General features: G+C 44.6%; 3 protein-coding genes across 6 annotated transcripts; 2 read left to right on the top strand and 1 right to left on the bottom strand.

Annotated features, from left to right (window-relative positions):
* Positions 1-3,269: 3,269 nt before the first annotated feature.
* On the top strand, positions 3,270-41,768 carry LOC108926204 (thrombospondin type-1 domain-containing protein 4-like). Its single transcript, XM_018738785.2, has 18 exons — positions 3,270-3,347; positions 6,427-6,493; positions 7,491-7,563; positions 9,665-9,999; positions 10,833-11,250; positions 11,844-11,946; positions 13,893-14,029; positions 33,588-33,792; positions 37,490-37,665; positions 37,762-37,861; positions 38,005-38,154; positions 38,247-38,376; positions 38,697-38,901; positions 39,178-39,351; positions 39,939-40,112; positions 40,322-40,501; positions 40,752-40,896; positions 41,079-41,768. Exons 2-18 carry the CDS (start codon positions 6,465-6,467, stop codon positions 41,219-41,221), a joined length of 2,877 nt encoding a protein of 958 aa, XP_018594301.2. The 5' UTR covers positions 3,270-3,347; positions 6,427-6,464; the 3' UTR covers positions 41,222-41,768.
* Positions 41,769-55,867: 14,099 nt separating this feature from the next.
* On the bottom strand, positions 55,868-58,005 carry LOC108926291 (uncharacterized). Its single transcript, XM_018738892.2, has 4 exons — positions 57,770-58,005; positions 56,475-56,822; positions 56,265-56,331; positions 55,868-56,107 (listed from the first exon to the last, which is right to left on the bottom strand). Exons 1-4 carry the CDS (start codon positions 57,984-57,986, stop codon positions 56,038-56,040), a joined length of 702 nt encoding a protein of 233 aa, XP_018594408.1. The 5' UTR covers positions 57,987-58,005; the 3' UTR covers positions 55,868-56,037.
* A 75,125-nt stretch (positions 58,006-133,130) lies between these two features.
* Positions 133,131-255,531, top strand: LOC108926322 (carbohydrate sulfotransferase 8-like). 4 transcript variants are annotated; one of them, XM_018738951.2, is made up of 4 exons: positions 133,131-133,589; positions 155,476-155,675; positions 250,768-250,805; positions 253,033-255,531. In XM_018738951.2, the coding sequence occupies exons 2-4, from the start codon at positions 155,501-155,503 to the stop codon at positions 254,140-254,142; spliced, it is 1,323 nt and encodes a 440-aa protein (XP_018594467.1). In that variant the 5' UTR covers positions 133,131-133,589; positions 155,476-155,500; the 3' UTR covers positions 254,143-255,531. The 4 variants fall into 4 exon arrangements, 3 of the variants coding, with proteins under 3 accessions (XP_018594467.1, XP_018594466.1, XP_029109311.1); XM_018738950.2 differs by lacking the exon at positions 133,131-133,589 and adding an exon at positions 142,790-142,875; XM_029253478.1 differs by lacking the exon at positions 133,131-133,589 and adding an exon at positions 149,548-149,593.
* The last annotated feature ends 18,387 nt before the right edge of the window (positions 255,532-273,918 follow it).

The raw sequence follows: 273,918 nt of genomic DNA, 5'->3' as shown, positions 1-273,918 counted from the left end.
TATGGGACAAGCGGTTCTGAAAGTGTGTGTGTGTGTGTGTGTGTGTCTTTTATTCTCCTATCAACCTATGATAATGCCGGGCAAGGAGTTTTCTATTTCATGCTATGATTATTAGAAGCCAGAAAATGATACTTAATAATATCTTATAACTAATATTAAAGCCCATGTGGATTAAATCCAATCAATGTAGACAGTAAAATGCTAAAAAAGTGATATTTAACATGCCAAACAATACTCAGGGCACCTCCAGACCTGCTCCTGCGTTGCCCCTCTATTTGGGTGTGAAACATCACCTTTGGCTTTTCTACAAATCAGCTACAGAAGGAATCCAGCCTCCACTTTCATATATTATAGCCACAATGTGTAACGTACTGCTGTGCGCTTTGGGATGTCCAGTCCAGCTTCCGAATAATAATTTCTATACTGCAATGGATCTTTGTCTAAAATAACCCAAGTTCAGCCATTGAATTTCAGCATAGCAGGAAAATTCAACAAAAATAAAAGGACAGCAAAAGTAAATACTGGCATTTTTTAAAGTAATCTATGCTTCCTCCGCAATATGACTTCACTATACCCCAGCAAAAATTAAATTCTAAGCGCCACATGCTTGCATATCTAACGTAAAAAGTAAAAGGCCTAAAAAGTAGATCATTGCTTATTCTGTAAAAATAAGTTGTTTGCTGGATTATAGAAAGCTGCTCAAATGCTTCCTTTCACAATGTGCAGGGGAAGAAGGAATGAACACATCCTAGCCAGCGGGCTTGGACCCAGCAGCGGGAAGATGTCTCTGAGTGATTGTGACAGTTGCTAAAAATCACGGTTCCTTAGAGAAATCGAAAGACAAACAGGAAACTTTCAGGCACAGGTCACAAAATTTCTGACTGTCAGTGATTTATTAGTGTACGGTGTTTTGATTTATATGGGGGGCGCGGTGACGCAGTGGGTTGGACTGGGTCCTGCTCTCCGGTGGGTCTGGGGTTCGAATCCCGCTTGGGGTACCTTGCAACGGACTGGCGTCCCATCCTGGGTATGTCCCGTCCTTCTCCAGCCTTGTGCCCTGTGTTGCCAGGTTAGGCTCTGGCTCCCTGCGACCCTGTATGGGACAAGCAGTTCAGACTGTGTGTGTGTGTGTGTGTGTGTGTGTGTGTGTGTGTGTGTGTGTGTGTTGATTTAGACAAGATCTTCTTCACCGCTGAGATTATGCTGATTGTATTCTTTCAGCCAGTTCTACACAATTACAGCTGGTGCAATGTTGGTAAGTTGCTAAGTTACATGCAAATGACGCACTGAGCTGCTGTGGAAAGGCTTGGAGCAGCTAGTTAAACTCAGAAAAACTGCACGGAATATCCTGAATTTGTCTGTTGGATGGACATGCATTTTAAAACTCTTTGCTGCTCTTTGGATTCCCAAATCCCAACCCTTGTGTGCAACGCAACACTTCTACCGTATTCCTTTCTAAAGCCGTTGTTGTGTGCCTTCAATAGGTCATCTGGCACCGGGATTTATTAGGGCTGTCTAATTGGGTTCGTTCACCCATGACCCGTGCGTGGCGATGGAGGAGTTACTTGGCAAATTTCAGGGCCAAAGCTTGTGTTTCCGCAATGGGGAGGACAACAGTGTGCGGGGTCAGCGGAAGAGCCGTTAACCAAAATGAAAAGATGAAACTGCCAGCAATTCTGGAGTCTCAGCCTGCAAACCTCAGAGGCGTCTACGGCCTCGTTCGGCGCAGGCTCAGAGAAAGCTGCCAGATACATGTTCAACCAAGCGTGGCCTTCGTTTTTCATGTAAAATTAGGCGACCGCACGAGGTAAAGAGAACAAAGTACCTGGGACTCTCCCAAAATTTTTCTCTTGTTTAACGGACCTGGGTTTTCTTTTTCTTTTGTTAGCGGAGCGGCACCCCAGCACACCAGCGGCGGACTGCCGGGAATGGACAGCTCTCGATAAAGTTCTGGCTCAGACTGCTAGGCTGCTATTGCAGAGCTCTTTCTTTCTAATCCAGGAGCCCGAGCAGTTCAAGACATTTACTCACTGGTAACACACTCCAAAAGTAGCTCGAGATTAGATCTGCACCCCCCCCCCCCAAGCTCCCCCCGACTCAGAACACGACAGGAGTTTAATTTTGTGTGGGAGATAGGAGAAGAGAAGGGTACTGAAAGGAGATGCTTACATCATTTTTCTTGGAGCGAGGCCTCGTTTATGTCTAGGGATCCCAGTTTGATTTAATGTTTTTAATGAAGAAATGTTAATTTTGTGTGTAGATTTCCCCCTCTCCCATATCCTTGCAGGCTGTGATCTATAAACTTTTGGAGACTGAGTCATATTTCTTTTCTGAGGAAGAGGGTTAGTGTCACAGCAGGGTTTTTGGAGGGCATCTGGGAGACACGTCTTTCCTTTGGTCCACCTCATCATGATTAACTGCACACAAAGCACGCGAACCCCCAGCGTCCCTTACTTTTACCACGAAATGGTTATTTAGTGATCAGCACTCCTTCTCATGTGACACAGTAGCTGTGTAATGAGCAATTCCATGTTAGAGGAAATCATGTATGTAGTAGTAAGACTGAGGGAGTGCAGGGGCAAAAATAAATGAAAGCAAGTAGGAAAGGAGAATCAGGGTGTAAATCATTAACTTACTCATTTTATAAGTTTATTTTAAGATTTAACGTTTAGAGTTTGTAAGTGCATTTTTATATTTCATACAAGAAAAATGACCATCCTTATGGTTCATATACCTTCAGCAGCACTCACTGTACATGGTTTGTGAGGTCAGTTCCAGGGTGACAGGGTTCCACTCCAGCTGAGTGTTTCGGAAGGTACCCCACTCATAACATGGTACACGCGAAAGACACGCGTGTTGCTCTCCGCGTGTGTGTTTTTTCCTCCTATTTAAGGACGACTAAGGGAACGTGTGGAAATTGCTCAGGCGGAACAGATGTCCGCGGTCGTGTCCTACAGCCGTGGAAAACACGAGGCACGGCGACTTGCGTGGCGACAGGGGGCGCTGGCGAGAAGTTTCCACGCAGTCGAACCCGCGGCTAGACAGGGACAGTCGTCCGGTACGGTGACAGCGGCGCTGCTCTCTGCCTTCGCCACATTTGGGGCTTCCCTTGTGCTTGTGGGCGGATTAAAGTGGTACCCTTTGGACGCGCGTAACGCGGACGCTGTGGCGGTGGAGCTGCTGGGAGGAGAGCCGGCGGCGGTGCACGAGACACAGGTCGCTCGCTCGCTGTTGAGTTGCCGGGTGCGCGCGCGCTTCTCACGCGACCTCTTCGTTCGAGCGGGAGACCTGAGGTGTGTGAAGGCGCGCCGAGGGCAGCGGGAAACCTGCAACTAACTAAGTCTAAGGTAACTAGCAGCACGTTGTTAACTAACCGCTGGGCAACAGCTCAACAGGCAACAGCTCCAGAGTGAAATCCAGTAATGTGGTTTTTTTTAGCGGGTTTGTGGTCACCAGCCCGGTTCCAATACAAGTGGCGCAGAGTCGAACACACACACACGGTAATTAGTACAGTACGGAACCTGGTGGTATTTTTGCAGCATCAGGTCTTGTTCCTCACAGACCCAATTCCTGGCTGCTCTGCGGGCAATTGAGGGTAAATTCACTGTGGTAATCGGTGTGGTTTCGCAGTATTTTTTTTTTTTTTTTTTTTGCCTCAGCTCAGTATTTCTGTTTTGCTTATTGATTCATTCACTCGCAACTCTGGGAGTTTCCAAACCGCATACGGTAGTCGTCGTGTAGTTACATTTTTCATGATTTGGCTGACGCTTTTTTCTAAAGCGACTTACATGTTTGTAAAAGGTATTTACAATTATTTACCCCTTTAGGCTTTATGCAGCTGGGATAATTTCAGTGGAGCAACTTAAGGCAAGTACCTTGCTCAAGTGTACTATACAGCTGGAGGTGGGAATCGAACCTGCGACCTTAAATAAAAGCAGTAGTTCTAACCGCTGCAGTTGATGACGAACATCTGAAGGCGCGTTCTTTCTAGGCTTCCCTGAGAAGCGGGTGCGCGCATCCGCTCCGTGGCTCCGGAGTCCAGGTTTTATAGCGAGGACATCCAATCAGATTGACGGCTGCGATCGGTCGTGCTGACGGTCGGCTGGCGCGCGCCCGGTGTGAAACTGCTCCGTGACAGCGACGCGCCACGTCTTCTCCGGCTCTCCACTTCGGAGATCCACCCCGACCGCTCATTTCTCTCACTGACACCTTGCTTATGTTTATCATCTCTGCATTAGTGTATTATTTATTTGTGTGCGCTGCAGTGTTTTACCGACAGGAGTGAAGCTGACCGAAGCGACTCCGCGTACAGCGTGAATGACGTAAATGAAACATACACAGACGTGGGATTTCGTTTTGTATATCGTTGAACAATAAAATTAAAGTAATTCTTAAACAAATTAAAAAAACTGCACATGCGCAAAGCAAAGTAAAACTGTACCCGACGAAACGCTCGCAGTTAGTTATATAATTGCGTTGACAATAAAAGAAAAAAGAAAGGCCTTTCCACTCTCTCTGTAATTAATTCAGTCGTTAATAATGAAGTAAATATTAATCATAATCGCCTTAATGGTTCATTTGAAGTATGTATGCAGTGTCTTGTTACACTAGTTTGTGAGTAATGCCGTAGATCACTGTGTGTGTGTGTCGTCCATCCAAAGGGGAAGCACGTGCGGGGGCCCCGCCTCTGTGTTCAGAGTGAAACACTGTAGCTTCCCCCATGAAGTACTGCAGATTCTAATAAAATTCTCTTTATTGACTGCGTACATGTCCTTTCAGTTGCAGTCTTGTCAAAGATCCCAGAAATACACACACACTCTGAACCACTTGTCCCATATGGGGTTGCGGGGAGCCAGAGCCTAACCCAGCAACTCAGGGCGTAAGGCTGGAGGGAGAGGGGACACACCCAGGATGGGACGCCAGTCTGTCGCAAGGCACCCTAAGCAGGACTCGAACCCCAGACCCACTGGAGAGCAGGACCTGGCCCAGCCCACTCCGCCACCGTGCACCCCTCATGCCACAAATAGTATAAATAAAAAACAAAATTAAAAAGAATAAAGGCACAAAATAAAAAAAAAAAACCATACTAAGCAAATAAATAATGCACCAACAACATCTGAGAGCTGTGATCTTTTATCTGACATCTGAAGGAATATTAAATTGTACAGTACGTGCCAATGCTGTCTATGTAAAAAGAAAAAGATTTGTGCGTTTTGAAGAGAAACCCGAGTTGAGATACTGTTCATGTATGAACTGTAGCACCATGCTGCTTCACAATCCAGGAATTAACATTGGAGAGGTTCCCCAGGTCACTCAAAGTCCTCCTACTCCACACCGTAGTTAGGGGATCACCCGTTGAACTTCTCAGAATTCCTTTGTTGCAGACTGAGCATCAGTAACATCGCAGCCACTCAGAAAGGACCACAGGACTATAAATGTACAGGAATAGACACTAACACCAACTGTTTACATTAATCCACATCAGCCCCCCTCAGCACCGTTACAGTATATTTGTGTATAACTCCAATCGATTATTATTGATAATATTTTTTGTAACCTCAATACCTGACAAGTTGTCGGGGCCCTGCAGCTAACAGTAACATCAGGTTTGCCCAGTACTTTTTGAAGCTGAATTTTTCTGAGCTGGCCATCTGGTGGCCTTTCTTCAATTTAAGCATTTTGAAAGGGATAAGGTGTCTGGAATGACAACATCTATTAATCCAATGTGTTTCTCTTTATGTGTGAATACCGTACATTTGCCTTTCAGCAGTGTGTCTGGGCAGCATGGTGGCACAGTGAGTAGCGCAGCTATCTCACAGTGCCTGGGTGGTGTGAGAGGACTTGGATTCGATCCTCACTCAGTCTGTGTGGAGTTTGCATGTTCTCCCTGTGTCTGTGTCTGTGTTTCCTCTGTGTACTCCCGTTTCCATCCGCAGTCCAAAGACAGGCTGTTCAGGTTTCCCCATAGTGTGTGAGTGATAGAAAGAGTGTGTGTGTTCCACTGATGTATGGATGAGTGACCTATTGTAAGTAGTATAAGTCACCTTGGTGAATAAGGTGTGTTGGCTGATAATGTTACATAATATCTATTGGAATTCACTTTGGAGAAAAGCATCTGCTAAATAAATTAATGTAAATGTGTCTCAGATTTGTGTGGGCAGTATATGAATATTAATTACGCTGCTTTTTAAGCCGGTTGAGGCTTTATCCTGGTGTGCAGGATGTACCTGAGTGCATTTCAATGCGTTGACATCATTCCTTCTCCACACCCTTCCTTCATTCCTACTTGACTTTTCTATGTATGCCTGAATAAATGCTGGTTAATCTCCTGACAACCCCTGTGCATGTCTTCTGATACTGAAGAATATTTCATAATGTAAAGTGTGATCTGTCAGTGATGACCTGTTTATCTTTTCCATTATTCAGTTTCATAGAAAATCTCTCAGAAAGACCAGTAAAAAACCATGATAGGAGCTTCACTGAACGTACAGAGGTAAGGTGAATGTGTATTTGGGGAAACAAAATCAAGAGATTCTATTCATTTTTTTAAATGTTGTGAAAGTCTGATATTATCCAGTAAAGTCATTTCAGCTATAACGCGATACATGTGTTTCTGTAAAACCTAATGTTACGGAAAAAATGCAATAAAAATAACATAGCTAATGGGGAAAAATTGGGTCTGAGGCAAACCACTCAAAACCGAAACAAATTCGTATTACCAATTTTAATAACAATCCTACTGAAGATATTAGTAGTATAAAAACATCTTAAATTCATAATTAAATGATCTTTCCAGGGGTTGTGATGTAAAGATACACTACAATAAATATAGGACTTCACCTTGAAAGAAGTGAAGGTAGCTTGAATGCAACATTGGTTCCTTTCTGCCAGCTGTTCGCCACTTGAATTTTTAGCACAGGCACATTCTTGCCATCTTGCTCATTAATTTTTTCATAATAAAAAAGATTTTGTGAGAATAAAGGGGCCATGCAAGCACTCATAATCCTTTGCCAAAATTTTGATTTGTCTCCTTCTATTTCCTTGTTAAATCACAATCCAGATTCTTGCAATAAGCACTTTTAAAAAAAAAAAAAAGATTGTGGGAAAACTGTGTGCCATGTTTGTTCCTCCATGGACCGCTGCAATCAGCTGTCTTAAGTCAAGTTTAGTAAATTTACTCAGTGATGCAAAATGCAAACATGTTGTGGACAAAATCACATATACTGACATCACTTTCATGTTACAGTATATTAACATTGTTTCCCTGTTTATTAATCGCATATCAGCCAGCTCGCATTATGAAAACTGGCATTTTGGCAGAAATGACAATACTGTAGTTTTTTCTTAAAGACAGATATGAGAGGGATGTGTTTTGCATGTGTTATCAAAACAATAGTTAAACCTGCATGAGCTGTATATATGAATGCACATGAATCGTGGTTGAATCATTGAGAAGCATCTCATGTCCTTTTTTTGTTTACTAAATGCAGAGTTTTTGTGATTGTTCTACTGTTGCTTTGCTTGCACCCAGTGGATTCCCAGCATACTCCAGAGCACAGGAAGGTGAGTGTGGAGGCCTTGAGTCGAGTTGTGGACCTGGGCCTTTGTTCAAGGAGCCTGTTTCCTTGTCTCATGCCTCATCTTTGGGTCCCATCTGAGTTGTTCACACCTTTTCTGGTGGCAGGGTTGTCACAGAAATGGAGGCACCTTAGTTCTCTTCGTAAGCAGCATGGTGGAACAGCCAGTAATGCTGCTGTCTCGCAGCACCTAGGTGTTGTGAAATGATGTGGGTTCGATCCCCGCTCAGTCTGTGTGGCGTTTGCATGTTCTCCCTGTGTCTGCATGGGTTCCCTCCAAGTGCTCTGGTTTCCTCCCACAGTCCAAAGGCAGGCTGTCCAGGTTCACTCATAGTGTGTGAGTGACAGAGAGAGTGTGTTCTACTGATGTATGGATGAATGACCCTGTGTAAGTAGGGTATCTAGCAGTGTAAGTTATCACAGTGAATAAGGTGTGTGGACTCATAACACTACATAGAGTTCATTGGAAGTCACTTTGGAGAAAAGTGTCTGCTAAATAAATAAGCTGAAATGCACCGCAGCCCACATGACTTGTGTCAGTGCTTTATGGAAGATGAGTTTTGTCATCTAAAGCAATTAAAGCTTTGCCTTGCAATCAGAAGCTACAGTGTTGGAATCCCTGCTCCCACTGTAGTCCCACTGAGCAAAAAACACTGAATTGTGCCAGTAAAGAATTAATGAGCTCTATGAAGTAAAATTGATATTTGTTGTGGTGGTTTATTTAGTGATGAGATACTGATTTAATGATTATGTCCAAAGAACAGTTTAAGTCTTGTACCATAAAGTGCAACACAGTGCTTTTGAATTTGGACCAACATAATTGCTGCTTTTTAGGAAATGGAAATAAAAAATTAGAGGAGAGAGAAAAAATCTCAACAAGCAAAGAGTAAAAAAGTCATGAAAAGGAATTACAGAGTGGGTGGGGTGTGATTATTCATCTGCTCTTCCCCATCTTCATAATCCAGAGTGATGAATGACTTGATGGTGGGTTGATGGCCAGGGACACTGTGGGAGACTCTGCTCAGGCCAGTGCTGAGAGGAGAGCCTGATCTCCTTTCTGCCTACAGAGAGACTGTTTTCCATTCACTTGAAGGGTCCTCTCAGTCCAACTGTTCGACCCATACTTGACCCTCGACCACGGTAAAGTGGAGTTTCAGGGACCTGGTGCGTGTGTGTGTCTTTTTGTCTGACAGCTCTCTGAATTGCCAGCTGGCTCTGAGTGCCAGGAAGAGATGATTTCCAGCTTTGGTGTCTCTTGTCTAGTGTCCAGCCGGCGATCTTGCATGTAAGCCCTTCCCCTCAGAGAAATGAGCCAAATTGTGATTTTTTTTTTTTAAACTGTCGGATGGTTTAAAAGCCTAGTTTCATCTGTGTGAATGCCATCAGAAAGGTTTCACAGCTTGCAACAGTGCCAGTGCCATTTACAGGTTCTGTGGGGTTTATCCTTTTGTACTTTGGGAGGCACTGAGACCACTTGTGAATTTACAAATGCCAGAGAATTATGACACAGGGAATTGTTCCGGTATTTTAATAACACTTTTGGTGTTTGTTTGCAGTTTAATCAATGTTGACTCTTGGCAGCTACATTATGGAGTGCCTCCAGAATGCATTGTCCCCAGTTTGTGTCTTTGACTTGAGAGGGGTGTGTTCAGTAGAGTCCATCCTTCGGCTTTTTGGGTATCACTGCACACAATTTAAAGTATCTATAAAATATGTATTAAAAATTATGCAGCAGCTCTTGAAAACAATATCTGGTATTGCTGTGTTTTTTCTATCATTAGACAAGTCTCTCTTTTTTCTTTTACTGCTTACTTTCTGACTGCTTGCCTGTCATACCTCAGTGTGAAATGAGCTCAGATGATGACGTTTATGCGTTCTGTCAATAAAGTAGTACTATTCAGTAAAGAACACTTTGCTTAACTTATGCTCTAACTCTATACAGTATACTGTAAACTGTCAGGTACTATGCAAATAAAATTACTAAATATATGTAATATTAAAATGACCCTGTAAGGTAAAATGTGCATTATATGCATTATATCTAACACTGTATTCTATCTCAATAAGACACTACTGTGTGTTTACAGGTTCCTAAGAGAGAAGAAATTAACCTGCGTCCAGATGCTAAGGAGGGAAGCTTTCTGGGCTCCTGGGGACACTGGGGACCCTGGTCAGCTTGCTCCCGCTCCTGTGGCTTGGGGGTTCAGGAACAGACCCGGCCTTGCCTGCCACCTTACAGCTCCCCAGGTGCTAATCCCTCCAGGGTGGCTTCCTGGCCCCTGCCCTCGCACATGGTCTCAGCCCTGTGGCCCTCAGTCCCATTGCACAGTGACATGAGGCAGGTGCCGGCCCCGAGCAGCAGACAGTCAGGCTGGCGTGGCAAGCACAGAGGCCAGCAGCGAGATCCCCATGCTAGCCACAGGTAACAACCCATCTATGCTGTAAAAATTGCGTTATTAACAGCATGATGTATGTTTCTTGGCAAGAGATGAATGGGTTTTAATCCTTGAAAAGTCTTTAGTTGCTGCCTAATGTCTGAAATGAAGCCTAACCTAACATAAAATTGCACATTCTTATTTTATGAGTAGTGCTGATACCTGGTGTCTCCTTTTGTATGATTGTTTTTTAAAGATGCTTTTAAAATCCATTCTTAATTCGATTATGATAAATGGGACTTTTGTTTGGGAAAACCTTAAACTAGTGGTAATTTAAGCACAATTTATTCCAGGCTTCTTGTCTTACATGGTCTGTCACTTTCATAAAAATGATTTACAGTGTTGTAAATCACCAAACTTTGCTTCAAATACAGGTGGTCCCTGATTTGCGATGGTTCGACTTATGATTTTTTTCGACTTTTTTGATAGAGAGCTGGCGATAGACATTCAGTAGAAACCATACTTCAAATTTTGAATTTTGATTATTTCCCAGGCAAGCGATATGCAGTGCAATACTCTCTTGCGATTCCGGAGAGCGGCAGCGATCTGCATCTCCCAACCTGCTGTGCAGAGCTGTGTATTAGGTGTATTAAATGCATTTTCGACTTACAATATTTTCAGCTTCCAATGGGTTTCGTGGAATGTAACCCCATCGTAAATCGGGGACCACCTGTATATATGTCAGATTCCACCTTGAGAGGGTATTGACCAAACAGGACAACTGGCTTTTCCCTTCAAGTGTTTGTATCCTGTAACATATTCGTTGTATGCAGATACAGCTATAATTTCCTGAACTAATAGGGGTGTGTATTGTTTCCAGAGGTGGGAGCAACAGGCGCATTACTCCAGGGAAGTATGGTTATGGAAAGATGCCCTACATTGTTCCCCTGGAGAGGCATACCAGCCGCATTGAAGGCAGTCCCCGGTCCCGCAGACAGGCTGTTGCCCAAGGCCCTCTGGTTCCAAATCCTTACAGCGGGCAGCAGCAAAGTTACAGACAACGCACCCCATATTACAGCTATGACAATGTCCTTAACCGACCACCAGTGCTACATTCCAGGACTGAACCAGCTAGGGTGCCCTTGTACCGACCTAGTCAAAGTCACAGATCTTCTCAGGACCTTCACCCAAGAATGCAGGTCTCCACAACACTCTCTGCCCAAGGTGGGCCCTACAACCTGCTCCCAACCACATCCTGTGCCGGGACACAGAAGCAGCACAGACTTTGTAACTCTAATGTAAGAATGCTAATTGTGTTATGTGGTGCTTTCTATAAGCGCTTCTCGTTTATGTCACTGTCGACTCTCCTGCAGCTTTTCATCATTAAGAAAGCAAGGCAGATGTTTACTGTGAAAAGCTTGCTATGGTGGGTATGTTGCCATGGTGATATCATGAAGATGAGCTTTGCTGGGTTAAGTCAAGAATCATGGTGGGAAAGTAAGACTTCCCTGGTCCTGGGGCTTACTAGATTAGTGCAAAATGCTGTTTGGTTCATCCAGTGCTGTGAATTGCAGTCCTGACCCAGTACTGACACACAACTTGAATTTAATGCCACAAATGGAATTTTTTGTTGGCATAAAATATTTTGTTGTCCTTTATCTACTATCAAAGAGTAGCAAGCAGTTAATGTTCAGCTGCTAGTAGGGGCGATTCAAAAATAGGGGCAATATAAACTGGATTGTCAACCACTAGTTGATTAGGAGGGAAGAAGTATGCATGTGAGTATTTGAGTATGTGGTGCCGTTTGTACACCTTAAAGTCTGTATTCTACAGTCCTAAGAACTGCTATCAGCCATAATGTACAATAATCTGTCTGTCAATCTGTTTGCAGCCTTGCCCTCCCACCAGCAGGAACATCCGTCAGGTTCAGTGCTCCTCTTACAACAGCCACCCATTCATGGGCCGTCTGTACGAATGGGAACCATTCAGTGATGGTGAGTGTCCCATCATTTGTTCACCATGACAGCATTTTAAAGGCAACACCTCCCTTTCCCATCAATGATGCACATCTGCACAATGACTCTCTACCCTGACTTAATTTTATGGTTTATTTTTGTATTCTTTCAAGCTTACTCTGAACTTTTTAAAACTCCGTAAGGACAGTAGGCGCTGCACAAAGGCACAGCACAACTTGACTTCTTTATAAAAAATAAATAACTAAAAAGCTAATTTGGCCAAATAAATCAAATGATTTCTTTTTATTGGCAGAAACATGGTGCTTTATTATTAGAGAAAGGTCTTAGCTTTACTTTGGCAGTCAAGATTCAGTCAGTTCGATAGCTAAGAGCATCACACCCCAACCACTAGAGAAGTGCCTTAAATCCTATGTTCTCAGGGTCCAACCACATTCACTTATAATCCAGATGAACTGTCTAACTAGCCAAATGGCTAATAATTCAAATGAATGAGCTCCCGTTCACTGATCTCACTGATAGTTCTAGGTAAGCAAACTACCTGTCTTTAAGCCTAGTGTGTTTTCCACTGCTATAGAATCTCATTATTACATGGAAATGTGGTGTTTCTGCACTGTGAGAGGTATTTATTTCTAGTAAGTACAAATATACTCTAATACAGTTATATTTTGAGATATGCCCTATAAGTAATCCTACTTTACAAGGAGTTTTTTGGTAATACACTTACTTTGGCTTATAAAACATCCATCGTCAACAACCGCTTATCTCGAGGCGAGCTGGAGCCTTACCCGGCAACACAGGGCACACCCAAGAGTCTGTTGCGGGGCACCCCAAGCAGGGCTCAAACCCCAGACCTGCCACGCAGTGGGCACTGGCTGAACCCACCACACCACCAGACCACCACACCCCCCACTTATAAAACATGTCTTGGAATTTACAAGGCCTGAATTTATATTTTGTCCGCCTGAGCAGTGTGAGACAAGAGCCACCACGGCGTCACAGTCCTTCACAATTAGAGTTTGTTTCCTACCGAGTTAAATTCTTGCCCTTATAACCACACACACACACACTGTCCCATGTGGGGTCATGGCAAACCGGAGCCTAACCCAACAACACAGGACGTAAGGCTGGAGGGGGAGGAGACACACCCAGGATGGGACGCTAGTCCATCACAAGGCACCCCAAGCAGGACTCGAGCCCCAGACCCACCAGAGAGCAGGACCCAGCCAAACCCGCTGCGCCTCTGCACCCCCAGCCATAACCACTTGCTTGTTAATTTTAGATGTCATAATTTCTGTATACATGGCCCTTGTTTGGACTGTCTGAGCAAAGTCAACTTGTTTGTAGAGCATTGACATTGTTTTTATTGATTTCTTATTTTTTTCTTTTTTGTTTCTTGCATGAAAGGTTGAAATAATGCATAAACATTGACTGTTGGTTAGCTTTTGTTAAGAGTGTGGTACATTATAGCTACAAAAGCCCAGTAGATAGTCATAATGATTTCATAACGTAGACTTGTGATAGTGTATGTGAAGCGGCTTGATGAAGATGAAGGCTATATGTCCAATTTAAATATATGAATAATTAAAAAACTTAAACAAAATGGTGTAAAACAGAAGAATGCACAACAAATGTGAGTACAGAATCAAGACCACAGAGTGCCAGACTGCAAATGAGAAAGTGGGTACACTGTTCCCACAATGCAGTGTGTTTCATGCTTTCCATAACAGATGTGCTGAGTGAAATTTTCCATTGTGATCTGAGTTTATCATACTGAATTTAATGTTGCAGCTGCCCAGATACTTGAAAATCCCTTCTGAGCAATGATAAGTGGTATGTAATAATCTCAGGAGACCAAATAATGGGGGATGAATATACCGTAGATATTCTAGAAACAGTCTGTAATGTCAAGAATCCACCTGTCAAGAATACACCTGTTTCTATTGTTTATTTTTTTACTGAGACAGTCCAGGGGGACCAGAACTGCGAGCTGAACTGCCGGGCTGTTGGCTTCCGGTTCTATGTGCGACAGTCGGAGAAGGTGATTGATGGAACACCATGTGGTCGGAGCAACATGTCGGTGTGTGTGTCGGGGAAGTGTCAGGTAGGGGCCTGTTCTCATCTTCCTCCTTACAGGGAAGTGCAGGAAGCAAAAAGTATTATCTGTTATCCAAGCTCTGGATCATACTGAGGGAATGCTATTTTCACTGTTGTCATAATATGTATTGAAAGTAAATAGTCTATAAATAATAACATTGCTTTTACTGGTTTGGACAACACAATTTTTTTAAGCTTTTGACTCATTCCATAGGACGCCATTAGGCATTGGATTACTGCCAAACTTTTCCAGATGATCTGAAAACGAATGGCGTTCGGTCTTTGAGAGTGAATAGGCACAATGTTGTCTCACATCTTTCCTTTCGCTACCAGCAGAGGACAGCAGAGCATAACTGTGAACATGCTGTGAACTGGATGTAAACCTGTGATCATAAAGGGGTTCTTATACAGGAATCTGTAGTTCCACAAAAATGACTGTTTCTCAGTAGTCACCTTCATTCCACCCCACTTCCAAAGACAACCGTAAAGATCTTTTTAGGTTTCTTGAGGTTTTGAGATGTCAGGCTTTTCATCTGATATTTACTTCTAGAGTCTTTTCGCAGGGGGTGCGGTGGTGCAGCGGGTTTGGCCAGGGTCTGCTCTGTGGTGCGTCTGGGTTTGAGTCCTGCTTGGGGTGCCTTGTGGCGGACTGGTGTCCCGCCTGGGGTGTGTCCCCTCCTCCTTTCAGCCTTGTGCCCTGTGTTGTGTGTGAATGTGTGAGTCTTTTTGCTCGTAGTGTTGACTTTCCTTTCACACCATAGCATTTGCTTGCGTCTGTGGTCCTGGAGTAGCGGGCTTTGAGAGCTGTAGCTCAGATGGTTCTCAGCACAAGGCCTTAATCGACCTGTTTGCCAGCGCGCTGGACTTTACGGCTCAACAGCTTTGCTGTCAAGTCGACACTTTAAGTAACCATGTCTTTTTTAGTGAACGTCTTCTGCGATGTGCTGTTTTTCACACAGTGGTCACCACCTTGACTTTATAGCAATATTTCTGCACTCTGGAGCTGCAGAGCTGCAAAGCCCAAACTCACAGCAGAGTGAAGGTGGGAGAGTGAGGCTGTGAATGCTGGAACCAGTCAAACTTACTATGGTAGGGGACCACCGTGCCATGGTGCTTCATATTTTCTCAAGTATTCTTGTAGTTGAAAGGTAGTGAAAACATATTGAGTGATGTGTTTATTTCATATTTTCTGGTTGGATACCTGACCATATGGACATTACAGTGAGTTCCACTTTGGAACTTTTCCTAGAAAACATTACTTTATTTGGCATAGTGCTGTTGTTTTGGGTGACTGTACAGCACAAGCTGTCCTGACTGAGCATTTTGCACAGATTTTTTTAATTTAAAGTTTTGTTTGATTTAAGCAATGTTCCGACTATCAGTTTTCAATATTAAATACTGCGTTTGGATCCTTCCCTCCTGACTTAAATGCCAGTGTAAGTCAGCACAAAAAATACCGCAAGACAGGCGGGCTCTTGAAGCGGAGCTGTCGCACTGGTCACTGTTTATTGTACTGTACACACCAGGCTCATTGGTCTTGCTTTTCTTTGAAGTTTGTCCCTCTCCAGCTGTGCTGCAGTGCCACAAGTGAGTCGATTCATTGCAATTAAGCGGCGTATCACAGTTGATTAAACAGCAGGCATTGGCGGTCCAGTGAATAGTGCCTGGCAAACAGCCAGCAGCTGTCCCACCGCCCGAAATAAAAACACGCACCACCTGTTTTCATTGAGGCTTCATTGAGGCTGGCAGGGCCAATATAGCAGTGGGAGGGCTTGGTGGATTGTACTGGCGCCTTTTCTCCATTAACCAAGCCCCCGGCTTTGTGACAGAGTCGTCCGATGACCCCATCCAGCCGTGAGTGATGTTTGATTGTCTAAATCTGGGGCAACCTTCTCAAGTCTGCAGCTGCTTGCAGGGTTGTTTTGGCAGAGGGCAGGGAGGGTGTTAGGATTCCGTGAATAGCTGAGCACGTTCACAGCTGGAATTCCCATGGAGGGATCTTGGGACTTGAACAAAGGGGTGTGGTGTGGGTGGGGCTCGTGGGCGAGGCTTTCCTGAGCACTTTCCCTCTGTACACACAATATGCACTTTAGCTAGAGAGATGGGTTGCACATTTACATGCAATTCTTCAATGGGCATCTATAGGTGAACATACTTAAGCAAGATGAGATGTGTACAGCAATAAACAGTAGTAATCAGTGCCAATGGAAAATAAGGGTGCGCTTCGAAAAATTTTCATTGCTGTTCTTATTTTGCAGTACTGTTGCACAAAGGCTATGGATAAGTAGTTGAAAGCTGAGAAGACTCAGAACAAATGTACTAAGATCTGCTCTGTGTTGTGATAAATCTAGAATTTCCTGGGAAGTCCCTCCCCCCAACAAGCCTTAAACAATGATTGTGACAAATATGTGACCTATGCAAGCATCATATCTTGTGTTTGGTGTATGATGACACAATTTGCAGATGCATGTTGTGCTCAACTTGAAGGTGGCTGTATACAGTTTTCCTGCCCCCATGTGTGTACCTTCTCCACGCTCCCCCTTCCCAGAGCTTGTATTGGTAATGTCTCCAAGTGTAGATTTGTTTCCTCAGCACAGTGCTCTTCCCTGGTTGATCCCCCACCTCTGCCTCTCTTTGTCAATAGGACCCTGGTGGCCTTTTGCTTTCCCCACCTGAGATTTTCCTGTGGTCTGCCACCCCTCCTCACCCACATTGCTGTGTCTGTTTTATGCATTCTCTGCGTTTAAAAAATGAAGATGAGCGTGCTGAAATATGGCCTGTGGACACTGCAGTGAGATCACAGCAGTGCTCTTCCACAGCACTTCCTAGCTGTCGACTCCTAGCACATTATTGCTGTTTTCTAGAGAATGAAAAGGCATTTTTGTCAACAGGGTCCTGTGATTTCAGTTTTGTTAAGGAGCCGGGTGCCTATAAATAAACTGGCGACGCTAAGGAATACTCTTTTGACTGTAAGGAGGTGAGACTTTTTTTGAGAAGCGGCTCAGGAGGCAGAGTTTAAAGTGAATACAAAAACAGTGCAACCCTTTTTTTGGCCAAAGGCGGTTCTGTGCGACCAGGTGGGGAGTTTACAAGCCTTTTACATTTATAGTCTTCAGCAGGCTGACAGGTGAACTTGTAATCCCTGAAGTGGGGTGTGTTTATAGTGCTGGTCAACAGCCATGTATCCTCTTCACAAAAAAGACAGAAACAAGACAGGAAAATGGAATGCGGTTAAACAGACTGAGAAAATTGTTTAACAATACCTCCCAGAATGAAGGCCATGAGAGCTGTCAGCATACGAGCCCATTGCCCTGATTTAGAGTGCACTTGTTCCTCAATTTACAAACACAATTGGGACTGAAAGCCTGTTCGTAACTGAAATTGTTCATAGGTCCATCTGATAACGTCAAAATCTGTAAAAGCATAATCACACAGTTATAAAAATCAGACCTCAAAGCTAAAGTGAAGACTTTTATGTACTTTATGTCTGTAAACAGCTCATGCAATGTACGGTGTCAAGGTTTCTCCGTTCTGGAAACATAGGGTATCATGCAGGATGCAACATGGGAGATGGATCGGACACCGCTTCATTATATTATGTTTTATTGGAAGTACTTTTTTTACATGTATGTGGCTTTGCAGAACATTGAAGTTTACTAATGGCTAAAACTAAAAATACATCATATCCACAATCACCTATTCAGCATTTTTCCATATCTGGTCTCTATCAGTTTGCAATAATCATCCACGTATGTCTCCAATTCTTTGCTGGCCTGTTCCTGTAAAAGTGTTGGATAAAGCAATAATAAAATATGCCAACTGAAATCGACCCGTAGAGCTGCCCCCCTCCCCCTGGCCATTCGAGTTTCTGTTCTGTCTCAGTGCATTTTGCTGCCCACTAACAGCAGTAAGTAGAAATTCAGGCCATTTTTTTGCCCTGAAACAGTCACATTTTTAGAAAATGCAATAGGAAGTAAAATGGTTAAGAATTGCAGTTAAAAATAAATAAATAAATGAACTGGGAAATGTTTGTATCTTTGAAATTTGTAACTGGGTTGTTCATAATACTAGGAACAAGTGTACTTCTCTGTTGTTCTTGAGCAGGGCGATGGATGTAGACTTGTGCAAATGACTACGGTTAGCATTAGGTGAATCAGCTGGACCAATTTTGCAAACCTTTGCAGCCGACCTATTTGGGCTCTGTTTAACCCTTCTGTTTATCTTATGTGGTAAAGCACAACACTGTGATTTTTAGCACATCTTAACTGGTTTTAAATCCATTTCCAAATCATATCTGGTGCAGAAAGAAAAATCTTGTTTTGACAGGTGTGACGCGCTGTCCTGAGGAGTATGTTTACAGACTATGGAACTCAGCCTGAATTGTTTCAGTTTGATCTCCAGCTGTATAAATGGGAAATATGACAAAATATAGGCTTTGTGAGTTACCCTGGACACGAGTGTTTGTTATGGAAATACTGCATGATACAGACAGCAGGTTTAAACTGAGGCCATTCCACTGCTCCCTGCAAGAAAACACATACACTCCCTGCAAGCTCCATGGGTTAGTATTCAGAGCTACTTGTTGCAACTATCCAAGCAAATTTGTCAGGTTTAAATGAAGGACTTAAGGAAAAATTTGATGAATTTCAAATATTTCTCCAGGAATCTTACCTTTGTCACTTTGAATGTAACTCTCCAGTCTGCAGTCATGGTTGGTGACATATTGTTGCAGAACTTCTCATCCACTTATGTGTGTTCCACTATGTGCCTGTGACTGTGGTAATGAACCCCAACGAGTACTAATGGTAGAGTAAGATACCTGGCATTTGGAGCCTAGCAATGTTGATAACCTTGTTTGGGAGACTTGTTGGTGTTAAATGTCTTAGTCTGACCTTTTCCTCTCTAGTTCACCTGGCATCTCCCAACCAGGGTGTTCTGTTGGGTTGGTTGTTTGGTTTGACAGCTCTCTGTGTTCACTTGGATTATTGTGTTTTATGTTTCCCAGGAGACAAGGCTGTACACAAAAGACAAGGATGCTGCTTTGCTTGTTTTGAAGTAGGATCTGCAATATCTTCATGATCAATGTGTGCACTGACTATGAGCCTGACTGCTGAGCACTGCTTTGGGGTGCTGTCTGCTGATATTTACCTGCCTAAACTGTAAATTACTTAGGATTAAACTGTCATCTAAGCAATGAAATTATAAATAGTAAAATGATTTCTGGCTGTGCTCTCTTTCTGGATGTTGAAGTTCAACTGGGCATGGAGGTCCCAGGTTCAAATCCTACCTCCTGCTGTGTGCTGCAGCATACCTGAGCAAGGTACATACCTTAAACTGCTACAGTAAAAAAAAAAAAAATAAAAAACAGCCATAAAAATGTGTAACTATAACCTAACATTGTGAGTCACTGTGGAGGAAAGTGGCAGCTAAAAAAATAAAGGTAAATATCAGCCAGACCACACTGCTTGCACTTAATATGTAGCAAATCCCAGGTCATGGTGGGAGTCATTCCTACATCACTCAGAGATTCTTCCCACTGTAGTGGTACCAGTGTCTGAAAGCCGCGCTTGTGACCCTGCAAGTGCAAAGAAAAATAACGATGGCATGTCAGTCTACCTCCTCCCATCCCCACATGTCCTCCACATATACTACATGTTTTATTCATTAAAAGCCTTTCTTGCTTCCTTTTAGGGCCTTTAGTCAAACACATTGAAGGAAACAATCAAGGGACTTGCATGCCTGGCCTTGCTGCAGCTAATATGTATCCCATATGCACATACTCCTGCTTTCTCCCCTCGGTACACAATTTTGCAGTTCCATGCTGCTCATAGAAACAGCAACAGTTCAGCTTCAACGCACACTGGTCTAAAGAGGTAGGTCTGAAACAAGGTAAAAAATTACATTGAAACCAAACAGGAATTTTTTTTTCAGATTTAAAAAAAAAATAAATTCTGTATAGACAATACATTTACAGGGACTATAGAAAGTATTCACCCCCTGACTTCTACCACAATGTGCCATGTAACACCATACATTTGGACTGGATTGTTTTTGCATTTTATATGGTTAACAAAACACGTTTAACATTTCAATGGGCCACCTTCACTTTAATGATGAAAGTAAGTGAAACATATAAAACATTGTAAAGTATTCACCTTAGACATTCAGTATTTGGTACTTGCTTCTTTTGGCACAGTTACAGATTCAAGAATTTTGTGGTATGTTGTAACCAGTTTTTATATATTATAGGTTTAATACTTGCCCACTTGTCCTTGCAAATTTTCTCCAGTTGTTGGAGGTTACTTGGGGAGCAACAGTGTCCAACACAAGGGATTTACTCAGGACTTTGATTGGGACATTTAAATGAGTTCTGTCATCTTTTCACAGCTTTGTGTTTGGGGTCAGTCTCTTGTTTAAGCTGTTCTAGTTTCACATTTTTTTGCAGATAGTACAAGGTTTTGCTCTAGGATCTCAATATTTTACTCCATCCATTTCAGCCTCTGTTTTTTCAAGCCTGTCAACCTCTACTGATGCAAAGAGGTGTTTTAACATTATGCTGTCGCCACCACACTTCAGGGTATGGATGGTGTTTTCTAAGTAATAAGCTGTGCTTTTTCTTGCCAAGCCATGCACTTGGAATTGAGGCTAAATAACTATTTTTTGTTTAATCAGACAACAGAACTGTTTTCTGTGTTCTTTTAGAGCAGGGGTCACCAACCTTTTTGAAACTGAGAGCTACTTCCTGGGTACCGATTAATGTGAAGGGCTACCAGTTTGCTTTTTGGGGGTTTTTCACCGGTCTCGTGGAAAAAGACAGCTGTTTGCACAAACCTGCCTTTAACTCGCGGGCTTTTTCCACTCGTAATGCGCTGCCCGGTGGGTAGTTAGCATGGTAGCTTGCGTGACACGTTCTGAAATGTCTCTCAACATTGTGCCGCTTTGCCGTCGCCACAGTCGCCCCGCAAATGAAACACACGCAGGAATCTTTCACAGTGGTAAAAAAGAACTCTTCCTCCCATTCACTGTGAAAATGATATGTTTTCTTTCTTTTTTCTGCCATGTTTTCGGGGGTAAATCATCTCCTCCCCTTCACTGCGCCCGCTAGCTGCTCTCTACGGCAACGGTTGCCGTGGAGACCAGCTAGCTCTAATCTAATATGAAATATTTTTTAAAGTTTTTTTTTTAATATTGTCATTTTCAAATTTACACCAATGCAAGTGTGATTTAAAAAGAATAGCAACAAAAAAAATTAGATGCAGCTTACTGGTAAGTGGCGCTATGGTGAGCTATTTTTAGAACAGGCCTGCGGGCGACTCATGTGATCCTTGCGGGCGACCTGGTGCCCGCGGGCACCATGTTGGTGACCCCTGTTTTAGAGGCTCCTACATAACTTTTTGCAAATTCAGTTTTCAGTTCAGTTTCTCACCACTCTACAGTATAAAGCAGATTGGTAGAATATCTCATCATTTGACTGAGAATCTGTTGAAAGTTTCTCCTATTGCTGTTGTGACATGCTGCAAGCGTATTCTTTTTGGGTTCATGTATGTTACATTAATTTGTTTTTTGATTCAAAACTGAAAAACAAAATGCAAATTATGAGGCCGTCATTCATTTTTTGATTTAATATTGAAAGCAGAAAAATGAGAGAGACTTTTTGTTTCTGAGCACACAGACAAAAAGAAAAGGACTTGTTTTTTAATTTTCTCTTCATTTAATCATACAAAGTGTAGAAATCAAAATCTCACAATACCAAATATGATGAATGAAACGCACATTTCATCATGCTGTAATACCACTAGCCAGCTAGAACTTCATGGTGCTTTTAACACCTGCATGTAATTAGTAATAAGATTTTTATGAAGTAGCACATGAAAAATCCTGCCAATTTTCTCGGTGGACATGTCATCCTCCCTTGCTGTTCCTCCAACCAACCAACCATTGCCAACAACCGCTTGTCCCAAGCGGGGAGTCGCGGCAAATCGGAGCCTAACCCAGCAACACAGGTTGCAAGGCTGGAGGGGGAGAGGACACACCCAGGACGGGATGTCAGTCTGCCGCGCTACCACGCCCCCCCCATTTACTGTCACTCTCTTGCAGCTTTTGAAAAGCACGTAGTGATCCATATTAACTTATGATCAATAACTCGGAGCGATGCTAGCATGTTCAATGAAGCCACTGATGGATTATGCACAGTTTCAAACGAAATAACTTCAAGAAATAAAGATGGCAAGAAATAATAAACAAAGCATATTTTAAGTATTTTACATTTTGAGCAAAAAATGGTTTTTAAACATAGTTAATTCATAATTTGTTTTTCAATTTTAAAGCAAAGAATAAATTAAGGCATTGTAATTCGTATTTTGTTTTTCAATTTCAAATCAGAAACGAATGAACACAACATACACTGACCCTTTGTCATCTTGACTACTTTTCTGACCGATTTTCTTCTTGCAGAGTTTTTAAGGACAACCAGTTTTTTGAAGCTCTGGCTAGTTTTGTGTGTCGTCCATTTCCTGATATTTGGTCTGACAGTGCTCTATGGGATTGTCAATGCCTTTGAGATCTTTTATAGTCCTTATCTGATGTGTGTGTGACTTTCTCAGTTTTTGGGGAAACTCTTTTGTCTTGATATTGCTTTGTCTCGAATTACCTACAGGGTGATCTCAAAAACACTGGTGTATTTTACCTTTCAAAGACATGTGAATTCAGTCCTAATGGTTAATCATCAACAAATTGCTCAAATTCTCATGGCAGCAGATTGAGACTATGCTTTTCAGTGAAGGGGGGTGCGGTGGCGCAGTGGGTTGGACCGCAGTCCTGCTCTCTAGTGGGTCTGGGGTTCGAGTCCCGCTTGGGGTGCCTTGCGACGGACTGGCGTCCCGTCCTGGGTGTGTCCCCTCCCCCTCCGGCCTTACGCCCTGTGTTGCCGGGTAGGCTCCGGTTCCCTGTGACCCTGTATGGGACAAGCGGTTCTGAAAATGTGTGTGTGTGTGTGTGTGTGTGTGTGTGCTTTTCAGTGAAAGGAAAGGCTACGAGTGAATACTTTCCAAACCTGGATTTTTCCAGTTTTGTATTTTATTTACTTTTCTTTTTAAATGAAAGTTATTGCAGCCTGTGAAAAAATTGTTAAAAAAATTCATGAGTTGAAGTAGGAATATATATAACTATCATATACCTGTGGTTTAGGTTTGAAGAAGGAACAGTATTTGGTTCTAATCAGAACCTTGTCAAATAACACGTTTCAGGAGCCCAAATGGATAATGAAATATAGGTAGTCATCTTAGAAAATTCTAGTCTGAAAATACCTTCCGAAATGTACGCAAATGTAAATCAATGTAGGGCTGTATATTTACAATGAAGTTTGTACTCTTCAACAAACAGAAAGCTGTAGTACTGTTGAGTGTACGTATTGCTTAATTTATAATAAAAAAAAAAAAAAAAAAAAAATTGTTGCTACACGTCCTAATACACATTTTTTTGTATCGTGGATGGCATTATATACTTTTTATTATAGACTCTTGTTGCTCCCTACCTGGAGGCAGTGGCATTGAACAGAAAAATCTGATGGGACTATGCAGTTGACCGATATTAGCAACTGTGGTATAACTACATGGTGAGGAGCTGAGAGGCATTATAGAACCCACCATCATCAGTGGCAGCCGATGTTGGAAACTCTCTCCAGCAGGCAGTCCCTCTCTGGCCAAAGCTAGACAAATGAAGAAAAAGCCTCTGCCAGCAGCTCTGCTGCAGCCAAGTTGACTTCGGCTGATGAAATGTTCCGTTTCCTTAGAATTAGCCATGTTAGGATTTGCTTCTTAGAAAATAAATACAGAGGGTAATATAATGTTTCGGAATAAGTGCTGATATGACAGGTCCTTCTCTCTCTGAGTCATAAGCCTGTTCATTTGTAGTCAGTCTTCTACATCTTGTGTTGTAACAGGCTGATGTAGCGATTGGTTTCAGACAGATTTCTGTAGACTGTTCTTCTCAAAAGTCCTACTGCTCCCCATGAGAACTTTCACAATATGGCCATTATGGACATATAATAGACAGATGTGTTTCCTAGGAATGTTTGCCAGTTGAAAAACACATGTGTTTGTCAGAATGTTGAGCTCAAGAGGCGAGGTGTGTCCATTCCGATGCAGACATCAGTGGTCAGTCTCACAAACACGACCTGTCTCTAGGTCATGACTGATCCTCCAGCAGCTGGATGTGGGCGTTTTGCTGGTGGCACGGTGCCCTAATGCTCCACTTGCACAGAAAAAGCATGCAATTGCCTCCAGCTCCAAATAGGCAATCCCACAATGCAAAGCACTTGAAGTGACCCTGCCACTTCATACCCTAACCCACTACCCATCCTGGTAGTATGATTTAATAAACGAGAGGACCTTCTGTCATTTCACATAGAGCACTTTTTTTACCTCTGTGTGTGCTGATTCAGGACAGCATGAATTAAGAATTAATGTTGTGGAAACAATAGTGCTGCAATAGGAAAACCATATGATGGGCTTCTGGCTCTGCTTTGCTATTTCCAGCTTCCACAACGTGGCTCATAATTAATTCCTTTAATGTGCCTCTGCTGCATCGGTGCTGAACTGGATCCAGGAGCTTTCTTTTCTCACCACTACATCCGGCTTCAAATAAGCAGGTCAATTTCGTCAGAATGGAATATCCTTTGAAATTTGAGGCTATAGGAGCCTTAATGTGGAATACATGTAACTGCTATACTCGGTCACGTGTACGAGGCTGTTGAAGGACCATTACTGTTTCTGCTGACCTAATCATATGATGTTTCCCTGATAGCCGATGGATCTTCTTTTGAGTGAACTCCCTTATTTCATATCTTCCGTTTCCCTCTCTCCCTCTTTCTCGTTCCTGTGAAAGGCAGAGTCAACCCCCCCACCACCCATCCAGTCACCCACCCATTCCACCACAAGCTCAGTTTACAAGCCCGTGCTCAGTGCAGTAGTAGAGGCCTGACTGTGGTTCAGGACGGGATAGAGGGAGAGAGCTGGAGAGTCGACAGAAGCTTGGTCTAATATGTGACCAAACTTTTCTCCAGCCGTTCTGGTCGTGTAACAGAATGCTTTCGGCCCTCGTGTTTCCTCTTCTTGTGTGCCTCCACACACGTGTGATGGGGAAGCCATGGCAGCAGGTAAGTATGATCGGCTTCTCTTTTTCTGCACAGGGGAGAAAGCTTGATATGCCCTAGGAGAAATGTGCAGCTCAGAAAATGATGATGATGTTTATTCAGGGGGATTATTTTTCATTGCTCACACCTCAAATATTATATTGTTCTCTCATTGTGTCTGCAACTGGATTGGTTTTACGGAGTTTGACTGCTTTAAGTTTTATTTTGAGTTTCTGCCGTGTTCAAATTTATGCTGAATAGGCTGAAACAGAATGCCAGGATTTTTGTGAGTTGTTGCAGCGATTTACAGTTTGCATTAAGAAGGGAGTGTTCTTTTAATTAACTTGAGATGCAGAAATAAATGAAAAATAAATCATTATTTATGTCTTAAATGCTTTTGTTTTCTGTCTGGCCAGTCTTTGCACATTGTGCTGTAAATACTGTAGGTTGAGTGCTCTCACTGTTGTAGGTTATGCTCAGATATACTTTTGGGGTTCGTGGTGATTTTTGCTAAGTGGCCGGGTTTTTCTGAGCAAGTGTTTCAAGCTGAAATTCATTGCGGATGATGCAGGGGATGAGTGTGTGATGCACATTTTCATTGTCACTCTTAGGCAAATGATCTTGCACATCATATAATGCAGTCATCATTATGTCAGCTAGCCTACTGACACCGAGGAAATGGGCGTGACTTCAGTTTTTCTGTTTTATCAGTTATCTTGGGGTCACTTGAGATCAAATGGTAAAAATGAAACATCACAACATGAAACTTTAACTTCTGTGGTACATCATAATATATGCATCTGAAATTAACTGGGAAATAATGAAAATGAATCAGAATTAGCAGTGATTTGACAACTCTCAGTAATGTTTAATTTGGTGCAAAATAACATCAGAATTACATACCTAAATTAAATATCAGCTCCTGTCAGCCTTTTAAGTGTCTCACAAATTCTCTTGTGATTATAATAATCCTTAGGGATTTTTCTTAATGTTGAAATAATATAGTGTGTGCTATATTGGAGCATTTTATAATCTCTGTGTTTATATTGCAGCACTACTCTTGGGGTTTGAGGTAATTGCTGTGTGTGATAAATCAGAACAAGTTACTATTGGGGGGGCGCAGTGGTGCAGCGGGTTTGGCTGGGTCCTGCTCTCTGGTGGGTCTGGGGCTCGTGTCCTGCTTGGGGTGCCTTGTGATGGACTGGCATCCCGTCCTGGGTGTGTTCCCGCCCCTTCGCCCCGTGTTGCCGGGTTAGGCTCCGGCTCGCTGTGACCCTGCTCGGGACAAGTGGCTGTAGATATTTTGTGTGAGTGTGTGTGTGTGTGTGTGTGTGTGTGTGTGTGTGGTTACTATTGACTTCCCCTCCTCCTCTGGCCTTATATTTTCATGAAGACTTTCAAGAATAACCTTTACATATAAAAGGGACAATGTGAGTTTGAAATGACCTCTCGTAGTAGAGAAAATCAAAATTTATAAGAAAAGAAAGACATGCCAAATAATCAAAAATATTTGAAATGTTAAGTATTACAGTGAGAAATCTGAATTGAATGGTCTTGTTTTTCTTAATTCTTCTTGAAACAATGTACGGAAAAATTTATGCTGTATTAAAAGCAATTTCTTCACTCACTCAGCAGTAAGAAAAGATAAAATCTAGAACAACTTGTATTTTTCTGTAGTGATTGTTGTTGAAATCTTACTATATTAGCCGTTATTTAACCAAACCATCTACAACAGTTATATGTTAGAGCAAGCTAAATTAAGGTAAATCAGATAATTATATTTAGCTATATACACCCGTTGAAAACATGCTAATCAAGGAAACTTTCAGTCTATAGTTTAGCAGCAGCTCTTTAACAGTTTGTCTTTTGTCACCTCTATGAACACCTGGTAGGTAATGTTAGCCCTGTGAACAAATGTGTTTTTAGAAAACAGTGCTTAGTCCTGTCAGTCTGTATACAGCTGTGTAAACTGCTAGAATGAGAAGTTTCCGGGTCTGTAAATATGAATGTTTGCTAAGCAAAGTGGTAACATGATGAGCAGCGAGTGGCTCGTGTTCAGTGAGTCGGTGGTGGTCCGTGACACTGAGCGCTTTACTGCACTTCTGTCCCTCTGCTTTTTTATGTGTTTTTCTACTAAAAACTTACATTCAGCTGCAAAAACATTTGGTCGTAAATCATTCAACTTCCTCATCTGAAAGTAAGGTAAAAAGGAGTGTGCTCTGTACTGCGTGAAGGCCTGGAAGTTTTTGAGTTGCCAGGTCTGCCCTGGTTCTGTGAGCCGGTGGTGGCTTACCTCCACGTCCTACCACCTTAGGGTTAGGGTTCTTATCCTTAACACTAACCTTAACTCTCAGCACCAAGGGTGCTCCTGCTTAGAGCAGGATGTGTGTTCTTTGTGCGCTGTCAGGATCTGCAGCCTATGCCAGCTACTGTCAGGCTGTTTGACCAGTGTCAACGCATGCTGCCCACGTTCGCCTGTGGAGCCTCTCCCCATTCATGCAGCTGTTTGTCTTTCAAAATACAACCATTCTTGTCCCTGGAAATTTTTGGCTCCGAGACATAATAATCAAAACTGTTTTGTCTTTGGAGTCGGATACCAGAGCAGAGTTTTGGCTTGCATGTGGCGCTGTGTTTTGCAAAATGAACTGGACACCAAAAGGCCGCAGGATGCCAGGGGGGGCACTGCTGCTGTGCCCTGGAGAAAGGAAGTTAAACTTGAATTTATTCATCAATATCCAGCTGTACAAACAAGCGGCGAGTAAAATTATAAGGTTCAGTATGTAAATCCCTTTGGATAAAATCAATTCCTGAAGAAATAAAACATTTTAAAATATTTCAGATAATATAGATGATGTCAGATTCATAATTAGGAAGGTATACTAGATTTGAACATTTCTGCGGGTTTAGTGTTTCACTAAAGAGCCCTCTGTGGACATTTCAATAAAGCAAGGGGTTCTTTTATATCCTCCTACTTTATGCTCTGCCTAGTCTGTGGGATTCTGTGGTTTTCAGTAATATCATTTCCATCCCACACCCCCCTTGCTGTAAAGCCATCTCCCATATAAATTACCAGCCAGGGCGATCCTGTCACTGTGTTCTCAGGTTCGAGGGTCAGTAATGCAATCATGGCTTTTCCAGAAGAGCTGGAGTATCACTGTATAGCAGGCCTTGATAATATAGCCGACGGCATTCCAGCATCACCCAGCTTCGGCGCGCAGCACACACACATCTCCCCACAACTCATCGTCCTAAAATGTTTTTTTATCTTCAGAAGCTAACACGGTTGTCAATTTTAATTAAGAGCAGCTTCGCTAACTCGTTTCTAATAATAATTTCTAATAATTCTTGACAAGCACTCCTGAATGCTCTGTTAACTTTAAAGCAGCTGAGCACCGCTGTTTTTTTCCTCATAACGTTGTGTTTTGTAACTTTAATGCATTATCCAGCCCGGATAAGTACAGTGAAGAAGAGGAGAGATCAGGAGGCTTTGGACACGGGTTTTGATTCGTGTGGCGTTATTTCTCTTAGCTGCTGAGTGAATAGCCTTTGGATTTCAGTCCATTCCTCAGCCTCAGTGCTGTGCTGTTTTGTACAGAAGTCCATGTGGACCATTGATAACAAAAGATTTTTCTTGAAGGACAAGCAACTGTACACTTGAATTAAATTGCAGGTCACAGCACTATGCATAAAATACTTTGCGCTACTTGTCCGTCTCTCCACATCTGGAATTTGGTGCGTCAGGATGTTGTCCTTAATTTCATTGTCTTTGCATTCATTTTTACATACTGTTTATAAGAAGTCAAACCTCTTTCCCAAACTTAAATGTGTTTTTTTTCCCCATAAGTTCAGCATAACTCGCACCAAGCTTTTTATGAATGGAATAGGATCATCTTTGAAACCTTCCTGAAACAGTAAATATGTCCAAATTAGATTGTCTTATGTGTATTTTCTCCTTTTAAGACAAGAGACAGTGGTTCATTTTTCATCTTAATGTTCCCTTGTTAAATCCATTTTTTCAAGAATTCCCTTTTCAAGCTACTGTGCAGGATTTTTTTTTCTTGACTGGTGGGAAAAAATGAGCTTTTCTATTTCACATTTGTACATATATTAGAGATGTAATCTAATGTGAACAAGTGAAAACAGATGAAGAGTGAGCAGTAGCTCCCGGCTGGCTCTTTTAACCAGCAAGTGTTTGGGCCAAGAGGAGGTGAAGGTGAAGGGGCTGCCCATGAGGTGCTCCTGAGAGGTCACTGACGGGTGGAGGTTTGTTCCCAAACAAGTCCCTGGGAGGGCCCTTGAATGGGTGAAGCAGACCGTGTGAGAATGTCGCTGGCCGCCCTCCAGCCCGCAGAGGCGAGCGGACAGACCGCTGTTCTTGCTGGCAGCAAGAAAGGGAATCTGCACCTCTCTGTAGACGCTATGGTAATCCTGAGCACTCCTAAATCTGTCTGCTTGGGCCTTGCAGCTCCAGCACCCTGATGAAGCACCTTTTCTGGCCGATCATTTCCAAAGGCATGGTGGACAACTGGGGTCCGATACTCTGGTGAACATCACTCTCAGTCAATACCAGCCAATATCACATAAATACAGCAGATGGAAAAGGACACATTGAGTATACTGCAATGTAGAGTACCAGGAGGTGCAGTGTTTGACAGAGCAGGTTCCTCACCCTTTTGATATTCCACCGGCAGTTTCAGTAGGAAGTGCTAAGCTGGGCTTTAACTGAACACTGCTACTACTACTAGTCACCATGGGAAGGTTATATTCAATGGATGAGACCTTTTTTACAGCCTTTGTGTCAAGGACTTATGCCAATACTTATGCTTGACCCCAGAAAGTGGTACCTTGCTATAACTGGTGGAAAAGAGAGTAATGCATTTGGTGAATAAACCAAGAACCGTATGACCATGGTGTATGGCTGGAATGGAAAGTTTATTCAAAGTTTTAACGTGCGGAAGTAATTTTATGCCGAAACAGTGTTTTGCTGTTCTTTTTTCATTAAAATCTTTAGGAATCTTAGGGCTGTAACATGTTCATATTCCATGTTTTAGTGTTTTTAAAGCTTCTCAGGTATATTCTCCACATATAGTCATTTAAAAGCAATGTGATTTTCTGCAATGTGCTAGATGGGTCATCTGTTTTCAACTCTTTTGACGTTCTATTCTAAAGTGTTTGGAGAACTAAGGAATGTTTTCCAGCCCGACTGGTTTTTGTAACCTTCTCCTCCTTATAATCATGGTGTTACATTTGTGGTGACACTAAGGTAGTTGGTGTTGAAAAGCTGACGTGTCGGGTTTGTGTTAACAATAATATCTTTAAATGCATTACAGAGAACATTTAATGGGAGCTGTTGATTTCATACCTGCTTCTTTCTTGCTGCTGATCTTTATCCTGGTAGGCAGGTCATAATTTGCAATCTCCAGTTTCTGTATTTACTGATGCTATGCAAAGCTGGCAGAAGAATCCAAATGTCCCTAGTACTGATACTCAGACTGAGCTGGTTTTGAATATTATCTCTGCCATCTCTTGCTTGCTCACTGTGTTCTTGCATGCAGGATGTGACATGCTTTGAATGGCAAATAGTGGCAGTGAAACACAGCCCATTCCATTTGTATAAGAACATACAGTCCCTGGAAGCCTTTTCCCTTGTGGGCAATCAGCTGCAGATAGGAGCCTCTCTACCTGAAATGCATCCAGGACATCTTCCATTTCTGGTGCTTCCATGTAAAAAACACATTTGCATTTATTTTTCATCATGTACTTAGAGATTTTGCTGTTGTAGAGATGATTTTTCTTCCCTCGGCCTCTCTCCTCCCAGTTCACTCATATCAGATTCCTAACTTACTGCACACTGTCCCTTGGATCTGCCAGAAACCAGAGGGAAGATGATCTGTGTTCCCCAGCTGACAGCCTTTCTACCTCTGTGTATAGTACTGGGGTGAAGGGCAAAGTGCTGACTGGAGATGCAAGCAGTCCACTGGTCACAAATGACGTAAATGACAGCCCTAATTCACACCTTGATCTGAGCTATGTGGATCAGTCTGCAAACAAGAAAAAATCCTGAGTGCTCAGCTACTTACAAGCCCCTGCTTAGGGATTCTTAAAGGCCACATTAAGAAACGGGCTGATTAGTGATTCTTTAAACCCCACTCTCTGATTCTTCATGTCCTGCTGTTTTGATGTGGTTGAATCAAGGCTGCCAGTATTATATAGTTTGAAATCATTCACCAGTTTGCATTGCAAAGACCTGTATGTTCAGTACATTACTACAAACTTATAACTGCCACTTATCCATCTGTTACTGCTGAGGAAGAAACATCTGAGAGGATTGTATTAGTGGCATCAGTCAAACCTCGGAACATAGTTTTTTGACTTTGGCTTGAATTTATCCTGTGTACTCTGTATTTTCCACTTTTTTAATCCATCAAGTTATTTATTTTGGCACAGATGTTTTTAAAGATTTAAGTGGGTGTCTTCTCGATTACCAGTTTAAACTGGTAACTAACATGTACGGTTAAACTTGTTTTAAATCTTTCCGTCCTTCGCGACCCGATTTTTGCTTTGGGTTCCCAGCGCTACACTGGGTTGAGCAATGCTGTAAGAGAAGCAGAACAGGCGCGGCTTGGAAGCCCTGTTTTTTGGTTTGTTCTCCTGCCCTGGGGAGTGCTCTTGCAATGGAGGATGTGCACTGTGAGTAGAACCCACACATTACTGGGGTACAGTGGATGGAGCAGCCTCATGTCAAGGTAAGACAAGTCACTGAAACCACACTGGCCCTTCATGGGATTAGTAGGGTGTCAGTAGAGAGCTGGATTTATGATTTTTTTAATAACTTTTTGAACATGGAAAACTGTAAAAGCAGTTTGTTACCCAAGTCTCTAACTTGGTTTAGCACTCAGTCTAAGTAAACAAATACACTAAAAAGATGAGAGGTGGCTTCTGTTGTGTTAGGTGCAGTATGTACAGGAAAGTGAGAATAAGGCAAGCACTGGGCTTGTCCGGCAACCAGCTTACATGTCCGAGTCCAAGCATGTAAGTGTCCACAGTGGTTGTAGGATACTGAGTCAGGGAGTATGTAATAAGCCCCTTAATTTGGAAGGGCTTCTTTTTTGCAAATGTTGAAATTTTAGAAAAACCTGTACATCACAAGATGAAAAAGAAGTTTTTGTTAGGCAAGAGAAGAATTGCTTTGCAGAAGAGAAACCTGATAAAGAACAAGCTGAAAACAAGAAGCACATAAAATTTTATTTGCACATACTTCACGAATTGCTCTGCGTTTGATCAAGAAAAAGAGAGGAGAAAGTACAGTTTACTTTTTGTTTTGTTTCTAGTTGTGGTAGCTACAAATGCAGTTTTTCCTGTGAAATGGGTCCAGGGACAACAAGAATGTTTCACTGACAGCTCCCATGAAGCATTTGTAACTGGCAGGCAGGGTTCCAAAGTGAGCCAGAGAAACCACAGTATGGCAGGAAGCGCTCCGTCATTTATACTAGTAGTGACTGCAAAAAGAATTACTTAAAAACTATGTACGTTTGAGAATTGAGGAATAAAGTGCATAAATTAAATAGGAAAATGTAACCCTCTTTTGAGAAGAAAGAGATGCATAAGCATTATCATAAAATTATGTTTGACAGTGTAACATCTAGGAATGTAATGGTTTTACAGGAATGCAGCATTCAAAGTAACACCATAACTTCTCAGAGACGTAGTCGGACTGGCAGCTGCCCAAAACTGGTAGAGACTTTCCATGAATCATATCTGGGTTGTCAGCAGTGGCTCTCTGTATCTCTTGACAGACCTGTGTAACTCTCAGTTTCATCTGTGATGGGTGGGCATGCTCTCCACGTGTGTCAGATGCTGACAGCGCCGTGTCTTCTGGCTGTGACAATGAAATATGGGAGTCCTGCTCTGGGTAGTTCCATTTCCTGCAGCATCTGCTCACAGACGCAGTGCTTTACACTAGGATTCTCTCAATTTATATCTGTGCTGCTTAATACACGGCCTGTGAGGCTTTATGTTTTTTCTGTCCTTTGAGGAAAATTAGAATTTTAACACTCTAACTCCATAATCCTGAATGTTCTCATAAAATAAGCAGGGAATCACCAGTTTTACACTGAATATTTAATAGGTTTCATTTTACAGTGGTTGTGGGATGCCAATCAGATGACAGATATATACTCACGTGTTTCATGTATTTCAAACTTTATTGGTTGCTGAATGCATTTATTGTCCTCTGTGTTTTGTGAGTCAATTTGAGGAAAAAGTATCTCTTAAAAGTAAGCACTTGTACATTAAAAACTGGAAAACCACCAAAATGTTCAGCACACAGCCTTAGGTTTACATGTCTACAAGTTACCGTTAATAACCATCTCGATCCAGTCTGGTTGAGTGTTACTTCTGTGACTCCCTGTATCTTCCCTTTTTTCTCTGACAGAGCCTGGGCTGTGATGAATACTTGGGCTCAGGTAAGGTGGTGGACCGCTGTGGGGTGTGTGGTGGAGATAACACGGCCTGCAAAGTGGTTTCGGGCATCTTCACACATCCCTTAACCAAGCTGGGATACCACAAGATTGTGGAGATTCCAGAAGGTGCCACCAAGATAAACGTCACAGAGATGATCAAGAGCCGCAGTTACCTGGGTGAGTAGTACAGCACCTCAGCTCTGAGACTAGCCAACGATATCTTCAACTGTATTTTGTGACACTTAGTTTTTAGTAGTTTGAGTCTAAACATATGTGCCTCAGTTGAAACGAGGACTCTAAATTGTCCTTAGTGTGTGTATATGAATGAATGAATGACTGCATTATATTGCTTTGCTATATAAATAGGCGGATAAGTATCGTGTGATACAGCACATCTAACGCAGGTCGCTTTTAACAAAAGCTTCTGCTAGATAAGAGTTAATAATTATAAGTCACTTTGGACAAAAATGTCATGTAAGTGTAGCAGTGTTTCAGGATAAGCTTTTAATTTACCTGAGAGGACCTTATGTTAGAGGTAAAGATTCCTTGACGTCTGCAAGGGATTCCTTCACATTTGGTAAAGAGAACAGAAAAAAACCATAGGATTTTTATTTAAGTAAAGAGAAGCTAAAACTCCAATTGGAATTTCGCAGCATATGCTACAAGAGCAACCAGGGTGGGGTTTCTGGCTGCTGACACGATGATTAACTGGAATAAATCTCAGAAAGGATCATTAACATTAGAGAAATATATCCACTGGATGAGGAAGTAGGATTTTTTCATGAGACTACTGAACTTGTAGGGCTTTTGCTTTCAAAGGTGAAGGTCTAATTGCAGTCATGTGGCAGCTCTGTGGCAGATCCGGCTGGGGAACAGGGTGTGGTGGACCTTTGCTTCCTTAGACTGCTTACCTTGGGGGAAGTGTAAAAACAAGCTTTCATTAGGAGAACACTTTCCACCAGCTTCCCCATCCTTTTTAATTATGGTGTTGAATTTTTAGCAGTTCCAACAAGCCATATCTGGGTGATGGGACCTTTGGAAGGTACCTCTTGAAGTGATGCTGCAGTTGTGCCAACTATGCGATGCTTTTTCTAGTGCTAAGTTAACTCCAGATGATACATCAGTCACAAGGGCAGGGAAAATTTTTGGGCAAACAGTTCCTCCTTTCATTACCTGCACTGTGTGTTGGCTCTTGTTGAATCCCCCACCTCATGGATTGTGATTGAGGCTCGAGGTCGATGAGTACAGGCTGAGTGCTGTGGGCGACGTTGTACATAACCTACAGTCACCCCATCTGCTGTATCTCTGGGTGTGGGCTCAGTTTCTTCCAGGCCTCTCAGGCAGTGGATCAACAGTAGACAGAACGGTGCCACTCTCAGCGCAATCTTTACCATCTTAAAAAGAAGGGATGTTTCCCAGTGGGATTACCAGTTCATTTATCCAGTGTTCCATATCTCATATTATTAATAAATTGATATTTACAGCAAACTCAATTCCTGCTGGAACACAGGGTAAGCTGATTTTTGTGTTAAAGTGTAAAATAAATGTATATGGTTTCAGTGTAGAGTAAAATGATGGGACAGCACACTCAGCATTAGAGACATAAATAATTTGTACAACATAGATGTGTTTCAGCTAGTTGCCTTCATCAGTGTCCATATACTGTACATTACTCAAGGAGTGACACATACATTCTTCATTGTTCTTGGATCAGCTGAGACCAAAACTTAAAGGGTAACCATAACACACAGATAAAGTCAATAAGATGAGGATCATACAGTAAGTTGTAACAATAATCAAAATAAAATATCAAGGTAGGAGCAATGATTAAAAAAAGACAATCAAAAATTAGAACGTAGTCAATGAGACATCAACAATTATTGATGAGGAACCAAAATACAGAAGATCCATTGGTGAAAAACGGTTAAGAAAACACAGCTGATAAAGAACTTGGTTACAAAAAACAGTGTTAGGACATCTGTCCCTGTTACCCCCTCTTCTTGATAACTGTACCAGTTCGAGACCCATAAAGCAGAGAGCACCAATGTCATGCCCCACTGTATTAAAATATCTGTCCATCGGATTTAACATCTCTGTTTCTAATGGAATACCGAGTTCCTTATATATACTATTGATTTAGTGGTGAGACATTTATTGGGACCCAAGATAAAGATGAACAAAAAAGCAGTATTCGATAAACAATGCAGATAAACAGCTACAAGTCATCACAAAAGGTCTTGAAAACCTTGGTCTTCAAATAGTGTTTTATCTCAGATCAACCATTTATTGAATGACCACATAATAGAACATAAAGAGTCTTACCCTTTGGCTAACTAGAAATGCAATATGACCTCCCTGAACTTTCACTGAAAAACTTACAACAATATCAAGATACATGATGAGATGAAACGTGCAGATGTTTTGCAGAATGAAGAATGCGCTTTAAGGCTTGAGCAAGTTACATGAAAATGAGTGCTTTCTGATGATGTTTGCTTTCTTAATGTCAGTGTTTAATATGAAGAGGAAAATATGTCTACAGTATCTGACACAGAACATTCAGTAGAAACAACTTCTGAATTATGCAAACTTGCTTTCCTCTTTCTAATCAAAATCTGGATGGCCAGGATGTCCTCAGTCTCTCTTTTATGAAGGCCTCACTGACTAGCTATGGCGCAGTTTTCAAAAGCATTTTGTAAAAAGTATGCCAAGGATGAAGGGGCATGGATTATTTTGTACAATTTTTAAAGAGGATTACATGTGGAGACAAGCTATCATTGCGATTTCATAGATTTTGAATTTGGCTTTCGCTGAGAACTCAGCTTTCTGCTCTTCTCAGAACCACACTTTACCCACATAAACCACATTCTGTGTTCAAGACCAAATGTACCATTTATTTAGTGTGTAACAGACAATGTCAAGGTCATTTAGTTTGTGGAATTTAATTCAAATGTGAAAATCCATTTGCCATCATTGAGGTGATGGTGCTCTGTAAATTATGGACACCACATCTTCTTCTTCCAAAGATTGCATGTCTCTCTGTTTACCGTTATTGATTGGATTAATCTGTTTCAGATTGTTTATTCTGAGGCTGTTTTGTCTGTACTCCATGAAAATAATAGGAGTACAACTGAAGAAATAAATCCTTCAAAATGCCTCATCTTCCAGAACATTTTTTGGACTTGATAGCTAGCTTCTTAAAACCCTAACGCATCTTAAGTATTATATTGCTTGGAAGGTCTCACAGCTCTGTTGTTTTTGTGGATTCTGTGACTGGAACAGGCATTAGAGGCGAATTCAAATAGATGAATGCTTGCAGATGTTCAGCCAAAGAAAATGGAAGAAGTAACACATACAATAAACTGTCAGCATTTGTATATTTCAACATTCAGTGCTATGTGGCATTTTCCCCTTATTTTCAAAATTTCTTCTGAAGTGTGTAGTTTGTAGTCTTGCCAGCTACACTTGACCACACACACACATTTTCAGAACCGCTCGTCCCATACGGGGTCACGGGGGAACCGGAGCCTACCCGGTAACACAGGGCGTAAGGCCGGAGGGGGAGGGGACACACCCAGGACGGGACGCCAGTCCATCGCAGGGCACCCCAAGCGGGACTTGAACCCCAGACCCACTGGAGAGCAGGACCGTGGTCCAACCCACTGCGCCACCGCGCCCCCTTACACTTGACCATATTTTTTCAAATGATTTGAAGATCAAAATGTGTTTTATTCATTCTTTCACTATAAATGTTAGCAAACTGATTTCCAACTCCACAATAAGCTCTCCACTCCTTTCTTGCATTTCAGACCGTCTGGAATGTTCCCATCCGCTACTTTAATGCAGCTTCTTACTAGAAATATTGTTTTCTTTGCAGCCTTGCGTAGTCGCTCTGGACGGTCCATCATCAATGGGAACTGGGCTATTGACCGCCCTGGCAAGTACGAGGGTGTGGGAACCATGTTCCTGTACCGCCGGCCCAATGAGATCAGTAGCACAGCTGGGGAGTCCCTACTAGCTGAGGGGCCCACCAATGAAATCCTGGATGTCTATGTGAGTAACAAGGCCTAATTACCAAATGAGTTTCTCATCCAAACCTGCCTGGTGCTACTTGGGATTGCTCATCCGTAACATTTCTTTCTACATCAGATGATCTATCAGCAGCCCAACCCAGGGGTGCACTATGAATTCATTCTTCCCATTGAACATCCAGTCAGTCCATGGTTACCACCGGGTACCAGGCTAAGCGGTGAATTTTTTTTATCTGTTCTACTATTAAGACTACAAGTCCCAGAGTGCACTGAGATATATACTAGAGCGATCAAATTAAACTGCAACTAATGTTGAGAATCAAAGGCTTTTGAGCCTGAGTTATTATCTCCTGTCTGTTAGAGAACACTCTGAATGGTCAGGGTGGGTATGACCATGCCAGTGGAGGCTGGTACCCTACTCGTGTCCCTGACAACCAGGTGCCAAGGCCTCAGCGAGAGTTCAACTGGAAACTTGTTGGCACTACGGAGTGCAGTGCCTCCTGTGGCCGAGGTGGGTGTTGATGTCGAGCATCCCGCGCATGTCTCACTGCACAGTTTCTGGGCTGTTGTCTGGGAGGTTGTTACATTGTTGGTCCCTTGCAGGTTCCCGGTCTACTGTGTTCCGTTGCGTCCACAGGACCACTCACGAGCAGGTGGCAGACAGCCTGTGTAACAGCACCTCCAGGCCCAGCCCCCAGGAGGAGGCCTGCAGCGTGGAGCCCTGCCCCACCTTGTGAGACCCCGTTCTATACCTGTACACAGAAGCAGTACAGACTAAACTCAAAGGTGTATATAGCACAGCAGATGACATGTAATGGTATTTTATAGAGCAGTGTTTTAAGGAACTGATTAGAGGGTAGTAGGTTCAAATCTTAGGGAGGGAACTGGCTTTTGCCATAAAGTGCTGTACTGTAAGCGCTGAATTAATTTGGCAAAATGTGTCTGATAAGCATATCTGTAAATGTTACCATAGGATTATGTTACTTTATGATGTCAAGCTGAGCTGGTTCTCCCTTGGCCTTATATATAATCCCACTCTCTTGTGTTGTGCAGCTGGGACATCGGCGAGTGGTCTGAATGCAGTAAGACCTGTGGCCTTGGCATGCAGCACAGACAGGTGCTCTGCAGGCAGACCTATGCCAACCACACTCTAACTGTGCAGGCCAGCCGCTGCCGCCACCTGGAGCAACCCGACACAACCACCACCTGTCAGCTCAAGATCTGCAGCGAGTGGCAAGTCCGCACCGAGTGGACTAGTGTGAGTGAGCCTCCGTTTACTATTGTCATCATGTTGCTAAGGTGTGAGAGCTCCAGGAAATGCCTGTGCACTTTCTCAATTGATCTGGGAAGTATACAAAGACACTGTCATTCGTCTCTGTAATTTTTGGTCTATATCTTTAAAGCTTTTCAATGCGAAATGTTTCATGATGTTATAGTTGGAGTTGAATGATCTTTGAGTGATGGGATTACAAAAGAATATTTTCTGTTTAATGTTTAATGCTCTGTCGTTTCATGGTAACACCGCCTTTCCTAGTGCTCTGTCCCCTGTGGAGTGGGTCAAAGGACACGGGAGGTGCGGTGCGTCAGCAACATTGGTGACTTTGTGGCGGATGAGGAGTGCAACATGAAGCTAAGGCCAGATGACGTGGAGAACTGTGACATGGGCCCTTGTGCTAAGAGCTGGTTCTTCACTGAGTGGAGCAGCCAGGTACAGGTTAACACACACACTCCCAGAAGCCTAAACTACCATGCAGGCCATGAAATAGTCTTTTATTTTTGACTTAACTACAAGCCATCATTTTATGAATAAATATTAATGTAAAACTGGAAGATGATATGACTTCAGTCACCTTTTTTGCAGCTAGTGTAGCCTGGGAGCAAAAAGGGGTCTATTGGTTAAAGCCACTGCCTTGCACTCAGGGGACTCAGGTTGGAATCCCTGCTCCTTCTGTTGTAGCCTTGAGCACAGAACTTGGAAACTAAATGGCTGCAGTAAAAATTACCCAGCTATATACATGGGTAAATCATTGTAGGCAGTACAGCATGGTAGTTTACTTTGGAGGAAAGTGTCATGTAAATAAGTAAATGTATTTGTTACTATTTTTTGTATTATCATCATTTATTATTTACTCAGCTCACACTGTTGAACAGAACAATGAATAAGGATGTTGTGCCAACTGTGACACTACTTGGATCAGACGGATTGATCTGCTCCGTGAGGGTGACTTGTGGATTGTCAGTGCTCTTGGGATGTGTCTGCGGATGTCGGAGTTGACCTCTCTAACCTCTCTGCAGTGCTCTGCCCAGTGTGGTGAAGGGGTGCAAACCCGCAGCGTTCTTTGTCTGAACAATCACATCAGCAGCCTTCCGCTAGAGGGCTGTGGGCCAGAGCGCCCCCCAGATTCCCGAGCGTGTGACAACAGACCCTGCGAGGATCGAATAGAGTGGTTCGCTGGCCCATGGAGTCAGGTGAGGACATTTTCTGCATGTTCATGTGGCAGATTCACACACACTTTGGTCCTTCTGTCATAATGATAGCCATTCTGAGATCTCACATCGGACATGTCCGGACCCCCACCCATAATTTCCAGCAAAAATTTGAACCGAACATCTAACAAATACTTCCATGTTTAATGAAGTGCAAAGGTGATGTCACACAGGGGGCACTTTTCTCTCAGTGTTCTGCAGAATGTGGCCCAGGGACCCAGCAAAGGGAGTTGGTGTGCCTTACCAAGACTGATGGTGCTTTCTCAGTGCTGCCACTCTATGAGTGCTCCTCCCTGGAACGCCCCCCCCACCAGCGGAGTTGCCAATTGCGGCCCTGTGGAGCCAGGTGGTACCACACTGAGTGGAGCGCTGTAAGTACCCAGAAATGTTCATGACAGCCCACACGCTGCTCACCAAATAGGAAAGACAGGACTGGTCAGTTACGGAAACCTTACAGTGGGCTTGTCATGAGGCAGTGGGGTCATTTGAGGTACATCTTTATAAATGTCTTTATTGATGCAATGTGTGTTTTATAATTATGACACCACAGTACTGTAAGGAGCTTGTTGTGCAGAGCAGCGTTACCCTGTTTAGCCTGGGCATGTCTGTCTGTAACCATAGTGCTCCAGGACATGTGAGGGAGGGTTCCGGGTCCGGGAAGTGCGATGTCTCTCAGATGCTACGCTGCCCAGTGAGGCCTGCGACGTGCAACTAAAGCCCGAGGAGCGTCAAAGCTGCCATCCGGAACCCTGTGTCCCAGAGATAGGTGGGTGAACACAGAAGGGTGCAGTGCCCTCTGTGAGGAGGGTCTACACAGGGTCTACTCAGGGCTTGGATTCTCCCTGATCATCGTGACAGTTTACCGCAGTGTAGCTTCGGTTACTTAAGAGAACACTCAGTCCAAGTCCAAAAATTGAAGACATGATTGCACATCTTGTATCTATGCAGATGAGAACTGTCAGGACAAATATTTCAACTGCAATGTGGTGGTTCAAGCTCGCCTGTGTGTATACAACTACTACAAGACAACGTGCTGCGCTTCCTGCACAAGAGTGGCCCAGAGATTTGGCAGCTTCCGGGGACGCAGATAACGCCTCGTCACAGTCCTGTTGGCATTGTGATGACAGTGCTTCCAGAGCTGCCTGCTGCTCACCAGACTGACCACATTTGACCGCATTCAACCGTACTTGACTAAGACCTCCCTGTCCTCTTGGAGCCCTTCTGACTTACACTGCTGACTTGCCAAGAAGTGGACTCATGGTGGAAGTAACAACACCTCAGTTGTGGTTTGCCAGGTGGGAGTCTTGTTGAAGACCAGGAGTTTCTCCAAGGAACCCAAATGGAATATTTCCCCAGTGCAGAAAGCACATATCTCAGCTGGGAATTCTAAATGTGGACAGGGCTACATTAGGAGAAGGGAGAACAACCTACAGGAATCCTCGACAAACTGCTGGAATTTTACTGGGATTTCCTCCTTTGAATTATCTTCGAGAAGATTGCCTTCCCAATGGTACAAGAACATATACAGTGCCCGTCCCCCTGCCTTAATGTAAGCTAAACTGTGAAATGGGACTGATCCCAGCTTCAGCGGTGCTCCCGTGAAAACTATGTTTACCCCTCAGAGTTTCTGGGAATCAAACACAGCTCTACTCAATGAATTCTGCAAGAAGGTTGCAACATTCTGACTGTGGATTATGTTCTTGTTTCTGTTTTTAGTATGAATAATGTATAGATTATACTTTTTGTATTCCATATATTTGTATATATTTATGAGGAGATAAATTACTCATTAAATGTTGTTTATCAACTTTTGTAATCATCTGACTGAATGTTTCATTTGTCTAAGTTGAACGCAGCTTACATCCTAATTATACAAGCGGTGGTTTGCCAAAGGAAAGCAAGAGAGGATTATGCTTTGTGAAAGCTTTGGCTTGGGGTTCTTGCTCTGTTGGCCCCAGAGGGTCTCTTTTGCCTTTTAGCACTGGAGATATTTCCTACCAAACGTGAAATTAGAAAAATACCAACTTAAAAAAAAAAACTAACATTAAGCCATAGATTGGACAACTGTGGCTTTTAAGGTAAACAAAGATGGTTACTGTTTGTAAGGCTTTTTAGAGAGCTAATTCTCAGACAGTTACAATCATCCCATCAGGAAGTGCTGGTCTTCCATAGCCTCACAGCTGGACTTCCTCGAGACGTCGGGTATCAGCAAGGAGTAATTAGTTGCCTGTGCGGAGATACAATAAGTGAGCTGCTCATTCAAGAGGTGCAAGCTTTATTAGATGGCCCTGGATACCTTTTGTGTCAAAGAATTACTTATTTTTTTCAGTGGTACTTCAGCAGGCAAAGTACAAGGGAATCCAGATGACTCAATTCCTCACCTTTCCTCAGATCATGGGATGATTATTGCTATTATTTTGAACAATAAAAAACTAGTTAATGGATCAAAAATGTCACATAAAATACCAAAAGAAAACATTTTTATTTATGACATTAATCACCAACATCTTTTACGACACTTGTAACGAAATTATTGATAGCTTGTCTATTCAATCTATATTTTTATTCATTCATTATCAATAACCGCTCCTACCCAGCGTCGATGGTTAGGAGTCTATGCAGGAAGCACGGAGCATGAGCCAAGGTACACTTTGGATCGAGATACATTGTTTTGATAATTTGGCTCACCGATATGTAAAAAAACAAAGATCGCTTCCTGTTTCACTCTGCAAAGCACATTTTTGTTTCCTGGCTCTGCTTTAGTACCCTTGAGCAAGGTATTTACCCTGAACTGCTCCAGTAAAACTTACCCAGCAGTATAAAGGGGTAAATAATTGTAAGTATCTTAAAACACTGCAAGCTGCTTTGGAGGCAAATGTCAGCTGAACACTGGCAAAGTTAATAATACTGAATCTGTGATTTAGATTTACCTTAATGATCACTGCTTGAGATCATCAATGTGACAGAGAGACAGGAAGCACAGAGCTTTTTTGTTATAGAAAAAGCATGACCATGTTAATAAACTGCTTGAAGGAATATCTATGTCTCCATCCAGCACCTATAAAAGAGAGGAGTACAACCACCATTTGAATAAAGCTATTCGCATAAAGTTATTAGTGCCATTATGAATAACCGGTTTTTGAATTACTTATTAGATATCTGACTAGCAAACCCCATTATTTTTAAAAAAATAATTTGTAGCCCTTTTGCCTCATTAGGTTTCTCATTTAAATTATAATAGAGCAGAAGACTGATGAAATATTTTAATGGATGTTACATGAGTAACTTTAACAAACGTGATTGTCAATTTATAATTTTAATAATCATTTTATAATGTACCAATTTGTTCTTTTATCAAACTTCTGATACATAAACAGTGCTACTTTTAAATTTAATTGAATAAAATATTACAATACAAAAACATTCAAATTCATAACATCCTGCTATTGCATTCTCAGACCAAAGTATATTTTCTAACTTCAGTAAACATTCAGCAGGTTGATCCATTCAAATAAAAAGTGTCGCATTACACCACTCTACTGTAAGTGTCGCTCAGTCAATTTTAATTTAGTGTTTATGCTCTTCATTAAAATAATTGCAAATTCTAAATCAAATTCTCAGATGAATCGTTTCAAATACAGAGAAGGTACTTTTGGAATTAAAATTTGATTGCCACAAAAATACATATACAGTTCTACTTTAGTACATTTTGTGATCACTATTCAGTACATGCACCTAACGTGGGAGCTTTTTTCCTTGACACATTCCTGTCTTTTGCCCTGCAGATCTGTGTCGCCGTGGCCCTTTTTCCTGTTATACAAATGCCAAGTTGATAGGGATGGATGTGCTCCTGAACACTGTTTTCTTATTTTCGGTCGGAAGTAAGACTAAGAAATGAATGAGAGCTTGCAGAGCAGTGAAGTGTGACCATAATGAACCTGTTTCCCACAGAGCGATGAGGGCCTGGATCATAATGCCCACTGCAGCCGGACAGGCACGGAGGCCATTACAATGGAGTGGCTGGCTTACGGCTCTGTCTGGGGGGTAAGAAAAGATACAGAGAGAGCAGTTTAGGCCTCTAATCGTGAGGCATTTTGACAAAAAGCCACCTGCACAGATGCTGTTGCTCTTTGTTGTAGGACATGAGCGCACAGTCAGCAACTTTATGCCTTGTAAGCTGGGGAAAAGAGTTTGTCCGTGAACAAGGGAGTGAAAGAGCAGCTTTTGAATTCATTGTTAAACTCGTTATGCACAGAGGAAGCAGTTACTTTAGTTTTCAGCTGTCACGCGGAACCGAGGGAGCCGGGACGGCTGGACCCAAGCGCAGAGTCGTTCGTCTGGAGTCAAGGGATCAGGCAAGTTTTCGGTGTCAGGGACAGGCGAAGGGTCGGTTGATCGGCGGTCGGGGTCAGAGCAAAGATCCATGGGCGTGGTCAGGGGATGAAGCGAAGGGTCGGTCAAGCGGCGATGAGGATCCGTGGACATGGTCGGGAAATAAAGCGAGGGGTCGATAACCGGAGAACGTGAACTGTGAACTAGAGATGTGCATGAACAAGACATCACGAAGAAGGGCGGTTGTCCCTGACGAGATTCCGCAAAGGTATGGGTGCTGAGGAGGGTCTCTTTAAAGGGTGAGCAGTTAGTCAGGAACTGGAGTCAGGTGCTGTCAATTGGGTAGTGGGCGTGAACGTGACATGAGCTTCTAGCCGCTGTTTATAAGAACATTTAAAAATCAGTATGGCGCATAAAAATCTTGCCAAGTTAGTCAATAAAATTGCGTGGACTAGGCTATCTTTCCAGCCATATTTTCTCGTGAGTTCTACAGCTGCCTAAAAAAGTTTCCATCTTTTTAGCTTAAGCTTTTCTGCAAAGCTTCTTAATTTATCTATTGATATATCTGGGTAGGGGGGCGTGGTGGAGCAGCGGCGCGGTGGGTTTGGCCGGTACCTGTTCTGTGGTGGGTTTGGGGTTTGAGCCCTGCTTGAGGTGTCTTGTGATGGACTGGCGTCCCGTCTTGGGTGTGTCCTCTCCCCCTTCGGCCTTGCGTCTTGTGTTGCCAGGTAAGGCTCCGGTTCCCTGCGACCCCACTCAGGGCAAGTGGTTGTTGATGATGGATGTTGCGTCAGCTTCAGAAGGTGCCGACCATGCAGTGATGAAGGAGAACTATGCGGCTCATCTACCGCATATTGCTCTATTGAGCACTCAAGCTGGACCTGTAAACTTTCCTTGCTCTACCGCACTGTCCGGCCAGCACACCGCGAGCTCTCGCTGCGTTACGGCTTTACCGCTTTCAGCCAAGTAGTCGCTTCGCATGGTGTTGGAAGGAAAATCGAGCACCGCTCCTTTTGTTTTCTCTTCAACACAAAGTAAGGCCTAGGGCCGCCGCTGGCGACTACGAAACACAGCTCCAGCAGCCATTTGTCAGTGACAAAACGAAGGGCTGCAGTACATCGGCGAGAACCGTAATCCTGCTTTCGTGTGAGTGCTGAGTGAGCAGTGTAGGTGTCTACAGTGGCTTGTATGCACAAATACATCTTCTATTCTCAGTGTTTTCTAACCACTCCAAGTCAAGTACAATGCACATGTATAAAAACCAAAACCGAAAGTGCTCCTGGCTTTCTTTTCTTTTACTGACACAAGCAGAGTAGTGATATGATCATAATAGCTGAAACATTTAAATCAGCTGTTGGCACAAAGGCTTTCTGTTGCAGGACCCCTGATTTGTGCAGTAGTGTAACGAATCGCAGGGCTGCTCGTACATTTTGATGTTGACTTATGGCCAACTGCTGTTGTCTATCTCTTTACTGTAATTGCTTATCTTAATCATACAATCTCATCCACTTATCTGCTTTTTCTCTGCCTATCTCCTGCTACCAACCACAAGGAGGTTATTACAACATGATCTTTGAATAGGAAGAATATAGGCCAGTTTCGTAGGGCAGTCAGTGCCTCATAATTACACAAATAAGGTGATTCCACTGTGAATGTACTCACAAGTACAGTGCTGCTCTAAGGTAATCTCTTGATGAGATTTTGCCTTTTAGATCAAAAGTAATTCCAGGCAAAAAAAAACTTTGGTTTAATTAAACTATGTGCTCACTTAGGTGTGTATGCTAAGGCAAAGGTGTAAGCGGAGACCAACTCTTTAAACTGCTACAGAAAAGCCCCCTTTGCAGCTTGATCGACATATTGCGCAAAAATAACAAGAACAGTAACAACCGTTATTCCAGATCAAACACGCATTGGCTGAAGCTGCTTGTCCCGAGCCGGAGCCTAACCTGGCAACACAGGGCACAAGGGGGGGTGGAGGAGGGGACACACCCAGGACGGGACACCAGTTCATCACAAGGCACCCCAAGCGAGACTCAAACCCCAGACCCACTAGAGAGCAGGACCCGGTCAATCCCACTGCGCCACCACGCCCCCTATTCCAAATCATTTCCAGGTTAATTAATAGCAGCGCTGTTACCCCTATTCCCCCTGGGTTAGGGTAAGGGTAGGGTTGAGACTTGCAAGTCCTTGCTGTTTGTACTGCCAGACCACTGAATAGACAGACAGAATGCAGGTAACTGCTCTAGAAACTGCTTACAACAATAACGTTTTATCCTAGTTGTGTAATATTAGTATTCCCCCGGAGGCTGGCATGTGCCCCAGATCAAGGACCTCAAGGCGTGCTGTTTTACACCAGGACCAGATCAGGAGCTGGCAGTATTTGCATTTGCATTTCTAAAAACTGCTGTATTTGCCTGAATTCCTCTTAGATGGTTTTATAAGTGGCAGTGAAATGCACCATCAATGCTATGAGCTGACGTCTTGCAACACCCTAAACACGGTTGCACTTTGTTCACACTCAGAATGGCATTTTCAACTTTGGCCAGTTTTTTGGTGCTGACGGGATGGCGTCACGCAGGAGAATGATGCGATCTCTTTACCTGGAACAGTCTGCTGGTTCTACTCTGCATGAGCTCATCTGTGTACCCTGGAAGAGCAGGAATAGTGTGTTCGCTGGGCACGTGTGCTGAGCAAGAGTGTATTTGCTGGTTATTGTGATTCACAACCACAAACAAACCTCTTTATGTTTCACCCCCCTCTTTACCTTGTGTCAGTATTTCCCTCTGTCTGTCACCTGATTCACCCACTGAAACCAAAAATACCTTGTGAAAACCAGGGCACCTCAGAACTTGGTACGTATATTTGCAGATTTTTACGTTACACTATATTGCTACCTTACTTCATTTAGCAGATGCTTTTCTCCAAAGCGACTTCCATCAAACAGTTGGAGTCTTGCAGTGTTATCAGCGTGCACCTTGTTCACCCAAGGTGACTTGCTCTGCTATATCCATAAATCAGTGAAACACGCTGTCTGTCACTCACATGCTATGGGTGACAGAGTCGCCAATCTTTCTGAACAGGTCTTTTGCCTGTGGGAGGAAACCAGAGCACCCGGAGGAAAGCCATGCAGACATGGTGAGAACATGCAAACGCCACGCAGGCTGAGCGGGGATCGAACTCACGTCCTCTCACAACACCAAGGCGCTGTGATTTTTAGCTTGTTGAAAGATGCCTCATAAGCTTCAGTCAGTTTCAATGGGTTGCTCGCAGTTTTTGTCGAAGGTTGATTAGTGGTGGCTATGGTGGCAAAGCGAGGAAGAAAACAACAGCACTAAAGCAAAAAAAGTTTAAGAAATTATCTCACCCACTTCTCAGTCCTTGGCTGTGAGCTATTTTTAATTACCTCTACCTTGTCAAGTTAAAGGAAATCTCACCATTCCCAAGATTGTATCTTATATACCAAGCTTCTTCCTTTACCTAAATACACCTCTGGTATTTTAGGGTGAGTTCTGTCTCTGCAGGCCTTCTCAAATTTTCTCTCAAATGAGTCAGGCACTCCTTCCATGAGGTGTTATAAATAACCACATCAACTAGGTACACTACCAAGAACTTCTCACATCCTGTTAAAAAGGTATCCATAAGGTGTTGGCAGATTGCTGGAGCACCATGCAAACCGAATGGCATAACTACGATCACAAAGAAACATACAGATGTGTTTTGCTTTCTGGATGTCTTTTCCAGTGGGACTTGCCAATATCCCTTACAGAAGTCATGGGTGCGAGTATAATGTGCCTTACCTAGCACTCTACCGAGTCACCTGCCCTGGGTAGTGGGTAGCCACTAAAATGAGGCACAGTATTCAGTACCCTGAAATAAATACATGTCCCCAGAAAGGCATTGTCCTTTGGAACAGCAACCACAGGATTTGACCACTCACTTTCTGACCACTCAGTTACTCGTTAGTCTTTCATAACTTGCATTTCATCCTTCAAAGGAGTAACTGATTTTTTCTGGAATTCTGTGTGGTTGTTGACAGATGAGAGTTGGGACTTTCAACTGACTTATGTATTCTGTGACAGATATTTTGCCTGATATCTCTTTAAACAGGGATAGATACTCAGTGAAGATGTGTTGAAATGATTTTCTGATTTCTCGTAGATTTGTCAGTTTTGTTTCCTTTGTTTGATGCAAGTTGTGTAGAGCTGAAGCTCTCTTCAGGTATAACTCCAGTAGTCAGCGGCCCTGGCTTCAGAACTGAGTGTCTGTCTTTCTGCTCTGCTCAGGAGAGTCATATTAGAAACATAAAACGCTTTTCCTAGTTCAATTCCTGTAGGATTATTCTTAATTTAAAACAAAAACAATGAAAGCAATGCAATTTAATTCACACTCACATGGGATAATGGAAGGTTGAGAACTTCAAGCAGATTGAGCCAAATTGTAACTGCAAAGAAGACTGCATGATGGCAATTGTCTCATGTTGCTCTGCTGTTGGGAGGTGCACAAAATACTGATTTGTTCGTATTAAATGTGAATAGATGTGTTCTTAACCTTTTACAGGGGTTCCATTGAGAGCATCCTGACCCGCTGTATCACCACAGGTCATGGGAACTGCAATGTCTCCGACTGCAAAACCATACAGTGTGTAGTGACGACAGCTGGGAAGATCACTGGTACCCCACTCCCCTCGCTACAGGACATCTACCATGCCCGCTGTGCCCGCAGAGCCTCCAGAATTGTGGGCGACCCCATACACCCCTCCTACTGCCTCTTCAGCCTCCTTCTGCCTAGTAAGAGATACAAGAGCGTACGGGCCAACTCTACAAGATTGCGCAACAGCTTTTCCCCTCAAGCTGTCAGGATCCTGAACTCTCTGTACCACCCATAACCACCCAATACATACCAGAATCCTGACCTCTGACCACCGGAATCACACCCCCATCCAGAGGGACACCAGCCACTTTCATACGGTCTACGGAGATTATCCTCTCAGGACCCTGACAGTCTCTGCTAAAACCTCACTTAAATTGGGGTCCATCCCAAGTACAGCTGATGTCTCTCTTTAATACATTCCGCATCAACCTACGTTAGGTCACATTAACCCTCTTTTCCAAACAATCGTTGCACAAAAAAACTCTTCCTTTTTCCACTACCACTTTAAAATCTGTTTCCACTTCTATTTATTGAACCGACCACACCACTGCACTTTATTCCATAGTGTTTTTAGTTTAATAGTTAGTTATTGTGAACTGTACTGTAGTACTAATAGTATATGTGGTCCAGGAGAAACGTTATTTCACCCCAATATATGCTCTAAACATTTAAACTGAAGTTGGAGTATTGACTGAAACCCCTCATGAACTGGAATTCCCATAGTCAGAATGGGTGTATCCCAGGGGACGACTGCATAAGCATTTTGCACCAAAATTTCCACGACATATTACACTTCCCTGCAGTGCAATTCCCACAATGGATGATCAAGTCAGTTAAGATGCATTTCTTCTGTTTTTCAGAGAGGAGTCAGCTTGTAACTTGAAATACTGCACAACATTCCGAGTGGTGCAGTAAAACTACAATTTACACATGTATGTGCAGTTACTGACAAAGCAACTGATATTATACTTGAAGTGTGAATGATTATAACTGTTAGCAAATGTTACAAGGGAAATGGACAAAAAAACCCAACCGCAAGACTGAACGACTGCCAATGTCTGAATAAAGACTGACTTAATCCTGGCAGCCTCCCCCATTTGATGCATTGGGTATTGCTATAGTAACTTGGAGATGGTCGCAGTAACAATCATAGTAACTAAAGCCTTCGAGATGGTGAAAGGGGAGTATGCTTCTATTTTGCCGGCCCAATTTACCCATGGCAGAGGGAAATAGAGTTGAGGGAACCCTCTCTCCGCAAATACATCCTACATGAAAAAAATCTCAGTCTAAGTCAAAGGATCTTCAAAGCCATACGTTCAAAGTCAGGATGCCAAACTAAATAGATTTACATTTTTCCATACCAGATGTGTTCTATGGAACATAAGTCAAATATTATTGAAGTAGGTATAGAGGGTTAAGGCTGTACAAATTACAACCATGTTTTTTCTATTACTTATTTCGCCAATACAACTCTAAAATCTATTTATGATCTGCAGATAAAGCCAAGTTTATACAGTTGATAAGTTATACAGTTGTTTTGTCAGTGGCCACCAGAGAGAGACATAACACTTTCATTCCCGCTGGAGTTACAGCTCTAGTTTTCATTTTGTAATTTATCATTATTACTACAAAGTTTGAAAGCAGTACCAGTAAACATTGAGAGCAGAAAACTCCTTGTAATTTAATTTCCAGCATATAGCAATGGCAGAATATAGCACATAAACACAGCATCAAGCTGTCAGGGATCAGGAACTGGATTTATTTCAATGATTCTGTTCACAAAAACCTGCCTTTGATAGAAAGGAATGCTTTCCATAATGTTAAGAAATTAAACTTCCCGTGACTGAAATATCAATGTCTCTGTACTTGACCAGAGTACAGTTGCTGAGAGACACAGGTGCTTTAACTACGGCTCAATAAGTTGTCGGTTTCCACTAATAGGCATAAATCTGGGCTTTTACTGACTTCAGGTGCAACAGATTTACCTAATGCTTTTTTCCAAAGCAACTTACAATTATTTACCTATTTGTCTAGCTGAGCACTTTTACTGAAGCACCTTAGGGTAAGTTCTTTGCTCAAGGGTAGTATAGCCCAAGGTGGGGTTTGAACATGGTACCTGGGGGGCTAAAGGCAGTAGTACTAACCAGTACACTGCTAGCTGTCCATGTAAAAGCACTTGAAGAGGAACACAAGAAGTCAACTGAAGAAATCACTTTTGATGTACAACAAAAAGCAAATCATAATCCAAAAATACATGTATTAAAAACAAAAAAGTCTAGATGTTTCTTCTGATATCACTAGTGCTGTTATACAGGACATCACAGTACATTAATGGGCTAAAATAAATGTGGTTTTAAAACATATTAAGGTGATGATACTAAACATTGAATGTGAGATTTTATTATTTGGCTTGGCAAATCGAGCAAATGATTCCAAGTTCGGTTTTAATTGTGGGTTTGAGTCGACATCATGTCATCCAAAACTGTTCGGGAGTTCACCTTTTTTTCTGAAATTCAACAAGATTTCTATTTTATTGGTTGTATGCACAGCACAGGGTCAGAATAGCATTCATATTGACAGTACACCAAGAAGTTTCGTAAGGTTTTATATTTATTCAACACTCTTCGCACTTAGAGGGATGATAGGAGATATTGTGGATGCCAAATGGATGATCAATACAGTCTCTTGCCACTCTCAACCCACATCTCCCCTTATACTCAGAGAAACTGAGCTCCGGGAATTGATGTCGAAGGGGGTGATATGTCACACTTAGTTGCCGATCTAAGGGTGGTAAAGTTCCCACCATCTAAGAAATGACTTTGTTCTATCAAATATTGATTTCTATAAATGTTTGGAATCGCAACATTTTACTTTAGCTTAAGAAAAAGAGAAGAGACTGGATTAACTGAATTGGAAAAAACATTCCAGCTCGCATAGCATCTCCAGGGGTACAATCTCTGCATCATATACTATTTCAGCAATTGTTGGTATGTGTTCTCATGACGCAGTGAGGGAGACGTGGGAGCGTGACATGATCCTTACTTGGAATGAATGTTTATCTCTTCGGGCTAAAGTCTTCCATGTGTGCATCTCTCCTGGCATCCAGGAGCAAAACTTCACACTGACTCACAGCCTCTACCTTACTGCAGTATATCTTCATGGGATATTTATGGAGACACCCCTGCTCATTCATTGTAGGACTTTGATAGGATGCAACCTTACTGGGCCAGTGCTCATTCAAGCATTCAGAAAAATCTTTAAGAAAAACTTTTATTTGTCCCCTCCTACATTCTTATTAGTCAACAACCTGAATTCTTTTTCTGATCAAATTATAGAATGCAGCAAAGAAATTCATTTCATAGCTACGGTGCACAATACAAAGTACCTCGTCAAGAACGCGGCTGAGCCAAGTGTGTAACTTACTTTCGCTTGTAAAATTAAAACTAGATCTAAATGAATTCTGGACTGTCTGGACACACTTTTGGTAACCTCTTTTTCACCCCTGTTCAATATTGTATTCTTTTGTGTTTCTATTATATTGTAGCGACCCATGTTACAGAGAGTTTGGGGCGGGAAAACGGGTCTGTTGGTAAATGGTTGGATTGTGGATAAGATGTCACGCCACAGTATTGTTTCTATTATATTGTATCTATTCTATTGTACATTTGGCAATGCCACAGGTTATTCATGGATAGGTTCTGTAAAACCCTCAGATAAACCTATTCAGTGCTTTTATAAATGCGGTGATTTGCCGCATAAACATGTCCTTCTTATAGACACTCCCTACGCAGTCCCATTGTAATTCACCAGAATACCCAGGTGGGCTGGGGAGACACTGGTATTTTGAATCCTGGAAATTTAATTTTTGCTTTTTTTTTTTTTTGTTTTTTTGTTTTTCTCTCCTCAGTTGCCAGGTGGCTTACTTATACAGTCTTTGCACACCATTGTCTTTGTCACTTTTTCTTTCAGGTCCAGGCGATTAGTTAGTGAAGTCCCGGTCTGCCGATAGCCTGGTACTGCGCCCCTCGGGCCCTGGACCCAGCGTATGAAATTTACACGCCCCCTCTCCAGCAGCGAATATGAATTTATAGTAAATCAGACAAGTCAGGAGGGCCGAGTACATTTATCCCTGCTTGACCCAATTACTCCACAGGAGCTCTAGTGTGAAGCCACCCGTTGACATCAATCAGGATCGGACAGAACAACAAATGAAACAGAAGCGCGGCTGAAGGTAAACAGACAATTTTGCCCATTAGGATGAATTGTGAACCATATTCTTCCCCCGGAAGGGCACCGAGAGATATGAAACTGGACGCTGGCGTGTAATTAAAGAATTCTTTCCTGTTTTAATTCCTAATCCCCTCCCTGGTGACGTGAAAAAGGGATCATGTTTCACAGAGAAAATAACAGCCCATTGTTATTAGTCCCTGCATATTGTCATTCTGTTCTTGTACACTTAGTGGGTGTGAACATGGAGTATTGAAAAGTGAAGCAAAAAATTATACTGAATATCAAAGACTTTAACCTTAATGTTCTCTTTTTTTTACAAGGTCTCGCTATTCTTCCCACCCCTCTCTCAGGCCGCTTACACATACATACAGCTGCAAATGTTTTGACAGCACGAAGATGACACAGTGGCAGCCTGGGGTTGTTTGTCATGTTTTCTGATTTTTACTGTTTTTATGTTTAAGTGATAAACTTCATTTGTTGAAGCTCTGTCTGTAGAACACAAATGATCACAGCAGAGAACTGCTTACAGGAGACAATATGTCCTTGTATAATAATCCAAATGAATTGGATGAATTTGTTAAATTAATTTTTACAGAAAGCAAAGTCACCTGTTCCAAATGGACAACAGTCGACGAAAAAGTAGCCTATACGGATTATAACAAATAAAACACGTAAAAAAATTTCTTACTACAAATGAATGACCTCTTATTCAAGTATTAAACTCTTAATTAATTATGCAATTCAATATACTGAGAAGGGCTGTTTGTGAATGTGTGAAGCCAGGTATGCAATTACTGATTCCATTCATTAATTAGAGGAAATCACACATGTAGTAGAAAAACAGAAGTAGAACTGGTGTAGAAACAAGTGAACCCCATGTTTGGTTAAACTAAGTCGGTAAGTAGAATCAGCTGAACATTCCTTCATTTTATGTGTATTTTAAGATTTAAGACTGAGATATTCTCAGTTTATTTTAATAGTTTATACAAAAACAATGAGCACCTCTATAGTTTTCCCATAGTTTTTATCCCACTGTATACCAATGGGTGTTTTTATTGATAATATTATACACATCCCTGAAATGAAGTAAGTTATGATGAGGTGCTTAGAGCATGACAGTCTAATTTCCTCGCTCTAAATGAATGTCTTAATTTATAAACCTTTTTGAGAATTTCACTCTATGCTCTATTCACTGCATTCCTTTTTTGAGAATTTTTTTTTTTTTAAGAGCACGCACATTGACTGAAACTGCTTGTCCCAAGCAAGGTCACAGTGAACCAGAGCCTAAGCCAGCAACACAGGGCACAAGGATGGAGGGGGAGGGAACACACCCAGGACAGGACACCAGTCCGTCACAAGGGACCCCAAGCAGGACTCGAACCCCAGACCCACCAGAGAGCAGGACCTGGCCAAACCTGCTGCGCCACTGTACTCCCAAAAATTTTTTAGAATTTCATTATGTATTATATATTAAACAGATATCCTGACGAACCCTGGTGTGTCTTTTTTTAATGTGAACTTTCTCATATCGTTATGTGCGCTAACCTCCCACAAAGGCACATAACATAATGATGTAACACAATGATGAAATTTCAGGGAGAGTTTCACAGGACACCTTTGCTTCAATAGATTCAGTCTTGAAAATATTCACAATGCAGAGCTATTGTTCCTTTAATTTTCATACCCTTTCTTGTCCTAACATCATGAACAGGTGGCCAATGGCAAAGGATAAAGCAGAAATACTCATGTCCCACACATGTTTACCCAGAGGAACACCATTCTTTGTAATTCCTTCTGTAGTTGCACTTTTCTGCATAAAGCATGGGAGGTATGGTGGCACAGTGAGCAGTGCTGCTGTCTCACAGCGCCCGGGTGGTGCAGGAGGTTGTTGGTTTGATTCCCCACTCAGTCTGTGTGCAGTTTGCATGTTCTCCCCATACCTGTGTGGGTTTCCTCTGGGTGCTCTGGTTTCCTCCCACAGTCCAAAGACATCAGGTTCCCTTCTAGTGTATAAGTGACAGAGTGTGTTCCACTGATGTATGGATGAGTGACCCATTGTGAGTAGTGTATCTAGCAGTGTAAGTCACCATGGTGAATAAGGTGTGTAGGCTAGTAACACTACATAGTATCCACTGTAAGTTGCTTTGGAGAAAACACACACCCACAATAGCCACAGCTGCTCATCCTGAGTGGGGTTGTGGTGAACTGGAGCCTAACCCAGCAACACAGGGTGCAAGGGGACACACCCAGGATGGGATGTAGTCTGCTGCAAGGCACCCCAAGCAGGACTTGAACTGAAGATGAGCCACACAGTGGGCCCCAGCCAAACCTGCTACATGACCACACATCCCCTTGGCAGCTTGGAAAAAAAGTGTCTGCTAAATGAAGAAATGTAAGTGGATAAATACAGAATATGTTTCTCAATGGCTTGGACAATAATTGTTTTTTTTTTTGCCTTGTGTAGTTATTTTTCACATTTTACATTTTTAAGTTTGCATGTAGAAATGAGACACAGGAGAGAAAAATATTTTAAATCTTGCTAAGTTTATTTTTTCTTATTCATTTTTGAGCTAAAAATCTCAACTTCGGAAACCCAACCCAAAGAAGTGGTTACGAAAGGCAATTTTGGAAGGAAGCGTTAATGTGAATCATCATGGAACACCTTGCAAGCAGTGATGCCTCCCTTGGCTTTGTTTTACAGACATTCTGAGAAGTAGGTGGAGTACACAACTCCGGCACACTGCTGTGGAAGCCCTTCCGGTTGCCTGCAGTGGAAGAAGAACAGCCGGTTCACACACCGAAAAAATCATGTAGTCGTAGACATGAAGAAAGATGTTTCCGCATCAGAATTATCTGTGTGTGACAAAAAATACGGCTTTGTAATTGTGTGTCATCGTGTAAACTCTTCACTTATGTACTCACTTCAGGCTGCTGCCAGTGATTCTCTTGTAGCAGGCAACATCGTCATAGATATTGCCATCAGTCAGTGCTTAAGAATGAAAGGAAAGAAGAAACTTGAATGATTATCCTTCATTTTCATTTGTTTGTGTAAAGAATATTTCATTTCCTCGTATGACTTACATGTATAATTTGTACTGTGCAGCAACATGGTGAAGAATGAATTCCACTTACCAGAGCAGGGAATATTGCAGATGTTACTTGAGGGGTTGACACCATCCGAACAAGCCACAGAACCACTCAACTGGAAGAGGCCGTAGAGGCTGACCGTAGGAGTGGGTGGCGTCACGTTGCCATGGTTGCCATGATTGTCTTCCTCGCTTTCAGAGCTTCCGTATTGTTTTTCGCCTTTATTCTTTCCCTCGGACTGTTGTCTCCTGGTATCACGTGCTCGTCTCTTGGGAGGCTGGTTCTTGTGATTTGAATTATCATACCCCGGCTTCTTCGTACCAGCGGTAGCAGGGGCCAGCTGAGTCACAAGGCTTGTGTTGAAACCAGAAGTCAGCTGTACCTTACAGACAACTGAAAGTAGCACAGTGTGGTGGTTAGCACTTCTGCCCTGCAGTGAAAGGTCCTGGGTTTGAATCCCCCTCCTCCTGCTGTAGAACCCTTTTGCAATGTTCTTACCCTGAATTTAACCAGCTGTGTAAATGAGCAAATCATGCTAATTAACTGAACTTGCTTTGGGGAAAACCATCAGCTGGATGAATAATAATGTCTGTAGTAAGTAAGGAGAAAAAATGTCACATTTATGGTTTTACGTGGATACAATGCTTTCTGGTAATCCTGTTAATTTAAGGAGGCTACATGTGCTGTTCCTCAATTTAGTTGCATTGAATTCATGTTCACGCATGAACAGTTGGAACAATGAGGTGTTTTCCTTCAAAAATGAATAAACGCATTCTCACAGGTAGTACAGTGCTGTGCAAAAGTTTTAGGCACTTGGTTAGGAAAAAAAGCTGTGAAGTGAGAATGCTTCCAAAAATAATGCTCTTAATTAAGAAACTTCCTACAAAGCTTAGTAACCCTCCATTGTCAACAACCGCTTGGTGCAGCGAGCTTGGCCGGGTCCCGTTGCCTGGCAGGTCTGGGGTTCGAGTCCTGCTTGGGATGCCTTGCGATAGACTGGCTTGGAAATCTAAAATATGCCCTTTCCCATTGACACTAATGCAGAAGACATTAAATAACCATCTGAAATAAATGTGTTTGTGAAACATCTAGGTGCCTAAGACTCTGCGCAGTACTGTATATATTATATTTATCAATCCAAACATAACTAGCATACAGAAGCATTCCACAAATTTTGAAAATGACTTTTCGTGTTTATGATCATTATTGTTATTATCACATAATCATTTTAACTGACACAACTCTAGCTGGACATTTTTACAGCAATTTTTGCCATTTTGCTTTCAGTTTAGTCACATTTATCGTACAGTAACCGGACTAATTTATTAAAATTAACTCACTCTTTGCCACAACATCCAGTGTGGACTGGTTTCCAAGGGTCTGGTTTCCAAAGGACTGGTTTCCAAAGGACTGGTTTCCAAAGGACTGGTTTAATTGGAATGCTGCCTCCAGCTCATTCTTCAGCTCGCATTTGGAGACCAGCCGTCCCTCTGCTCTGTGGACAGCGAGGACAGTAACAGCCAGTAGCATGAACTTAGTCACAGAGAGTGCCATCATGATGCCTTACAACTGTATGTACAGTCAACTGCTGTCGTTGGTACAACCTTGTCCCTTTTATACGCTCTTCCTCTGCTGCGTCACACCCTTATCTTAAATCTGACTTTCATGCCATGCAGACATACTGGTACAAAATGTTTTCGAGAACACAAAGAAGAATGACACAATGGTATAATTATACCCTTTTGTTGTCTCGTGTCTGATGCTGAAATCTTATATTTCAGGACAAATGTCAAAGTATAACCTCTTCACCATCAGAAGTCGTTCACACATCAGAGAATAAAAATGTGATCTTTTCTTTTTGTACATTACATTTTCAGGGTTTAACTCAGTTTCAAGCTGTTTCTAAAAGATAAAAAAAGCTTGCAGTAGATAATTGCAAAAAGGTGTAATTAATTTATTTTATTATTTAAATGTTTAATCAGTAAGAAAAAAGATCTACAGTTGAGTAACCGATGTTAAACCAGTGAATTTTTTTTTTCCAGTTATATATTTTGACTTTCTGGATATCAATTAATATATTAATGTATTAAATTTAAATTTCTTTTCATTAATCTATTTATTTAGCAGACACTTTTTTCCAAAACAACTTCCAATGAACCCTGTGTACCGTTATCAGCCCACACACCTTATTCATTGCGGTGACTTACACTGCTAAATACACTACTGTCACAAACAGGTTTTACTCATTTTCCATAGAAGTAATTTGTAAATCTTTTGAAGTGCCAGTGGTTAACATGTAACGAAACCACACACACACACACACACACACCACGCCCCCCCCCGTAACGAAACCATTTAGCAAATTATTTTGTTTGGAGGCCTGGAGAATACATTGTTATTTCTTTCCAATTTTAAGTGTTTTTAGCTGTTTTGGTAAAATGCCAGTTTTACACATTTCACTTTTAGCATTGCATTAAAAAGCAATGTGAGAGACAAAAATGTTTTAAATTTTACTGTGGTCATGAGGTCATTTGTCCAAGCTATCTGTTCTGGAAAAATGCTATCCTAAGAAATGATTTTTAAAGGTACACTGTAAGGGAAATGCAAATGTGAAAAATTCAAGTACAGAAAACCTTTTCTAACACACAAAAACAGATTTACAGGCAATAAAATATTTTATTGAAATGCTTATATGAATATACTTCTTGCCACTTTATTAGGTACAGCCAAATAGATAAGTTCAGAACATTTCTGGCATCATTCTGAATGAATGCATCAATGAATTCCAGCTATTCTGAAAGTTGAAGTGGTGACTGTACATCCTTTATTTATTAAAGCAGACATAATTGGCACGGACGGGTGAGGAGTTTGACCATCTGGGAGAAACTCGGAGTAGAGCCGTTAGTCTTCCGCACTGAGAGGTGCCAGTAGAGATGGTCCGGGCATCTGGTAAGGAAACCCCCTGGGTGTCTCCCTTTGGGGGTATACCAGGCACGGCCAACTGGGACGAGACCTGGAGGGATTATATATATCTCCCAGTTGGCCTGGGAACGGCTGGGGATCCGCCGGGTTGAGCTGAAGAAAGAATCAAGGGACAGGGACGTATGGGCTTCTCTGCTCTCCCTATTACCACTGCGACCCTAAAAGGACTAAGCAGTCTAGAAAACGGATGGATAACTGCCATAGAGATATATTCCCATTTTTTATTTTTCAGAATGTTCACAGCTTGACAGAAGACCAAAGCTCTATAACACAGCACGCAGTTTTTAAATCACTTTAAAATAGAACAATTTGTGGCAGGTAACACTGAGCTTATCTTGAGCTGGCTTTCTGATACAGATTTCATGGTCACAGTTCTGTAGCATACAGTTTTTTACGGTTCTTGGAAAGGAAGTGTGTTTTATATGGCAGCTTGTATGCTATTTGAAAAAAAAAATAGTTAATGAACAGGACTAACCAGTTTTATGCAGGATGGGTCCTTTGTGATGACGGTGAAAAGTTTCAAGGCTTTCTTTACACAGGTTTAAAGCATCCCTGTTCATACGAATGGTTGTAATGGTGAGTAGCTATCTAATATCATCATTACTGCTCTTGGTAAGTGATTAACGCTGACTGCACAACTCATTTGGAGACAGGTTTAATGTGTACATAACAGCATTTCTACCACCAGAAAAAAACTTTTTTATTCATTCAGATTTTTAAATTTAACCCTTAAATACTTTTTTATATTTAAATAAATCACAAAGCATTAAACCTTAAATGCAATACCAAAACTCTTCATGAAATTAGGGAAATCCAAGGTTTCGTATCAGAACCTCTACATTCAGCAAATTAAATGGCAAGTTTTAGTTCCGTCCCTGGAAAAATTAGTTTTAGCCCCTAAGTGATGGTGTACCATTGCTCCTCGTTTATTATAGCATGGTGACACTGTGACATGGGGAGTAGTGCTGCTGTCTCCCAGCACGTGGGTGGTGCAGCGGGGCTTGGGTTTGATCCCCGTTCAGCGTGTAAGGAATTTGCATGTTCTTCCCATGTCTGGGTTTCCTCAGGTTATCTCCAACAGTCCGCAGACATACTGCTCAGGTGGATTGGTCATTATAAAAGTCACCCATAGTGTGTGTGAGTGACAGAGGGAAAGAGCGTTTCACTGGTGTATGGAGGAATAACTCATTGTAAGTTGATAGTGTAGTGGACAGCTTACTGGACGGCTGGTACCCTAGTGGTTAAGAACTGCTGCTTTTGGATCCCAGGGTGGTAGGTTCATATCTCACATCTCGCTGTAGTACCCTTGAGCAAGATACTCACCCTAAAATTGCTCCAGTAAAAAATTACTCAGCTGTATAAATGGGTAATTTTTAATAATTGTAGGTAGATTAACATTGTAAGTTGCTTTGGGAAAAAACTGCTAAATGAAATAATGTAAGCAGTGTATCTTGCGTGCGTCCTGTCCTGGGTGTGTCCACTCCCCCTCCGACCTTACGCCCTGTGTTGCCGGGTTAGACACCAGTTTGCCATGACCCTACTTGGGACAAGCGGTTTCAGCCAGTGTGTGTGTGTGTGTGTGTGTGTGTGTGTGTATGTGTGTGTGTGTGTGTTTGTGTTAACATGTAGGATAATGATCATCAAAAAAGACTGAAGAGCATTTTATGGGTACATTAAATATTAAGACTGTTGCAGTAGTGTTTTTTCAAAGCTGTCGTACTTTGCATTTGGACATCATCAGAGGGTGTATTAGGTCTTTCAAAACTATGCATCCTCAGCCAGGCGATCTCATCCATGGTTGATCATGTGCCCAAGTAGTGCTACTGTGAACCCATGACTCACCTCTCCTGATTCACAGTTGCCTAGATTCCCTCTCTGCAGCCTCAGTAACAACTTTAACTTCTTTCGTCCTCTGAATGCCTGTGCCACCCAATATACCACAAGCGAAAAGAATTCCTTGTAAAGCCCTTGCAGCCTAGTTTGATGGCCACACACCCTGCCCTCCAGTCTTTTGGGTAGCACAGCCACATCAGTTCTTCATAACTTGCACAGAGGCAGCACAACCCTTAATTTTCCCCTTCTCAGGCCTCTGCCACTCAGACATTAGTCCTCTCACTGTGCCCTAAAATATAAATCTCTGTAGTAATATGGAATGAGGTCCTTGATCTTGATCGGGATGTGGCCACATCCACCAGTTCGTTTTGGAATTAAGCCATAGGTATTTGTGAGATCGAGCCAAGAAACTGCCAAGTCTCCCTCGCTGTTGTCAGCCTGTCATCAAATGTGTCACAGCACCTGCTTGATCTAAGCACCAGGTAGTCCGGGCATTCTACATTTCCCACTGACGTGCCGCTATTTTCATTCCTGAAGTTAAACACTAAGCTTAAGCAACAATGCTTAAAATAGCTTCTGATGTCATGACTGTGAAAGAGAAAAATACCTACTTGAAAAAATAAATGCAGCAGTATCTGCTGAATATGTTATCATATGCCATTATGTTTTCAGGGGCACCTCACAGTTTCGAAGTAATAGGCGGAGGCTCCCTCATGTTATTTGCTGTTTCTAAAGCCCGTATGACCTATTACAGAATACATGTCACCTGGATTAAATATGGAATAAATATGGATATACTAAACACCATTTCAGGCTGGAAGCAGACAAAATAATAAACATTTCTTAATTTAATATGAATAAATATTTTGACAATTATACTGGCAAAATACAATACATGCAGGCTTAGTGTAAAAAAGGACACCGCTGCTCCATTCACCATGATTCAGCAAATACTGTGAATGTCATGCGTGAAGAAAGTTTGTTTTGTCATAGATACTCAAGCATCCATCATCTCTTGTGCTGGTTTCTGTCCCTTCTCCTCTCTCCTTGTACAGATGAGGTAATATTTCACTGTTCTATTAATAGCTCTGATTTATCTGGCAAATGCAGGTCGGGCCGTTCTGACCTCAGACCTAGGGGTTTTTGAAGATCTGTATCTATACAGAAACAAAAGACTTGTTCATGCTGTCATTTGGTGACAAAAAAGAGTTTCACAAGACCATACTGTGGTAAAATTATGAGAGCGATGGAAAGACACATTGCATTCTGCCCTCTACACGCAGGACAGTAACTCTGTAATCCTGCACAACTAATCCTGTCTATTCTTTCTGTACCATGTTCTGACAGCTACTTGCTGTAAATCTTTCCAGGACACCAAGATCATATTTGTTTTGTTTGCGCGGCAGCTATAGGTTTACAAAAGTTCCCATTTTCCTGTTGAAAATGTACAGAAAACTAAGAACCTTGCAATACTAATACGGTTCTCTCGTACTGTTCTGTGGAATACATTGATTATCCCTATGTTAATTCTCTTAATAATTTATTAATTAATTTTATTAAGACCTTACACAAGGCATAAACGAATTAACTAAGGAACACTTCTGATGGACACACATTGTGGGACTGATTGAAAAACTTAATTTGTGCTATACTGTATTTATTCATTGTCTTCGTTCATGTTTTTTTGCATTATCTAATAGTCGTTAAACTTCTGACAGGTAAAATTAATTGTAATTTAGCTAAAAATATGAAAGACATATTTTTAACAAGTGAAAAACAAGTGAAAAAGCACACTGTGCAACACGCAACTCAGTCTCACACCTGAACAATGGCATTTTGTGTGTTATGTGTCAATAATAACACATGATGTGATGACTCGATATACAAAGCTTTAAGCAGCTGCAGTAATTTTAGAAGGTAATTATATTAGCTTTAAAAAAAGAACATCAGCAGTTTACGATCAATTGGATTTCGAGTTTGTGTAGTGGAGAAAAAAAAACTGTCTGCAACCGAAACTGCCTCGAACCATAACCTGCACAAGTGAGTATTGAATTACATTTACAATGGGCTGACGCAGTTAAGACTGTGGAAACCCCCCATAACTCAGACTACTGTAAAGGAATCCTAGATAAAAATCTCCTATTACAGTTTATAAAACTTAATGTTTCACAGCAATTTATCACCAATTATACAGTTTCCAAAAAACAAATGTATGGTAATAAACTCCTGGAAGACATGGAAATCACTACTGCAATTTTACTCTCTAACTCCACAGACCGCACACTGAAAAGGGCGACGGACATGACATCAGTAAGGTTCCTATACAATCTCTGAGCTGAAAAACATAAATAAAAGCTCCTATAATAATAATAATAATAATAATAATAATAATAATAATAATTTAAAAAATCCTTTGACTGTGGCATTATGTACCTTTATAAATATATTTTGCCATTTTTTACTTTTTTTTAACTGGTAACAGCTGAAATAGTTGAAAATTACTTTGGACAGGTCTTACCCAAATCAGGTGTGATGTGACAGCTGATTATAATTACCCACTTAATTAGGCTTACTCTAGTGCTATAGGGCAACTGCTTTTTCTTACCTATGACTGAACATTTCAATAACTTTTACAAAAAAGGACATGATATGAAAACAATACTGGTCTGACTTTTTCCTCTTTTAGGCTGCAGGCATGTGGAAGTAGAATTGGCAAAAAGATCTAATCAAAGTTAATGTTAAAAAGCTGCAATAGTAGATAAAATGTGAAAGATGGGAATGATCCAAACATGTCTCATACAAGTTGATTCATTTATAAATAGATCAGCTGATGTTGCTTTCTGTAGTGGTAAACACATGAAGAACTTAAAGAGTTGGGTATTTGTCCTTCAAGGTGTTACTGCAAGAGTGGTGAGTAGTGGAGTTTGAGCCAGAGGCCTTTTGGGTTGCAGGTCCATGTTGTTACTGCTCATAGCTTCAGCAGTCCCCACAATTATCTTATCATTAACTGTGAAAAGTGACATCCTTGTTTCTTCCTCTCTGTTCACTATTTTTGTTCAGATCCATAGGACACAGAAGCAAAACTGCAATGAGCTTTGCAAGCCTCTAAGTACCATACATTACATGCCATACACCAGTACAACTTCTGTTTTTCCTTTAGCCTTTGAGTTTTCTGAACTAATAAGAAGGGTTATGGGAACTAATGGGGAAATGGTGAATTTCCTCTTCCTTCCATATCTTTTTCCTTTGCTTGGAGACTTAGGATTGTAGCACTGAAATATTCATGTTTATGGCTGTTGACACTCAAGAAATGGGTTTTTTTTTTTTTAAATTTTCAACAATACAAATGACTTCCTTGTCCTGCATTTCTCTTGACAGTATGAAGTGTCACCTTTGCAGCATATTGAGAAAATTCATTTTGATTAGAGCTGCATAAGTTTTGTTTTCTGCCGCGGGTGAGGAGTTCGGCCATCTGGGAGGAACTCGGAGTAGAGGAGCCAGTTGAGGTGGTTCGGGAATCTGATAAGGATGCCCCATGGGCGCCTCCATTTGGACGTATACCAGGCACGGCCAACTGGGACGAGACTCCGAGGTCGGCCCAGGACCCGCTGGAGGAATTATATCTCCCAGTTGTCCTGGGAGCGGCTGGGGATCTGTCAGGTTGAACTAGAGGAAGTTGCGAAGGATGGAGACGTCTGGCCTTCTCTGCTCTCCCTATTGCCACCGCAACCCTAGAAGGACAAGTGGGCAAGGAAATGGATGGAGTTTTGTTTGCGCTCAAACTTTCTATGTACATTTCCAGTTCTTCACTGGTGTAATGAAGAGGAGGGAAAATAAGGATTTATTGAGGGGAAAAGCCAATCCACCACGAAAACTGCTCATAATATATTTTAACATGTTTTAAAGCGTCGTTCTTTTACTTGTTAAATGTTAACCACTGCATCTTATATCCCCTTAACCTTCATTATTTTGCACTACTTTCTGAGGTTCTTACTGTTAAAACACTACCTGTTATTGTAGTTTAAGACAAGATGGAATTTTTAGGGACCTACAAATTTATGTAAAGCAAACATCTTAAAAATAATATTTCTCAGTCACCCATCTGCATTAATCTTTGTATTCCAACGTAATATAACAGTTGGAGAGTGTTAACTTGGAGTAATAAAAAGCAACTCTGGTATTTGTGGTAAGTAAAACCTCCTTTTACAGTTGAAATATTTATCTGGCACCATGGCCCATCAGCAACGACACTGACGTGCACTTGCTGACAGCGTCATGCGTAGGAAAGATTAAATTATCATGGTGCCGTTAAAAAGAGGACTTTTAATCAAGGACACTCGATAGATTTTACTCTTAAGTTTCCGATTTGCTTTCTTAAAGTGCATAATTAATAGTCATAATTTCTGTAGTGCGCGAAATGAGGCGAGAGCGAATGTGAGCGAACAGCGACTCGAACAGGAGGGGACCATGGGCGTTGTGTGCGCGCCTCAGCGGTTTATACTTGTCTTTCCTCGGAAGTGTCAAAGCATTCAGCGCGGCACAAAATGTAAAATAACAATCATTTTCACACATTTTCTCTTTCTAGTCCCCGCAGGAAACTGCCTTTTCCTCGTGTTTTCTCTTGCGAGCCAGTGCCTATTCCCCTCGTCAGCCATCTCCTCAACAAGATCCTGTCAGGAAGAACTGGTTTAAAATGACTTGACGTTCGAGTAGCTTTTTAAAATCGATACTTTTTTTTTGCTTTAAATTACGTACTTTTTTCGGACAACTCCCTTAACATATTTTTCCTTTTTTTTATTTTTAATAGGACTGCTTTTATTTCGAGTATTGTTTTTCACCAGCGCTACCACTCAAAAGGACTGACACAGGGAGAAAAACGCGGTGGAGTATATTTTCAAATTTAGTCATCCCCTGTTTTTCAGACACATTTTATTTATTTGGTCTTGAGCAGACGCCTCCATACTTTTGTCCGCGGCCACGGAAAGTGCCCCAGCTACGGTTTGCTTTGCATTCCCATTTACTCTCTTAACAGATTCGAGAACTTTCCTAAACCCTCGTTTCGGTGAGCGTGGAACTAATGCTAACATTTATTTGTTTCCAAACATCTTAGTTTCCTCTAAATCAAGTGTTAGACTCTCATTAAAACAAAACGGTTAGCAGTGCTGCTATTGAAAGATTCCCAAATGATCATAAAGCAAATGAACCAAATGAAACCCCAGCACATCCAACGTGAACGTGTAGGGCGCTGCTTAAAACTATGTGAATCCATTGTCTCCCTTAGTTTTACTACAAAATTGTTACTTACACATTACTTATGTGTGTGTATTCTTTCATCTGACGTCATTACCTGTAGGTGTGTAATTACCAATTCCATATGTCAGTTTAGAAGAAATTATGAGTGTAGGACAAAAACGTGGTGTAGGTGATAGAATTGAACCCCAAAAGTCAGGTACGTAAATAATTATTTATTCTTTTTATTTTAAGACTTAATGTTTTAGATTGGGGGCAGCATAGTGGTGAGAGCTGCTACCTTTGGATCTGAAGGTTACAGGTTTGACCCCCACCTCCTAGCTATACTAGTACCCTTGAGCAAGGTTACTTATCCTAAATTGCTCCAGTAAAGTTACCCAGCTGTGTAAATGGGTCAATAATTGTGAGCTGCATCAGGTAAATGTAGCTTTTATATATTTATTTCCGTATTTTATGCAACAATAATGAGAATCCCTATAGGGTTCACAGGTATCTATATCAGAAAAGAGAGCCATAGCAGCACATGTTCATCGTGCATAAACTGTTGCTATTGTTCTTTCAGATGCTCCAAGTTCACCATGTTTGGGGCTCAACAGCCGATGCGAGTCCTTCATGTGATTCCGAGCTGAGGTGCAAAGATCACTGAGTGATCACACCTAACATAGACTGGCCTAATACTGTACTTGTACCGTAAAAAGCCATCTATCAAGTAGAGTGAATATGAACATTCGCTGACCTTAGAAACCCTCCACCTCCCTGCCTTCATCCCTTTACCTCATAAGTGTCCCTTTGAGAGAAGCTCAGGCCATCCAGGGAACACTAAGTCTTCTAAGATAGAAAATACACTAAAGATTAAGAAATTAACAATTCCAGTGCGATACCTCCGACTCCTGAAGTAGTGGAACTTGGTGGAACCCCTCAGAGTACAAGTAGTTATTGATAATGAGGGGGGTAAAAAAAATAAATATTTAAAAGCTTGCGGACAAGGTCGTCACTCAGAATAGCTTAATAAATAATATTATCCATTCTGTTTTAATTATGCATGATTGTGGGGTGACCCTGGGATGGTCTTGGGACAAAGTGGAATTTCAAAGTGGAATTTTTCTCCTTCAGAACTGATGGAATAAGTACTTCTGTTATTCGGCCCATTTCACGGAACCAATGAGGACTGATTGACGGGACTGGTGTTCTGTTTTTAGGGCTCATATTTTCAACCCAGCGGGGGGTGCGGTGGCGCAGTGGGTTTGGCCCGTGCCTTCTCTCTGGTGGGTCTAGGGTTCAAGTCCTGTTTGGGGTGCCTTGCGATGGACTGGCGTTCCGTCCTGTGCGTGTCCCCTCCCCCTCCAGCCTTGCGCCCTGTGTTCCCGGGTTAGGCTTCGCCTCGCCGCGACCCCACTCGGGACAAGCGGTTTCTGTATGTGTGTATGGTTTCAACCTCACATTTGACACTAGAGGGCAGCGTAACACCAAATATATTCTGAGTTGCTGTACAGTCCAGTAGTATACAGTAAAAACAGAACAATACTGTAATACAGTCATATAATTGATAATGACAATAACAGAGTAAAATAATATTTGTTTATTAATCTCTATTTTCTAGATTCAATAAACATTCAGCTTTTTATAGTATTCTTCATTTAGCTGATGCATTTGCTCTAGACAATTTAGTGATGGGTTTATACAAATGAAAACAGCGCTTAAAGGTTAAATAACCTGCTGCTGACTGATATACATTTATAATTCAGTGAATTTGTCCTGCACAGTCAATTTTCAGTGCTCCCTGTCAAAATAAGGTGCAGTTTTTGTGGTTGAGAAACAAATTGGATACAAAGCAATTAAAATGCTAATAAAAATAACTAAAATAACCAAATAAAATAGGTTCTGTGGAAAAAAACTAAACTTTTTTGGAATTATTTAGTATTATTTACTGGAAATGTAAGTACTTTTCCATGATCTTAGTTTATCATATGTTTTGTGTGCAGTTTTACTTTTGTAAACTTCATTATCACTATTCAGTTCATGTATCGATAGTGGAAGTTTTTTCTTGGATATATTCCAGTTTTTTGAATTATGAGAGTGCCTGCATGGTGTGAGGGAATGTGGGTTTGATCCCCTCTGTCTGTGTCCTCTCCTTGTGTTTGTGTGAATTTTGTCCCACAGTCCAAAGACATGCGTTTCAGGTAAGCTGATGACACAAAGTTGCTAGTTGCACCAGCCACTGATTGCAGCAGCCCAGATAAATAGAGGGTTCATGTTAGGAAGGACATCCAGTTGTAGAATTTCTGCTCCAACCACACCCCCAAATGCCATGATCCTTGGAGATAAAACAGCCAAACCTTGTTTCTCCTGGAGAAATGTGCCATAATTGAATATTAGTCTATGCACCATGTATGGGTGTTGCTATGGCCCTCTTTTCTGTTATACAAATGCTAAGTTGATAGGGATGGATGTGCTTCTGAACACTGTTTTCTTATTTTTGGTAGGAAGTAAAACTAAGAAATGAATGAGAGCTTGCAGAGCAGTGAAGTGTGACCATAATGAACCTGTTTCCCACAGAGCGATGAGGGCCTGGATCATAATTCCCACTGCAGCCAGACAGGCACGGAGGCCATTACAGCGGAGCGGCTGCCTTACAGCTCTGTCCGGGGGGTAAGAAAAGATACAGAGAGAGCAGTTTAGGCCTCTAATCGTGAGGCATTTTTACAGAAAGCCACCTGCTCAGATGCTGCTCTTTATTGCAAAGTGTATGTGCTCAGGTCACTTATGGAACATATCTGAAATGCCTTCCAGCAAATGACCAAAATGTGTGTCACCCTTAGAAGACCTACAATGCAGATGCATACACTCCCAACAAGGCATGACAATTAGGTAAAAATACACTCTTCCTCCTTCATACAGAGCACCATAGAGGCTAGAGCTTATGTATATTTTTTATCATTCAGATAAAAATGGCCCTGAAATTATTTCATGGATTTAATATTTTTTTTAAAGGACATTTTGTGAACAGGTAATAACCAGATAGACAACAGGTTCCACAATACTGATTCCACACTTCCAATGTGAATAGTTCAGTTTAATTTAGTGCATTGTCCTCTCAGATTAATTACTCTCATTAATACTTAATGGTTTGCTGAAATCATACATGCTGCTCTGTGAAATTATGCAGTTGCTAAAATGAAACCCTTACTGTTCTTTCTGCATCACTTAAAGCGAAGGTATAGAGGCAAAATAAAGTCAAAATTGCAATAATTAGATGTAATGGACATACTGTAAGTACCATAGTATCTGTAATGCAATCTTGCCAACAAGGAGGAACAAAAGTGTGACTTTTGGTTTCACTGTTTGGGCTGTCTTTCAAAGAGGTAACATTTCTGTTCATTTGACTACTGAACTATTGGTCACGTTTAAAATGTGGTATGTGGAATGCAAAGTTTTGTATCCTTAGACAAGCTCAACAAAGTTGCATCAACTTCCACCTTTTCTATTTTTTTGCTGTTGAGCTCAAACGCTGGTGAGTGTGGTGGCCCAGTGGGTTTAGCTGGTTCCTTGCTGTTTGGCAGTCTGGGGTTCTAGTCTTCTTTGGTGCCTTGTGATGGACTGGCGTCCCATCTGCTGTATAAGCCCCCTACCACTTCAGCCTTACACCCAATATTGCCAGGAAGGCTCTAGCTCACTGTGACCCTGCTTGGGACAAGTGGTTATTGACAGTGGATGGATGGAGTTCAAAGGCAGCCTTCAGCTAAACATGACTAGGATGTCATGAGAATATAACAATGAAAAATTTACATGTGGGTGGAATGCTATGCAGACTTGAGTGTAGTGGTTAGGTGTCCTCATTGCTGGATGCTCAGATTCAGCCCTGTCATGCTGTTATGCACAGGTGGAAATGTGCAACTGTGGAAAAGCTGGTGCTCACATGTCACTCAGACCAGGACCAATGATTGATCAAAGGGGTTTGGAACAATGCAATCAGGTATTTGTACATGGATATTTTTGGCAGCTCAACAAAGAACTCACTTATCGAGGGATGGGCAGCATGTAGCAGGCCTCTAGCTACCTCTCAATTACTGCTGAGGGGAGCGGATGTGTGTGTTTGTAAATGGCTCAATATGTCTTCATCCATCCTAGACACCAGAATGACCTACTGTCTAAACAGAGAGACACCAATAGGAGTGTAATTTGGACCTTAAATATAGTAGAGAAGGTACTATCGAGACCCTCTTATACAGTTAAGGCCCAGTAAAGCCTTCCACATTTATTTAAAAAAGGTTCAGCATTTCAAAAAAAGACACTGACTTCTGCACTAACAGACTGTGTAAGCAGTTGAAGATTTGCGTTTATTGCAATTTTGTTCCTGTAACGCAGTAGTAAAGCACATGAGGTTCTTCAGTGACTCCATCATTCCTTAATACACTGAGTCCTGAAGCTACTGCTGCCTTAACAGATGAACGCAGCACTAATATGAGCTGGATCATGTTGTATCAGCTTCAGAAGGTGCCGACCATGCAGTGATGAAGGAGAACTATGCGGCTCATCTACCGCATATTGCTCTATTGAGCACTCAAGCTGGACCTGTAAACTTTCCTTGCTCTACCGCACTGTGTCCGGCCAGCACACCGCGAGCTCTCGCTGCGTTACGGCTTTACCGCTTTCAGCCAAGTAGTCGCTTCGCATGGTGTTGGAAGGAAAATCGAGCACCGCTCCTTTTGTTTTCTCTTCAACACAAAGTAAGGCCTAGGGCCACCGCTGGCGACTACAAAACACAGCTCCAGCAGCCATTTGTCAGTGACAAAACGAAGGGCTGCAGTACATCGGCGGGAACCGTAATCCTGCTTATGTGTGAGTGCTGGGCGTGCAGTGTAGGTGTCTGCACTGGGTAGTATGCGCAAATACACCTTCTCTTCTCAGTGTTTTCTCACCACTCCAAGTCAAGTTTTCTTTAAACCATGTGTTAAAAATAGCATAACAAAGTGTTAGTGGCTTGCTTCCCTTTTATGTCATAAAAGTAGTGTGTCCTCGTTCTAAAAGGAGCTATGATCACATGCACACTGGCCCAAACTGCTTGTCCCAGGCGGGGTCACGGCTAGCCGGAGCCTAACCCAGCAGCACAGGGCCCAAGGCTGGAGGGGGAGGGGACGCACCCAGGACGGGAGACCAGTCCGTTGCAAGGCACCCCAAGCGGGACTCAAACCCCAGACCCACCGGAGAGCAAGACCCAGTCCAACCCACTACACCACTGCTCTCCCCCTTACAGTCACCATTTAACTGACTATAAAGGGGGGAAAATGCAACGACTTGGTTTTGGACATTAAAAAAAAACTTCTTCAAAATATTACACACAAGAAAATGATAAATTTTTGGTGTCTGCTGTGGCATGTTATTAAATTTAATTTACACAAGATTTTCAACTTGTAGACCAATTCTAAACTCTACCGTTCTTTACGCCGATATGCCTGACTCAGAAATATCTCTCTAGATTATTTTCTGAAGTAAAACCAGACTTCCTTTCAGGGAACGCTGAGACTTTGTGTAAATAGATCCCACAGATGTTTAACACACATTTTAACATCTGCCTGATGATAAAGGTTGTTTGCTTATATTTAACATCTCTGTACTACACAATTCTGTCCTCTGAACCTCTCCTTGGATTTTTTTTTTTTTTTTTTTTTTTTTTTTTTGAGTCCACCGTTTCACTGTCTGTTTCAGGTTTAAAAAAAAAAAAAATACCCCAAACAATCAATTCCTGGCTGTCTGTTCTAGAAAGAGGACAAGTGAAACCCACATCAATAGAACGTGTTTACAAAGGAACAAGAGATGGTGTCACGCTGACGCTGACTGGCTTGAATTCATTTCAGCTTTAGACATGTTGCTGCTGTCTGGGCTCCAATTAACTGCGGTTAACAAATCAATTGCATGCTCGGGATGCCAGAACGTATTCCACACTTCACACAATGTAGTGCATTTATTCAAAGATGATGTGCTGTGATCAGAAATTAAAAGCAGAGCGCAATGCATAATGTGTCAAAAAATGGAAACCCGGCCTGTGTAAGCAAGACCGAGGTATCATGACCAAAGGCTGAGGCCACTGAGAAATGAGGAATAAAATCAGCTGAATGTTGCTTCTGCAGAAATTTAAGGTCAGAAAAATAATATCAGATAATTTAGACAGCTGAAAAGTACACAAACATATGTGTGTTATCTGTCTAATAATTAAAAAAAAAAAGCTTATACGCAGCTACCAGTGTAATGTACACTGGTTTATACTGTGCAATGTGACTAACTGGCTGTACTCAAGGATCACATGTCTGCATTCACATATCTTCTTCTGTTGGTGTATTGCACTTTTTGTGTCGTTTTGTTCTTGCGGAAGGACGTGGCTTTGGAGAAAAGTGTCTGCTAGACAAGTACATATAAATGTAAAAGATAGCGGAGGACCAGAACTCTGTCCTGCAAACAGGAACTATGATCCTGGGGATCGCACAGTACCAAGTATGAGTGTAGGGATTTCTGTTCCATTCACACAAGGGCTTTGAGAGCGGTCTCTGTCCCATGAAACAAGAAGACACTCGTGCAAACAGACAGTAAGAAAGCCCAGTCTCAGCACCGTGAAACTTCATTTCTTCCAAAAGAAAAATTGAAATGGGAAAGAAATAAAATTGTTCACGGTTGATGTTGTCAGAAGCCTATCAAATGGTTCTATTACAATGTTAAGAAGGAAGGTGCAGGGTTTAGATTTCTATTTGGGTTGGATTTTATGATGACAGAAAAAAGAAATAAGACGTAGGTTAATATAACTAGATGAATAATAAGATGTTAGCCTGAACCACCCCAGGGACAGCAGATGAGCACTGAAATAAGACTAAAAATAAAGACTACATCAAAACACAGTACACTTTGAATGAATGAAAACCGTCTCCAAATTTGGAAAAACCAATTTTATTGCTTGGAGGAAGTAAGGTATTGAAGATTATAATCTTTAAAGAATGAGATAGGTTTTTAAGTATAATTTTTGACCAAGATCTACACTTTAATCCTCATGTGATTTTCTTTTGCTGAGGATATATTTGCTGCAGCTTAAAGATCCTTTCTGTTCAAGATACAGAAAATTTAAATGCTTTTGTCTACAGCAGACTTGGCTGCTTTAATGTCTTACTGTCAAGAAAGGGAGAGCTGGTGGTGTAGTGGTTAGGTTGACTGTCTTCAGAGCTGAAGGTTGCAGGTGCAAATCCCACTTCTCCTTGTAGAGCCCTTAAGCAGTGTACTTACCTTACTTTGCTATAGTAAAATCACCCAGCTGTAAACACTGTAAGTCACTTTGAAGAAAAGCATCAGCTATGTGAATAAATGTCAAGGTGACAAAGTGCTGCGAGGAGGAGAATGCTGCAGAAAGAAATGCAAAACAGTCGTATTACAGATCGTATCGTGTCGCTGTTCTTACATTCCTGCATAGGCTCCTAGTGAAGTTTAAGACAGAATTTAAAATTATATCGCTTACTTATACAGCACCAAAGAGCTGTTTGCTGCTTTTCAGAGCTCATTAGTGTTGACAAGTCAGAGTGCTCTTTTCCGTCATAACAGCTAAAATATACAATTCAACTACTGGCACCAAAGTCTCTTTTTTATTATGGGACCCCCTGAACAATGCATAGCGTACCAGCCAATTGCACCAACAATATGTCTCGCAACACCCTAACCACGGTTGCACTTTGCTCGCGCCCAGAATGGCATTTTCAACTTTGGCCAGTTTTTTGGTGCTGACAGGATGGCGTCACGCAGGGGAATGATGCAATCTCTTTACCTGGAACAGCCTGTTGGTTCTACTCGGCATGAGCTCATCTGCGTAGCCTGGAAAAACTGGAAGAGTGTGTTCGCTGGGCATGTGTGCGGTCACAGAGATTTACAGCAATTGTAAACAAAACTGCTGCTGTTGTGTCTACCTGAATGCACCGTGGGTTACATGATTCATCATCATTGTGCTTTTAACTTAACCGACGTTTACCTTGACAATTATCAGACATCGCAGCTTGGGCAGGAATGTAAGGATTCAAAGTATGATATTACAGTTCATCTGAATTTCACTTTTGTACCTTGAAAATAAGTCAAATTCAGGGCACAAATCAAAGGATTTTTGCTTGTTGGTGCCAGACATCATATAGAATGAATTTAATGAGTGAAAAGCATCTGATTTAACAGGCCATCGTGTAATCTGTGGAGCAAGCATGCGTTTGAACCAATGCACAATAAAGCTCCAGGTCAGCATGTCTCACAGCCACTTTCCTCATGTTTCATGGTCTGAGCAGAGACTCTTTTTGCTGGTAATATTATAATACCTGATGTCGCACTCTTTACCTGTTTATACAGCTGGGTATTTACAGAACCACTGAGATGCTCTGGGGACAGAGCCTTCCTGGCCAAAGGGTTCTCTGCCAGGAAGGAAGCTCTGCTGTAGATCCTGGTTCCTGCACAGGTGCCGCTGCAGAGGTGAAGTTACTGCCCACCACTGCAAACTAACAATGGACGATCCATTCAGAATTACGTCTCAGCTTTACAAACTGTTTTACAGTCCTCTGTCAAGTTTATAATGTTGCACATTATTTTAGAGCAGGGAGCGCTTGCCACCAGGCAGATCTGAGAAGCCCATTCTCTTTATGTGCATCACGTTAAGGTTTTATTGTGACCGGTTTCCTTTTATACACAGTCTAGAATTCTCAAATTTACCATGATGACCTCTATTCTTCAGTTCTTCTGCTCTTTTTCTCTGCTATATTGCCTTCTTTATTTCTTTGCTGTATTTCAGAAAACTTTTCCAGCATTAATTTTCAAAAACCCATCCATCTGTACATATGGACTCTGAATGTATTTTGTGAGTCTCACACTGATTGAAAGACCAAATAAGGTGCCCTGAAAAGTTCTGAAACAGTTAATTCTGAGTGATTAAAGCCATTGGTTAAGGTCACAGGAAAAAAAAATGCCAACCGTAAGACTGAATCATGGCCAATATTTAAATAAAAACAGACTTAACAATCCCAGCAGCCTCTGTCATTTGAAGCATTGGGTGTTGCCGTAGTAACTAGGGAGATTTCTGGAGGGATGACAGGGTGGGGGGTGGAGGAGGCGGCGTGCTTTCTTCATTGCCTGACTGATTTACCCCTGGCAGAGGCAAATAGAGCATGAGCATGGAGTAAGGCGAGAGGTGTCCTTCCTCAGCCAATCCATTCTACATGGAAAAATCTCTTCATTACAACCAGAGCGTCTTCATTAACAAAGGTCATTCATCCCAAGCCAGCATGCCAAATTAAATTAATCTTCATTTTGTAATGAAATGATACTGGATGAACAGCAGAACAAAAGTGATTTGTTATTCAAGCAGGAACAGGGACTTAAAGCTGAACAAATGACAACCATATTTTTTCCGTAACTTATTTTTCCAATACAACTAAAATTTCTTCATTTATGGTTTGCGGATAAAGCCAAGTCTTTACAGCTGATGCGATTTTAAGTTTTGTCAGTGGCCACCAGAGAGAGACATAACACTTTCATACCTGCTGGAGTTACAGCCTTACAGCTCTCTTCTTCTTCTTCTTCTTCTTCTTCTTCTTGTTATTAGTATTATTATTATTATTATTATTATTATTAGTGCAAATGATGAAAACACTACCAGTGAGTATTTTCAGCCAACACAAAATGTTATTAATTGGTAGCACACAGTAAAGACAGTTAAGCATATAAAGCCTATAAACATCAAACTGTGAGGGATCAGGAACTGAATATATTTCAATGATTCTTTTCACAGAAACTTGTCTTTGGTAGAAATTAATGCCTTAAAGATATATAGTAAATAGCTTCTAAAAATGTTCTTTCGAGCCTGAAAGAGCTGGAGGTCATGCCGTGTAAAAAGTCATGTCACTGTATAATATACTGTAACATGTCATTTGTTTTTTACTGCATTATTCTTATACTGCCTCTGCTTGCTGTGCTGTGACAGCTGGTACTGATCTCCCAAACTGCTCACATGTCAGATATCAGAACCTTAGCCAGGTGGCTAGCAAGGTGTGTAGGTTTACATTTACATTTATTCCATTTAGCTGACGCTTTTCTCCAAAGAAACTTACAATGCCAAGCTTCTTACAATTATTTACCCATTTATACATCTGGGCAATTTTTTTACTGGAGCGATTCATGGTAACTACCTTGCTCAAGGGTGCTACAGCTGGAGGTGGCATTGAAAGCTGCAACCTTTGGGCCCAAAAGCAGCAGCCGTAACCACTGTGACACCAGCTGCCCCATTCATCAGTCATCTACCATGAAGGCAACAGCATGCAGATGACAGTTTACTGGTCTCATTCTCCTATGTGACTAAAATGATGTGATTTACTTTTTCCAACAATTTACACGTTGATAAACTTCCCATGATTAAAATACCTGGCCAGGAGTAAATTGTTCAACGGTGTATAAACTGTTGAGAGAGAGACAGGTGCTCCAGCTGTAAGTTGTCAATTTTTGCTAATAACAGCTATATGTTTATTTCTTTGGCAAAAGAAATAAACCTCGACTTGTACTGACTGCAGTTGCATTTGTCGAAGAGGAACACAAGAAGTCAATATCAGAAATCAGTGATGCCCTGCAGGAATGATTATATAATACACATACTAACACTGTGAAAGGTGAGTGAAATCATATCAATTTACACATTTCCAAAACCAAACGGTTTAGATGTTACTTGACACTCCAAGTGCCACCTTGAATGTCAAAAATCAGAGTACGTCTTGTTACTTTAACAGACTTAATTAAATGTGTTTTTAAAGCTCAGGATGACATCAGACGAACAAACTGCACAAATTAGATTTGTGCATAGTATCCCATCTAATTACAAAGAGAAATTTTCAATTATACTAGAAAATTTTCATAGCCTGGTTTTGACTGAAATGAAACCAGAATCAAAATCTCCCCTCCAAATTAACAGCGGGTTCTGTACTTCACCAGGGCCCCTAACACAACGAGACACACAGCACCGTAGGGTTTCACCCTTTATTCCTCTCCATCACAAAAAAGCCTTTTCCAGGTCTAAGGACCAGCGCCTCTTCAAACTCCTCCTGATTTTTGGTCAATGTGTGTGAAGTAATAGCAAAAATACCATGCTGGACTGCAGCCCGAACTGCAGAATGACCTACTTATGAGTATGTGACACCAGACTATAAATCTTGATTTTCAACCTGATTTATCCAGATGGAAACAAAATGACTTTGGAAGCAAATTGTAAACTTAGTTCACTGGTTGTACAGCACCTAGGTCCAGGCGATGGTCAGCGAAAACACGTTTACCGGCCAAAGTGCTGTCTATTGAAATGATCAATTTCCGTTCATGCCTCGGCAGCCCCGGTCTGCCGAAAGCCTGGTACTGCGCCCCTCGGGCCCTGGACCCAGTGTATGAAATTTACACGCTCCCTCTCCAGCAGCGAATATGAATTTATAGTAAATCAGACAAGTCAGGAGGGCCGAGTACATTTATCCCTGCTTGACCCAATTACTCCACAGGAGCTCTAGTGTGAAGCCACCCGTTGACATCAATCAGGATCGGACAGAACAACAAATGAAACAGAAGCGTGGCGGAAGGTAAACAGACAATTTTGCTCATTAGGATGAATTGTGAACCATATTCTTCCCCCGGAAGGGCACCGAGAGCTATGAAACTGGACACTGGCGTGTAATTAAAGAATTCTTTCCTGTTTTAATTCCTAATCCCCTCCCTGGTGACGTGAAAAAGGGATCATGTTTCACAGAGAAAATAACAGCCCATTGTTTTTAGTCCCTGTTCCTGTACGCTTAGTGGGTGTGTTGAAAAGTGAAGGAAAAAGACCGTTATGCTTAGGATTGTGAACTTAATTGTTCAGCCTTAAGTCCATCTTCGTTTGTCCTAAAAGCAAATCACTGCGTTACACAACCCATCAGTGATTCAGCACATGAGCGATGCGCTGATGTAAGCCGCATTGCCTTCCTCAAGATTAAGTCACACTGATGGCCTGATCTGGATTGTGCGGCATGCCATAGTGCTCAGAGAGGGAGACGGGGGAGCGACAGAAAGACAGAGGAAACCCTGCTGCCCACGCCGTGCCAGGCCTCCGCACTCCAGTCCCCCGAGAAGCGCACCCAGACCCAAAGACCCAAAGCGGCCGGCATCCCGTCCCTTATCTCCAGCTCCAGCCGCACTATCTGATGGCTCAGTGGGACCAGGCTGCTTTGAACTGAAAGCCCGACTGGGGGCTGTGACCGCTCCAGGGATGTGGCAGCGGAAAGGGACACAGAGACATGTGGAGCAGAGCCAGGATAAGATCACTGTGTGAGAAAGAGGCAAGAAAGAAAAGGAGCACCAAGCTAAACAGAGTCACACTGTTGTGTTTGGGTTCAATATGTTGTTTCTGAATATTTCTTTTCTGCCAGAAGAAGACTTAGAATGAATGAATGTAGAACATCATGATGAGACTTGTTTGTGTCTCCATGTAGCACAGATCTGTCTACAATCACTGCACCTATGGTACTTATACCTATGGTACCTGTGCCTAACCCACCAGGAAAATTGCTCAGCTGCATGACTGCAATTATTTAATTTCATTTATAAACTGAAAAATTCTTCATACTTTTTCAGATTTTTTAAATACATTCATATTTATAGATATAAGCAAGAGTCTGTCTTAGAGGCACGGGGCATAGGGCAAGTCACATGTCTTTGGAGTGCGGCAGGAAACAGGAGCCCCTGGAGAAAATCCGCACAAACACGAGGAGAACATGCAAACTCCACGAAGGCTGAGCCAGATCCGAACCCTAACCCGACCCAGCGTCACCCTCTGCACCACCGTTTTGCCCTACAAACATAAAATGATCAGCGAATACTGATTACTGGCCCACAGCCCAAAAGTCTTAAAGCAGATTATCTGAGAGACTCAACAGATCCAAGTCCCTGTTTCCTGTCGTTCGTCTGCGTTCACACAGCCTCCGCAGATGCAGGTGTAGGAGGTGTGAGAGTGGGTGCGTGCAGAGCTGTGCAGAGGTGCTAGGACCAACAGAGAGAGATCATTTGGGAAGAACCTTCCATACTGTCAGTATCCACAGGTGTTCAGGAGTTCAGCTGAACTGTAAGATGTGATCAGATTATCAGAACAGTGGCTTCCTACATTAGAGTCCAACAGTGGTAATGTAGGGTAAGAAACAGGGTAGGAGGGTAAATGCTCTCAAACGAAAGCTGATTCTCTGCTATTAGCACCTTCTAAAATAAGGGAAGTGTTTTCAGGTCGCCTGCTTCTGTGCATCTTTGGATTGAACATGGAGAGAACATGCAAACTCTACCTAGACTGTTGGAGGATCGAACCCCAGATCTGAAACCACAGTCCAGGACATAATGAAGGTCACCTAGTGCTGCAGTGAGAATGCATCCCAGTTTCAGATGGAATTGCAGTGCTTAGAGCACACACACACACACACACACACACCTCTACAGTCAACAGCAGAAGCGTAAGCGTTTCTTCTACAAGTTCACAATGACCACCAAGACCACCTGGACTCACTGCTCAAAGCTGTTCCGACAAACCACTTCGACGCCAGATAGCACGAACCAACGTTTCACCGTGTTTCTGTGAAAACACGGTAAACACAGCGCTTACTGCGTGTGCAGAATTCCTCCCACTTAGGATCGCTTTGCAGAAGCCACAAAATGTTGGTTCACAGCATCCGGGCTGATCAACGGTCATACGCGTTTCTCTCACGGTGACGGTAGCAGAGCAGTTCCACGAAAGAACGCGGAGCACAAGTCGGGAAAAGCTTTGTTGGAGTGACAGGAAGCTCAGGGTGAGGATGAGAACCCCGGAGCGAGTGTGAAAAAGGACACAGTGCACTAAAAGCCAACGTGAGATGCGTGCGTCCTTTGGACAGCGGTCCCTGGTCACAGAAGTGCTCCACGACTGGGGTGGAGGGAAAGAGCCGCTCCAGGGGGGATGGCAGCTTCCTCGCTCCACGGTGTGACGCAAGTATCCACGGCGATGCGGCACGCAAAGCACCGAAGGCCGTGCGCTCGAGCTGGCGGGGGCACAGGCTCCGCGGAGACCAACGAGTGAGCGAGAGGAGGCTACGCAGAAGCGAGCCGGGGGTGGTGTTGTTTCCCAGCAAGCTCTGCAGTTAATTAGGGTGACAGAGGACCGCCGAAGGGACGCATCTGTATTTAGATTATTTACACTTTTCCGGCACCCAGATGAAGGTTTAATTAAAATCCAATGAGGTGCCAGAGAGAAGCGGGAAACACGCTCTTGTGAGTGATGGGTTACTGCAAGACCTTCCGGGAGATCAGACCCAACGATTACAGGAGCCGACAGATCAAAGACACGTACGGGACCGCGGATGAGTGGCAAACACTGAAAACAGCTCTCTTGCAAATTTAAGTTAGTACAAAATAATATATAAATGATGAATCAACTGGTTCGTTATCAGCAATAAAAAAAACTTTTTTCAAATTCCGGTTTATTCTCCTTAGACACGAACAGCGAGCCATCCTTCTATATCCCTCTACTAGACGGGCGAAAAAAAAAACGACAGCTGCTGTTCGGTGAACTTCGCGACACGCGCCGCGGAATCTTGATTTTCGCTCTTCGGGATACTGCTTCTTCGTAATTTTTCACATTTTTTTAAAACCACAAAGGCAGATTTCTCCCTTAGTTCTCCTGACGTGTTGACACGATCAAAAAAAAGAAAAAAAAAAAACCTCAAATTTTTCTACGGAAAAATTCTGCAAACTAACATAAGTGATCAAAGACGAAGGTTTTGCTTCGAAGGCTCCTCCGGTGCGCTGCGTTTATTTGCGCCTTCGCCATGACCTGTAGCTTGAAGGAGTGGTTTTGCATTCCTCCAGTCACCATAAAAGCGGGTAGATCAAACAACTCCATTTCTCTAATGACTCTTTCATGAGAACCGGGCAGGTTGGGAGGCACAATGAGCAGGAAAAGCGGTGCAGCGTCTACAACCGATTGTCCCGGGCCGGAGCCCAACCCGGCAACACAGGGCGCGAGGGGGAAGGGACACAACCTGAACGGGACGACAGCCCGCCGCAAGGCACCCCAAGCGGGTCTCGAACCCAAGACCCACCACACAGCAGGCAGAGGCCGTGCCACCGCGCCCCTGCAGGAAAAAGCCTTCCCCAAAATTCTTTCACACTAACACCTTGCCCTGGTATTTTTCCCTACACACGAATAAAAACGAAAATATCCTCCACCGGAGCGCCACCGTTAAAAAAACTCAAAAACCTTTCCCAGGGTTCCTCTGCAAAACTGTTGAAGTCCCTCCTGTTGTTACCGGATACACGCACCTGAAAGTACTACCGACCCACGTCTTGCTTATTTGCTTTAACAAAAAAGGAGGCAAGCAATTACCACGACGCCCCCTGCTGTTCACCCATGGGGGTTTCACAATGATTGTGTTGGGTCTCTTTTCATCTCCTCGCAGTCGGCGAAGTTCGTCCTCGGAGAATTCAGAGCGCGGACATTAATTACACGGCGATTCCTCCCCCAGCATCCACTTTGTCGAAGTGCAACCAGTTGCATGCAGGGGTAATGACACCATCACGGACTGATAACAAACTCAGCAATACCGCTCGGCTTTCCACATACAGAAGGCCCCCCGTTTCCATGGATACACACATATTCAACTGTTGCCTTCAATTAACAACATATCTGCCCTTAGAATAAGGTGCTAAACTTCCAACACTCGTTATTGTGAACATGCTATTGAGCTAAATGGTCTCTAAGGGACACTGATGGAACTTGTGCAGCAACATGTAATTAAGAACGGATGCAAATAAGTAGAAAACAGGAATTATATTTGGTATTTCACATTCTGAGTGCAATACTTGAAAAAATAAGCTTCATAAGTATTGAAATACATGTAGTTACAGTTATGATCTACATTTCAGAAATGAATGTGAAATAAAAACCATAGCAGCGTGCCTGCACAACCTCCGCGAGGAGCCTTCACGCCGTCAGCCGGCTTCTTTAAGCATCATCCTGCCTGTTACCTCCCGCTACCAGCTCCGCTTCTTTATCTTCGGAATTGGAGAATATTTTCTGGGAACTGTCAGCTGGAAGCAGGTAAAATATTACTGGTTTTGTCACAGTCATCCTAAAATTACTCTAACACTGGATTAAATGTAACACCCTCTTTTTGAAAGTCTTCGCACCGACGAGCTGTGATTCCGACCCAGCTCCGTTTTTACCGCCGGACTCATACCTCGCGCTGTTACGTGAGATTCCCCTCTGGCAATTTAGCAGATGGACATACCAACGACACTGCTGAGTAGAATATAAAAACAAAAATGACCATGTTTCCAATGCAGATGTGCGACGAGTCATGGCACGAAGGGCCGGAAATACGAGTGGCCGGTAGGACCTCTGTACTGCACCGCCTTCTCAATCCTTCTGCTGCAGCGGGCAGATACATTGCAAAGTCAGTGTTTACCATTCAACCGAAATGTCAGGTATTCATCATGACAAGTTATCCTTATGGAATTTTTTATTTTTTGGCAGAGCGGCAATGAATCATTCGAAGGAATGAGGAAGCAGAGCAAAGAAATGTCCTGAAAGAGGCCAGCGCCACCCACCGTAACACCCGCAGTCGGGCTGCTGCCAGGGCGACTCTCCCACCCTTCGCCGTGCCACTCGGCTTGTTCCACCTTGAACGCCGAGCTTCTCAAAATGTGTTTTCAGCAAATCGAGACCGCTCGGGCCGGGTGTTTAAGTATGATTTGTGCGAAACACCCACTTCTTTACTGCCACGGTGTGCAGCCAGTCAACCAGACAGCAGTAAAGTGTTTGATGAATGCCTGTGATACCAGTGTTTAACCTCTGAAAACTGTAATCTGTAATTACATGTCATCCATCTGACTCGAGTGCGGGAGTCACTCCAGTGAATCAGGCCTCCTAATGCTGACTCAAATTTGAGATTTAGATTAAGGTTTCTTGCGGCTTTATTCCGTTATTAAGGTTTATTGTGAAATACTTGGGAGTTGCTGACTGACACTAGTATTCATAGCAGTAATGAAGTACTTTAAGGGATTCAAATAGCTTAATGGGACTTGGGGGATTTATTTAAAGAATAATTCGTTTGGATTCCTTTCACTGAGCCACTAATGCAGTGTGAGTCCCGAGGGCTCTCTGATTCTGATGTTGGATGGCTATCTGCCAGTTGGGGGAGGGGGGGTGGGGGTAGATGGACGAATAGAATGAACAACCTGTTTACATGAATCAGCGCATTCAACAAGCAATCGAGGCGAATTGCTCATGAACACTCATCGTTGACTGCGTGCTGTAAAGCCTCAGTGAAAATCGACTTTGTGCCCAATTCGGTGTTGGAGACCCCGCCGCTTTGTTATTAGGGGAGGCTACTAGCTCATTAGCCAGGAATGATCTCTTTCTGAAGCTTGTCACGTTTCGGGTTGATTTATGCAGCGAAAGGCAAATAGAGAGGCTTTGGAACATTGACGCCAATTTCTTTAATGCTCAGTGGAGAACGAGCGTTCGGTCGCTCCCGAAACTCGCCTCTTACGGCACTGACTGTCACATCGAAATAAGCCACGCTCACGTCACGTCGCATAACACAGGTGACACAATCGATGCAAAAAAACGTGTCTATCCGAACGTTAAAAACCAGCTCGTCCAAAGCATTTAGACAGATGCCTCGCTAAATGTCCCGTCACGGGGGAGCGCGGCAGGTGATCTATGAACCGTTTTAGGCAGTGGTTTTGTAAATAATGACTGCTTGTGCAAGGTTATTACAGCCCCTTCCTTCCTCCCCGTAACAAACGGCGCTTTCTCGAGCTGACAAGCTGGCAAAGAACGATTAGGACTCGCGCTCGTCTCTCCTGTCTGGCGCCGCATCCCAGTCACGCCAGCTAATTAAAGTGCTCACCAAAATATCGGCCGTGGACGTGCGTCTTCATTGATGTCGAACCAGGGGATGGGCCCATTATTTTTAACTCCCCCACACAGTTAGTCAGTGCCTTCCTCAGTGAATGTTAGCAAGTGCAGCAGCAGATTTAATGATTCAGCCGAAGCCTTGGTTACTTTCGCAGCCACTCTTTACGCATCGAAGCCTTTCATCATAGAGTTGGACCAACACTAATCCTTCTGGTGTCCACCAGCAGATGTAATAGCAAGAGATGGATTTTTCTCTGTGGATCAGATAATCTAGTTGCCTGGTACTTTAACATCATGCCAAAATCAGTTTTTGAAGAATGCAAGGTTCCTCTGGGCTTGGTCCAGAGACCCTGACAGCATTAATAGAACTGTAAAGGGTAGGCTGACCACCAGATGACAGAACCATCAAATGAGAGATCACAACTTTACACCTTCCAGAAGTGCTAGGCTTGGCTTCCAGCCTCACACTAATGTTCTGACCACTGTCAGTGCTTAATGTTTATTCAACAGCCATGCCAAATTATGCAGCAGAAAGGCTCTCCACTCAAGCCTTTAAATCTCGGACGTCCTCGCTTTTTAACCAGATGGTGAGTTTGTCAAGTGTGAACCTGCGGAAATTGCAAACTCTCCTTACAGTCTCACCAGAAAATGATTATTTACATGTACTCTCTAACAGAGAAGGGGGTGCGATGGCGCATTGGGTTGGTCCTGGTCCTGCTCTTCGGTGGGTCTGGGGTTCGAGTCCTTCTTGGGGTGCCTTGCAACGGACTGGCGTCTTGTCCTCGGTGTGTCCCCTCGCCCTCTGGCCTTACGCCCTGTGTTCCGGGTTAGACTCCCATTCCCCATGCCCCGTATGGGGCGAGCGGTTCGGATGGATGGACTCTCTAATAGAGGACTCAAAATTGTGTATCGGACCTGGCTTTACAAACACCCAAAAAACAGAATCTGGGTTCAAAGTAGTGCTTTGACAAAGTTGAAGTGTTTTTTAACTAAATTACACTAAAACCATGAAAATCACACACGTGCTGTCCAACAGGGGCAGTTTTATTAAAACTCAACTGTTTCCTGCCAATGTGCAGGAGGTCTCTGGTAGCAGAAAGTAACAGCAGTGCATTCACCTTCAAATGAATCTGAATTATACTCGGGTGCAGCAGAAGCAGATGTATCATTTGCTAATGCAGCTTTAACTGAAGCCCCAGAGACCTTGGCACCAGGATGACATGCAACCCTTTGGCCTCCAAAACCGTATTTAGACTTATATCAAAAATTATTTTTACAAAGTGATATAAGGATGACAGATGGCAGGGAAAGATTATAACAGCCACAGTTATCCGTCATGAACAAAACGATCATTAGAAACAGGACCCAAACCACACAGCACAGCCATTTGTTCTGGAAAAGGATGTTCTGGGTAAGAACAGTCAATTGGATTTGATCTGAATATATCCTTGCAAATTTTTTTTTCAAAAGACAAAAGACTGATTGGATTGATCGGCCAAATCAGTGACTTTGTCATTTTATTTGACTTTTTTAAGCAATGATTGAAAAATGTGTTGACTCACCAAGTCTCTTCTTGGGATTTTATGTTCTACATTCTCAATGTTCGCATATTGCTCGGTGAGACATGAAATAATTGTTTAAAAAAAGTTCTATGGGGTAGACATTTTACATAAAAAAAAGTTCTTTATGTTTCCCAACAGAACAAATGCACCACATTTTATAAGTAAAACCCAACTTAGCAGCAAGGAGTTCTTTTGTCTTTAACCGCTGGGATGTTGAATGTTTGAATGTTTTTTCTTTGTGTAACAGGACTTCCGAAGAACTTTCTACAGCTGGCTAAAATGGGGAGCCATAGTTAGCTGTTTATTAATTACTTATGTAGATAGATGGTATCCCAACACACCCACTTCAACAAGTCCAACGCTTCACCCCAGAATCACAAGCTGATGTCCATCATGCTATTTCAAAGAATGAAAATACGTATGCAGGTCAAGTGACTAGGAAATATAGCTGAAACGTATTTTAGTTATACACTTTTTTTGTGTATTTACTAATTGTGTTCTGTTATTAATTATAATAGTAGTTGTAGTGTTTCTTTAGATCTGTGTTTTAAAGTTATGTTCATGCTGTGTCTTTAGGTGCGAAAAGTGTGTTTAAATGAAGCAAGAATTTTTGCAAAGATAGATAGAGCAGCCTCACCAAGGTAGGGCATCTGCCTGAAATTGTGATTTGAGGTTTAGTCAAATGCTGAAGAACAATATGCAATAATGAAGAATACTTGTACAGAGCAATACCTACATGCGCACATAAAAATTGCGAAACAACAGTCAAAGTTGAATTCTGGAGTTGACAGCTAAAATAAATTTGAGACAAATGTTTTGTATAGATCTTTAGAGTCGAGAAATCATAAAAATAATTACAGAAGTGTATGTCATTCAATTAAAACCATTGTGGAAAGTTTCACTGAGATACTTTTCCTCTGTGAAACATTTTTTTGCTGTTGTTCAAAGCCCTTCTCCACCCCGATTCTCCGAAAGTTCTTCCCTGAAACCTGCAGTGAATTTTCATATTGCTTTTGGGCATCATTATTGTCTGAGAAGGTCCCCTAATCAATATTCTTTCTCATGCAATATCTAGCCTCAGATGGGCAAAAATGTGTAGCTGCTACAGTTCACAAGTAGTGCACAGCCAGCACCCTGATTCACCCGACCTTCTCCAGTGCTGAGACCTTATGTGAGCAACCTCTTTTTTAATTTCTGAGAGGATGGGTTCACCATGTTGTGTCCTCAACAAGCAGCAGTTTGGAAAACTTTTTTCGAGACACATATGCTCAGCTTAGTAAAAGAGGGCATCAAGTAGTCAGTGGGAACACAAGCTGGTTCTTAAGTGTTCTTAAGTGGCTGAGACTCCTACATGGTCGGCTGGGCACCCATGGGGTTGTATAGAACTGAACTGGGCAAATGATGCTCTCCTGAAAGCATTCTGGAGGTGACTGTTACGATGGTGTAGTACTCTGGCAAGACCTGCTGTGGCCCCTGGGCAGGCCATCTACTGCCTGTACCTGATGACTACCACCAACAACCAATGGGTTCTATGTTTGAGAGCCTACAACTGCCTACCAGTAACTATTGGCCTGCACCATGACTTAAACATTCTCAGACTCTGTCTGAGTTCTGCCTTCATAGACATATTGATCTTTTTACTAGACATATGGACATAGGTCCCTGGCCACCACAATAGAATTTCCAGGAGGAGTGGGTGGCCATAGAACCCCAGAGGTTTATTCTACTCCCCTTCTTTCAAGATGGGAGTTCTTTGCTCCTTGGAACTTTGTTCAGTGCTCTTTGTTCACCTTGTGCTTACCTTCCACTACCACATCTTGTATGCTTCTCTGTCTCATCAAAGATGTAGACATAAAAATCAGAATTCATCAGGCTTAATTTGGTCCTGCAGAGACTGAAAATGTCTGCAAGTTATTCAAGGATGATGAGTGCTCATCTTCAGCACGACCCCCTCCTCAGCCTCTGTTGCAGGGCCACATACAGTATTTATCTTAAAAACTAGAGCCATCAGCCAAATCTGAAGACCTTGTGCTCATGAGCAAATTACTCTTTGCTGGGCCTTTGAACGGCCTGCTGGGATGGTCAGGGGTTCTTTCAGTCCATGGGCTGGTGTGTGGGAAGAGGTCAAGACGACGATCCAGCGCTCCACAGACGATAGGGCAAAGTCAAGCAGCCACCCTCTGTTTTTCCTTCAAATTACCATAGGTTTTGCGGATCCACACTGACGAAAATCACATTTAACTCTATTTTTTAAATGAAGCATTGTGAGCATTTCGTTGGCATTTTTAAAGCATGTCCTAATTTCTCCCCAGAAAGTTTTCAGAGTTGTATCTGTTGCTCATTTTACAAGGAGCTGCAAACTGAAATGAATTCTAGGATGGCTTTCAGCATCGCCTTTCATCCTGAAACACTCAGGTCCCCTGTCACCTGCACACCCAGCAACTCTATTTATAACTTGTAACCATAACAACGGCTGAATTCCCTTATGAAGCCATGAGAATTCTTGTCACAGCATTCCTTTCATTCCTGGGATAAGATAGCTGTCATTTATCGGATTGACAAAGCCTTTGCTACCCTAACATGGTAATAAATTTACAAGAGGAAAACTTTTAAGAAAAGTGCAAATAAACACTTAGCAACACATATAAGATGCTGTGTGTTTATGCAGCAATGTACTTGCAAAATACGAGGATATACATTTGGGATGTACATTTTTTGCATAATTTTCCTTCCAAGAGAAAAAGATGAAGGGAATGTGATGAAAGGTGCCACGCTTAGGTACTGAGGAAACAAAATTTCAGACATATCTTTTAACCAAAGATTTTGCTCAGGCTTAATTTTTTTATATAAAATATATTTTCATATTCATGTCTACGTCAAGATGGGATGCGGTGGCACAGTGGGTTTGGGCAAGTCCTGCTCTCTGGTGGGTCTGGGGTTCGAGTCCTGCTTGGGGTGCCTTGTGATGGGCTAGCATCCTGTCTCGGGTGTGTCCCTTCCCCCTACAGCCTTGCACCCTCTGTTTCTGGGTTAGGCTCTGCTTTGCCATGACTCCACTCAGGACAAACAGCTTCAGCCAGCGTGTGCGTGTCTACACTGAAATATAGTGTGTGTATGTATATATGTTGACATACGGTATATGTATGTCTACCGTACAGTATATGCATATATATGTAAAGTTTGCTTCCATTTGCAGAAAAAATGCCATATCCAGAGTCAACCACTTGGGGAAGGTCACCTATATGTAGAAAACATATCGTATGTTTTCCTCTTTGAAAAAAGAAACACCACGTATAAAAAGGAACACTGTAGGAACTGTAGAAAGATTCTGGATCCAGAGATTCATTGGATCCAAAAAACACAAGGCTGCAGAATGAAAATTCTCTGTCTCTCACAACTCTTTCATCAAGGTTTCATTTGAAAGCAAAATAGAGGTTGGGGGGGGGGGGGGGGGGGTGGTAGCCAACAGCAAAGTGATGGCACAGCAAGCTATAAGATGGAGTTCTGCCAGACCACCAGTGCAAGGTGAGGATGGGGTTAAGACTCAGCCTGACACATCACAGCTCACATAGTGGAAAAGATGCTTCTGCAAAGTCTAATTGCTCCCACCGGGACCAATCCCTAGGTCACACTCCCATGCACTTGACCAAAGGGCACGTTGGGTCAGAACCGGGTGCTGGGCCTCCTCCTGTTTCTCACACTAATCATACAGCCTCCCGTATCGCCGGAGCACGGGTTCAGAAAGTACACACTAGCAGCGAAAGTCGTCCATGTAAAGTTAGGTTCCATCTCCGAAAAAATGCCATCCGGAGTCGACCGCTCAGGGAGAAGTCAATTGCTTCAGCGTGCTCATTTTCCAGGTATTGCAGAAAATAAGCGTGTTAACATGGAACAGTCTGATTAGAAAGAAATCACTTCATTTTCCTTGTTGTCCATATTTATAAACGATCCATAATGCTTCAGAACTGGTGATATAGAGATGGAGAAAAGTTGCTCTTGCTTCGCTTTACTCCTACATGCTTTGTCCTCATTTTAAAGGTATATTAAGCATACTGTAGTAGCGCTATTAGGAAAAAGTTTTCAAAAGTCTATAAAAAGGAGAAGAATTAATGTACTGCTACTTATGTAATGCATTTTCTAGCAATGTGCATCGGTTTCTCTTCCCCCTGTGGTTACATCAGTCATCTTCACTCCTATATAAAGATCAGTTCAGTGGAATTCAAGCACGCTTAAATTGGTGCATTTAAGAAGGGAAAAATATGGCAGGGAGCAATCCGTGATTATAGGGGACGATGAGGGAGCATCTTTAAGCTCGGCGATCGCTGACAAGATTAGCTGTGACGGATGGGAGCTAAGGAAATACTAATCTGTCTGCCTCCGATGGTTACAGAGTGTTGCGGGCAGGGAGATGCTAAAGAGCCTACTGGAGTGATGATACTTTTGTTCATGGAGAGCTTCTGCACGATGTCCTGTACGCCGCTGCTACTGCTGCCAGCTGGGCCCTGTGGGAGTATGGCAAAGAACATGGGTTCCCTAGGTTCCAGCAAAGGACAGATCCATTCCAGAACCGGAGGGTCTGCTCTGTTTCTGGTCCCTCTGCCTACTGACATGCCTGTCCTGTTCCATCTGAGGAGCAAGCCTTTTCTCTCATTGTGGAGATGCCTAGGAGGGCTCTTTCGGAGGCACTGCAGCTGATCTTCAGTGCTGCCCCACCAGCTTTCTCTTCATTCTGATGATTTGGTTTATTTTTTTTATAATTCAACAAAAATCCTTAATGTTATGCAAATAGCTCAGAAAAACAAGGTCTGGATTCATGCCTTTGCCATAATAATGCATAGCGTAAGTGATTGCCATTGCTGCAAGAGTCAGTAACTTAACACCGAACACCAGAGCAGTAGGCAATTATGAGAACCATCTCAAAGGAAAGTTTGAAACAAAATTTCCTTACTTACCCTCTATCTATCTATCTATCTATCTATCTATTATTTGCTAATAACTACAGATGCATCAGTAGAACTCCTCCCAGCTATTTACAAGACTTGATCAACCGCTACACCCCAGCCAGACCCCTTTGCTCGTTTATTTCTCTCCGCTTGGTGGTCCCGCGCATGAAAGGTAAAGCATGGATATTCTCATTTCTGGTCCCGTTGTGGTGGAATGACCTCTCCCTTTCACTCAGAACTGCTGAATCTCTGTCCACTTTTAAGAAGGGTCTGAAAACTTACCTTCGCCCATGATCTCTCAAGCTCATGTATGGTGTAAATGTTCATGCACCGTAACTTTGTGATCATCCCCAGATAACCCTTTACACAGCTGCTACTCCTGCATTGTATGTAAATGTTTCAGTATCTTTTTAAAAAAAATTGTAGGAAGGTGATCAGGAATCGTCTATCCTGACTTTTGTGCACCTACTCGTGCGATGAACAGCGGTGCGTAAAGTCGAAAGAAACAAACTAGGGTTACTTAAGAATCACATGATCATGTCTGCAACTATGTCTCTTCCTCCTAATGCAATGCACAAATTGTATTTTCTCTGAGATGTACGTCGCTGCTAAATGAATAAATGTAAATGTAAACTTTATACAACGCAAAAAAAACTAACAACGTTACAAGATAACTCTGCTGATGACAGCCTAGAATGACATATTGTGCTTGCATCTAACATAAAATCAACCCAGCGGAGAAATAAACACTCACTCAACAATTCGATACGTTCTAGAAACAGTGCTCTTTCTAACAAGGTGACACGAAATAAAAGAAGCTGCAAAAAAATCCTCCCATTAGTCAGATTGAAAATAATCAATCAGTTATACATTCACACCTAAATGTTCGTTTATTCCAAGAAAACAAGCATTGCTAGGTTTTGCAGGGCGGCAGAAGGTTGCGTTGTAGTTAAGGACAGGGGATTATAACATGTAGGTTCCCTTCCGTAGTGCCCCAGAACAGAGAACTTAACCTTCTCAACCTGCTGAATTACTCCAGAGAAATACCTAGTTGTACAAGTGAGTCACGTACTTTTGGTTGCTTTGGATAGAAGTGACAGGAGAGCAAGTAAACAAATGAATGAGTCACGGATAACTCGGGAACAGCAGCTACGTGTTCACAGCGGCTGAGCCATTCTCGAGTAGAGATGCCGTCTTCCGTCGGTGCTCCTTGGCGAGATGCTCGGAGAACATTCGCGCGGTCGGCAGGAGACGTTCCTCGAGCCTCCCGCCGCAGCTTTTCGGCATTCTCTTTGTCACCGTTGCGTCTCACGAACAAACACTGCTGCAGTGTGGAAGCGCTCTCGCTTAGGCGCTCATACGTAATCGGAACCCAAGAGCCGGAAGCCGCGAGTGCAGCCTTGTTTCTTTGATGGCCGCTCTTTCATTGAGGCAGGACTGTGCGAGAAACACAGTCCGGCTTCTTGAAGAAATGCTCATTCTTCTAACATGAGAGCGGCTTCGGTAGCCTTCCTGAGTTTTATACGTGCTGATGTTGAGGTGGTGGTGGAGCAGAGGCGACGGACGCGCAAAGGCCAAAGGTGCGGGTTGACAGCCCTTCCTGGGAAATGACCGCTCTGCCGTGACAACCTGTGTGGTGATGAAAAGGGGGTTCGTCTCCAGCCGCCCCCTCCTGTCGCAGAGCATTTCTTTCAGCCCACGGACAGGACCCCTCCACCTGACTCCTCACAACATACTGTGATGCTCTTCCCGTCGCCTCCTGTCACGATCAGGCGCAAAATCTCGTTGGCACACCAAGCAGCTGTAGATCTTCTGAGAAAAACCCTTTCCTCATGCTCTCGTTGAAGGATAAGTACGTGTTACGTACCCGACGGCTTTGCTGGAAACCCAAGCTGATGTAACCACCGTGGCACGAACCTGGAATGGGAATTATCGAGAGCAATGCATTTCCATATCATCATCTTAACCTTATATTCCCCAGACAACCACCTTGAGGTGCACACAGAAATTCCGGTCCAACAGAATGAGTAAAAATCCATTTCCCAAGACTTTGCTGAAAAAGACCCAGGGTTTCCAACGTTGACCAGAAGGGCACGTGTTTCCACTCGGAGTCTAATCATAAGAAGTTTTTTCTGAGAACCAGGTCGATCTCACAGTACAAAGGAAACAAATCTGTTCTTTAGAAGAGCTGCATTTGAAGAGCTCGACGGAGAGGAGTGTGTCTTCCAGCTATTTGAATTTTACAGAAGACATTCCAGTCAGGATCCAACATACCACAGCACTGAATATATGGGCTTTGTTTGAGGAACAAATCAATTTCGGTGGGTGTCGTGATAACGTGTCTTTGAGCAGTGCCAGCAGAACATGTCCCAAGGCAGATGAGCCTCCAGATCACACACGCTGGAGTACGTAGAGATGCAAAGTTTTGTGAAATTGTATTTAAAAAGCCTTTCAGGGTAGCACATGTTTTTTAAAGGCGAAATTTGTCACATCTGCAAACGCTGACAATGATAAGCTCCTCGTCCGATGCTTTGCTGATGGGCGTCTCGGAAGCAAGCGGCGAAGCGGTAGAACAGCCGCTCTTGGCACAAACATCATCTGTATGCCGTTCAGCCCTTTTTTTTTTTTTTTTTCCCTTCGGCCGCTTTCTATTTTTCTTTGACAGCTTTTTCTGGGGTCACAGAATCCGTTTTCTTTGGGGGAGGGTGGGTCAGATTATTTTGGCGGCTTCGTGTTCAATCTGCACCTGTACGGGAAGATTTCGGCATTATTTAAGGCCGGGAAAAAATATAAGTTCTCCGTTTCAAAACGGCTTAATACGACCAGACACTTCAGCACTGGAGCCAAGAGGCAGCATCACGTACTGTACAAGGCAGGATAAAAATACGTGCTCCTTAGCCTCTAATCCAGCACAGCCTTCTTTATGCTCATAATGTCTCCATGTCACACATGCCCTCTCGCTGCACTTCTGCCTAAGTAGGTGAAATAAATTGCAAAAGCACATTATCAGCCTTGGGCTACAGTGTTAATGCAATAATGTGATTCAGCCTTAGAACGCCATTGATGTCTCAGACAATTTAGGCGCCGACAAAGGAAATGTAATATTGTAGTAATACAAACTTTTTTTTTTTTTTTGTGTCCATGTATTTATGTACAGGAAAGGGAATGCGGAGATTTCCTATTCATTTATTTATTTCGGAGATGGTCCGCGCTGATATCAAGAGCAGCTATGTGGAAATTCACTGCTGGACCTGCGTTCTTAGTTCAGTAGAAAAGTCCCACAGCAAAAAGCCAAAATCGTTATCATTTAGATATACAGACCGAACACAATTTAATGCACGAATGTAATGAATAATAATGATAATGACATTAAAAGTTTAAACTCCTAATTTCTGTAGATGCGTTCTCCATCGGAAGACCCTGTCAAGTGTAATGAAGTCCTCATTATCGCCATTATTATTTTAAATTGGGGCAAATGCTCTTCTGACCCGGAAAAGGTCAACGCCACCAAATTTCCATGATTAATACGGAGGGGGAAACCAGACTCAAGGAGCAGTGGGTGGAGGAAACTCGCACTTGGTTGCGATTTGGACTGGGGCCCGCGAACGGACATCACATTGTGGCGAGCGCAGAGAGGCGGGACGTGACCGGACCATTTAAGCAAGTCCAGTTGAATAAATCAGAAATCTAACAATCCCTCTGGAGACCTGGGGGCTGAGGTGGGGCAGTCCTGGTCTGAGCTCTGCAGTCACCTTGCCAGCAGTGCTACTGGCTGCTGCGCTGTCCTGTACATGTTAATGTCTTCTTTCCCCTTGGCCTTTAAAGGCTATAAAGACTTCTAACATAGGAGGTGGTTCAGGAGCTCACTTTCATAGTCAGATTTGTCTAGGGCAGCACCGCAAGGTCCAACAAAGGGTCCATCACACAACGCACGAGCGATATGTTAATAAACGTGGCAAACAGTGGTGGATATATAACACGGGAATAAAAAGTGTGCTCAACACAGGGTGCAGTATAGCCTCTTAGACATACTGATAGCCTTAGGAGCTCTGTTTCCACTCCTCCGTTGCCTTCTGGCGTTCCTCCTACACTTGTTTTCAGCTGTGCGTTGTTCTTACTAATGGAACTTGTTGCATGTTGCATTTGTACTTTTTTTGCACCGGCTTATGCGAAGCGAGCTCCCGGCAGGGTACTCGCATCCCTGTTTTTACTTTAACCTCCTCCCTTAAATATTTAATTATCAGCATCATTATACATTGTAATACACTCACTTAATTTTCTATCACAGATTAGCAAAACTCGCAAATGGTTTCTGTCACTGAAGACAGCAAATGTGTCTCAAACAGAACTCACTGCAGACCAGAGCACTTTACTTTTTTACATTAATTTATTTAGCAGACACTTTTCTCCAAAGTGACTTCCAATCAACTCTATGTAGTGTTATGAGTCCACACACCTTATTCACTGTGATGACTTACACTGCTAGATACCCTACTTACACAGGGTCATTCATCCATACATCAGTAGAACACACTCTCTCTGTTACTCACACACTATGGGTGACTTAGAGACTCCAATCCACCTGAACAGCATGTCTTTGGAATGTGGGAGGAAACCAGAGCACCCAGAGGAAACCCACACAGACACAGGGAGAACATGCAAACTCCACACAGACCGAGTGGGGATCGACCCCACGTCCCCTCACACCTGCCAGGCGCTGTGAGACAGCAGCGCTACTTGCCGTTCCACCATACATTTTATACACCAAAGCGGTTGAAATGCTTTGTAAAGCCGCCCAAGCCTCTCAGATACACCCCTGGAAGAGTTCTGACAGTACATGTAAAATGCATATGCACATGCATAATACAAGTTTTTTTGTGTGACATTGCAGTTATTGATTGATCAGTGCAGATAGGAGTACCAAAATGTGGTCCTGGACCTACAACAGGGTTTTCTTTCGGGGGCATAATGGTAGTTGGCTTTGTTGTGAGTCACAAATCCACTTATACAATATGACTTCATAATGGTATTTTTGTATTGGAGGGGGAACGGTGGCGTGGAGGATTTGGCAAGATCCTGCTCTCTGGTGGGTCTGCGGTTCGAATCCTGCTTGGGGTCCCTTGTGATGGACTAGTGTCCTGTCCTGAGTGTGTCCCCTCCCTCTCCAGCCTTATGCCTTGTGTTGCCAGGTTAGGCTCAGGACAAGCAGTTTCAGACAGTGTGCGTGTGTCTCTTTTCATACTGCACCATTATTTTCACCTTCATATCTCAATCTATTGTACTTGAATCTTTTTTGTTTCGGCACCCCAAGAACAATCACCTTCATTTGCTAGGCATTTTAAATAAAAACTTGGAACTTGATTTGAATCCCAAACGAAAAGTTCTGCAAACAAATTTCCGTCTCCCAGACGTTGAGTGAGACCCAAACAAGAACAAATGTCTTGGTTTCTTTCGCTAGAGCTGTCAGCCGACGTTATCGTATCGATGGAGCGATGCTTGTGCGACGTTACGACCGACCGTTGGGTTACTAATATAAATATATCACGGTTATAACTCCAGGTTGTCACAAGTCACATGTGTTGTAATTTAAGGATTACCACTACAATGATGTCATCAGCTGCTTTTTATTTAGATGTATATAAGCATGTGACACTCTATCATAGAATAAGTGTCTGTATTAATGCGGAAAATTAATACGCAAGAAATGAAGCTTATACATTTAACAGTGCAATGTCGGAACAACTTAAGGATTGTGGTTCCAGGTGATGAAGGCACAACATGCTCGTGCCGTGTACTTCGAGGCCGTTACCCCGGTGAGTCACTCCTTCACTGACACATCTCACTACAACAGAGGACCAGGCTCTGCATCAATATAGATGCACCTAAGAGAGCCCACAGGAAATAAGATGGCTTTGCATGCCAGCGCCACTCAAAAGCCAGAGTACAGAATTCATTTTAGGTCACAAGAGTGTCAGAGTTAGACGAACACCATTCAACTGGAACCGGGTCTGAAAGTCAGACAGGCGAGAAATACAAGACCAAGTCGCAAAGTACAACTTCATATCTGTCCTGCGAGCCACAGATGTGGAGGCTTGACAGCATGCAAGGGTTTGAACCAGAATAACCAACGTATCATTGTAACATCTCAGAAATGTGAAATGAGAAACCCGCGTCACTGTCACATAAATTCAGAATAGCATAACGGTGTGTCAAGCTGCCAGATAAATGAAGCACTGGGATCGCATTTTTTCTGCATGTATTTAACATGCAGCCTTTGTGCTGCCGCGATGAGTTGCGGAAATAAAATATTCTTACATGTGCAGAAAAAGTGACATACTGAAAGTGTCACTCCACTGCAGAAAAGTATATGCTTCTCACTCAACTTTCAGAACCACGTGGTAATAGGACAGACATAAGTTTCACGATTTTGTGTTCGGCATCATATCTGCAACCAACTTGCACCGAAGTAAATCACTGTTAGTGTAACTGAGTAGAGGCATGAGGAACCCAACACTCAGCGCCCCATAACTGTGTTTCGCACCAGAGTCCTTTTCTGGCTACCTGGTTTGCTTTTGAGTTCTTATCCACAAGCAGGTGGCGCAGGGATTCGAGCTGTTGTCTGCAGACTCGAATCATACCGCTGTACTACCCTTGAGTGAGGTACTTGCCCAAAGTTGCTCCGGTAAAAAATCATCCAGAGGTTTCAAGGTGTAAACACGGGCAGCATGGTGGCACAGTGGATAGCTCTGCTGTCTCACAGCGCCTGGGTAGTGAGAGAGGGCATGGGTTTGATCCCCACTCAGTTTGTGTGGGGTTCCTCTGGGTGCTCTGGTTTCCTCCCACACTCCAAAGACATGCTATTCAGGTTCCCCCGTAGTGTATGAGTGACAGAGAGAGTGTGTTTCACTGATGTATGGATGAGTGACCCAGTGTAAGTAGTGTATCTAGCAGTGTAAGTCTTCGGGTGCTCTGGTTTCCTCCCACACTCCAAAAACATGCTGTTCAAGTTCACCCACAGTGTGTGAGTGACAGAGAGAGTGTGTTACCTGATGTATGGATAAGTGACCCAGTGTAAGTAGTGTATCTAGCAGTGTAAGTCACCTTGGTGAATAAGGTGTGTGGGCTCATAACACTACATAGAGTTCATTGGAAGTCACTTTGGAGAAAAACATCTGCTAGATAAATAAATGTTAAATATGAAGCTTAATGTTGAAAGTTGCTTTTGAGATAAGTGTCAGAAATCTAGAAAAGCCATTTATCACAGAATGCACTTCATGTAAACGTACAGTACTGTGCAAAAGTCTTTGGCACGTAGAGGTTTCACAGGAATATCTGTTTTAGACAGTTATTTAATGTCTTCTGCATTAGTGTCAATGAGAAAGAACATATTTTAGATTTCCAAGCATTCCTTTTGCAAAAAGTATGTCAGTAAGGGCTTTGTGTGTCGTTAATGAAAGGAAGTACACACACGCACAGAGTCTGAAACCCTTAACCCCAAGCAGGGTCACGGCAAACCGGAACCTAACCCAGCAACACAGAGCGCAAGGCTAGAGGGGGAGGGGACACACCCAGGATGGGATGCCAGTCCATCGCAAGGCACCCCAAGCAGGACTCGAACCCCAGACCCACCAGAGAGCGGGACCCGGCCAAACCCGCTGCACTACTGCACACTCTGCTGGCTGACACATCAAGTAAAATCATGGAATCTTGGAAGGCTTCTTCCATCCATCCATCCATTGTCAACAACCACTTGTCCTAAGCGGGGTCGAGGTGAGCCGGAGCCTTACCCGGCAACACAGGGCACAAGGCCAAAGGGGGGGGGACACCCAGGACGGGACACCAGTCCGTCATAAGGCACCCCAAGCACGACTCGAACCCCAGACCCGCCGGGGAGCGGGACCCGGCCAAACGGGCCGTAACCCCGCTCGGGACCAGCGGTTGTTGACAATGGATGGTTACTAAGCTTTGTAGGAAGTTTATTAATTAAGAGCATTATTTCTGGAAGCATTCTCACTTGACAGCTTTCTTCCCCAACCAAGTGCCTAAAACATTTGCACAGCACTGTAAAAAAGAACACTCTGCAGAAGTACAAAGCATCAGAGTTATTCTCCTTGCAAGCCTACAGAGATGACTTCAGTACAGTAAATCTACCTGCAAGACAGTGAACAACCTGAGTCCATTTACTGATAGCCCTAGCAGATCCCATTTAACTCCCAGCAGTGTACGGAGAGCTGAAGAACCAGCAGAACTTCCCCCTCGAGGACCACGAGCAGAACAGTTCCATGCGTTTTAATGACGAAGGGTTCCAACAGTCCGAAAAAACAACGCAAAGAAACCGAATAGTTTTTTTTCTGTGTTTGCGAACCCAAAATATTCACTGTCATTAGCTATAAATGTACCACGTTCTCATCTGACTAATGATGTTCAACAAGGTACTCAGGGAAAACAACAGCATAACTCAGCAGATGTAATTAATGGTCACAGTAATATTACCTTTCATCTGGAGCCAGCAGCGTTTAACAATTTTTATTATTGTGAGCAGCTCTTTAATAGAGTGCTCAATCAAGCATGCTTCGGGTTCTGTGGAAACAGTCGGTGGAATGTATAGTTGAAAAAAAGTTTTTGAAACGCTTGTTCAGAACTAATTGCAATTTTATGCGGAAGGAACGTGTGCTGGCGGGGCGGCCTTTTCCGTCTGAGAAACGTCGGGGTGATCAGGATGGATCCGCTCCTGAAGCCTGTTTTGTTATTTTTCGTAATAAGTAAGAGAAAGGAAAAATGAGAGCTTGCAGAGCAGTGAAGTGTGACCATAATGAACCTGTTTCCCACAGAGCGATGAGGGCCTGGGCCATAATGCCCGCTGCAGCCGGACAGGCACGGAGGCCATTACGGCGGAGCGGCTGCCTTACAGCTCTGCCCGGGGGACTCAACTCTGAGCGCAGATGGAGAGACAAAGACAAGAAGCCTGTCGTATCCTGAGGGTCAGTCATATAACAAAATGAAAATTACACGCCAATACTTTTGCTCTCCAAGTTACAGTTTTACCTTCCAAATCTTAATATCTTTGCTACAAATTTTTAATGTCTCAATATCAATATTGTATGTTTTTGCGAAAGAGCTCGAGCGTCAGGTAACACACCGCGGTCAATCGTACGGCTCTATCGGAGAGTGGAAATTCACGCCGGCCTTTGACCTGTGCCATTTTTTAGAAGCATCGGTGGAAAATGGTGTCAACTGGAATTCATTAAGCGTCAGGGTGCAGTGGCACGGTGGCGTGGCAGGTTTGGCTGGGTCCTGCTCTCTGGCGTGTCTGGGGTTCGAATCTTGTTTAGGGTGCCTTGTGATGGACTGGCGTCCTGCCCTGGGTGTGTCCCCTTCGCTTTGCACCCTGTGTTACTGGGCTAGGCTCCGGTTTGCACAACCCCACTGGGGACAAGTGGTTTGTGTGTGTGGATTTCATTGATCTTCAGTTTAATTTGTCAGAATGTGAGCCTTTATGCTGTAGGCCTACATAAATCTGTGAGCCAAATATTAACAGTTCACCTGCATTGTGCCTAATGCTACCGATGGGACCCATCAGAGACAAGCAACATTAAAACTGTTCTTATTAAGGTTTCAGGCTGCCAATATCAGCGGTCCTTTACATAAAAACAAACAAGCATACATAAAACAAAGCCATCAAAACTTCTCCCTGAAGGTTTTACATCTGCGAGGCTATACATTTACTCAGTGTGTTTGTCTCTCCCACTCTTTCTCTCATACAATTCAGGCTTAGATTTTCCTGGTGGCACCACCGGCCATCAGCTGGCCCCTGAGGATGTGTCATTTTAACTATGATGGACTTTGCCGTCACTCGCATCGATATCTGGCAATTTTCAGATGTCCAGTTTATCAGTGTCAGGTCGACCAGGCAGCAATGTTTTATAAGCATCATGCTTCAACTGGAGCGGGAGCAGCACTGCAGAGCCAGCCATCCTCGTTCAATGACAGGGGCACCTCTGATTTTGCACGGAATCACGGTCATTTTCGGAATTTATAGAAAAATTTCACAATGAAATGAACTGTAAATTGCTTGTAGAAGAACCACCCTCTTTGGTTTTTTTCAGCCACGGGGTTGAGCACTGAACCCCTGGCACTGTTTCAACAACACCCAGCTGCTGGATATTTGTATTCTGCACCGTAAACCAGTAACATTCAGCAGAGTACATTGATATACCATCGTGAATGCAGCATGCGGTCATAATTTGTTTTCTGCTGTGAAAAAGACCTCCATACGTTAGCGCTGAACGGAAGGGTCGACGGGGCCTTTGCCTCTGTGTATCGACCCTCGGAAGTTTCCGGTCGTGTCTCAAAGCCTGGTACAGGTGCACATACCAGAGATTTACACATCCAAGTGAACCAAGGCAGAAAAGGGTAAAATATGTGTACCTCCCGTGGTCCTGTTCGAAACCAAGAATGTGCCGGATTAGGGTGCAGAAGAAAACACGGCACTCCTTTCAGCTGTTGAGCACAGTTGGTACAGTTATGTCCGTTAATGGATGTTTCCGGCAGGGGGTTTACATGGGAATTATTTAAACCCTTCTAACATGACCAAAAACAAAAATATGTGTCCATAATGTAACAATGCAATATAAATAAATAAATAAAATAAATTGTGGCTTTAAAGTGTCAGTGGAATGATTAATATTACACTGTCGTCTGAAACCGGGGGGTGCAGTGGGTTGGACCGGGTCCTGCTCTCCGGTGGTTCTGGGGTTCGAGTCCCGCTTGGGGTGCCTTGCAACGGACTGGCGTCCTGTCCTGGGTGTGTCCTCTCCCCCTCCAGCCTTACGCCCTGTGTTGCCGGGTTAGGTTCCGGTTCCCTGGACAAGCAGTTCCCGGGACAAGCAGTTCAGAAAATGTGTGTGTGTGTGTGTGTGTGTGTGTGTGAAACCGTGTGTCCCATGCGGGGTCGTGGGGAGCCGGAGCCTAACCCGGCAACACAGGGCGTAAGGCTGGAAGGGAAGGGGACGCACCCAGGACAGGACGCCAGTCCATCACAAGGCACCCCAAGCGGGACTCAAACCCCAGATCCACCGGAGAGCAGGACCTGGTCAAACCCACTTCACCTCCTGATTAAGATTAAAAAAAATCTTAAAATATTTCTTTCCTAATGGGGCTCAAGAGCTACAGTAAAAGGCAATAAGAAAGATCCCATGTTTTGCATGCTCATTGCAATCCTCAACACAATAAAACTGCGAGAGGGAGTCTGTTTCTTGCTTCTCAGGATGCAGTGAGCAGAAAGTCCCTTCCTACACAGTTTGAAATCTCTAGAAGAAAAAAAAAAGCAAATCCTCAAAAGCTCACAAATTTGTATGAATGTACGCATAAAACGCAAGGTATCCTCAAACTACAGCGCAACAACAGTGAATCATTTGTTTAGTGTTTGCTTGTGTTTAAAATGTAAAATGACCCGCTTACAGTAATTCCAAGTGCTAATTCTGCTTTATGTTGTAAGCAGGACTTACTTTCAAAATTTTACTGATTTCAATCTTTTCAGTTTTACTGAAAGACCTGCCATTGTAGAAATAGTTCACTTTAAACTAAATTAAGAATGGAGCTTATTAAAAAAAACCTAATTAATTAATTAATTGGACTCTGGAAACTATGTGTCAATATTCAGAACAAATACAAAGGTATAATTCTGAATGTAAACATACATAATAAAACACACAAAATACTTTGCATGGAGACTTCTGGATAGGTAGAATACATAAATTAATAATGCATGGTGACAAAAGGGAAGGGGGCAGGACATTATGAGGCACACTGAGGTTATGATACTAAAATGGATATTCGTTTCAATCTACAAAAGTCGTTGAAATTAAATACTCTCTTTTCACTGTTAGCAGAAGAAATTAACTCGTGAATAATTTAGCTCAGATTCTTTCCGTATCAATATTGCCATTTTGCTTACAATCTTAATCGTGATCTTACAGTGGGAATGGAATGTCAGGTGGGGAGAACAATATTTATACATTTAATTACAAAAAACCGGTATGCATAAATTACTGAAGTTAATCATTCATTATATTTAAATCAGGTTGGTATATGTATGTCAACATTTTAATTGTTCTCTTTCTTAGTGGTTCAGATTTGCACAGCTTGTGGTCCCATAGCAGATCTCAGTTCCCGATCATCAGATCATACAATCAAACACAAATTCAATACCAACGATTTTCATCAGATTTTTACATTTGAGTTACTAGAATAAAGCGGCCATGATTTTGTCTCACTACTATGTGCAATTTACATTACGAAATGTATGTATAGACATGAATTTGTAGGAAAAAATATTTCTAGCTTGTGCTTTATTCTCTAAAGTGTTGGTTACTGGGATCCCACAATGCAAACACAGGATGTGAGACCAGGTCTGTGAGAGAAAAATAAGAAAATTGACAAATGATGGTATGCATTAGGGGGGTGCGGTGGCGTAGTGGATTGGACCAGGGTCCTGCTCTCCAGTGGGTCTGGGGTTCAAGTCCCGCTTGGGGTGCCTTGCGATGGACTGGCGTCCCGTCCTGGGTGTGTCCCCTCCCCCTCCGGCCTTACGCCCTGTGTTGCCGGGTAGGCTCTGGTTCCCTGTGACCCCATATGGGATAAGCAGTTCTGAAAATGTGTGTGTGTGTGTGTGTGTGTGTGTGGTATGCATTAAATGCACAACTCATTCTGTACATGTGTTCTGCAACCGCTGCCCAAGGCCCATTGTGTGAAAGCAGGCTGTGCCGAAACTGCACCCCTCACGGGATAACCGACGCTGGCTGCTACCGAAAAAAACTAGAAAATAAATAATGTTGGCAGAGGCTGAGAGATATGCTGAAGGGGTGCAGGGTGCTTGCTGTGTATGATGTGCATAACCTACTTTAGCCTATCGTAAACGCAGTAGATAAGTAATTTGCAAATTAGAAGCAAACTCGAGCTGAGCACATGTTGATCATGCAGAAAGAAAGGCAATGAGAAATGTTACCATATATGTACCATGTGCTTTTGGAACTATATAATATGTGTGTATTGGATGCTCGGGGAGGATCCGTTGACTCTCCCTCCAGGGTGAAATAAAGTAAGATACTCTCTCGTCTCTTTGGTCCTTTGTTTGAGTTATGTCAAATTTCCTCCACAGTGCCCTCCCGATAGAGCCATATTAATAATCTGGCTCACACATGGTTACATTTATGAATTTAGCAAATGCTTTTTGCCTGTTTACACAGGTGGATAATTTTTACTGGAGCGAGTCAGGCTAAGTGCCGTGCTCAAGGGTACGTGTCAGGAACTCGGACCGGAGACCGAGGAGGAGGTTGTGGACCCAATTGCGGGGACGTTTATCTTTGGTACGAATGAGGGAACAGGCTAGGGTCGTGGTCGGGGACAGGCGTGGGTCTTCCAAGGCGCAGATGTCGTTCGGGGGACGGGAAGAAAATCCGAATCCGTTGGGCGAGGCAGGAGGTCTGGAACCGGGGATTTCAAGAACGAAGAGCAAGGGGCAAAGGGACAATGAAGGATGGGAAGGAGCAGGAGGTAAGAGGTGTTCGCACAGGATCGCAGGCAAAAACGGGTAGACTGATACCCAGTGAGTCAGTGCGGCTCCTTTTATATCCTGCTGTTCCGGATTGGGGGTGCGGCCGCCCAGCGGGTTTGGCCGGGGTCTGCTCTGTAGTAGATCCGGGGTTCGAGCCCTGCTTGGGGTGCCTTGCCGCGGCCTGCCGTTCCGTTCCGGGTGCGTTCCCTCCCTTTTCAGCCCTGTGTTGCCAGGTTAGGCTCCAGTTCGCCACGACCCCGCTCAGGACAAACGGTTTCAGTCAGTGTGTGTGAATAAGAAGTGTGTTATATAAAAAAACAAACCTATTTATACCTCTGTTGTGTGTCAATCTACATACACCGAAGAATTCCTTGACATCCTACGGTTCACGTCCGTGAACTACCACGTTTTTCTAAGCCAGAACCCACCACTGCACATTGCACACAGAGGCCTCATTCCCACAGGAACCGAGTGTGTTTCAGTGCAGGGGAAGGAATTTGAATTACACCTGCATAATGAGTCACAAAACATAATGATCCACGATGGATCGTTTCATTGCAAATGTCTGCATGCAGCAAAAAAAAAAAAAGGAAATATGAATTTACATTCCAGTTTTTGAGTACTCTCTGGAGTATAGAATAAGCCCTGCTACTAATGGCGATATCTAGTCCTCCAAGAAATTACGATTTGTTTCATTACAGGTAATCTTTCAGAAGCAAAAGGCTGCATCCCTCGTAATGATGTGTTTGTTTAGCACATTTCACTTGGACATTACATTTAGCTCATTCGACAAATTCAGTCTGTTAGATAATTCAATCACTCCATATAAGAAACATAATGTTTGTATGTGTAAATCGTGCTTAATTGTTTTTTAAAAGTCATATAACTTTGCCAGTTCGATCCCCGCTTCCAGCTGTAGTGCCCTCGAACAGGGTGCTTGCCCTGCGATGGCCTGGCGCCCCATCCAGGTTGTGCCCCCCACCCCTTCATCCTTGCGCCCATTGTCTCCGGGATAGGCTCTGGCTCACCGCGACCCCGCTCGGGACAAGCGGTTATTGCAATTGATTGGAACACAGCCTGTTTACTTCTACATGCTTGGCAAGAAAATGTATTTTATTTCCATGATCTACACCCGAAGTTCCCTCTGTAAATAACAGTTTAAACTTGTTCTCCTTGAAAAATTGGACACCCTTCTGGAACTTATTAGATTGCGCAACACGACCATATCCGTGAAATATTGTGACCTTTTGACCCTCTGCCCTTGTTCTATGTCTGTGGATGTATTTGCAGTTTCCCACGTTGCTGTGACTCAGTGCTGTTCATGAAATGAAAAGTAACGAAACGTTAACATATTAAAATTGAGGAAGCTGCGCAGCAGAAAAGAAATTAGGAATATAGAAAATAGTGTCTTGACTGAAAGCTCAGCGCAAGAAAGATATGGATATTAACTTAAAGAGAAGTAATAAGCTCGTGTGGTGTCATTTTTTGCTGCGGCAGAAAGAAAAGGTCTCAACCGGGGATGGATCACCCCGATTCCGCCGATATTGGAAGCATGAAATGGCAAAGCCCGCAGAAGCTTAGAATAGATTACCGCCGCTCGTCCGCAAGCCGAAATGTCAGGTTCTGCAGCAGTGACAAAACCCTCATCGAACCGAACGGCAGCGATGTGTGAACAAATAACTTGAGTAATGGAGAACGCGCTGCTTCAGCTTCCGTACAGTCAAAACGGGTCGTAACGAAATGTATCACATAAGGACGTAGTGTATTCTTCAGAAAAGGATCAAAACAGAAGCTGTAGATGTTTTACTGAATCATTATTCTAATTACATTCACATATGTGAGAAAGTGAGGCTGAAATTATCATCCTGACAGATTCATTATCAGTCAGATGAAATTGCTTAATTAGGCATCTGCTTGCACAGAACATTGTGAACAACTGGGTAGAAGAAAACTGGAGTCGCAGACAAAGCAAACATTTTTAAACCAGCAAAGGTCCATTTTAACAATCACGACAAGCTGCCGGAGAGCAAGTCATGGGTTACATTACAACAAAACAGCTTTTTTGTTCTAAATAGAGAGGTCAAATAACAAAGGAAGCAGTGAAGCCCTAGCCGTAATGAAAAAGAGTGCTTGACACCTGCCACCGCAGAGCACTGTTCTCCTTTGGAAGCACAAAAAAAACAGGCTTTCTTATTAAAAGTGCAGCAAGGAAACCGAGTTCCGTCCTACTGTGGGTTTCAGTTCTAATTTCCACTGCATTATGCATAGCGCAGTGCAATCTGAAGACTACTGTGGTTTAAACATGTCAATATGTACTGCATCGGCCTGCCTTGTAGGGTTTTAACATTTTATGATTTTCTTGAAGGCCCTGCGCACAACCCAACCATGGGGTTTCCATTTCTAATGACTTTGCAGCTTTCAGACACTGACCAGATCGATATGTTAAAGGTCATGACGGGTATAAGATTTATAGCATCTGAAGGGACATCGAAATGTGCACTTAAAAAAAAAAAACACTCCTCCGGGACCTACCAGAGTGAGTATATTTGCTTGTGGCCAATTAAGTGATCATATGGTACCTTCCAGTGGCACGGGAAGCAGGATGGTTATTATTAGTAAAGTTCAGCATTTCGGTGATTCGCACATGAAACATCAGCATGATGAGATGCGCTTCACCGAACTTCTCTTGCCCGACTTTCACGGGAAAAAAAGTTTTTGAGCCCACTGCATGTTGGTTCTTCATCTGATCCGCAGAGGCTTCGGAGGCTAAATTTACAGCAGGAGGCAAAAGGTTGAGCGGGGGAGGCTGGGAGAGAATACACAGATTACCACAGAAGCAAGTTGCCAATTAAAGTGTGAAAGCTAACGGGGTTTTGGTTTCTACAGGGCAGGAGGGAGAACAGGTGAGACTCTGCAGGTCATGCCCATCATGGTCCTTCATACACTGATGAAGACGTTCTCATTACTCCAGAGCAGCTCATCAGCGAGGACTCCCCTGGCAGATGTGAAAAGCTCAGAAACCGAGGGAGAATGAAAAAGAAAACAGAATAGATAACTGTGACTCAGCTCCTTTGTTCACTCAGTGAAAACTTTCTAAAAAATACCAGACCAAGTGAAAAGAAGTGAGTGACAATAAGCATAACTATTAACGGATATTACCCAGTCAGTCAGGGAAAATGAAAGTGTAAATCATTTGCAACACACAATAGCTGACAATAAATATACAGATATTCCTAGACTTACAACGGGGTTCCGTTCCAACGACCAGGTAGCAAACTGATTGTCATGAGTTGCAAAATCCCCTATACCGTATTACTGTATCCATGGTATAATAAAGCTTTGTTATATTTTTTTTTCTCTAATCTCACACATGGAAATAATACTAACATAAGAAAATAATAAATATAGCACAGCATTAGAATTATATGTTCGTGCTTGGCTAAAGTTTTCATTTCTGAATCTGTTTCTTTCACTTTTTCTTCTCTGCACCACCAGAACATTCAAGGTTTTGCTCACTTACCTTTGTGAAAATAGCTGCCCGCACTACAGCACACTGCGCAGAAGCCAAAAAAAGTTAGCAGAAAGACTGCAACAACAGTGGAACCATTAACAGCATGCAAGAATTATCAGTTGGTAAGCGTTCTCCGTATTCCACCCTGGCAGGTTGCTGATTTGGCCTGGACCCTCGTTGAGGCTGATAGTTGCTTTCACTACAGCGACGGTGGGGACGCATTACAATGGACAGAAGTGAGAGGACTGGGATTAGGACTCAGGTGCAAAGTTTTGGAATGGGATATCAGGATGGATCAGAGTTTGTAGGTATCACAAACAAACTCTAATGGGATTCAATGAACGTTGCATAAAAGGTTGCATTTTTACCTTGCTTGTTAAATTTTTCTTTTTTTTTCTGATATGATGAACTATCTAGCGGTCCCTTAGCTCCATTACTTCAGTCAAAAATTAGTTTCCATCACATTTCCTCTGTTACTTAAAACCCATTTGTGCTTCTTTAAAGCTGTCAAATTAAAAAAAAAAAATAAAGTGGCAGCTTGGGATAATAACAGTACAGAGATGTTGTCAAACCGATTGTTAGGGGCCTTCGAAATGCACACACATATAAGCCTAATAGCATAAGAAGGCTTAATGTAGAGGCTTTAAGGAAGAGAAGATCAACTTCTTTGCCATTTAGTGAGATAGATTTATAAAAATGTTACACAGGGGAGCATCTCTGAACTAGCAATACACCTCTGGGAGCACTGTCCACTTCCATTGTATCATCCCCTGATATTTATGCCATTGCTTTATTTCATTCCGTTGAAGCTGTCAAAAGCTAGTATGCTGTGTTAAAAATTGACATACATGTTTATGTACATTGTGCTCCTCAGCTGCAAATAGAATAAACTCTCCAGAAGCGATTTGTAAGAAATACCATTTCCATTTACAGTGTACTGCAAGGCAATTGTACATGTACAGAACAGCATTCTTGCATGTATATGATGGAACGTGAAATTAATATCTGTGTGAAAGCCATCTATATTTATAACTCTGGCACAATAGAGGAAATTCATAAACATTCAGCTTTAGCAGTGGATATTCTGAGATTTACATCAGCCCTGTGGTGTTAACAAGAATTCTTTCAGAGCTGATTTTACTCCTGGAACAAGTCGAAAGCCTTATTTTAGCAGGACCTATACACATGTTGAAATTGCTGCTCCCACAGAGTGAAATCACTGCAAACACAAAGGACCTACTTTACTGGCAGACAGGAGAGAATTAGGCTGCTTACCCACGGTGTTCCTGTACAGCTACATGCTAAATATCCGTAAAGGAAATAATAGCAACGGAGCTGTTTGTCATGGAAAATATTAAAAAGCAACAGTAAATTCAACACAGTCAATATTAAAAAGCTGGTAGCGTAGTGGTTAGCACTGCCGGCTTTTGGACCTCAAAAAGGTCACAGGTTTGTTGCCAATGTCCACTTGTAGTACCCTTGAGCAAGGTACTTATGCTTAATTACTCCAGTATAATTAAACAGCAGTCCAATATAAACAGGCCCTTCCTGGACTGGAGCCTTGTCGTGGTGGAAGGGCTTGTGTGATCTAGGGATCTCCAGAGCTATATCATCGGGAGCAGTATGCTCCTAGTAGGGTCTCCCATGGAGACCAGGTCTGGAGTGAAGAGCAAGGCAAACACGATTCAAAAAACCCCTATGATGAATGAAAACAAGTCAACGTTTTCCCTGTCCAGAATAGGGTCATCAGGACCTACCCCTGGAGCCAGGCCTGGGGGTAGTGCTCCTAGGCGAGCATCTGGTGGCCGGGCAGCCCGTGTAACCTGGCCGGGCTCATCCCGAAAAAGCAATGTTGGGGGGGGGTCAGCATGGGGGTCGGATGCAAAGCAACACTAGACGTAGGGAAAAGTCTTTCTATTGCTAACGTGACCCTAGAAAGACTAAGCGGACTAGAAAATGGATGGATGGATGGATGGATGGATGGATGGATGGATAAACAGGTAAATAGTTGTCATTCACTTTGGAGAACAGTATCAGTTAAATGAGTGAATGTAGTGAGTGTACTTATTAATGTTGAGCGCAAAGTGCTAGAGGGACTGTCACCGCAGACTGATGTCAGCCTTCCATGTCTCCAAGGTCATCCGGACACAGATTATATGCAGTAATTCAGAACAATATCACCTTATGTGGTTAAGTACTGTCATTTGTGCTATAAGAACCAGTGTTCTGTTTTGCAGAGTCTTTAACTCTGCGTTCTGGCCTATGAAAAGCAACATTAGACGTAGGAAAAAGTCAACAGTTGCTGTTCAGCACAAGTGCCAGTGCTTCAGCATCCCATTTGTGTTTGACAGGAAGGATCCAGCCTTTCTTCCCTTTTTACAGTTTGCTCCTTTCGACAATGTTTGATAAGCTTTCTGCCTTGTTTCACCGCGCTATTTGTTATTTCAGATGATCTGCTTGAATGAAAACTTGCCTCGAGTGATTAAAAACAAGGCTAGCGGAGTCCATCTCGCTCCAGATACCTAGACAGAAAGCCAAAGAAGCAGAAGGAAAACATGTTCACCCACCCTATGAAGGTGGATGGTGACTCTAGGGGAACTATGTGGGAAACCTATATGTGGTTACTGTAAGTCATCTGAAATGAAGACTCCAAGCACTAAATCATCATCTTATATCATGAAGTGCAGAAGAAGCTCTAGGCGGTTTGTCTATTTGCCACAAATTTTAACCAAAAGGCAAACTTGAAGTGAGGTACCATGATGTCTCATGAAGGTTACACGCCTGATTTCAGTCCTCAACCTCCTAATCACAAATCCAGGTCACTTAGCATTACAAGAACCTGATGCCATATCTACTGTTTCTGTAGTGTTTTCATCGTGAACCTCTGTGACAAAAAAAAAAGACATTTTCCTTCAAGAAATTCAGGCCAGCTTGTCAAAATTCAACAAGAGTTCTGGCTCCACATGGAATTTCTGTGCGAACTGAAAAAGTTTGAGATTTTTTTCAATGTCGACAACTGAAATGTACACTTTAGAAGACGGCATACTCTTCCATGTGGAGATTCAAGCTAGAAAAGAATTTTCCCCCTGCAAGGAATATCATTCTTGTAATTCTATGCCAAATTCTCTGGGTGTTGAAGATAATCTCTTTGCACTCATTCAAATGCTAACCCTTTCTTCAGTGTGCACACACCCAAATGCGAGAATATAAAGGAGGACTGCAGCAGATCACAAACAGCGAGCCCTCGTCTCCATCCGCACCAAGTTACAAGCCGCCGCACTGCTTCATAACGGCGTTTCCTGCCACCCATCATACAGTAACTTTTTTTTTTGGTTCTAACCCAAAACTGGCTTTTCTCTTCAGCCTTCACAGTGAGTATTGTGCATTCTGGGCATTCGGCTCATGTCCAATTGCAAAAAAAAAATAAAAATTCAGTTAGGCAGAAGCCTTTGAATGGATTGGGAAAAAAGCAATGTATCAGGGAGGGGGTGCGGTGGCGCGGTGGCGCAGTGGGTTGGACCGCAGTCCTGCTCTCCGGTGGGTCTGGGGTTCGAGTCCCGCTTGGGGTGCCTTGCGACGGACTGGCGTCCCGTCCTGGGTGTGTCCTCTCCCCCTCCGGCCTTACGCCCTGTGTTGCCGGGTAGGCTCCGGTTCCCCGTGACCCCGTATGGGACAAGCGGTTCTGAAAATGTGTGTGTGTGTGTGCAATGTATCAGGTGGAGTCACACTATTTTGGGAGAACAGGGAGCGTGCGATTCTGTCCAGTGAGGGTCCAGAGCAGCATGGCGGTAGATCCAGGGTGGAGAATCGGTACAGTGTGCTCTCCATGGGGCGTTCAGTGCCACAATTTCCCCGCCGGCCCCTCCAGACACTCGAACACTACGAATCTGTGCGCGAGCAAGCTGCCATATACAGAAACCCTGCGGAGAGGGATGTTCGGCGACCACACCAGGGCGAACGCAAACGCCATTTGGCCCTATTCTAAATTCTCCTCCCGATGCCATTAGGAGCAGTTGGCTTTATTCAGATTAGATCATTTCGTTATAGACAGCGAGTGGTTTGCATACAAACACGGGGCAACCTGTGAGAACATGAAAGTACTTCCTGAGCCAGAATGGAGCTTATACTTCTCTCCCTTTGCAGGCGGGTGGGTCTGCATTTGAAAAGCACACCTAAAAATGTAACGCATGCATACTAAACGATAATGAGCAATGTGCCGGAGTGCGACAGTCTCCATCTGAACGATCTCCTCCAGAGGTTTGCAGGGGTGAGCGCCGTTTCCATGGCACGGCACAGCTGCGTCAACTGAACTTTCGCTATTCATTCAACGCCGGAATGAAAAAAAGAAAGTTATGCAGGTATTAACATTTAAGATAGGCGAGGTTAAATGTCTTTCTGACACACGGCGTGAATGTGTTCGCATGGAAACTAGGCAGCTTAATAAACTGATTTATTTTAAAGACGTCAGCGCCGTGACTTTCTGAGGGGTTACGCTGCTAATGCACCTCTATTAAACCGTCTCCTAAAATATTTATTAGTCGATTTCCTCGGCATCTTCCAGGGTCTTCGAAATTCAAGTCAAAGGGTGAAACGGTGTCATTTTGGAGCCGGGAAAAGCATCCAGTACTCCTCTGCTGTTCACACATTTCACCTGAGACCACAGTTGTTCGAGGTGCTGCTGTTTTCCCACATTTCATATTTGTACTAGAAGAAAACAATAAAAGAAACAGCATTACGTGTTATGAGCGAAGGGACAGTCTGCGGTTCATCCTGTTGCGTGTTGTATATACCTTTGATAGCAAGCAAAAGAAGACGGAGGGGCCTCGCGCGCGCACACACACGCACACACACTCGAGCACATCACACTCAATATTGCACAGCTACAAGCATAAGCTATGGCTGCCATAAGCCACACACTCACTACCATTAAAACATACTGTACACTCATTCACTTAGCTGACACTTTTCTCCAAAGCTTCTTAAAATGATTTATGCGCTTATACAGCTGGGTAGTTTTTACTGGACCAATTAGGGTACCTTTGCTCAAGGCTATTACAGCAAGAGACAGGACTGGAACCTGGAGGTGGCAGCTATAATCTCTACACCACCTTCATCCATCCATCCATCCATCCATCCATCCATCCACTGTCAACAGCCGCGGCGAACCAAAGCATTACGCAGCAACACAGGGCGCAAAGCCACAGGGGGAGGGGACACCAGTCCAGGCAAGGCACCCCCAGCAGGACTCAAACCCCAGACCCGCCAGACAGGAGGTACCAGCTGAACCCTCTGCACCACCGCTCCACCCCACACCACCTTCAGTAAGCACTAAAATAAATAATATTCCTAATATATTTGTACGTTGTTGGAATATAACCTCCTAGATCATGACAACACAGAGGAAGCAGGAATGTTCAGAAAATTTCTACTGCTATGGTATAACAAATATAAGCATGACTCTCCTCCACCCACCGGGAATCACATCCCGTTGTAGTATTTCAATCTACAGCAATACCTTATTTACATTAAGAGCAATTTTACAATATCCTGGCAGCGCTCACAAATTAGAAACTTTTTTAATCGGCTGGACCCCAGGGGGAACCGCTGCCATCGGAAGCGGTGGACTGGATCCTCAAACTTGCGCAAGCGCGGACGTAACTCCCACCAAGCTACAGCGTGTGGGCGAGAAACGCTGCGGAGCTTCCTCGGCGCTCAGCAGAAATCCTCCTTAGGTCATCCGCTGCAAGGGAGTCAAGCGAGACCGTCTTCTCCGTACTGGCACGACGTGCCCGCACCATCAGAGATCATCCCATCTGTCTCTGGGAGCAGGTTAGCGAGAAGGCAGACTACTGACTCAGAGCGACTCCTCTCGAGTGGCAGGAAACATTGCGATGCGCTTTGTTGGTGGGAGTTCAACTTAGTCACCTAAACAACAACACCGCCACCCCCACCACACACAGCAGAATGAGTCACCCTCACGCCCACGACTTTGCTTGGTGGACAGTAACCTTTAGAACATGCAGCACACATTAAGCCGAGAAGTTTCATCGGCAGCGGGGAGTACAACGCAGGTCTGAAGTAGCACTCATCTATCTGCTGCTGAGGAGGAAACATCACCCCCCGCTGCAGTGTATCATCATAACCGGGTTATTTATGTCTCTATGAAGTTCAATTTATGCTCAGTTTATGCATGGCTTAATTCAGACCCTCACAGGTGGCAATTAAAAAGTTTTTCAGAGGCACACGAGGAATAAAAAGGCTTTTAAAAAAAAAACATAGATGAAGTTCCCGAATTCCCCGAAACCGCTTTGTTAAAATCCGCGCCGCGTACGCGGGCATTCTGAATGCTTCCTATCAGGAAACATGAACAATGCAGGTATTTTCTGCCGTGGAACAACAAAGCGGAGAGGAATCCAGTTTGAAGGCTGCTGACACCGTTGTGTGGGTGGGCTGGCAGCCTGTCAGAGAGACTCGTCTGAGCAGCCCCTGCGAGACTTCGCCGGGAAAGATAATATACAGAGGAGGCTCTGAATGGGCTTTTCCGAGCGACACAAAAGGCAGAAGCAAAATGTGCACGCGAACATGGTCTAGCCAGGGAATTATCAACACGCGCTGACGAACGTAAAGGTATCAACTGATGGCACATCAACCGTTCAAGTGCCAGTCGTCTTATTTGCCCGGTTAAACTCATTAGAAATGTTTATAAGGGAAGCATCCCTGAGTAGCTCATTGCCCTTCTAACCAAAATTAACTATTCAGCTGTGCAAATTGCGACAGGATTTACATCATAGGGATTCACAAACAATCGCATTATTGACTCAAAACCTCTCCAAATGGCTCAGCACTTTTCTCTGAAATATTTAGTTAGTTTAGTTCTCTCTCAGTCCTTGGATCTACGACAGACAGCTCATTGCGCAATCAGGGAGCTCTTCAGTAGGAAGAACCCTTGTTCCCCACAGCGCCGTGATCTCCGAATCAGATGCACCACTTAACATGAGCTTCGGCAACATAAACCACACGTGCCTCCACGTTCATTTGTGCTGAAAAATGCAGGCACACCTGATCATCGCCACTACTGCCCGGTTTCTCACATCCAGCAAAGGGTCAGGAAATATTTCATTGCACAAACATTAAAACTGGCAGCTTACACACAAGACACGTGACTGGCACGAATGAACAAACAGAAAAAAAGACATGTAATAAACCAGTGAGGCAATAAACCTGGTCTGTAAAATTTTGCAAGTGGAAAACATTAAAATTGTTTAGGAAGAAATCACAGAAGTCACTTTAAACGAATGAGAGAAAAGCTATTTCGCAGCTTGAAAGGTTTTAGCATCAGATGAAGGTAAGGTTCACGCTCCCATATTAAGCTTTCAGAGAATGCTGAGACCCAGAGGATGGATCCCCTGTGACATCAAAGCTTCTAGAGCGGTCTTTCCTCACATCCATCCACTCTGAAAAACATGCATGCATGCCCTCCAAAAAGAAGAGAAAATGGTCACTGAAGAAAAGCAACAGGGGTATTGAAGGTATTGACGGAGGAAAGATCTCATGAACAATCCCTTCAACAAGCCCATGGAACTGTCACGACAGGCCGAGAGAACCGGTACGGAAAGACCCAAGCGCGGAGTCGTTCGTCTGGAGTCAGAGGATCAGGAAAATTCTCGGTATCGGGGACAGGCGGTCAGGGTCAGAGCGAGAATCCACGGGCGAAGTCAGGAGACGAAGCGAAGAGTCGGTCGAACGGCGATAGGAGTTGAAACGAAGATCCGTGGACATGGTCGAGAAACAAAGCTGGGGGTCAAAACCGGAGAACGTGAACTGAGAACTGGAGATCCGTATGAGCGAGGAGTCACAAAGAAGGGCGGTTGTCCCTGATGAGATTCCGCAAAGTTATGGGAGATGAGGAGGGTCTTTTAAAGGGTGAGCGGTTTATCAGGTGCTGGAGCAGAGTCAGGTGTTGTCAGGAGTTGTATGTGTGGACGTGACAGGAACATTATAGGTTACAACAAATGATGGGGGTAAGCAGACGTCCAGGACCAGTCTTGTCCGAAACATCTATATTTTCCAAGCAGAGTATGAAACATGATGAAATCCAGCTACTGAATTTTGTCTCACTAAAAGCAAGAACATTTCCACAGCCTTCTTTTGACATTTTTCTTCTGGCTATGCTTGAAGTTATTGAGTAATTTTGGCAGCAGCCATGTACACAATGATTTATGAAACTGCCTTCTCTTTGTTTGTCAGAGTTAACTGCAAACACCATAGGGAATGGGTGAGAATCAGAGCCCAGGTGTCATATTTGAAGCTGGAGATCTGAGGGATGAGGCTTAGAGCGGAAACTGCTATGTGGATTACGTTTTAATAAGAATGCCAAGCCCCTCGCATAAGTTTCCTGTCATAATAAAGCTGGTTATTCACAGCCCCTGTGCAGGGTTCTCCTCCACTTTACTGCATTATCTGGCCTGTTAACCATTCCCAGCCTGATAAAAACCCATGCCTCCCAGGCTCGGCAAGATGCGTGCCTGTCCTAGGGGCGGCTATTAGCCGGGCGCTGCTGAATCCCAGTCCCTGGAGAGGGCGACTCGCACAATGGGGGCAGAGGCATGCTTCCATTGTGAGCCATGAATACCCTTTCATACAAAGATTCCTTAGACAACTGAGACATTATTATTATTATTTCGGCGGGTTTGTCTAAGCATTGCAGACAGCCAAGGTGCCCCATCCACCGTGACTCAATATCTTACAGCTGGACTGATGGGTATAAAAAAAGAAAAAAATTAGATACTTTGCTCTAGGGTATCACCTGTACTCAAAGCATCATGCTTTCTTGTTAGAGCCATAGATACCGATGTGATCCTGCACAGTTTACAGGTAGGGTAGGCCTGAATTTCTGGGTAGCAGTGCATAGGTTGGTAGGCTGAGTTATACTAACATTCATCGGGTGTTTTTCTCCAAAGCGATTTCCAATGAATCCCACATAGTATTTCACTCACACATTTCATCCAAGGTGACTTACAATGGTAGACACACTACACTATGCTACCTGCGGTCAACCACTCCTCTACACACCAGAGTAATGTTGTTCACGCTCACACTCACACACACAATGGGCAATTTAGAGTCGGCAGTGTACCTGAAACCCTGGTCTTTGGATTGTGGTTGGAAGCCGGAACACCTGGAAGAAACCCATGCGAACACATGGAGAACATGCAAACACCAGACGGACGAAGCGGGGAATCAAACCCATGCTTTCTCTCACAGTCGAGATGGACCCTTAACAGTCAAAGTCATGAATCAAAGTCATCTTTTTTTCATTCAACTCACACTTTTGCCCAAAGTGACTCAGAGTGTGATGTTTGTATACAAAACTGCATAAAATGATTTTCCTATTTATCACACACACTGGCTGCTTGCAGCAAGCCAGGGCCTAACCTGGCAACACAAGGTGTAGGGCTGGAGCGGGAGAGACACACCCAGGACGGGACACCAGTCTGTCGCAAGGCAGCCCAAGCGGGACTTGAACCCCAGACCGGCCGGAGATCAGAACCCAGCCAAACCCGTTACACCACCACATACCCCCTTTTTTCTATTCATATTTTTGGTTAATTTTTATTAGAGCAATACTAGTTGAATTCACTGCTCAAGAGTAGTATGGCAAGAGGTAGCATTCGAATGCGAGACGAGATGAGGGCTCTAATAAGTACGTTACTTGCTGTCCCCGTATCGCGAGTCTGCTGTGAGTGAAGACCTGCAGGGATTGATAACATGTCAAACAGGCTCAGTGTATCTGCAACACCACATGCTCTTTTGTCAGACACATTTAGAAGCCCATCTACAAGATTCCGTATTGTTTGCCTTTCTCTGTGTATTTCACGGTAAATCTCAGCATCGGCAATCGAAACCACCACTCAAACTGTGAGCATGACGCTCCCAGCAGTGGTGCCGAACCACATGAGCACACGGTCCGGTCACTGCCGAGTGAATTCCGAAGGTAAAGCACTCCAGGAACACACTGTGAGCAGAGGGTCTGCAGCAGAATACAAAAGAGCCCATCAGCCATTCATTTAAAAATGGATATGAACGTTTCTTCATTGAACATCTACGTGCACAGAGATTTGACCCCAGAATGAACTTCATTAGGTGCCCAGCAGGATGTAGAAGGTTTGGAGAGTGTTTCTGGAAGTTTGTTTATCGCGTTGCTGTTGCTCACATGCCCTCAACCTTAGGAGCAGCATTTCCTCCCTTTTTTCAAAAGCAAAACAAAACTCTTTCGAGACCTACAGAGCCAGTCACCTGCAAAATGGACTGGCACATTAGCATGAGAAAACCATGTGTGAAAAACAACAGCTTGCTTAATGTTTGCTGCAGTGCAAATTAACCAGGTAAAATGAACAACCCTAAATTATTTTTTAAAACAAAAGCGGAGAGAAAATTATCATTTAAAAAGCAGAGAAGCATTGGCGAGTCCCAAGAAGACTTTTTCTCTGTTTTGTGTACCGACTTAATATGAAAAACCAAGTAGATTTTTAGCAGTTTACAAAAAGACTTCAGCTCATTACCAAATATAATGGCAATATTGCCTTTCCTGCTGCAGATTTTGTTTTTAAATAACTAAGTTTTCAGAATGAGAAGCATCGAGCAACTTGAAAAGGGTATGCTTGTACATTTCCTGAATAAAAAATTTAGGTTATGAAACCCTTGGAAAAAAAAATAGATTTAAAGACTTCTTTGAAAAAAAAAGGCCTGTTAAGTAGCACGACAATGATTGAATGTCTTGTCTAATTTCAAATTATTTCCAGATTCCTCACATTTAAGTTATTTCTGTTTCCGCTCTGATGCCGTTTATTCCGAAGAAAATGATTTAGTTATTCAGCTGACACATGTCTGCAAAACAGTTTAAAATGTTTTTTGTGTAAATTTTCATTTGCAGCTATAGGGGAAGTAGGTGATAAAGTGGTTAAAGCTGTTGCCTTGAGCTCAAAAGACTCAGGTTCAAGTCCCACCTCCTCCTGTAATACTCACCCTGAATTACGCCAGTAAAAATGATTCAGCTGTATAAATAAGGTAAATAATTCTAAGTGCCTTCTTCTCGGGCTGCTGGTAGTGTGGTGGTTAGTGCTACTCGCTTTAAGCCTGAAGGTTGCAGGTTCAGTTCCCACCTTCAGCTACAGTACTCCTGAACAGGGAACCTACTTTAAGTGGCTCCAGGAAAATTATCCAGCTGTATAATGGGTAAATAATTGTGACTACCTTAACGTTGTAAGTTCTAACTTACCCTAGCTTCTAATGAATAAGTGTAAATTAGCAGCTGTTTCGGTGGAATGCTTCAGCTAAATTGATAAAAACAATTGCATTTATTTATTTGGCAGACACTTTTCTGCAAAGTGACGTACATCTCTTAGAAAATACAATTTGTACATTACGTTAGTAGGAAGAGACACTTAGATGAAGACATGTGATTCTTAAGTGCAGTTAGTTTCTTTCCAACATATGAACCAATGTTCATCACACGAGTAGCTGTATAAGATTTAGAATATTGGCGAAATCTTTCAGCTAATTTTTTTTTGAGATACACAAGCAATTACGTACATTACAGGAGTAGCTGCGTAAAGGTTCATTCGGGCATCATCTTAAAGTTATGGTGCACGAACATGAACGTGAAGAGATGATGGGTGAAGTGAGTCCGGAAGAGGAGAGTTTTGAGACCCTTTTTGAATGTAGACAAAGATTCGGCAGTTCTGAGTGAGAGGGGGAGCTCGCTCCACCACAACGGAGCCAGAACCAAGAAACTCTGTGCTTTACCTTTTGTGCGTGGGACCACCAAATGGGCAGATGTGGAAGAATGTAGCAGTCTGGTTGGGTTATAGCGGCTGATCTCTTTGCGGTTGAAGTCTTGTAAATAGCTGGAAGCAGTTCTAGTGATGCATTTGTAGGCCATAACCAGGGTCTTAAATTTGATCTGGGCAGCTATAGGAATTAGTGACTATACTGTTGAATGCAAAGGCTGAGGCAGAGCATCTTGTTTGTAGCTGGCCTCATAATCTGGATAAGGAGAGAGGACTTGGGAAAAAGGCAAGGGCTAAGAGGACTCTTGTTTTATCAGCCTGTATACAGACATGATCGTAAGGTTATTCACACGGGCAGATTTCTTTGGATCTACATTCTCCTGCACTTTCTCCGTATATGGCTAATATTGTCACAGCTCCACAAACCACATGTGATATCCACAAACTCCTGCACAAGTGATAGCGACACAACAGAGAGCCTGTTACATTCAAAATGTTAAATGCAATGACATCACATCAGAACCCATTGAAGTTCCTATAATATGAGGAAAATCCCCCATCCACAAAATACCCATTCAAAAGTCAGAAATGAACCAAACATGCTGTTTTCTTATTAGTCCATAACTTCCAGATCCCAAACAACTTGAGGGGTCCAACATTGAAGGCAGCCCCAGAGACCCGTCCAGTGGAACCGCACCCTCTCCTTCACCTCCAGGATGAAATGAAAGAAGAAGAACAAATTTGTCCTCGTCTCCAAACGATCTTTCGCTTTATTTGTCTGGCCCAAGTGTGCCGCTGAAACGGAATCAGAAGCTGTGTGTCTCTCAGCAGATTTTGTTCCCTCTATGAGAACTCCAACTCACCAACTCCCCAATGGCGCACAACGAAATGAGACGTGCGGTACAGTGCATCGAGAGTGGCCCCCCACCCTGAGCCCCACCATCCGGCGCTGCGTTTGGGAGGCATTCTGATTGCCTGATTCTCATTGCAGTCGGCGATAACACAAAACAAAGCGTGCAACATGCAAATAAATGCATAGACATAAACACCGTCAGAGCAAGAATTAAATACATCTGTTAGGAGGTCGTTTTAAATTAAAACCAGATTACAGCAAAATGAATACACTAATTCAATTTACTGATAAAAACAACCGCAAATATATTCAGTTTGAAAATTTAGAAAAGCGTCTAGATTAAGCCTTTTTGGTGTTTGATTTCCATGCCACATGTAAGCCGTGTATGTTGTAATGTCTAGTTAACTACATTTTTAAATTTTCAGCTTACCCTATTTATCTGTAATAATATGTGCTGCTATATCAGCCAACATTCATAATGAACGATATGCTTGTTATGAATACATGTAAAGCTTTTTAGTATTGCTGCCTCATCCATTTATAAATGTAAGCTACAAATGTGCAATTAATTTCATATAACAGACTAGGAAAATCAGTAATTCAGCTCTCCCTGGGACACAGATCACATAAGCAGGGTAAATGTAATTGCAAGAAGGATATAACAGGCAAAAACCATTCCAAAACCCACTCTTTCCCCACTAATTCAGGACATGCCTATTCTCAGATTTATTCATTGGCTAATGTGATTGGTAAATGTTGACAAGTTGTGCCATGTGTGATTAATATTGCCTGCCGCATGGCCCAGCGGATAAAACGTTCATTGAAACAATGCAATGCCTGCATAACCTACAAAATTCATATGGCCTTACAAATTAACCTATTTTTATGCATTAATTTACTTTCTTTTTTTTTTTTTTTTTTCCAAATGCTCTCTTTTTACCCAACAGAAGAAGCTAACGAAATGAGACAAATAGGCGAAATGAAAAAACCACACACCCATTTATTGCTTCTGCAGTCAGTCATGCAAAAATAAGTGCAATTTTGCATAAATATTTCCAAAAAACAACACACAAATTGAAACCTGCAGGGTTACATAGATTGTCAGTTGCCAACAAAATAAAGACAGAGACTCGATGCTGTTTTTTAATTAAGGTATGTACAGTATATACACCTTCAGCACAGTCCTGACAGTTATGATTAGAGGAGAAGACGGGACCACAGTCAGAACAGGAGGGCCTTTAATATTCCGTCAACATCACTCAGCATCACATCTGTCTCCAAACCCTCAGCCAAGCCTACGAGCAAGATTTAATTTAGCTTTTTTTTCACATTTAATTTATTTATCTATTTATCTAACTTTTTGTCATTTTTTCTGCTCCCCACCCACACACAACTTCAAGCGCTGAATAAAATCAAGCAGGGAATACAGTGGGTGATGAAACCCATGGTTCAAGGTTTGATTCAACGTTAATTTGCTGGCCCCCTGAGCCCCCTTCTCAACTCATGAGAAATCAGATGTAAACTAATTCCTTTAGACTTGATTTATAACATTATAAAACTTAAAATTTATGAAACATGCATAAAATTATACTAGTTTAAAATTCATAAAAAATAAGTTTGCCGCAATCACGCAAACAATTTTCGTCTGTTTGAGTATGGACCAAGTAACTTTATTTAATTAAGCCCTTAACCAAATTAAATGGCAGGAGTGCAAATCACACGTCAATCATTTATTTACTGGTGTTACTGAAAGGAGACCTGATTTGTGTCCCGGACAGAAGGAGCTTAAAAAAGGGACCCTCTCACTCCCAGTTCTCCTTCCCCCAGAACGTGAGTCGCCAGCTGGCATGTGGAGAGCCACTAGCAGAGGCGATTAATCAGTTTAGTGGGTGATAAACTCACACGGTCATATGTTCTGGCAGTCATGGACAAATCCAAACAATTCCCAGGAGACAGCTCAAAATGACTGCTCTACTCGACATTAGGGTGACAGGCGGATGCAGTGGCGGTCTGTGATACATTTATCATTAGCAGGTTAGCCACAAACAGTGATTTATACTCCAGGGTTCAAGTTAAATATTCCAGCAATATTTCCTATAAAAGAAGGTCATTGTGTTTTTTTTTCTTTTAGTCAGACCAGAGAAAAAGAACAAAGTGAAAGCAATATTAAAGCCCAAATGCCCAGTGATATTAAAGCGATGGACATCCTGCTCCGCAAAACAGGGTAACATGGAAACGGAGACACTGAGGTCATCCGAGACACCGGCGAATTCCAGTTATACTGATCAATACAAACTTCCTCCACCGATGTGTTTTAATGCCATTCTTATGTTTCTTCATTGGACAGCATTGCCCATGACTGAGTGTACAAAATGTAAAACCTTTCTTGATAAAAAATAGTTCACATTTTAAATTGGGTAGTATGAATATTATGTACAGAGATGTGTGATGGTGTGGTGCTGCAGTGGGTTTGACTGGATCCTGCTCTCCGGTGGGTCTGGGGTTCGAGTCCCACTGGGGGTGTCTTGCGATGGACTGGCGTCCTGTCCTGCGTGTGTCCCCTCCCCCTCTAGCCTTACGCCCTGTGTTGCCGGGTTAAGCTCCGGCTCCCCGCGACCCCATATAGGACACGTGGTTTAAGATGATGTGGGTGTGTGTGAATACTGTGTATGTAATAAAGTGAAACATGGAATATGCTGCAGGAGATTGTGGTAATTGCAGTGGGCAGATTTTACCTGGTGTGGAGCCACTACAGACACACACATATGTGAGATTTGCAGCCCAGGTTACACACATGATGTACCATGTAGGAAAGCAGTAATATCTCAGGATGGATTCACTTCCCCTGTTAAACAGGGTGAGAAAACATGACTGCTGGTACATAACACTTAATGATCATACAGACACATGTACCTTATGTTAAACCCCTGATCGTAATATTACTGTTATTATTATTGATATTATTATTGTGAAATAAATACTCTATGTATATGATGTCACTTCTATGTTGTGTTTGATATTCATCCTACAAAAATTCCCTTGAATTGAATTCCTCCGGGGGGTGCGGTGGTGTGGTGGCACAGTGGCACAGTGGGTTGGACCGGGTCCTCCTCTTTGGTGGGTCTGGGGTTCGAGTCCCGCTTGGGGTGCCTTGGGGCGGAATGGCGTCCTGTCCTGGGTGTGCCCCCTACGCCCTGTGTTGCCGGGTAGGCTCCGGTTCCCCGCGACCCCGTATGGGACAAGCGGTTCAGAAAATGTGTGTGTGTGTGAATTCCTCTGCAAGGATCATGATTTTAGAAAACACAAAACTGCTGCAATAACAGTTTCACTATAAATACAGTATCTGTGTAAAGATGATTCCATTTGAGTCCCATCCAGGGTAAATCCCCCCCCTCAGCCTTACAGCCAATGGTTCCCAGATAGATTCTGGATCACCGTAACCCTGCTCAGGAAAAGCGGTTATTTAAATGGATGGATGGATGGATGATTCCATATTTCTGCTAAAAATGTACATTACACTTGCCGGAACAGAGAATATTCTATTCATAAAAGAGAGCAAGAAAAAGAGATTCTATTCTCAGAGAGAGCAAGAAAAAGAGATCTGTGCTCAGTACAAATAAATTCCAGATTTCAGAGAGTGCACATCCATAAGCGCATGGTGGTTTCTCAAAAATGGACATTAATCTGAGAATTTAGACCCCAGTGGATTATTTTAAAAAAAAAAAAAAACACACACAAACAAGCCTTCTCTGCTCATAATCCATAATTCTTCCACAGTTTTCACATAGAATTTGCAATGTTCAACGCTTATGCCCACTTGCACTTATACATGCGCGTCAGGTTTTTCTTTATTATCAATGCAACAAAGGGGAAAAAACATCTAACAGTCCAATGATTTCAGTTCCCCCCTCTGAGAGGCGGTGGTGCATGGAGAAAGTCGCATTAGCAGGGATCTTCAATAAGGCTGGAGGCAGCGAACCGTGTGCCGTAATCCCAGGCCGGGGAGCGAGGCTCTCCCGGTCACTTCCACTTCAGCGCGTTGCCGAAGAGCCGTGTCCGTGGCTGCGATCACCCAGCTGTCATCGCACTCAGCCACACGCACGGGATCTCAGTCTTGTTTCTGACTGAAATCACAAAGCGAACTTGATATTTTTGGGAATAAAACCAAGTAACTTCGTAAAACATACAGCACCACGTGCCGTCTAATTCTGATTCTAATTGTGACGCGGTGCGGCGACGAGGCCGGAGCAGAATGAAAACACGTTTGGGTGGCCGGAAGGGCATTTCTGCAAGAAATATATCCCGCAATCAATAATTAATGTTCATTTCCACAGCGCCTCTTGAAATATAGAAGTTGACTTGCCCTGCGGATATTGAAGTTAAATATACGGCCGTGGGAGCGGCAAAGCAACCACTCATCACTTTTCACCTCTGCAGGAGAGACAAACAGAGGAGAGAGCAGAAGCAGGAGGCATCTCAAAGCGCTTCAGCAATGGGGCAATCACAGCAAACAGAATCGGGCCTCCTGGAACCGCAGCACATTTTTCTTTTTCGCTTCTCCGGCAACTCGGCTAAACACTGTTTTTGTTCTATACTGAAAACATTGTCAGCGGCAATGAAAAGCACTTTTACCGTGGATCTAAAGGGTTGTGCTGATTCGCCCTTTGTGCCGCGCGCCAATCAATGGGTACGACCGCAAATCAAATGGCTGTAAATTGCACCACAACATTACTATCGTACGTTAGTGCTTGAGGGGGCGGCACGGTGGCACAATGAGTAGCGCTGCTGTCTCACAGCGCCTGGGGGGTGCGAGGGGATGTGGGTTTGATCCCCGCTCAGTCTGTGTGGAGTTTGCATCTTCGCCCCTGTCTGTGTGGGTTTCCTCCGGGTGCTCTGGTTTCCTCCCACAGTCCAAAGATATGCTGTTCAGGTTCCCCCATAGTATGTGAGCGACAGAGCAAGTGTGTTCCACTGGTGTATGGGGAGTGACCCAGTGTAAGTAGTGTGTCTAGCAGTGTAAGTCACCATGATGAATAAGGTGTGTGGGCTGATAACACTATATAGAGTTCGCTGAAAGTCACTATGGAGAAAAGCATCTGCTAGATAAATGAATGTAATCCACTCCTTCCACCTTAGTTTTGTCCTGGTGAGATGAAGTGAATGCAGTGTGTTTTTTTCACTTTGATCACAGAAACAGAAACGGTACGTTTCGAAATTGTGGATTCATTCGCATACATAGAGCAGGGGCAGGAGGTGAAACGGTTAACAATATTTCAGAGGTGTGATCACATTTCTCTATATAATAAGATCCAGAAGGGTGTCCAGACATTCCAGAATTCCTTTAGATTTTCATGCAGATCAAATACTGTATTAATTTGGGTGGGTGCCTGGTGCTTTTATGTCACTGGAAAAGAGGTAAACAAACAGCTCACCATCACAAACTGCCCCTGGCACTGCCTGCCCCGGACCCCTCTCAATGACCCTGCCACACCCTTCTCCATCCCCCACCTACAACTTGACCCCAACCTGTCCTGGCCGGATGTGGCATGGCTCTAACCCTGGCAGGAGCCCTCCCCACTGCTCCCTCAGCCTGTGGTCTTACAATGAGGGCACCCAGACCCCGAACATGTGCCAGAATATCATTCAGTCTTTGAAACAGAAGAGACATCATCAAGTGGGATAATAAAACATGCAGTGTATGACATGACAGCATAGTGTCTGCAGCTGCTGCCCTTGAATCCGAAGGTTGCCAGTTTGAATCTCGCTTACTGTTGTAGTACCCTTGAGCAAGGTACTTATCTGAAATTGCTCCAGTAAAATTACCAGGCTATTACCAGAAATGGGTAAATAGTTGTAGGTAATTTAATCTTTTAAGTTGCTTTGGAGAAAAGTGTCAGACAAATGAATAAATGCAACCGCTATGTAGCCTGACTTGAAACAAAGGCCGTGAATTTTCGCAAATGCGTTACGTAACTACGGCAATAAAAACGTGCCGCGTATCTCTCCTCTCGAATAAGAGCCTGGTTACAGAATGGCAAGTAAAATGAAACGTCTGTTTTTGGCACTCCCGAAACTCGCTTCACTCTTCTGTGAAAACAGTGATTCGCTCATGAAAACGTTCTCCTTTCCTCTTTTTGCAGAGACCAGCAGATCACCATGACCCAGTTGTGCTCTTTGAAGTAGCTCAGCGCCACGCTACCAAAGTCTAGAAATGAAGGTAAGATGATTTGCTGATCAGAGACCACCACATCAAGAGACTCTGAGGGACTCTTTCAGGAAAGCACAACAGACGCCGCAGACAGGCCCACATTAATTCCGAGCAGCTCCATCCTGAGTCACTTCAGGCTTCCACTGGGTGCTCTGGTTTCTTCCCGCTGCTCAAAGACAAGAGTTGGGTGTAATGATGGTTTTAAATTGCTCATAGTCTATAGAGCGTACTTATACAAACCTAGATGGTATAGCCTCGATTACAGAGTGTACTTATACAAACCTAGATGGTATAGCCTCGATCATAGAGTTTACTATTACAGACCTAGATGGTATAGCCTCGATCATAGAGTGTACTTATACAAACCTAGATGATATAGCCTCGATTATAGAGTTTACTATTACAGACCTAGATGGTATAGCCTCGATCATAGAGTGTACTTATACAAACCTAGATGATATAGCCTCGATCATAGAGTGTACTTATACAAACCTAGATGGTATAGCCTAGATGCAGTAAAGAGATGCAGTAAATACAAGATTCATGATGCTGCTGTTGGTGTAACACAGCATACTGTTTTACAGTAAACTTATTTTATAAATAGAGTACACTGTAAAATAAGGACAAAAAGTACACTATAGTAAATGCATAAAGCAATTACATAGGTGTTTATCATCATTATCAAGTATTATGTACTGTACATAATTGTATGTGCTATACTTTTATACGACTGGCAGCGCAGTAGCTTTGTTTACACCAGGAGCACCACCACGAACACGTGAGTAACACCTTGCGCTATGACATTATGACGGCTATGACGTCACTAGTCGATAAGAATTTTTCCACTCCATTATAATCTTATGGGACCACCGTCGTACGTATATGCGATCAGTTGTGAAGCGAAACGTTATTAAATGGCGTATAACTGTACTGCAGAACGGTTATACAAACACTTTTCCTTATATTTTCCTCTGTGATCGAGGCTATACCATCTGGGTTTGTATAAGTACACTCTCTGATCGAGGCTATACCATCTAGGTTTGTATAAGTACACTCTATGATGTTCGCACTACGACGAAATTGCCTAACAACACATTTCTTGGAACGTATCCGCATCGTTAAGCGACCCATGTCTGTACACTAGCGTGCGGCATGCCCTGCCTCAAGGCCTGTGTTTCCGGGATAAACTCAGGAGTGCAGTGATCGTACACAAGAGACACAGTCACGGAAAATGGATGGGTGAATTAGCTGAGCTTCTCACGCTCCTTTTTTAGCTCACAAGTTTGATTATTCAGACTAAATTTCAGTGCAAAGCATCCACAGTGGTCACCATGGAATTTATGAGGAGGAAATACTAAGCATTTCATTTTCAGAGCTGCATTAAAAGTATTGCATTACAAGACAGCATTTAAAATGCAAACTACTTTTTTACTCCACTAGCATCCAGCTATTACAGGGAATCCCCAACTTTAATATGAAATGATATGTATTTTGAATAAAAACTTCACTACTGAGTACCAGTGCTCTACAATTCAGAAAAACACAAGACTCATTTTATTTTGTTGAGGGAGAAACATTTTCACAATAACTGAGGACAAGCAAGCAGCTAGTGTATCGAACGGAATTCCATCTTCATGACGCTTTTCTGTATTCATTAGACTGCATCCACAGTCATGTTATCTTGCGTTTTCTATTAAAAAGAAAAAAACTTGGCTCTGATCTAAATTATGAAGAAAGGGAATTAAAAGCCTTAGGGTTTTCATTTAACAGTGTGGATGTTGGTAAATTTCAAATCATCTTAATTTGCATATATATTTCCTTCTCTAAATCATCCTAAACCCAGTACTAATAACAGCACTATTGTGATGATTCCAGAGAATATTCTCATTTACACAATATTAAAACTGCTGGGCTATTTGGATTGTCTGTTTGTTTGGCCTTCTCTGCCAATTTAATTCTGCATTGTTTACCAGGTATATGACTAACCCAACCCCGAGCATCTTTCCGCAGACTCCTTTTTCCGAGCGAAATTCATTTTTAAATGGCAGACTTGCTGTAAGACTATAACGAAAAACTTATTCATATTCCAAAAACTGGTCATGCAAAATGCTCAGCTGGCTGATATGATACATGTACAGTAATTTTTTTCACGATAAAAAGATAAAATGGGACTAAATGTCATCCGCTTACAGTTGGTGGACTACATACCAGATAAAACTAACATAATTCTCACACTTTCTCCAGTTTTCCTTTCATGCGACAATGAAATATATGCATTCCAGCAGCAAAGGCAGGGTTTAATTAAAATAAAGTTACATGTATATATATCATCTGAGACTCTTATTGTCTGTACAGGAGCTTCCTGGGACACAGTGGCACAGTGGATTAAGGCAGTGCTTTAAGCTTCGCTTGTTGGGTGTGGAGGTCGAATCCAGCTCAGGAGTGTGAGGTTTGCACCCCTAGACGTACGTGGAAGAAGGTACTGGAAATCCACTTCTGCGTCAAAATTGACTGGATGTTCCATCCACCCCTATGGTTTTTTCCTCCCCATTTTGCAGCGCATTTCAATTACCTTAACATTGAACTCAACCCTCATTTACTGGCACTACCCTGAACACAAATGAAGAAGGTGAAAGGCTGAAAAACAAATACAAATTAAATTTCTGAGGTATAAAAAGCAGAACGAATCCAAGGGAAGCTGACTCATCTTTATGAATGTGCAGCTTAGGATATTTTCTGCGCTGAATAAATCAACCTTATTTCTTTCTGTTTTGAACAATAATCTTTAGTTATTGGAAAAAAAAAAAATAAAAACAAATTACAGCATGTAACTCTGAATGATTATTGAAATAATGTAATAAGGACATATTGCCAAAACATTCCTTAAATGAGACGCAGAGCAATTACATGAAAAAATGCAGCTTTCAAAAGGACTGGGACAGAGTATGTGCACGTCTTGCATATTCAACGCGCAGCCAAAATTCTTTCATATGAGCAGAATCGTTTATATGGTCCTAATGGGTCACCATCACTAAGAATGATGAGTAATTTTTCTTTAAATCACAGTACTAATGGATTTACAAGGACAGTCCTTTCAAGGGATGTAGCAATGTTTTTGTTGGGTTTTTTTTTTTTTATTTTAATTTTAATGTTAATTACTCCCTTGGCGACTAGGCTCCAGAACATACGTAGACAGTTTGGCATTCTGCAAATAGACCCTGTTTTGTGCAGACACAGAACTTCAAGAAATTCCAAAAAGCAGCAGAACTTCCAGTTATTAATTACTTTGAACAGTGTCATTTTTAAGAACAACTTTGCACTTTCTTTCCACCTCTCTTCACAGCGCCCCCTGCTCTTCTTTCTGGTCGCTTGCATCGGTCAACGTCAATTTTTCTTTGCTAAACTGCATGGTGGAAGACTGAAGAAAGGCAGTAACACATGAGTTATATGTATTAAGTTATTTAATAGACACGATTAATGAAAGATAAGCCTGTGTTTTTCATCTTAGAAACTTCTTAGAGCGCTTCTGTGGAAGACATGAACAAAAGAAAAAATGTAGGCTTATCTTGGATGAGATTTACATTCATTCATTTAACTGATGCTTTTCTCCAAGTGACTTAGAATGTTCATCTGCTTACAATTAATTACCCGTTTAGCTGGGACATTTTACTAGAGCAATTTAGGGTAAGTACCTTGCTCAAGGGTACTACAGCTGGAGGTGGGAACTGAACCCACCAAGACTATGGTTCATCCATAGTGTGCGAGTGACAGAGAGAGTGTGTTCCACTGATGTATGGATGAGTGACCCAGTGTAAGTAGTGTATCTAGCAGTGTAAGTTACCCTGGTGAATAAGGTGTGTGGGCTGATAACACTACATAGAGTTCATTGGAAGTCACTTTGGGAAAAAGTGTCTGCTAAATAAATAAATGTAAATGTAAACCTATGACCTTTGGGCCCAAAGGCATCAGCTCTAAGCCACTACACCACCAGTCACATAGATGAAGTGGCCATTACTGAAGTTATCACTCTCATTACAGTGACAGTGACAGATCTGTTCTGCCTCGTTCTTCAGCCTTCGGAGAGACAAGGCAAACAGTGACCCAACTGTCAGCCACGCGCTGCGGTACCAGTGTGGTACCAGTGTGGTACCAGTGAGCACTGACACCCTGAGCTCCACTCGCAGCGCTCTGCCTTGCTTTTCTCTGCCTTGCCAGCAGAGGGCAGTGCGCTCAACCGGGGGCGCTGCGACCCGTCGCATTCAGCACAGCCTGCAAAAGAAGCGCAAAAAAATACCCTGTGAAATCATATTATGGCCTTACTTTACAATCACGTTACATGCATTTTGTATTTATTCCACATATGCACTTAAAATGCTGAACAGAAGGAAAACAGCAGAAAACCAGCAAATCTGAAGCTACACAACTTTACTGAAATGTTACTATGGCCACCCCCATCATGTCTCGATAAATTCCAAGGTAAAACAGATTATCCGGTGAAAGCGAGTGGATATGCTTCCTTTTTTCAGAAACTTTCAAGCAAGACCTATATCAGAGCAAGCTATATTTGTTCTAGGAAATAATTAGTGTGCACCCACCGCTGCAGCACACTCAGTTCTGTTCTTATTATTACAGTACTTGCCAAAAGAGCTAAAAAGGGTGAAATCATTGTACTCTGTTTTATGATGTATCTTGAAATGAAATATGCAGATGAATTAGAAGTTAATTTATACCCTATAGATTTCTCAGCTTTTGACTGTGTTTGCGCTTCCGAGAGGAGAGTAACGCGCTTTGTTTTATTGGGAATTCTATATACATGCCAGCTAAGCCAGGAGTGGGGATGGCTAGTAGTGTAGTAGTTAGCGCTCCTGCCTCTAGACCCAAAGGTCACAGGTTCAAATCTCACCTCTAGCTGTAGTACCCTTGAACAAGGTATTTACCCTGAACTACTCCAGTGAATTTTCCCACCTTTACATGAGAGAAATTGGAGGAAATTATCAGCTGAATATAGTAAGGTAAATTCAGATCTACCAGTGTATCACAGTGTCACCTGTTCACACTAGTAATGATCTCACTCTTCTTTTTCATTCCAGCTCTGCAGGACGCACCTGCAGCCTCCATTCCCCAAGCAGAGCCCTGGTCACAGAATTACCTTCAAAGCATTCTGTGGTGTTAAACAATAAATAAATGAGCAAAAGCCAGACTGTTACGTCTGCCAACCCATTCGGGACATGAGAAATATTTTATTTTAATAACTTAATGTTGAGAACACATATATAAGACTAGGACAGAGCTTACCAGGTGGAGAAAACAGGGTGAAGTACCATGAATTAGCAGCAGCTCCCTGATCATCGGTATGTGTCTGCATGGACAAGGTGTGGGGTCATGGCCAAATCAGCACCCTGGTGTACAGTGGAAAGTGTTGAGTACGTCCCAAAGTACGGTATGCGGCTGAGGGTTTGAGAAGAGTTTGGTCAAGTGAGGGGAGATGAATTCTCAACCAAGCACAAGGAGACATACAGCATATGTAAATAACCGCGGGATCGAGTCTTACCATAGGACAACTGGCTGATCTTGGCACATCAATAGAAGAGGAGTTTCATCAAGGGAACTGTGCATCTGTGTGTGTGTGTGCATAAAGTAAAGCTGATGTCACTGCTATCCTCACCTGAAGTGTGTTCTGACCCTAACTGTCCACCTGTCCAGATGTGATCATGCAGGACACTGTATAGTGTGGCCAGCAACTGCAGTAAACACCAGTAAAGAGGTTTTATAGAATTCTGGTAAATTGCGGTAAAACAAGTGACATCAGTGGTACCTGCCATGCCCTGGACAAATTTTATTTGGACTCAGTCTGGACAATTTAGCAACATGTCGGAGTAATCAGTACCACTGAAAACTTTTAAATTAGTACATCATCGATGTTTAACATGTAAATGTTATATTTGGCTCCATACTAGTCTACAGCAATAATAGGGAACGCAACACTTCAAGAAATGTATTATTATTATTATTATTATTATTATTAAGTATCTCATCTCAGGAGGAAAAATCATGATCATGGCTTCAAATCCGTTTGCCCCCATAGGTTCTCGCCCGTTCTCCCACTTTTGCATTATTCCCGCTAGTTCATGTTTTCCCGCATGTGATGCATTGTACTAGTCATGTGGTTCCCTCGCGCAGCTGCACGCGCACGTGCCAGGGCGATGCCCACTGAGGCGATGGGCGGACCGGTGCGCCGCTCCACCAGCTGCGCGTCTCGTCCGCGAGCTGCGGGTGGGGAGGGGGAACCTCGCCTTCGTAACGACGGCTCGCGCGTTCGCTTGCCACGTGACCCCCCCGAACCTGCGCGAGGAGGGCTGCTGAGGCGCGCGCGCACGCCGCGGCTCGAGCGCATCGCTCTCCTACTCCTAGGGGACTTCGCGGGACGCGAGGAGCGCGGGAGTGGCAGCCCGGCCACTTTCCACGCGAACGACGAGACGACATGCTTTGCGGGGGGGAGTGCGCGACAGCGGGACGCTGCGGGCTCCGCGTGAGTTGCGCTCCCCAGTCACACCCCTGCCACTTTTAGGAAAGTGTCCTCCGCCGCCGTGCCGAGGAAGAAGAACGCGCCCAACTAAGGCGCCGGGGAAGGCGAACCCGAGCGCGAGCGGGCGCGCGAGGGGACTTCCTGCGAAGACGCTCACGTTCTCCTCGCCTCCTCGTATCTATGCGCGTTGTCTTCGCGGAGGTAAGTGCGTTGCGTTGCGTTGCGTTTCGTTTGTTTCTCCACCAAAACCCCCCGCTGCTGCCTGCTTCTCTTAGGGAGGAGAAGAAATTGGTGTCGCCTGCGGAGTCAGTCAGTCACTGTGTGTGTGTGCTGTGCGCGGCAGCGTTCACTTTCAAGTCCAATTTTAAATGAGGACGTGCGACTTTTCTGTCAGAAAAGGGGTTTCGCGCTCGCTTGGTTGAGAAGTATTACGTCCGCTATTCGTGAGGGCGGATAAAGTTCAGCTCAAGTCGGCACTGGACAGACTGGGTACTCGTCCGTGGTACTCCACGGTACTCCACACAGACACCGTGCCCACATTTTGATTTGGTGTCTTTTTTTTTTTTTTTTTTTTATGATATTACCGTCGGCGCGTGACTGACTGTCCAGAGGGAAAAGTAAGCGAGCGTCGCCTTCTTCTCTGCAGTCTCACGATGATGTGGATTCCAAGCTCAGTCACGCTGTAATGTCGTGTTTTATAATTATATATAAACTATACACAACATACTCTACACACAGCGTACACACTGTAAATACAGTGACTAGTAGTAGTAGCTGGTGTTTCGGGGGTGAGCAGGACCACCTCGCTCCCATCCACACATCCCTCCATCTATGGGCTGGAAAAGTGAGAGGAAAGTCGTTTAAAAACTCAGTGTGTGTGTGTGTGTGTGTGTCCAACGGCCCACGTTTCCCATTCACATACACACAGAAGGGGACTTGTGTGGCTCCACCTGCAAAAGCACAGAGAAACTCCTGCAGATGAGCACAACCGCGCGAAGTAATCCTTTTAAATGTGGCTTAAGCTGTGTTTTTGGCCAGGAACTCTCTTTAGCGAAGATATAAGGTAATATTTAATAAAGAGGTGGACATCATGATACTAAACTATGTCGTTCACTGCAAAAGGCAGGATGTACGGCGTTGGCGAACTGGCGCGGGCTGCAGTTGCTGCGGAAAGAAAGAAGGAAAAAAGAGGCATTTCCAACCTGTAGATTATACTAGGTGCACGTTGTCTAACAGAGCCGCATAGCAGCCTGGATTTCAAACAGCAGACAACAGCTCTGTTCATTCTTGCTACACTTGTCCTTAAATGTAAAAATAAGGAATGTCTGCGCCGTTACCCCCGTAACGGTGAAACCCGACTCTTAAATAGAACGAACAGTAAAGATGTAAGAGAGACGCTGCAGGACGAAGTGAAATTGACAGCTTGGAGAACAGGTTCCAGATGCTGCTGTTCTGACTTCCACCGAACCTGGAAATGTCCAGTTCTCTCTCTCTTCTTGGCCTTGTTTCCATTTGCACCTCGCATATTCCGTGCGCATTCTAATGTATTTCACAGCTGTGTGTAAGTAGCCAGGGATTTAGTTTGGTATACACTGTGTGTACATTTAGAAGGGGGGGGATGTAAATTCAATTTAGGATCTCTCTAGTATTTAAGTATTGCCACTCCCTAACTGTTCTTTATAGGGTATACAATTGTTGTATTTTCTGTCCATAATGGTGCTCTGAAAGAAACAGATGTTAATTTGTCAAGACAACTGGATAGTTTTATCGCCTTTTTACCTATTAGTATCGTCCTTTCCAAAAAATTTGGGGCGCGCCTAGTGAAAATAAAGATATTCTTAAAAATGTCTTCTGGTGAGCTTATCATAAGTAGTTATATCTACATTATTATGCATTTATAACTAGTTCTGGAAGTGACAGGTGGCTGTTTCAACTGGAGAGGGGAAGGTACGACTTACTGGTGAACAGGTGCTGACTCGCGGAAACTTCCGAAGTGATACGTTGCACCTGTAACGTGCATGTAGAGAAGAGGTGAAGTTCCAAGACAATATAAGGAAAATTAAGCACATTGCGACCTTTTGTAAGTATCATCATCCACTCTGATTCCAGTAGCTATGAACTCAGGGAAAGGATGAGCAGCTCAGCTCTGTGGAGTTAACCTGTTGGCACTTGCTTCCCCGAGCTGCGATGGCTAATACGCGCCGAGTTATTGGCTCTGTCAGTGTTGCTGTGTCAGCCGGGACTGAAGCCAAGCCTGAAGCCGAGTCTTCTGACCCTGTTCCTTCTGCTCTCCGTTGCAGGACTTATCCGTTCTGAGCATATCATATTAGCCTCTGAACTATGCCTTAAAAGTCTGTTTCCGCTGTGTTTAGGTGGCTTGAACTTTTTTTTGTTTTTAATCCAACTTTGACTGTCAAACACCTATTTTGCGTTCATGCGTCAAACTCCTGTTGTCACCGGTCACATATAGCAAGGTATTTAGCAAACCATATCGTGCACATGATGTTCTTCTGGTTGAATTTTATTTACAAACAGGACAAAAGGGCCAAAAATACACGAGTTATTAATAACAGACTGATCAGCAATGATTCAGTGGGACCATTGGCTCAGCAGCTCAGCCAAAGCTTGTAAAATGCCATTCACTGCTTTGTAATTTATCCAGATGCCCAGGAACCCTTATCTGCCCTTTGTCTTTCTACACTGAGTATGATTCCTGCAGAACAATAGTAGCCAGTCACACCAAAACAACACTAAGCCAACATGTTCAGCGGACGAATCAGATATGACTCACTGGGCTTGGCGGCTGGGGAGTGTTATCAGTGCCTGTGTAACATCACCGATGAGGAAGCCACATAGCAAGCCCATCGCCTCCACTTTTAAGAGGTCAATAAATCAGCAGCTTCAAATGGATGCAATTGCTTGTGCAGACCCCTACAAATCTATACCTCCCACTGACGACGAGTCTTCTGCGTGACAGAGTGGCATTAGTTGGCTCTGCCATCGACCGCATCGCCACTCCAGCATGTACAGATTGTGTATGAGGACTCGATGTTGTGAGGATCTGTACCGGGCGCTGGGCCACAAGGGCTGGGACGAAGAGGTCCAGATGGCCTCAGAACGGGCACTGGTTTTGAAAGCTGAGGAGCAGAGCGGTCCAAGACAGACCCATTGAGTACAAATACGATGTGTGGGCAGCAGGCAGTATAGTGGTTAGGGCTCTCACCTTACAGTCAAAGCATCCCAAGTTCAAATCCCACTCTCTGCTGTAGTACCCCTGTGCAAACCCTGAATAGCTCCACTTAAAGACCCTCCTGTGTTGTTGGGTAAAATGAAATAATTTTAAGTAAATAATAGTGAATGTCCCTGGTGGGATTAATAATGTACCTTCCTATGTGATAAGTAGCTTGGAGTGGAAACCTCCCACTATAAGTTGGTTGTGCCTGAGTGGGTAATCATGGTACTGCTTGCATGTATGTATGTGTGTATGTCATCCGTGTGTTTTACTGTCATTGTATATACCTTTAAAACAATGGTCTGCCTAAATTTTTTTTTAGTTTGTATCAAACACTAGCTTTATTCTGTATGAATCGCTCTCTAGATATCATTTTTCGTGTATAAAGTGCACAATTATATACTGCATTATACTCTGCTTAGTTAATAAGCAAATACAGTAAAGCTGTACTGTTTGAGAGAACTTCTCAGCTGTGAAAATTAAATTGCATGAAATGTTATTCTGTGGGCTGTGGTGTGTTGCCCTTGAGGAAATTTAAAAAAAAAAAAAAAAAAAAGTTGTGTCCGTATTCTCTGATGTTAGTCAGAATGTTGTGCTGTGCAAAGGCAGATTCGTGCCTGACAGTTGAAGGCGAAGCCACCTGAGAACAAAAGCCAGGGTGGGGGGGCGGGGTTGGAGGCGCTTGGAGGGAGGTGGGCGACTGTGACAGACGCGCAGCAACTTCAAAGCTGCCTCTGCGCTTTGCCGCTTCCATTAGGCGGCTGGTGAGATCGGCGGGAAAGGCAGCTTCCTCCTTTCATCGCGCTCGTTGGTTGTGTCGACGGAGAGCTGTGCGCTCCACTTGCGGGTTCCCGCTGAATTATTCCTCCTCTGGCTCTATAAATAGCATCGTCTTCACACACCTTGCTTCCTATGAGCCGACGATCTGTTTTGCAGGTAACATTGCTCACCTTTTTTTTTTTTTTTTTTTTTCTCTTTCCCCTCCCCCCTTCTTACTGCGCACAAAGAGGAAAGTCAGCCATATTAAACAGACAGAGAAAAGAATCAGACAAGGGAGTGACAGTATGGCATGGGACCTGCCCTCTGTTCTCTTCCCATCACTAAACAGTTGTTCCTGCCACTTTGTCGCCAGCCAGAACAATAGCCTTTACCGGGAACATGAAAGCGCATCGCTGGGAATTAAAAAATACGAATGAGCCAACTTGGCTTTGGAGACAAACGGAAAACATGGTGGCGTCCATCTGATGGGTATGCTCGCGTTCACCCGTTTGTCAGTTCCGAGGAAAAGGTCACCGTTTAATTAACCAGCCAGGATGGCAAACGGTCCTCAAGAGATGAGTTGTATGGGTGAGTTCCTTCAGCAGTATGTGGGCTGACGTACCTGCCAAGCAGAGGCCTGCTTGTTTGAGTCTTCTGGTCTCGCTGCCCTGCAAAAGTCGTGCAGAAGCTCCTTGGCATTTAAAAGTACCCTTAGCTGTCACCAACACCAAGAACTTGGGTGGCAGAGAAGGTGAATTCTGACTCATGCTGCCGCGGATGCTTCTAACAGCCCCCTTAATTCTGCGGAAATAAGCCTCCTGAGACGGTTCATACATTTTTTAGCATTATGCTAATGGAGGGCCGCCATTTGCAAAGAGCACGGGGGAGGCATTATATATTAAAATCGTCGTTTACTCTCCTCCTTAGAATCATGGCTTCTAGCTCCTGTTGTCTGTTTTGCTTGACTGCCTTCCGCGACCGAGCCGAAGCGGCTTTGATCGAATGCGAGAATATTTATTTTCGATGAGAAAGGCAAGAAGAGATATTTATGGAATTAAAGGGTATTAGAGTGAGGAGCTGTTAGCGTGGGAGGATCAGCACGAGGAATCCATACTGTTGTCTGGGGGCCACGCTGGAAGTCTGCTTGACGAACGCGGCGGTGTAAAGTACCACCTATGGCTTTAGCTGAGGCTGTACGCAAGCAGCGTGTGGCCAAGCGCAAATGCCTGTGCAAGCATGACCAGAATGGCTCGACAAAGAATAATATGGATAAACCAAAGGTAATTTTGTCAGCACGACGGAAATAACTTGTGGCGACACTGAGCCGTGCCTATTAACTCAACTGTACTTGTTGCCCTCGATAAAAGGTTTTGCTGAAGCGATTAATAAATAAATATGTTTGTCTCGAAAGAAATGACTTGCTCCAACAAGGAAAAGTCATGTTGTTTCAGTGAGCGTGCCAGCAGGCTCAAAGAATGGTTCAGTGAGTACTCGGTCTGCGGCGCAGAGCGGGAAATGACTGCATTAACGAAAATGGGGATCGAGCGAACCGGTGCAGAAGTAGAGGAATCCTTTAAATTAATTAGGCTGCATTACAGCAAACTGATCATTTTTTTTTTTTTTTTGAGTGTATAGCTAATGGTTAGACAGCTTTGACACTCTAGCTGGGTAAAGGGGGTAAAATTTCATTAATTGCAGGTATGCATTTTTTTTTGTGCGGTATATATGTTCATTATCTGTAATGGGGACTTTGGAGCTCTCAACAGTCTTCCTGCAAAGATGTGTATAACGGGGAAGCAAATTAACTTACAGGATGCATACTGTCTTACCATGCTATTAGTCATGAAGGGATCAGTACTGGTACATATATGAAGAATAGGAAGAAGAGGCCATATTCACTCATGATGCTTTAGAGCTTAAAGCCTCATCAAAGTGCTTTAACCCTTATTCACAAAGACTTATTCAATTACTGCCTTTAGTTCTATCCCGCTGAAGGCCATCAGTGTTTGTGGTATGTCAGACATCTTCCTTTTTTTTTTTTCTTTAAAAAGAAAAATCTAAAGTTTTGTGCACCCACCTCTTGTTTCATTGTCTTTACATAAACTGATATTATATAACAAAAATTACATGTCTATGCAACCTTTGGTATTTCTCTCAGGGAAATAATTTTAAGCAGAAGTTAGCAGTCTAACTCTGGTTTCCTTCAACTTGATGATGACAGTGAACAAATTCACAGCTTTTTTTTAATTTGTAAAATTTGTGTAATTTAATTTACATAAACAAGTGAAAGAGGAATCCACAGGAATTAAGTAATTTACTTGCAAATACTACAAATCAGTATTAAATCAATATTTGTGTTACCTTAGAAGGGCAACCAATCTGCTTATTGGTATTCCTCAGGAGGTGGGCAGCATATGTGTCTGAACTCCAGGCACTTTAAATGATTCTGGAGACAATCGAGGTCGTTTCCAGAATTATCTCTGGTCAAAGCACGAAATCGCCTACCAAAATCTCCAAGAGAAACAATGTTAGAAGTAGACTGGAAACTAGGTGCATTAGTCTCCTGATTCTTATGATTGCTGTGTGAAGGTGGGGTATGTAAGCAAACAAAGAGGTATAAATTCAGAGTACAGCTACTGTCCAGTTAACAATATGGTTAGGGACCAAAATGCTCCCGGTAACTGCACCTGTTGTCACCCATGCCCCGTCCACATAAGGTCTTGACTGCCATTTTAGTTAAAACGGTTAAGAATTTGCAATAAATAGCTACTCTATACGTTTGTTGAAACACTTTAAACGTTAAAATAAGCACCAAAGCTGCAAAGTGAATAGAAAAGCAAGAAATATTTGCAGCGCTCAGCAGCGTGGTCCTGGATTTGGCTGCACCTGACCCACATTGCTTAAACATGGTATTTAATGGACTGATGAAATCATCGCTTAGACTTAAGACTGGTGTTTATGCGGTTACTGCTGAAAGCTCATTTTTCATTTTATGCATTTTCTTGTGCATTTTTAGTGCTACTTGTTTTGTCTTTTAAATGTCTTCCCTCCATGAAACACAAAAGACAACAGGAAAGCCTTTCCTTCATTTAAAGCTGTGTACATTATCATGTGCTTTAGGTGTGTGTTTGCACATAATTAATGAATACTGATATTTATTCATCGTACACCTGTAACCAATACATATGCATGAGCTGTGCTGCCAGCTCAGAGGCAAATTTTATTGATATTTGGCACAGGTTAAGTAATAAAAATGAGCATTAATGAAAAATAAAACACTTGAGAGTGCTTCTTAAAGTGAGCGTTAATGAACATGGTCTTAAAAAATGGCAGTCAAAAGTGTGCCGCTGTTGACCGCGTATGATGTCAACTGGACAATGACTAAAGCGCTACTAAAGTACCATCCCCCTAATATACAAACATACGATGGTAAATTGAATATCCCTTTATCCCCATCACATGTAGGCCATGTTCTTATGTAAAACGCGCATTGTGAACACTCGTTTCTGTGTGGTCGCTGTCTCTTACAGGAGGTACAACGTGACATGCAGTGGCAGTATGCAATGCGCTGCTCCAATGCTGAGAACGAATGTTGTCTTTTGCATATCTGCACAACCTGAGAGGAAGATGCACTTCACTAAAGAAAACCAAGTTTGTTTTGTCAGAGGTTGAATCACTGGCTCACTCGTAGATACAAGGTCCCTGTCTGAATGGCCAAGTAGAACTCGGAATGCATTTAGAGACCGCGGCACAGAAAAATCCACTCAAAGATGAGCTCTGTCCTTGCTTCGCCCGAGGTTGTCGGCAAGAGGCATTGATCAGTTAAGAAGTAGAAATGTACGTACTATGAAGTTAATCATAGCCATTCCATTCATGTGAGCTTGCCAGTAATGAACTGACTCTTTAGGCATGGAAGAGTAAATAATTTAATAAGAAATCTTTACATATGCAGTATATCATACATTCTTTCTTCTCTACACAATCACATGCTGGACCTCCTGATCCATTCTTCATACCCTCATTCACAGCTCTATTTTTCCAAACTCAAAACCTGAGTGACAAGATCTAACGGACCGATGAACCTGGACCGAAGTCCCAGCAGGGAATGCTTATGTGCACTTGAATAAGATAATTACACAACTTATCCTGTAAATATTCAGTCCTGCTGGGTAAAACTGTAAGCTACCTACTATAAATGACTGTAGAAAAAGGGTCTACTAAGCAAATGCATAAATAAGAAAGGAAATCTCAGCACTTGAGTGGGAAGGCGGTGCCAACAACCAGGCAGAAATTCTCATCAGAATTTGATTTGTTTCATTGCCTGCATTCCCACTGCTAAGTGATGTGTTCATGTAAAATGGATGAGATAAGGACAGAAGCCCGTTATCAATGCATGAGGTTTTCACTGTGATTCTCAGTGTGGAACAGTTTGGATTAAAAGGAAGTGATGGATTATGCTAACGCGACACCGTTCGAAAACGTGACTGAACGGGTATCGATTGTCATCTCTATATACATCCTGGAGTTCCTCGTCCCAGATAAGATGAACGATCGAAAATGTGCTTTCTTGCTTAAACTTCAGTTGCCCTCCCTTTACTGAATGGGGCAGGACTGTAATTTAAATTTCTCCTTCGATCAAACAACATTTACTCACTGCATCTCCTAATTTGGTGTCCTCACTTTGCAATTTAATTAACTTTTAGGAGTATTTGCTAAATTACGTGGGAACCCGAGGCCCTGAGAGACACATTCAATCAGGCCTCCATTAACTGAATGGTTTAATTATCACCAATCACTGCCCTCTCACACCCTGCAGGAGCCCTGGTTCAGATAATCATCCCACTTTCTGGAGTCCCCTCGCAGCATGGAAATGTTTTTACACGGGCTTAGGAAATGCCCGTTAAGCAGCGCAGCACTGCGGTCACTGGGAGTTACGCTGGACAGGTGTTTGGACAAGAGGACAGAGAGGACACCTTGCTCCCTTCTCACACCCGGATGAAACATCCCAAACTCGCAGCGTTCCTCCCTGTCGACTGCGGCTGCCCTCAGACAGCTGCCATGGAGCCTAAGGGACTGTTTCGTTACCTTTGTTTTGCCCCAACCTCTCATCTTTGATGGGCTCACTGTAGGTTTTACAGACCCAAGTGGTAAGACTGAAGTGTTCTGCTCCAGGTGAGCATACGGTCAAAATTATATGCTGTGCTGGAGAGGGGGCTGACTGTGTCACCGCACCATTCCCTACACGCCCCAGGGAGGGGACAGGCCTTCGACTGGATTGCGTCTCTGCGGCGGAAACCATGTGCAGGGAGGAGGTGTCTGTGTGTTTTTGTGCGTATGCTCCAGCATGGGCCTCCCACTTGATTGATAATGTCACAACGAGAGGCAGCGATCAGGTCTGTGGACGTGAAGTCAAGAGCGAACGCAAGAGTTGACGACATCCCTGTTGCCTTCGATTACTTGGATGCACGTGTGCAAAGTGAGTGCAGAGTGGGGGAGGTGAGTTCTGTTGTGTTTACAGAAGTGTGTGTGCGCGCGCGCGCAGGGCTTTACAGTAGGGGATTGTGCTGATCACATCACCTGTGCCTGCTAATTAGCGCAGAGCCATCATAAATCTTTAAACTTTATTTACATATATCCAGTTCCTGCAACCACCTGGCATTGCTAGGATAACATAGTAGTGTTTGGGGTTTAAATTTTCAAATCTCTTATATCCTGACTTGTAGATTTGTGTTACACTGGAAGACCTCAAGAAGTATAGCGACTAATTACTTACTGTTGTAAGTTAAACAAAGCATTTATGAAGCAGTACAGGTGAGGATGATCTTTCCTCCATCCGTTCTAATGAAAAATTTGACGGCGTGAGCATGTTTGGCAGTACAGAACTTGCCGAAGCCTTGCTGCTGTCAGAGGGGTCCGGCAAATTATAAACTGTATAAATATATACAAGGACTACTCACAAAAAGAGGCTCTAGGGTTCAGAGCAAATGCATTCCATTAGTAGCAATCGCAGAAAGGATTTTTTTTAAATAAACAAAAAAGCATTCGATTTGCACTGTAATTCAGAACTGTAAAAAACGTGCGGTAACCCAAGCGAAGAGTTTTCATTGTTTGTCTCCCTTTCTATCACCGTGTCTGAGAACCTTGGCGAGATGGAGCCATGTCCACTTGTATTGACTGAGTGGAAGGGGGCTGTATATCACTCTACAGAATTTATTAAGGCTGTGCAGGGACTGACAGCAAGAGGCAACATTTTTTCTTCCCCCCCCCATGAAAACTTCTTGCATTACCGGTACGGCCTTGATGGCAGATGAGACGTCGCCAGTTGGGAGTCTGGTCGATTGCAGGGAAATGCCTTCATTTCTAGTGTTGGTCCAGTGTGATTCGGGTACTGTGTTAGTCAACTTCGAAGAGACATTCTGTTTGGAAATGGACTGACCACAGTGCATGTTCTGTATTTATAATGTATAGGTATTTTCTCACTTCACAAATGAGGGGGGAAAAAATCCAATATTAAACAATTTATGCAAACAGATAAGATGTTTATATACACACACACACTGTCTGAAACCACGGCGAACTGGAGCCTAACCTGGCAACACAGGGCCCAAGGTCAGAGGGGGAGGGGACACACCCAGGACGGGACGCCAGTTCGTCACAAGGCACCCCAAGCCGGACTCGAACCCCAGACCCGCCAGAGAGCAGGACCTGGCCAAACCCCCCTGTGCCACCGCAGCCCCCAACTTGTTTACAGCTCACTGTTATTTCATTCATTCATTCATTCATCCATCCATCCCTCCTTCCCTCCCTTCCGCTATCCAACTATCTATTTTCAGATACTGCTTATCCAATTCTGCATCACGGTTATTTTATTCATACAATATAATTCCATAGTGTGTACACCTTGCAATATTCCAGGTTTCAGTGACACAACCCACAAGATATGTTTTGACATATCTATGCCAAGGTGATAGATAGCTCAAAGATAGATGCATATTTTTTTCTGAAAGCAATATGTCATGTCAATGAAATTGTTGAATCAGAACAATGATTCTTTCTCTGTGCCTGTGTGCGCCTCAATTCTTTTTCATCTGTTTTTGTGTATTAAGGATTTAAAAGGGCAAATTGGCTAAGTTGCTGCTGTTTATTCAGTTCAACAGGGAAATTCCACGGAGCTCAAATAAGTGATTGTGTGACCATTGAGTTTGCAAAATCACTGAGAATGAAAAGTTCCCTTGTGTGCCTTCAGGTAATGCAAAACAAATTAATCACACATATGGATGCATATCATTTTAATTTAATTTTTTGGTTGATTTTTATGAAGGAGGTAATGAAACAAGTTTTTTTTAATGTCATGTAAACCTTGAAATTTGAGTGCATTTCTGATGATTTTTACAACATCAAAAATATAACAAAGGAAATGGTATAATGGCAGAAAATAAAATTACTTTCAAAAGCAATAACACAGCTGATTTTGAGTGCTGTTCAAGATAACAGTGGCTATAAGTGATTTCTGTCCATCCACCTTCACTAATTTTTAAATCTCGTAATGAAATGAGTGAAGGAAGTATCCCAAAAATGACTCTCGCCTAATGGAAAGCTTAAAACTCAAATTATTGTTCTTTCAAAACTGGCATATTCCCTCTCAATTACTGCTGCCTGCTTTCAGAAGAACCCTTACATGTGTGATGCAGAAATTATTTTTGGGATACTTCAAATGTTTTTAAATCATAATGGACATCACAGAAGCAGCTGTAGTTCAAAGATTTTCTTTTCCTAATTATAGTTTCCTTTTTAAAAGAAAGTCATAAGTGACTTAAGCTTCCGAATAAAACTAGTGGAGGCAAACCACTTTCAGAAATACTAACATTTCAACTATAGTTTGTTGGAAATAACTGAATAAGAATATACACTTTCAGTTGTAAAACTGTGTGTTGCTTTGTTTTTTGTTCCCCCAGCTGAAGAAAATAACAATGATCACTTAATTTATCCCTTGAATTATATGGGTGGCATGTCTGTAAGTGTTGACAGCTGTAAGAATGAGGTAGGGTTGCATCTAACGGAAAGGATTTATGTCTTGAGATCATCGTTACTAAGAGGCTTCGGTTTTCTGGTAGAGTGCTGTGTGCTGAAAGTATACGTTCTACAAATACCTTCAGCAATCCAGGCACAGGTGCCGCACATTTAGAATAAAACTACCCTCCTGACATCCACAAAAGACCTTGCAATCAAATGTAATTAAGTCATTAAGTTTTTTTTTTATTAAAGTGGAATTTGCTAATTTTATGCAAGAGGTTTTTTGTATTAATTTACAACCATATATGACTTCTTTTTTTTTTTTTTTAAATGGTTTAAACAAGGATGAAATAGGTTATTGGCCTATCGCCACCAGATCTGAAATGCAGGCGTGTAATTTACATGGGAAAACGAGGCTGTTTATAATTCTACAGAAGTCTGTTTGGATTCATGCATTTTAGAATATTTTCTGGTTACTACTTAGAATGTGAACTATTTTTTTTTCCTTAGTTTACATTAAGCCTTTGCCAAAAACTCACTCTGCACCTTGTCTGTGATATAGTTAGAAGGATAATTTAGCTTTAAATTCAAAATTGCTGTCATCTTATTGTGCTGCTGTTTGTTTTGCATTTAGACGCTGGGTTTAAAACCAAGAAAAGTCCTGCTCATACACAGGCAAAATTTAAAACAAAATACAAGCCCCTTTAAAAACAACAACCCAGTTTCATCAGCATGCTGACAAGCCACAGCACCAGCAGCCACGTTTCTGGGTGCTTTGTAAAGTTAACAAAGTACGTGTAAATTTATTTCCGTTGTGGCAGTCGGTGACGCTGGTATGATCTTTGATTGTTTGACACGCTTCTTTTCAGACAGGTGACGAGTCATCGGCGCCGGTGCAGAAAGCGTTTGGCGACTGCCGCTTGTAATCCACGTGGGAAGGTTCACAGAGCACGCGGCGTGTCATTCATTTCGCACGCCAAGTCGACACGTACGCGTGTTTAAAGGTGCCTTTAGCTGCTAACAAGTTTAACTGAGCTTTACTCGGTTGCATGACCTCCAGATGCCTTGGAAGCAACCTGTTTTTCCAGGCAGCGTACACTAATTCAGGGTCAATCTGCTGCTGCCCCTCTGTGACTTTCGTTACTTGTGTTTTTGCTCAGCGAGAGATTCCTCCCTCTCCGTTTAAGCCATCGAGAGACGAAGCTAAGGTAAAGGATGCCCCGGCTATTTTACTTTGTCGTGGTGCATCGGCTTCCAAACCACAAACACTGGAGCAAAATCGGTAAAAGGTCTGAAGCCTCAAGCTCAAGTACTGCAATGCTAACAAATTTTTTCTAGGTTTTTGTAATAGGCCTGTCTACTAAGAATTTTTCTAATTCATAGTATTCCAAAAGAGGAAAAAAAAAAAGAGAACTGTGGGGAAAACGTCCAGATTAGTACATGTTGTCAAAACGAGTGTTTTAACTGTGTTGGTGGGAGGTTACTTCAAGTGCAGTTGAAAACATGAATGAGATGTATACCATTTTTTTTTTTTATTATAAAAAAAACCATATTGACGAATGAGGCTTGCTTCCAAATCCGTCCCTCTAGGGTACTTCACTGTTAAATGCTGCATGAGTGCAATTCGCCAATATAGTACCAAGTGCCTTCCCTCAGTACTCCTCATTTCTCATCCCCTAAAATCTGCAGATGAAAGCACAATTAATAAGGCAGACCTGTCTGGGGGTTTTTCCCCTGGAATTTATTTAAACAGTGATCATGCATGCAGACGACGTGAAGGAATTAGTGTCTCGTTTCCCAAGATCACGCAGAGCCAGACTCTTTCGCTAGGACTGAAGTTGCGTGAAACAGTTGACGGTGTTGTTCGCTATTGTTTCACTATAGCGCTACAGTAGTCATTTTATAACAACTGCATCAGAGGATGTGCACGGGTGGCGTTAACGGGGGCCTGGTCTGTCCTTCAGCGCAAGGAGCCTTCATCGCTCTCCTCTCGCGGCATTGAGAAACGCGCCGTCATGCTGTGCTGACGGAGGTTATTGATTTTGTAGTGTGTCTTATATCTGTCATAGTAATCCGCATTAAGGCTGGACACACAGCCGTATATTGTGTGGGCAGAGCAGACGAAAGGTCAACGGCGCTTTATTTTAAGGCTCTAAATGAAAGCTGTGCGCGGGGACGGCTGGAACGGAGCTCTCTTTAAATATGTAGAGCGCAGCAGTTCACATGTGTTGCTAGATGCCCTTTTCTAATGGCTGAGCAAGAATCCAGGCACGGAGATTGACCCAGGGGAAGAGTTTCAGAATCCACCGTTTTGCTCATGCCACATTGTGGCGTAGCGCCAGTGCACTGAGCACGTGACATTGTGATGGGCATTCAATTCAATGGCCGGTGGACTAAATGCACAAGGGATTCAGAAACTTGCATTTGGTTGCTATGGTGAGTGAAGCCAACACTCCAGAGGTGTCCACCGAGAAACGCGATCTTTATCCATCCGCCGTACCGGTGTGCCGAGCTCACGGCCAGGCGTTTATTTTATATTTTCCAGGTTCGCGGTTTCCTACAGCCCATTACAATTTATTTCATCCCGCTGTATCAGTAGTGATTTGTTTGCTAAGTTCAGTTGTCCAGAGTTCTAAATGTGGACATTGTTCTTTCAACACATGAATGACAGTTTTAGTGTTGAATTCGGATCCCCTTATTTACCTTGTGCCTTGTAATAAACGTAGTGTCTCAATTTGTTCGTCTGGAAAGTGAGGATTTTACGTAGTCCCTTTTGATTAGGTTCACTTCAGATGTCTTTCCGAACTCGGGATGCATGCAAACGATCTAATTTATGGCTCAAAAAGTACTAGTATTCAAATGACACCAGAGAAAGTGTTAGAGGTGAGGAAGGTCGATAAAATCAATTTTAAAAATTACAGCGTAAATCCACAATCCACACAGTGGCTTCACAACATAATCTATTTGTTGTTAAGGGAGCTCTGATTGAATTTAATAGTTCAAGAAAAAAGCCTTTTGATTTAATTAAGTTGTAATGAACATTAATTATGTTTGGAGCCGTATTAATTTTAACACACGTAGCTCACAGCCTGCGAGAACAAATTAACACGGCTATGTGGAATAACTCGCAGTTCGGCGAGGAGTCGCTCCGGTCACGTCCACCGTACGTCGACCCCGATTCGTGAATATGCACAGTTGAAGAGATTTATATGTTAATAAAACACGTAATATAAAAATACATACGAAGACATGAAGTAGGCCCGGTTCAGGGACCTCAGCAAACACAGGGATGTCCTTCACTATTTTATTTTTATTTACGGGCATGGCAGCCCGTATAAATGTGAGTCGGCTTGGTCTCGAAATGCCACAATAAACTCGCGGTTCAGGGCTTCCGGAGAGAGAGCGTGATTGAAAGCAAGGCCATCGCCGAGCACGCACCCTCATAACAGCAAGGGTCCTTTCAAACGGCAGTGTTTGCGTTATTAAAGAAAATGACAAACTGCATAAACGTGATGCGCCAAAGCATGTACACAAAGCAGCGGTCCCAGTGCCGTACTTAATTAGCGGGTTTCCAGTTAATTGGATTTGTCACTAATTTCGAGACCATGCTTTAGAGTGCAGAAACCATAACCGCAGATTTAAGACGCAGATGCTCGCGTGCGTTTTGTTGCTCAAGGGGTGTAAATATAGAGTTATGGTTCTCTTTACACGTATGAAATCCAGCTCTTCGATGAATACAGTTTGAAGAGCTGTTAATGAGAGCTTTTTTTTTTTTTTTTCCTGAGTCACGAACATCGTCCTATTCAGTCTAAGGATGGCCCCAGAGGACATCTTGTCATCGCAGGGTTGGGTTTTTTTTTTTTTTTTTTTTTTCCCTCTTTTGCTGCAATGTTCAGCCAGCGGCCCGTCCGAGGATCTCGCGTTTCTCCAACCTGCCATCTCAGCGCTCCATCTGCGGAGCGCTGCCCCCACCAAAGGGTCTGGCCGGTGGCAGCAGGTGTTTTGATACTGGAAAGATTAGTTGCATGTCAGAGGGCACAGTTCCATGAGCTGGTGGTGTGATGAAACAACCCGGCCCCGAGTCCAGGGGGAAGCAGTCACCAAAGATAAAAAGGATCCGTGGGCAGCGGCTCGGGGGGGAAGCAGGTGTGCCGGCGTGTTTATTTCCACTCGGAGGAGATATCCGGGAGCTATCGGCAAGGTATCGGAACCCACCTCCATCACCCCTCTCATGCTTGAGTTCAAAAGAAAACTAGAAACTGTGCATCTGTGCCTTGCCTAAGTGAAGGCCAGTGATCCCTGAAGACACTAGAAAGAAACAGACGATGCAAAGAGTACAAATCTTTTTTTTTTTTCCCTCTCGCTGTAAAAGGAGGTGTGACTTGTTGTAAAAGACAGACTGTTCCTCGCTTCATTGTGGTCTATGGACATTGTGTACTGTGATTGCTCTTGGCTTGGGGGGAGAATGCTGTAGTGCAGCATATGCTGCACATAAAGAGGCTGTGAAATCTCTGCTGTCTTGGTTTGAACTGCATTTTCAATGTAGCCATGCTCATACATTACAAAAGGAACCTGCATGAGAACATATCAGAATTGCGGAGGTGGGGAACATAGATTTAGGATGGAACGTGAGCCAGACTTCTCACGTTGAACAATGCTTCTCATCACTAGTCCTCACATACCTTGGCGTTTCCTGCTTTTTGTCTCGGCTGATTTCAAATTAAGGCCTAGGTAGACCTGTTGAAACGAGAAAGCGGGCGTTTCAAATGCATTAGCGGAAGGCTTGATAAACGTTTGTGTAAGAAAACTGTTTTAGGTGCTCCAGTCCAGCATTTACGGTAGTTTAGTTTAATAGTTCCTGAAACGGACGCAAAGCTGAATATATTAGCATTGAAAGTCACTTGGACTAGTCAAGTCTTTTAATTGATGGAGGGCAAAAAAAGAATAGGAATACAATCACTGTAACGAGAGGTTCGTTGAAATAACGATTATTGCACTATTGTTTTAAGAGAAATTATTTTGCTGTCATTCATTCCACTTTCGTATGCGTTCTCCAGCGGACAGAAATGCAGTTTAACACAATTTAGATTGCTTTAACATAGTTTGAATCATTTTGCGTTTTTAATCCACAGCTAAATATACCAAAATGAATTGAGGTGGACTGTCATAAAAAGCAGGGCGCGCTCGGTTACGCACGGTCCGGAGTTGAGAACCATTGCCTTACGGTAGCACAGCTCAGTGCACACTGGTGCTTTTGTTCGAACGTTTCGTATGTGGGCGACGGATGAGGAATGTGAGATTCAATGGCTCTGCGACTCATGAGACTCGTGACCCAAGACCTTTATATCGACGCAGTAGAATATCATACACTCTGATCCTAACTGAATTGCTGTGGAGGAGTACTTTTAGCTCTGTATAACTGTTTACAGGTACATAAAATATGGTGGATCAATTCATTAATTGAGTTCAGCAAGGACATGAGGCTGAGCTTGGCATTGCACAGCAAAGTTTAACACAGTACTTAATAAATAAATAAAAAAAAAAAAAAAGTGTGCATGAGAGTGAACAGACCATGACCTTCCAGGTTCTGTTTTTATCTGTGTGCTTTTCTTTTAAAACAAATAAAAATGGAAGCTCATGGGATTCAGATTTCTAGCTTTTTAGTGTATTCTCAGGTTCCAGCCTATCAGTAAACTTTAAAATGTCTTATTTTGTATGGTTTTTAAAACTATAATAAGAGTAGTCCACAGATGGAGAGAAGAGAAAATGAGACTTGGCGAGTTCATCCAGATGGGGTCCTGAAAGGGTTTCACTGGGGAAACGGAGATGGGGAGAATGTGAAGTATTTCCCAACATAAGTCAGAAAGATCAGGGTAATTACTAGTGAATTCTGGCTGGATCCTTTGAAAAATATCTGTGTATCACAGAGGCCTTCGTCTGAAATGTGTATTTTAAAAAAAAAAAAAGTTGAATTTTTTTCCTGTGATTTTAGAAAGTTTTGTCTATACATTTCTGAAAATCATTATTTCCATAGATCAGTCTTGTTTTACATAATATTAAATAGATTAAGAACATTAATAAAAATGAGCTTTTATATGTATCTTGATACCTTTCTCTATCATCGGACACAATAGGTGTGTAATTTGCTTGAGACTTTCATGTCTGCAGCTATGTCTCCTCTTAATGTAATGCATAAATTGTACTTTTGCTGACATGTATGTCGCTTTGGACAAATGAGTCTGCTAAATGAATAAATGTAATTACCAGTTCCATTTGTTGCTTCAAAAGAAATCATTTGTGTAGTAGAAAAACTGGAATAACTTTCAGTGGGGTGTCCAGATAAGTGTTGCATGATCGTGACTGTGGACACAGCTGCTGCTTTCAGACCCAAAGGTTGCAGGTTCACATCTCAATGCAGCTGTAGTACCCTTGAGCAAGGTTTTTACCCTAAACTACTCCAGTAAAATTAGCCAGCTGTATACGTGTGTAAATAATTGTAAGTCACTTTGGAGAAAAGCATCTGCTAAACGACTAAAAGCGATGTTACCTTTTGACCCGGAGCAATTGCTGTTCTATGCCGGGGGGCGTATTTGCTCTGTATCGGTGTACTGTCAATCTGTATGCTGTTGGCACCCTGTGCTGTTCGTCTCCATCTTCTCCCTCCGCTTATCCGGGACCGGGTCGCGGGCCTGTGCTGTTCGTAAAACCAATAACAAAAGATAAATACTGCAGGTACAAAAATAAGTGAACCTTGAGTTACATTGGTTAAACCAACTATGTAAGTACACACACACACACAAAAAAAATCTGAAACCGCTTGTCCCATGCGGGGTCGCGGGGAGCCGGAGCCTAACCCAGCAGCACAGGGCGTAAGGCTGGAGGTGGAGGGGACACTCAGGATGGGACGCCCCGAGCGGGACTCAAACCCCAGACCCACCGGAGAGCAGGACCTGGTCAAACCCACTGCGCCACTGCATCGCCAGTATGTAAGTAGAAAATTATAAATAATTATTAAAATATTAGATTTTTATTAAATCTTAATCAAGAATAATGACCATCCCTACAACATTCACATACTTTGAAGCAGCACTGTATATTTCCTAAAACATGACCATGTATGCATACAATATAGAAACTAAATAAATAGTGTCAAAAGTAGCTGTGCATGCTGCATTGTTGTTTTACCCAGCAGTTCAGGCAGCCTGCCGGGAAATCATTTATATGGTTGTAATTATACAGACAAGTTAAATTATGACCCAGTGCAATTGTAAATGAACGGCTACAGAGCGAAAAGAAAGACTTCCTGTATTGTGTGCAATAATTATAAAATGCTCGGATGTATAACGTGTATGAATAATAAAATATTTTAATTTTCCCCCCCAAGTTATTACCTTATTGAGGTCTCTGAAGCAGGTAGGTTGAGAATTTTAGACTTTAAGTGCTGACCTCTCAAAAACATCCACAGCGTGCCAATATTTCAACACGTGGCAGCGCTTACCGTTCATTGCAAACCAAGCAGCTATTCGTCTGCGTAAATCACGAAAGCTTTCAAAATTATTGTATGACAAATGAAGCTATTCAGCGAGAACAGCATTTTTAAGCACGTAATTGTGTGCAATATATTCTGTAATGTAGGCATTCCTTTGTCAGATGGATCCATACCCATTGGCCTTTACCGCAACTACTGTGTGACCGGTGTCTTTAATGAGCTCAAACACACTGCTGAACTTTGACACCAGACAAAGGGACTCGCAACAAAATGAAACTCGTATGCACACACTGGTCTCAGTTTTAGTAGTTCATATTGGAAAAAGGTCAAGAACGTGCCCTCATTTCGGGTGCGATGTCTTCTGAAAAAGAGGCCGGCGGCCAGAAAGTCGATAAGTTAGCGGAGGCAGTGGGATTCAAGACACGCAGGTTATCAGCAAAAATACCGTGAATAGTTTCTTACTGACAGCAAAGAGCTGAAGTGGGGAAAGCAGATATGGGATCGTCAGAATATACCACCTGCAAAGAACGTATTTTCCTAATGGTACAAATTAAGACCCGCAATTAACAAGCGGCGTTGTTGGTACAACTGTATTCATAAAACATCCCATTCTCATTGATTTCACTCTTGCTCGGTACCAAAGTATTTTTCCAAGTCGTAATACAACCCTGTCCTCGAAGGCTGTATATCACTGTAATGGCTCCAGCTGCAAAGGAGCACTTGTGTGCTTTGCTGAGCCTTGTGAACTCAAACCTCACACCCAACTCAATCCCACTGTGTGTGTGTGTGTGTGTGTGTGTGTGTGTGTGTGTGTGTGTGTGAAATAAAGGATTTGCCTTTTTTTAAAATCCCCATGTCAAACGTGCTCTTAAACTAGGAGGATGTATGCCGTGACAACGGCCTGGTTCTCTTTATAGTGGGACCCTAACTCGGAACTTCTGGGTTCAACTAGGTTTTTAAACTCTGTAGGCTGGGTATTGGGGAGGAGAGGAATCAAACTCCTGAACTCGGTCTCTGATCCTTCTCTCTGTCTCCTGCTCTGGGGGGAATTACCTCACTGTGGACAAAACGGTTCTTAAAACAGGTCATATTGTCATTGGACAGGGATGCGTTTTATGTTGTGTATGGCATGTGTATGTAGGTGCACAGTGGTACATGTGCCTATAGTGTTGTACTGAGTGCATCTGTGTACTATTGTGTATGTGCTGAAGCTCTGTTTCCCCATGTGCCATGTAGGCAGGTGTATAAGGGCACCGCTCATGACTGAAGTCCCCAGGTTGCTCCTCCGCACTGCGGTTCAGGGCCTACAGAATAAAGTTCTTTCCCAGGTCTTCTGCAACAGATGAGCGTAGAGAAGACACGTTAGCTCTCTCAGACCCGGTGTCTAGTCCTGGGCACACAAGGTGTGATGGTAGGACTCATTGTTCCACAGATGCTATTCAAGCGAAGGGTAAAACGGCGTTTCTTGAGGGTGCATCCGCATCATCTCCTCCTGGCGGAGTAAAATCTTTCGAAAATGTCCACTTCCTCTTGAAAGCTTGCTTAAAGTCTACTGAAACCCCAAGTAACCTCCATTCTGTATTAACGTGCGCTCTTTTGTAAGCTGTACAGTTGCGTGGAATAGAAGTGTGGGCTGGGCAATTAAATAAAATGCGAGAAATGAGCTGAATGTTTTTCCCACCCCGTTTTTTAGCCTTTAGCAAGAGACTCGCTTGTTTGCGGAGGGTGGGTTGTCTTTTACATAAAGGTCACATCTTTCAAAAGCGGGGATACGCAGACCTGGAATGACCTTTGAACATGATTTCTCTCTCTCTTCGCCTACACCATGTGCCCGTCGCTCATCGAAACGCTCCTCTTTCCCTGTGTAGGAACTCTGTGTGCGCCGAGCAGAAGATGCTCTGACGTTACCCACCCGGAACTGGAATGCACGGCTTCCCAGTAATGACACGCCTCGAAAGAGCAGTCGCATTGCTATCGTGCGGCGCACGCTGGTGTGTAGGTGTGCGCAGGTGTGTGCGGAACGGGGCGAGCTGTCGCTGCAGCGTGTGCAGGATTCGGGGTCCCCGTGGCGCAGGCCAGCTGATTCCCACAGCAGGGCGCACCTGCCGAAAGCCGTGCCCACAGCGCCCGAGGAACAGATGCGCGTCGCACCTCGGGGGAGCCGCTGCTATGGAATCAGCACTATATTAACCAATAGATCAACAGCTACACGTCACGGGGTGCAAGACCGAGCAAGCTAACGTACAAAGCAAAGCCATCAAACTGCAGAACTGGGCTCGAATTCAGCCGCAGCAGCCCCAGAGTACTCGCTGGTGAATTATTTTGATATATAATGTTTGGAGACTGCGTCACGTGCGACACAAAATATTCTGGTTTCAGATACTCGGGCAGAAATACTCTGAGATGATACAGTAACCATGCTTTGAGAGTTTATTGCTCTGTGTTCTCCTCCCTGTGGCCATTAATTGAATCAGTTCAGCGGTTACATATGTTGCGTCTTAAAAATAAAGACGTTGGATCTACTGTTCCAGTCCAGATATTGCTGGGGCTGAGAGACATTGTGATATTAATGTCTTGCTGCAACTGTTCTCCAGGTCACTCTGGCAAGCCTGGCTGGAGATGGTCTGGGCAGAATGTAAGCTAGCAGAAGCCAGGTGCAGAAGACGCAGACTGCGGCCCATGGTCATGAAGCTCCCTTGCTCCTTGTGGTTCCTGCTGCTGTTTGGAGCTGGGGGCATGGTGCTCTTCACACACCTGCAGGACCTCTCCGAGACCTTCCAGCAGCAAGCTCCAGGTCAGTGATTTGCTCCTGCTTCTGGCTACTGCTGTGATTTTTTTTTTTTTTAAAAAAATACTGTTTTTGTGCTCCCTTTATCCAGTCCACACGTAAAGTCTGTAGGTATGAATTATGAGAAATAGGAAGTGGGTAGAGCGCTTTACATGGCAAAACGTAAATATGTGAGTACAACATAATTAAGAAAGGATTTTCCATGTAGGCCTCAAATACAATGACAGGAAGAAGTTTTGTGGATCTGCCGTGCTCCCGTTCAGGTTGTCTGCTTAACCAAGGAGATCACATCAATGGCTGAAGGACATCTCCTAAACCTCCGTCGTACTCTAGAGTAACCCACTTTGTTGAAGCTCTGAAGGACGCCATGGGGTTGAATCCATCCGGTTCATAGTGTGCCCTGTGTCATTCTCGTTGCAAGTCGTCCATATCAGGCGCACTGTTTATAGTCATGGGTTCCGGTGATAAGACAGTCCACTTGAAGAGCTCAATCTCAGATGGTTCTGTTGTTCCACTGATGGTGTGATACACTCATGAATGTTATCACTGGCAACAAGTGAATGAACCTTTGCTTAGCCACCGCAGTTAAACATCCTGGCTCTAACATCTCTTCAGGGAGAAAAGACTTTGAGGATATAAATATTTGCTTTAGTACAGATGAGTTCGCTTGGCTAATACTGTTGATAAAAACTAGTGTGTGGATATCACGTTTTTCCAAATTGCTTCACATGGAGCGGATGTGTGTTGGCCAGATCGAAATGACTAGCAATGGCAGCAGTCGTCTGAAAATTTTAACTATTTCAGGTTGTGGGTTTCATCCCTTAGTCCAAAAGTGAGCCAGTGAGTGAATGAGTGTGTGTGACTGCATGCGATGTGTGTACCTGCTCTGGACCATCGTTTACATTTTACACTTATTTAAGAGGCACTTTTCTCCAAAGAAACTTCCAACGAACTCCATGTAGTGTTATCAGCTCACACACCTTATTCACCATGGTGACTTACACTGCTAGATAACACTACTTACGCTGGGTCACTCATCCATACATCAGTGGAACAGTCTCCGTCACACTCGCACTATGGGGGAACCTGAACCACATGTCTTTGGACTGTGGGAGGAAACCAGAAGAAACCCACGCTGACATGGGGAGAACATGCAAACTTCACACAGACTGAGTGGGGATGGAACCCATGTCCCCTCTTACCACCCAGGAGCTGTGAGACATCAGTGCTACTCGCTGTGCCACCCAAAATTAGGTAAGTGGTTTCCAGAAAGTACATGATAGATAGATGCAGTTAATTTTTAGACCTGTCTTGTAATTTAAGCCGAAGTTTGGCTTGCTAGAGTTTCCAAGTGCATTATTCTAACGAAAATGGCAAGTGGAAAAACCTAATAATGGAGATTCTAATGGGAATATCCAAAACCGCCATGTGAAATTGGTTCAACGAGTGAATTACATTTTACTGATCAATTACACAAGGAAAAAAAAAAACCAGCATTAGATGGTGTTACACAAACACATCTGTTTGAATTTAATTTGTGGAAACCAGTGCACCCAGAAATTGCCTCTTGAGATTGTATGATTACTGAAATTTACTACAGAGTGTTTTCTGCGGAGCGTTTACAGACGCTGGTGTTTATTTTTTATCTGCTGGCACTAAGACAACTTGTTTCTGCCTTGACTGATGATGCATCACAGCAATGCTATTCTCCCAAGGTGCTGTGCTGTGGACTGCAGGTGCTGCCTGCCTCGCTCATCTGTCCAAGTCATTTGTTTTGCCTGACAACAATTTCTGGTCCCAGGACTTAAAGATAACACACAAATCTGAGTTGGGGGGTCCGTTGTACCAACAGGCAGTAGACCTGTGTAACGGCTATACAAATACACACACGCACCGCCAAAGAGGGGAAAAACATATTTGAGTTGTGGCAGTTCTCCCTAGTTTCACCAGCTGGCATGGCCAACCTCTGAAATGCCCGAAAACAGTCTGAAACAAAGCCTAAACTTATGTTTTCCAGGTCAGGCGGTCTTAGGTCCCATCAAGATTGAGGGGACTACTGTCAACCCATCAACTCCCATACGACGATTTGGTTTGCATTTAGTAGTACTATGTTAGTTTCTATGAACATCTTATAATTCTGTAGAAACGTTGATATTCCAGTAACACGTGACATTAACAGTTATTTCGGTGTCCAGTTTCAAGAATACAGTAAACTTGTCATAAGGTTAGGGTATATATTAGTACAGCTCTGGGATGTACTGGTGTCCCATCGAGGATGTACCCTTATTAGCCTAGGACCCTGGGTTTCTGGGCAAGGCCTGCGACCTTGACTTTGACAAGCAGTTAACAATAGTCACTGGGTGAGTATATATTAATAAACAGGATCTTGTTTAATATTGATAAAGAATCATTTATTCATAAGGAATCATTTATTCAATTTGGAGCCTACATTGACTCAAGAAGCATAAACTAACAAAATTTGGCAGACTGCTTTCATCCTTGGGAGATCATTTAATTGCAGTATTTTTTTAACATATCACGGTAGAATACAAATGTGGTACTTCAACAAAATTACAGATGTATAACTTTCAAAGTGCCTTACTAATTACCTATAATTAAATAAATTTGAGTATACACTCAAACTACATTTCAGACTGATCAATGAACTACTTTAAGATTCCTCATTTAATATCAAAAGTATAAATCATAATTATATGATTTATTATATTTGGGAGCAGAACTGGTCTGACCCCAACCCTCATTTTCCCATAAGCCCTGTTTGTATTGTATGATTTTTCCATCACGAAACATTTTAAAGGAATGTATCTATTGAATTGCAACAGAAACAACAGAACCCCAATTTGGTCAGGATGCCAAACCTGCCCAGTAATCTGTAAACTTTCACTCAGCTGCTGTGTGGAAGTCATACCTGAACTGATTCCAAAATACTTGGACTTCGTTGTCAAATGGTTGGCCCAGATTAGACTGGTTCACTGCCTGAATGTTTGTTTATTTAAATAGCTGGGTGATTTTACCGGAGCAATTTATGGTAAGTATCTTGCTCAAGGATACTCCTGTCAGAGATATGATTCAAACTTGCAACCTTTGGCACCGAGTGCAGCAGCTTTAACCACTATGTTATGCTGGTCATGTTAACTTTGGTTGAGTTCCCCCCCAAACAGATTACCGCTTAAGTGACAGAAATATGTAAGCATTTTAAACAAAAAATATTGAAGAAAATTGAGATTAATGGCACAGTTCTCCCCCCCCCCCCCCCCCCAATACAGGTCATCTGCATTCAGATTTTAATTACATTGAGTGTGATGAATTAAGTTCACTATAACAAAAATGATTCTTGCCAGAATTAAATGAATAACATATATAAAGAAGGCATACCAACACCTTAAAGGAATTTTTGTATATTTTTGGTTTTGCCTCCTCACTGAGAGTTACGTCCCTGTGGCTGTTTCATATTAGCATTGGGAAGGCAGGCAACTACAACTCTGGAGGGGGCAACAAAGTGAGGTCCACCTTGTACCCCCCAACCGTTGAGTTCTGCTTCATTCTGGTCTTTTGCTTCCGTCTTGGACTGTACTAGAGGAAGGCAAATTGAGCACGTACGTGGTAGTCCTGTCATCCCGTTCTCTTCGCAAAGTAAATTACATGTGTCTTCATACAGGTTAATTGTGAGATGGTTGCTATGAGTTGATGGGCTGTACACATTTGCGTTCAAATCAAGTGGGGAGAGTTCTACAGAAAAATATGTATTGGGTCAACAAGTGCTGCTGCTAATCAGGATGTGCAACAGCATTAATATGCTTTCTTCTAGTAATTTTTAATTTTTTCATTGGTTTTTGTATTGAGCTCACAGGAAACTTCCAGGTGGGTAGAATCTAAGGTTTGAGCAAATGTAAAAGCTGTCCTGAACTGATTCTCCCTTGACATATAATTTGGGAAAAGTTAATTATTTATTTTACATGCAATGTTCACCCCAATGCTGCAATACAGGAGAATCAAATCTAAAAAGTTCTCTTTTATAGTACCCTAAAGAGTATATACTGTAGTGTGGCTGTTACCTTTGTTGTTACCGGGGTGGCATACTGGCACAGAAAGTAGCGTTGCTGTTTCACAGTACCGGGGGGAGGTACGAGAGGAGGTGGGTTTGATCCCTTCTGTCTGTGGAGTTTGTATGTCTTCCCTGTGTCTGCCTAGGTTTCCTGCCACAGTCCAAAGGACGTGCTGCTCTGGTGGATTGGTGTCCTAAAGTCACTCGTAGTGTGAGTTACCGAGGAAGGGTGTGTTTTGCCAGTAGGCTAATTTTACAACATGGTGTTTGTTGCAAAAGGCAATTGTTAAGCTGAACTTCTTTTGCTAAAATGTTTTCGTAAATGTTCACATAGCCGATTTTTGCGAAATGCAAGTTTAGAGGCTGAACTTCGCAATTAATGCTTACGTGGTTTAAATACATAGTGTGCCAATATCTGTCTAAGAGGTTCTAATTGTTTTGGCTTCTTTACTAGCCATTCCTTTCTACCTTGGCCACCATGCAGTGACCTCATTTGAATGCAGGGCAAGAAATAGCTATAGCAAAGTAATTTTCCACATCATTAGGTACAATTTACTTCTGATCTTTGGGAAAGAAGCAATCCTCCCTCCTTGGATTGTATGAGAACATGAAAATATGTGAAATTTAATATATTGTGACGTCATGTGATGCAAGGCACTAGTCCCTGTATCTCTAATACGGTCCATGGACCTTGGGCCACGCACAGTGCAAGACACCATGCAGCAATCACCAGACCCAAGATTATGTGTTAGTTTAGCAATTTAAGGCATCCGAGGGGTGGCAAGAACCAGCTGGCTGGACAGATCATCTTTATTTCTAACGCTTCACCCTCATCCAGGCCTGTGACCTGTTTTGTGACCCCATCTTTAGATTGCCTTTCATCTCCCCCTTCTGTTTCAAGGCATTAGTTCACAGTCTGGAGTAGGGAGCACTATACCTCTGATGCTCCTTAATCAGCTGTCTACACTTCCAGTGTTGTTGTTTTTGCCCAGAGCTACCTTATTTGACGTTATTATGCTTTCTCCCGTCTCACCAGATTCTCTGAAACTACTTGTGTATGGAGTGAGCGAGGTCTACTCCATCTGTATTAATTTTCTTACTAGAAACTCTTGCTGAAATTCTACTTTTGTGCCCTTGCATGGATATGCAGAAAACAATTATAACGAAAAACTTATTAGCTATTAAACAACGGGGTTCTGAAAAAATGCATCAAAAAATTCTCCAATGAGATGGAAAAAAAACAAGATTATGCTTAATAATAGTGAAAACAGACACTTTGATCTTGCTTTTCAGTGTAGTGTGTGAAGTTGAAAAGCTTAATTTCAGTTACCACCAGGCAGGGTGAAGCTCTCCATTGAAGATGAGATTAAGCCCTCTCTGGAGAAAGTGGCTGCGCTGGGTGCTGTGACAACCTTCCCCCATTCGAGGAGGAACACTGAGCCGTACCAAGAAAGGGGAAATCAAAACAGGACATTGTTGGAACACAATATTGATCCAGCAAAGAAAAGCAGCTTTTTGAAATCTCTTTGAAGGTTCTTATCATTACCCTTCCCTTCACGTTGCAAGCTCAATCTGCCCCTCAGCGTAAGGGTCTCAGCACAATGACTGGGGTTTCAACCATTCCGGTAGGTCGGGGGTGTGTCCTTCTGGTTATGCCACTTGCCCTTCATAAACCTGGATCTTATTCAGCATTCCATCTAAACCTGTCATTTTGTGAGATTGATGTGCCTTAACTGGGGTTTCAGCCATTCCTGTAGCAACCGGTAGGTCGGGGGTATGCCCGTCTGGTTATGCCACTTGCTATTCATAGACCTGGATCCTATTCAGCATTCCATCTAGACCCTTCATTTTGTGGTAGTGATGTGCCTTAACCAAATCTGAAAAGCATATGTTTGTACTCAGTGTTCCTGCTGTCAGGATCCTTCGTTCTTTGGATGCTTCTGTCTTGGTCTTTAGTCTAGTTAAAACATGCCAAGTTAGTGCCAAAAATATTGGCACTCTTTTTAACAAGTAACCCATATTCTCTAACAATTGACCAAAGTATTTGATCACCACAATTTTTATTTAACCAATTTAGAGTTTTACCAGAAAGCATGTTCAAAAAAAAAGGATTTTGTCATGCTCACGTGTTTTTTGGCAAGCTGCAGTTGGGCTTTCTTATGCACACATCTATGTTTACAGAAAACATATTGAAGCCTTCAAAGAAAAACACACATTCCTTGCAGTAAAACATTGAAGAGGTTCAGTGATTCTATGGTTGTTTTGCTGCCTCCAGCATTTGGTCACTTGAACGTGTGGATGGCATGATGAAATCAATAGAATGCCAGGGTATTTTGGAGTGCAGTGTTATACCCAGTGTCAGAAAGCTGGGGCTTTGTTGAAGATTCATGGTCTTACACCATGACAGTGACCCCCAAACACACTTCAGAAAGCACCCTGTGAATCGTGCAAGACGAAACCCTGGACTGTTCTCAAGTGGCCAGCACTTCTAAATCCCATCGAAAATGCATGGATGAGATCTGAAGACAGCTGTTGGAAGAAGGCACCCTTCAAACCTGGTAGAATTACAGCAGTTTGCGCAAGAAGAGTGGGCCAGATCACCAGTATAGAGGTGGAAGATGCTCATCAATGGCTATAGGAAGGCCTGGAATGCAGTTTTGTCCAAAGGCTGTGCTCCCAAATATCGAGTCAAGACATTTATTATTTGATTTAAAGGGATACAGTAAGTTCTGCATCAAGAACAGGTTCTGTAACGACAACGAAAGCAAGAATTGTGGCGACCAAATACTTTGGTATATTTCAGCTTATTTTATTTAGGGTGCCAAGTTTTTTTTTTTTTTTTTTTTTTTTTTTCTTTCTTCTTCTTCTCCCTCGTCGTGACTATATTGAATGAGAGGAGGAGCAGAGTTAGTGCCTCTATTTGTGTGTTCCTTCGGATCTTTCTGCCAACTCCTCTCTTTTTAAATCTCTTCAGATGCAACTACACTGCTTACCTGGAACGCTACAGTCAAGCGACAGATGGGTAGCTGTGCAGTGACAGAACTACATATCCTGTGGGGGTTTTTTGCTCCACCAATACATGTAATTCCCAAATTATCTCTCTTTAGTACACTTCATTCTGCTGCAGGGCAGAAAATGGTGTGAGGTTTCCAACCGGTTCTGTCAGGAAATGATATTTTGTGACTTCTGTAAACAAGGGAGTCACGGTGTCGTTGGTGGAGCTGTCTCAGCGTTGAATGATGACTGCTATCTGACATCTATTCAACACGACAAGGTCCCGGCTGTCAGGATCCCAAGTCATTACTTTATTTGTCGGACCCCAATCTTTGGCTGTCTCTGGAAAAGTGCTCTCAACATGGGACCAATTAATCAGGACTAGATTGGCTATCAAAGGCCCCTAATGACTTATCAGCATGAAAGTACAAGTCCAGCCTCTTTCAAACAACTGAGATGTTATCTTAAATGTAAATGAAGAGGCTGCTGCTGGATTCCTCATGTTTCGCTTCTCCACATACCTGACTGACAATAGATCAAACTAGGGGAAGGTTAACGGCTACAAACTAAACGCAAGCGACAAAATGGCCGTTGTACTCTTAAGCGCAGCTGAAGTTACCTGCTTAAGTACTGTAAAATATCCAACAGAGTAACTGAAGATTGGAAACTAGGTGGGTCCATTTCTTTGAAACCACCGTTAAGTAAAGGGATGACAGAAAGAAGAGAATGTAGGTTTAGTAGAAGGAGGCACGGTGGGTTTGGCCGAGGCCTGCTCTGTGGTAGGTCTGGCGTTCGAGCCCTGCTTGGGGTGCCTTGCGATGGACTGGCATCCCGTCCTGGGTGTGTCCCCTCCCCCTTTGGTCCTGCACCCTGTGTTGCCGGGTTAGACTCCGGTTCACCGCGACTCTGGTCAGGACAAGCAGTTATGGACATTGTGTGTAAGTTTAAAAAACAAAAATGGATGTTTTTTTCCTCCCATCTGATAACAACCACCACTGTGCTGTCAAAGTTGATGTTTAGTGGGATATGGAAAGTGTTTGTTGCTGTTAGTGTGCTGGCTCTGTCAGAAAGCCTGGCTCTAAGTGATGCTCGCACCTGCGTGGAAGCGCCACGACTCCTCAGACAGAATTCCCCAGCAGGCTCGAAACAGGCAGTTAGAGGCAGACATTGAGAGGCATTCAATGAGGAAGACAGGTTAATGTAAACACTCCTCGCAGACACACCCTGGGATTTGAAAGCAGAACCAAGTAGAGAACAAAAATGATAAACAGTAAAGGGCTTCAAAGAACCGAAACATCAGAAACTTTCCCTTCCGTGGCAAAACCAAGGAAGAGACTTGGAAATAAAGGATTTCTTCTTGACTTTCATACTGGAAATTGAGTCTGTGGGGTTTTCTCATTAATGTTACCTACATTTCGGTGAAAATGAATCTGCGCTTTAGAGGCATTGTTCAAAAATCTGACACACACAATGAAAATGTACTTTGCCGCATTAGTTCCTTGTCAGCGGCTGCTTCTCCGAACTCTTCCAAGTTCATGTATTTTGTACAGTGTAGAAAGTTAATTATAAAATAGTTTAAGGGGCTGCCAGCATTGAGACTGACTTATACAGTATATGTGTTTTGTTGCAATAGCTGAGGTTTGGCTCAAAAAGATTCCGCCCGCTTCAACAACGGGAAAGCAATATGGCTAATTTCCATACATAGATGACAATTTGCTGATTTCTCCTCAGTTAACTGTTCAACTAGCTCCAAGGCCAGATGTGCGCTTGTACCATATTTTGCGGTCACCCAGTCCTCAGCCTTGTGGCCTGGTGTTTCATCCACACACTCTGCGGAGTGGATAGAAGGATGGAGCTCAAGTGTGTGGGCCTATGAAAGGGGCTGGGGGTGCGTGGGGGCTGCAGAGCACCACTCCTCTTGCTGATTTTTTTTGCTCCTTTTAGAGGAATTCCCCCCCCCCACAGAAAAGGCTCAACTCCTCCATCGCTGAAAGTGATAAACTATCAAGCTCCAAATACGATCTGCTGACTGCCGGTGGATGTGCTGGTGTTGTAGGAGCAGACTGACCGATGCCTATCTACGGAATAGCACTCGGAGATAAAGAAAGCTGTGGACTGGCACACATCTAAAGCCAACGTCCACTTCTGTGGAAAATTACCAGGTAGTCAATGAGCAAACCCCGCAGTAAGCTAGCAGGATAAAAGGAAAGATGGCATCAGAGCCTGGATGGTGATGACAAAGCCTCGCAGGCGGGGGCTTCGGACTGCCGCTCTAAACTTTCAGCTGCCACTTTAGTCGTTCCGAGACCGTGATCCGTGATTGCCACAATGCTGGCTCTAGGAAATAATGTTTTACATCAACGATTTCCACACTGTCAAGTGGCCGGTTGTAGAATGAGCCGTAACCTACGTTTTCAGCAGCGGAATTGTGTTGCCATCCCAAAATGATGGTCCTTTTATGTCTTTGTTTACTAGAAAACTCCTTTCAATGGTTCTGCTCCCAGCTAAAGTTGTCAGAGATGTTTATAATTGCATTTTGTTCTGAGAGTCAGTGTCATTTTACAGTCTATACTGAAGAAGCCATTTACAGTCTGAGCAGAACACATTAGTCAAAGAGCAGACGGTGAGACTGCGCCCCACTGAGTGTTCACCTTTTATTTCAGACAGGGGCAGGGGGAGGGCCACATGGGGAGATTCCCCTGAGGATCTGAACCTATCGATCCCGCATTCTTGAAGTCCATCTGTTCAAACGATAAAGTGGGACACAGGAACTGCACTTTCGTTGAGTCTCTCCTTTGTCTCCTTTGTGTTGGCCAGGCCGCGATGAACGACAGGCACTATTCGTAGGACAAGGCTGTGATGGCATAACCTGTGTACTTCACATGTTCCATGCGCACCTGCGCTACCTGGATAGCCTAGAATCTGATGAATCCTCAAGGAAGAGCATCTGCTTTCTGCATGTGAGTTGCCAGTGTATGATTTTTGGTAAGGAAATGCAGCTTTGCAGTACATTACTCAGCTGCCAATTACCTCACTCTCTATTACTAAAAGATTACAGAATGAACCCAGAAATGTAATATGAAGATTATATGCTGACTACACAACTTAAATCCATTAGGTCAGCCACCAAGTTAACGCAGCGATCATACCCCCAAGCTAACTGCAGTTAAGTAATGAGCCTGGAGATTAGTGCCAAAGTAGGCTAAGTTGGTTCAGTGGCCATGTTTCTACGTTCTCCACCTCGGGGTCCTTCCAGCAGAAACGGAATTGGTGTCTGGAGCCCTTGCCATGATTCCACTGAGAGTTATCCCTGAAATTACAAAGCATATGTTTCATATAAATTATTACTCATGCTCACTAGGTGCGCCCCCCTGCCGCCCCCAGCTAGACTATAGCTCTTCAAGGACATTCGTTTCCAGCTGCTTTGATTTATCCCGATTTATCCTGGGAAGCCCTTAATATCCCTGGAGCTATAATGTCAACTGTGCAGCAGCTCTGCACATGGGCAGTCTTTCCTCTCCTCTCTATTGACAGTGCTAAGTCTGCGTCTCCCAGTATCTTTGATGTGGACACCAGTCAGCACCGTAAAAGCCCAGTGATGATGTAGCTGGTTTTATGCATTATTCAGCTGGTCTCTGCTATACATGAAGAGCAATTTGCAGGGCTTTCAAACTGCAGCCAAAAAAACCTTCTTTTCAAATACTGTGTTTGGACAACTCGCTGCTGCAGCAGCAGATGAAGTGGGATCCATAAGTGAACAGCACACTAAATTACTTCAAAACAAATTCAGCCGTTTTCCTCAATTCATCCATTCCTTTGATGTGCGGCATACAGTAAATAGAATTCTGTGCTGCCAAACACTTCCATATTTTTAATTTTTTTTTAAACTGGTGAAGGTGAAGACAGGCCAAGAGTGACAAAGACATACCAAGCAGAATCTGCTGTGTGAATTCTTTATTAACAGCCCGGTAACATTATACTGCAACTGACACAACATCAATAGCGTTTCTGAATCAAAATAGGGAAAACAGGCGAAGTGTACTTTTTAAAGTAATCCGATAACTGAGGTTTTTATTGGCTTTGTCTGGAAAGCCGTCTCAAAATGAAAACCTTCTTTTATAGCAAAATTTGACTTGTGTTCTTTAACGGACCACAGCAGTTCTAGATGTCCTACAGTCATTCATCAAGTTAAACTAGTAATCTCTTGCTGTACGAAGGGCACATGGTTAAGTTAATCAGTCAAGTCACATAGGCGGTAATTGGACCCAACACTTTGATGTTGACGTCTAGACCTGTGTACGACTCGTCAAATTTCTGTTTCAGTATGCATGGAGTTTGAGGTCAGGCTCATAATATGCACAAGGTGTCGTCTATTGTCACGGCCTCACGGCGACACTGCTGGCACGTAGACGGCCGTTCCATCACCCACACGTCAGCCGCTTGCTGCAGGACGCAGACATGCAAGTGACGACGCATTAATTAGAGGCCGTCGAGGCCAAGAGCGACAGTTAATCTCTTGACGCTCTGCTCTCGCGGACGCTCCCGCCAGACGTGGACAGCGGCTGCTGACTGTTGGCTGAGAATCAAAATTATGCTCACGCCACTCTCTAGGATAGATGGTGATGTGCTTTCTCTAATACATCAATCACCACGGGTCTCTGGGTCCGCTCGGGGAGATCAGTCGCGGAGGAGGGCGACAGCCCGTGCCGCCGCAGAAAAGTTGAGTGCGTCGAAGACGGACTTTAGCATGGTGCAGCTCACTAGTAGGCAGCAGCGGAGGGCAGGGAAGAGGCCTTGTGAATACGGGTCTCACTTGCAGTATGTCAGCGTTAGTCAACATTCCATCTCCGTCTCCATCTCCCTCGCCACTCCTTTGAGCTGCGCTATCTGAGAAACCATGATAGCGAGAGCAATATCTCTCAGCCTGGACCGGATGGCTGCGGTGCGGATCTAGTTACGCTTCACTCAGCTTCTCTTTTATCTCTGCAGCCGAGACAGGCTTTCACTATCCTTATATTAAACCTGTCGATACAACGAGCAAATGCCTTTGTCACAACATTTTACCCAAAATCAACAATTCAGCTTGAGTCTCTTGCCAACGTGTCACACCTCTTGTTCCTGTTTCTTTTAGTAATGACCATATTGCTCCTTTACATTTCATATAAGAAATGAGTAAACCGTTAGGGTGCTGGGCATTTACTGGCATAAACTGCGTGATGGGGTGGTTGCAAGAGAGATGTGCTTCTGCATCATTAACAGGGTGTTGATTATAGGTAACAATCATTTTGTCAACCAATCAGATGGGGCCCTTAATCCACACCGTCCTTTGTACCAAAGATGATCATTTGTGATGCTGCAGTAGGAAAGTGCGGTGGTGTAGAGACTGACCTACAGACCACAGGAATAGCGGTTCCAATCCCTACCGAGGCCGCTACTTCCATTTTTACACGTGTTTTGAGTCAACACGGAGCTGTCAAAAGGATGAGGTTTAAACTGTAGGCTGTGTAAAGTGTTTGTTTATCTCAGAGGCCTTATCTGCACCAGTGTAAACAATGTTTGCTTAAGTCCAACAAAGAATTTGTGTGGACTCTGTTGTTGTGCATCGTTAGTATGTCGACACAATGAAATGCTCCCTCCCCTCTTTCCCGGCCCTGGCACCCCGGGCGTGCGCTGAGGATGTTTTCTGCTGTGGGAGACCATGCCTGTTAAGGTAACACACACACACCTGAGAAACAGAGACACGCAAGCAGGATGTTCTGACAGAACCAGGTCACTTCCTGCCACTTCTACCTCCCCGTGTTTGAGTTGGCTATGAGCAGGCCTTCAGCTTTCCCTGGAGGTTACATCATGCCTTTTTACACAAACAAACACACTGCTCCAACTGCAGTTGTCTTCAGATGGCAAATATGTCTTATCTCTTAGCTGGACTTAGAATACATGATCCTGATTTTTTTCTTTTTTTTTTTTTTTTTTTTTCCTCCCCCCCTCACCCCTCCTCCATTTAAGTGTAAGAATGCATATTTACCACTCAGCTTCAGATCAGGCCCTCAGCGTAGGCTGCTATCAGTCGCAGTCTTGTAGCCGTTCGCTGAGACGTGGAGCACACTGGTTAATATACAGTATGTGTGCTAGGGAAAGTTCAGTAGGCGGTGTACTTGTTTACTCTTCACCCAAGAAAATACCTGGAAAGATGAGTACACACAAACGCATACACAAAGATGACCGTACATCATTTTTACTTCTTACGCTGTGTGTGTGCACCAAAATGTCAGCCTCTTCCCTGACCTTTTTTTTCCCCCCTCATTTTTACTGTCTTACGCTAAACAACATTTCTCACAAGGTGTTGGAGTCTATGCGCATTTTATTACTATCTAGGGTGTAAATAAAAGTACAAAAACACCATCAGATTTAATGTCTACACACTTGAAATTTTCTGGTGCAAGACAGGTTCCTTGGAGAACAATAATAAAACAAATAAATCCTCTCCACTTCAAGTGAAAAAGGGAAAGCAGGTTTCTACAAGGAATGAACACCTGATCTCCTCATGATATTTCTAAGGCAGGTGGGGACATTTTTGAATTATTCCTTCATACCGTAAAATCCCTAATTAATGCCCCCACCCATTTTTTTTTTTTTTTGAAAATACCCGGTTTTTTTTTTTTTTGAGTAATTGGAAAAGAATGGGGAAAAAAATCTACCGGTACCAAGTTTTAAATCCCATCCTCTTCCGTAGTCCGTAACATGAAACGATCCACAAACAAATTAATAACTATGTGAACACTTCATACTTCTGTGAAATGATCAATTTTGCTACTATATGACCCCTAATAAACGCCCCCCCTTTGGAAAATGTAACGCCCCCGGGGGCTTTAGGTAGGGATTTTATGGTAGTTTTATTTCCTTGGAAAAATGTGACTGCAGGTATTTCAATGCAAAAGTTCAGCTATGAAATTGTATCGTGGTTTCAATGCAAAAGAAGCATAACACGTAACCTATTGCCTTTATAGAGACAGAAGGTGAAGATGTTTGAGACTGCTCTGCGTTGAGCACGAAGAATATGTAAGCTTTCTGCAATTCGCATTCACTGGGAGTCCCCACTGGCCCTCGCTGACACACCGGGTGGCTGGGGCACCTGGAAGATAATTTCCAACTGTTGCTTGTCATCTTTCTGAAAAGGGCACCGAAGCCCATAATGTGGCGTCAGAATATTAAAACACAAGCTAAGAGACAGGAGTCAGCTTTGGCGATTATGATAAATAAATTAATTGCTTCTGTGAAGGTTAGCCTTTCGCAAGTACTAAACTAATTATTCTATACGCTGCCGCTGGATGCGGTGCGGTGAAAAGTGGCGGACTCAGCATTTTGTTCCTTCAAATTGGCCTTTATTGTCATGATGAGAAGAAGGGATAAGAAATTTCAGAGTAAACTAATGGGCACATTGAAGAGATTCCATACTCCATAAAGACGGTGTCCCTATGCTGGTATTTTTGATTATGCCTTTGTTATAAACAGAGGGTTATGTCTTATCTCTCATCATTCTAAATGCGTTAAACGCAACGAAGGCAAAAAGGATATGAGCAGATATGTGTTTGTGTCTGTGTTACTTAGGGCGCAAATCCACATTATTTCGCTACATGTACAAGCAATTGTCCGTAAGTGCTTGAAGGAGGAAGTCGGATGAAATTTTTTTTTTTTTTTCTAGAGTGCCTTTAATGATCATATCAAAGTCTGCCCCGATATTCCATCCATTTAAATGAGAGAAATATTCTGCACTTCACCGCAGTGTTTGTCATGATGTCACATGTTCATTGGACTTGGCATTCTGTCACAATAGCATTAGCAAATTCTAATTCCCATACGCAGTACAACTGCAAATATTCCTCCTTCCTTGTGGGAAATCCACTAAGTGAGGCTTCAGTCAGGGAGCTGTTCAAAGCGGTTTTGTGACCTACCAGTCTAACGGGACGTGATCGCCCTGTAGTACCTCAACAGTCTCATCGCTCGGGAGATGTTAATGTCCATCTTCAACATGGCTGGAGCCGGGAGAGGAAGATGTGGCATTTAAAGTGGCACGCTTGGCTGGGCCTGTCGTGGCGGTTTCCGGAGACACCAGGCTCTTCGGGTAGTTAGTAAATGCAAGTAGACTTTATTAGAGAGTACCAAGCCAAGTTAGTCTGCAGAGCACCTGTCATACAACTCGCAAACAGTACCTTTTATACAATTTTGGATTAACCAGATACTTTTTTTTTTTTTAAACATGGTCCAGATCCCTCTTGGATCTGGCCACTATTTTTAGCTGTTTTGGTTAATGGTCCTTCAGTAACAGTGGCGTCTTCTGTAGTCTGCCTGATTCTTATCTTGACACGGATCGTAACTGTGGGGTTCTACTTCCTCCCGTGCTGTTCTCATTACTCCACTATTATGTTTTACAGGCACAACTACCTTCAAGGGATCCTCTTGATTGATTGTTACTGGTTTAAATTACTCTCATCTCAGGGCATATACCTGAGCTGTGTGTACTCTTGCCTGGGTCAGTTTCAGGTCACCTGCACAAATCACTTGAGCTTTACCATAGATTGAGCAGTCGAACAAGGCTACTGTGTCTAGTTCCAAATAGCGGGCCTGTGGGCCACGTTTCAGTCTGGCGACAAAAGTCCCGACCTCTTCATAAAAGCCGCTTTTTTTTTTTTTTTTTTTGTTCAAGAGAACTACAGCGAGAGGTGAGATTCAAGTGTGGGCCCTCTTTCTTCAAGGCAGCATCTCTAAACAGGATCCTACCTTCTGCCCCCACTACAGTTGGGCTGCTTCTCCTGCTTTCATGTAGTGCCCCCAGGATGGAGGTGTCTCCCTGAGCATATGAGTCCTTTCCTTGTAGTCTGCTCCCAACTCTCCATACAGGCCGCCGGTCCTCTATCCTTAAGGTTCTGACTTCCGAGGCTCTGTTAAATCACGCCTAACAAATGCCCTTAAACTTGCTTTGGTTAAAAGCGCAAGAGCTTCTAGTTCCAAAATTATCTCTAGAATGTGTCTAGAATAGTAGCAAAATGCTACTATTGAATTAGTAAAGCTAAAGGAAATGAAGACAGCACAGCTTCTTTATTTGTATTGTTGAGCAAACTAATCTTCCATTTAGTCTGACAATATTTGAACATATTAAAATCATCCTTCTTTTAATCAGCATCCCAGGGTAGTCATTTTAAACGGAAAGGCAAATAATTTTAGCATTAATTTGTGAAACCCCAGCAATGGAGTCTGTCGTCATCAAAACAAGAATTGGAACACAGGACTCCATGAAGTAGAATTCAGAGAGTGGTACTAAAACTCAACATCCAGACCCACGGTATCAAGTTAAAACTAAGCGAGCTTGTCAGCGGCCACTTTATTTATGGATGCTAGGCAGGGATTGCACCTCCTGACTAAACATCCCTCGCTACACATTCCCTCCAGGACCGACCACACATAAGAAGAATAAATCCCCTAAACATGTTAAAACACAATAATAAAAGGTAAAGTCAATTAAAAAATGTAAGCCAAAGAAGAAACAAGCCTAAATAGAAATGAAATAGAAAAAGAACTAAATAAATTCAGCTCTGTCAAATACTTGTATGAATTAGTCTCAGCCTTTGAGTGGCCATAAAAACAGCAGCAGACTCCGGGCAATCACACGGAGGAAATTTATCAACATCGGACAGGGAAAGCAAAAGCACTGTCAACTTTTTGTTCTGTACAAGATAGCTGGTAGATCAGGGTAGAACCAAAGAAAAAAATACAAGTATATGGATCATGCAAGTGACGAGTTTTCTTGTGTTAGAAAATTAACATTTAATCAACGTGACAGTTCAGACAAATTTTCTGGACGCCTTTTCGGACAGCGGACTTCTCTAACCATGGAACTTTTGTATTATTGTAATTTATTGTTCTTGTGTTCTTTATGTGGATATATTTTGACAATATTTTGCTCTTTCTGATTTTATGTCATGGGAGGGTGCGGTGGTGCAGCCTGGTCCCGCTCTCTGGCGGGTCTGGGGTTCGAGCCCTGCTTGGGGTACCCTGTGACGGACTGTTGTCCCGTCCTGGGTGTGTCCCCTCCCCATCCAGCCTTGCCCCCTGCGTTGCCAGGTTAGGCTCTAGCTCACTGTGACCCTGTTCAGGGTAAGCAGTTTCAGACTGAGTGTGATTTGATGTTGCTGTAACCCGATGTTGCTGTAACCCAATGTTGCTACTACTGCTAATTCAAAAATAAGAATATGCCCTTCACTAGAATCTTCTGTTGCAACATGCCAGATTTACTTGGAACAAATTATGAGATAATGTAAGGACTGCAAATGATGTTCATCCATATTAAAACTGAAGCATTTTACAAATTTTGCCAGACCTGATTCATATAATCAGTGCTCTAACAACCATTCTGTATTTAGACAGATGTGAGATTGATTCAGTCATTATTTGGCTTTGGGACAGTAAGTCAAGCACCACATAAATGGTCACTTCAGGGAACCCGTTGTATGTTCTGCAGTCCCCCACAGTTATTTCATGTTGCATAAATTAAGCTGTTCTGATAGTTCTGTTCTATAGGGGTGCAAAGTGGTTCTTTAGCTCTGCAGCCATAGACACTCGCAGAAAGAGTACAGACACCCCTCTACTTCCGTAAATTCAACTTGCTTAAATCCGGATTTACGTTAAAAAAAAAAAAAAAAAAAAAATTCCTGGCTTACACATTATTTATGGGATAGCGCTTTTATTTTACGGAAAACATCCGAAATACGTTACGCGCAAGTCGGTGTAACCACACAAGGCAGGAAGCTGCATCTTCCCAGTTCCCCCATGTTTTGAGCCAAGAACGTATCTCCTCTTGTTACCGTAGTGCTTTTTTCACATAGTGTTTTCTATCCTTTTCATTATTTTCAATGTCTGGTGGTGAATGTGTGCTTGAAGAAAACCGAGAACCGTCTCGCAAGCATACAGCAGTCAACTTGGAGATGAAATTAAACATAATCTTTGTTCACCTTCTTACTTCCTTATTATCGTTTATAGCACGGGAACCAGGTTTAGCGGTATCGACTGTGAATACGATAGTGAAGGATGCTGCACGTATAAAGGGGCACGTGAAGGGAACAGCTAGCATGAAAACAACGAATAAATGTCAAGGTGCAATAACTGAGATGGAGAAATTATAAATTACATAACAATAACCCCCATTGTATGCCAGCATACTATTAGGTATAAGGTAAGCACACACAGTACAACACGTATCGTATGCAGTAGTCTATTTTTGTAATTTATGCTTTATAGAAATTTAAAAATGTATTTCATTGACTCGACCTATGTCTTATTACGGTATTTAATATATCTGACATTTACTATAGAATTATGTAATGTTTTTTATACCTGTGTTTACAGCAAATGAAATGAGAAGGCTTGGTTCAGTAATGGAGGGGGAATTCGACATGCGTAAATTTTGACTTGCATAAGGGGTTGAAGAACGGTCTATTTGCAGAAGTTGAGGGGTGTCTATACAAGTCTGTTAACAAGCAGTCAACCTGGAAAGCAGTTAAAGGTTGATCAAGAAACCATTTAATTATGCAAACGGAGAATGTTAGCAGCACCAAGTATCTACCGTTTCAGTGTTCTTCGATTAATCACAGCCACGCTATCACCCTCGCAAAAGTTTCGAGGGACGATAAGCAAGGTGCCACTGAGACAGTGATAAATAAAGCCCCTGGCTCTTTGGGCAAAGCTACAGAGGAGGACGGAGCAGGAATTCTCAGAGGTGCAGTGGCCTATCTTGCCATTTAAATCATTGATCGCTTCTTGCTTACTGCTTGCTCAGCTGCACATTCAAATATTACTCATTTCGTCCCTGCACAAAACAAGCATTACAGTGGTCTCCGAGCCCTTTCCACTAATAACATCAAGCAGGAATCTCAACGTGGTTAAGCAGCTGACATTTTGCCCCACAATGACAGATGTTCAGCAAAATGTCAGACTGATTCGTCAATGCATGTAAATTATTGATTACACAGCATCTTGAATCTGTCAGCTGATATCTTTTTTTTTTCCTCCATGACTTGTCTTTTAAGATGCCGGCATGTTGTGGCATGGGGTTTCTCCTGCTGCCAGGATGACATAGAAAGGAGCTTCGGTTCTGTGCTTGACCGAGGGCTCCGTGCTTTGAGGATCTGGCGGCATCTTGTAAAAATGCACAATGCTAAATTTGTGAAGTTGCTCCTGTTTCTACTGCTGTTGTGCACCAGAGGAAGTACCGTTCGCCACAATCACACCGGTTTTCTGTTAGTAAGCCACACAAGAAGTGAGTACCTGCAGTCCCCCATGCTGCCAAAGGACCAGAGCGTAAGCGGATGCTGAAATCCTCTCCCTTCCACTCCACTGGAAATCTTACATGATTAATGCTGTCATGGACGCCATTGATAAAAGTCTATTTTTAAACAGACAAAAACACTGCCTTCTCCTGCACAAACAGATTGAGGACATCTGCTTTGTTTTCATCGAAAAAGCGCATTTTGTTTTTACTTCTACGGTATGCCCACCTACATATTTATTTATTTTTGAGTATATTCTGCATACATTGTCAAGAACACAGCTTAAACTGCAGCCATAAGTATGTGGAGCATATGTAACTGTCACATAAATTCTGTGTTTTGCCTACTCATATTAAATGCGATTGTAATTCTCTGCTTTTCCACAGCTCGATTTATCTTAGCAACCCTGAGAAACATATTTCATGTAGAAAATGTTCAACATCAAGCAGACAAGGCACATTCATCTTTAAATATTCTAATAAAGCGCACCCTTCAAAACTAACACTTCGCAGCTGCTAACCCACACACGCATTAACCAACCATATTGCACAGACAAAATTGCGATATAAGTGACAATATCAATATTAAAAAGGAACACATTCAATTAATTTAAAATGTGTTTCTCTCTATTATCTGTTCTTTGTTCGTTTTCAGGGGTAAGTTATTGACAAACCGTAACAATAGTTAAAATCTACTGTGCCGCCCTTGAGACCACATACAAACAAGTTAACACAAAGGATAGACACGTGGACAAAAGAAGTAATGGGGACATCTAAAAACCGAGTTGAATAGAGTAAATTTATTTTTTTTGCCAGACTTTGGTTTTGTTTGTTCTTGCATTTCTGTCCATTCATCTGCATGGAGGTACAGGACTAGAATGAACAAAATGCCTCGATGCATTTTCCATAGCATCTATACCTGATTGTGTATTCTACTGGTTTCAAGAAAACACATGTCCGCGGGGGGCACGGCGGGTAGCGCTCATGCCTCGCAACACCTGAGCTGTTTGGACGTAGGTTCAAATTCAGATTCAGTCTTTGTGGAGTTTCAGATGTTCTCCCCTTATTGGAGTGAGTTTCCTCCAACAGTGCAAAGATGTGTGTTTCAGGTGAACTGGTCACCCTGAATTGCCCAAGTCTGACTTTGGCTACCCTCTGATGGACTGGCATCTCATCCAGGTTTTAGCAATCCTAGCTTAGCGCCCAGTGAGTCCGGGATAGGCTTCGAACTGCTGTGACCCTGACGAAAACATGTGGTCAACAAAGGCCTATGTGTGTGAGTAAATACCCTACAATGGACTGGCATCCCTTTTGGGGTGAACCCAGAATCGCTCCCTAAGCTTTCGGCATAAGCTATGGATCTCTGCAGCCCTGCATTTAACAAGTGGTTATGGATCATGTATGGATGAATGGCTCTCCATGTCTCTGAAATTGTAATTTATAACATGCTCGATTTACTTCCACAAAATTCTTCACTTTCTCTCATCTGTACTTAGAGCTCAAAGTTCTCAGCGTTGTTTCCGCAGTGCTGTATAGTGCCTCACATCTTCGTAAACACAGCTTTTCAGGAGCTGTTTGTGAGCGGCTTCCGTCAGATTCCACCAGCAATTATGGCTGTGGAAAAACAGTAATCATCTGGTGTAGCAGTGACTGGCACTGCCGCATCTCTGCCTGCCAAGGACCACCCACGGAGTACTGGGGGCACAGAGCGGTGGAGGCACCTTCACACATTCATTCCTGCCCACACTGAAGGAAACAGATGCAAACAAGAGCACCCCAGCACCCTCCTTCCCACGCTGTAGTATCCTGCCCTCCCTGTAAACCCTTCCAATACAGCAATACCTTGCTCACCCTATAGATCCTTCCAACACTGTGATATTCTGCTCACTCTGTAGACCCTTCCCACACCGTAGCACTCTGATTGCTCTGTAGACCATTCAACCATGGCAGCACTCCACTCCCTCTGTAGACCCTTCCCATACTAGAACCCTGTTCACTCTGTAGATCCTTTCCAGATTGTAGAACCCTGAATATTTTTGTGCTGCTGCCTTCCCCCATTAGAGCATGCATGCATGGTTAACTGCCCATCCATCCATTCATGCAGGCTCCTTCAAGCCTAGTCTACCAGGAAGCTGGGTTGAGCCCACTGCATCTTGGAACCGGAGCGTGCAGTCATACCCAGTGGACGTGAAAGAGCATCCGTGACCTGGATCTCCCCCCATTTCCTTCAGTATGTTTACGCTTACCAAAACAGCCCTCGGACCCGTGATTATGGTGATCTTCGGTGAAGCTTCTCCCTCCGTCTTACACAACTTAATGATATGCTGGTCTGCTTACCTGAGATTTCTTACCTGAATTAAAAATATCTGATATATTGCTTAACTTGGCTTGCAGGAAAGTAAACTGTAGATTAAGCCAACTGTTTCTATTTCATTGTCTCCAGGGTTTTTTTTTTTTATGAAAATGTACACATGTCAGTGCTGAGAACAGTGAAGACTGTGGAAGACATGGAAAAAAAAGAATAATTTGTCCAACACATGAATTTATATCTCCTGACATTACATTAACCCTGCATCTCATCTCAGGTAGGGGGTACTGGTTTCATCTGTATTGCTTAAGTGGAGTAATTCTAAGCCGTGAAAAATAGTATATAAAACCATACAAGGCCTTTCAGAGAGCTTCCGTTTTCCCTGTAGGAGTTGAGCAGTTTCATAAGGAATAGACACATCAAAGACGCAGTGGGTCCTCGGTGCCTTTGTGCCGGGGACGACAGCAGCCATATTTAGCGCTTGGCTATTTCTGCCCATCCCTCTGAGTGATTGAGCGCCTCTTGCTGGTACTCTGCCCCCTTAATCACAGCCAGAGTGAAGACATGTCAAGTGTCGGGGTATCTCCCCTGGGACCCCCCTCCCCGAGCACCGGGCCCATAACTCCAGAGCGCACACAGTCAACACCTCCGAGAAACAGGCCTGCAAACAGCACTTGCTGGGGATGGCAATAGAGGAGGAAGCTGCATTTTCATTCCTTTGCTCACACCACATGTTTCTTCGCAATGGTTCCTTACGCCCTTAAATAGATGTGTCTAATCCAATAAAAGCAGAAGGGATTTTTGCGTTGGCAAAGAAAGCTTACACTATTCAAAGACACCCGTTAATTTGCATTGAAAGGTTTTATTAGACAGCAGTCGACTGACACACAATAGGTGAATTAAAGTTCAGCAAGTACAGAAATGGAAACGAAGAAACAAAATCACAGCTGGAGATTAATACTCTTTCCTCTGACATAATGTGCGTGTGTGTATATATTTATATATTTTTTTAATAACAGGCATGCACACACTAGCATTCAAAAGTTTGGAATCACTCAGAAATTTGGATGTTTTTGAGAGAATTTGATACTTTTCTTAATCAAGGTACCATTAAATTTAGAAATATAGCCAAGACATAGTTACTAATGTTGCAAATGGTTATTATGGCTTAATGCGTCAGATTGCCAAGAAACTGAAGATTTCACACGAAGGTGTCCACTGCTGTCTTGAGAGAAGAGAGCTAACTGGATATAAGCAGGACAAAAAGAAGCGGAAGGCCCATGTGCACAACGGTGCAAGAGGATAAGAACATCAGAGGTGCACTTTGAGAAACAGATGCCTTACAGGTCCTCAGCTGATTGCTTTCTTCAGTAGTACAGACCAAATGCTGGTGTCATCTGCAGTGAAACAACTCCAGGATGCTACCCTTAGAGGTAAGAGTTTCAAAGAAAAGGCCATATCTTAAATGGCAAATAAAAGAAAAGGTTAAAATGGGCAAAAGAAGACAGACATTGGGCAGTGGATGAGTGGAAGTCTATCATGAGTGTTACGAAGGGATAGCACTAGCACTGCTCTTTCCAGTATGAAGGGATGAGCCTATGTTTGAGACGTTTGGATCAAGCAGGAGAACATATGTGACACGGAGAGCAAATGAATACTGGAGGACTGCTTGATGCCTTCTGTTAAGCAGGGTGGAGGAAATGTGATGATATGGGGGTGGTTTGGTTCTGGGAAGAGCCAAGAGTGCAAGAAATAATGAACCAAAAAATGTCATCACTCTATTTTACAACATCTTGCCATCCCCTGTGGTCAGCGCTTCATTGGTGCCAGTTTCATCTTACAGCAGGACAATGATGCAAAGCATTATTCTAGGCTGTACAGAACCTCTTTGGTGAAGCAACAGGAAGTGAGAATACGGTCTTTGATGGGCTGGCCGGCACAATGGAGCATTCTTTGATGAATATAAAGTTTGATGCATAGAACAGTTATATGAAACAACTGTATATAATGTATTGATTATCATTTATGATAAATTTAATGCTACCGTGTTGGAAAAAAAAAATCAATTTCCATCAAAAACATGAACATTTCTGGGTGATTCGAAACTTCTGAACACTTGTGTGTATGTAGTTTATATATGTATAAACTAATACTACTGCTACCATTATACGCAGAATGTATTATAGGGAACAACCAATGAACGATTCAATTATTCACAGTATTTTTGAGAAGAAGGGAAGAAAAAAGATGAAAAGACTATTAAACTGCGTATGAAGTTGAGAACTTGACTCATTAGGAAATTTTCATACGTTCATAATGTTGGCCTAATCGTCACATGCCACTGTGTCTGAAAGTGAGGCTCATTAATATCATTATAGGCATTGTTCACGACCTCATAGAAGAACAACAGACATTACTTTTTTTTTTTTTTTTTAACATAATTAGAAGGAAGGCCTTGATGGTTAAATGAAGATGGCCTGTTCCTGCCGCAGAGGAGGCAGTGGCTCACCTTGAGATGTAGATTACCTGAAACAGTTCAAAGAACAGTTATAAATAGGCCTTATAAAATTCATCTGGTAACTAAACTGTGCGTGTAAAGCAACAAAATGTAATATTTTTCTTTTCCCACGAGACTCTAAATGAAACGTTCGTTTTGATGATCAGTTGAAATATTAGACAACATCATAGTCTTTAAATTATGTGTTGTTATATGCAAGTGTGAAAGTTATGCACCAAATGTGTGTCCCTGATGGAAAAGAGCTGCCCTGAGACCATCCTCAGAGGACACATCTGCTCCTAACAGGACAGCATCAACACAATAAATTACCATTTTAATAGCAAGGTGAGAATGAGAAAATGAACAAAGAAGGTCGTGCAGGATGCCCTCGCAGGTGACAACCAGCATGCCTAAATGATTAATTACCCAGAATTCATTAAGGTCTCTGATGGCAAAGATGAGCGATTTGTCAGCCCACAGATATAGTGATGTTATCTCCGTGTGTCGTATTATCCCATGATCCATAGAATAGGCTGCGATGGCAATTGGATCCGAATTAATGAAATTTCTCAGGATGGCGTATACTGTAAGAGCAACATACAAAGAAATGAGGCTATTAAGGTACACAGACTATCCACTGGAACTGATTAAACTGTGAAAAGATGCTGTCTCGTTGGGGGTTTAGATAGTGACAAGTGCGAGAGGAGAGCTAAGCTTGGACTTCACTGCTGTATGTCTAAGACTGGGGGTGCAGGGTGTTCTTCTTGACCAGCTCTGCTGCCCAGTGACTTCCTAGGCTACAGCCAAAGTTATGCATCCACAGGGATCCAAGTGCTCCTTAATGGTATGTTTCTGCTGGAGTCGTTCCTCCGTTGACGGGGAGCAAGCTTCTCCTTTGGATGTGGTAGTTCAGCAAAGCATCGGCTTCAGGAATGAAAGAGATATTTCTAACGGTTGCGTCAAGAAGCGGTAACTGACAGTGACCTCTAGAGCAATCGTGTTGCAGCTGCAGGCACAGTTTAATGTGAGTTTGTAAGAGTATCTGCTGCTTCGTCCCATGCAAGTATTTGCAGTGATGCATGGTGGTGCATTTCGGTGTGGGTGATGTCTCCTTTTGGTCTCCCTGAGACTGGTCTATGCTTCTGAACAGGTTGGAATCTGCTGCGGTGGCCAGAATTGAAATAATTCTACCCACAGTGACCTTCAAGACAAGGCATGTACATGACGTGGTTTTTTTTTTTTTTTTTAAATACACAACCTAGCTTTCCAATGGCAGACACAGCTGATGGAAGTCATGTCATTGGTGCGGCAGGTACCTTTGTTGCCTCAGAGCTCCTGGGCTGTGGGGCTTGGACGTGGGTTGAAAGCCTGTTCGGTCTCTGTGAACTACACATGTTCTCCCCGTATTCCTGTGGGTTTCCTCCAGGTATTCCACTTTCCTCAGATAGTCCAATGGGTTTCAGGTGAACTGGAGACTCTGAATTGCCCTTTGGGTGTGTATACTTGAACTAATGACGCATGGCATCCCATCCAGAATGTTCTCTGCCTCATACCTTGAGTTTCCCGGATTGTGTCTGGACCACAGTGACTCTGCATTGGAGTGTTTCTATATATATATATATATGTAAGGACATGCTGTTAAGGTTCCCCCATAGTGTGTGAGTGACAGAGTGTGTGTTTTCCACTGATGTGTGCATGAGTGACCCATTGTAAGTAGTGTATCTAGCAGTGTAAGTCACCGCGGTGAATAAGGTGTGTGGGCTCATAACACTACATGGAGTTCATTGGAAGTTGCTTTGGAGAAAAGTGTCTGCTAAGTAGATAAATGTAAATTTATATATACATATATATATATAATGTGTGTATGTATATCTGCATATGTGTGTGTGTGTACAGGTATGTATGTTTGCTACACCAGCGGGAGCTCTACGACCCAAGAGCAGAACATTGGCAGAGTAGGGCCCAAATCCGAAATGAACATCCCCAAACCCCTCGATAACCCATGCTGCACTGTGACATTGTAGTCTTACACTTCTAAACATCTACTTAGAGTTAAAGCAGTCCTATGTAGTGGAATTCATTTGAGAGGAAATCCACTAGGCACCTTCTGGCTATACAAATATCTACAGTATGTCATCACCTTTATTAAGACAATGAAAGGAAAACGATTCATGATGAGCATGAATTCATAAATTTCATAAAGAACCTCTAACAGCAAACGATTTCTGTTTACACTTCTCCAGCCTTCGCTCTCCGCACACCCCATGTACTCCCACCCACTTGTTTTCTCCTTTTAATGCAGCAGCTATTGGAATTTCACTGCAGGCACAAATGACATTTCATTTGTGAAAGCAGTACTTACATTTGATATGTGTCACCGGTGCAGTTGTACAGGCAGAGGCAAGACGTATTAATTGACAGAACAGGAATGAATGCCTTATTATTTAGTGTCGGATATTTTTTTATTCTGTTGCCCGCCCGGTCCCGATAGATTATCTGCAGCAAAAGCAGAGGGACAGCAGCATCACTGAGGAGGGTTGTGCGGACCGCACCGGGTGACACGAAAATGACTTTCTGTAAAATTTTTGTTCAGTGTTTCAGTAGAAATGTATTAGTTTTATTAAAGAAATATCCCTGTAGCTAGCTAACATTTTTCGTAATAAAGCCCAGCTTACATGTATCACTATAGCTACAAGGGAGGGTAAAACTTCCTGAACCTTCCAATCATGCACTCCGCTCAGAGTTCTCATTATTACCCAAGTATAGTGACGCGTCGAATCACGTGCTTTCGTCCGCGCGTGCTCTTCTTTTCGTCGCCGCTGCTGTTTTTATAGTCATCGATTTTGTCGCACTTTCTGGTGTTTTAGCTACAATATTGTGGTATTAGCTACTATTTGCTACAGTTTTGTGGTGAAATTAGCATTCGTGAACCTGTCAGTAACGTTAAAATAACCATAATTTTGATGTAGTTCCTAAGCCTTTTTACTATGAATCCTATTGTTTTCTTACCGAATTTTCACTTTAACCACATGAAGCTGTGTAAATGTAAATACATTTTGCTCATTGTTTTTATTACTATTATTGCCATTAGAGTCTGTGATATAGGAGGGATCGCTGTTAACAGGAATACGGACCTGACACATTCCCAATGAATAAAGCTATAGCTACATTTGTGCGCAGATACGAAATAATTACCCGCGTCGTGTTTCTTGAGAACGGGGTTCTCCGCTTACTCAGCGGTAGCGTGATCACCCTTGTTACAGTTGCTCTTCCGGGACAGGTGGTTGATTTCTAAAAGTAAAATGTCATTTGAAACAAAGCCTAAATTGCCCGAAAGGTATTCGGGCTTTAAATATTTGAACAGTAGCAAATTGCAACAGCAGACAGAAATCAATTGCCGTGACAGACTTGGAAAAAAAGGAAGCGTGGGTCTCCAGAACCAAGGGATTTGTCTGTAATCTACTGCCACATTACACCACTTTAACGTGGAATTACCGCAGTCAAATATTGTACTAGAGCTTTATTGTAGTAAGGGAATTATTATGCAGATAAAAACTTAGCACAAATTATCCTGCTGCAGACATTTTCCACACAAAAAGTCGCATTCGCTAAAATCGGTTACAATCTGTGAAGTTTCATGCAACCCTAGTATTTAATATTAAATCACACTAATGCTTTGCCATTTCTGACACAGCAGGGCAATAAAACAGTCACTTGGAGTTCGCCGTTTGTGCCACTGGATTAGGAATAGGATCCCACGGAAAGCATTCCGGCTGCAAACGCTCGCGGGGCAGCACTCAGACACGTGTCGACAGGCCTTTGTCTCGCAATTAAGGACACGGACGCGACTTTAGGGTGCTTTCAGGAGTCTTCAATGTCCTGAAAGAGGAGAAGAGGCGTAAGATGATCCTGCTGGACTATGGGAAGGTTCCCGTTGGGGGGGAAAGCTGGGAGACTCTCGATGCTGCTGTGGGACAGGTTGAGATGCTCGACGGGCACCAGGAGATAACAGGCTTTAGGTCGTAATTAAAGTGTAAAAGCGTATCGGTATCCCACAGGAGAAAACCCAACGGGGTGACACTAAAGCAGAGGCTTAATGGAAACGTTTTGCAAACACAGTAGAAACGATTCTAGAGACACAAGTAACGTGTGTAGAAGCTGCTTTCTCTAAAATGTAATGTGTTTGTTTCAGTGACGCTCCCAAACAACAGGGTGGCTTTTATTAGATGGAAGTTGAAATAGCTAAGGGGAGCGTTGAGGGACGCGTTGATCCTCCTTTACCGCTGACTGCCGCGCGACGCAGAGTGTAGCGCAGGGAGGCCTCTCGCAGATGGGGTGGAATGAAACATTTTGAATGTTGAATAATTTACTGTTTTGCCAAGAGATTTACCTGGAGACATGTTTGGAATATGAACTGAGAAACACTGCAAGAGGGGTGCGTTACTGTTCGCGCCGCTGCACACGGCGCGTACTACCGCCAGCTGAGACTAGTGCAACATGATGTCAGAGAAGTCAGTTTGCTTTGATTGTTTCGTGTCTTTAAAGGTGTTTTTTACACGTTGTTTCAGTCCGCCGGGAAAAGTGCTGTATATAGCCGATGCTAACTGAGGGCACGGTACAAAGACACAAAGAGGGTCTCTAGCAATGATCCCTGATTAGACATCTTGTCAAAGCAATACAACCCACCAACTAATTTTAATAACCGCTTGTACTGAGCGGGGTCGCGGTGAGCTGGAGCCTATCCCGGAGTCATTGGGTGCAAGGATAAAGGGGTGGGGGGGCACACCCTGGACGGGACGCCAGTCCATCGCAGGGCCACAACCAGGTACCCAACCACACAGCTGGGAGAAGGTACTGGAGCAATTGCAGGGCGAACACCATGCTCAAGGGCACTATAGCTGGAGGCGGGGATCAGACCGGCAACCTTCGGAGGCAAAGGCAGCCGCTCCAACAACAACGCCACCGGCCACCCTCGAAGCACAAGCAAAGGCAAAAAAATATATATTTTTTATTTGTATAGGCCCGTGTTTTTGGGGGAAGTGTTTGTTTTATGTTCGAGAACCAAACAGGAAAGTGCAGTCGTACTCTAACTTCGGTACCAGCAGGGGGCTCTGCAGTTGGTGTCAGGAGGAGTCTTGCCTAAAGTGTGTGAGTCAGACTGTTTACCGTTCGAGCACACATCCCTCTGGCCACTTTAAGGACGCGGATACTATTGCTCCTACTGCCACGTTCTTGAGGTAATTGCCAGCTGACCGACGGAGAGATGGCAGGCGCCGCGGCCAGCGGAGCAAATAAGGTCAGCTGGTTCTTGCTGATGGAATTAGCCAGATAGTCTGATGTTTCCTAGCTTCCCTGTCCATCAGGAGCCCTAGCAGAGGCAGAAGAAACGAGAGTCAAGCTCATTTAAATAAGTCTCCTTATTCTAGGTGACACCTCTGCGAGCTGAGCCAGACAGCAACACCCTTTGAATGGTAAAGTAAGATATTTCAACGAAAGACCCAGGCTCCCTTTTTATTTAAATAAAAAAGAACCGTTGCAAGTGATGGACACTTGACAGTGACAGAGGCTCAAGGAACACTCACTTCACTGCTTCCTGCAATCAAAGGAAACTCCCACCCGCTGCGCTGTCACTGCTCCAACCTCGCCCTCACACCTTCTCCAGCATCAGCTCCGAGAGCAACCAAAACAAGCCAGGGGACCACAGTGCACGCAGTCTCACCGGATGTTTTTCACATGATGATTTTTGTAATGATGGACATCCATCGTTTCTTTTGACATTACCCTTGTGGCAGGAAGTCACGTTTAAGAGCCGAAGTGTTTCCAGTTTTTGACTGTAGAGGTAAACACAATGTGACCATTTCTTGTCTCCTTAAGATTCGTCTCTACCAGTACCCGTCATTCACGTTGTCTTTTTCACGCGCCTGACAGGATTTGCAAGCATTCTCCCCGCTGATCAGTTCTGCGCTCACACTTAAATAAAATGCAAGGTGTATCCTACATAGGAGGTACCTCAAGGCAGCCGAGACATTAGATGAAGCAATTACTGTTTTTTCTGTCATGTACCTCTTATACAGCCGTTTCAGCTGTCACAGCCTGTTAGATTATAAGGTTTTGCACCACCTGTCATCCTGCTAGCATTACAGCCTTCATACAGGTAGTATGGTATTTTCTCAGCTCCTCTGCCCAGAAGGTGAGGATAAAATCCTGATTGTATCCTCTCCATAACCCCCTGTCATCATCTTGCCTTATGCATCATGGACGTGAAGCTACGGTTTTATGCAAAATGTGTATTTCGTGAGATGCTGGAGGCAGCCTGACAACGTGGTCAGCAAGAATCTCATATCTTGAATCTGCACCATACATTGCCGTTAGAACTGATCTTTCATTCAAACCGACGTGCCTCTTGGCACACAAATATAAAACAAATGTGTTTGAGGCTACCAGAGGTTTCAAATTCAATATCACGGTAGCGTGGCAGGTGCATACTTGGCGGGCAGGAGGTTACATTTAGATTTTTTTTTAGGAGTGGAGATACAGAAATATCACCCCTGAGCCCACCCATCGCCTATTCTGCAGTCCATGAGAAATTTCTGATAATCTCTAAGAGACACGGCAGAGCACGAGACCCCGAGATGAAAAACGAGCGTCGGCTGCCTCTTTCACAGAGCAAATCGTACGTCACTGAGCGCTGTGGGTTTGAGTCAGGGGCGGGGAAGCAGTGTGCGAAGCTTCATCTGGGGTGCGTGAGACACACCTCATGGTAAAATAGGTTATCAGAACTAAAAAAAGGATCAGGATGCGTTTATTTATATTGTCGTAAAAGAACTCGCGGAGAACCCGAAAAGGACTCCATTAATAAGACGTTCTTTTCAGCACGAATACAAAGAGCCGGCAGGGCTGTGCGGGTCCCTGCATTCTCGACGGATTAGAGCCCATTGCTCATGGCTTCAGCACTATACTAGCAAACACGTGGTTCTCCATCCCAGTTTCCCCCACAGTGAAGCCTTATGAAGATGCCAGGTATCAGGGGGCAGGCAGGCCCACCGGGACAATCATTACACACTTCATCTGTAAGTTCTAAGTCTGGTATTTTTCAAAAACATGCAGACCTACATGCCTCATCAAATATTCAGTAACCTCGGGGATAAATAACGGCATGGCAGGTTCAAATCAATTGATTTGCTAATTCCTTTTTAACCCCGGGCGGGATGAAGTAGACCTCAAAATCAGCGCACGTGGTAGGCACAGCTCTTTGTGTGCGTAGGCTTTCATGATGGGTTATGGGCAAATTCCATCCATCCTCATGACTTACCTGAGAGTTTAGGAATTTGCATGGTTTTTTCTAGCAGTAAGAATTTTTAGGAAATCAATCCTGAGGATAAGTAGCTTAATTTATACCACTCCTCGGAGGTTTAGGGGCTCTGGAATTTTGTCCTTTTTCTCTTTGTTGTTGGATGTGTTGCATGTTGAATTTTAGCTGCATTGCTGCCACATGGCACCGTTACTCCTGCCAAATGGTACATTGCATTAAATAAACGAAGCAAATGTAGTATTCATGATACATGATCCTCAACCTTAAGTCAACATTTTTTTAAATTTATGATTAATTCCAAAAATTTTAAGCAGATTTTTTTTTTTTTTTAAATTGTTCTTCACATGGTTTGCAATATTTCATCACCCAGCATAGATCTGAAGAGCTGTGGAAGAATGCAGTGCGAACCAACACACTGAGACTTGGAAAAGCTCCACAGCTGGAGGAGTGCTCAGATGAAAGGGCCTGGTCCTTCTTTAATGAAGTCGCACTTTCCAGCTTGTGCAAATTAAATGAAATGCTGTTTTTCGGTGACGTCAACAGCAATACAGGAGCATGCACAAATATGTGCGAAATCCAATTTAGCTGACAGCTGCACGCGTAGAAAGCAATGCATAACACGTGGAGGATTTTATTAGATGGGACAGCAGCTCATATTTTACTCCGATCCCATTTGAATCGGAAGCCAGCTCACAACCTCCAGTCATCTGCCTGTTAGTAGAGCTGGCTGCCTGAACCATTTCTTGTGCAGTGAAAGCTGGAGCTCATTCTCCACATGTTCATGTGTTTAGCAAGAGCTAGTGCTTGAGCACTTTCACTGCTCGTTCCAGCTACTGCTCTTGGTTTCCGTTGGTGCATGTTGGTTCCATTTTTCTTGTAGGAAGCATTGATCCCTCAAACCCAGTGCTTTGGGTTCTAGGATTGTTTGAGTGATTTGTTCCACCTGGGAAAAGTGACTCAGAGCAACATTTTCCTGCAGGTCCTGGGGTGAAGGAAACTGGACCAGGATAATCAGGTGATTGGAAATGGCATGTACGTCATAACGGAAAACTGAGTTGTTGAACATGTAGACATGATTTGGCATTAGGAATAATTCATAAGAATATAATGATAAGCTTTAGACAAGACAGCACAAGTGTCACCATGTAAACTGTGAAATGTGCAGCCTTGGGTCTAAACAAATATTAACGCCTCTCCTGCCCTTGGTTCGGGCTGAGCTCATTGTCACACCAGATGTGGTGTTACCCGAAGACCAAGAATGAGGTAATGTTAGGGAGGGAGGCCCCTCTTAGCCATGCATTCACCCAGCACTCCCTTCCCCTTCACAGATTCTGCGAAACAGGCATCCCTTCCCTCCTCCTAACCCTAACTCAGTGTCTGCAGCCAGGAACCCGATATGTGCCAGTCGTGGTCCCTCGACTCTGCCCTTCATATTTGTGTGTGTCGCCTGAATAGCGCTCGCCTTCACGCCAAGACAAGCACTGGCTTGGATGGCAGAGCCTCCAAAAGAGCTTCTGTCTCAAAAATCACTTAAAAGTGAGGCTACCGGTAAAAGTCAGATCCTGGTAAGAGGGAAAATTCCCATGATATTGACTTCAGTTCAACTGACAGGCCATACTGAGTTGCCAAGCAAGGAAAGAACTGTATGCATGACAAGGATTCGTGGAAGGGAAGGACATGAACTCCTATTAATAGTGAAGCGGTTGGTTTGTTTTGCTTGGAGGCAGTTCATAGCTATCAACATATCCAGCCTCGCTTGTTGGACAAAGTGTGTGCTGGATAAGCTGCCCCGAATACAGGCCCTTACTAAGCAAATAAATAATGTTGTATGTAATTACTAGCAAACAAAAATACGCAGCCTGCATGAATATGCTTCTGTCGTTGCCTGAGCAGTGAGCTGTAAATCGACCACACTTTAATTAAAATTTCTTTCTTTCCTATCAGAGAAGACTAGCGCAAATATCACTTTAATACTAAAGACCTGTGAGTATTTACTTCTCCCTATTTCGCTCTCAGTGAATCTGGCTCCACAGCCTGTCGGTCTGAAGGACATCACCTCCAACGGTTAACACCACAGAGCACTGATGTGAAAATAATAATGTGCCAGAGGAGAGCATTTGATAGGCTCTTAGGAATAAAGCAATTTTGCACAAGAGAAGATGAAGTTATAACCTTTGAGCATTTGTCCCCTCCCCTGTTATTGAAATTAACACCAGATCTCAGACCCTAGATGCAAATAACGGTAGCCTTCCCAATTCTCTATTTTCCTGTTGTAAGAGAGTGATACCAGAGTCTTTTGCATTACATTGGCATGCTTTCAACACAGTTTAAGTAGTTTGTAATTTCTGTATGACACTATTATAGGACAGGTTGGCTAGAATCTCATTCCCAGCGTTGGAATATGAATAAAGTACATGGGTGCTTAAATGAACAGTAACCGTGCCAAAATGTGACCCTCTCTTACCTGAGTTAATAAGGGTCTGCAAAATAATAACAGCAATGTACACACACTTGCTGAAACCGCTTGTCCCAAGTGGGGTCACAGTGAGCCAGAGCCTAACCCAGCAATGCAGGGCACAAGGCTGGAGGGGAAGGGGACACACCCAGGGCAGGACGCCAATCCATCACAAGGCACCCCAAGTAGGACTTGAACCCCAGACCCCCCCGAGAGCGAGACCGGACCAAACTCGCTGCGCCACCACACCCCCAACAGTAGTGTACCCTTCGTTCTTTCATTCGTTAATTCATGCATTCTGTTTTGATAAAGAAAACTTCTGGTGCAAAACACATGCACACTACTTCCCCCAAAATATATTGTTTACAAGTTGCTGAAGCAGTAAGGCACTACATTCAACGTGTCCAGAAAAGCAGAATGCTCATTAAAACTGCTGTAAGCTGGAGTTAATGACCCACTGAAAAAGTCAACCAAAGACTTGGTCATGTACAGGCATTTCATATGACAAAGGTTACCACTAGAAATAACTTTTAATACATAATATTACTCACATACTGTCAGAGGCTGTAGTCAAGAGCATGTCCATTATATGGAGGGGAAAAAAAAACAGGACAGAAACAACATTCCCTGCTCATTTTATTGGAAAATCAGGCAATCAAAACTTTAATTATAAACGTATTCAACGGAAAACAATGTCAGAAAATTGCCGCACAACACTTTGCACCTGTAACCAGTTCTTCACTTTCAGTTCAGCGCTTTGCCAGTTATTAAAAAGAGCAGAGAAGTGTGAACCTACAGGGTGTGGTCACTTATTTTCCTTTATTTTTCTCTGTCGCTTTCTGGTAAGGTGCATGTTACTACATATTAATTACTGAAGTGTTAGGAAAATATTTCAGCAAACTATATCTAGGACGATAACAATGCAACAACATTTTTCAAAGTTCTTATGAAGATTTTTGTGTTCATTATGATTAGTTTAAGATCACTGATTATAAAAATACTACTAGTTCTATTTACATTCACATTTATTCATTTAGCAGATGCTTTTCTCCAAAGCGACATACATCTCAGAAAATACAATTTGTACATTAGTAGGAAGAGACAAAGACATTTGATTAAGTACAGTTAGTTTCTTTCCACCATATGAAAGAATGTTCATCACACGAGTAGCTGCAGAAAACTTTCAGAATATCGAAATTTCCTGATCACCTTCCTAGTAATTTTTTTTTTTTGATACACATATACACATTTACGTACATTACAGGAGTAGCTGCGAAAAGGCTTAGCTGGGCGTGATCTTGAAGTTGTGGTGCATTCTTTTACAGTGTTAATTTTACTTTGGCACTTTGCAGCCATTGGAAGGTTCTAGAAAGTACCAAAACATGCTAGACAGCATCAGATTCTAAAAGGTACTGGAATATTTCGTGCTTGGAACTTGGTGCCAAAATTTGCAAATTTTGAGAATGTGGAAGATCTTTTTTTTAAAAAAAAAAACAGACATATGCTAAAGGTATCCCTAACCTGACAAAACTGAATGGGTATTGCAAAAACAGACAAAATTACGTTGTATAATTTTATGTGTTAATGCTGTAACAGGATACTGGGGAGGTACAAGAATGAAGAAAGCTATAAACTTTGCAACTGTGATCTGACATTATCCTGAGCTTGGAGCTCTTCGATCTCGCTGCCAAGTCACAGGACTCCTTGTAACCAGTCAGGTAAACAACAACAACTGACTGGGAAAAGATGCAAATATCCACACATTAAGCTTTCCCTACGGTCTCTCAGTGAGGCAGCAGCATATAAGATTACTGGGCGCCATTTCAGTCTGATCAAGTCATTCATGGAGACGTGATGTTAAAAACGGGGAAATTTGTGATCACTTGGTAAAATCATTTCAAAATATCACGCAACACATTCGTTTTTGGAATCTAGGGGTAGCGTAAATCACGTGCCGTGAGAAGTGTCTGAGGTCACTGCCTTTCTCATCAGCAGTCACATTTCCCCGTGGCTGGGAGGAAAAGCGAGTCCGTAACCTCACGTTCAAGCCGCCTCTCAGGGCGGGAAGCCGCGTGTCACGAGCGTGCCGCGCGCTCCTTCGTTTCGCGTGCGCGTGGCAGAAGGAGTGGCTCGAAGCCCTGCGTGTTGGGCGAGTGAAGTATTAAACCCACGGTGGCCATCACTCCCCTGTTTTCTAATCTGTTTTAAGAAATTAAATTTCCGTCATTACAAACCCGCTTGTATTTTAATGAGCATGTCATTAAATAAAAATATTTAATAAGTGGTGTGCAGTGATGCTAAACAAGAGATTAAATGTTTCTCAGTATTTTCCCATTCTAGCTTCTTGGGGGGGGCGAGCGTCTCATTCGTGGGTAATTGGCGAACCGTTCCGCATGATAATGCACAAAGGGCATTCAGTCATGCTAAGTGGCTTCTGTTTAGAAAGTAAAAAAAAAAAAAAACCCACATTCGTGTTCATTACTCCTCCCCCGTGCACAGCTCCAGCCGCTGACACAAATCCATTTTCAACCGTCTCCATACGTTTATAAGATAAGACACCTCGTAATTCAACACCTAATTACGCTTCGGGAAGCCGGTCATTGGCATTCCGGTGGGAATTAGCATAACAAGCCGCGAAGAATGGCTCCGTGCTCCGCCGAGTGGCCGGGAACTGCATCCTGCTGCCTCGCGTGGAATCTGAGGAGGAAGCAAATAAGTGCGACACGCGGTGCAGCGCGGGCGCCGTTCGCAAATGCAAAGAAAGGGGGCTTCCTTGTTTTCACCCGCAGATACATTCATCGGATACTTTTTCCAAACCGACTTGCTATGTTAGTCTGCCGACAAATATTTACATTTATTTTGCGGATGCTTTTCTCCAAAGTGACCTCCAATGAACTGTGTGTAGTGTTATGAGCCCACACACCTTATTCACCAAGGTGACTAACACTGCTAGATACACTACTTACAATGGGCCACTCATCCATACATCAGTGGTACACACTCTCTCTGTCACTCATACACTATGAGGAAACCTGAACAGCAGGTCTTTGGACTGTGGGAGGAAACCAGAGCACCCAAAGACTTACACTGCTAGATACACTACTTACAATGGGCCACTCATCCATACATCGGTGAAACACACTCTCTTTCTGTGACACTCGCACACTACGGGGGAACCTAAACAGCATGTCTTTGGACCGTGGGAGGAAACTGGAGGAAACCCACACAGACACGGGGAGAACATGCAAACTCCATACAGGCTGAGCGGGGATCAAACCCACGTCCTCTCGCACAACCCAGGCGCTGAGACACAACAGCGCTACCTGCTGTGCCACCCCAATTAAAAAAAAAAAAAAAAAAAAAAAAAAAAAAAAAAAGAAAAGTACCACACTTGCATTTATCTGATGCAGTTCTTTAACAACTTGCAATGTTAAGGTACTTACAGTTATTTACCAATTTATACAGTGTTACTGGAGCAGTTTAGAATAAGTACCTTGCTCATGGGAACTACAGCCATAGGTGAGAATCAAACTCGCAACCTTTGGGGCCAAAAGTAACAGTTCTAACCACTACACTACTAGTTGTATTGACCCATTTGTACAGCTGGGTAATTTTACTGGAGTAATTTAGTGTAAGTACCTTGCTCAAAGGTACTACAGGTAGAGGTGAAATTTGAACCTGCAACCTTTGGGTCCAAAGGCACCTGTTCTAATCACTACACTACCACCTGTCACAGTTGGTGTCCTACACAATGAGATGCCGAGCACATATGGAATTCAGCCCTATGGCTTTGTTAGGCTGCAAATATGACTTTGGTTTCACTTTGCTCACATCGATGCGAGGAGATCCCCAGTTCACATGCAAAGGCCACAGAATTACACGTGCGTTGTAAACTTGGTGCACGTAAAATCCAGAGCTTGTACGTCTCCTCGGAGAAGGAAAGTCCTTATGGGTGGGAGTATCGTACAGCATCACGTTAAACACTACACCCTAAGGGCAACAGTGTAATAGCTTTGTATATCATTTTGCGCAGAGGTAAGTCAAAGACTGAAAAACTAACATGCTCCCAAGCAATTTATCCTGGTCAAAGGGTGTAAAGCATGTGCAAAGGCACATTGCATATTTAAAGTGTAAGGGGAAAAAAGGCATCAGAAGTTTTTTTTTTTTTTTTTTGAAAAAGGCTAACAATTTAGAATGAATGAGTATTAAAAACAGTAGTAAGAACTGTTTTAGATATAACCACCAGTTGCTGTTAACCCTGCAAGCATTTTTTCTTGGAAAATAGGAATGAAGACAGGCACAGTTAAACCCTCTAACAAAAATTGTCCTACAGAATAAACGCATTTAATACAGATTTAACTCCCTGTCCCAGATTAGTGCAAAGAGTTACTAGAGCAAAGAAAATCATTCATGTTGGCTGGGGAGGAATTCTTTAAAACAAAGCGATCCGCGCATGCGTCCGTCTTCAGGAACCGCTCGTCCCAAGGGCTGCAGTGATCCATAGCCAATTCCTGGAAGCGCAGGGTGTAAATCGCAGGGCGTACACTCCTGGCAGAGTGCCAGCGGGGAAACTCACACAGGCACACACAGCTAGGAGGATTTAGAACCAGCAATTCACCGCAGCAGCTTGTTTTGAGAATGTGGGAGGAAACAGGAGTACCCAACGGAATCCCACGCAAACATTGGGTGAAGACGAAAAGTGTGCACGCGCTCTCGTCCAGCCCACTGCCGTCAAGCGGCGAGGCCACAGCACTTCCTGTTGAACCAGCTGCCTGCCAGTAAAGGGATTTTTGGTCTTAAGTGCTATTAACCTCTGATCGTGCTGTAAATATGTCAGCAGTATGTTGCTGTGATTGTGCCACTGTGGTCTGGGATTTGAGACCATTATAAAAACCAGTACTGTGTGCAGAAGACTCCATCGTGGCATCATGCTGACGTGCCTTGGACTCTGAGGAGTCCCAGGTTCAAGTCCCCACTGTGCCAAGCTAGTCTGTGATGAGAAGGCTCAAGGAGGAAGGGGTGACAGCTCGAGGCCCCTCCCCCCACTTTGTAACTGCGGTGCCCGCTGTCAGCTGGGAACCTGTGGGGCTCAGAGAACAGTGTTTTTCCTCTATGTTCCCCTTTCCAATAAAGGCTGCAACCTGCCGAGTGAGACGAAGCGGTGGCCCCACAGCATGCGTACCTGGGGAGGTGTGCGCCTGCGTCGACACGGCTGTTGTACTTGGAGGTGGAGGTATAAGAATTAGATAGATAATTGCTTTTGATTAAATCAGGAGAGAAAAGGGGCAAAAACCGCAATGCAACAATTAATTTGTTTTGGCAGAACTGGCTGGCACAATGCAAATGTTTTGCCACTGGAACCGAGTCTAACAGCGAGGTACACGCTCCCAGCTGAGTGGTGCCCAGGGTACATACTGATTTACTGGGCCTCTGGCAAGGGACGTGCTCGGCAGCGCTGTAGAGCCACAGAGCAACCCCTGAGGGTAGACCCAGAAGGCAAGACTCCACATGAAAGATCCGAACGGTGAGGAATCGATGATGCTAGATGGACGCAAAGCCAGTACGGTGAGGCATGGGTGACGCAACACAACACACACACAGTCTGAAACCACTTGTCCCAAGCGAGTTGCGGCCAGCTGGAGCCTAACCTGGCAACGCAGGATGCAGGGCTGGAGGGGACACACCCAGGACAGGACGCCAGTCCATCACAAGGCACCCCAAGCGGCACTCAAACCCCAGACCCACTGGAGAGCAAGATCCAGCCAAACCCACTGCGCCACCTCAACACAATACAAGAAAACTGATAAAAGGTGGGCATGTTTTACATTTATGTATTTAGCAGACTCTTTTCTCCAAAGAGACACATTTACACTATGTAGTGTTATGAGCCCACACACCTTATTCACCAAGGTGACTTACACTGCTAGAGACACTACTTACAATGGGTCACTCATCCATACATCTGTGGAACACACTCTGTCACTCACACACTATGGGGACCCTGAACAGCATGTCTTTCAACTGTGGGAGGAAACCAGAGCACTTGGAGGAAACCCACACAGACACGGGGAAAACATGCAAACTCCACAGACCGAGCAGGGCTCGAACCCACATCCTCTTGCACCACCCAGGCGCTGTGAAACAGCAGCACTACCCGCTGTTCCCTCATTGAGTTTTAACTCGGAGCGCAATAGTTCTAACTTCCGCCATCGGACAGATGAAAACAGTGCCGGTGCAGTGTCAGAAACACACACGTGCAGGAAGTGTGGGTAAATGTTGAATTTATTACTCTTTCTCTCCCTCTCTCGATTCTCTGGACTTCCATCTTTCCTCGTCTGTGTCCCACAGGTAAGAATAAATCTATATAGAGCTGCAGATCAAATGCAACTGAAACACAATCCAGAATCGTAATGGTTCAAAGAAATGCCAACATGAAACCCTCCGAGAGCTTCGCCTTGGATGTAGCCTTTATTTTCAACTCCTTGACGTCCTTCAATTAGACGAAAACCCGGTACACTGAAGGCAAGATTTCAGTAGTGCGGAAGGGCAAAAACTATACAACACCAGAAACGTGACGCACCGAGGGATTAACAATGTTATCCGTTAAAGGAACAGAGAAAAGTCTTGCGCTGAACTACAGTAAACGGAACATAGGAATTGTTACTGTTATTATGTGACACCTCTGTCTAATGTGACTACTTTTATATTACAGCAGTGCTCTAAAATAGGGTTTAGAGGGGAGCTATTTGTCAGCGTGGCCTCAGTGCAGCTAGTGTTGAGGCAAACAGTTCATTTGCAAATTTAGCTGCTATATTTAGCAAATTTAGTGCGCGCGCGCGCACACACACACACACACACACACACACACACACACACACACACACACACACAAATGCTCCAAATAGTATGGACTGTGAACATCGTGATTCTACGTGCACACACACGCAGTGCTGTGCAAAAGTCTTAGGTACTTGGTTGGGGGGAAAAAAGCTGTAAAGTGAGAATGCTTCCAAAAATAATGCTCTTAATTACAAAGCTTAGTAACCATCCATTGTCAACAACTGCTGGTCCTGAGTGGGGTCGTGTCAGGCTTGGCTGGGTCCTGCTCTCCGGCGGGTCTGGTGTTCGAGTCCTGATTGGGGTACCTTGCAATAGACTGGCATCCCATCCTGGGTGTGTCCCCTCCTCCTCCAGCCTTGCGCCCTGTGTTGCCGGATTCAGACTGTGTGTGTGTACTTTAACAACACACAAAACCCTTACTGTGCGAGATTCAAGATACACAGGAAAAGGTGTTATACCTCATGCGTATTTTTCGACGGCAGCACACAAGGACCCAGTCCACCCACCATCCTAAAATCACAGAGAACACCACCTAGCATAGTCAACATACATCTTCATGCCCTGAAACCAAGACACTTAATTGACCTAACCCACCCACCAAACCAAAACTAATCCCACCAACCAAAATCCAAACCAATAAACCCAATTTACCGCACCAATAAATAATCAAACCAAGCCTAGCCAACTAATACAGAACCCAAGCCACACCCACCAACAAAACATCCAAAGCAAGCCTAACCCAACAAACCAGCCATCCAGCCAACCCACTAACAATAACCAACCACCAAACCCCACCCAATAAATCCAAACCTACAGACCACAGCACAACCACCAACACAGAAACTAACCAACAACCCACACAGACCAGGTTTAACACATCAACTCAGAACCATCCACCCATACCACCAACAAAACCAAGCCAACAAACCAATCCTACTAACCAACCATCAAACACGCCCACCAACAAACACCAAATCAACAAACCGAGTCTAACCCACCCACACAAAAACCAAACAAACCACACCCACCACCAACACCACACCAACAAACCACATCTGAGCCACCACCAAACCAAGGCTAACCACAAACACCATCAACCAACCCCAACAAAGCCAACTCACCAGACCAAGCCTAACTCACCAGCCAAACCAACAAACCACACCAGCCGGGCACCAACGTGGGTATTTCATTGAGGTTATCAAGTGGGCACCTCCCTTCATCGGTGTTTCGTTGAATCAGGCCCACGATACCTCCAGAAGGCTCAACAGTGCAATCCGGCGTCCCAGACGCACCCCCCACACACATGTTCGATACCCTTCAGCCTCAACAACTACCGCAACCCCGTTAACTCAACCAGCTAAACCACAGTTCTATACATACCTTCTAACCTTACCTCCATACCTGCCACCAAACCAACTGCACATGTACCACTCCACAAATGTAAACTATCCTACTTAGCAAGGCCACACCTCCTTTATCACCAGCTGCCTCCCATCACTCATCACCTGCCACTAAATTTTCCACCATCACACACCTCCCTCCAGCCTGTAACCCCAACTATACTGCTCTCTTTTCAGCCACAACCACAGACTTGCCTTCTCAGCTGCCTCAGACAGCTCCTTCACCGCTGCCTTTACGAGCGGCCTCTAATAAACTCCCCAACAATGCTGTAGTTGATTTAGCCACAAACCATCTAACACCAACCTCTACTGGCCTCACATGAGCCCGCCAACCACGGTCCCTTGCCTCTGCCACCAGATCAGCATACTTTAGCAGTTTCCGCTCGTACGCCTCCCCAATAGCATCCTCGAACGGCACTGTTAGCTCTACAAAGTACACAGTACGCTCACCCTCCCAATATAACACCATGCCCGGCCACAGTGAAATAACAGCAATGACCTGCGGAACCTGGAGCTGCCTGCCCACGTCAGCCAACAGCTTCCAGACCTGTGCGTTACCCCACCTAACGGGGCATGTCTGCCCTTGCGTAGTGCTACTCTCTTCTGTCTGCACAAAACCAATTGCTCTAGCTGACCTGCCAACAGGCAGAGAATTAACAACTTGCCGTTTACTCTCAAACACACCTGCTAAACATCTAAGAACTTGATTATGGTGCCAAATATAGCGCCCCTGCCCCAAACTAACCTTACACCCTGACAAAATGGTCCCGAGTGGGGTCGTGTCAGGCTTGGCTGGGTCCCGCTCTCCGGCGGGTCTGGGGTTCGAGTCCTGATTGGGGTGCCTTGCAATGGACTGGCGTCCCGTCCTGGGTGTGTCCCCTCCTCCTCCACCCTTGCGCCCTGTGTTGCCGGATTCAGACAGTGTGTGTGTACTTTCTTTAACAGCACACAAAGCCCTTACTGTAATACCATAACTTTTTGCAAAAGCAATGCTTGGAAATCTAAAATATGCTCTTTCCCATTTACACTAATGCAGAAGACATTAAATAACCGTCTAAAACAGATATTTCTGTGAAACATCTAGGTGCCTAAGACTTTTGCACAGTACTCTATGTGTTCTAGTTCTGTATGTGAAAGGCTTTCAGTGCAAGTCAGAGTGGTGAATGTAAAGCATGTCACGATAAATTGAAATTTACAGCACCGGCTTCCCCCGTGTATCTGCATGCGCGAGGCCACTGTTGTGCGTCTTCGTCGCACTTTGTGTTCCCAGTTGAATGTGACATAACTACTCCCTTTACCTGTGACAAACAGCAGGATCCCTGCTGGGAAGGAGCTTGCATAAATGAAGGGAAGAGCAGTCGAGACGACTACCTTTGTCGTGTTTTATGTGATCCTTTTGTAAAATCGAGTTTCTGTACAGATACAGCAGACTGAAAACACACTGTTTAGAGAAGACCGTCTGTTCGGTAGCTGTAAAACAGGCAGGAATGGTCATCCAGACCTGAGTGGCGGGTGACGTACCCTCCCCGTTCACAGCCAGACCTACGGGGCTTGGGAGAAACTGGGCCGAGGGTACGCTCCTCATGATGTAGCCCGTTGCCGGCCAAAGCCCAAAAAGTCAAAAGAAAGACAAGGACCACGGTAGACACATTTGAACCAGTGTATGACTGTATTCTCCCCACCTGAGTTTGCTGACATGTTGTGCTTTGAAGGGAGATGTAAAAATTTATTGTTTGGCCTCAGCTGAGCTGGAAATACACACCACACACGGGGAGCCAGAGCCTCACCCGGCAACACTGGGCGTAAGGCTGGATGGGGAGGGGACACACCCAGGACGGGACGCCAGTCCATCACAAGGCACCCCAAGCAGGACTCGAATCCCAGACCCACCTGTCACGCGAAACATAGGGGCCTGGGACGGCTGGACCCAAGTGCAGCGTCGTTCATCCGGAGACGAGGGATGAGGCGAGTTCTCGGTGTCGGGGACAAGCGAAGGGTCGATCGATCGGCGGTCAGGGTCAGAGCGGAGATCCATGGACGAGGTCAGGGGACTTAATGAAGGGTCGGTCGGACGGCGAACAGGACAGGAACGAGGATTCGTGGACGTGGTCGGGAAACGAAGCAAAGAGTCAGAAACCGGAGGACGTGAAGGAAGAGCTAGCAAGGCTTGTGAACGAAGAGTCACGAGAAAGGGCGGTTGTCCCTGACGAGATTCAGCAAAGGTCTGGGAGTCGCGGAGTGTCTTTTAAAGGGTAGGTGCTGAACTGGAGTCAGGTGCTGTCGATTGAGTTGTGGGCGTGGACGTGACACCACCAGAGAGCAGGACCCAGTTAAACTCACCACGCCATACCGCCGCACTCCCAGTGTGGAAATAAAAACGTGTAAAATGCAGGAATAAAAAATTTTATTCTAGCACTTTCGTGTTGTCCTAGCATGTAACCCACAGCGACTGAAGGATGTGGACAGTCGCCATATGGTAGTATTGTGCGGAGCTTTGTGTGCTGCGTGAAGCATTGAGTTCCGGGGCCGGCGGAGCGTTCTCAGCTCCTTAGCAACAGTGCGTGGACATAGTGACCGTTGACGGGCTCCACGGACACAGAGGGAAGGGAACCACCCCTGAGCATCGTGTGCTACGGCCTTCCGATTCCCCCTGGTGACTACAGGCCGTGGCCTGTAACCAGTCTTTCTCGTAACGCTGCTTGGTGAAAGCATCTTCTTTTTTCCCTACTGTTTCTATTTCTGCTTGACTGAGTCCTGCACCACGCTCACAAAACCCTGTAAACAGCACCTCCTCCTCTTCAGCCCCCCCGCACACCAACCCGACAGCCACGGGGTATCTTGACGCAAGCTTGTCATTTCAAAGCGCGGTGAGTTCGTCCCGCGGTCTCAGGAGTTTTCCCGGCATTCGCTTTGGGGCAGCTCCTCTTAGGTCGCCCTTCAGAAGAGGTGAGGCCGCGTTCTTCCCGCTTGCACTGAATCGGTCCTCTGGTTCACTCTCAGTGAGATAGTGTGGTGTGGTGTGGTGTGCTTACCCAGCATGCCCCTGTGAGCAGGGTAGGGTATGAAACGACATACGTCTTTTTTAATTAAAGTATGGTAGGCTATGTCCTTTTTAATTAAAAATAATTAAAAATAATAGTAATAATAATAAATATATCCTTTTTAATAAAAAATTCTGAAAATAATCTAAGGCCTGAAAAAGGTGAATAAAGACCAATTTCTTAAATATTAACATTGTGGTAGAACTGTAAAAAAGAAAGACCATGTACTGTCATTTAGCAAATTCAAATTAAAAGCACACTGCTAATGCAAATTTGTGTTGGTTAACCAGGTTGCAGTATTTGCTCGCGTATATACATGTACAGGCAGTCCCCGAGTTATGAACATCCAACTTACGTACAACCCGTAGTTACGAACCACCCCCTTTACTGTTTTTTTTTTTTCAGCGTTAAGCAATAATCAAGTGAAAACGTCATAATTAAGCCTATTATATTAAAAATTCGAGTTAAATACAATGGTTCGTAATAATAAACGGGAGCTACTTTGCAACGCGCATCAAAACATTGCGCGTCTACGGCGGTTTGTCGGCTCGTACCCACGTGAGCCCAAGGTAAGACAGACTTCTTTTTTTTCGTCAGACCACGTTGCTGTTAACAGTGACTCGTGTTACTGTATTTGGCTTTAATTTTTTTTTTTTTTTTAACCCCTCTAACCATGATGGTGATGCATCCAAGAAAAAAGGAAAACGATCGCGACTGAAACCAAAGTGGAAATAATAAAGCGATTGGAAAAAGGTGAAACGCCAATTAACATTAGAAAAGCGAACATTAAAGTTTCTTTAATGTTTTGCACATGCGCTCTCTCTCTCTCTCAGAGAGCACTCGGCTATAAAAGACACTTCTTCCCAGTTGCAAAATCTCACTCGAGACAACAGTCCCCTCTGCATTCTCAAACCTACCTCGCTTTGCTCTTCCATGTCCTGTCCCTCATCGTTCCACATCTCTTTGTTAACGACTCCCCGACCACGATTGCAGATTCTCGCCTCTATTCAGCTCACCGATCGACCGACCGACCGACCATTCGCCCGTCCCCGACCACGAGAACACGTCTAGTCCTTTGATTCCGAACAAACGATCCTGCCCTTCGGTCTAGCCTCCTCCATGTCCTCTGTTCATCATCACAGTAGTAACATTTATTATTATCTATTTCCATAACCGGGGGCGCAGTGGCGCAGTGGGTTGGACCCGGTCCTGCTCTTCAGTGGGTCTGGGGTTCGAGTCCCGCTTGGGGTGCCCTGCGATGGACTGGCGTCCCGTCCTGGGTGTGTCCCTTCCCCCTCCGGCCTTACGCCCTGTGTTCCCGGGTAGGCTCCGGCTCCGGTTCCCCGTGACCCTGTATGGGACAAGCGGTTCTGAAAATGTGTGTGTGTGTGTGTGTATTTCCATAACTCTCTCTGCTATTAATACTGTAGTTACATGTATTATCATTACATTGTATTATTATTAGTTATTATATTATCATTGTTATTACTCTATTGTTGGTGTATCCAAAGTATATTTTTAATGTTTTTTACACATAGAAAGGTACATGTTATATGATATACTAAGGCAACATTTGACAAACGGACATTAGATACCCACCGTACCTAACTGTTTCGACTTACATACAAATCCGACTTAAAGACAGACTAAGGACACGGAACTCGTTCGTAACACGGGGACTGTCCGTATGTATATGTTTTCCTTTTGCCATAGTGCTAAGTCCTGGTTGCCAAGCAAAATCCTTTCAATAACAACCTGACATGCAGGAAGCCCCTGATCTGACCTCGTGCAATCACACAGGTCTCAGCGATAAAAAAAAAAAAAAAAAAAAAGAATTTGACAGTCCCTACCTCACAAACTGTATTAAAGGTTTCAAAAGCTCAGGCAGCCCGAAGTCACGCTTCACTGAGACAGATACTGTCGGCCTGAACTGGAGGCTCCGAAGAGATGTATTGCTTCACTCAGCCTACCAGCTCAGAGGATTAGAAGTTATCGTATACAGTAGAGTCCATCAGGAGGAGCTGCCTGCTTGGCTTCAGCTAGTTAGCCTTTTACGTAATCGGGCTCATGGTAATTTCGGGTCATTACAATTCGGTGTGTTTATTTTACAGTATCATCATTCATTTGGCTACAGCTATTTCCTTGCACTCAAAAGGCCCAGGTTTGAACCCTGCTGTTGAACCTTTGAGCGGTGCTGTGGAGTCGGAAGCAATTACTGGGTTACTGGAGTCGGTAAAAATGTTCAGACTAAATGTACCGTATAAGCCGGCGTATAAGCCAACCCCCAAAAGTTAGAGGTGTAATATAGGTTTAGGGTTATATTTGCTGGATAAGTCGATCCCAAAAATAATGTGCAATTTTGGGCAGTGCTGTGGAGTCGGAGTCGTGGAGTCGGAAGCAATTACTGGGTTACTAGAGTCGGAGTCAAAGGTTTTGTGTCCCGACTTCACAGCCCTGCCTTTGAGAGAGGTACTTACCCAGTGTTCCTCCAGAAAAAAATGACCCCTTTATAAATGAGGAACTAATTGTAAGTAGCTTACCGTTGTAGGTCACCTTGGAGAGAAGCATCAACTAGATAGATAAATACAAAGGTACGGCACAATGCTGCACCTGGTAACTTGTGTACTACCTTATATCCAAAGGGTAAAAAGACACTAAAGCTATAAAAAAAGGTAAAGAAACGCAGTGTGTTGCATTCAGTCTGTTTAGACTATCAGGGATGGGGCGTGGAGTCAGGGTAAGCATAAAATGACGTGTTCTTTGGTGTGGGGGGCACAGTGGTGCAGTGGGTTGGACCAGGTCCTGCTCTCTGGCGGGTCTGGGGTTTGAGCCCTGTTTGGGGTGCCTTGTGATGGACTGGTGTCCCATCCTGGGTGTGTCCTTTCCCCCCTCCAGCCTTTTGCCCTGTGTTGCTGGGTTAGGCTCTGGCTCACCATGACCCCATATGGGATAAGCAGTTTCAGATAGTGTGTGTGTGTATGTGTTTTGGTGCTCTTTACAGTAAGTGCACAGTGAAAAGATAATTCAGGACCTGGTACCGCTCACTTTGGGACCACGGGATTTAGGAGATGGGATTCCGACATACTGCATCCAGGTGCGGACAGGGCGTGCCTCGTTCCTCCTCCGCCTGTGTTACTGTAGTCACGCGGGCCATCGTTGCGCATGCCATGGTGATATCTCCTACCATCCAAAACATTCGTCGCCTGGTATATCTGTGCTGCTGTTTTGTCGAAGGGTGATCAAGAAGAGCGTGAAAGCGTGCTCTGTGCATTTCAAAAACCAAGCGAATAGAACACAACACCTGAAAGTATGCCGAAGAAGAAAAGCCTCAGCTTCCTTCTATGACCCATTTATCTTGCTGAACGTTGAGAAGTCAGCACTGTTTACGCCTCTACCTTCCTCCACCGTGATGACGCAGGGTCAAGGTTCCCCACAGGGTGAACTCTGGCGGAACCGCAATCACCGCACCTTCACTTGCAGGAGAGGGATCCAAAGAGCACGATCGGGAACCGTATCTGCGCACGGGGTTCTTGACACAACAACCCAGGAACGCTCAAGTGGCCTTGAAGTCTTTGCGAACCAAAATCCCACGCAAGTAGTACATTTTCTCCTCTGTTTTCATTTCCTCGCATGCCATCAAATATTGGTCTTTTCAGATGCACCCGATTCAATGAGGTTCCAATGTCTTTGGACTCATTATTAGGAAAGTCAAACTCTGCTCTATTAAAAAGAAAAACCTTATCTTGTCTGTGCCAGACTCTCAGTGTGGGCTCATTAAAAATAAATTTATTCCCTCGTTTTGTGGAAGCTTTAGGAGCTATGATAACAAGGGGGTAATGTGGATTTATGAATTAAGCTCTTACGCTGGGTCATAATAGCTGACCTGTACAAGAGACGGAAGAAACCTTCAGATCTACTTTGCCAGAAAGTTGATGGCATCTTTCCTCTAATGATTTCAGTTCTGCTAAGTTTCAACATGAACCTTTTAGACTTTTATCATTAATTTAACTGCGACATAAAGGTTTTTATACTACCCCACATAAAATGCCGTGTATCAGTCAACAGCCTGAAAAACTCCTGCTGCCACCGATACGTGTTTGTACATGATATTAAATGATAGCCGTTTGCATACAGGAGAATATGGGGGGGGGGGGGTAGCGTGTCCACTGAATAATAAATAATGAAAATAAATAGTGAAATGGTCAAAATATAGAAGCAGAACGAAGAGGTCCGGCTATTCAGGTGCACATTATGGACACATAGCCCCAGTGGCATCAGTCACATTCAGTCTGCACAAGAACACTTCGAAGCAAGAGAAATCAGGAATGTAGCCCATCTTCGACCATAAAGAAATATCATACGCGATTTAAGTAATGGCAATAAAAAGAAAAATGTCTATGACGGAATAATTGTAATCGGTCCCATTTTCAGTATTGGGTGACAGACATTTAATACGCTCCACTGTAATATATTCTCATATTCCCATCAGCTCATACAGCTACCTTAAGTGGTGCTGCATGGTGGCACAGGAGGTACCCGTGCTGTCAGTCATGGGTTCGAACGCTGCTCGGTTTGTGTGGACTTTCCTACCATGTTTGTGCTGGTTTCCTCTGGGTACTCTGGTTCCCTCCCACGGTGAACAAATGTGTTATAGATGGATTGGTGACTCTAAATTGCAGTGTGTGTGTGTGTGTGTGTGTGTGTGTGTGTGTGGTTCCCTTCAATGGGCTTGTGCCCTATGTAATATGTACCCTGACTAGCCTTGTGTGTGCTGTGCTTCTAGGATAGGCTCCAGTCCACCATGACTCTGACTTAGGCAGGCAGTTAAAGATGAGTGTAGTAGAGCTGTGGTAAATGGAATAGAGTAAAATACACATATAATGAGACGCAAAAAGTACGATTTGTTCATGCAGCCTCCCTCCAAACTGCATCACATGGGAGTCTACCTAAGCGATCGGGTCACCTGGTAAGAAACTCCTATCCATGCGGGTAATCCCAGAGCACAGAGACATCCAAACACTGAAAAATGAATAAATTTAGATACAAGAAATAGGGGTAAAAAATGGTGTTAGAGGGGTGCGGTGGCGCAGTGGGTTTGGTGGGGTCCTGCTCTCTGGTGGGTCTGGAGTTCGAGTCCCGCTTGGGGTGCCTTGCGATGGACTGGCGTCCCGTCCTGGGTGTGTCCCCTCCAGCCTTGCGCCCTGTGCTGCCGGGTTAGGCTCCGGCTCACCGCGACATAGTGTAAAGCTGCCTATAATTATACACCCATTTATACAGCTGGGTCTTTTCTACTGGATCAGTTGAGGGCTTAGAGAGTTGTGCTCAAGGATATTCCAGCAGGAGGAGGGATTTAAACCTGCAACCTGAGCCCGAAGGCAGTGGCTCTGCCCGCTGCGCCACCTACTGTCTTTGTTCTTGCTAAGAGGGTGAGGTCTTTTAGTGTATCCCCAAGGAGAACCCTGCCAAGGTAGCCAATCCCCAAAACATCTGTTTCAACACGGAGATCAACCGTTTCCCCTCCCCGGTCCCTTTCAAGCCGACGCCGAACACGGAGCTTCGTGTCGCATCAAAATTAAACGCTGCATGGTTTCCCTTTTTAATTGTTTCAGGATAATGATAGGCACCATTGCAATGCGGAGAAGTGTGCGATAAATGCTAAATTGTCTTTGTGCGGCACCCTGTTGGCTCGATGAAATGATCTCGCGGAACGTACCGTTCATACTTTATCTGCCACATCCGAAATATATTTGATCTTATGCAAATCGTGTGCCTGAAATCAACACAAGCCTGTACACTGACACAGACTGCGATGTAACAGTACTGGCTGTGGAAATAGAATCAGCTGCAGACTGGAAATAAAAAAAATCTGTGTTACCGGAAAAAAAAAAAGGGAATAATTGAAGATTTCGCTTAATTCTTTTGCCGAGTATAAACGTGTTTTGGCTTAAAACATCAGTGCGCAAACGTGGCCTTTTTCTTTCTGCGATTCTCTGCATCAACGAGCGTCGCTGGTCACGAGAACCCCACGCGGCCACCTTCTGCTGCAAATAACGGGGAAGAGAAATCGCGGTGGCGCTTGCGGACATCCCATTGTTGCTGCAGATGGCTGCATAACCGCACGGTAGATAGAAGGGTGAGCCTGGGGTGCGAACGTCGAGTCGGTACGGAGCGGCCCTTTCCAAGAATAAGCGACAGCAGGGGCGGACGACTGATCAAAGCCCACGGCGCCGCCGGGTCAGCGCTCGCGCCCGAAGCCTACGCAGAACTCCGGCAGGCCGCTGTCACGAGCCGTTGCCTGCCACACGGAGGCACGGGAAAATCACGGTCCCACATGCAAACCTCTTGACTGTGAAGCGAGAGAAAAGTTTTCTCTGTTTCGAGAAAACATCGCAGAAGCTTCCCAAAATTGATGCAACTCCTCGTAATTTTATTTATTTATTTGCAGGAAAATTCAGGCCGCCTCCTCCCTTTCGTTTAGAAACCGTCTTTACGACGTGCCGGCAGCCCTGCGAGGCAGCTGTGGGATAACAAGCTATTTTTTGCAGCAGAATGAAAATAAAACATGTTTCATGATGGGGTTTTATTTTCCGGCCGAAGGCACGCTTTTTGGCGCGCATATAGAAGAAGGTGCGTTTAGGCGGAACACAGTGCGAAGACATAAAAGTAACGCAGTACAACTGAATACCTTGTCACTTCTATAGAAGAGCACTTTTTTAGTTTAGCTCTTCTAAATTAAACATCTTTCTCCTCTATAAAGGGGGTGACGTGGTGAGTAGCGCTGCTGCCTAGCTACATGTGGGTGGTGTGAGAGGATGTGGGTTCAATCCCTCCTCAGTCCCTGGGGAGGCTTCATGGGGTTCATCTGGGTGCTCTGGTTTCCTCCCACACTCCAAAGACATGCTGTTCAGGTTCACCCATAGTGTGTGAGTGACAGAGAGAGTGTGTTCCACTGATGTATGGATGAGTGACCCGGTGTAAGTAGTGTGTCTAGCAGTGTAAGTCTTCGGGTGCTCTGGTTTCCTCCCACACTCCAAAAACATGCTGTTCAGGTTCACCCACAGCGTGTGAGTGACGGAGAGAGCGTGCGTGTTCCACTGATGTATGGATGAGTGACCCAGTGTAAGGAGTGTGTCTAGCAGTGTAAGTCACCTTGGTGAATAAGGTGTGTGGGCTCAAAACACAACATAGAGTTCACTGGAAGTCGCTTTGCAGTAAAGTGTCTGGTAAACGAAGTAACGTGTATATGTACATTTCTTCTTACCTTAAAGGTATTCTGCATTTATCAGATCTGTGCAGCAGCCATCATTTCAAGTCATGACCCTTCTTAACAGGACTTTAAAATGAAGACATAAAAATGCTATGTAAAAACTTTTTCCATTTCACTGTGTGCTCATGCAGAATTTTATCTTCTGCAGTCACTGTTCTGGTGTTGTTTCTTTTCCTTTTCAAGGTGACTTAGATGCGTATCAAAGGAAAAGGCTACGATTCTATGTAGTAATCTGCTAAAGCTCCGTGCGTTCGTGCATCTTCAGCACTTTCCTCCAGCCTACGAACTTGCGGTATCCGTTGCGTCGCGCCGGTTTCTCTCTGGGACGGTTGCCTTGAGTTTTAGGAGGATCACACTGGGACCGTTTCACCGAACAAACGCCCGACTTCTCTTTTCTCCTGAGCGGGGCTACGTGTCATCCCTCACCTTTCCTCGCTTCCTCATTAAACGTCGGAGAGTCGGTAACGGGCAGCTCCTGTGCAGCGCAGGAGTCCCGGGAAAGAAATACCAGCAAGATGGCAATTAAATGGGAGGGAGGCAAGGCGCCTAAGTGGCGCATGGAGCCCGTAATGTATTCGCCCTACGCATCCTGCGAGCATTAGGGGAGATAGATGCATGACTCGTGTCCAGCAGCCAGCGACCCAGGACGCCATATAATTAAATCTGAGGCTGGGAATTAGATTGGGAACAAAAAGAAACGATTTGCCCTCCCAGCTAGTTTCTCTCTGAGCTGTGGAGTATTGTTACAGAGTGGATAACAATTCGCTCCTTGTCTCCAGGAGTGTAACGGGGGATGCGCGTCGGTGACTTCCCAAATTCCGCTTTGCCTCGACCGAGCTGTCCTGTGGAACGTAGCACGTTGAAAACAGATTGACGGACAGGTTCCAGTTCATGTCGTTCGAGGAGCGGCTGCTGGACGGACCGCTGGTAAATACTTTGCCAGAGCAGTAAGGGCTGGGAGGGAAAAGAACTCACTTGTTCCATATACGCCCATGTTTTGCCGAACAGGGTAAATTCATTTCATGACTCACCTCAGTGACCAGAGTCCTGTTGTGAGGGAATTACATTACCATTATTTCTCATGGGAAAGAATGTAACTAGATCCTGAATGAAAAAACATCCATCCAGTTTCAATTACTGCTTGTCCTTAGCTGGGTCGCGGTGATGCGGAGCCTATCCCGGAATCACTGGGTAGGTACACCACGGACGTGATGCCAGTCCAGAGTAGCCGCTCAGAGTTAGTCATCCATTAACACACTACAGGCAATTTGCCAACAGCACCGGTTTTTCCAGTTTTCACCTACGACACAATCCGCTTGGACTGCGTGTCTTTGGACTGCGGGAGGAAACCAGAGCACCCAGAGAAAACCCATGCAGATACGAGAAGGACTTTAAGACTCCACGCCTACTGAGCGGGGATCGAACCCATGTTCTCTCACACCAGAAATGAAAAAGCAACCATAACGGAAGGGGTTTTTTTTTGTTATGCCTGACAGTTATAGCAACATATTATTTTATAGTATTTCGGAAAACATCTCTCATTTCCCAAAATATTAAAAATGGTACCATGAATTGTATGAGAGAAGAATTTTTGGTGTCATTCACCTTCAGACTCACAAAGCACAAGAGAAACACTTTATATATGAGGGTATTCATGGTATGAAACGTCTTTGTAATATTTAAATAATTAAATATGTATCTCATCTTTATACGGTTAGTATAGAATGTAATATTCTAGTTGTGAGTTCGGCTCAGTATGCGGTTGGCTGAGGTTGTTAAACAACAAAAGAAGTTAGTTCCTTTACCTAAGGAGCAGAGTATCCATATGATTTTGTAGAGTGAAACACATAATAGTGACTGTAAAATTACTACATTACCTGGAGAAATTGCTCCTGTGCGGAATAATAAACCCATTCTATGAAAAATGCTATGTATTTTATATGAGCCTGTGCAGCTGCTCTTTGTTGTGTGGCTCTCCGATAAATGAGGTATAAATACAGTCGCTTCTCACTATGATACTAACATGTTATTCGGCACATCAGTCTCTCAGTAAACTGCCCAACACGGTATAGCCTGTATTCACCGAGTTTACCTTGATAGTTTACATTGATTAATTAATATTTTTAAATTATATTACATATAGGGGGGCGCGGTGGTGCAGTGGGTTTGGCCGGGTCCCGCTCCCTGGAGGGTCTGGGGTTTGAGTCCCGCTTGAGGTTCCTTGTGATGGACTGGCATCCCGTCCTAGGTGTGTCCCCTCCCTCTCCAGCCTTGCGCCCTCGGTTGCTGGGTTAGGCTCCGGTTCACCTCGGGGCAAGCGGTTTCAGTCAGTGTGTGTGTGTGTATTGCATATACCGATGTAGGTTGTTGTACTTTTACCATTATTACACAAATAATGAGTGCACTCAAAGGGTATTCATTGTACTCTGCACGGTATACACAGCAAACAAATAACAAACCAAACGTTGAGGGAACTGAGGATTTATATTCGTCACCCTGTATATATGGGCAAGTTTTGACATAAAGTGCCAACACTTTACACTCATTATACTTAGAGTGAGGATGGCAGTTGACATAAGCAGCCTTGAAATGTTAAGCACTGTTGAGATTACGGTAGATTGAAAAGCACCAAAATTTTGAGTTACCGTTGCCAACAGTCATCGACAAGCATGCTGCTCTGCGCTACTCAGGTAGCTCCGTAGATAAAGAGCTGAACTTGTGGCCGCAATGCTCTACGTTCACGTTTCAGGACAACAACTCAATCTGTACCTCTGAAGAAGTTAGTGGCTCTGACTTGTAGTATCCAACTTAAAATTGTAGTCCAACTAAGACGCTTTATTTACTCTGATGTGCTGGCAGTTGAGCAGAACTGATCCTGGACGAACGCTCTGGGATTCTGATCCTGTGCTTCGGTCCCAGGTAGGGCTACGGTCCACCTCTTCCTGAACTTTCACCCAGGAGTCCACACTACATCTCCCATTTGATGGCAGATTAATTGGCAGATCCCTCTGCCAATTTCCCAATTAGTCTTATTATTCACTATAAATAAACAGAGTTTAGAAGAATGACTCTTTGAAGATCCCTTGTCTGTCTCCAGTCAGACCATTTCAAGCGAGAATTCTGCATCATCAATAAAACTGCAGATCACAATGATATAACCCTAGTGTCCCCTCTTAAAAGAAACCTGCTAAGAGTAGAATGAGAATCATTTGTTCTGTTTTGTCAAATGGTTGTTGGATTCCTTCTGCAGCCTTTAAAGAATAATATTTAAGTGAGTCCTTCACCCGTAACTAATACACTGTACAGGACTGTAACCGGAGATTTGCAAGAGGGTTTCAGGTTGTTCGTCGCCATGTCTCCTGGAGTGGAGAGCAGCACGCCGGCTCACACAAAGCCAGCAGTGTTGCTAGTGATCAGCATGCTGAGAAAGATGGGGGGAAGCTCAACTGGGTGGAGCTGCTTGTGGTAATTGTCCTGCAGCTTTCTCCGTTACTCATGACAAGAGAAGTCTTTCAAGGCAGCAGTCCTGCCACCCTCCAGTCCTGCTTCCCCAGCTGCTCCCATCCCATTCCTCTACTTTTTTCTCCATCCATCCCCTTCTCCTTGCTCTGCTCTAACCTCCACCCTGTCAATATCCTTGTTCTTTCATCCATCTGTCCACTTGACTGAGCCTCTATTGACTCTACCCTATCCTTCCTTTAGCCCCGACCACAGCCCCTGCCCCATTGAGCATGCCTTCCAGTCCCTCTTCTTGCCCCCTCAGTGCCTTCTCCTTTCATTGCCACCATCACCACCTTTGGATCAACCATCATCTCAAATGGAACAACTGTAACACTCGGGGAGAGAAGCAAATTGCTACCTTGCTCAAATGAAATCAGAAGCGAAACACCGGCCCCGCAGCTCAGAACTGAACACATCTAGCTATTTTAGGAGACTCAAAGAAGCAGCTGAAAGTGTAGACGACTTTCCATTTCAGCATTTGAATACAAGCAAGTCAGTCAGTCACAAGTCCACTCCCTTGATCGTTACATGACCTGGTGAAAGAGGCAGGAATGCTATACCAAGGGCTTGATGGGATGCATCATTGGCTAAAGGGACCGCTCTTTCACAAGTCATTAAACCGGCGCACAATCTCCTTCTTTGTTTACACCATAATGTTCACCAGCCCCAAACGAAATAACTCTGCCCTTCTGGGAATCAGCTGTAATAGGAACTACTCCCAGTTAATACAGAGGCAAGTGAACTGCATAAGTGTGTGTTACGGGGCATGGCGATGTGGCTTTATAGAAGCCTTAGCGTACTTCCCAGCAGTTCCCTTCCTTGTTATAAAAAGAGCAAGCCCCGTGTTCTCTGATCTGTGAACGAGTAAGAAAAGTGCTGCTGTACAGAGGTGGAAAAAAGTAAAATTTTCAAACACAACGGTGGCTATGCAGTGCAGTGCGGGATGACGGACATCCGGAGGAGAGCGAGCCTTTCGGCCCTGCATTATCCATTTACCCTAAGAGGTGAAGGTAGTGAGGGGAGGTGCAGTTGGGGGCAGGCTTCCGTAGCCAATCTTTGCGAAGCTACAAACCCAGGCGGTCTTCCTCCAACTCCTCATCCTCCGTCAGCACATGCGTTATGGAAGCTCAACGCCCGGCTTCCGCTTCGCCAGCAAAGCATGGTCATGTTCTCGAAATGGAAAAAAAGAACTCTTATTAGATGTGATTTATACATATGTTGCCAGTGTGATTTAGTGCCTGGAGGAGTCAGGTCTCCCGGCAGGCAGCATAAGTCCAAGAAATTGATTTACCAACAAGCGAGCGGCCTATGCGGCTGGGCGCACTCTCACCCCAGCGCTGTGCATTAGCACGCTCTTCAGAGCCGCCCGTCTCGAGCAGATGCACGGGAGTTTGTCAGGCTCTCGGCATCAGCTGCAGCAGCTCTTTTGTAGCAAAATCACACAGGCTGGACCACAACCAGCAATGATTCCCCTGACACCATGCAGACTGGTGGCAACTGGGGGAAAGATGTTACAGACGCGGTCGGTACCCGAGTGAATAGTTTGCAGAGATTTCATGTCCCACCAGCACGTCTCACGAAGGTCCCCAGAAACTGGCAATATAAACAAAACCATAAAAATCCTTTGACTTTTCTGGGAAATGCATTTCAACTGAGGCTTGATAAAAATTCCAAAATCACAGCCTGGCATATTTCATTCAGGTATACATTATTAAATGACCTAGACCTGAATATTTTCATTAATTCACCATCGATAACCGCTTCAGGTTGAACTACCGACATACTAAGTTTAAAGGGCCTCTATTACATGAATATTATTATTATTATTGTTGTTTTTGTTGTTGTCATCCTTTTCTTCTCACAAGGCCAACTGAGAAAACAGTTGTAGCAGTGCAGTAATTGTTGGAGACATAGACGTGCCGATTAAAATCTCTAGAGGGTTGATGCGTGGGGGGCTGTTCTAATACATTTAAAGTGATATCAGTTTACAACAGAAGGCCTGACATCCCTAGAGTGTGACATGTCTCCAGAGCATTGCTTCTGGGTTAAGGAGGCAGTGCTTTGGCAGTTATTCTGTTTCTGTCCTCAAAGTATAACTCAGAAAAAGTGCTGATCAGGTGCTGCAGAACACGTTATCCGAGGGTATCGTAACTTTTTAAAAAATAGCTTAAACAGCATACATAATATTAACATCTTATTTTAAAATATAACACAGTCATTGTCCTGTTGCGGTTAGGCACCGAAATAGTGTCAATAAGAGTACTTGTCTGCTAACAGCACAAGCCCCATCCTATGGGCTCTTATGACTGGTGCTATTTTAGATAAAGTTTGGAAATGGAAACGTATAGATTTGCTGAAATAGCTCATTACACATGAAAAAAAAACACGCGAAAATTGCAAAGTGAATTTAAAAAAAATAAAATATTTGTGGCATGCAGTATCACGGCAGCACCCACCTCCAGGGTAATCGGTGTACCTTATTGAGACCTGAGGGTCAGGTGCGGACACGGTATTTAACGGAGTGACGAAAGACAGGAGTCGTCACGCTGTAGACCTCGGACCGGTCTTTATATAGCTGGGGGTGGAAGGTCCTTATTGTGTTGCATTATTAGTGACTATTTGAAGATATGCCTATGAGCGCAGGCCCCTGATGTAAGTATTTGTGAACATGGTCCACAAATACCATGGTTGGAGAAGTGCGAGGTCAATCACCACATACTCTATGATGTTAAACAGGCAATCATTGTATAGAGCACATACAAATAATTTTCTGAAACATAATAGTATATGGAGAATATTATCATCTGCAGATAAGACTACGGTCACTTGGATCACGTCATCATAAGAGACAATGAAATAAAAACTGGTGTCTTCCATTTATTTGGTTTCTGAAAACTTAATATTCTAGGATGACAATACAAAAGGACCAGTATGACAGCAGTACAAAAGAAAAATCAATCACACGGACATTAATCGCATTCAGATAGCCTGGGACCATCCCTTAGAAAGACAGACGGCTGGTATTGAGTTTAAAGGTTAAGGAGCAGGAAAAAGTAATACAATTTTAAAAAAAACATACAAAAGCTCAGAGCAGCGGCCATTATTCACAGAATAAATAGGACTTTCCACTCATTTATGGCAGAACAAATCTGCTAACACAGAAATAAAATTATAATTAATAGATTTTCATTGATTTTTCTCCCAAAACGGATTAATTCAAATAGACAAGAATAGCATGATTTATTGAAGTCCATGGCCCCTCAAATGCACTTTCAAGGCAAAGTCAACAAAGACGTATATAATATGCAGGAAAGCCTCCACTGTGCTGCACATGGTGTTTCCAGAGACTGATGGAGATACATGTGGAGATGAGAGAAGAACAGATGAAGGGTGAGGAGCAGGAGAAGAGCAGTGACTGCATGGGGTACAGATACCACCGTGAGCCCTCAGTGTGGATTATTCCAGGCTGCTATTACTAGGTGTGTAATACTCTTTATCTTCCCACCAAAATGGACAGGTTCCACAGATGGCCACCTCCCTGAGGAGAGGAAAGTCGATTCATAATTGTATACTGGCAGAGGGAGGCATCTGACCTGTAGGAGGACTAGGGTTCAGTGGAGGACATAATGGAGGGAAAAGAAGTGTTGACGTTGGGTTGTGTCCGTGCGGGTGAACTATATGGAGTTTTCACAGACGTGTTACATTGCGAGTATATTTATCTGCGGAACCGTTGTGTGGTTCCACGCCCAGCAGCTGACAACACACTGCCAGGAGAAAGTGTTCTCCCTTCATGGAGGATGTAGGTCACAAAGGCAAAGTTGGGGCCAAGCTCTTGTTGCCACCAGAAGGCTCTCTTCCCATTGTTCCTGATGCGGAGAGCAGTTGAAGCAGATGTGGTCCACATGTCAAGGGGTGGGTTGGACATTTGGATTTCGGGCGTGGACAGCTCTGCAGCACTCTCTTCTTCTGCCCTAGACCAATACCGGAGGGAAGGGTAACCCATGAGAAGCAGACGAGCCTGTCTGATGTTGGAAAAACGTCCGCTGGGCACAGCAACCAGATGTCCCTCGTGCATGCTCTCTAAGGTGGCTCAGCTGAGCTCCAGCCATCTGTTGTGCTCACTTTAGAGAATATTTATCCACCAGCACAAGGAAGAGTCTTGATCCAGGCTTTTGGTGTGCCGCTGAACGTAAGAACTGTTTTTACAGCGTAAGGAAGGAAAGTTAACGCCGCTTTTCGTCGTACGTGCGGCACAATTCCACGATCCTGGATTTCTCGGTATCCAAACGCGGCTCATCTCTCACTCTGTTGGGGAATGCTTGGGGGGAAGCAAAAAAAAAAAAAAAAAAAAAACTGTTCAGTTCCACGAATCTGATGTTTTTTAAGCGCCCATGCTAATGAAGGAAGAGAAAAATGCTGCCTTGCCCAGCAGCGGTGAGGGAATCTGAGAGCGGACCGTCAGAGTCGCTGCTGAAGTGTCCCCTGTGCAAGTCTCTCAAGGTCTGTGCAGTTCTGGGGGGAAACCTGGACATCGTGCAGACTATACACCACACGTACTGGCTCGTCTGGAGGTCAGCCGTGAGAAGAACGGTCATTGATCTGCCAGTGGCAGACTGTCGTACATTGTTTTTTGGAAGCTTTTCCCCCTTTTCTTTGAAAAAACACCCAGATGATCCTGCAGCGTGTGTTCAGATGGAACGGAGCCCGCAGTACACATGCCCTTTAAAACTATCACGTCCTTGCCCGTGTGTGACCCGCTCGGCGGGGAAGGGGGCTAACAAGTAACTTCATTTTCAATTATTTCCAAATGCCTGATCGGATCTGAGCAAACCTTTGCTGAGCTCAGATCCTTCTTTCACTCCACTGCAGGTGTTTCTTCCGCGCCTTCGTCTTATTAGTGCAGCATCCCAGAGTGCCCTGCCTTTTGGCTGTCTTAAATATCACAGGACAGACCAGAAGGGCACCCAATTAAGCGTGTTCTGCCCGAAGACAAGTCTGGTTACCTGGGAGGCTGGGCAACGTCTGCCTCTCTGTTAGCTCTGCGTGACACACCTCAAGTGAGATCTATCCGTATCCGCGACGTGACAGGTTTCGCTGAGACGGTCCGGGGCTTGAGACGTTCCGCTCGCTTTGATATGCGGCCTGAAAGAGTCGAAACGGAAAATAACCTGCCGCTCGGACGTATTAATGAAGGCATACTATTGCACCCGGGGATCCTTTGGCAGATCCTTTCCAGTATGGCAAACTCTAAATGGAAGTCATTATCATCAGGTGGTTCGTTATTTGTCCAGGAAGCTTGGCCACTTTGGAACTCATCACTGCTCCAGAAAGTGTTTGCGTGCACATTTCTTAATCATTCAGTGAGGAGTGGCAAACTAGGGCTGAGATTCCCCCGGGGTGATGTCGGGTCAGGTACCGGGGCCAAAGTGCGGACAACAACCGAGATCCCCATCCCTTCCTCTCCACGGCTGTCATCCAGTCCATCGCGCCCGACTCCTGAGAACCGCCGTTCTTCTCGAGCGCAGTCGAAACGCACACCTCGCAGTTTGCTCGGGTTCGACGCCGTACCCCGGCGCCGCCACAGCTATCCCCTGGCATTGCCGCGTTTATATTTATAGAATGCGAGGCTTTGTTGTCGCTATTCCAGGCTCCTCCCTTCCGAACTTCAAAGAAAAAAACATCATGTCAGCTCCGTGCGAGGCCCTCGACGGAAACTTCTCTTTGAATCCGCCGCTAGAGCTCCAACAACAAAAGCGTCGACAGAAATTATCACACCGCGGGGGGTGAGGGGGTGGAATTAAAGCGGCTGCTTGTTATAAGAGAATTGCGTTTGGCAAAATACTCTTATGTCTGTTTAGGTTAAATTTATAGTGTTTGGGCACACACACCTCATTTTACGCTCAGAGAAGCAATTGCATTTCAAAGCGTTGTTTGACATTGGAGACGTTCTGCCGTCGGTCTTTCGCAATATGAGGTAAATGCTAATTGCCGCTGTTACATCTGTTTAAAAATCAAATGTTTCTCAAATTCCAGCGGGGGGGAAAAAAAAAATACCTTGAATGCACAGTTTCACATACGCTTCCAAAGCAGGATCTTCCTCCCTGCAGTCTATTCTTCGGTACAATAATAACAGAGCATTCGGAGTACGTTCGACTCTCAGAGTCAGATTGCTTTACCGAGCCCTTATTAATCTGTAATGCCCGAGGTTCACGTGTCATGTCCCTGGATCGCTGCACTAGAAATTTAAGAATCGTTCATTTCTTATTAATGTAATTGACTCCGGAGGATACCGCTCTGGTCACGTTCCCCGTCTCCCAGAGGCTACAATTTATTCTTGACGAACATCACAGCCTTTTGTATGACAGAGAGATGACTCTATTTGGAGCCTGAAAGTGTTTCTACCTCTCGAACGTTAACATGTTGGAGGAACTCTCCGCGTTGGGCAAAATGCATTCCCACGTGGGTTGTTTGTCCCAGATTATTGTTTATCAGTTGTTTTCAGCAACAGCTCAGTCCCATTTGGGCTTTGGCGAAACCTGGGCCTCCACCCAAAGAGTAATTCGGTAAGGAGTGGATTGAATCGGTCCTCCTGGAACTTAACCGACCACTTTTGGTGCTTTTGATTTCAGTGGCTGGGCTCACAAACCAACAAATGACCAGAAAAACCAATAAATTTATTCTTTCACGAGAAAAACCGTTTAAACATTTACGGTCATCTATCACGACTGAAGTTGTTGCGGAAGACGATCATCAAATAACGGAAAAGCGCCGAAAACTGATACCACATTTGGAGCAATGGGGAAGACCTTCTCTCGCTAAGGAAACGCATATTGCGGCGCGCCCCGAACGCTGAGCCCGCGGGAGAGAACGGACAGGGCGCGGAGCCGTAGGCACCCGAACTCCGCTCAATCCTATGGATGCAGTTAGTAAGCCTTGTCTTCGTGGAGAAACATCATCAGTTTTTGATCTCAGGTGAACTCTGACTGGGAGAAACAACCTTGACCCCGATCCTCTAAGCCCTCTAACCTCTTCACCTGGAAGGCACAATGCGCCACATTCATTTCTTCCGATTTTTACAATTTTTTGGAATGGATGAGTCGATGTAAATGTATCTGAAATTCGGACCGGATTCATTTTTCTTACTGATGAGTATATACACCCGGCCCTCGTTCGCCGGCGTTAATTCATTCGGCGAAATCACCCCATCAGGCAAATTCCCATTATGAGGGGATCAAATTAAAATAATTCAGTATGGAAAAACATAATTGTTGTAATGATATTCGTGCTGTTGAAGCTATTTATATGTTTGTGGCACATGTGCACATCTGCATTGGGACATAGAGCTAGGGGGAGGTGCACGGCTGTTCCCCACCAGTCAGCATTTCTGCACATAGAACAAAGTGTGATGCACACCTTGAGTCTAGCCACAGTCCTGCTCCCAGAAAGATGTGTTTCACAGCGATTTAAGCAATGCAATTCATAGTTACATGTTTATAACTTATTTCTATAAGGATTCAAAAGACCTAGGTTTGAATAGCAGTTCTTGCTGTAGTACCTTTGATTAAGGTTCTTGCACTGAATTATTACTCCAGTAAAAATGATGCAGAGGGTGCGGTGGTGCAGCAGGCTTGGCCGGGTCCTGCTCTCTGGCAGGTCTGAGGTTCGAGTCCCACTTGGGGTGCCTTGTGATGGACTGGTGTCCCATCTTGGGTGTGTTCCCTCCCCCTCCAGCCTTGAGCCCCGTGTTGCTGGGTTAGGCTCGAACTCCCTGTGACCCCGCTTGGGACGAGCGGTTTGAGCCAATGTGTGTGTAAAAATGGTGTAGTTCTCTAAATGGGCAAGTAATAATAAGTACTTTACCACCATATGTTGCTTTGAAGAAAAGCATCAGCTAAATTATTATTAAATGCTGTTTCAGATTTCAGTTGTGAGATTAGACTGATATTAATTGGTTTGACATAATGAATAGTTTCTATGTAACTTAATGTTATTTTTCCCATGTAGTCTTATGCTGAGCATAATTAAATTTTGGCACATAGTTAAATGAATTCACTGTATTCTGTAATTTTCATGAATGTTCCCATGAGTGATTATTCCACATTTACTTTCTTACTGTAAATATCTACTTAACTACTTTAACTAATAAACAGGGACAGGAATTGTGTTGATGGGAATTTCATATATGGTGTTGAGTTCATTTGTGTGGTTGTACTGCCTCTTGTGTCTTTGCAAACCACATCCATGGAAGCAAATAATCGCACAAGTGCACTGATTTTGTAGACCTATTGTAAAGAGAAAGGGTATACATTACCAGGAGCTTTTATAGTGATTTTCATTTTACAGGACACCAACATGTAAGGAATGAGCGCATGTGTATAATTTAAAAATTATACCTACTCATACTATTACCATCTGTGGCTATAATCTGCATTAATATCAGACAGGTCTTCCTTCAGAAAAATTCCAATATATTGCAAAGGAAAAGTTTCCGACAAACAGTACACATATTTAATCAATTTTTGGAGGCAAATCTCATTATGAGATACTATAAATGGTTTGTAACGTATCTGCTCTCAATAAAACCTACACAAAGGACTTGGTTGCTGAAATTTGAATGTGAAAATTTACAAACATTCTGATAAAGGCTAAGCAGAGATCTATTTTATGCTTTTGCCTCCTTTGCCTGTTTGACTGTGCAAAGATCTTCGATATTCGTTTCAGCATTCATGGTGATTAATTTGTGTCAGTCGGGTGTTTAGACAAAAAATTATTACCGATAACCGGAAGTGCAATATATGGAAGACAGGAATTCGAATTGGGACTGAGGCCTTGTGGAACAAGGGTTAGTGTCCACTGTGTTGAATTTATGGTAAAATGACGCCCTAAAACAATGTATTAGAAATCATCAGGGCGCAACAGGTGTTGTAAGTGCTCTGCGTACCGGGCCAGAATCCATCGAACATGAGGCGCTATAAAACAGTTATTGAAGAATCAGTGGGAGCAGGGACACGACTGCAATCCGTCTTTCCGCATTATGCTTTGAAAACCCCAAAAGCCTCGTTCATTCAGAATCTTTTCCGCCTTTATTGTGAAATGCACCCAACAGGTCGCTTAGTAGAGTTCCCTCCCTGAATTACTTCACTTTACACAGCATGATCATCCAGACATGTAATGTTTAGGCAGAAGACTTGAAAGGGAGACCTGTTCAGATTCGGCAGTCTGATGAAGCATCGCTGGTTTTGCATTCCGAGCCTCCACCCCAACTTTCCTGTCCGGCCAGCAGAGAGTTAAAAAGACTCTATGGTCGAAATGCTCAATCTGCCTTTAAATCTTCCAGCATAAGCATTTGTTGTGCCAGAACTCGATCGCAAAAGGACAAAAAGAAGCGCTGTTTAAAAACAGATGGTGTTTACAAATACTTTGCAGATAAGTACTCTGAGAATTCTTTGTCCTGAACTGGGAGGTTGGGTTTATAAGTCATCAATAATTATCATGCACTCAGCTCCCAGACTCCCCAAAGTGTTGACCTAGCCGAGGGGAATGAGTTGACAAGGCAGACTGAACCCAATGAGAAAGGCCTAAGTTAATATGGATGAAAAGGTGATACCTCTAAATAGGATAAAACAGAGCGACAGTTACGCATACAGCGTGTACGAACGTGGAAAAGGTCACATGCAGGGTAAAACCCAATAAACAACACCTGAACTTGCATGTCCGGATGCAAAACCAACACGGACGTGTTTTACTGTATTGTCCAGACACAGATGTAAAGTGCAGTGGTCTCAGTCGCAGAGTTTAAATACAAGTGCACAGTGCTACCCAGGAATTAAAGGGCATGGGTGATATGATGGGCACGGCACTAAAGACATACAGGGTGTTATACACACACATATTGTCTGAACCGCTTGTCCCATATGGGGTCACGGGGAGCCAGAGCCTAACCTGGCAACACAGGGCGAAAGGCTGGAGGGGGAGGGGACACACCCAGGATGGGACGCCAGTCCATCACAAGGCACCCCAAGTGGGACTTGAACCCCAGACCCACTGGAGAGCAGGACCCGGTCCAAAACACATCCCCACCGCGCCCCTCCTACAGGGTCTTCTACAATCAGTAAAACGGTGTTGGGTGAACGGCGCTAATACAACGACGCCTGGCAAAGGCAGGGTGGTACACAAGACCTGGCCAGGCTCACAATGGACTGGCATAGACTGGACAGGAGCTCAGGGTGGAACAGAAACACACTAGACCAGTAACATGAGAGACACGTCGGTGAAAAAGAGTCGCTAGACAGTTAGAGTAAGGAGCTGATCCAGACCACAAACTAGCAATACAATTTCAACCCCTTTATAGATCTGGGAACTGACTGGGTTCATTGAAAGCAAGTGGGTTGGCTTATTGATATGGATCTCCAGTGGTGCCTCTGGTGAACTTCAGGGCTTTTACATGCTGAGGTCACAACATTCAGAATGCTCATGTGTTAGATGATATTTCTCTATGGCCTTTTTACCAGTACATTCCTGTACGCACTCACCATACATACACATCATCTGAAACACTTGTCCCATACAGGGTCATGGGGAGCCAGAGCCTAACCTGGCAACACAGGGCATAAGGCTGGAGGGGGAGGGGACACACCCAGGACAGGACGCCAGTCCACCGCAAGGCACCCCAAGTGGGACTTTAACCCCCAACCCAAGAGAGAGCAGGACCCAGTCCAACCCACTGCGCCACTGCACCACTGTGCCCCCCATAAATACATAGTATGCTTTATATAACTTCTCTGACTTAGTGTCAGCAAATTAAACACAGATTTTTGTACACATAAAATTCTAGAAATAACATCGCATTCGGAGCAAGGTCCTACTTCCTTTAAAAATTCAATTTGCCTATTTTTTTTTTTTTAAACAAAGCATTGTTAGCATTTCTTTGGCAAGAAATATTTCAGATCAGCCTGACCTAGATGGAAAAATAGGCCTGCAAACTTTTTTCATCTGAAATGTTTAAACCCCCTACTTACAGCTCATAAAACAGGTGAGAGTTTTAGGAACCAGTGCCTGAGTTGTAACAGCAGTCAAATAGCGAGGGGAAAGTATATATGCTCACATAAATCAAAAAACAGAAACAACAGAACCATATTGCATATACTGTAAAATTATCCACCAAATTCTGCATAATGTTACAGTGTGAAAAACACTTAGGAGGTAATAACTTCCTGAGCTAAAAGTATAAGAAAAATCAATATGCACTGTAATAAGAAGAGATTTCATCAGCAAATTTACAAGAAAACAGCCAACAGTTTTACATTCCAAACGAGTTACGGAAAAACTGCAGCTCTTTACGATGAATAATGCTGTGACCGAAGGGGGGAAAAAAAAAATGTTGCAATGACACAACATAGAGTTGGCCTGTTCTTCTGGTTGGCCGTCTTCAAAAATCAACTGGCTTTTGTAGCTTGTCGAACCCAAGGAATAAAAGTGACACATCAAGAAGAGCATCTGAGGCTGTGTATGACTTTCAGAAAAGAACACGGGATAAAAGCCCTCTGCGTTGTGCAATGTGAAGAACATGGGAATGCTGTGCACACTGGGAAAAAGTGACTCATACATGCACATAGATTCGTTTGCAGAAATTGGGTCTTGTACATCCATCTTATCCGGAATGCAAAGGTTTTTAGCACCATCCAAAACTTAGCGTGACACTACATTACAAAACCTAGTTACCATCATGCGCCACAAAAATGTACTTGAAAATGTACTTGATGTACAAAAATGTACATCATTGCATATATTCATAATCTCAGAAAATTGCCCATGTGCCTCCAAAGCAACTTGCATGTATTTATTTAGCAGACACTTTTCTCCAAAGCAACTTCCAATGATCTCCATGTAGGGTTATCAGCTCACACACCTTATTCACCAAGGTGACTTACACTTCTGGATACACTACTTACACTGGGTCACTCATCCATATATCAGTGGAACACTCCTGTGTCACTCACACACTATGGGGGAACCTCAACAGTATGTCTTTGGACTGTGGTAGGAAACCAGAGCACATGCAAACTCCACACAGATTGAGCAGGGATCAAACCCACAGCCTCTCACACCACCCAGGTGCTGTGAGACAGGAGCACTACTTGCTGTGCCACCATGCCACCCACCAATAACTTGACTTACCAACAACTATTTACCCTTTTTCATTGCACAACAGCAGGAGATGAGGTTGAAACTAGCAAACTCTGAGGCCACAGGTCACCACTCTAACCAATGTGCTACACACACATTTTCAGAACCGCTTGTCCCAAGTGGGGTCGCAGGGAACCGGAGCCTACCCGGCAACACAGGGCGTAAGGCCGGAGGGGGAGGGGACACACCCAGGACGGGACGCCAGTCCGTCGCAAGGTACCCCAAGCGGGCCTCGAACCCCAGACCCACCGGACAGCAGGACTGTGGTCCAACCCACTGTGCCACCGCACCCCCCTTCAATGTGCTACCTGTGGCCCTAAGTAAGGTTGTAATCTTCTAAAGGTGCTAAGTTGCAGCTCCACAAAACTGATTTATTCTCTGATTGTTTCTCACATGGCACTAAGGGATCGCAGATCGCAGAAGCTGAAACGTTTGTGTGCAAAGTTATATTTCGCAGAACCTCCTTGACTGGTATCTGCTCTGATCAAACCAGCCACTAGTCTTCATAGGTACCTTTGTCCAGCTGGACCTCTGATACTAACCTCATCCTATGTGGGACAATGAGTAATCCAGTACATTTATGCGTTTAGCTGATGCTTTTCTCCAAAGCGACTTACATTGTTAAGGTTACAATTATTTACCCATTGATACAGCTGGGTAATTTCTTACTGGTGCAATTTATGGTAAGTACCTTGTTCAAGGGTACTACAGCTGGAAGTGGGGTTCAAACCTGTGTATCCAAAGGCAGTAATGCTAACCACTACACTGTCAACAGCTGTCCCTAATGAATAAAAGCAATAGGAATAAAAAACAATAAAATAAAACCAGTAGGAACAAGGGGACGGACAAGGTGGTCTCAACTTCGGCTGTAAAATTTTCGCTTTCAAACAGCTTTGATCACAAGGCAATTTGAACGCTACCAACTTACCTTTCTGCTTACAGTATTTAAATATGTATTTGCCATGTGCAAGCGTTTGGAATTTGAGCAGATGCGTTTGAGTTGCAAACTGAGACGTGTGACAATGCTGCCCTTTTACCCGTCTGCCACTTACACAAAAAAAAAGTGCAAAAAAATGAAAGTAATAGAAGAACTGAGCGGTAAAAAACAAACACTCGCAAGAAGCTGCAGATCACTTAGCTCCGTGCTGATTAGTCAAGGAAGCGAGATTTATCTTATGCAAAAAATGTTCCATTCATGACGGTTTTTATCAGCCTGACGCCGCACTCAGCATTTCCCCTTCTCTTCGTGTAGATAAAACGTTGGACGACTGATGGGGGGGAAAAAAAAAAACAGGTTTGGAAATACCTTGATTTTTTAAAATCTTTCCCTGTCCCTGTGTTTTGCTTATTTATCTGCCTGCCAGCGCGCGTCGAAACCTTACAGAAGTTGACGTGAACGGATTAATTCCTTCGTGCTGTATTATTCATTGGGTTTTCCTCAACTGAGCTCAGCACCACTTATAACACTGCTTGTCAGTGCCGGCAACAGACTTGAGCACAAGCAAACTTCCATGCATAAAATAGGGTTGGGATGAATAATGGAGCAGTCCAGGATGGGACACGTCTGGACCCAGCAGGCTGTGAGACCCAGGTGAGGTCAGCGGAACGGTGCGGGGGGTGGTTACAGGGCAACGGGGGATGCACATTAATTAAGGTGGTGAAGACACGGCCGGGCAGCCTTCCAGCCGAGGCCAGGAGAAAAGCACTTGGCAGTCGGCAGAGCGAAACGCAGGCGGAGGCGAATGCTGTCCCCTCGTCGAGACCGGGTCAGGCGCAAGGAGACACTGCAGGGGTGGCTATGAAACGAGCAGAGACAGGCAAGCCCTACTTGACATCTTGTGTCCTCAACCCCGTCCCCAGTGCAGAGTCAAGCGGATCGCAATCCTCTGCATCATACACGCAGCATGTTTCGATGCACCCTCGCCCTCCCTCCATACGACGTCTCTGGTGTCCAGCAAGAGGGACAGACATGCTTGTGGGGGACAAAGCAATGGTTTGTGACTGATCGCTGCCTTCCTTGTGGCTACAAAGACCTCCCGGGTTTAAATGTGCAATCTCTTCTGCTGGGAAGTTGTGGAGGTGGGGTCCATGAGACCGGGGTATGAGTGTGGAGTGACTTTTAGATACATTATTTAACGGACAGCAACATCCATTCTGGGGGCTGGAACTGCTGTTGCCTTAACGGCTTACACATGACCCTGCCCACAGGCGCCCATTGCCCACCGCTTCAAGTCTTTTGCCCCCCAAGACTTTTACATTTTTTCATTCATCAGACACTTTTTGTCTAAAGAAAAAGTGTAAAACTCAATGAAAGTGCACTGAAAAGTGCAACAGCTCCTCCTCTACCTCTGCTTGCTTGGTGGTCTCATGCACAAAAGGTCCAAAGTCTAAACCAAAAAGGTTTTCGGTTCTGGCTCCGTTGTGGTGGAACGACCTCCCCGTCTCACTCAGAACTGCTGAACGTGTCTACATTCATGAAGGGTCTTAAAACTCACCTTTGCCAGAGTAACTTCTCCCATGATCTCTTAAGTACATGTAATGTGTTCATGCACTATAACTTTGAGATCATAACTGCTGAATCACGGATAAACCTTCATCCAGCAACTTATGTTATATAAATGTTTCTTTTAAAAAAATTGAAAAATCAAAAAAATTTGATTGTGAACACCTGGCCAGATGTGAAGGCGCACAACACCCTTACTGCAGTTCAGGGAACGATCGGGTCCTATAGATATCGAGGTCTGTCTTGTAGGCCTTAACTTGAGTTCTGAACTCGATAGGGGCAGCTACAGGAAGCTAGCTGAGAGATGAGGAGGAGAGATACTTTACAAAATGCTTTGGCAGGCCTAACGCAGCATGTGCTGCTGCATTTTGGATCACCGTTTAGAAGAGGGAAAGATACACGAGCCCCTGCAACAACGAGGGCTACTGGCACAGAGCTCAAAGCAGGCCCTGCTGAGACTGTCACCACACTTGTGTCAACGTGTGTTCTTTGGCTCAAAGGAGCTCCATCAGAGTTCGTCATCACTGTAGGCATTTGCTTTCTCATCCCCAAGTACCAACCGGTAAAGAAACAATTTTTTGCTAAATGGATGCTACGTGGGGGGGGGGGGGGGGGTGGCGCAGTGGGTTGGACCGGGTCCTGCTCTCCGGGGGGTCTGGAGCTTGAGTCCCACTTGGGGTACTTTGTGGTGGACTGGCGTCCCATCCTGGGTGTGTCCCCTCCCCCTCCAGCCTTTCACCCTGTGTTGCCGGGTTAGGCTCTGGCTCCCTGCAACCCTGTATGGGACAAGCCATCTCAGATGGCAAGTGAGTGAGAGGATGCTGCCTGTTTTTGATACGCAGGGGAGTGCGGTGGCGCCGTTGACTTGGCTGGGTCCCGCTCTCTGGTGGGTGTGGGGTTCGAGTCCCACTTGGGGCGCCTTGCAGTGGACTGGCGTCCCGTCCTGGGTGTGTCCCCTCCCCCTCCAGCCTTACGCCCTGTGTTGCCTGGTTAGGCTCCGGTTCGCCGTGACCCCACTTGGGACAAGTGGTCTCAGTGTGTGTGTGTGTGTGTGTGTGTTCTTGAGATTATTGATCTAGTTAGAGAGCATCCAGCAACTTCACAAGGTGCTTCTTTCGCCCTACTCTAGATGTGTGCGAGGTTGTTTTCAGTGCTATACTGCAAATAGTGATATACCGAGCTTTGCACACATACCCTTCAGTGCTGGGCTGTCCATTTATTCGCTTGTTTTTGGAGACCAGTGATGGTCGCCGTAGCATCCGCCTCACTCGGTTCTCCTCGCCGCAGCTGTTTGTAACGAATGAGCAAACAAGGCCAATTTGTTCATCACAGCCAAACACTCTGGGCAGCCTGATAGAATATTCCTGACAACGACAGCAATAGAAGTGGCAAGCGGGGATGTAAACAAATGTCAATGTCTTCCACTCGATGGCTACGCAGGCACTGATGAGCCAGCGCAAACAGAAAAAAAACGAAATAAGGAGGGGGCATTTCGAGCGGCTGCTAAAGGACGACTGATACTTCACGGCCGTGCGTTTCAAGGACACACCGCCCGGAGAAATTCACGGCAGGAGCACACATTCGAACGCTCGCGTGCAACGCAGTTAAACGCGGCTCTGCGAAATAAAATACGCACACTCGCACTGCTTGCTCAGCCACTCAAGGGCCAAAGCGCCAGTGTCACATGAGCAAACCGATTTCACCTTTCCCGCGCAAACTACGTACAAGGACGACTAAAGAATGTAGGTCGCGCTTCTTTGCTCTGTTTACTTACCTGGAAATGACAAAAACTTTTTACCATCAATATTTCATTTTGCACTTTCGGAGAGAACAGTCAAATGGGTGCAGCATAGCGAGCAGGAAGGTAATGGCGCAAAAACTTCCTTTCTTTGGGCTTGTCCCGGAATTTCAGGGGCACGTAACTCAAGAAATGGCCCCATATCCACCCGCTGCCGGTGCAATGTGCTGTAAAACTGAGAGCGACCCCTCGCCTGGCTCGTACATGGGGGCAGCCCTCCGTTCTGCCTACCGGTGTTGAGTCGCATGGCTGCCTCAGTGTGTACTCAATGACCAGGGCCGTAGCTACGTGGTGGCCGTGGGTGGCCAGCGCCACCCCTGTTGTGCAAAGCACTCTGACCACACTGACGGGTGACTTTTTTCGCCGTCGTATGACGCGCGTCTAACGCACGACGCAAACCTGTGCGTGTAGGAGGGAGGTGTAGGAGCGGGAAAACTCCATTTCGGTACCGTTACTGCAGCGGCCTAGTCCGGCGCAAGCGAGCAACGCAAGGGGATGCGGTGCTCAGGAGAGTAAAATCAGTGTTGTTTACCTACATCTCACTACCATTTCGTGAAAGCTTGTTAAAGTTGAGGTACTGCGATGTTTCCTCATGAGAAACAAATGTTAGCTTAATATCGCGTAACTTAGCGTCGTTAGCTAAAGTTACCGCAGCGGCTAGCTAGCTGATTTTTGAAAATGACGTTACCGCATAAACGTTACCGTATCATACGCTTACGTTAGGTCTGTCACTGTTTTTTATAAGCAGCTATTAAATTTCGTGAGAATAAAAGCGTTTCTTGCTAGGCGTGTTTGTCTAAATTGTAGAGAGAGCATGAAGGAAAGCAGGGGAGGATAGGAAGATACTTTTATTTTTTACAAACTGAGGACTAAACCTGAAAATGACAAAGAGGCAGGGAAATGAATGTTACAGAGAGGGACGAAGCAGGGGAAATGTGTGCTGCTAAGAGAGACGAGGAGGAAGCAGAGATAGAGTCCAAGAGGGAGCTTGTGGAGAAGCTCTACAGACACAACACACATCAGACCAGAATCAGAGATGAGCAGAAGCACTCATGTAGTCAGCTGTTGCCCACCAGCTATGTAGGTTACATAAGCTGTATCTGCAAACATAAGAAAAAAATAATTCCAATACCCAATTTGCATCATTAGCATCTAAATATACAAATAATGTAGAATAAGGATTGTCCATCCATCCATCCATCCATCCATCCATCTATCCATCTATCCATCTATCCATCCATCCATCTTCCTCTGCTTTTATCCGGGGCCGGGTCGCGGGGGCAGTAGTCTAAGCAGAGCCCCCCAGACTTCCCTCTCCCTGCACACCTCCTCCAGCTCCTCTGGGAAAACCCCAAGGCGTTCCCAGGCCAGCCGAGAGACGTAGTCTCTCCAACGTGTCCTGGGTCTGCCCCGAGGCCTCCTACCAGTGGGACAAGCCCGGAACACCTCCCCAGGGAGGCATCCAGGAGGCATCCGGAACAGATGCCCGAGCCACCTCAACTGGCTCCTCTCGATGCGGAGGAGCAGCGGCTCTACTCCGAGCTCCTCCCGGGTGACTGAGCTCCTCACCCTATCCCTAAGGGTGCGCCCAGCCACTCTGCGGAGGAAACTCATTTCTGCCGCTTGTATCCGCGATCTCATTCTTTCGGTCATGATCCAGAGTTCATGACCATAGGTGAGGGTAGGAACGTAGATCGACCGGTAAATTGAGAGCTTTGCCTTACGACTCAGCTCCCTCTTCACCACAACAGACCGGTACAATGACCGCATTACTGCGGACGCCGCACCGATCCGTGTGTCAACCTGCCACTCCATTTTTCCCTCACTCGTGAACAAGACCCCGAGATACTTAAACTCCTCCACTTGAGGGAGCAACTCCCCCCTAACCCGGAGGGGGCAATCCACCTTTTTCCGACTGAGAACCATGGCCTCGGATTTGGAGGTGCTGATTCTCATCCCCGCCGCTTCGCACTCGGCTGCAAACCTCCCCAGTGCACGCTGCAAGTCTTGACTTGATGAAGCCAACAGGACCACATCGTCCGCAAAAAGCAGAGACGAGATCTCGCGGCCACCAAAACAGACACCCTCCGTTCCCTGACTGCGCCTAGAAATTCTGTCCATAAAGATAATGAACAGAATCGGTGACAAAGGGCAGCCCTGGCGGAGTCCAACATGCACCGGGAACAGGTCTGACTTACTGCCGGCAATGCGAACCAAGCTCCTGCTCCGGTCATACAGGGAACAAACAGCCCGTAGCAACGAGCCCCGAACCCCATAATCCCGAAGTACCCCCTATAGGACGCCACGAGGGACACGGTCGAATGCCTTCTCCAGGTCCACAAAACACATATGGACTGGTTGGGCAAACTCCCACGAAACCTCCAGCACCCTAGTGAGGGTATAGAGCTGGTCCAGTGTTCCACGGCCAGGGCGAAAACCGCATTGCTCCTTCTGAATCCGAGGTTCGACTATCGGTCGGATTCTCCTTTCCAGTACCCTGGCATAGACTTTCCCAGGGAGGCTAAGGAGTGTGATCCCCCTGTAGTTGGAACACAATCTCCGGTCCCCCTTCTTAAAAAGAGGGACCACCACCCCGGTCTGCCAGTCCAGAGGCACCGTTCCCGAACTCCACGCGATGCTGCAGAGGCATGTCAGCCAAGACAGCCCCACAACATCCAGAGACTTGAGAAACTCGGGGCGGATCTCATCCACCCCCGGAGCCTTGCCACTGAGAAGTTTCTTGACTACCTCAGCAACTTCAGCCAGGGTAATGGACGAGTCCCCCTCCGAGTCCCCGGCCTCAGCTTCCTCTACAGAAGGCGTGTCGGAGGGATTGAGGAGATTCTCAAAGTACTCCTTCCACCGCCCGAGGACATCCTCAGCTGAGGTCAGCAGCGCACCACTTCCACTGTAAACAGTGTTCGTGGAACACCGCTTCCCCCCTCTGAGTCGCCGGACGGTTTGCCAGAATCTCTTTGAGGCCGACCGAAAGTCTTCCTCCATGGCCTCACCGAACTCCTCCCAAGCCCGAGTTTTTGCCGTGGCGACTGCCAGAGCAGCGCTCCGTTTGGCCCGTCGGTACCTGTCAGCTGCTTCAGGAGTCCCATGAGCCAGCCAGGCCCGATAGAACTCCTTCTTCAGCTTGACGGCATCCCTTACTTCCGGTGTCCACCACCGTGTTCGGGGATTGCCGCCGCGACAGGTGCCGGAGACCTTATGGCCGCAGCTCCGAACCGCCGCCCCGACAATGGAGGCGCGGAACATAGTCCATTCAGACTTGATGTCCCCCACCTCCCTCGGGACCTGGTTGAAGCTCTGTCGGAGGTGGGAGTTGAAGACCTCTCTGACAGGGGCCTCCGCCAAACGTTCCCAACAGACCCTCACTATGCGTTTGGGCCTGCCAGGTTTGTCCAGCTTTTTCCCCCGCCATCGAATCCAACTCACCACCAGGTGGTGATCAGTTGACAGCTCAGCCCCTCTCTTCACCCGAGTGTCCAAGACATATGGCCGAAGGTCAGAAGAAACGACTACAAAGTCGATCATTGACCTCCGACCTAGGGTGTCCTGGTGCCAAGTGCACTGATGGACACCCTTATACATGAACATGGTGTTCATTATGGATAAACCGTGACTAGCACAGAAATCCAATAATAACTCACCGCTCGGGTTCAGATCAGGGAGGCCGTTCCTCCCAATCACGCCCCTCCAGGTATCACTGTCGCTGCCCACGTGGGCGTTAAAGTCCCCCAGTAGAACGACAGAGTCCCCAGTGGGAGCGCTTTCCAGCACGCCCCCCAGGGACTCTAAAAAGGCCGGGTACTCTACACTGCCGCTAGGTGCATAAGCACAAACGACAGTGAGAGACCGTTCCCTGACCCGAAGGCGTAGGGAGACGACCCTCTCATTCACCGGGGTAGACTCCAACACATGGCGGCTGAACTGGGGGGCTATTAATAAGCCCACACCAGCCCGCCGCCTCTCTCCTTGGGCAACGCCAGAATAGTGGAGAGTCCACCCTCGATCGAGGAGAGTGGTTCCAGAACCCAAGCTGTGAGTGGAAGTGAGCCCGACCATATCTAGACGGTATCTCTCAACTTCCCGCACCAGCTCAGGCTCCTTCCCCGCTAGTGAGGTGACATTCCAAGTCCCAAAAACCAGAGTTGGCGCCCGAGGTTTGGGTCGGCCGGGCACTCAGCCCCGACCACCGCCCAAATCACAATGCACCGGCCCCTTACGGTTTCTCCGGCAGGTGGTGAGCCCACCGAAGAGCGGCTCCACGTCATGGCTTCGGGCTGAGCCCGGCCAGGCCCCGTGGGCATAGACCTGGCCACCAGGCGCTCGCATGCGAGCCCCCCCCCCAGGCCTGGCTCCAGGGTGGGGCCCCGGTGACCCCATACCGGGCGGGGTAAACGAAAGCCTTGATTTTTTCTTCATAAGGGGTTTTTGAACCGCACTTTGTCTCGTCTGTCATCCAGGACCTGTCTGCCATGGGAGACCCTACCAGGGGCATATAGCCCCAGACAACATAGCTCCTGGACTCATTCAGGCATTCAAACCCCTCCACCACGGTAAGGTGGCGGTTCACGGAGGAGAAATAAGGATTGTATTAAATTATATTATAATGTTTTTACAGACATTTCTAAGTACTGCCACTGTAATTTCTTGTGTACATTTGTAAGAAATTCTGGAGAATGTATAAAATTTCTGTCTGTAGAATTTGCTTTTGGTACAGCATGTCACAGGGTGGCGGGGGGGGGGGGGGCAGTGGGTTGAACCGGGCCCTGCTCTCCGGTGGGTCTGGGGTTTGAGTCCCGCTTGGGGTGCCCTGCGACGGACTGGCATCCCATCCTGGGTGTGTCTCCAGCCCTACGCCCTGTGTTGCCAGGTTAGGCTCTGGCTCCCCGCAGCCCTGTATGGGATAAGCGGCTCAGACAGCATGTTACAGTCAGTTGTGATTTTTTTTTTGTTTAGGCACCCCAATGAAATCACTGGGTCTTACTTGGCCACCCCTGAAAAAAAGTTCTGGCTATGCCCTGTCAATGACACAATGACATGCGGGGTGTGTGTGTGTGTGTGTGTGTGTGTGTGTGTGTGTGTGCAGCTGTGAGGCAGGCCCACACAGCGCCCACAGTCCCCCCTCCCAGGTCGTTTGGGTGAAGAAAGGAGAGGCTGGCAGGGGCAGGCGAGACGAAAGCCCACGTGACGCTGAGAGGCGCAAAACGAATTTGTCAAACATGTTCCACGTCGCGATGACAGCTGATGAGATAAAAGCAGAGACCCATTCGGTTCTTCAAGTTGGGCTGTATTCGTATTGCTGAGATATAAATGTGCTCTGTCAAATAAAGGAGCACGTTTGATAAAGATAGCCCGTCTTCCCTGCGCTGCCAGAAAATTACGACTGTTGTTATCTCCAAGTCTGTAACGCAAACCTCTTCCTCAAACGATTGTCAGGTACGTTAAAAAGCAACGGAGTGCATTTATTCCGCACACTGCTCTGCTGAAGCGTTCATCACGTATCCCTCTCCTAGCTGTATCAGATAACTCTGAAGCCTTTCTATTCATTTTAAAGCCAGAAATGTGACACCTTGCCAACAGCAACAAGATTATCGCTATTATGATTGTTACTTGGTCGACACTTTAACCCAAAATGATTTCTCATTCATAATCATATGCAACCCCAGACTTTTAAGAAGAGTAAATGGTTCCTTGCCCACGGTTATCAATGAAGTGAAGTGGCAACCTTAGGGTTACATAGCATTTACATTCATTTGCTTAGCAGACACTTTTCTCCAAAGTGACTTCCAATGAACTCTATGTAGTGTTATCAGCCCACACACCGAGGTGACTTACACTGCTAGAGACACTACTTACACTGGGTCACTCATCCATACATCAGTGGAACACACTCTCTCTGTCACTCGCACACTATGGGTGAACCTGATGTCTTTGGAGTGTGGGAGGAAACCAGAGCAACCAGAGAAAACATGCAAACTCCACACAGACTGAGCGGGGATTGAATCCACGTCCTCTCGCACCACCCAGGTGCTGCTGTCTCACAGTGCATTTCCTGCTCTGCCTGAGACAAACACAATTCTGGAAGGTGTTCCTCTGCAGTTCTTTGACATAGTGGCACAGCCAGTAGCACTGCTGTCTCACAGCACCTGGGTGGTGTGAGAGGACGTGGATTCAATCCCCGCTCAGTCTGTGTGGAGTTTGAATGTTCTCCCCATGTCTGCATCTATTTCCTCTGGGGGCTCTGGTTTCCTCCCACAGTCCAAAGACATGTTGTTCAGGTAGAATAGACTCAGTCACTCATCTTTAATAGTGCTGCAAGAATTCTGTTCTCTGCATCACAAATTACCAAAAAAAATTTTTTTTTTAATTAATAACAGCAATCACATTAATTAACAGATGGCTTCTGCACAGCGAGAAGAAGCAAGGTTTGTGACTTTCACATGACAAAGCAATGAGCCTAACACTCAGGACAGTCTCTGTCCTGGTATATTCATGTAATGCAAGCCAGGGGTTGGGGTTTTTCGAAAGTAACAACTGCTATTGAGAGCAAAATCAGCTCATTTCTTTTACCATCACTCTTCGGTAAATTTCCACTGCTTCCTTTTTAACTCTAAGTCTCATCTTCGCTATCAAAGGCTCCATTTCTGTCCATCAGCCCAACTGCATAACACTTGAGGTGTAACGCGTCTTACGATATTTTTTCCAAAAAGCATGAATCAATTCATCATTACCATTTAAATGTCACCTTTTTCATGGTGGACCTCAATGATTTCAAGAGCTCTGAAATCCCATATTTGTTCCCATTGTTCAGCTGCATTAGACCTTTTAGGTGTAGACTGAGCAGGGCAGCCCCAAAACCTTGTTCAAATCAGGTTCTACATATTGATCACGTTAGACACCGTTAGTGACAGCATTATGGGTTACGTGTCATATTACCGAGTTGGCGTTTCTGTGAACGTTTCAAATATTCCCAAACACTTTATTCTCCTTCTTCTTTCTGTTGTGTTGCACCAGGTCTCGCCTAAAAAATCCATGTCCTTTTCTGCCACCATATCCTGGGATACGACCGGCGGTTTGAAGGCGGTAAAGGAGGTGAAGGATTAGGTGTATGATGCAGTGTTACCGTAGTTCATGGTGAAAGTGACGCACATACAACCTGTTATGAGCACTCTAGTTAAGGCATTAGAGCAGGGATGCACTATTTCCTTTCCACATACTAAATAGCGATTGCAATGGTGACACTCAGTACGTCATACTAAATACCAAATATACACGTGATAAGTTCTCAAGAGACTTATTTTAATCAGAAAAAAAAAATCGTTTGTAAACTTAGGGGGTAACGAGTGACATAAAATATTTAATGTGATGTAGAAAATACAAAATCAACCTCAACAATTTCTGGTTAGTATTAAATTGTTATATGGCAGGCCCTAAAATAACTATTGATTATTGTTACAATTGTGTTGTCTATTTATGTAGTTAGTTTAAATTAAATACATTTATTTTCGTTTCGATGACCTTTCTCGAAATTCCCGAAAAGCTTGAGAAAAAAATAAAAAGTCGTGGACCGTCATGTGACGGGACCAATACATCACACCCTTCTTCGTCACGTTTTGAAGGGCTATAAGACCACCTTTATGGCAAAACTGGGACAGCACTTACATGACTTTGCTGTGTGTTTTAGAGCCTCTGTTGACTTCGGTAAGGACATGGTTCCTGTGCACTTAAGAACTTATCATTTGTTTACTGGCTAAGTTCCCAGCAGGTTATCCCCAATAGGTCACCAGAATGCATTTCTGAAAACACAAGTACAGGAGTGCAGACTCCCTGAACCACAAAATCTGCACTTCATTTTTTTACATATCCAATAGGTTTCACTAAATTGTTATTTTAGCCATTTTCGCATTTTCCCCAAAAAAGAGGTTGTGTGGCCGTGGGCAGAGAATGGCTGAAGCCGGCACGCAATCCGATGTCCTTGAATGGAATGAGAGCAGTCTTCCTCATATCCCTCTCCAAACTAGTTTCCTTCCCTTGAAATACACGTAGAGAACACCCACGTGGTGCGTTATTACATATTCACGCAATTTACGCAATACTGTTCTGCCTTTTTCTTCATCAGTTATTTTGCAAAATCATATTGCCTATTGACTGGATCCTGCTCTCCAGTGGGTCTGGGGTTCAAGTCCCGCTTGGGGTGCCTTGTGATGGACTGGCGTCCCGCCCTGGGTGTGTTCCTTCCCCCTCCAGCCTTGCGCCCTGTTTTGCCGGATTGGGCTCCGGTTCACCGCGACCCCACCTGGGATATGCGGTTTCAGCCAGTGTGTGTGTGTGTGTGTGTGTGTGTGTGTGTGTGATATTGACTGAGGTTGAACTGAAATTTAGGCAAAAGTGACTTCACATCTGTATGGCTGTCACAGAGTTTCCCCAGGGCGGGAGCGCCGGACCCAAGCGGGGAGCACAGGAAGATCTTTCAAGGGGCAATCCGGAGAACATGGTCGAAAAAACAGGCAAAGGATCACCGATGTGCCAACGAAATCCAAAAGGAGAATCCGAGAGTCGTAATCCGGTAAACAGGCAAGGAGTCGTGGTAAGCCAGGGAGTCGTGGAGATACAGGAGAGGGTTCAGGGAAACGAGGAGGAGGACGGGGACGGGGACAAGGACAAGGGCAAGGGCAAGGAATCAGGGAAGTCAGGAAAGCAAAGGCAAGGTATGCATATGAGTAAAAACGCTGAACAAGGTTTCGCGTCCGTGCGTGTTCTGCACCTTCCTTTTATGTGTCCGTCCCCTGATCCGCCGCAGGTCCTCCTCGTCACGCCGACGGGGGCGTGACAATGGCCGCAACAACAGCATGAAAGAATAGGTGTAAGCAAACAGATATGAGACGTGGAAATAAAGAACCTTTCTTGTCCTTCTCAGAAGAAGCGATTATACAATCAAAAGTACCGACGTACCGAATCACTTCTGTTAATCTGTCATACCAAAAAATAACGTTGCTTCCAATTTAATGCGGCGTCCTTTGGTACACCGCAAAAAAAATGTCCTTCGATGCAGACGAAATGATGTTCCACTAACCTTCATTATTTGCCGGCAAATTAACACGCCAGAAAATCCTTTCATTCCGTCGGCCCGGGAGAGTAACCGATGTTATTGGGCACGGTGTCGACTCTCCAAATCGTTTAATCGCGCTTCCTTAATCTGTTGATTCAGACAGGAGGAAAGGGACCTGCGACTGAACCGCTGCGAGCCGATGAGAACTCTGGGGCGTGATCGGAACACGTTCGCAAGGCAGATTAACACGGCACATCTGAAAATAAAGCGATACGTCCAACATCGGCGAGTGCCGTTTCCAACACGGCGGATCCCAGAAGCGGCGGGAGGGTCGGGTCAATGACACGTCACCGGCTCCCACTTTACCGCATCTCGAACCTCTCCGCCAGAGCCGTGCGGCACCGCTTCCGTGTCGCTAGTGGCCCCCATGCCGCTTTCACCAAAAGTTATTTTTTATTGATGCAAATGTAATGAATATTTGAAAGCTCTTTCGGCTCGGTCCGAGATGAAACAAAAGCTTTTGTGAGCGTGCCATTTGCTCCGCTCTGAGCAGCACCGGGCTTCCTCTCTAAGCGCATTTTGGGCAGGCCTTACCGCAGCCAAGGGAGGAGAAGCAAAAAAAGACGCTGGAAATTTCGCTCCCGCACGGCAGGGATATGCGAGCCGTCTCCGGGAGCGTGAATCCGTGGCCTGGACCGGGCAGGTCTCCGATTCGTCGCCACCCTGTTGATCTGAAATGCCATAAGCCCGCAGATGCGCGGAGCTGGCTAAGCAGGGATTGAGAGAGGAGCTCGAGGCTGGCCGTGTACGGAGGTGAGGGGAGGATCCTGCCCGTTCCTCTCCAAGCTTAGCTCCAGGGACGACCAGCGGCTCCTTTGTTCCCGCAGCAACAAAGCACAACTATCCCGCTGCAAAGCTCCAGAGAACAGACAGCAAACAAACAGGAAATGCATTCCAAGCACAAGGTCACTCTAGAGGAGGTACAAGTACAAAAACTTCTTCTTCGTATGATTTGTAGCAACGGCAAATCCGCCGCTTTACGCTACACCCTCTCTGATGGCTGCATGCATGGAATTACCAACCAACGTCAACAGCCACTGGTCCCGAGGCAAACCGGAGCCTAACCCAGCAACGCAGGGTGCAAGGCCGAACGGGGGAGGGGACACGCCCAGGACGGGACGCCAGTCCATCACAAGGCGACCCAAGCTGCACTCGAACCCCAGACCCATCACACAGCAGGCACCAGCCAAACCCGCTGCACCGCCATGCCCGTGGACTTACCACCTTGATCGAAACCGAAAACCGGTCTTCGCAGAATCCGACCCTTTTTTTTCAAATTAAACATTGTGTGCAATTTCAGTAAAGTCCCTTATGCATCTTATTTTGAAAACAACATTTCCCCCCACACACCATATGTATGAACACGCTGCAAGCTGTCTCAGACGAAGCTTTGTTATTGTGTGATCAGCTGTCCCTATTAATTCTGTAAGGGGGTTCACTTCCAACTACACATATTCTTATATATACTGAAGTTACTTATTACATAAAACAAGTTAATAAAGGAGGTGGGACAAGTAGAATTGATGGACATTTTAACATTAATAGATAGATTAACCACGAGAGTGTAAGAAATACTTTAACCCTAAGGACTCAAATACTAAGTGGTGGGAGAGGGGATGTTATTATGTTTATTCACTTAGCAGATGCTTTTCTCCAAAGCAACTTACAATGGATACTATGTAGTGTTACTAGCCCACACACGTTATTCTCCAAGGTGATTTACGCTGCTAGATACACTACTTACAATGGGTCACTCATCCATACATCAGCAGAACACACTCTCTCAGTGACACTTGCACACTATGGGGGAACCTGAACAGCTTGTCTTTGGAGTGTGGGAGGAAACCAGAGCACCCAAAGACTTACACTGCTAGATACACTACTTACAATGGGTCACTCATCCATACATCAGCAGAACACACTCTCTCAGTGACACTTGCACACTATGGGGGAAGCTGAACAGCATGTCCTTGGACTGTGGGAGGAAACCAGAGCACCTAGAGGAAACCCACACAGACACAGGGAGAACATGCAAACTCCACACAGGCTGAGTGGGGATCAAACCCCCATTCTCTCACACCACCGAGGCACCGTGAGACAACAGTGCTACTCACTGTGCCACCACGTTCACTGTTGATCTTCAGCACTTATTTTAAGATATATATTGCAATCTCCATATATGTTGTTGCTACATGAATACATGCATGTGCCACATATTACTATGGACACTGGCTGGCAAAGTTGGACATCTCATGATTTTGAGACTTTACATCTAAATACAGTACAAGAGAACCGCGGACATGATGTGCTGAGCTGTTAAATATTTAAAAAGAGATTAATCCTATTTTTAAAATAAATTAAATTACTGAGCACGATATTAGTCGAGTGATATGAAACGAAACAGAAGCAGCGTTTACAGAAAATAATGACATTTGTGTTCTGAGTATTGTTCGCCATTAGGTTTAATTATCAGGCAGCAGAACATGCTCTCGCTCCCCAAATATTCAATCGCAATCAAATTGTCAGGCTCAACGGGAAGACACCCAGCGGACCAGCACTGAACGCGCGTTCAGGGTGGGATGAAATGAGTCACAGTTATTAGCTTATGTTCCAGGTCTCGCTTCATTAGACAAGAGCAAACGCTTCCCTTTGCTTTTGGTGAAAGATAGGTTTGAAATCTTAATAAGGCTGATGATGTGTGTCTGCTAGGATTGTTGGGATGACGGAGGCACCTATATGAAACCCTGGAAGGTTTACCAATGTCAAGCCGTGAGCCATGCAACTTTTTTTATTATAAGACCCCTTTGTGAGAGACATAACCTCTTGGTCGAGATGTTGGTGGGTAGATTGATGGAGGCCATGCGCCGCTGAGATATTACCGAAAACATGGGGAGGGTGCTTGAAGGGCATGACGTACACGTGTAAGATATATCTTTCGCTTGAACAAGTGCGCTGACCTCCCATTTATTTTCCAACTCTGATTTTAAGAAAGCAGAGCGTAAATGTAAAACTTGAGAAGGATGGATGCGGCGTATGCAATCTCCTCTGCGCTGGCAGTAATTAGTATCCAGAACACCGTTTACCATCCCAGACCATATGGTGTGCTTTCCCAGCAGTTTGATGGCTGACAGAGGAGGAAGTTAATTATCTCTCTTTCTCCGTCTCAGATTCACGAAGGTCTGACAGCTGCGGAAAATACACCGACTCCGACTTTAACCGTTTTGAAAGCCGCGATCAGAGATATAATGTACCCTGTCTTTGTGATGACGTTTTCAGTTGTCAAAAAAAGCCAAAGTCAAAGTTTGTGATGTTGTGATGTAACATTTTGGTAATTGCCGTCGCAACTTGAGCATTCTCCTTGGATAATCGGCCAACGTTATACATGGAGGTTGTTCGATGCTGACGTCCATTTCTTAGTTTAAGTCTAAATGCGTGAAAGCTGCTCAAGCGGTATGTGAGACAGACCCTAGGACATTCTGGACCAAGACGTCCTTATCTACAACGAGAGAGAGACTTTATCTTCATGTACTGAGATAAACTTTATCAACCAGTGCTCATTTAACACAACTGATGTTAGTTGCTGTCTTCTTTAATTGACTCTCTGAAACTTCTCTGACCAATCTCAACTTTCACTTCATTCATTTAGATCTATCTATTTTAACAGACACTTTTCTCCAAAACAACTTCCAACGAACTCTATGTAGTGTCATCACCAAGGTGACTTACACTGCTAGAGACATTACTTACACTGGGTCACTCATCCATACATCAGTGGAACACACACTCTCTGTCACTCACACACTATGGGTGAGCCTGAACAGCATGCCTTTGGAGTGTGGGAGGAAACCAGAGCACCCAAAGACTTACACTGCTAGGTACCCTACTTACACTGGGTCACTCATCCATACATCAGTGGAACACACACACTCTTTCTGTCACTCACACACTATGAGGGAACCTGAAGAGCATCTATTTGGACTGTGGGAGGAAACCAGAGCACCTGAAGGAAACCCACACAGATGTAGGGAGAACATGCAAACTCCACATAGACCGAGCAGGGATCGAACCCACATCCTCTCACACCACCGGGGCACCGCGAGACTCTCGCTGTGCCACCGCGTCGCCCCGAGCACATCCTTACTCTGCACAAATCCCAAATACACAACGAACAAATTCTATTACATTAAGGTTTCTGTAGTATTGCACAGAGGGCTCTGGTTCTTCACTAGAGGTCTCTTGCTGTACGAAATAGTTGTAGCATTTGTTATACTGCATTATTTGTTGTTTCAGCAGAGCCTGTAGTTTGTATTTTCTCCTGAAAATATGATCTCTGCAGCAACATAAAAATATATTTTTAGCATGTCGTTCATGAACTTTGCCGTATCGCGCGTCACTTCCACGGACGGAGGTGTAACGCCGTGAATATTTTCCGATATTCCCCTTGCCATCATTAAAACCTGGACGGCGTGTCCCAGAGGCCTGTCTAACGCTGGAAGCCTCCCTCTCAGTCGCAGACAGCCGCTGGAGGTCATTAGCCCTACTGTCAGTCAATTCCCTGTCAGCTCATCGTGCGGGAATGTAGCCTTAATTATTGTTCACTTTTACAGGTGGCGCATATATAAATATTTTCACCGTCCTAGGGCTCCATCTGAGCTCCTGAAATCTGGTCTTCCATCTGCTGGCTCACAGACCTGGCAAAGGAGGGCAGCGCCTTTCCTTGTGTCCACACAGGTACGAGCGCTACGCAAGCCCCCGAAACGCGCGAAAACAGACTCTCTTTCCGCGGATGCGTTCCGAGGTTCCCCGTAATAACGGCAGCATTCCACGTCACCATTAAGCTGATTTGTAGTCTAGCAGATATGCGCTTCCACCCCGAACTGTACCGTAGGCCCTCGTTCCGGCCGCGCGCGCGGAATAACTGTCGGGACTCTCTTGCCTCCCGCGCAAGGAGAGGGAAGGCTTTTCTCCTGGGGGAAAGGTAATGCAGAAATACAGGCCAGAGGATGACAAGCTCTCACGCTGTCATATCCTCCCTGTTACACGGCAGCCTGCAAAGCTCAGTTTTACAGCAGCCGTCAACAGAGTGCGTCTCTCAGTCAGCCTGGGCCATCTAGGCTATAAAGAAAAGAGACCGAGGCCTTTTATGCTGTTCAGAAACCCTGAAATACCCTCTGAGACTTACCAGTTTCATCTGAAATGAAAGGAACCCCTGAAACCTCTGAGAAAGCAGGGGAGCGGTCATATGTCACTTTGCCATAAGCGCTAATTATGGGCGTTAACTAATGCGTAATCGATCATGTAAGACGAATGCTTAGATAGCAAGACAAGAGATAGAGGAGACAAAAAAAAATCCACCAAGAATACATTTACATTTACATTTATTCATTTAGCAGATGCTTTTCTCCAAAGCGACGTACATTTCTTCTGAATAGGACATTAAATGAATTACAGGCAGTCCCCGAGTTATGAACGTTCGAGTTACATACAACCCGTAGTTACGAACCACCCCCTCATTGACCGAAAGTTGATTTTTTTTTGTCACCCTTAGGTAGAAATCAAATGAAAACTTCATAATTAAGCCTACTATATTAAAAATTCGAGTTACATACAATGGTTTGTAATAATAAACGGGAGCTACTTTGCAACGCGCATCAAAACGCTGCGCGTCTACGGCGGTTTGTCGGCTCGCGGGTGGAGCGCGTGAGCCGGAGGTAAGACAGACTTCCTTCTTTTCCCGTTAACAGTGTCTCGTGTTACCGTGTTTGGCTTTAATTTTTTTGTTTTCACCCTCCTAACCATGGCACCAAAGTGTAAACGTGACGCAAGTGATGGTGATGCATCCAAGAAAAAGGAAGCGATCACAACTGAAACGAAAGAGCAAATGATAAAGCGAAAGGTGAAATGCCAACGAACAATGGAAAACACTAACATTAAAGTTTCTTCAATGTTTTGCATGTGCATGCTCGCACGCACACACACGCAGTCTCCGTCTGTCTGAGAGAGCACTTGGCTACAAAAGACACTTCTTCCCAGTTGAGGAATCTCACTCCAGACAAGCCCCCCCCCCCCCGCAAGTTCTCAAACCTCCCCCCTCTGCTGTTCCAAGTCCTGTCCCTCATCGTTCCCCAGTCCTGTTCCATGTATTTTTGATATCGACCGCCCGCCTTGTCCCTTGATCACATTTTCGGATCCTCGCCTCCGTTAGTTCGCCGATCGACCGACCATTCGCCCGTCCCCGAAAACACATCTAATCCTTTGATTCTGAATAAACAATCCTGTACTTGGGTCCAGCCTCCTCCATGTCCTCTGTTCATCATCGCAGTAGTAACATTTATTATCTTTATGTCTCTCTCTATTATAAATAATGTAGTTACACTTATTATTATTATTATTATTATTCATTTAGCAGATGCTTTTCTCCAAAGTGACTTACATCTCATTACATTATAATTACATCATTAGATTGTATTATTATTATTATTATTATTATTATTACCCTATTGTTAAAGATGTTTAGTGTATCCTGAGTATTTTTTTAATGTTTTTTAAGCATAGAAAAGTACACGACGTACGATCTACTAAGTCAAGCATTTGACAAACTGACGTTAGATACCCACCATACCTAACTGTTCCGACTTACGTACAACTCCGACTTAAAGACGGACTGAGGACAAGGAACTCGTTCGTGATTCAGGGACTGCCTGTATTAATTTGCCGGATGCATGTCCTTCCTACCCCCGACGACATAAATTGTGCCATCATCCTAAGAAGACGCGTTGGTGCCGTTCAGCAACGGCCGCAGATGGCCCTCCCACCGGACCAAGAGTGTCACAAGAGGGCAAAGCAGGCCAGATGGCGACACGGCGTCCACCCTTCAGGTTCACAGTCACCACCGTTTCCCGAAATCAGTTCGAGGCCCCACGTGTGATTTGTTTGGATGTCGTCTCCGAACGCACCGCACCGCACCTCAGAGGGCGAGGGGTCCTGGCGGGGAACCTTCTTCAGTGAGCGCTGTCACTCAGTTGAAACGCCACTTCTGTCTTCAGTCCCCCTGGAGTTTCACACCGTTGCGTGATCGTTGCCATGGTCCCCCTTGGCGCAGGGTGGATACGCTCTCTTGTCACTCAAACTGCCACCTCGGATGTGTTCCTCGTCAGGTCATCCTGAGTAGCCGTTGCCGAGAGAACGTAACCCAGCCCTGAAAGAAGTCTCTGCCTTTTCCTACCACGATGCTCTTTGGCGTTCATTCGGACAAACCGTGAAATGGACATCGAGGCCAGAAGTGCAGCAACCATGTGATCAGGGTTATTGTGGAGGAAAACTGACTCGAATCACACTGGGCTCAAAACGTGGCGGTGACCTGTCGAAAAACGTGTCCATTTCGATAATCCTCCCTTAAAATGCCCTCATCGCAGAGCGAACGTCCAGATCTCCCTGGAATTAAAGAATTAGCACGCTAAAGATGGTATCGATGTTTGCGTTCAGCCAACCTTCCGTCATCATTTTTATGGTTATTTGATGTTAATAGCTGACTGTGAAGAGGGGGGGTGCGGTGGAGCATTGGATTGAACTGGGTCCTGCTCTCCGGTGGGTCTGGGGTTCGAGTCCCGCTTGGGGTGCCTTGCGATGGACTGGCGTCCCATCCTGGGTGTGTCCCCTCCCCCTCCAGCCTTTCGCCCTGTGTTGCCAGGTTAGGCTCTGGCTCCCCGTGACCCAATATGGGACAAGCGGTTCAGACAATGTGTGTGTGAGCTGACTGTGAAACGTTTTTGGCTCATGGCGTATACTTTCCCTTCCTCTAACACGATCAAACACGCGATCAAACACACGACGCCACGCGGCTGAAGCGCGTGCAGACCGTGCCTCATTAAATCTGCAGCCATCGGAGAATCTCCCTCCGCGCCGCCGAGAGAGCCGCCTCACCGAATCGTACTCGCGGCGTCCAACGCGGCCTCCGACGGCCCCCACCCACGAAGTCTCTAACGCGCTCGGCTTCGTCGGAAAGCCAGGTGTCTCGCCCGGACGATCAAACTACTCCTCCGTTTGAGCGGGGATCCCGCAAAATCTGAAATATGCATCAACATTATGGCCCGTGACAGCCGTGGGAAATTAGAGCATTTTTTTTTCCTCGCCGTCGCAAGCGGCGCACGGATATTATTCCAATTACCACATGTCCGCACCAATCCCTGTCCAATTACCCCGGCACAAAGCGGACAAGCACCTCTTCCGCTCCTCGCTGATATTTCGCTGACGGACGGGAGAAAAGGGAGGCCGACCTCCAGGGCACGGGCCATTAAATAATTGAACGCTCTAAATGTTACAGTCGGGTAATGAAAACAAATAAGGGAGGACGGGAGGAAATGAAGCCGGCTGGTTTCTCCGTGCGTTTGGTGCGTACGCCGGGAGACTGGGGGGGGGGGGTGGCAGCCAAGGGAAGACGAGAACGAGATGTTTCGGGAGGTCGGGGTAGACGTCTTTAACCGAAAGGAGGAAAGCTGAACTGGGAACGGAAATGTGGGGCTAATTTTGACAGCCCGAGAATTCGCTCCATTGACACACACGCCTAATCTCGGGCACAAGTCAAATCCACGTTTAGCCAAAATCCATAGTTTGCCAGAGCTGCCGCCCACCTGACGTACAGCATCGCGTCGCTCTGGGGCGCCACTCTGCCGTCACCATCACCCAGGGCTGCGCTCCAGCTCAGGACAGGATGACCGAGGGCAGAGAGGATGCGGGAGGCTGTGTACGACAGCACCGAGCGCTGCCTGCGTTCTCACCGGCTCAGATCCTCTTTACTTCGCTCCTGCCTTTCGGTGTGAAAGATGCATCTCTATGAGTGGCTCTCAAGGAATATAGCGCAACCGGAACCGTCTCCCTGCACGGCCCGGGATTGCCTTTCCTCCCAGTTCCTAATAATGCGCTGCAAGTTGTTGAGAGGCAACCCAGAGGGGCCTTGTCCTCTGGTTCACACCACATGTACACACACACACACACCATCTGAAACCACTTGCCCCATATGGGATCGTGGGGAGCCAGAGCCTAACCCGGCAACACAGGGCGCAAGGCCGGAGGGGGAGGGGCACACCCAGGGCGGGACGCCAGTCCATCACAAGGCACTCCAAGCGGGACTTGAACCCCAGACCCACCGGAGAGCAGGACCTGGTCCTACCCGCTGCCCCTCCGCACCCCCCACCTGTGCACTCTCTCTGCAAATACAGCCATAGTTCATACTATAGCTCATACTGCCCTCGCCGCTCATCTCCTAACTGAGCTCAAGCGCCGCCCCTGAAAATATACGAAAAGCATTACGAGTTCCCCTTTCTCATTTTCCCCACCGTCCTTGGCCGCAGCTGTCAAAGTGCACTCAGAAGTCGTCGGAGGACCATCGGCGGGCGGAGGCGGCTGAGCCGAGGGGCTTCCGGCTGAAGGCGAGGCACGAGCGCGGAGACCGTCGAGGCGCCGAATCTTATTAAGTCACTCGTTCGCACTTCCCGATTCATTCGCTCTCCGCCGACGGCGTTTCCATGGAAATCACTTCATAGATGTGATGAGGCATCCCGATAGCTTTTGTGCGTTTGTTGGTTTGTTTTACTTTCCCGAGCTCCCGGGTACACACCGACGATGGCGGGGAGGTGAATCGTCGTCGGCTTCCTTTCATCGGCGCCGAATCGATGTCGGGAGTTGTCTTTAGCGCCCTGCTTCTCCGTGCTTTCGTGTTTTACGCATCGTCGTTTTTTTCTGAGACGTTTGGGGTTTCATCCGACAGGCCTGTCGGGTGTAGCGGAGTCGTTCTTTTCGATTTTCTTTTCTGGCGCTGCCAACACCTTGACGCGACCGTAGGCGCACGCCTTCGTCGAAGGCACGGCGGCCTTTCCGGTTCATCACGTCTGGCTTTGCCCGTAAAACGCGGAGGTCCGCAAGACCCCCAGCCGGCGGCGAAGTTCACGCCCGACGAAGGGTGCTGAAATATTCGTCTGTGAGTTTTCTCTTTCTTTGTTTCTCAGACAGTTCCTTCGCACTCCGATGAGACTCGTTCGCGAGCGGGCCCGCTCAGCACAACGTGACGCACCATGGCATCACCGCTTCGATTCCGCGGCGAGGACGGAGGCCAAGGTCGTGTCGAACAGCGCCCCTCTCCTCCCCTCGGAATATCGAATGGCAGAGCCAGATTTCGGCTGAATCGGATCGCCGAACGTGGACGCGTTCGCCCGATTCTACCGCCAAGTGGCGCGTCTCACGTGATTCTCAGCACTTTAGATTTCAGTGGCTCAACGTGTGTTTTTATTGATTTCCTTGTCAACGGAGGCACTCGTGAAACTGGAATTTATTTATCAGGAGCTGTATTAATTTTGTTCAATTTTGGAACGGATTTTTTAACCTCTCTCTTTCTGTCTCACTGTGTGTTTTTTAGAGTAAACGAGGACATGATTGGCAGACACACTGAGTCCGTTCCAGAATTTTCTTGGCATTACAAATGGGTTATAGGTCGAAAGCACCTCCGCTATTCAGTTTCACGAGGACCCTGTGTGCTTTCTTCTAGAAAGTTCACACCGTCCTTAACATGGCTTGACGCTGATGGTCCGTTGACGTAACTGCTTTGCCTCGGCGGCACAGTGGCACAGCACCTGGGTGGTGCGAGAGGACGTGGGTTCGATCCCCGCTCAGTCTGTGTGGAGTTTGCGTGTTGTCTCTGTGTCTGCGTGGGTTTCCTCCGGGTGCTCTGGTTTCCTCCCACAGTCCAAATATGCTGTTCAGGTTCACCCATAGTGTGAGTGACAAGAGAGTGTGTTCCACTCATGTATGGATGAGTGACCCAGTGTAAGTAGTGTATCTAGCAGTGTAAGTCACCTTGGTGAATAAGGTGTGTGGGCTGGTAACACTGCATAGAGTTCACTGGAAGTCTCTTTGAAGAAAAGCGTGTGCTAAATAAATAAATGTCTCACATTCTTTTATCTGTCGTCGAGCTTGTACTTGTGAGAAGCCAATAAAGTTCAAGGCTTCTGGAATATGACATTAATACGGGCAGTATTCCGGTGTAACACTGTGCATTTTTTTTTACCACTGCAACATATTTAAATAACTGCAGCTGTGGAACATCTCTGCGCGTTCCAGGGGAGAGGAATTATGGCCACACAGCCCAGGTTATGGGGACAATAATCGCAGTGACTAATGAGAGCGGAGCAGAGACAGGGAGAGCTTCGAAGCAGAGGCAGCCTCTCGCTGAGCAACGCATCATTATCCAGTAGCTTTTCTCCAAGCTGAGGATGGATCCACGCTCAGCAAAGTCTGCCAAACAGCGCAAAACCCGAACCCTGCCTCTAACAAGCTTGCCACTTGCCCTCGGGTTGGTCCAGTTTGCATCGCCTGGGCTACGGCGTACGGCGCGGTGGTTTGATGATGGGGTCCGCTCTGCAAAGCTTTCCCGGGGTCATCCAGCCAGCGATTCTGATGAGAGGCAGCGGAATCGGACGTACTAATGACGCAGCCCCTTGCCTTATCACGCTGGCTCCCGCATGAATATTCAGCAGCCCACGGAAATAAAAGTCCTTGGAATGCTGAAGCTTATAACTAGGATTCCAGCTTGTTCCCCGAAGTGAAACGCAGGGCGTAAAAGTCACCTCGAAATAAAATCCGACTCCTTCGCGATCCGCCGAACAAGCACGCAAGTTACAAATCTACCGTCGGATTGCGCGTCGCCGCGGTCTGTTGTGTCTTTCTATTAATGATGTTTTTTTCACTCCTCGAGAAAAGGGGGCTCAGCAGCACATGAAGCTAAACTTAACAGGAATTCATCCAAGTATGATCGGAATATATTTATGCAAACATGACAAAAATGATTATGGGGAAATGAAATGCAGAAAAATCCAAGCCCGGATCTGTCAGAGCGGGGAGCCCCGTTCTCCCGCTGGAAGTTGTGTAGATGCAGACCGAGTGGTAGGTGGATACCGAGCTAAAGATTTGCCAAAGGCGGGTCGCGGCAGTCGCTCTGACGCAGCAAGGCCGCAGATCGCTCTCCTGTGCTGACGCGGCCGCTCATCTATCGTCGCGTGGAGAACGTGGGCAGGGGCCTCTCTGAGCGCCTAGCTTGCGCATCGGTATGACAGCTGCCGTTGGTTAAAGAGGAGCGGTTCTGGAGAAGTCAAGCCTCTGCTTAGAGTAAGAGACGAGAGTCCGAGTCCCTTTCCGCGTGGAGCTGTGGCTGACAACTGGACTTGGTTTCAAAACCTGCGCGGAGTTCGCCTGCCCTCCCCGTGTCTGCGTGGGGTTCCTCCGGGTGCTCTGGTTTCCTCCCGCAGTCCAAAGACGCGCTGTTCGGGATGTTAGAACGAAATGACGCACCGCATCTTCCGTATCCCGGAGCGCAACACGGCTACGCCTTCAGCTGGCAGGAGAAAGCCAACGCGGTCGCTCGGTCGCGCGGAAGCAGTGATGCGTAGCTAGAACAGGAGAACCGTTGTCGGCTGGATGGGAAAAACTCACAGAGAGGGCCTGCGATGGGAGCCAATTACTTACTCTGATCTTTCGTTTAATAACGCGCTGGGATTCCCGGATCAATACGGCGCTGGTAATTTGATCAGATGGACCAAGATCAAGGCTAGGGGCGGTCACCGGCAGGGAATATTCGGAATCCGTGCTTTCGCTCTGATCGTTCGGCGTTTCCATTTCTGTGATGAAACCTCTCCTTTGGAAAACTGCTCTAAATATTTTATCGCTGCTTTACACTTGTGTTAATTTGCTTTTGCTAACGTGTCTCCAAAGGACTTCAGCAACTACGGGCGAGCCATTTCTTGAGAAATCATGGGCAAAATATTGCATTCCCGTCATCCACGCAGCAGTCGGTCGTACTGGGACACAGCGGCAGCACACGAGCGCGGCGGTCTCGGTCCGCCCAGCGAGCCTCACCCCTGGTCGGCGAATACGGAGCCGCTTTAAGGTATCCGGCCGAGAAAATCCGGCTTCGGCGGGGATAGCCGTCCTTAGCCAATGATCACGTAAGAAGTGTCGCTGCGGGGGGAAAGATTAGAGTTCTGAGGTCCACATATTTGCTCACGGTGAGGCCACCGCATGCGCTGCGGAATCTGATGGAGTTCTGGGGAGGGAACCTCTGCAGGATTATTGGGTCACATCCAGACACAGTCTGGCTGGGTTGGGGATTTCAAACGTTCGCAGAGCCGTCGGTTCGTTCGAAGGGCTCCGGCGGGGCCGCAATTCGCTCCCAGCTTCAGCTTCGCTAAGTTAATCCATCCTGGTGAAAGGCTGTTACGTTTCTCTTGTGCCGCGCTGTACGACACCGGCTGGACTTGCCGTGTCCGCTCCCTTCTGGCTTACTCTCCTTCTCAGACCGCGCCTAGATCGTCAATTTCAAAAATAATCCCAACGTGGAGTCACATCTGTGCAAACAAACGCGCCGACTGCCGTCACCTTGTCGCCTTGGAAACGCCGCTACCCTTTGCCAATGTGCTGTTTTTCCCTTTGTGTCCCCCCAGGTGTGAAGCTGAGATTCGCAGGCCAGTCCAGGAGAAAGGTGAGTAGCTCTGGTAGGGCCTGATGAGCAACACAGGGCTCCCATCTATCCCTCCAACAGCTGCAGGGACCACACGTCCCCCAGGATCCATCTGGCACCATCTTCCACTGCTCGTCTCGAACCCATCTGACTTTGCGCTACGCTCTCACCATACTTTTACCATGCTCTCCGCACCTTACGTACAACCCATCTCGCTTCGGCAGCTCTGTGCGAGCAGTCGCTGTGAGCGGTCTCGCCCCCCGATGCCTGCATGCTCCTGGCACCGCTGTGATGATTAACGGTGGCGGAAACGTTGCTCTGGTCTTCGGTCCAGCGGTGGATGTCCCCACACGCGCAGTGCCAGACGTTCTTCCGCGAGAGCAGCGATCGGGCAGATGCCACTTCAGCTCCTTCTCTTCGGTGTATAAGGAGACAGCCTTTCTCTTCGCACGTGTGATAATGTAGCCCTGCTCTCAGGAAGCCGTAAGAGTGGTGTTAGAAAGAGCATCGCCTGTTTCGGGCTCCTTTTGGACATTTCAAACTGCTGTAAAATTTTACCGCAGTTGAATTATGCAAAGTAAATTTCTGTGTTTATTATAAAAGATACAAACAGACACAGAGATTTATTATCAAAATAAATAAGGCGGAGCATGTGTACATTGCTATATATACAATTTATATACAGTGTGTGTGTGTTTGTATATATATATATATATATGTCATCAGAATGAGTTTTATTGGCCAAGTGTGCTGAGGCACACGAGGAATTTGCTGCAGTTCTAGATGCTTCCAGAATTTACAGACAACAAACAGCTGACACAGAGTTTCAGAACAAATAACATATTTACAGAGTATACAAACACAGCTCATGTGAGACCAAAAATGTAAATAGATAAGAAGTAAATTACAAAAAAGTGATTGGATGTTGAATATTGCGCATAAGAAGAAGAGATGGCTTGTAAAAAAAGTCAGCGTTGCACAGAAGTTATTATATATGTGTGTGTATATTATATATATGAGCTCTCATATACTGTGTGAAACACTTCACCTGGAAAGCGACTTGCACTAAAACAGTGAAATTGCGCCACCAAGTGGTGTCTTTGAGAATAGCAGCGGGTGAAAATCTGTCCGCTCAAAGCGCTGCTTCCTCACTTTACGAACAACTGGGACCAGGAGTGTTCGTAACTCCATTATTTTGTGAAGTCAAAGCCAGTAAAGAAATTTTAGAAAATGCACCTTTTTCCTCGACTTCCAAACTTAACTGGGACCAGAAGTCGATTCGTAACGTCCAAACAACAAAATCTTCATCGACAGAAGTTGAAGAATACGACTTAATCCCTCAATTCACGCACAACATCAGATGAAACCAAACTTCATTTTAAGTTTTTTTTGTAAGCTTTTTGCTTATTCTTCCTTTATCAACAGCTGCTGCAGTGTGAAAGGTGGTCCTCTGTATTGGACACATGAAGGCACGAGAGGATACACCATGAACCTTTACATTTCTTTATTTAGCAGACGCTTTTTTCCAAAGCAGCTTCCAATGAACTCTGTGTAGTGTTATGAGCCCACACATCTTATTCACCAAGGTGACTTGCACTGCTAGATACACTACTTACACTGGGTCACTCATCCATACATCAGTGGAACTGACACTCTCTGTCACTCACACACTATGGGTGAACCTGAACAACAGGTCTTTGGACTGTAGGAGGAAACCAGAGCACCCAGATGAAACCCACACAGACAACATGCAAACTCCACACAGACTGAACGGGGATCAAACCCATGTCCTCCCGCACCACCCAGACGCTTCGAGACAGCAGCGCTACTCGCTGTGCCCCGGTGCCTCCCGTGACAAAAAACAAGACGTCAGTTTTTTACATGAATTAATTATTTACAAGAAGCAACATTGAAAACATGTACCTCCACAACCTCATATTCAGCGCTCTGTTCTGGTTACACCCGAGAACGAGCTGCAGGTGATTATAAGATCGCAAGGGGAGAACAAATTGAAAAGCGTTTCACTCAGATCAGCGTAATAATAAAAATTTACCTCTGTTTATTCACCAGATAGTTCATGGGTGTAGTTTTTTATTTTATTTTATTTTTTTAAACACGCTGAAAAATCGGTGAGGGAAACGGTGCGTTCCCCGCTCCCTTCCTTCCGCCCTCCCGCAGCTCGAGTTTCCGTTCTCTCTGAGCACATTTGCCGCCCCTAACTGCAGGTTGTGTTCTCTCCGCGCTGCAGGACCTGTGCGCTACGGAGGCTGCGGACAGCGGCCCGAGCCTGGAAGGGAAGTCGGCCGCACAGGGCCCGTCCAGCCCCATCCCCCCCATGCAGTTCCCCGCCTTCGAGTGGACGTGGCAACCGGCCACGTCGGGCTCCCGGGGGCAGGAAGTAAACCCGGCCCGCGTTACCAAGAGCCACAGGAAGCTCCTGCTGAAGAGCAACCCCGTGGGGCAGACGCACAACTCCTCCTCTTCGACTTCCCCTTCTTCCTCGTCCTCCTTGCGGGACGGCTGGCGCAGGCTGGCCAGGGTCCAGCAGGACCGCAAGCAACTGATGAAGGAGGTTTGCGCCAAGTACAAAAGCCAGAGCACGAGGACTGTCACTCCCCAGCACGTGTCACGTATCTTCGTGGAGGACAGGCACAAGCTGCTGTACTGCGAGGTGCCCAAGGTGGGCTGCTCCAACTGGAAGAGGGTCTTGATGGTGCTCGGTGGCTCGGCCGCCTCCACCCAGGAGATCCCGCATGAGGCCGTGCACTACGGCAACCACCTGAAGCGTCTGGACAGCTTCGACCGCCGCGGCATCGCCCGGCGCCTCGACACTTACACCAAAGTGCTCTTCGTGCGGGAGCCCTTCGAGCGGCTGGTCTCTGCCTTCCGGGACAAGTTTGAGAGCCCTAACACCTACTACCACCCGGTGTTCGGCAGGCCCATCATCTCCAGGTACCGGGCGAACGCCTCGCAAGCAGCCCTCAGGACAGGCACCGGCGTCACCTTCAAGGAGTTCATGCAGTACCTGCTGGACGTGCACCGGCCCGTGGGCATGGACATCCACTGGGAGCACGTGAACCAGCTGTGCAGCCCCTGCCTGCTGCGGTACGACTTCATAGGGCGTTTCGAGACCATGGAGGAGGACGCCAACTTCCTCCTGCGCAGGGCGGGAGCCCCCAGCAACCTCACCTTCCCAGTCTTCAAGGACAGAAACCCACATGCGGAGCGCACCTCCGCCCGCATCACCCAGCGCTACTTTGCACAGCTCAACGCCTCCGAGAGGCAGAGGGCCTACGACTTCTACTACATGGACTACCTGATGTTCAACTACTCCAAGCCTTTCAAGGACCTCTACTGAGGCCTCCTGCCGGACGTCGGACTTGCGCTCGTCTTTCCCCCGTAGCGGCCGCTTGGAACCGGGCCGTACGTGCGCACACGCTGCGAACCATCCAAACCCACATGTTCGGTAGCGGATCATGACCACAACCTCCGGAAAACATGACGGAACGTGCGTAGACGTAGACTGAGTGAAAAAAAGACCAATGGCTTTGGAGAACGTTCTAGTGAATGCGACATCGGGAGAGTCCTACGGTGGGAGCGTCCTGGAAAGATCCCCAAACAATTCAAGCGAGTCCTGCGAACACAGGCGACAGGCTTACCACGATGTACCGCGGTCCCGCACTTCCTACCCCGACACAGATCACCGCAAGGCAGGCTGGTCCCTGTGCATCGATGCCCAGAAATACATACTCCATTAAACAGATGCACATGTGTCGTACGGTAAATCCAAAAATCCTATTAAAAAAAAATGAAAACGCTCTACCTGTAAAGGAATATATATTTTTGCACATTTATATAATGAGTTTAAGCATAAAGATTTGTTTTCGACGTATCTTCTGATATATGAGATCATTCAGTGGTCAACCCCGGCAGTCTGCAGCGCGTTCAGGATTTCCCTTGGCATCAAAGCCACTGGAAACCAGAAAGCGTCGTCCGCATTAGTTTAACTGGTGTAATAGTTAGGTAAAAAGAGTACGCAAGTGCTCCGGAAGACTGTAAACCCCCATGGGCACCGTGATCCACCAGGACCATGTGGTACCTCGACTAGGAGGCGCAGTAGGTAGCACCGCGCTTAGATGTGCTGCCATCGGACTCATAGGTTGCAACGTCAGATCCCGCTGCCTGCTGTAGTACCCTTGAGCAAGGTACATACCCTGAATTGCTCCGGTAAAAATTACCCAGCTCTATACGTGGCTAAATAATTGCAGGTAGCGTCTCCGTTGAAGGATGCTTTGAAGAAACAGACAGAAGCACTTGGCTGCCTGGTGCTGGATTTCTACGAGAAGAAGAGTGCAATATCTCAAACGCGCGCTCCGAAGGTGTAAATGTCGCTAAAGAATTAAATAATCCATAACACGCATAATCCGGTCCATAAGATTGTATTTATTTGCTGCGTTGGCTTTTGTTGTTCCCAGACGGTCCATTCCGTGTGCTGATGGTGGTGACATTCTCATCAAGTTTCGTTTGGTGCTCTGGTCCAGAGTCGCTGTTCTGGGATCAGTGCCACGGTCCCTTCCGGACCGTCTTTACCCTCTTTCTCTTACGATGTCGGGGTTTTATGTATGGATGTATGGGTGCAATAGAGTTCAAGTGTATGCGGTAACAAGTGAATGTACAGTTGTTTTATGGTCCGTGCACAAACGTGGAAATATTATTTATGATCTCAAACCCTTTGCCTTATTTTTCACTGCCAACAAACTGTTGTGTATCAGGAAAGACATTTATCAGGTAAGTGATTTGTTTCTGCTGAGTTGTCTATGAATAAAGTTTTTTTGTTTGTCTTTAGCCTTGTACGGTTTCCTTGGATTCACTCAACATGTGTCAAGGTTGTCGGGAATCAAAAAGGCCAAAATCCATACTGACGCGTGTTTGGAAGACATCGAAAATAAAGGGGTGACTCTACGCTTGGGAGTGTTAACATCAGGATTATAATCATAATATGATCATCCTCATGTTACGATTATTATCGTGATGATCCTTTGATCGTCATCAGGTCCCCCCTTAGTGTGTGAGTGACAGAGTGAGTGTGTTCCACTGATGTATGGATGAGTGACCCTATTGTAAGTAGTGTGTCTAGCAGTGTAAGCCTTCAGGTGCTCTGGTTTCCTCCCACACTCTAAAGACATGTTGTTAGGTTCCCCATAGAGTGTGAGTGACGGAGAGAGTGTGTGTGTGTGTTCCACTAATGTATGGATGAGTGACCCAGTGTAAGTAGTTTATCTAGCAGTGGAAGTCTTCAGGTGCTCTGGTTTCCTCCCACACTCTAAAGACATGTTGTTAGGTTCCCCGTAGTGTGTGAGTGATGGAGAGAGTGTGTGTGTGTTACACTAATGTATGGATGAGTGACCGAGTGTAAGTAGTGTATCTAGCAGTGTAAGTCACCGCGGTGAATAAGGTATGTGGGCTCATAACACTACATAGAGTTCACTGGAAGTCGCTTTGGAGAAAAGTGTCTGCTAAATAAATAAATGTAAATGTGAAACCTCATTACTTCAGTAACAGTAGCGTGAGCAGGTAGCACAGTGGTCAGTTTCTTAGAGGATACAGGTTGAAATCCCTGCCTCTCCCTACCATGCAGATGGTTTCCTCCAAAGTGACATACAACTCAGAGTAATTAAGAAGCGCTTTTTATAATAGACGAAGAGATCCAGATTGTCAGAATCCCTGAGAACAATTCTCAGGAGGAACCCAAAGGGTACCTCCCTGGATCCGGCACACCTGAACCGAATGAACCCCAGCACTATAAACGGAGCAAAGGACAAACATCTAGCTGCAGATTCTTGACAGGCTCTCTACTGCTTTTGCCTGCGATCGCAGTGTAATTTCCGTTCCTGTTTGCATCCGTCCACCGTGATCCCGTCCGCTCGTCCAAGCCGCATTTCTGCATACTAGTTTGGTCCCGTGGTCCTTGTAGCACATCAGCACTTCATCTTCTACTTTGCACTGTACACTTGTATATCAACTCTGCGCTTGAGATCATTCCTCCTTTGCATCCGCATTTGGACAGCTGGTAGTGTGGTAGTTAGAACTACCATCTTTGCATCCGAAGGTTGCAGGTTTGAACCCCACCTCCAGCTGTAGTACCCTTGAGCAAGGCACTTACCCTAAATTGCTCCAGTAAAATTACCCAGCTGTATCAACGGGTGAATAACTGTAACCTTAACACTATAAGTGGCTTTAAAGAAAAGCTTCAACTAAATGAATGTGCTGCTGATGTAAATGGATGTTTGTGTCACCGCGACATGTGACTCTCTGAGTCCGATGCCGGCGCGCAGGTAGCTGCGTGAGGATTTGACAGGGAATACGACCAACCACTCGTTCAGGAACTCGCTCAGTCGTTGGATGAATCACACACGCTGTGACAGGTTGCCGTTAGTTACGCCCACAAACGCGAAACGCGGCGGTTGTTAACGTGCCGGAGACGGCCGTGCCGTACAGCTCCGAACCTTTTTGGGAAGAACGGTTTCGGAAATGCTTTTGATACACCGCCACAGTCCTGCTAGCATCTGTTGGGCCATTATGCATCATGTAACAAGCGCATCAAGCGCTCGGTATTCCAGCAATAATGAGGAGATCGCTGCCAAAAGAGTCCGCTAATAAATACTAGAGAAAACGAGGGGAAAATCATGTGGCGGTTTAAAGAGTGTGTGATCCCTTTCGACTGAGACACAAAAATTTCAGTCACGGCCACAATATCAAACACGCAGCCCTTGTTTTTCCACTTTAAGGACCATCGCCAAGCCTTTCCTTCTTTACCAGGGTACAATGTGACAGGGATGAACTGTAGCGGCAGCAGCGGTCATCCTACTGTTGAGCGTGTAAAGTGAGTCGGGTGTGTGCGGTTAGTTGAGGAGGTGGTGCCGATGTTTGGGGTTGGGGGGGGGGGGGGCGGTCAGGTTCGTCTCACGGCGCGGCTCCGCAGGCCGCTGCAAACTGCTCACACGTCCCACCACCTTTTCCCCACCTGGCACTGTGGGGGGTCTCATTGTAAGGTATCAGCAAAGGAAAGGATTACAAGTGACAGCTCAGGTTTGGCCTTAGGTGACCTCAGAACAGCGGGGGGACAACTGAGGAGGAGATGTGGTAAAAACCGGTACAGGTGGCGACAATCTGAGCGGGAACATACTGCACGAATACCGTAGTAAGATCTTCCGAGGCACGATGTAGCGCAGTGGTCCCGCGGCGGAGCGGCACGTGACGGGGTGATCCAGCTTGCCTTGGGGGACATGCCTGGGGACGCAGGCTGGAAGGAAGCCTGGCTTCAGTGGAGCTGCCAGGCACCCACCCCCCCACCCCCCAACCCCAACCCAACCCCACCCCAATCCAACCCCTGACAGGATGAGGCACTTCAAGTATGACTTCAGAATGTTCCGGAATGCTGCTGCTTTTTTTGCGGCTTTCGAGTTTTGCGCACAGACCCACGGAGAGGGGAAGGGTTACGATGCTCTGCTGGGCCCGGCCCCCGACTCCCCGAGCGACACGTCTGAAAACCGTTATATAACTGCAGCTCGTTCGACTTTTTCTTCTGTTGTGGCTTCTCTGTTGGACAACAGTCTCCCTTCACCTTCCCTCTCAGACTCTGTGTTTAAATTCTGGGGTGACTCGCACCAAATATATTTCACCGCTGGACATGCAGACCTCCTCCGCTCCTTCGTTATTCCTTCTTTCAAATCTATGATTTACCAAATAAAAAGCCCAGAGTTCAAGTAAGTCCACTTAGAATCTACACACACACACACTGGCGGAAACCACTCGTCCCAAGCAGGGTTGTGGTGATCCAGAGCCTAACCCAGCAACACAGGGCATGGGGCTGAAGGGGGAAGGGGACACACCCAGGACGGGACGCCACTCCATCACAAGGCATCCTGGAATTTCACCTTGTCGTTCCCCCTTGTGCTTGTTTTTACTGTGTTGCCCGGCATTCACTTTTCCTCATTATGTCTGCAAAGTGAAACAAGATATCATGGGAGCAAATTATGGTGATGCTCACCATGGCCCTCAGATCCTGCCTGGAAAGAGTCTACTGCCTTCCTAGAACATGGGGGAGGCTGAAAAGGACACAGCAGCCTAATTGAACATGAGTTGCTCACAGTGCAACCAGGTGTGTGACACATATCAGAGGTACATTTACACCGAGCGCAAGTGTTTCTTTCATATTTACTCTAACAGGGCAGCGGAGGCGTAGTGGTTAGGACTGTTCACGAACCAGCCGAAGGTTCTCGGTTTGAATCCCGCTCTTGCTGCGATAACATTTTCAGTTTACTTACTCTGAATTGGTACAGTAAGAATACCCTGCTTATGTGACATAGTAAGGCGGCTTGGACAAACATGTCAACTAAATAATAATAATAATAATAATAATAATAACCCCAACCACACCGCTACGCCCTTCCACATCTGCCCGCTTGGTGGTCCCGCACACGAAAGGTAAAGCATGGAGTTTCTCGGTTCTGGCTCCGTTTTGGCGGAACGACCTCCCCCTCTCACTCAGAACTGCTGAATGTCTGTCCGCAATTAAAAAAGGGTCTGAAAACTCACGTTTTCCGCACTCACTTCGCCCATGATCTCTCAAGCTCACGTATGGTGTAAATGTTCATGCACCATAACTTTATGATCGTGCCCAGGTAAGCCTTTACACGGCCGCTACTCCTGCACCGTACATAAATGTTTATGTATATCCAAAACAATTACTAGGAAGGTGATCAGGAATCGTCGATATTCGGATAAAGTTTTACGCAGCCGCTTACGTGATGAACATCGGTTCATGTGGCGGAAAGAAACAAACTGCATTTCATCACATTTCTGCATCTGTTTCTCTTTCTCCTAATGTAATGAACACATTGTATTTTCTATGAGATGTAAATCACTTTTGAGAAAAGCATTTGCTAAATGTAATAATAAATCTAAATGTAATAATAAATATTTGTTATTATTATTTATATATAGAATAGAATAGAATAGAATAATAGTATAAAAGTAGAACAATAGTAATAGCAATAGAATAGTAATAATTTTATATATACCATATAATTATATATATAGAGAATTATTACTGTTATTATTGTTGTTTTTGTTGTTTTGACTATGGGAGAAATCCATCATGCAAAGTCTGACACTGGTAGAATATATATCAAGAGAAGAAATGGTGCCTGTGGGCTCACCAAAGGGGAGTGTGTTTGCAACAGAGCAATTGTTCACCTGACCTTTTTCTCCATCGCGTGACCCAGAAAGCCTCGAAAACCTGTCCGTGCCTGACTGGATGTGGCTGCTAAGTTCAGCCTTCAAAAAGAAAGGGCACAGAAGAACGTCCGCATGAAGAAGAGAAATATCCGTCTAAAGGAGCTGCTGCAGAGAACGTGAAGGTGCGACTCAAGAACAACTTTGAGAGAGAGACGACAGACTTGCCGAAGAGCGGACCACCGCATGGCCAGGTCTTCAGAAATCCTGATGAAGCAACCATAGCATGGTTACCCAGTTCTGGACTTAAAGGAGAGACAGAAACCAGGAGAGACCAGGCGCTGAACACCAGGTGCCATCAGAAGAGCATTTTGAAGCTCCAACTGGACAGCAATGTGTAGAATGTGCAGCAAGGAGGAAGAACATATAAGTAACATAGTTGCTCTGCTCCAGCACCTGCTGAGAACATCAAGGCACAGCAAAGTGGCCATCAACACCCCCAGGACAATGTGTGGACGCCTGGGGGTCCAAGTGACTGATAAGTACTATGACCATGCGCCTGAAAAGGTTGTCAACCTCACAGATATTACCATCACTTTGGACTTCCACATAGTCACAGATGGTACACTATCAGCAGACTGACCTGACTACACTGTGCATTAAGAAAGAAAGGAGACCTGCCTATCGATCAATATAGCTGTGTATCTCAGATGATGCAAACGTTACGCCGAAAGATGCCAAAAAAACCGTGCAAGTAGACGGAGCTAGAAACTGAGGTCAGCAAAATGTGGATCGTCAAGACCAGGGCAGTACCAGTATTGGTAGGGAGCATTAGGAACACTCAAGAAGGGCTTCCAGAGCAACTTGGAGATGCTACCAGGCCAACCAAATGCCTTAAGTTCAGATCACAATGATGGGAACTACACATATGTTGCGCAGAGGGCTCGGTACTGGGCCCCCGACTCTTCTCAATCTACACCTCTTCCCTCGGCCTGTCGTCTCCTCCCACGGATTCAACTACCACCGCTAACGCTGAAGATACCCAGCTGTTCCTTTCATTTCCACCTGGAGCATCAGATATTTCCTGATCCCCACCTACAACTCAACCTCTTCAAAACAGAGATTCTTCACCTCCCGGCTGGCCTGTCTTGCTGCCATGATCTCTGGACCAAACTGGACAACTCGTTCATTCAAGAGCCTCGATCAAGAGCCTGGGAGCAGTGATTGACTCGAAGCCACAACCCGGACCCGCAGACACATCCTGCATAACATCCGCAGGATCCATCCCTACCTCACAACAGACTCTACACAACTACTTGTCCAGACAAGGTGATATCCCACCTGGACTACTGCAACTCTCTCCTGTCTGGCCTCCCACCTACTGCCATCAGAGCTCTGCAGTCGATACAGAATGCTGCTGCACGAGGTGTGTTTGACTTAGGGACAGCTGGTAGCGTAGTGGCTAGAGATGTTGCCTTTGGACCCAAAGGTTGTGGGTTTAATTCCCACCTCTAGCTGTAGTACCCTTGAGCAAGCTATGTACCTTAAAATTGCTCCAGTAAAAATTACTCAGCTGTATAAATGGGTAAATAATTGTAGGGAGACTAACACTGTAAGTTGCTTTGGAGAAAAGCATCAACTAAATACACACATATTTTCTGAACTGCTTGTCCCATATGGTGGGGGGGGGGGGGGTCACAGGGAACCAGAGCCTAACCTGGCAACACAGGGCGTAGGGCCGGAGGGGGAGGGGACACACCCAGGACGGGACGCCAGTCCACCGCAAGGCACCCCAAGCGGGATTCGAACCCCAGACAGCAGGACTCAGTCCAACCCACTGCACCACCGCACCCCCCATCAAGTGAATAAGTAAGTTTAAAATGTACATGACGTGAAGTGTTCCCACATGTCTCCCCCTCTGCATTGCCTTCCTGTATCCATCCAGATAAAATTTAAGACCCTTATTACGGCCTACAAAAGAAAAATGGAACTGCTCCCAAATATATACAACATATGATCACTTGCTACACTCCTCCACCTCTCCTCATTTGGTGGTGTCACACACACACACGCAAAAAAAAAAAGGTCCAAAAGCACAAAGGTTTTCGGTTCTGGCTTTGATGTAGTAGAATGACCCCTACCCCCACTCAGAACTGCTGAATCTCTTTTAACGTTTAAGAAAAGTCTCAGAACTCACCTCTTTTGGACTCACGTTTTCCCTGATCTCATAAGTGCATGACAAAAGTGTGTTTTTATGTTTAACGATTTTTTTTTTTAATAACTGTTTTGAATAATGGATAAGTGTTTATGGAGCTACTAGTGTGATGTACACAGGTTCATACGGTGGAATGTGACAAACTGACTGTACTCTAGAATCACGTGTCTGCGCCCAAATCTCTTTTTCCATTGATGTATAATTCACTCATTGTATTTTTGCTCTGAGATGGAGAAAAGCATCAGCTAAATGAATAAATGTAAATGTAAGCGCTTTGATGAATTTCTTTGGTCTCTTGAAACTGGAATTCATCAGTAACCAGTTGAAACAATAACTACTACTACTGATAATAATAATAATAATAATAATAATAATAATAATAATAAGAAGAAGAAGAAGAAGAAGAAGAAGAAGGAAGTCACTTTGGAGAAAAGCGTCTGCTAAATAAATTAATGTAATAATAATAATGATGATGATGATGATGATGATGATGATGATGATCAAACAATGAACACTAAAATCGACGCTCCGTGAAGGAGCGCGTCACATGTTCCTAAAGTGGCCACCAGGTGGCAGCACTGGTCGCAGGCTCATTAGCAGAAGAAGGCTTGTTAACACGTTCATCCGACTATTAGAGTATCTGGGTTGTTTCATTGCTTCTCACAACTTATTTAACTCAAACATGAACTGCCTTGGCTAATTAACTTCTAAGGGTGCCATTTACAGTAACCATTTATAAAGCGCAACATTTTTATGCATTCAAAATATAGAGAAGAATTGCCTTTTTTATGTGCAGTGTGCTGGGTGTGTGTGTGTGTGGGGGGGGGGGGTTTCTCACCATAATTAAAATTGTCAATTTACACAATATATCATATTTCTATATTCAGTCATATAAATTTTCCTATCATGCATGAATAGAACTTTTTACCTAAAAATATGGAACTCTTTAACAACCACAAAGTACGACCTGTAGTATTATTTAAGTGTTACCCGGAAAAAACGTAATCTGTTAATTTACATGTGATTTGAACACCACACTTTTTCTGACTCAGATATGAATATGCACAGTATACTTGTGATTTAATCAAAACTGCCAGTTTAACATAGTAGAGGATTTATAAAACCAGCTGTACTCCAGATTGAAAAAGGAGGAAAAACTCCAGATCGACAAATTGCCTAAATTCACAATATAATGTTACACAGTGCTCCTCTAAATCTGAATAAGTACATCCATAAAACCGGTCAAAAATGTTTTCATCATTAAACCTTTCGGTAAAAATACCTAACGTGACCTGTTCAATATCTTAACAGTGTTGATTCTCTTCTTCATTTAATTAATTTAGCTGACACTTTTCTCCAAAGCAAAGTTACAATATTAAAATTGCAGTTATTTACACAGCTTGGTAACTTAACTAGAGCATCTTAGAGTAAATACCTTGTTCAAGGGTACTACAACTGGAGGTGGGGATTGAACCTACAACATTCAGATCCAGAAGTAGTAGCTCTAAGCCCTGCACTACCAGGTCTTCTTCTCAAGTACTATGAATATACAGTAAATACATTTTGTGGACTGATACACACATTGTATATATATGTAATATATATATGTATATTTATCCATCCATCCATCCATCCATCCATCTTCCTCCGCTTTTATCCGGGACTGGGTCGCGGGGGCAGCAGTCCGAGCAGAGTCCTCCAGACTTCCCTCTCCCCGCACACCTCCTCCAGTTCCTCTGGGGAAACCCCAAGGCGTTCCCAGGCCAGCCAGGAGAAATAGTCTCTCCAATGTGTCCTGGATCTGCCCCGAGGCCTCCTCCCAGTGGGACAAGCCCGGAACACCTCCCCAGGGAGGCGTCCAGGAGGCATCCGGAACAGATGCCCGAGCCACCTCAACTGGCTCCTCTCGATGCGGAGGAGCAGCGGCTCTACTCCGAGCTCCTCCCGGGTGACTGAGCTCCTCACCCTATCCCTAAGGGTGCGCCCAGCCACTCTGCGGAGGAAACTCATTTCTGCCGCTTGTATCCGCGATCTCATTCTTTCGGTCATGATCCAGAGTTCATGACCATAGGTGAGGGTAGGAACGTAGATCGACCGGTAAATTGAGAGCTTCGCCTTACGACTCAGCTCCCTCTTCACCACAACAGACCGGTACAATGACCGCATTACTGCGGACGCCGCACCGATCCGTCTGTCGACCTGCCGCTCCATTTTTCCCTCACTCGTGAACAAGACTCCGAGATACTTAAACTCCTCCACTTGAGGGAGCAACTCCCCCCTAACCCGGAGGGGGCAATCCACCTTTTTCCGACTGAGAACCATGGCCTCGGATTTGGAGGTGCTGATTCTCATCCCCGCCGCTTCGCACTCGGCTGCAAACCTCCCCAGTGCACGCTGCAAGTCTTGACTTGATGAAGCCAACAGGACCACATCGTCCGCAAAAAGCAGAGACGAGATCTCGCGGCCACCAAAACAGACACCTTCGTTCCCTGTCTGCGCCTAGAAATTCTGTCCATGAAGATAATGAACAGAATCGGTGACAAAGGGCAGCCCTGGCGGAGTCCAACATGCACCGGGAACAGGTCTGACTTACTGCCGGCAATGCGAACCAAGCTCCTGCTCCGGTCATACAGGGAACAAACAGCCCATAGTAGCGAGCCCCGAACCCCATAATCCCGAAGTACCTCCCACAGGATGCCACGAGGGACACGGTCGAATGCCTTCTCCAGGTCCACAAAACACATATGGACTGGTTGGGCAAACTCCCACGAACCCTCCAGCACCCTAGTGAGGGTATAGAGCTGGTCCAGTGTTCCACGGCCAGGGCGAAAACCGCATTGCTCCTCCTGAATCCGAGGTTCGACTATGGGTCGGATTCTCCTCTCCAGTACCCTGGCATAGACTTTCCCAGGGAGGCTAAGGAGTGTGATCCCCCTATAGTTGGAACACAATCTCCGGTCCCCCTTCTTAAAAAGAGGGACCACCACCCCGGTCTGCCAGTCCAGAGGCACCGCTCCCGAACTCCACGCGATGCTGCAGAGGCGTGTCAGCCAAGACAGCCCCACAACATCCAGAGACTTGAGAAACTCGGGGCGCATCTCATCCACCCCCGGAGCCTTGCCACCGAGGAGTTTTTTGACTACCTCAGCAACTTCAGCCAGGGTAATGGACGAGTCCCCCTCCAAGTCCCCAGCCTCAGCTTCCTCTACGGAAGGCGTGTCGGAGGGATTGAGGAGATCCTCGAAGTACTCCTTCCACCGCCCGAGAACATCCTCAGCTGAGGTCAGCAGCGCACCACTTCCACTGTAAACAGTGTTCGTGGAACACCGCTTCCCCCCTCTGAGTCGCCGGACGGTTTGCCAGAATCTCTTTGAGGCCGACCGAAAGTCTTCCTCCATGGCCTCACCGAACTCCTCCCAAGCCCGAGTTTTTGCCGCGGCGACTGCCAGAGCCGCGCTCCGTTTGGCCCGTCGGTACCTGTCAGCTGCTTCAGGAGTCCCATGAGCCAGCCAGGCCCGATAGAACTCCTTCTTCAGCTTGATGGCATCCCTTACTTCCGGTGTCCACCACCGTGTTCGGGGATTGCCGCCGCAACAGGCGCCGGAGACCTTATGGCCGCAGCTCCGAACCGCCGCCCCGACAATGGAGGCGCGGAACATAGTCCATTCAGACTTGATGTCCCCCACCTCCCTCGGGACCTGGTTGAAGCTCTGTCGGAGGTGGGAGTTGAAGACCTCTCTGACAGGGGCCTCCGCCAAACGTTCACAACAGATCCTCACTATGCGTTTGGGCCTGCCAGGTCTGTCCAGCTTTTTCCCCCGCCATCGAATCCAACTCACCACCAGGTGGTGATCAGTTGACAGCTCAGCCCCTCTCTTCACCCGAGTGTCCAAGACATATGGCCGAAGGTCAGAAGAAATGACTACAAAGTCGATCATCGACCTCCGACCTAGGGTGTCCTGGTGCCAAGTGCACTGATGGATACCCTTATGCATGAACATGGTGTTCGTTATGGATAAACCGTGACTAGCACAGAAATCCAATAACAACTCACCGCTCGGGTTCAGATCAGGGAGGCCGTTCCTCCCAATCACGCCCCTCCAGGTATCACTGTCGCTGCCCACGTGGGCGTTAAAGTCCCCCAGTAGAACAACAGAGTCCCCAGTGGGAGCGCTTTCCAGCACGCCCCCCAGGGACTCTAAAAAGGCCGGGTACTCTACACTGCCGCTAGGCGCATAAGCACAAACGACAGTAAGAGACCGTTCCCTGACCCGAAGGCGCAAGGAGATGACCCTCTCATTCACCGGGGTAGACTCCAACACATGGCGGATAAACTGGGGCGCTATTAATAAACCCACACCCGCCCGCCGCCTCTCACCCTGGGTAACGCCAGAATAGTGGAGAGTCCACCCTTGGTCGAGAAGAGTGGTTCCAGAACCCAAGCTGTGAGTGGAAGTGAGCCCGACTATATCTAGACGGTATCTCTCAACTTCCCGCACCAGCTCAGGCTCCTTCCCCCCCAGTGAGGTGACATTCCAAGTCCCAAAAACCAGGATTGGTGCCCGAGGTTTGGGTCGGCCGGGCACTCGGCCCCGACCACCGCCCAAATCACAATGCACCGGCCCCTTACGGTCTCTCCGGCAGGTGGTGAGCCCACCGAAGAGCGGCTCCACATCATGGCTTCGGGCTGAGCCCGGCCAGGCCCCGTGGGCATAGACCTGGCCACCAGGCGCTCGCATGCGAGCCCCCCCCCCAGGCCTGGCTCCAGGGTGGGGTCCCGGTGACCCCATACCGGGCGGGATAAACGAAAGCCTTGATTTTTTCTTCATAAGGGGTTTTTGAACCGCGCTTTGTCTCGTCTGTCATCCAGGACCTGTTTGCCATGGGAGACCCTACCAGAGGCATATAGCCCCAGACAACATAGCTCTTGGACTCATTCAGGCTCTCAAACCCCTCCACCACGGTAAGGTGGCAGTTCACGGAGGGGATATATATATTTATTTTATATTTAATACATATTTATATATTTTATATATATGATTTGTGAGGTCAGTCTGAACTTAGTACAATAGTAGCACACTGTGGTTGATGGAGGGGGTGTGGTGGCGCAGTGGGTTGGACCGGGTCCTGCTCCCTGGTGGGTCTGGGGTTCGAGTCCCGCTTGGGGTGCCTTGCGGCGGACTGGCGTCCCATCCTGGGTGTGTCCCCTCCCCCTCCGGCCTTACGCCCTGTGTTGCCGGGTTAGGCTCCGGCTCCCTGCGACCCCGTATGGGACAAGCGGTTCAGAAAATGTGTGTGTGGTTGATGGAGCAGGAGCTAAAGACACTGCTTGGAGGTACAGGGGAAGGCCAGAGTGAAGGAGACCCCCTCCTACACCTGATGGAACATGGTAAAGGGTAATAAAGGCACTGATTGCACAACATCAGATACTGAAGGTTTCTGGAAGGAAAGGAGGTTTTTGAGTTCAAAGTGTCTTCTCTGGTGTAGTAGGGTAGACGCAGTCATTATGTTTTGAAATGCTTAAGGATTCTGCAGGCGCAATTTATTATGTTTCTGACATACTGAAGTCAGTGTAAAAAGATGTTATGCTCCATATATATTTTGATGCTGCAGCTCCTTTATTGTAACCCTTGAACTTGGATAATGAAGTCAACACAGTAAATGAACAACAACATCCATCCTCCATTATCGATTCATCCAAAACGTGTCTTTGGATTGCGGGAGGAAACCAGAGCACACAGAGGACACTCACCCAGACAGAAGGAGGACATGCAAACTCCACGCGGGCTGAATAGGGATCGAACCTATAGCCGCACAGCCCAGGAGCTACTTGCGGCACCACGGTGCTGCCCAAAAACAATAAAAATAGGGAAAAAAAACATCCAGTATCTTGTAAAGGGGCTGTACACAGGCGCATACAGATGGATGATGAACTCCAGTCCACTCTGCACATATGATACTGATTTGCCTTTGGACTGAAAATACATCCACCTTCCCAAAAATTCTACTGGCAGACTTTGACACATTTAAAGGAGGTTGTTGTTTGACACTTTCAAACAGGCTTGAACCCACCCCAGTGAATGAGCTACTGTGCTCTTGTTGCAACCTCTTCAGGCCTGATGTGATAGAGATGCACCCAGAAAATCTTGGGTCTACCAAGTGCTCAGATGGTTGGTCTTCTCCCTTCACCTGTCACTATCCCCAACAGACCAGCTTCTCATGAAGCTCCGATAGCCAGGTAATTTTTACTGGAGAAATTTAGGGTAAGAACCTTGCTCAAGGGTACTACAGCTGGAGGTGGGGATCAAGCCTACAACCTTTGGATCCAAAGGCACTAACCACTACGCTACCAGCAGCCCAACTAGGACATATGAGCCTTTTTCCCAAAGCTGCATTAACACCTGCGAAAGAACATGGGGAATGCCGTGCCCAGGCTGCAACCACTTTTGGAGCTCAGGCTGCCCACAGGCATTCGGTTGAGCCTCGAGGGCAAGTCGCCAACTCACCTCACAGGATACGTGTGCAGTGCAGATGCTGGCATGGGAAATATTTCAGCGTCCATCCTTGGGTGTTTCTCAAAGGTCCTGTTTAAAAAGCTTGACTGTCTTTCATTCTGACCTGCAACTCATACATAATGAAAATAGATATTCGCAGACAAAGGGAGGGGGGGGGGTGATGCTTTATTAACCCACTCTTTTGCTTGCATGGTGTCCTGTGAATGGCAGACCTGAGAATAAACAGCTTTTGCAATAGATGCTCATGTTGCACCCAGCTGAAAAATAGGGTGACAAAAAAAATCTATGAACGGGTGGTGCGGTGGCACAGTGAGTAGTGCTGCTGTCTCACAGCGCCTGGGTGGTTCAAGAGGATGTGGGTTTGATCCCCACTCAGTCTGTGTGGAGCTTGTATGTTCTCCCTGTATCTGCATGGGTTTCCTCTGCGTGCTCTGGTTTCCTCCCACACTCCAAAGACATGCTGTTCAGGTTACCCCATAGTGTGTGAGTGACACAGTATGTTTCACTGATGTATGGATGAGTGACCCAGTGCATCTAGCAGTGTAAGTCACATAAGGTGTGTGGGCTGATAATGCTGCATAGTATCCATTGGAATTTGCTTTGGAGAAAAGCATCTGTGAAATCAATACATATAAACGGACTTTAAAGAAGGCATCTTGAGGTGTGTGATTCACGTGCCCTCGCACAGGTGAAGTAATGTTTCTGCTTCCTCACTGGTGGCAGCGAACGAGAAGAGGCGCCCTGTTGTCCCAAGCTAATAATCTTGTCCAGAGCGGACTGTCAGTACAGATCTTCAGCAAGAGAGCTGCAGAGGGCAATTTCATCTGCTGTCCGCTTGTGCCTCTGTGCTCCCCTTTGCTCACGGGGCTGTGAAGGTAGCCTGTCAGGTCTGATAGAACCAGCGAATGGAGCAGCTGCCCCGGGCTGGGACTGTTCTCACAGGCCGCCCACGGCCGTGCTGCCCGCCCAGGCCTCCTCTCTTGACCTTTCACCCCCCCGCCGCCACACGTGGCTTCATGTGACAGCGAAGGAGAATGATGTAGGCATCAACGGCACATACATACAGCTGAGGTTGTCCACAAAATCATTTGAGTTTTATGACGATCACAGCATATGACAAATAACTTGCATAATATGCAGGAACAGTCATAAATATGAGCACTTTTGCATTTGGTGATGAAGTGCTGCCCACTGGCGGCACAACGGCGCAGGGGGAAGTGCTGTTGTCTCGCTGCGCCTGGACGCGTACACTAGCGTACCTGGCGTCGTCAGTCGCCGTGGATGCAAAAGGCGTCATCTAAATATTGCGCCATATTCACCGTAGGTCACTTTGGAGGAAGTCGACTGCTGAACCAAAAAAGGTGGGCATAATTTTGAGCAGGAGATCAGCCGATACATCTTCTCTTCGCAGGTCTTCTGCAGCGCTTCCCCGAGATGCAGGACACGCGTGGAGCTTCGCTTTCACTCTTCCGTCCAGTTCCTCCAACGCAAGCATTGCCCAGGTGTACTCAAACTTGTGACTGGCACTAAAAATGTATATAGATGCGGCAAGTAGCAGGTATCAGCACTAAACGTGAGTCGTGGAAAGGGTGCACGGGACGTCTAAGAATGTGGAGAGTGGGCTACTGGACTGGGATGTCACTCAAACCATGATCCTGGTGCAGGAACCTGAAGGTGCTGCTGGCTGTCAAACCCTGACCCCTGTATGAATGAGCTCAGCACACTCTGAATATATATTGAATTAAAACACATGGACGGTTCATGAGATCAGAGCACAATTATGCTGACTGACACATACAAACGTTTTTTTTTTTTTTTTTTTTTTTTTGAGTCTCTCTGCTTCATCAGTCATTAAAGCTCATAATTTTACGCAGATGACATGATCCCTGCTCCCACCCTGACTGAGGGGTGCGTGTGACGCATGCGTTACGGGAGGTTCCCACGGTTACGCCAGTCTCTACCTGCTTAGCGCAGCTCGGCAAGGAGCACAAAAATGCTGCGTTTCGGCAATCGCACAAATCTCAGATTTGAAAAAAAAAAAAAAAAATGGGGCAGGAGCTCCATTCCAGAGAGCACTCGTCTGAATCTATAGGCTCATAAATATTAGTATTACATTACAATTTGATTTCATGCCCACACACCGCTTTGAAGAAAGGAGGAGAAGAAATAAGACGAGGGCAAACACCAGGGGCGAACAGCAAGCGCGGAGGTGCGGAACACAACGATAAAGTCGCTGAATCTAAAGGCTTAACGCACCATCTATGCATGGGATTAGCAGTGTGCGTGTCTGAGGTTTTCGCCACTGCTCTTTCATTTAAGAAAAAGTTACAGGGATTGCACATGTGATTATTAAAATTTCATCAGCTTGCAGCTCCAGTCTGTAAGCCGTGCTATACTGCGGGGAGTACTGCCCTCCTGCCAGTGGCCTGGGAGACGGCACCCCCCCCTCCCTCCCCCGCCCCCAAATCACTGCCCCCTCCCACCACGGTTCTCACCAGGCCCTGCTGCCCCGGGCGCTCGGTTCCCTCGCTGTCAGGGGGCCTTGGTGTTGACAAAGCCACTGGCCTTCAGAAGGCACATCACAGTCAGCCTCTGTTTGTTGTCTGGAGCCCCCTGCACTACAAAGGCGAGGACCCCCTGCCTTGGCTTTAGGTCCATTACGCTTTTTAACAACACGGCTACACAGCGCCGACACCCAGCGCCTACCCCCATCCCAAAGACATCTTCTGCGGCGCCTTATCGCTGTTCAGCGCCACGGCAGCGTCTTCTAGCACCCGTTTTCACGCAGCGTTACAAGGCACGTCAAGGAGGAAGCCATTCTCCACACGTTACCATAGAAACCCTTAATTGTGGATTCAGCCTTTTGGGAGTTATTGGAAGTGCCATGTTTTCCCCCCGAGGGCACGTTATGCTGGAATCCTGCCTTGATGACAGTTTGGGTGGACAGCGAGTTGGGAATCGGAATGTCACATCCTGTACGCACATGTGGCATTGATCACGAGCCCAAAAACGGAAGCGTCGTAAGGTCACCGTTGCTGCATGCCTCGTTGCCAGCGTGTAGTTTCCTGAAAAGAACAAGTACCATTTATGTTCACGTAACTGATGAATTTCTCACGTATTTATTCACCGCACGTTTGCAGCTCATTTTGCTTATTAATAATAAGACCAGATTGTCAATGCTGAGCTCTTGCTTGGACTGGCTGGTCCCTCTGACTTGTATCTATATGATGACCATTTGCTCAAAATGCACCGTAGGGGAATCTACAGGACCCTTCTTCATTATATCGATGACTCTTCGACGGCCACAGTCTCCACCTTGACTTTCTGCAAGCGTCAGCCGGCAAAAAAGCGTTTTTATCTCCTTGCTTGAGTTCGAGTGACTCGGGCGTACGCACGCCTCGCGTTGGCTGCGTGCAGTCGTGCAGCAGATACAGTAAACAAACACGGAGGGTGTAAACCAAGATGGTTCCAGGGCTAAAGATAATGGCCTTCTGCAGGACCGTGTGCGATGTGCAGATGCGGCTAGCTTGTGAATATGGTGATAGTAACACGGCCCCAGGCCTGTTGGCACCGCTCTTCAGCAGACAACAGCTCGGTTCAACTATGATTTTTTTTTTTCCTCTCTCTTTCGGGGTCTGATTACTCAAATGTTTATCTCGCAGCCTTTGACTGATACTCTGTGCGTGGCGAAACAGGCCTGAGAACGAAGGGAACCGCAGAAGGTAAACCGTGACACCTACAATCCACGATAGCGACGCGAAAGATTGAAGCGACGACGCATTTTTTTGATCAAATGAGCAACCGAGACGTAAGGTTACGGACCGACCGGTTCTGTAATAAAACCCTACGACTTAAGATGCGATGAGTTCTCCTGATCCATAACATCTGTCTTCATTATAAAGCAGAAGCGGTGCTTGAGCAACATGCGATGGAGCTGCACTACGTTTCAACCCCACAAGATGTCGTCAACGGACACAGACGCTTCCGCATGCTGCTGGAGACGTTCAGCCCAGTGACCTCCGCTCAACCAGCGGAAGCACAGAATATGTCGCAGCAGATCTCCTACAAGAAGGTTCAGTCAACGGCCGGTCAATGGTTCGTGCACAGAGGAGATGATCCAGCTGGAGAGCCAGCGATCCTCGGTCGTATCTCCACTATACACAGTGCCACCTACTGTATCTAAGCCTTCTCATGAAGTAGTCAAGCACACATCGAGCACCTTCTCAAGGGTAAAGGTTTTTGGTTCAGCGGCCCAGCAAGTTTCTCCCGTGGTGGATCACTGCGAGCCCCCAACCGCCTCCATGGATGATCAAGGCAGCTGTGCCGCAAGGGACGGAGGACCCCCTCAGGTGGCAAACAGCCCGGATGGTCCATGCTGAGGTTTACACATGTGAGGCAGATGTGAGCACTCAAGGTCCCTCTTCAGAACAGGCCAGAAGTGAGGCCTAAACCCAATACCGTTGTGTTTTATTGGTGTGCTGCTGCACGTCTGAAACAGAGCCGCTAATGGCCTTTTTTTTATTTTCTTTCCGTCGCTTACTGCCAAAGCAGAGCCTCGCTCCTCCTCAAATTGGCCCCTTTGCAGGCTTCACTTTAGCTTTTATTTTCATACCCACGACTCTGGAATAAAAATCTCTCGCAAACGCCACGCCGCCTCACCTTTGTAAGAGCAGAAGCAAACACGCGAATCTGAGCGGAATTTTAAAGCGGGCAGAAGCAAAGTTGTCGTTTCGCGCAAATGTCTAAAAGAAGGCGCTCGCATACCGACGGAACGAAGAGAGCCGTCGAAGCGTCAAAACTATTTCGCCGCCGAAACCGGGCCGACAGTCAGCGGCAACAGAAGTCAGACGAAAATATAAGCTGTTACACACACGGCTTTAAACAAACCTAATTGTCGGCGTTGTGCACTTGGGGGAATTGCAGCGGCTTAGTAAGACGCTTATTTGTATGCAACGCAACTCAAGACGTTCTAATAATAAACTGTAACTTTTATGCAGTTCGTGAAATAACGAACAATAAGCGCCGCCGCTGCATTATAGATGCAAAAACACATCAAGCAGAGAGCGAAACAGCTGGGGAAATACTGCGGCAGAGACGGGCAAGATAAAGCGTGCATATTACAGAGTATGAATGCATTTATGAAACACCGTCTACCTACTGTCACACG

This window comes from Scleropages formosus, chromosome 7, assembly GCF_900964775.1.
Source record: "Scleropages formosus chromosome 7, fSclFor1.1, whole genome shotgun sequence".
In the NCBI taxonomy this organism is placed as follows: Eukaryota; Metazoa; Chordata; class Actinopteri; order Osteoglossiformes; family Osteoglossidae; genus Scleropages; species Scleropages formosus.
This window is presented reverse-complemented; position numbering and strand designations above follow the sequence as displayed.

Excerpts from the sequence above, each read along its gene's own strand:
- LOC108926204 (XM_018738785.2), top strand. The coding sequence starts at position 6,465 with ATGATAGGAGCTTCACTGAACGTACAGAG. Across the intron at positions 33,793-37,489 it reads CAAGAGCCGCAGTTACCTGG|CCTTGCGTAGTCGCTCTGGA; the intron begins GTGAGTAGTACA and ends TTTTCTTTGCAG. Across the intron at positions 40,113-40,321 it reads TCGCTGGCCCATGGAGTCAG|TGTTCTGCAGAATGTGGCCC; the intron begins GTGAGGACATTT and ends CTTTTCTCTCAG.
- LOC108926291 (XM_018738892.2), bottom strand. The coding sequence starts at position 57,986 with ATGATGGCACTCTCTGTGACTAAGTTCATGCTACTGGCTGTTACTGTC. Across the intron at positions 56,823-57,769 it reads ACTGGATGTTGTGGCAAAGA|TTGTCTGTAAGGTACAGCTG; the intron begins GTGAGTTAATTT and ends TGCTACTTTCAG. Across the intron at positions 56,332-56,474 it reads CTGCAATATTCCCTGCTCTG|CACTGACTGATGGCAATATC; the intron begins GTAAGTGGAATT and ends TTCATTCTTAAG.
- LOC108926322 (XM_018738950.2), top strand. The coding sequence starts at position 142,841 with ATGCACGTGTGCAAAGTGAGTGCAGAGTGGGGGAG. Across the intron at positions 142,876-155,475 it reads GTGAGTGCAGAGTGGGGGAG|GTCACTCTGGCAAGCCTGGC; the intron begins GTGAGTTCTGTT and ends ACTGTTCTCCAG. Across the intron at positions 250,806-253,032 it reads CAGGCCAGTCCAGGAGAAAG|GACCTGTGCGCTACGGAGGC; the intron begins GTGAGTAGCTCT and ends TCCGCGCTGCAG.